Below are 238,225 nucleotides of genomic sequence, written 5' to 3'. Positions count from 1 at the left end.
CCATTAGTGTTTGTGTGGTGCCACAATCCAGGACAAGACATAGAAATTGGTTACTAAACACCGTCATGTTTGATGGTAAACAAACGAGGGAGGCGAGAGCAAAGGAATCACGTGTGCTTCTTAACAAACACATTTATTTACATTTGTTACACTGGACTGGTAGAAATCTGATTCGTCCAGCAAGATGAAAAGGTTAAATGTAATCACCTCATAGGTAAAGTGGGTAGAAATAGTTCTTCCTCTGACCGATCAGCTGGGAGCATTACTTCCTTTTGTTTACTCAGACAAGAATTTCTTCTGTGACAGTCGATATTCTGATAAGCACCTGAAAGATTAACAGGATCCAGAGGAGCAGAACACGTCGGACTTTCTTCCAGACACACTTTGCTCCAGGAGTTCTGACTAATTTGTTCCTCATAGGTTTGAATTCTAATCACTTACACTGAATCATGGTTTTGAATGAAAGCCTGTCGACAGGAACAAGGTTAAGACACCTCTGTGATGGAAACACTGGCAGAGTGAAGATGAAGGAGTTCCTCAGGGAGAATATGGAAGACCTCTCACATATTTTAAAAGCCATTTAACTTTTTAGACCTGAGCTGTGAAAATCAGATTCAGCTGCGAATCCTGCACGGCAGCCATCGCCGTTTGTCAACGTACCCATCTCAGTGACAGTCACGCTGATCCGACACACAACTGTGAACTCATTAGTCCCATTCCCGCGCAGCCTGGAGTGGATCCTCACTAAGACGAACAGAGGCCAATCTGTTTCTGAAATAATGGTGTAGAGATAAATATCAAAAGTCCAACGGTTCGTAATCAACAAATGTGTTTGTTTTGACAACACATGGTGGGGAAATGCAGCACAGCCAGACTGTTTCCACCTTACTGCACCTCCAGTCACATTATCTGGGTCAGGCTCCAAGTCCTTTCCTCCGGATGTGGAAGAATCCTCCTCACTGTGGAGGCATTGTTTCTCTACCTTTTATAGGTGAAAGCAGATAAGAGGCTCTTTTGTGGCGACTCTGCCAGTATCCTACGGACTAAACGTGTCCTGTCAAGTTGTGCTTTGTGACTGGACAGCAGCTCAAAGGCAGGTTCAATACAGAAGCCTTCTTATTCTGCCACTACAGCGTCACTGCTGCCTGTATAATCTATTAAAATGGCAGCAGGCTGAGCTGTTTTCCAATATACTCGCCCAATCTAGTTCACTGACTTCACTTGTTTTTTGTAAGTGGCAAGATTCTGCAGATATTTGACGTTTACTTGCCAGATCTCTGAATGTAACACGGTGGATCCATGTTGCTATTTCCTCTACAGCAGTGGTTCTTAACCTTATTGGAGGTACTGAACCCTGCATGCTTCATCAGTGCATTCACCGAACCCTTCGTAATTAGAAAAAAAAATATGATTTCTTCAAAACTTAGGTATATATTTTATTTGTGCATCAGTTGCAGACAAAATCACTGTGTTCAAAGAACAAATCCAACAAAACATGAATTTCACACTAAACCAGAACTCAATGAATATTTACTGCAAATCAATGTGACTTTTGCTGTTGCCTTTTAGATACAAGTTCAGAAATGCGCCACTTCACCTTGGAAAGTGCCACTCTCATAACATTTTTCGCTACAAAGTCTATTCCTTTTCTTAGTTTTCATGTCTACCATCCTCGAAAAGGGTTGCTCGCAAAGATACGTTGTAACAAACGGTGTGACTATCTCAAGGGCTTTCTCAGCAATAAGAGGGTATGGTACGATTTGGTGACACCAAAACAAGGAGGGCGTTGTTGTTCTGATGAGTTGCTGTTGAAGCTGGCTCTGCTGAAGTTGAATGATTTTGTCGAGGTATTCAGCGTTTGCATCTGCTGTCACAACACTAAGCGTGAACGGCTGTCTCACCCATGCTGGATATGACTCTGTTCTGTTCTTTACAATTTTAATAAAAAACGTTTTGTTTTCACAGCATATTCCGCCTAAGGCCCACTATGTTGAAACAACTCTCCCTCTGTTGTATTTCCTTCTGGCTATCACCGTCTCATCAATCTCCACTTATTTGCCGGGACCTCCAATTTTAGTTACCTGATCATCATTGTTTTGAACAAGGAGGTCCCGAAGAAACTGTGACCAGTCGGTTAGTGTACTTGGGTTTTACATTCAGCTCAACGGCCAGCTTTTTTGAAGGGGCATTACGAGCCCATAGAAAAGTAAACATAAGCAAGGCAAGGCAGTGAAGAACCCTCAAAAAAACTACCCTTTCTTAAAGAGTCCTCCTTTTTGTTGCATGGCTTGCTCATACAAATTTATCGCAAGCCGTCAACAGTCTTTCCCTTAATTAAATTCATAGGTTCAAATCAAAGATGGATGTTGTTTTATTTACTAGGGTGGGATGAAACCATTTTTTACCATTTGTAATCCAACACGGCGAAGAAAAATTGTGTTGCCAAATTGTCGGCAGCCAATTTTCTGACGGCCAACAAAAATGGCCCGACATTGCTAGTGTGAACTGGGCTATACTGTTTGTGTCTTGACCCCTGCCGAACCCCTGAGAATGACTCACCGAACCCCTGGGGTTCGATTGAACCCAGGTTAAGAACCACTGCACTAGACAGTCATGGAGCAGATATGTTTATGTTGTAGCGCAGGGGTGTTCAACTAAAATTTAAATAGCCTAGTTGTATCAACATCTGCATGTAATCAATACCTAATTGTCAAATCAAATGAATTTAGCACGAATCAAAAACGTTTTGACAATATTTATTGTCGCGTAACATAGAACATATATGTACCAAGTTGAAGTACGACTGCATTTCAAAATATAATAATAATATAAATAAATGAAATAAGAAAATTGTGCATGTTCAAATAAAATGCTCAACTTCAATAAAATAAAGGAAGCAAAAGCTGATTGGCTTGAGTAGTAACACGTGGGATGGCTTAACTCGCATGCAATTGGTCTCTGTGTTTTCCTCGCTAAACCATTACCGTAATAACTGTAAAAGCGGCGCCGGTCATAATAGAAGAGCCCCGTCTTTTAAACCATCGCCTTTCACTATAGGATAGCATACATGAAGAAATACAGCTAGTTCAGGTTGAAATGTCATTGGAAGAAAAATGTCTGGGTCAATGACAAACATATCTTGCGTAACCATGACATCAAGTAGAACAGCTTTTCCAAATAAAGGGTCCATTCTATGGACTACTGTCTTTTTGCAGAAATTGACTAAAATCCTCATTATATCATGACTGGAATCTATAAATTACTTGTTCTGTGAAAATGTCATGTTTCTATAGCGCCTCCTGCTGATGGAAACTGGCTATACCACTATTTACAAGAAGGGTCTCACTTCCTCAGTCATCAATCATGTTTGATGATCCAGCAATCCAGATCCAAACCAGATGTCACCTGTTGATCATCTATCATAGGGAGACACACGCACGCACGCACACACACACACACACACACACACACACCCTTTTCCATTAGCTTTGAAAGAAACTCGCGAAAATAACATCAATAACATTTTGAGATATCCTAAAAACATGACCTCCTTCATTTAGTAATACGATACAATTCTACCTTGACAGAGCTCGCCTAAAGGTAAGGTGCTCTCTTGTGCTCTCTTGTGGAGAAATCGTTTACTTGCACGATCCCCACCTACTAGGTGCGTCTACTTTCAACATGATATAAACTTTGTATCATTTTGAACTTTTAGCTCTCTAGGTGCTAGAGGCACCTAGAGGCACCTAAAATATTAAGAAGAATTGAAAACTGACCCAAATTTGCACTAATTGATCCTCGTGTCCAAGATAGGGGCTTTTAAAGTTTTCCAAAACGTTGACCGCCGTATCAATCTTTTCAATATTCTCCGATTTGCCCAAAATTCGAACCTATTGATCCTCACCCGTGTGAGTTATGTTCCGATGGTTCTCTTCTCCTCAGCTTAGAAAGTAAAGTGGACACTCGTGAAAAAGACAAAGCATTTAAAGTCGCAATTGGTAGCCAAAACAGTCACCGTTGCAACATAGATCACTCGCATTGAAATGTTTAATGAGGTTGTACACAAAGTGACACGTAGATGCAAGCATAAAGTGAGAAAACGCAGGACAGCGCCCGTGGCTTGATCCCGTGGAGGGAGGAGACGACGCATTCATAAAAACTCGAAGTAACCACTGAGCTAGACCTGCGCGAATTTTTAATGCTGGAAAGGGACTTTATAAACCTGCACATCTGACTGTGCTGAGGCTCCTGTGAGGTCTGACTCTGTGAAAAAATTGTAGAAAAATGCAACGAGTCTGCTCTAGGTGAGGCGTTCAGGTGCTTTATGGGATTGTAATACAAGTATTAATGAACGCAGTGCTGTTACGTGGGTAGGAACCTTTGTATCGGGAGACCGGTGAACGGGGGGAAGGGAAAAAAAGTGACTCCTCTGTTCATATAAACTTGTGTCATGTTAACATGTAACCACTCTGTGTAAAACGCAGAGAAGATCGGGAATCATCGAGCGTCAGGAAAACGCTGGACAGCGCCCGTGGTTTGATCCCGGGATGGGAGAGAGACCGCGAAATCTGTTGAGATTTGATAAGCCGAAGTAACCACTGAGCTAGACCAGCGCGATCATAAGCCGCGGAAATGACTGTATCACCATGGAGATCTGTGATAGCATTAACTTTAATGCAGCTAATAGTGTCACTGAGAAGGAACGTTTTCCCGAGAGACTTATGTAGTTTGATCCCGTGGAGGGAGGAGACGACGTACTCTGAAAAGGTTTGTGATCGAAGTAACCACTGAGCTAGACCAGCGCGCTGAAATCTCATGGGAAAGGGCCTTTTAAAGTGCCTCATGTAAAGTTTATATACGTAAGAAGCTTGAGAAGAGCTCTAGAAAATCGTCACAAAACGCTGAACAGCGCCGGTGGCCCGATCACTGGGAGGGAATAATTCAAATCCACGGAATTGTTGAAGTAACCACTGAGCAACACCAGCACTCTGACAATTTATGAAAAAGGGTTTTATAAACATGCATATGTGTCTGCGCTGAGACTTCTTTGAGGTCTGTAAGAAATTGTAGAAGATCGCAACAAATCTGCTCTATGTGAGGCGTTCAGGTGCTTTATGGAGTTGTCGTAATAGCATTAATAAACGCGGTTCTGTTACGTGAATGGGAACCTTTGTATCGGGAGACCGGTGTACGGGGGTGTTTTGTTTTTTGCATTACTGACACCTAATGACCAAGATAGGTACTACGAATCAGCACAGGGGGGAAGGGAAATAAAGTGACTCCTCTGTTCATATAAACTTGTGTCATGTTAACATGTAACCGCTCTGTGTAAAACGCAGAGACGAACAGTCATCATCGAGCGCCAGGAAAACGCTGGACAGCGCCCGTGGTATGATCCCGTGATGGGAGAGAGACAATCGAAATCTGTTGAGATTTGATAAGCCGAAGTAACCACTGAGCTAGACCAGCGCGATCACAAGTCGCGGAAATGACTGTATCACCATGGAGATCTGTGATAGCATTAACTTTAATGCAGCTAAGTGTTACTGAGTAGGAACGTTTTTCCGAGAGAATTATGTAGGGGAGGAGGAAAATAAAGAGACTTCTGTTGTGGACCTCGAATCCGCTGGCGACCCCGCTGTTCAGATCCTTCTCTTCTCCTCAGTTTAGAGCTTAAAGTGGAGACTCGAGAAAAAGACAAAGCATTTATATTCGCAATTGGTAGCCAAAGCAGTCACCGTTGCAACATAGATTGGGCACATTGAAATGTTTAATGAGGTTGGACACAAAGTGACACATAGATGCGAGCATAAAGAGAGAAAACGCAGGACAGCGCCCGTGGTTTGATCCCGTGGAGGGAGGAGACGACTTATTCTGAAAGAATTGTTGATCGAAGTAACCACTGAGCTAGACCAGCGCGCTGAGATTCTGTGGGGGAAGGCCTTATAAAGTGCCTCATGTAAAGTTTATATACGTAAGAAGCTTGAGAAGAGCTCTAGAAAATCGTCACAAAACGCTGAACAGCGCCGGTGGTCCGATCGCTGGGAGGGAATAATTCAAATCCACGGAATTGTTGAAGTAACCACTGAGCAACACCAGCGCTCTGACAATTTATGAAAAAAGGTTTTATAAACATGCATATGTGTCTGCGCCGAGACTTCGAAGAATGTAGAAAATCGCAACAAATCTGCTCTATGTGAGGCGTTCAGGTGCTTTATGGAGTTGTCGTAATAGCATTAATGAACGCAGTTCTGTTACGTGGATGAGAACCTTTGTATCGGGAGACCGGTGTACGGGGGGGAGGGAAATAAAGTGACTCCTCTGTTCATATAAACTTGTGTCATGTTAACATGTAACCGCTCTGTGTAGAACGCAGAGACGAACAGTCATCAACGAGCGCCAGGAAAACGCTGGACAGCGCCCGTGGTTTGATCCCGGGATGGGAGAGAGACAATCGAAATCTGTTGAGATTTGATAAGCCGAAGTAACCACTGAGCTAGACCGGCGCAAGCGAAAATGACTCTATCACCATGGAGATCCGTGATAGCATTATCTTTATTACAGCTAATAGTGTTACCTGAGTAGGAACGGTTTCCCGAGAGACTTATTTAGGGGAGGAGGAAAATAAAGACTCGCGATTGGTAGCCAAAGTAGTCACCGTTGCAAAAGAGATTGGGCGCATTGAAATGTTTAATGAGGTTGTACACCAAGTGACACATAGATGCGAGCATAAAGAGTGAAACACAGGACAGCGCCCGTGGGAGGAGACGACGTATCAGAAAGAAGGGGTAGTGAAGTAACCACTGAGCTAGACCTGCGCGATGTTGAACGATGGAAAATGGCTTTATAAACCTGCATATCTGAGTGCGCTGAGGCTCCTGTGAGGTCTGAAGCTGTGAAAAAATTGTAGAAAAATGCAACTAGTGTGCTCCAGGTGAGGGGTCCAGTGCATTAATAAACGCATAGAAAGAGAAAACGCAGGACAGCGCTCGTGGTTTCATCCCGTGGAGGAAGGAGACGACGTAGCCCGAGAGGATTGTTGATCGAAGTAACCACTGAGCTAGACCGGCGCGGCTCAGTTGGTGAGAATAGGCGTTATAAAGTGCCATCGGTAAAGTTCATACCTCTAAGAAGCTTGAGAAAAGTCAACAATTTTGCAGCAGTAGACGTGTCTAGGTGCAATAAGGAATAGTAGTATTAGCTAAGATGAAAGAATTACGACTGTAGGAATCCTCTGTTGGTCGTATGATTATGTTATGTTAAAAACGTTTTATTATCAATGTGTTTATGCTGAAGGTTATAAATCTGATTTTCTTGACATAACCAAAGGTGTCCCTCAAGGATCAATCTTAGGACCCATTCTGTTTTCAATTTTTATAAATGATTCAGATAGAGACGTTCAAGCCAAATTACATTTATACGCTGATGATACAGTGGTTTACAACCAGGCTTCCACTATTCCAGCAGCAGTACAGGAACTTCAGGCTGCATTTCAGGCTTTGCAAAATACACTATTGAGTCTCAAGCTGGTTTTAAATACACAGAAAACAAAGTTTATGGTCTTCTCAAAAGCTTGAGCACAGCTACCTGACAATTGTGGCCTCTTGTCCTTAGATGGGAAATCAATTGAGAGAGTGTCTTCATACAAGTACTAGTATGGATAGATGATAAGCTCTCCTTCAATGTACATATTACTGCTTTAGTCAAGAAACTTAAAGTCAAGCTTGGCTTTTATTTCAGAAACAAATCTTGTTTTACTTTTAGTGCTAAGAAGAAACTTGTGGAAGCTACTTTTCTGTCTGTAATTGATTATGGAGCAATCCAGATCCAAACCAGATGTCACCTGTTGATCATCTATCATGGGGAGACACACACACGCACGCACGCACACACACACACACACACACACACACCCTTTTCCATTAGCTTTGAAAGAAACTCGCGAAAATAACATCAATAACATTTTGAGATATCCTAAAAACATGACCTCCTTCATTTAGTAATACGATACAATTCTACCTTGACAGAGCTCGCCTAAAGGTAAGGTACTCTCTTGTGCTCTCTTGTGGAGAAATCGTTTACTTGCACGATCCCCACCTACTAGGTGCGTCTACTTTCAACATGATATAAACTTCGTATCATTTTGAACTTTTAGCTCTCTAGGTGCTAGAGGCGAATTTGGGGCAAATCTAAAATATTAAGAAGAATTGAAAACTGACCCAAATTTGCACTAATTGATCCTCGTGTCCAAGATAGGGGCTTTTAAAGTTTTCCAAAACGTTGATCGCCGTATCAATCTTTTCAATATTCTCCGATTTGCCCAAAATTCGAACCAATTGATCCTCACCCGTGTGAGTTATGTTCCGATGGTTCTCTTCTCCTCAGCTTAGAAAGTAAAGTGGACACTCGTGAAAAAGACAAAGCATTTATAGTCGCAATTGGTAGCCAAAACAGTCACCGTTGCAACATAGATCACTCGCATTGAAATGTTTAATGAGGTTGTACACAAAGTGACACATAGATGCAAGCATAAAGTGAGAAAACGCAGGACAGCGCCCGTGGCTTGATCCCGTGGAGGGAGGAGCCGACGTATTCTGAAAGAATTGTTGATCGAAGTACCCACTGAGCTAGACCAGCGCGAATTTCAACGCTGGAAAGGGACTTTATAAACCTGCACATCTGAGTGTGCTGAGGCTCCTGTGAGGTCTGACTCTGTGAAAAAATTGTAGAAAAATGCAACGAGTCTGCTCTAGTTGAGGCGTTCAGGTGCTTTATGGGATTGCAATAAAAGTATTAATGAACGCAGTGCTGTTACGTGGGTAGGAACCTTTGTATCGGGAGACCGGTGAACGGGGGGAAGGGAAAAAAAGTGACTCCTCTGTTCATATAAACTTGTGTCATGTTAACATGTAACCACTCTGTGTAAAACGCAGAGAAGTTCGGGAATCATCGAGCGTCAGGAAAACGCTGGACAGCGCCCGTGGTTTGATCCCGTGATGGGAGAGAGACAATCGAAATCTGTTGAGATTTGATAAGCCGAAGTAACCACTGAGCTAGACCAGCGCGTCCACAAGCCACGGAAATGACTGTATCAGCATGGAGATCTGTGATAGCATTAACTTTAATGCAGCTAAGTGTCACTGAGTAGGAACGTTTTTCCGAGAGAATTATGTAGGGGAGGAGGAAAATAAAGAGACTTCTGTTGTGGACCTCGAATCCGCTGGCGACCCCGCTGTTCAGATCCTTCTCTTCTCCTCAGTTTAGAGCTTAAAGTGGAGACTCGAGAAAAAGACAAAGCATTTATATTCGCAATTGGTAGCCAAATCAGTCACCGTTGCAACATAGATTGGGCACATTGAAATGTTTAATGAGGTTGGACACAAAGTGACACATAGATGCGAGCATAAAGAGAGAAAACGCAGGACAGCGCCCGTGGTTTGATCCCGTGGAGGGAGGAGACGACTTATTCTGAAAGAATTGTTGATCGAAGTAACCACTGAGCTAGACCAGCGCGCTGAGATTCTGTGGGGGAAGGCCTTATAAAGTGCCTCATGTAAAGTTTATATACGTAAGAAGCTTGAGAAGAGCTCTAGAAAATCGTCACAAAACGCTGAACAGCGCCGGTGGTCCGATCGCTGGGAGGGAATAATTCAAATCCACGGAATTGTTGAAGTAACCACTGAGCAACACCAGCGCTCTGACAATTTATGAAAAAAGGTTTTATAAACATGCATATGTGTCTGCGCTGAGACTTCGAAGAATGTAGAAAATCGCAACAAATCTGCTCTAGGTGAGGCGTTCAGGTGCTTTATGGAGTTGTCGTAATAGCATTAATGAACGCAGTTCTGTTACGTGGATGAGAACCTTTGTATCGGGAGACCGGTGTACGGGGGGGAGGGAAATAAAGTGACTCCTCTGTTCATATAAACTTGTGTCATGTTAACATGTAACCGCTCTGTGTAGAACGCAGAGACGAACAGTCATCAACGAGCGCCAGGAAAACGCTGGACAGCGCCCGTGGTTTGATCCCGGGATGGGAGAGAGACAATCGAAATCTGTTGAGATTTGATAAGCCGAAGTAACCACTGAGCTAGACCAGCGCAAGCGGAAATGACTCTATCACCATGGAGATCCGTGATAGCATTATCTTTATTACAGCTAATAGTGTTACCTGAGTAGGAACGGTTTCCCGAGAGACTTATTTAGGGGAGGAGGAAAATAAAGACTCGCGATTGGTAGCCAAAGTAGTCACCGTTGCAAAAGAGATTGGGCGCATTGAAATGTTTAATGAGGTTGTACACCAAGTGACACATAGATGCGAGCATAAAGAGTGAAACACAGGACAGCGCCCGTGGGAGGAGACGACGTATCAGAAAGAAGGGGTAGTGAAGTAACCACTGAGCTAGACCTGCGCGATGTTAAACGATGGAAAATGGCTTTATAAACCTGCATATCTGAGTGCGCTGAGGCTCCTGTGAGGTCTGAAGCTGTGAAAAAAATTGTAGAAAAATGCAACTAGTGTGCTCCAGGTGAGGCGTCAAGGTGCATTAATAAACGCATAGAGAGAGAAAACGCAGGACAGCGCTCGTGGTTTCATCCCGTGGAGGAAGGAGACGACGTAGCCCGAGAGGATTGTTGATCGAAGTAACCACTGAGCTAGACCGGCGCGGCTCAGTTGGTGAGAATAGGCGTTATAAAGTGCCATCGGTAAAGTTCATACCTCTAAGAAGCTTGAGCAAAGTCAACAATTTTGCAGCAGTAGACGTGTCTAGGTGCAATAAGGAATAGTAGTATTAGCTAAGATGAAAGAATTACGACTGTAGGAATCCTCTGTTGGTCGTATGATTATGTTATGTTAAAAACGTTTTATTATCAATGTGTTTATGCTGAAGGTTATAAATCTGATTTTCTTGACATAACCAAAGGTTTCCCTCAAGGATCAATCTTAGGACCCATTCTGTTTTCAATTTTTATAAATGATTCAGATAGAGATGTTCAAGCCAAATTACATTTATACGCTGATGATACAGTGGTGTACAACCAGGCTTCCACCATTCCAGCAGCAGTACAGGAACTTGCACACCTGTCAGCTGAGACTACTGTGAGGTTGTAGAAAATGGAAATGCAGAAAAATGCAAGGAGTCTGTGGTAGGCGAGGCGTTGAGGAGACCGGTGTGCGGGGATAAAGTGACTCCTCTGTTTATAAGAAATTGTGTGATGGGATTTCTCCTATAAATTAACAGCCCTATGTAAAATGCACAAAAGAACCGGAATCACCGAGCATCAGGAAAACACTGGACAGCGCCCGTGGTACGATCCCGGAAAGGGAGAGAGACCGCGAAATCTGTGTAGATTTGATAAGCCGAAGTAACCACTGAGCTAGACCAGCGCGATGGTACAGCGTGAGAAAAGGCCTTATAAAGTGCCTCCAGTACAGTTTTTATAAGAAGCTTTAGAAATGTCAACAAGTCTGCAGTAGTAGACGTGTCAAGGTGCGATAAGCAATAGTAGTATTAGCTCAGATTAAAGAATTACGACTGTAGGAATCCTCTGTTGGTCGTATGATTATGTTAATATTATTTACGTTTTATCTTATACGACATCTCATTTGTTTATAACGCACAGCAGAACAGGAATCGTCACAAAATGTTGGACAGCGCCCGTGGTTCGATCCCAGGGAAGGGTTCAAATGCTCTTGTGCTACAGTTGAAGTAACCATTGAGCTAGACCAGCGCAGCGACGTAGGTAGAAAAATGGCCTTATAAACATGCACACCTGTCAGCTATGAGACTGCTGTGAGGTTGTAGAAAATGGAGTGGGAGGCAAATGCCACGATTCTGCGGTGTACGGGGGTAAAGTGACTCCTCTGTTCATATGAACTTGTGTCACGTAATTTCGTCTATAAATTTACAGCCCTGTGTAAAACGCACTAACGAACAGGGATCACCGAGCATCAGGAAAACGCAGGACAGCGCCCGTGGTTTGATCCCGGGAAGGGATCGAGACCGCGAAATCTGTTTAGATTTGATAAGTCGAAGTAACCATTGAGCCAGACCAGCGCGAAAAACAAATAGTGGAAAGGACTATCAGGATGACGATGGAGATCTGTGATAGAATTATTAATAGTGTTACCTGAACGTTTTCCCGATAGACTTATGTAGGGGGGACAAAGTAAAGAGACTGCTGTTGCTGACATGATCTTGCGCCATCTTTCCACCATTATTATTTTTTTCGCCTATTATTAAAAGGTTTTGTGTAAAATGCATCATAGTGCAGGAATCACCGAGCGTTAGCAAAACGCTAGACAGCGCCCGTGGTTCCATCCCGTGGAGGGATAGAGACTGGAAAATCGGGAAGATTTAGATTGTCGAAGTAACCACTGAGCTAAACCAGCGCAAAAACTTTGCCGGAACAATGGCATTATAAACATGCACATCTGTCTGCGCTGAGACTCCTGTGAGGCTGTAAATAATTGCAACGAGTCTGTTGTAGGTGAGGCGTTAAGGAGACCGGTGTACCGGGGTGAAGTCACTCCTCTGTTCATTTGAACTTGTGTCACGTTATTTCTCCTACAAAATGAACAGCTCTATGTAAAACGCACAAAAGAACTGGAATCACCGTGCATCAGGACAACGCTGGACAGCATGTTGTTATTACGAACTCTATAGTGTTTGTTCTAATGTTTAATCTTTGTGTGTCGAACCACAGCGCCATCCACAGCTCCTTTTTAGAAGTACATCGGAAGCACTTTCACGTAATCATAGCTCTAAAGATGGCGGCGTTGGTTGGTAAGTGTTGTTTTGACCCAAGTGAAATGCTTTTACTGCGTCATTGTGATACCCGGGAATTATTTTATCTATACTGTTTAGAAGTTATGGACATAAAAATGCACTCCCCGGTGTATTGAGTTCGTATGTTATGTGCTTCGTGGCTTTTAATCAATGTGGCGACTGACCTTGCTCTGTCTGTGTTAGCACGGTGGCTAACCAGGGTAGCATATATTAGCCGGCTAACCTTAGCACCCATACAGGCTCCAGAATGTGTCTTTGCGGCTCATATATGGCTCATATATTAACACAAACTCCAGTCTACTTGAGTTTCCTACGATGTTATGTGACGGTTTCGGCACACTGAGAACAAATGGAAAGCTTATGTGAAGGAACATGTACCACTCTGCTCTTCGGTTACATTAGCTAATATATGACTGTATGCTAATTCTTCTAATATTGGTTGTTGTTGCTCTAAATTAAAAGTTATCCAAGTCTGTTTCATGTTTTTATTTTGCAGCCCCTCGCCTCGCCACATTTGGCCTTTTCTCAACGAGGTGAGGACTTCATAATTCTGTTCACTTGTTCTGAAACTTAGATGGTGTTTGCTGGGTTTTGTAATATATTTACATTGATGTTTCTCTCTTATTAGTTCTGCTCCATCTTTTGCTACAATTGAGATTTAATCCCTAATGACTCTCCTTTGGATTTTCTCTTCATCAAACAGGCAAATTTCAGTTTTTGCTGTACAGCAGAAGAATCTCCACTGCAGCATTAAAGGGGAGAACGCCTCCACTAGGTGAGATAACCTGACCCTAACCCTCCACTTAACACTCTCCTTTACTGATTGACACTCACTCTGCAGATTTATGGATGTGCTGAAGAGTTTGTCTGTTCGGTTACTGACACACACTACAGACTGCAGAAGAGAGTGTCACCCTCCATCAACTCAAATCAGAAACTCTGCAAAGTCTTGTGCGATGTGTCACAGAATTGCCTTTGAGAGCTCTGCTGCTTTGAGGTTTTTGGTGGTGACGAATCAAACATCAGCATAATAGAAAGCAGAAAAGGGAAACGCCCCAGTGCTTTTATTTGACATCTTGTTTATTTATTCTCACTTGATTGCAAATAGTTGTGGGCAGACAAAATGCTGATAGGAATGAAGGTCTGAAAGAGCCGCTCTTCTGTCCTGCAGCTGTTTGTACGTCCTCTGATCCTCCGAGGACTTCTCAGTTAGGAATCGCTGTATTTTCCCGTCTCTTAAATGTATCTGGAGTTGCAAATGAGCAGTGAGGGAGTGAGCTCTTCTCCCTCTTTTTGTCCCAGTGTGGTCCCGGTCAGAGAGAAGAGCACAGCGTTGGCCGCAGCCAAACCAGCAGCTGTAGCCAGCAGCAAGGGCGAGTATGTCATCACCAAGTTGGATGAACTGATCAACTGGGCCCGCAGGGTGAGTATAGAAGAGACTAATGGCCCCGCACTGAGTATGTCAGTATGGTTGATCTATGCCTCTCTGCTTGTCGGTGTTCCATGTGGCTCATCTCTCCCTTGTGCCCCGTCAGAGCTCTCTGTGGCCCATGACCTTTGGCCTGGCATGCTGTGCGGTGGAGATGATGCACATGGCGGCGCCCCGTTACGACATGGACCGCTTTGGCGTGGTGTTCAGAGCCAGCCCCCGGCAGTCTGACGTCATGATCGTGGCAGGAACGCTGACCAATAAGATGGCTCCGGCTCTACGGAAGGTGAGGAATTATGGGAATTACCAGCAGTGACCCGGTGATCAGAGCAACTTGGCTGAACTGAAAGGTTGTGGTTTTAGTCCCTCAAAGCTAATCGACTCCCTCAATGCCCACCATTGCTTCAATCTGACAGATATGAATTGATGCATTATGGTGGAGCTGAGTGTTACCCTCAAATGTTCTCACCCACTGTGCCGGGTTAAAACTAGGGCTCTGTTCTAAGGAAGGATTATTACTGAGGACGTATTTGACATTTATTAGTCTTTAAATAATCACCACAACATTTAGTCGGTGCAGGAATTGATCCAAAGAACCCTCAGCAACCGAAAGGAAGCTGCATATATTCTATATATTATACCACTAGATGGCACAATCCTAACACATTGACTTGTTAAAGAATTGAGACTTAGTATGATATGTAACACACACACACACACACAACACATACACAAAGCTGGAAAACTAAAATCAGAATTGTCGTCACTAAATCTCTGTGAGTTCATCAAATCTCCCCCCCCCCCCACACACACACACACACACGATTCAATATTAATATAAAATATATTGATTAACGTACCCCTTGTTTTTTGAAATTATAAAATGTTCAAATGAAATCAATGTATAAACTGTACCAAAAAATGTCTTAACAGTAACTTAACCTGTGACTTTAACTGCCGATGTCCACACGACTCAAGAATGCCAAACCTAACACATCTTCATCCAGCTCAGGGTTGTGTTTACACAAGACTTATTAGAAGATCCCACGTTTACTGCGTAACGTCTGAACCGCTCCGTAAAGCTTGGAGGAAGAGCCGGTTTACGCACGGCACACACAGCTGGGGAGATCTGTTATTAATCCAATGTAAACGTTCACTTCTAATTCATTTGGAATTGAACCCTTTGTCCACACGCACTTCTAGAAACGAGCCCCACGCCGTCTCTGAGTCACCGACGTCTGCTCGTCGCGTCGGTAGAGTGAGCTGCAGAGCGGCAGAACAGTATAGCCGGGTAAACATTTGCTGGATTAGGACCAACCTGCCTGTGGGTTGGTAGATGAGTGTGAAGCCCTCCACCAGCTGAACGCACAGATTGGCTCTTAGTTAGACTTTACAGAAACAGGCCTGAACCTTTCTCTTCCCCAACAGGTGTACGATCAGATGCCCGAGCCCAGATACGTCATTTCCATGGGAAGGTGAGTTCATCGTTCTTCGTGTTATTCATCCCACCCTCCCCCTCTCAGCTGATCTTGTAGGTGTCTTTAGACGTGAACAGCTGGAGTGACATTAATACCCCCCGTGTGTTTTGAATGATCGGTTTCACCTTCATGTCTTCCTCTTCCAGCTGTGCCAACGGAGGAGGTTACTACCACTACTCCTACTCTGTCGTCAGGGGCTGCGACCGAATTGTACCAGTGGATATTTATGTTCCAGGTAAGCTATCAAAGCACCATCATTAACTATTGCTTGCATGTTAGTGTCTCCTATGCACATATGGACACATTAATGTCTGCCATGCCCAGGACTGCCACTCTGTAAATGATCTCTGACCTTTGACTGAAAGCGCCACAGGTCACATCACGACCCATATTTTCTTTCCTCCTCCTCCTCCTCCTCAGGCTGCCCGCCCACTGCAGAAGCTCTCCTCTACGGGACTTTACAGTTGCAGAAGAAAATCAAGCGCGAGAAGAAGATTAAGATCTGGTATCGGAAATGAATGTGCAATGTGTGTGTCTGGTTTGTAAATGTTGTATTTCTGCTTTCACCTGGAGCGCCGCTCCTCCTCCATGTAGGACAGCAGCAGCAGCAGCTAACTTTAATAAAGTCATTATTGTCATTTACGTTAAGTTCACAGCTGCTTCTTTTCACTCACACAGTCACAGTCGGTCCAGTTGATTCAGTTCAGTGTTTGTCTGCAGCTCTAACAGGAAGAACATTGTGTGATTATGTACCTTTGTGGTTTAAATGCTGAGGCAAGTTAAATGATCTGCAGAAACAACTGGACACTTGCATTCATTTAATATCAAAATCTCTCATCACTACTAACTTATTTAAGTTTAGACTGAGCTCCCTTCATAAAGCTTATTTTACGCTCTTACTGTAGCTGTGACCACTGGGGGGCGCTTTTGATGACCTTCACTATGTTGTTAATGCGTTTGGATGATGTATTGGCTTAGTCTACTGTAGTGTGTTGTACAGGAGCCAGACACAATGACTGAAACGCCAGAGCAGTGTGTTTAACGTCAGCTTCTGTTCTGCAGTACTCTACCAGTACATTAAACCTGTAATACTTAATGCAGAGAGGATTAAAGCAGAGCTGCTTGTATGCGCTTTGAATCGGCAGATAACCTCGTCAGAAAAGGTCACAGGTTCATCCTCCTTACAGCTCTTTGTGCCTAAGGGCTGTTGAGTAAGATGGTGACTAACAAAGCGCATCTATGCTGAGGTCAACATGGAGGTCTTTAAAGATTAAAGTGAAACAGATTTACCATTAACTGTTGTTGAAGATTAATTCTGTTGTGTGATGTATTATGATAGAATGGAGAGAATGTAAACCAACCATGAGCTCCGTTTACACCAATGACCTGGCTGCAGGATGCCTTTGTTGATGTAGATGTTGAAGTTTGATCTATTCTCTCCTGTAAGCTATGAGACTGTATATAGAATCCAGTGCACTCACACCTGCAGGAGAGCAAATGGAAGCCACCTCCTCCCTCCAGCTGCTGCAGTTCCCCACCTGAGCGCAGCCTTGTGTTGCATCACCACCGTCCATCTAATGATTAATGCGTCCTTGCCAGGTGGCTTCAGGTCAAGGATCACTCTTATCTCTGAGTGTGAATTACTACACATTGTGCTCTCTGTACATCTCGGTGGACAATATTGACAAAACAATCAGCAAAGCTCAATCACTTCTTAAGAGACACCGGAAAGTCCTGATAAAATAATTTTAGTACGCATTTCTCATTTTACAAGTCTATATCATCAAATCACTTATATGAAAGTCTTAAAAGCTTCAAATTCCATGCTTATTGGAAGGTTTCTCATTTTGGACAGAGATTTGGAGTTACACAAAGGTTTTCTTAAGTCTGGAAACGGCACAAATAGTATAAAACCCTGCTGCTTTCACACTGAACATCTAGTAGTAGTACTTCTTTCTCTTCCTCTTTTAGTATTCTGAATTCATTAAGACACATACTGATTGTCTAGAGGTCAAACTGACACGTGTAGTGGGTTAGAGGTATTTATTGACAGATTGAGGCAGTGAGTTAAAACAGGAAGGAGAGTGAAGGCATTTGAGGTCGTTATAAAAAAGGCACGAGCAGCGTCTGTGGACTTTACTGCTTTACGATGGTGGGAGTTATCATTTTATGGAAGGAATAATATTTGCACTCGCTTGGTGGTCCAATGTCCATGGTAGTGGTGCTAATCTTCTCCTTCTTGAAGCCGGCTTCCAGCAGATGAGGCATCTGGGTCTCCTAAAAATCATTAACGGAGAGGTCTGGTCAGTGTGAGGCCTCAGCAGCTGCTAACAGTAACCTTGGATTTATCACAGTGCAGAAAACACCAGGATGATGTTTGAAAGGTACATGCAAGTGTGAATATCAATGTTTGAAGGTCCATATAGAGATTTAGACCCGTCTTGTGTCATCATAGCTCTATTCTTAAAGTGACACATGTGCTGTTCACACACCCGATCAGAGCCTTTGCACACTGTGTTCCTCTTCTGTCATACGTGAGAAAATGTTGACGTAATGCTGGTGGCTATGTCTTTATCTCCATGGCGATAATGGTGCTTGGACATTATGTGATATCGTGCATGTTTGCCCATAAATCTCAATATGTTGATGTTCTGCATTTACGCAACAAATAGACAACAGACACACACACAAATGTATTGTTCTGGAAGCTGACCAACCTCAAACATCTTGTCGATGTTGTCGAATTTACTCTTGAGCAGCTCACCCCAGGAGGTCAAGTTGCAGTAGGTGAGGACGCCGCCGGGTTTCAGCATCCTGTGGGCGTGAGCCTGCAGAGAGACGCCGACAGATCACTCTCAAGACTCAATCACTGATATATTTACACTAAAGTCACTGACATTTTGCACCGTTACTCAATATCTTTACATTATTCCATTTGTCTGTACTCTTCATGTCAGGAAGGGAAAGCTTGTGAAACAGAGCTCAGACCTAACTCTGTCTCTGCTCACCAACAACAAACCCCTGTGTTCCTCGCACAGGAGTGGAGATGTAATTCAGTCTCTTGTATGGAGAATCAGCGGAGAGGCTAAAATGCCGTTGGGTTATAAAATGCAGAAAATTGATTATTATGGTCTATTTACTCTCCAGTGATGCATAGCAGGGTGGCCTGGTGGAAAGAGAGCTCCCCCCACCAACACATCAGCTGCATTGGATTCGCTAAAGCAAACCGTCTCCATTTGCTGTGATAGCCTTATTATTACACAGTGACGTTTCAGATTCATTTCAGATTCTTCCACTTTTGCCACTGTGCCACATCTGAAATGTAAGAGCGTCAAAATAAACCTCACAGCAAATATAAACGCTTGTCTGAATACCTCAGCGTTCCTTCATTCTTTCCATGTGTTGGTCTCTTGTAATCAAAAATCATTGGGAGGTTTTGAAGATTTCCAGGAGAAATAAAAGTCATTTGTGTTGTGTTTGTGTTGGCAGTGCCGCGAGCCGTCAGCTGGCCGTCCAGAAGACACCTCAGTCCTCTATCAACAGATTCTTTACCCCCGTCTTTCCTGAGGGGGTTGTTCTGTTGTGATACAATCGAATATCCGCAGCCTCTTTTTCAGTGTTAACGCCGCTGCATGTAATGTGTGACTTGAACTGATGGACCTACCTTGATGAAGTCAAACTGGTGAGTGTGCCATGTGTCCTCTGACAGAGGGTATGTGTCATACAGGATGCCTGTGAGGAGGAGGAAGGCAGTGTTAGCAGCGCACACACACATCTGGCAAATCACCCAGGGATTTAAATGCCATCACTTTGTTTCATTTTGGCTCTGACTGCCTCTCTGTTCTTTCACTCCTCTTCTCCTGTGACACTGTCTTTGTTTGCACTTGCTTGACATGCTTTGTGTACTGCTCTGCAAAGAAAGTCATCATTTTCTCCCTTTTTGAGAAGGAAATTGCTAAGCCAGGCAGATGATCCAGAATCAGTATCGGCCTCCTCCTTTGAGGCTTAATTTGACCTTTTTTTTTTTCATTCACATGAGCTCTGAGACAGAAATCATCCAGTTTAATTTCTTACCATCGAAGTGATTGTCAGGCAGCGTGGGGACAACCTCCTCCCAGAGGCCCTTCAGAGGGACGACCTGCAGCGACATATGAGAAAGAAGAGGGTTCATTTCTTCAGCTCTGAATGTCAGGATGCTGTCATTGCTCTTTCTTTAAAACCATCCTACTGACTAGACCCTCCTTCCTGACTGACCTTGTGTGGCTGCACCTTGGCCCACTCCTGCAGCCTGGCGAACACGCCATCGTTGCACTCAATGATCCAGTGCTCCTCGATGGGGAACGACTCCACTTTGGTGGCAGCGATGGCCATGCCGAAACCGATCTCCAGAACCCTGCCGCCTGGCAGACAAAACACAATGATACAGGAGATGTTAGGAGACGCAAACCTGTGGACTCTGTGCAAGAACGTCTTTCTCTCTCTCACTTTGTCCTTCATAGCTCTGTTGTTTCGGTTTCTAGTGTCTGTGAGTGAATCTTACAAAGTATGACCTCATGTTTTTTTCATACTTTTATGAGAAATGTGTTTTATATTGCTATAAAATACAGGTATGACATTTTAATCACCCAAGCTATGTTCAGTTTCACCCGTCATTTGGTTTCCCCGTGCTGCACCACGGGCTGACCGGACTTCATTAACATAAACATACATTATTCATGAGCTATTACTCCTACTGGCTGGTGATAATGCCATTTCCCTTGACAGACCATAACTAAAGACCCTGAGAGTGAACAAGTTATAGGAGCAAATGGAAAGATTAGATTACACGCTGAATAGTTTTGACAGGATTTACATCATGAAAGGCATGAGACGGTTGGTGTTTAATTACAATGACATTAATGAATCATCGGATTAAAATACAGAAACAGGATGGAACTGAGCACCACTCACCCATTAGAAACTATAGCAACACTGTAGCAACACTATAGAAACGCTAAAGCTGCAGTGTGATCATAGGAATTGCAACTAATGACACCATAAACTCTAAACAAGGCGATTAAAAGGTATTATTGACACTTTGTTTCACTCTGTAGAAGTATTATAGATATAGTGCAGAGATTTTCGTTCCATATTTATGTGGCTTGAGGTTTCGCTGTTTGGGGTGTGGAGCAGAAGCCAGTTGGTTGTAACATAAGGCCGGACAGAGAGGTTAAATGACCTTTTAGAGGAGCATATAAATAGACGAGGCTTAAAAGCTGTTTGTTGTTGCTTCACACGTAATGACACACTGAACTTACAATCTGGCACAACAGCAACAGTGTGATATTCAGATTTAGGCTAATTCATTCTTGGATACACTCGCATCACATAATATTAAAAGGAAATTGAAAAGAATATGCAAGAGGCTGAAAATGTTTCGAGAGACAAAAAGAGCTTGGACATTTTAAGGACCTGTGTGAAAACAGAAAAAAGGAAAAACTCAAATAAAAAATGTATTTGTCAGAAAATGCTTGAATGTGAAAACTATACTAATATGAAAAATGCTTATTGGAAAAATTACAAAACCAGGACATACAATAAACGTGAACATGCTGCTGTTCTAAAGAAATAAATGAATGAAAGTCCACTTCAATATTCCCAGAAACTTCTTAACTATATGCAGAAATACTTTGATTTTCCAGTTTTGCATGAATATTTTGTGCAGATTCTGAGTGTAAATAAACTCCTTTCCATGAGTCTGTTCAGAGTTTGTGGATCTGTTTTCACATTCTTGGCTGAGTTGTCATGAGTACAGTAACACCTGCTGTAATACTCAGAGCACTGAGCGCTACGCTGCTCACACACGTGGACTGGAGAAATTACAGAAAAGCATTGTTTGGAAAGATTATCCTTCTGGGAAAAAAAGAAGAATCAAAGGAATTAATCAAAAAAAAGTTTGGGACTATAAGAGATTTAACTTTTCTGGTTTTATTACTTATTCTGAAAACATGTTTTTACCCTTTAGTTTCTAAATGTTGTGTGTGATGTCAGCAAAAATGTTGTGATTCATTTTTGTATTTGCATTCTCACTTTATATTTTGAAACACACTCCAGGTTAAGGACACACTGTATTTAAATCAATACCGTTATTTGGAGGTCAGGTGATCAGACTAAAAGTGCATATTTGATAAAGACTATAACTGACCAAATTAAAATGGAACTCACACTACATCATACACTATCATTATAGTCACGATAGATCAATATATCGTCGTGTCGTTATTGTGATTTGTCCGGAGCCTGGGTGTGTCCGAAAATGGAATCACCCTAGGGGACCTCCAGTAACGGGGCGTCTTTACCTTTGGAGGCCGCGACGGTAGCCAGGGAGTGCATGTACGGGGTCTCCCAGCGCTCCATCACGGGCTTGCCCATGATCTCCAGGTGCGTGTCCGTCTCGTTGTAGCCGGCGCTTGCATCGTGCCAGCTCGCCTTGCAGTCCTCCCCTTTGGAGAAGATGGGCTGAGCCGCGCTGCTGCTCATTGTGCTTGTTTGTGTGTTGGTGACGGTGGCGGTAACGGTGACGGGTTTGGCCGGCTGCGGTCTCCACACAGAAGAGAGTGAATGGTGGCCGGTGGCGGTTTATATCGGGAGCTGAAGTGCTGACGGTGCGGGAGTTTACTACGGTTCACAAGAACGCACACATACCAAGGAGTGAACCGGCTGCAAGCTCGTCTACAGAGAAGAGGACTCACTCTGTTTAATTACTCGGACTTCTCACTCAATGTGTGTGCTTTCAACAGGCCAGGGGGGCACATGAATGTTTGGCGGCCTTCTGAAAAGTATAGAGCAAAAAATAAATCAATGCTGGATGTGTTTTTTCTTTTGTTGTGTGCGCTGAGGAGCAAGTTTTTCTGTTAAATCTTATGTATCTGTCTGAGTTTGCTGTCATTACAGTTGTGTTCATGCTTACATGTTGTAATGGAGCGCGGTCTGGTTTCCTCTTCGCCGTTAATGAAGTGTTTGTTACGCGCACACACGACCAGGCAAGGTAACTTTCCCTTTTCTAATTAAACTTTCCAGGTAACTAGAAAAACACAAAATTACAACGTCAAAACAAATGGCCACAGGGTGTGACTCCACAAATACTTAAATACACAACATTGATGTCACCCAAATGGAGTTACAACAATGATGTCATCTAAACATTGATGTCACACCCACACATTATTACTAGTCACCCAGTATATCTTTGGCAGCTACACGTGAGGACGATGACGTCTGGTGAGTTAAATGAAAAATGAAACCTTTGCTAGCCAAGGATTCAAATGTGGGGGTTTTGTGGCTGCTGGGCTAGGGACAGATCTTTGCGGTATCCTCAACTAGCAGCAGAGTAGGAGCTCTCTGCGCATTGCGGCTCTGTGTGTGTTGGCACTAACAGCTGAATGTCAACCATTGCACACTGTCGCATTTGCACATGTACATTTGCTCCCTTTGCACAAGTTCACTGGAGCAGCTTGTAATAAATGGATCATGGGGCAAAGTAGCCATCAGTAGACTCAATAAAAGCTTCATTGATTTGAATCACAATAAGAATGCAACTTGTGACATAACACTGCTGTTATGTCACAATTAACTTACTATTGAGTAGAATATTACAGGATTTTACAGAATACTATGGGCTTTCTTAAGGTTACGGTTTATTTTTTTTACAGATTTTGTAGAAAATAAACTTCGACTATGTTCACGATTCACTTTGTTCACTCTGAAACAAAGCTCCCCATGTTGTAATTATAATGTGTAAGCAGTCCGTAGTTATGTTTTACATAGTGTCAGTGTAACTCAAATGACTCCCAGCCGTCCTCTCAGTGTTCGCTCACGCTGCAGTCCTCAGTTTGTAGATCAAAGGTGGTGATCAGAAAATCAAAGGGCAAAGGTCAGTAAATGGAACACTGACCACAGTTGGCCAGGGTCCTCTTCATTATCAGTCAGTACAGAAGCTGATATCTGCTCATCTTTCAATCCACATTCCAGAAGATTTCACCCATAAGAATGAAGTCAAAGAACAATTATAACAACAGTGCTATATGTAACAACTGATCAATACCCAGAATGTTATGGGTGTCTAATGTTAGACTTTCAAATTAACAATATAAATACTTGAAATGTCCAGTAATAACAATGCAATGTTAATGGCTGAGAAGCTGCTCCTGTAGTCAAGTCGACTTTATTTCTATTGCCCAATATCACATATGATGTCTCAAAGGGCTTTACAGGCCCACAAAATTAAAACTCTGGGATGCATCTTTGCCCTGAAGGACCCGGCGATTTGCAAAGGTTGAATAGGTTTTTAGGTTCTGTTCAAGCAGGAAGGGCCTAAATATCCAAGATTCTGCTTTCTTTCAGTTTCTGTCTTGAGTGATCAGCCTGAAGGATACTAAGTCTACATTACCTGTTATGCCTGTTTGCCTTCAGTGCAGTGAATACAGAAAATAGAAACATGAATTGGGCTCGGCTTGTTCAAAGCAAACAAAGCTAAGACTTTTAGGATCCCTGGCAGAAGGAGACTCTTGCATTATGTAATTATTAAAATGGTCGAGATAAGTTGCATGTGGAAAAGGAGGCACTACAGATCTCTTGCCTCTTGGGGATAATCTGAGTTGTCATACTGCAGTGTAAAGGCCTAAAGAAGCACTTGTGGTTACTGGCTAAAACAGGCTAAAAACAGCCAATCAGGATTAAAAAATATTAAAACAGAATAATCCCCCCCCAAGTCTGGAGGCCATGGGACAGTCATACCATCCTGATGCTGCCTCCACCTCTCCTCCTCCTGAAACTAATCAGTACCAGTTCAGATGAAGCATCTCCTCTGCAAAACATAACTAAGTTTTTAATTTAAAGTAAAAGTTGACGTCATGTTGATGTACTTCAGTCTCAGTGGAGAGTCTATATGAAAGCTGACAGGCGTGGCCTCGTTTCACCTTCCCATGACAGATAAGATGAGGAACAAAAGTGCCTTTCATAGAGAAATGAGACATGCAATGTGAAGGTCAAATTGATTCTGATTGGGAGATTACTACTGGGAACGTCGTAAATGCTTTGGGAATATTACCCAAGAGGACATACATCTATTTTTATTGTTGAAATATCTCACTTTTAGTTTATGTGCAATACTTACCAACTCTTAAAAGTGAGATGTTTAAATGTTTGAAATTCCCTCTGTGAAAGGAGCAAACCTGAGCCAGTCAGTGGTTTACATGTGCAGCTGTCATGGCAGTTGCACAACAGGTTTGCTGCCATAGGATCCTGGATATTCTTTCAGATCATTGACAGACGAGCATCAGAACATTCTGTGCCATAATAACAATAATAACTTTAGCATAAAACATTGTATTATTTTTTCCAAAGAATTTGAGCAGAAAAGTAAGCCCACTAACTTTTAATTGATTAGCTGCCATATGTGCAGCGTCCTACTTCTTAGCACCAGTAGGGGGCTGATGTGAGTGTTTTTCCCAGCTGGCTTGCCATATATTTCCTTAATCTGAATTGAAAAAACAGCATTATTGTTGAGTATTCATGACGTGTTGTGTGCTTAATTGAGTAAAACATCTGTGGTAGGATTTCATCATATACAAAAATATACAGTATAAGGTATATCTTCAATGATGATTTTCTCTAAAAGTAAAAGACAACAAACATCGTTCTGACTGAACTGCTTGTGTGTGACATTAAACTGTTTATTCTCAGGGAAGAAGAAACTTTATGCTATTAATGTCCAAGAGAATACTGGGTCATTGCAGCCATAAATGGTAATACCCCTTTCATTTCCATTTACGGGATGTTTGTAAGGTGTAGAAAGAAATCAGTCAGAGTGCGTGGAATGTGATCACTTCTGTCCTGTTTGTAACAGATCTAGAAAAATGATGGCTGGATTTGTATTTACATTTCTCTAGGAAATAGGAGGGTTGTTTTGAAGAATATATGACCTTTGCTCTAGCTCCACCAACAGGCCAAGCTTTTAGTTGTGAAATAAAATAAAACACCAATCCTCAAGGGGAAATTTTGTGAATGAATATACTCTATCCTGCCACATACACACACTGAATTTGCTCTGCATAATCACAATGCAAGAGGTTTGTGTGCTTTATTCTATCGGCGTGCTTTATTCTGAGTCAAGAGCAGTGACTTCTCAGACATGCAAGGCATAGCACCTCCACTCTGTCCGCCACTCTCCCCTCAGAACCACAGCTGACAACTAAATCTGTTCCCGCCTATGTCTTCTATACTCATGTTTCCACCCACAATCTAAAGACATGCTGCTTAGCTGAGTGGGTGGGAAAATTCTCCCTGTAGAGATTTGTACATTCATATTGTCCTGGAGTCACATTATCACCTCCAATGTATACACTTTCCTTCAACAAGGTTTCACATCTGGTATTAAAACATCCACAGGAGGTCTAATTTCCCCTGTAAATTCAGGCATACAGATTATCAGATGAAATAATATCCTGACTGATTGATCCGCTCATTAATGTCACAGGAAGTTGTCACTGGCTATCAGGGGAAGATTTATTCTCATCTTTGAACCGAGCTGTCGTTTGGTGTGTTGTCACGTAATCTGCAGTTAAATACTGTCAGATTGACATTGGTCTGGCTTTGATATATACTTTTCAAATTCAGGCCTCTTCTCTCAGAAGGCCAGTTTGTCCTCCAACACCCCTCAGTGTCAGGCCTGGGTCGGAGTCCCATCAGCACCAAAGGTAGACTGCAGTGCCTCAGTGTGGCCCCCTAGCGGTCGGCTATTGTACAGTGAAGTATACATAAAACCAGTTTAAACCAAATAGGTAGGTGGTGACATAATACATTAGTATGAATACACAGGTAGTATCCAGTGTATCATCACATTTACATTTCTATCATGTCACATTTAGTTACTGTTTACTGTATCTATGCATTTTGCACGATCTTCAATCATTTGTGACCATAGTTTATTTCACCCGGCAAGGACAATGTAAAAGCTGTCCCTTTATCAAGTTGTACTCTGCTATGTCTTTGTCTCTATAAGGATATTATACACATTAACGTTTCTCTCTTATTTTAAATCAATTACATCACCCAGACTGCCCATGTGAATTAAAAGGTATAGTCTGGCACAGTGTAACGAGCACATGGTCACTGATGAATGAACTAATAAGTAAATAGCACGCTGTGTGTTTGTACTCGTGTCTGCGTCTGTGCTTTTGCCTTCTGTGTGTATTGCAGCATTTCGCCATCTGGAGTCTATTTTGTGCATTTTGTGCTTTGTTTTATTTTTTTATGTTGCGGTATATTTAATGATACGTGTAGCAAAGTTTGCGTTGTATTTTATTCTATTTTAATTGTGTATACCTTGTGTGCTATGGGGGAGATGGTGGTTAAGTGCGCCCCTGGGTGGGTGTAATGTTCCTTTAAGGGCCGTGGCCCCCCGCAGCGTCGTCACTGCGCAGGAGAGTTTGAACCAAAAAGCGGAGTGACCTTCCTCCGCTCTCAGTCTGAGAGGGGCACCGCTCAAACACGAAGCCGGTCACAGCTCCCTATACTCCCCTGCTTTAGCCTCAGAAATGAACAACAACTTAGTCGGAGATGAAGTCGGGTAAGAGGAATTTAATAAAGTATCTCAGTGTAGCAGAAGTGAACCATAAAGTGGATTTGGACTCGGACTTGACGCGCGCGCTCTTCACAGCTGTCATTTCACTGCTAATGCTACCTAGCCAGATTTAGCTAGTAAGTTAGCGAGCTTCGTTAGCCCCGAGAAAAGGCGACCAAAAAGTGAAAGTAGTGATTAAAGTGGCTCTGTTGTCATGGTTGTTGTTCACCCAGCCTGGGTCGCGTTGGTCCAATGTGTTATTATCGGCCGTGGCACTGCAGTGTGTGCAAGTCTACTTGAGTTATTACAGTGTTGTATTTTTTGGAGAGCTCTGAGCAGCAGAGCTAGCTTAGCTAACATTGGCCAGCGAAGCGAAAGTGGCCGCTTGACTTCCCCCCCGTGTGAGGACATTTAGCGGGCATGCTGGAGGATGGAGCGTACCGGTCTGAACCAACCCCTCCAGCGCGTCTATCATCGATGCGTCACTATACCCGCACTCTTAACGCCAACTACCCGAACTCACCAGTTAGATTAGGCAAACATATAACGTTTAAACTCCCGGTAAACTTCCTATAGTTTAGCCAGCGCCTGGGTGCTGAGCAGCCGCCCAGCCAGGTGCAGCTCTGCCGGGACAATGTGAGGCTCTGAGCGGTGAGAGACCGGGTGGTGGACGGTGACCGCTGCAGCTCGCTCCACTCGGGTTGGTCTGCTAAGTTTGATGTTAGCGCGCTAAATGCTACCGTGCTTTCCGGGGTAACTTACGTGGCAAGAGGTTCACAACAAGACCGTGATTGTCGAGAGCAGTGCGGTCAGTGTGTCCAGAGAGCGAAGGGACACGAATGGACATGGAGCTCGGATCAGTATGTGTGTGTTCTACATGCAGCACCTCTGTGTGTTGTCTCTGTAACATCAGTGTAGTTGAAAGATCAGTCCGTTATAACTACGCTATTCATATGAAATTGAGTGTTTTTATAATAATAATAATAATTTCAGGACTTTCCATTCTATGATCTCATTCTGTGAAGGTAAAACAGTTGTGTGTGTGTGTGTGTGTGTGTTATCATGCCTCATTTGTGTTTGTGCCATTTTGACAAATTGGTCCTTCACTTGTTCATTCTAGGAAACTATTTGTGGGTGGGTTGGACTGGAGCACCACACAAGGTAAGTCACAGCGTTTAACTCTACGGGACAGTGTGTGTGTGAGAGTGGTCATCATAGTGAAGCATTCAGCAATGGAGTGTAGTGTCAAACTGGGCAATGTTGTCAAAAGGACATTTCACAATGCCTCAGTCTCTTTGTTTCCATATTTTGGTTATTGCGAATCTGTGTCCCTGTTGTGTATACCAGTTTTGTGTAATTTGTAATGGTAGATTTCTTTTTTTAAGGGGCTGTTTAAGACCGTTTCTTAAACCCGATGACCTTCTTCAGTAGTTTGTGGCGTTGTTAAGCAAATGTCGTTGTGAAGTGTCTACACACTACAAAAGTGTAAACACATTTCTCTTTGCCAATGCTGTTTCTTTGTTTAACATATCTTCAGTTATTTTTTTTACACTTTCTCCTTTGCCATGTTGAATTATTTGCTATATATAAAAACTGAACAAATAAACACAAAACCAAACAAACAGCTATATAAAGACAGCAGATAGATTCTACCAGAATTGCTGGTGCTTCACTCATGAGCGCTGGTGTTGATGTTGCAGTAGCACAGTATACGGCAGATGTGTGTGTATACATTTCCCTCTCAATCAGATCCTCTCAGTGGGTCTTGTTTGCAGCCCTGGGTGTCCTCAGCCCTTCACTGGCTCACGCATGTATGGCCAGCATGCTACTCTGCACGAGGGTAACCACAGTGCTGCTTAGCTCTGAACTTGTTTGCCCTGCGGCGTCTCACCAATGTGATAATTCCCGAAAGCGACTCCGCATTTGTTCAAACTTGCACGCCTTGTCTCCGAGGGCGTGTATGGCTGTATATGTAGCTGGGCGTTCATTTGGTGCTTTTAAAGATGACAGTGGGTCAGTGCTGTGTTTGCTCTTGAGGAGTGTCTGTATATGAGATTTAAATGCGACTCCACTCTATTCCTGAAGTGATCTCACCACAAAAATGTATATTAGAGAAATTTTCCACTGTCACAAGGTCACTGGCTGACTTACAGATTTTCCTGTGGATAGCTTTTATTTATTTATTTTTCCTCTCACACCTGCTCTTGTTTTTTGTGCCCGTTATAGATTGTAGTTCAGGTTGAAATACTGGAGATATTTTCTTAGAATCCTAATCAAATTGTTGTAGAAATAATAACCGCAGAAATTGGCCAATTGGGTTGAATTTTACAAAATTCTAATATAGTATTTTTGATTTAGAGTTCACATTTCCAGTAGTCAGTGCTGTGCGCATTGTGGTTAAGCTCCGCTGTTACACCATTGCTCTCTTTTCTTTTCCCAGAAACACTGAGAAACTACTTCTCACAGTATGGGGAAGTAGTTGATTGTGTCATCATGAAGGACAAAACCACAAATCAGTCGCGGGGCTTTGGCTTTGTCAAATTCAAAGACCCCAATTGTGTACGGACAGTGTTGGAGACGAAGCCGCATAATCTTGATGGAAGAAATGTGAGTATATTGAGTCGGAGGAGCAGATACCTTAGATAAATTAGTTGGAGCACGGTGGAGTAACTTCACATTTGATCTTTCAAAGTATTTAGAATTTTCAGAGCAGAATCAGTTTTGCTTTGGGTTGTACATGCCTGCAGCCATAGTGCACCAGATCAAACTGCTCTATAAAGGCTGACATGTGTTTGTCCAACAAGACATACCTGTTTAAGATAAGCACATTTGCTGATTTTAATTAAGATATCTGTAAAATTAAAACAAACTGAAACTGTTGTTAGTGTAGTCTTCCTCTTCCATGGAAGCCAAATGAATGAGGTACTGTCTCCCTTTTCCAGCTGAGGGAGGCAGGGACGGGCATGAACATTTATTGTCCACTTATTCAAATTTTCTTCCAGTTTCCAGTACATTTGCCGTCCCGTTGTGTGAGGCAGACTGATATCATTCACGGAGAAAAGAACATTTGAAGGTGCTTTTATATAGGGCTAATGTTCAAATGTTCTTTCTGTCGCTGCTGTCAGATTGACCCGAAGCCATGCACTCCCAGAGGAATGCAACCCGAAAAGTCTCGAACCAAGGAGGGCTGGGTAAGATGAGTCTGATTCCTACTGGGAGTCTAGGCCAGGTGTTTGTGGTGGAATAAGACTCAAACCTTCAATTCTCCATCTCCTCACAAAGTTAGACCACCAGTTTCTTTGCATGAGCCACTAGGAGTCCTAAAGCCTCATTTATAAAACCGCTCTGATCCAAATTTCCTTGTATGATCTTTTCAAAGAGTGATTTGTTTTGGTATCCAACATTAAAACCCTTAAATCTTTTGAGGATTATTAAAGATGGCAAATCTTTGAGTTATAACACCAATTTGAATAATATGAATAATATTTCATTTATAGCACTGTCTTACTGCATTCCTGATTACCCAGACACAATGAGGTATGGCAAACAGTACAAGAATGCTTTGAACAGTAAGTTTCCAAAAGCAGAAATCATAGCACCCTGCCAGGTAATTACTGAGTCAATCAACAACCCTATCAAGCCCCTGCAGATTTATTATAGTCACATTGTGCTATTGCGGACAGAAAATCTTAATCATTACACATCTCATCGATGAAACATTTGACAAATCACATATTTGACTGGAAGTGCAAAGTCCACGTCAGGAGCTTTTATAAATGAGGCCCTTTTCTTGCTACTGGAGCTCATTTCACCGACTGGGAGTCATGTTGTAGCCAATGCTGAATGTTTTCCTAACAAAACATGTAGTCGCTAATAATCCTTGTCATATAAACCTCTAGCCTGTTCAGTGTGAGCGCAGGGGGGGAAATACATCGTACTTCACAGTAATTGGAGGAAGCTCTCTGATCTGTAGAGACTAGTGTTTGCATTGACATGACATGTTAAGAATTATACCCCAGGGCAAGTGGAGAACCTAATTTCTTCTGCACTGTCTGAATAGATGATGGCTAACTGGCTCCATCCCAGGGCGATCTGTTAACAGGCATTGAAGTCCATACACTCCCTGTTTTCTTTCAGAAGGGCAGCAAAGCTGATAGCAATAAATCAAAGAAGATATTTGTAGGTGGAATCCCCCATAACTGCGGCGAGCCTGAACTCAGGGACTATTTCAATAGATTTGGAGTGGTGAGTATTATCAAGTACATATTCAGCTCATATCGTCATTAAGACTACTAGGATGACATTGAAAATGGCCAATGCTAGCATTAGAAAATTACATTTATTTATATGGTGAAGGACAATTAATAACTTGTTCAGATTAAGACAGAAATATACAATTGGAATAAGAGCTGATCCTTTTTGTCCCGGTTATTCTAAATGGAGCAACTGTTTCCCTTTGTCCTATTCAAGGTCACAGAGGTGGTAATGATCTATGATGCGGAGAAGCAGAGGCCCCGAGGTAAAAGCTGATCCCGTTTTTATTCTCTCCCTTCTCCATACCTTACCATCTTAAATCTCATGACAAACTATTCTGGCCCAAAGAGAAAAAAAAAAGCCATTCAACCACAGATATTCAATTTAAACACGTAACCATTACACAATCCTTCATTTGCTGACAGGGTTTATAATACAGACACATGATGAAGGCATACATCACATTAAAAGCATGTTAAATTAAACCTCATGCCGAGTCAACTCATCAAGCATGCACTGATGGGATGTATCATTTGTCATTGTGTAGTGTATCACACACTGCTTGCCTGTCAAATGCATGGAATTCGGGCATGAGGGCAGTACTTTGAGTTAATATGCAGATTACAAATTTGTTTGTCACAATCCGACTCTTATTTATATAAAGCAGTGGCTGGCACCCTTTAAACAGAATTTCAGGCTCTGTCACATCTGCAGATTGAAGAAGAGTCTGAATGAGTGTGTTTAACGCACACATTCAGGCTTTTTCCACATCTGGAGAGTTTGACTCAGATGTTACGTTATATCTTTTTTTTGGTTTGGCTCGGCTGGCTTCACGTTGAGTTAAAGGACGCGCAGGTGTTCTCCGATTGGTCGGAGGTCTGAGCGCATTCATCACTGCCATTAGATGATATTGCTCCTTTTGTAACATAACAAACAGCTGATGATGATGATGCAGGGACTATATGTATGTGGTGATGTAGGAGTTGGTGTACTGGAGGGCATTGCGAATGGTAATGTAACTTTCTCTCAAGCGTTTTTTAACCTTGCATTGTATTGTTTGGCGTTTCTCTGAAATCCTTTCTCGCTCATTCTATCGTTTGAGTTCTTCCTTAATGTAGTCATCAGCCCATTTGTCTAGTACACACGTTATTGCTTCCTCTCTCCAACTGCACCCGCGGCTCATTGGGGCTGATTCACTGCTGTATATTACTCCTTTACAATACGCTTAGGGCCAGAAAACTCAGATAAAAGTATGATTCTGAGTGTTTTGGGGGCGTTGTGTTTGCTATGTTAAATGCATTACGCTGGTCGGTGGCACACAAACTACTGTGGAAGATTTACTTAAATTTAATTAATTCAAATTCAGGTTTGACTGGCATATTAAATTAAATACCCCCTCAATTATACACTGACCAATCATTAGCAAATAACTAGCGTGGTGAAAGATGAGTCCATTATAGAAGTGTCGATGTCAGCGTCTCCCCACAGAAACCTCAGAATAGTAATACAAGAAATATCAAATTTCATGAAGTGTCCTTGCTTGAAAATGTCTGTGCCTATATTATTTAAATCCAATAAGTTAACTTATATAATTGAAGGTTGATTATTTGATTAATATAACAATAAATGCCAGGATGTAGTGTTAACTGTGTCAAAGGGAATCAGGCGTTTTTTGTGTCAGAATTACAGTCACAGCTGTTTCATCTGCATTTGTCCTACATAGATGCAGCATCCACTGACCCATAACATGTAGGATTCTTACTGCTCTTCCTTCAATATCTAATTCCTTCTCTATTGGGGGCAAAATCCCAGAATAGTTTGTCATCGGATTTTAAAATGACATGTGCACCTGTAACAACCATTACATAATCTTTAGTAGTGTAAACTGTTTCATTTTACTAAAACCGTTGTTCAACTCTGGAATAAGTTTTCTTTACATTTATTTAGACATAACTGATATGTGTATCTAAAATGGCATAGCGTGTGTTTTCCCATATGTAGAAAGTTAAGTATTTTGTAAGTAAGCCCTTTCTATTTTTCTTTCTTCTGTCCCCCTTCTCCTTGTGAATGGTTTGAATGTGATTAACTGTGTCTCTTAAGATTTGTCTTTTCTCCTTTAGGTTTCTGTGAATTGACTGGTACCACAGAGGTACAGGCCAAATGTAAACGCCTCAAACTTTTGGTCAAGTAGCTGCAATGGGGTGTACACAAAGTTGTGTCGTATTGGGAAATGGGCCGAAGCGTCGGCTCACCCATGGGTGTATAACGTCACACATGTTGATTTTTGTAGGGTATTGATTTCATTTCAGGTCAGTCATATGGTTGCATTCTATTAATTTAGTAATTGAAGATGTTTAGATAGATGTGGGTGATGTGGACAAACTCATCAGTCACTCCTGTGTTTTACTAGAGAGCGTTTGTAAGGACACAATAGTATGCAGAGAGATAAATGAGCGTTATCATACTTACTGACTCGCAACATGTCAAACTCCAAAATGTGTCAGCTTGGTTTTAAATTTAGACGAGGGACAGGTCATTGACATCTTATTAATAGCAATAGGTCATGAGGCTTGGGAGTGCTTGGCTCGGAACTAGAGGTTATAAAATCTCAGTGTCTCACAGGACAGTTAATTGGAATCAGGTTAGATCCCCAAGTAGAGATGTGCTCACAACCCAGTTCTGCCACGGAGGAAAGTTAAATCAAATTGAAAGTGGATCACAGTGGTGCGCTGCAGCCTGTTGCTATGCTGCAGCCTGTGGATTGTGTGTTTTCTGACCAGTTAGCACGGCTGACACACCGTTAGTCTCGCTTCTCAGCTGAAACTCGACAAACATTGGACTTTAGATTTGCTTTATTGATGGAATACTTATGGATGATAACTCTGTATACACCCCATTGACAAATCGGTAGCACTGCACCTTTGGATACCACCCATGGCCTATATCTTTGTGGTACTTTTGTGAGCGATATTTTTAATTGTCCATTTTAGGCTTATCCTGGCTGACTCAAAAGTAAAGTCATTGAATTTGGGAAAGCTCGGAGAAAGCTTTAGACATTCCACAGTTTGTGTTTCTCCATATTTTTGTTATGCATTAACAATGGCTGCTGCGAGTGTGTGCTCCACAGCAATATACCAAGGGACAGGTCAAGGTGGGGTTTGGATGAAACAGCATGAAGTAACACAATGTAGTATTGGTTCAATTGGCATCTATCAGCTATCATGCCGTAACGTTATTAGTCCCATCAAGGGTTGGAGACTCGATTGAATTTTTGTATGTGACATTTCACGTTACTTTAAATTCTTGTTTCCCACTAATCGTAAATCTACTCCTTTAACGTTCCAATCATGGTTTAGCGCAACGCTTCCCACAGCCCCCTAGTTATCTTGTTTTGCAACATCATCCGAACCCCAGGAGCCTCTAGCTCAGTCTTGACGGATCCTCACTCTGCTGAAGCCCAATACTGTTCTTCATCTTGTGTTGTCACAACCCCCCCTGCTACCTTGATTCACTCTTGGTCGTTGGCTAGGTTTTGGATTTATTACTTTCGAGGCCGAACAATCAGTGGACCAGGCTGTCAACATGCATTTTCACGACATCATGGGCAAAAAAGTGTGTAGTTGTAGTTTTATTTTACCTTTAAAGCCAAACGGAGGCTTGGGCGACACACTGAGACTGGAGCCTTGAGTCTGTGGTGCTGCATCATACATACAGATCCGTGTTTAGCGCCTCCAAATTCAGCCGTACCAGCCGACCACAGACTTGGGTTACTCATCCTTATCTTTACATAGAGAGAGATTATTCTTAACACATAACACCCTGACACTTACTGCTTTGATAGGCAGACTTATCTTTTAAAATGCTGTGATATGAAGGTTTCATTGTCGCCCAAGGCTTTGTTTAAATTGACCTCTCCTTTAGGATGTTTAAAATGCACAATATTCAACATACAATATTACAGTTAGAGGTTGGTCTTTAGCCATTGATATTGGGTCAAAGGTATCAGTAAAAATTGTGATTGGAGAAAAGATCATACAGCATTTCACTCAATATAAATCACCTGAAGGATTGGTCCACTCAGTTCTGTTTCTTCTACTTTTATTTTCTGATATTTTGTTGGCCGAGTCACTTCTACGCCAATGTGTTTTTGTTTTCATTTTGAAATGTTAAAGAAAAAAACTCAACTCAGTGACCTCAGTTGACGAATCTCCATACTGTGTCTGTCAAAATCTCAAAGGCCAGGTTTCCTTCAAATGCTGCCTAGGATGAGACGGGGCTGACGCAGGGACATTTGCATGCGGCTCGTAGCAGTTGTTTTAACACTGTGGGCGTACCAGATGGGTGGGGTTTACGTCGCAAAAGCAATTCCGATAGTGTTGGATTCATTGTCCATCTACGTACATATGGTGTTTTATTTAGATGAACCTCCCAACCTCCGACAGTCGTTGTATTGTTCTCTTAAGTACCTGACACACCCCGTTCACCTTCCACCTCAGCTGGATAAAACACACACACCAAATTTGGAAATACTAGTCGGTACACTTCTGGTTAGGTTTACTCTATGACACACGGCTGTAAAATGGAATTCAAATCTAGTCACCAATCGCAGGCTCCTTTTCCCGATAGAGGCGTTTTAGAATTGGCACCATCACGCCATTGCGCAGAGACAAAAGAGGAGAGACGGTGTTCTTCCCGTCCTCCAATGCGGACAGCAATGATTTGTGGTTGTAAGAAAGCGATAAGTCAAACGCACTGTGGTTTCATCCACTCATCGGTATCAATCTCATGTACCCTATTTCTGTCCTTGGTCTTTCCCTGTCTGCATTACATTTGATGTGTTTGAAAGTCAGTTGTAGGATACTCAACACCCAGGCGTCCTTCATGCGTGGTGCTGTGTGTAAGGGTTTTTTTTTCACACCCTAAACAAAGTTAAAGCAGTCGCCGCCTGTTTTGTAAAACCCTCATTGCTGGTCATTTTCCGTCACTCGTTTGCTTCTCCTGCCTGGTTAAAGTAACATTAGTAAAACCTTCCTCTTTTTTTAATAAGGAAGCTTTACTTCCTTGCGTGTCTGTGGTTTTCTGCCGGAGATGATTTAGTGTCTGTGGTTGGGCTTAACCATAGTGTTCCTATGAACCATCCAGTTCGTTTGTCTACTCAGACAAATTAGAAATGTAAATGAGGTCGCTTCCCTGTGTGCCAAAGGTTTTTCTACATAGAGGAGGCACCAGACTGTGAGCCTGTAATGCAACAATTGTAAATATAAGTTGGATCACAGTATTATTAATCAGTGTTATTTAATAGTCCAACCCACATGGACATATCCCTCATTACTACCTTAAAAAGGATGAGCTCAAGCCCCATTTAGCAAGCCCAACCTGTACCTTCTTAAGATGTATCCCTCCACGACTTTGCCCTGGTTTCCAGCAGGAATCGAGGCTCGGCTTGATCCATTGTTCTTGACTTGACTTTACCTTATGCTGGGACTTGAGGGAGGCTGGGAGATATGAGTTACAAAATTAGAAATTGGAGCACATCAAACTGCGCAACAAATCCCAGTTCTGCTGTTGGGGACTGTATAGAAGTCATGGTATCCATCACTCGCAGCCATGATGCCCACGGGAGAAGTGCTCAGGTAGCTGCCGGCGGCGGCGAGGCCACTGCCGGAAACATGTGCATGTAATTAGGTCGACAGAGAAGGAAGAGGGGAGGCTAGGAAAGTGGCAACACCTTAAAGCAAGGAGGAATTTGCGATTCGTTTTCCTCCTGCAAGGTGACCCCAATAACTCAACCCCTCAGTCTATTTCTGGTCGGCTCCCCCTTAGTCTCAGCCTGATTCTTTGCTCTGGTTAGCTGCTGATAGCTCTGCCATAGTTACAGAAAGCAAAGTTTTGTTATTGGGGCAATGGACTGTTGGTGGTGTTGCAGTATGTCTGATAAGCGGCGCCAGTGGATGATCAAAAACAAATTTCGGTCATAGGTTATTAACGTGTCTAACGGTAAATAGGAATTCATAAAAAACAAAATTCTTGTATCATTTATCTTTCTGTTTTTTTTAAATAACTAACTGCCACATTCCAACATTGGCTGTTTAAACAGAAATGCCGTCTAGCAGCAATTCGGTGTTAAATTCAGTTGACTCAATTTTCTCACTTTTGACACAGTATGAAGATTCATTTTTAAATTGACTGAAAAGACTTTTATTTGTACTGTCTGCATGTCAAACCTATATTAGATTTTAGATTACAACTCTCTTCAACTATTTCCCCCTAAAATTTATTCCAAATAAATTAAAGAAATACTTTAAGCGTTAGCTGGAGAAAGGTAAGTCATGACCTTCCATTAGACGTCTTTATGATATATAAATATATATATAAATATATATATATGTAGGTCAATTTATTCAAGAAAATATTTAACCTATGTTTCTCAGGTACATAATCAGTGGGTTTGATCTGGACACCATCTACTATTTTATTGTAGCATTTATATGTATTTGTATGTAATATTATTTTGGCCACTTTGAAACTATGCACACTTGATACTGAGATACCTGAGACACATAGCTGCACAGCTGTTCTGCCTACACAGTAATATTAATTAACATAGTTACCCCTCATTGATCTCATAGACCTAAAGTTTTCAAGTTGCCCCAATATGTTGAGATTAAGTGTCAGTGTAGGACAGGTCTGCTTAGGTGAGGGACTTCACAGACGACATACCGATGTTGCCAAACGTGCCCTCCTTGTCCTTTGTCCAGGTGGAAGTGAAGAAGGCTGAACCTCGTGACAGCAAAGTTCCCGGCCAGCTTGGCCCTGGCCAGTGGGCACCCAGGGGCATCTTGAGTGCAGCTAATGGTTGGACAGCACAGCCTGCCCAGGGCTGGCAACAGCCTTACGGGACGCACGGTGAGTGGGAACGCATCCCAGAGACGAGCATATCAAAGCCAGACTCTGTGTTTGGGGGGAAAACCTAGTGGGAAAATGTTGTATCATTAACCCTGTGCATCCAGGTCAATGTTTGAGCTGTCATTTTTAATGTTACTACAATTTTGTATTTGTCAACAAAAACCTTTATTTTTTCTCCTCAAGGAGTGTGGGTGTCGACTACTGGCCAGCCCATCGGTAGGTTTTATATCTTTTACTTAAAAACTCACAGTAATGCTCTGGGGAGGTCCGGTGGTGTCGTTATCTTCCCTGTCACAGAGACGACCTTGAGCTCTGCTGTTTCCAGTAGGCTGATGACGGTTAAACGCGGTTATCACTGTCTAAGTCACAGTGGCTGAGGCTGCTGATAATTTGCTGCTCGAGACAGATGGCTGCTTTGAATGGATTCTGGCCTCCCTCTGCTATTGGTCAGGCTCGGGTTCATATTGCCACCTCCAACTCAGCCTGCCATGTTCACTGATGTGTTGGTACTATGCTCACTCAGGAGATACATTGGATAATGAAAATTATGCAGCACTAGTATAATGAGGTGTAGACTAGAAAGTTATTTCTACAACATACAGTATACGTATTTTAGAGGTCAGAATTCTAATCTGCATGTTCTTCTTGTCACACCCCCCCTCCCCCTTTTCCTTGAAGTATCATCATTTGCTTTTATGCATGCAGTCATTTTCCAAACACTGACAGAAGACTTTTGTCATATAAATTATGTTATTTTCTCAATTTAATGTTGTTTTTCCAGCATCTAGATCTGCCTTTAGGCTTTCCTTTTTGGAGTCAGGGAGAAAAACAGCATGATGTCATAATTAATTTCATACAGGTCTAATTGTAGTAAAACAGGCTCTTAATTCACTCTCAAAGAAAAACGCCTAGTCCTTGCTGAAGTGCATTTAGAAAGCTGCATAAATAACTGAACTTAATTACTCAAAATAACTTGTGCTCTGAGGTCAGAGTACTTTTGTTCATTCAACTTAAGTCAAACTATCTGTCCAGTACCTAAAACTGTAAAATAGGAGCCTTAATTATGTTTTTATGGCACTTGTAAGGAAGTTGTTATTTTTTTTGAACAGGTGGGTATGGACCTCCGCTGACAGCAAGTCGGGGAACCCCAACGCAGCCTCCGTCTCCATTTAACGCATTTCTGGTCACAACTCCAGCAGGCGGCTTCGCTGCACCTCAGGGTTACCCTCAGCAGGGCTACAGCACAGCACCTCAGTTTGGTCAGTTATGCCAACACGCTCACTCATCTTTGGCTCTTTTAGATTAGAGAACAACATTTAGATTTAGAATTAGTAGTTGAGCATTGGAACTGAAAACTCATTGGTGAAAACACAATTTAGAAATTATTTCTAGAACGTGCAGTAGGAAAATCTACAGCCTTACTGTAAATTAATATGTAAATGTGCAAATGTAATCCATGTCAGGTTTTCCAGGCAGTCTTGCTGTACGTTTCAGGGAGGAACCTTCATCTTATCAGAGGTGGACAGCACTACAGGCAGATGGCTTGTTTAATGACAGCAATGGCCAAACAATGTTGGTGAATTCTTCCTTTAAATTCTGGCCCGTTAGGAGATTGTGTCATTACTATTATTTTTTTTAAGGTATTTAATATCATTTCCAAAACATTGCTTTGTTTGGTTCCATGTGCTTGAAAGCAAGCACATGGAACCTCTTTAATGGAAATTTGTGTTATAGCGAAATATATAACAGGTAGAATACCAGCCTCAGTTGTCAATAATTGGCTAATATTTTATATACTTGTATATATTTGATGCTAAAGGATTGTTGATATGGTTGCCAAAGTACAAATAGCATTTTCAGATAAGGTGAATTTTGTAAAAGTGCTGCAGAAGTACAGGGAACATAAGTTGGGTCAGGGTCGGATGAGAAGCTCCTCGAGGGTAGGATTCAGTGTTTGCCGATAAAACTTGGTGACAGAGTTTTCAGTGTTGACTGACTGAAGTCTCTGTACTTACTGCCTAACCTGTGTGAGGATCGCAAGGAACTGACTTTTGGGGTGTAAATTGTAGAGATATTCTTATTATTTTTCTGATAGGTTACAGTTTTGGGACACCACAGGCAGAACAGTACGCTCCACAGGGAGTTCCTCCTCCACCCACCACTCCAGGGACTGCAACGCTGGGCTTTGCCCCCGCCACTACACCAACTCAGGACTTGAGCAAAGCTCCCACTGGCCAACCTGACTTTCCTTACAGTCAGTATGGTAAGAAAACCATTGTACATAAAGCAGTTTGCTGCCCTTTTCTGGCCCATTTAATTTGTATTCGCACCTTGCGCCTGTCCATCTTCCTGGTTATGTGATTGGGTACAACTATAACACATTTTAGTACCTTTAAACAATCAGGAGTTGCTCTTGGTACCATTTAGCTGAACATGCATACATGCTTGTAGCATACATGATCCCCTCTGGCTCTGCCGTGAAGATGCTAATGAACTTCCACCATATCTGTCAAGTTTTTCCAGCTGGGCTGTGGATTGGTAAAACAATTGGTAGGTCTTGATAGGTTTAATTAGATCATCCTGCCTTGCAATGTTTTTGCTTTTTTATTTAATTGTTTTTGTTTTAATGGAGGTAATATTGCTATTAGACATTTGACTTGTTTCAAATATCCCTACCCTAATCACTCCCTCCTCCTCTTCCTCTCTGCTGATGACTTTGCTGGCTTTGCCCCCGGTCTTGGCATGATCACAATAGAAGTGCACTGGCATGACAAAGTTCTGCCCTTTTTTCAGGAATCAGGCATGTCTAACCTGACAAGCAGCCTATCAACATCTTTCAACACGTCCATGAGTTATTTACAGGCGGCTTTGCATGCTCGTCTGCACAATGTGAACTTTGCCCATCTGTCCGTGAATACATAATGACTGTAGTTAAAGTCTTGGGCAAGGTTTTCTCATTAGTGTTTAAAGATCTTACCGTTTGATGGGAATTGGATCACTGTTGTAGCTTGATTTGCCACTCTAACATGAACAGTATTTGTTCCTCCTGCTTCACACTGCTGAATGTACATTAAAAGCAGCAATGTGATTGCTGTCAGTCCCGATAGGTGCTCATCGTGTTCAGTGTTTCCTGCTCGTGCTTCTCTTCCATCCAGCTTCTTGCATTTAGTTTCTGCCGCCTGTCCAGGTGCATAGAAAAGTAATCAGATAGTAGTTAGTAGTCTAAATGTAGCCTCACAAAGTCTTTGAGGAATGAGCATCGTCTCAAAAATGAGCTGATCTTGTTTAACGTCAAGGTCGGGTTTTGTTTTAGGCCTTTACATTATTTTTGTTAGTGTAGGATTAAGTTTGAGTTCTTTTATGTTGAACGCATTACATGACGTTACTCAGACCATTATATTACTTCCCTTTTCTTGTTTCCTCTTCACACACTGTTTTGGTGGTAAGGAAACATGTTTCACAAAATTCTATGAGACCAGGCTGACATGAACTATTGAGGCGTGGTAGCACATAGCACATACAAGCACACACACCCCCACACCCCTTTGACTTTCAAATGAAGCTGAGCAGTGATGCCTTAACGAGCGCAGTGCAGAGCCAGGAAATGCGAGTTGTCTTAAATGTAAATGTAAAGCTCAGTAAGGGGAAACTACAGTATGCAAATTAGCTGGCCGGCAGTATCTGGGTTCAGTCAACCTGGTCTCCTCATCTCCCTGATAGGCTTGGGTAACTACCCTCAGGACCCCTCTGCCTACGGACCAACGCGTCCTTCTCACAGTTATGGTCAGGATGAGCAGGGAGGATATAGTGCAGGTAGGTGCCAGCATTGTCTTCTCCAACCACAAAAGTAGCATTTGTACAAAACCATAGTGCTTTATAGAGCTGTAACCTGGTTCTTTGCCTCATTTTAGGTTTTGCTCTATGACGTATTTTGCATGTACATTTTGCATGTACATACAAAAAGTATAGTAAAACCCAGATATCTATTGTTTGAAGGCTGAGTGAGTTTGGAAGACATTTACAGTGAAATGTCAGCATTTCAAGCAGAAAAGCGCCTCGTGTCTCAGCAGCTGAGGTTTTACTATACAAAGTCAAACCCCGTCCCGTTTGTCCAATCTCCTGTCTGCATTGCTTCGCTGGTTTAAAAAAAAAAAAGGATGATCTAATTGTCAGAAGCTGTTTTCATGGTTCCGTTGTCTCTACGCATCAGCAGTCCAATCACCCTTTATGATTTCCTCACATACTGTCTCTCCACGTCGTAGCTAAAGGGGTGAGAAGGAAAGATCAAAGGAAGATCTAACAAAGGACACAATGACGGCAAATTTGGATTTTCTCTGATTCCTCTGCTTGGTGGTCCGGTTGGGGCCGCTCTCTGTTCTTCACAATTCTCACTTCTGCTCTGTTCTTCAAGCACTTTGAGCAACCCAAAAGAAATGTGTTGCGTTGTCTCATTTGCTCCCTCTTCTCCTCTTCTTTCTCTCCTTCTCCCGTCTTTCCATTCCAGTCATCTGTAATACTACAATTCTCTACTTCTACACTATGAAATATCTTGTGTTTCATGTTAACTAAATGTTACCAGGGTGGAAAAATCACATTAAATGCTGGTATAATATGGCATCATGTGAGTTTCATCTTCTGCCAGCCTCTGAAATAGCAAACCAGTCACCAAGAGGCTGTGGAGTTTTGGGACATAGCAGCGAAGGAGATGGTGCCACCTAGTGTTCAAACAGAATAAAAGGGTGCTGGTACATTAATGATAAAAATGTTTTGATATTGTTTCCCTCAATGAAACCCCTTAAGTGCTTGTTGAAATTGAGATTCAAAATTGTAATTTGTTATTGAATTATTCTTAATAAGACTTAATAGTTTCAACACTTAAGGGCTCAGGGAAGGAAAACTGTAATTCAATCTAGAGGAAAACTACACCATGAAACACTCCAGGAGCTATTAGCACTGCCGATTGCTTTTCACGGTCAATTAAGTTCAGTGTATTGCTTTCATTCTAAATCAAGGTCATTTATTTACAACGCACATTATCATGAACAAATTAAGTTGGCAGAGGACATGAGGAGAAACTCTTGTTTAATTCTGCAAAAAAGAGAAATCTGAGAGAGAGGAAGAGGTTGAAAGAGAGAGATCCCTCACCTGGACAGACTGATGTCATCTGTAGTGCATGCTGGGACAAACCAGTCAAATGGAATGAGTCATATGCAGTCATCTTTGAATAGGAACGCTACATAATGTCAGCCCACGTACAGGATTACCAGCAGCTGCATCAAATCATTACATTTAGAAGCACAAGTAGATTTTTCCTTTAACAGGAAAATAGCTGATTTGTTCTAAAGCATTTGAAATCATATGAACACCGTAGAGTAAGAGTAAGGCTTTTCCTTCAAAGCTTCCTTGTGACCCTGACAGTTAACGCCTCGTCCCTGCTGCCCTGTCTTGTCTCCCTCCTCAGGTTACAGTCAGGACCTCACCGCCTTCGGTCACAGCTTTGCAGACCCCAGCCAGCCGACAGCCACGTACGGGGCCCCGACGGCGCAGCCTGCCGCCGGCCCTCAGCCTGCTGCCACCGCGTTTGGAAGAGGGCAGAACCACAACGTACAGGGCTTCCACCCTTATCGACGCTGACCGCCAACTCCGGACAGGGCCGCAGCCTAACTTTTAAAAACAAAAACAAAACAAAAAATAGTCAGGGAAATGTGTGTTCTTGATACAAAGTTAAACTGGCGTTCTGGGTTATTCTATGGGAATGTTTAATGCTCACAGTTTGTGGAACAGAAAATTTATTGAAAGCAGGGATTCCAGTAATTTCTGTTACAGTCTCACAAAAAGGGGTGTAAAGGAACCCAGTTTTTCTGTTTGTTTTTTTTTTTGCATAATTTATGGAATATTGAGCCGAAAGACGCTTTTATCCCCCGTCCCCACCCCATGTTTTATAGTAGATCTTAACTACTTTGCAATAATGTTGATTGTCTGGTCAAACACTAGCACAGAGACTATATGTAAAGAGACTTGCATATAAATATGTATATTTATGGTGAATACAAATGAAAACAGGGTTTCAAGTTTCCTCAGCTTTAAATTCTAGGAAAAAAATGTTTTTATTTTTCATTTGGTGAATTTTGTTTACTTTCTGAGCCTTTAAAGTTTGTTTAAAATGGAATTTATGAATATATATATTATACACAAACTGTGCAATTTTTTAAAAAGAGAATTTTGTACTATAAATGTACACTTTGCTTGTTTTTTTATTTAAAGATGTAGACTTCCCTCAGGTGGCTGTTTGGGTGCATTTTGCACTATGCAAAAGAAAGGATTATTTGAAAATAAATGTTTTAAAGATACCATCCTTGCTATGGATATTTTGTGTGTTTTGTGTTGTATTTGTCATCTTATTTATTATTACGATTACTCCCATAGACGATGAATCCTTGTTGAACAATCCACAGGTTAATGGATTGTTGCCCGGTTACCCAGCAGGATTGTGTGTATACAGGTGCGACTGAAAGCAAACCAGGAAGCTCATGAGTTCGTAGACCTGGTTCAAGAGAAACACACTTACAAGAGGATACATCCATTCATCCATACACCCACTGTGATGTCCCAGCATCATTTAGAAAACATGCACCTGTCTCAGCAAATACAGTATGTACACTAATGGAACACTGAAGATATAAGCAACCATTAGTTTGTAAACAAGACATCACTCTTCATTCTTAGAAGTCCCTTGTGTGTGCTGTGGTGAGTGGATATAATGGATAATATTCCTTTTGGTATGTTGATCGTCAAGGTGTTTTCACCATGAGCGCTCTGCTGTTTCTCCTACCTGTGCAAACGTCTCAGAATGGTGTTGCTTGGAAACCTGTGATTCTGTTGACCCTTGCCTCAAGATAGTTTTCTAGTGACAACACAATGAGTCAAGAGCTATTTGTTCCTCTCACTTCTCAGTAAAGCATGTGACACAAGTGTCTGTTGACGTGTACCGATATTGATTGAAAATACAGTATGCCTGAATGAATGAATAAGGTTAATGAGGTATGTAATGATTTGAGTGAAATTATGATCAAATGAGGTCGGTTACTGAGCATTTTAGAGCCTTTGTGTTCATTTTCCAGGTCTATACTCTCAGATGAACCCCAAAACAGTCTTGAATTACAGTTTGAAGAGGAGGAAGAGCAGCAGGTACATTGAGAGAGTTACCATGGTTACACTTTACTCTCGCCCTCCCTGCTCTTCTCGTCACTTTTACACCGGCACCTTCTCCATCATCATCTTCAAGTTGGACCTCCACTCACCACCTCACATAATCCCTCACACAAACCTGATGAGGCCGGAACAATGAGTATTTTAAAGTGACTTTACGTTGATTCATGGATGTTTTCCACTGGAATGAATCCACACTTCATCATTGTTATCCTTGAACTTGATTCTCTGGGAAACTCTGTCTTTAGAAACTTAGAAACTTCTTCACTACTGCAAATATGTTTACGTTTCCATGTTCTCTTTGACTTGAACCCCTCTCCCTCTCCCTCCCTCTCTCTCTTCTGCTCCCCTATTGGTGGATCTCGGCCAATCGCATCGCCTCGAGACCTGCTGCGTCAGGCATCACTTCCGCATTGTTAGCTACGAGCCCAGTACCTAGTAGCTACATGCTCGCAGGAAACTAACTTCTATCTTTCGTACGGACGCCATCATTTCTTTCTCACCATATATCCACGGACAGGGGGGAGGTTTTAAGGTTATCGTACGAAACGTGTAAGCTAACAGTTACGTTGTGATTTGTGTTATTTTGGCAGCGTACGAGTCTCCAGTTTCTGTTTGACTTGGGCGGCTAACATGCTAACCATCAAAAACAAACAGATGAAATTGAATGAATGAGGTTTGTCGACATTGATAATGGACGCAGCTGTCCAGACTAGGAAGTAATGTGTCACAGAAACTTGGACTAATGTCTGTAAAATTTACAAACAGACTGGAAAAAAACATGAAACAAATATGAAATAAACTGCAACATTTAGCTCCTAAACACCGCATTTACCTCAAATATCATCAGTGAATCAGCACAAATTTACCTTCTAATAAATTGAGTTGCCAATTACTGCCACAATAACATTCTCACCTTCAAAATATATGTCCTGTATATGTAAACAGCTGCAGACTTTAAAAAACAAAATGTTCAACGTCATGTCAGACTGTTTTACCGCATCCTGACACGGCTCCGTTTACTTTACATTTCATTTCTATATGTCACCTCCAAAATTGTACTTATATATGGGTATGTGTCTGGAAGCACTGGGTTGTAAGACATTTTATATCTGTCATAAATCAAAATGTTACATAATGAGGTTTACTACTTGGACCTGATCCATATTTATACATTTATAAGAGTAAAATGAAGCTCCAAACTGTCAAATGAGTTGCTTTCCCAATCAGGAGTGTGTGTGTGTGTGTGTGTGTGTGTGTGTGTGTGTGTGTGTGTGTGTGTTTCAGACAGAGTAAACAGTCTGCTCTAGTGTTTGGCTGGATTTTAAATGCCCCAACAATGCAAACGTTTCCACTTGACCTGTTAAATGTAGAGTAACGGCGTGACATTTGCCATACTGACGCTGTAGACGTTGAGGCGTTCAGCTGAGTCACACACACAGGCGCACACACACACTGTGGGGCTCTGTATCAGCAACACACACACACCTGGGAGTGAGGCGTTGGTTGCAGACCACAGACCATCGTCCCTACATGGACTTTTGCTTCAGTCGCAGCAGCCAGACACTTTCTCTGGGTTAATAAGGAGATAAGCTGTTTGTGGATAAGATTGTGTCCTGCTTTCTCTGTTAACGTTTCCTTTCTCTTCTCACCGCTACCTGCTACTTTTTTACAGGATGCCAGGTCTGGTTCAGGGTTGTTGAACAGTTAATGCGCAGAGGAAAGAGGCTGAAACTTGAAGACAGAACTAAAGACAGCCTGGAAAGGTACTAGTAATACTGTCGCTTTATTCTTTTTCTCTATTCTTCTTTTTAAAGTGTTAAACCAAAGCGTAAGGTGTTTCCTAAGTGTCAGCAGCTCAGAGATATCAATGCTGTTAGTCATGAAACAAAACGTGTCACTGTACTGTACTGTTGTCTTTATTGATACCAGGGAAAATGTATTTATTAGATGACGTAAGCGTGTGCTTTTTGGCAATGATAGTGTCATGGTGGTGTGATCGGTCTGTCCTCCGTCCATAGCTACGCAGAGGAAGACATGGCGGGGCTGGAGGAGCTCTCGGACAGCACAGAGGTGGTGGAAATGGAGGACGTGAATCCCAACAAGTATCAAGTGGAGAAGCACACGTGGGACGGTTTACGGAAGATCATCCACAAGAGCCGCAAGCACACCGGCGTGGTCATCAACAAGGCGCCGCACGACTTCCAGTTCGTCCAGAAGTTAGACGAAGGCAGCCCGCACTCTCATCGCATCTACTATCTCGGTGAGTGTGTGCGAACGTTATGGCTGCTGAAGATGCAGACAGGTCCATCAGCTCCCACACACACACCTACAGCACCCTCCCTCAACACTACACAACCACTGTATACTTGTGTGTTGTGTGTGGCCAATGGCCTTTAATGACCACCAGAGGGCGCTTGACACGTTCCTACCCACAACACCATAGCTCAACATGCTTAGCCTAACATGGGCTTACTCTGAACCTTGTGTGTGTGTGTGTGTGTGTGTGTGTGTGTGTGTGTGTGTGTGTGTGTGTGTGTGTGTGTGTGTGTGTGTGTGTGTGTGTGTGTGTGTGTGTGTGTGTGTGTGTGTGTGTGTGTGTGTGTGTGTGTGTGTGTGTGTGTGTGTGTGTGGTTCCTTGCTTTGCAGGAATACCTTATGCCAGTCGAGAAAACTCATTACTCTACTCTGACATTCCCAAGAAGGTCCGAAAAGAAGCTCTCATGATTTTGGCATGGAAACCATTGTTGGATCACTTTAAGGTGAGGAGTGTTTGTTGCGTCACATCCAAACTTAAAGGAGCCATTCTGTACCTAACAACCCCAAACATGGGACTAAACAAAATCCTCTGGATACTGCGGGACGCTCCTTGCAGTCATGATCATAACCTCCCTTTAGTATTCAATAATCAATAACATTTAAGACATTTCCTTGCTTTGTTGAGTCATCAATTGGGCAAAGTTGTGGATTTAACTAGTTATTGAACAGTACAGAACTCTGATGACTTTAGAATGGTAATGTTCTTTTGCTGTTTGTTTGCCTTCCATGCCCTCTACACACGCTCTTTGACCATGACCTCGGTCGGCCAGCATTATCACCTTGTGTGTGTCCCCCCTGTCGCCCCTGACCGCAGGCCAGCCCTCACCACGGCAGCTTCTCCCGGGAGGAGGAGCTGCTGCGAGAGAGGAAGCGTCTCGGGGTGTCTGGCATCACCGCCTACGACTACCACCGTCCCAGCGGCCTCTTCCTCTTCCAGGCCAACAACAGCCTGTACTACTGCCGCGACGGTGGATCCAACGGCTTCATTGTGAGTTAAAGGGGGAAGACAGTGAGGATTTCACCGCAGAGTAACTATGATGTAGATGCATGGAGTCGGAAGGTAAATCGATTAATTCTCTTTTTGTGTGTGTGTGTTGTTGATGTTGTATTTTTGCAGACCGCTCCCACAAAGCCTGAGGAGATTAAGAGCCAGATTTCAGGCGCCCGCATGGACCCAAAGATCTGCCCTGGGGAGCCCGACTTCATCGCCTTCATCAACAATAACGACGTTTGGGTGACCAGCGTGAAGACGTCTGAAGAGAGGAGGCTCACGTTCTGCCACAAAGGTCAAGAGTGGCCCGATTAAACTCTTACCCATTTTACGTCTGTGAGTCCATTTATTGTCATATACTTTTCCCCCTTTACTCTACCTTTGTCTGTTTGTCCCTCAGGTCTTGATAACATAAAGGAGGATCCCAAATCTGCTGGTGTGGCCACTTTTGTCACCCAGGAGGAATTTGACCGCTTCACCGGATACTGGTGGTCACCGGCTGCTGTTGAAGGTGAATGAAGGAGGAATAAGTGAACAATGCCGTGTTTCAGCGTGCACGGAGGCTGTGTCTGTGTGTCGTCGTAGTAACAGTGCGTCTCTAACGGCTTTGTCTCGTCCTCAGACTCAGACGGCGGCAAGACCCTGCAGATTCTGTACGAGGAGGTGGACGAATCCGAGGTGGAGCTCATCCACGTTCCATCTCCGGCTCTGGAGGAACGCTTGACAGATGTCTACCGATACCCACGTGCAGGTACACACACCACACACACTCACTGCTTCTTCTGGCTCCTGTTGTCACTCCTGTTGCATGGTGTGCATCAAGTGTTTGGTTCGTCACTCAATTTCATTTCCATCCAGGCAGCAAGAATCCTGAAATTACTCTCAAAATAGCAGAAATCAAAACAGACAATCTTGGCAGGGTAAGTGCACATCATACACACTTAAAGTGATGTCATCTTAATGCGGTCACAGGGTTCAGGGGTCAGCCTGCTGTTGTTTCTTCTGCAGATCGTCAGCACGCAGGAAAAGGAGCTGGCTGTGCCGTTCACCAGCCTGTTCCCCGACGTGGAATACATCACAAGAGCTGGATGGACGAAAGACGGGCGATAGTGAGTTAAGGAGTTGTATAACAACACAAATCTAAGACAGGGATCTTTGCAGCTGCAGCATTTCTGCCCAAATGGCACCGAGAAGTTAAGTTTGACCCTTTTCCTTTCTGTTTGCCAGTGTGTGGGCAGCCATGATGGACCGGCGGCAGCAGCGTCTCCAGTTGGTCCTGCTGCCTCCTGTTTTCTTCATCCCGGCGCAGCAGGACGAGGCCAGCAGAAGAGAGAGCCTGGAGGCACTCGTGAACGTCCAGCCCTTCATCATCTATCAGGAAACCAGCGACATTTGGATCAACGTGAGGCCTCACACCACCCGATACCCGTTTAGTTCTCCACCGCGTTTGACTCGGATTTGTTTTGAAATCACTTTGAGCAGCATTTTAAACCCTGCAGGTCTAAATGGAAAACAGTAATGTCAGCTTGTGTGTCCTTCAGGTCCATGACATCTTCTATCCCTTCATTCAAACCAGCGAAGATGAGATCACTTTCATAACAGTGAACGAGTCCAAAACAGGCTTCTGCCACCTGTTTAAGATCACCTCACTGTTAAAGCAGGGCTGCTATCACTGGGCCGAAGGCTACACACACTCTGAAGGTGAGCCCAATGAAGCCAAAGAAAGCTTAATGTTTTAACCTCAGCTTTAATCGCGCGTTACGCTGCTCCTCTCTCTTCAGACGATTTCAAGTGTGCGGTCAAAGAGGAACTGACGATAACCAGCGGGGAGTGGGAGGTGCTGGCCAATCACGGAGCAAAGGTAAAGACTTCAAGAGTTCAGACTCTTCCCTTAACCTTCCCTTAACCTTGCAAATAGGCTGAATAGGTTAACTACAGCTCTTTGAAACGCTTTAAAGGTTTGAGGTGAAACGACCTACGTCCTATATCAGGTTTGACTTAACACTTTTCTCGCCGTGTTTCTGTCTTTGGTGCAGCGTTCGTCCAGTCCTCAGATTTGGGTCGACGAAAGAGCAAAGCTGGTTTACTTCCAGGGCACCAAGGACTCTCCTCTGGAGCACCATCTGTACGTGACCAGCTACGAGTCGCCGGGCGAAATCGTGCGACTCACCAAACCTGGCTTCTCCCACAGCTGCTCAGTGAGCCAGGTATCCTAACACACACACACACACACACACACACACACACACACACACACACACACACACACACACACAAGCTAATTTCCTATGTTGTTAGTGTTTATATGCAGTTAACTAGTTTTGCTGTTGAACTTCTCTCCTCCTGTTCCTCTTCTTCTACCCAGAGCTTCGACGTGTTCATCAGTCATTACAGCAGCGTGAGCAAGCCGCCCTGCGTGCACATGTACAAGCTGACGGGCTCAGACAGTGACGCCCTCCACAAAGAGCCTGAGTTCTGGGCCAGCATGATGGAGTCTCATGGTACTGAATCCTCTCTCATGCTGCCAAACACCGGGACAGTTTACAAGAGATATGATAAGAAGTTAGTTGGTCTGTTTCCTGTTCTGCACTGACAATATGTCTCTGCTGTTTGTTTGCAGCTTTCCCGTGGGAATACTCTCCTCCAGAGATGTTTAATTTCCCGGGCAAGTCGGGCTTCCAGCTGTACGGCATGTTGTACAAACCGCACAACCTGCTCCCCGGGAGGAAGCATCCCACCGTCGTCTTTGTTTACGGAGGACCTCAGGTTTGAGTCTCACTTCATCATCCACCTTCTTACTGCTGTGACTGTGCGTTCCCTGTTTTAAACCAGCTGACCTGTATGTGAACACGTCTGTCTCTCCTCAGGTCCAGTTAGTGAATAACTCCTATAAAGGAGTGAAGTACCTGAGGCTGAACACGCTGGCGTCTCTGGGCTACGCTGTGCTGGTCATCGATGGCCGGGGCTCCTGTCAGCGAGGACTCAAGTTTGAAGGCGCTGTGAAGGACAGAATGGTACTTTAGTTTTATCTGCCTGGTATGCAGTGACCAATTGGCAGTGAAAGCCGTTTGACACCAGCTGATGGTCTGTGTCTGCTCTCCAGGGTCAGGTGGAGATTGAAGACCAGGTGGAGGGTTTGCATTACGTCGCTGACAAGTACAAGTGTGTGGACCTGAGTCGCGTCGCCATCCACGGGTGGTCCTACGGCGGCTTCCTGTCCCTCATGGGCCTCATCCACAAACCCGACACATTCAAGGTCAGTGTGACCATTTGCTGGTGTCTAATCAGAAAGTAAAAGCTTTAAGACGGTCCATGTTGAGGTCCTCTGTCTGTCTCTGGGTCCTTCAGGTGGCCATCGCCGGGGCTCCAGTGACGTTGTGGATGGCGTACGACACGGGATACACGGAACGCTACTTAGACACACCTGACAAAAACCTGAAGGGCTACAAGGCGTGTTCGGTCGCCCTGCATGTCGACAAACTCCCCAACGAGTGAGAGACTCTTTAAAATGCCAATAATCTCATAAAACGACACACCTTTGCATCCTATACTCACACGAGCTCTTTGTTTGTGTCACTGTAGTCATTTATTGCTACAGTTCTGCGTGCAAATGAGTAAATAAAGTGAAGTAACTCCTCTGCTCATTCCAGGCCCAACAGACTGCTGATCCTGCACGGCTTTCTGGATGAGAATGTGCACTTTTTTCACACAAACTACCTGGTGTCTCAGCTGATCCAGGCGGGAAAACCCTACAGCCTGCAGGTAGGAGGGTCCAGACATTCAGACCGCCACAAAACTGTGTGTGTGTGAAATCACAACTTTACTAACAGAACGAGATTCCGCTTTTTCCTGTTTGTTCCCAGGTTTATCCTAACGAGCGACACAGCATCCGATGCCCGGAGTCTGGAGAACATTACGAGATCACGCTGCTGCACTTCCTCCAGCAGAACCTCTGATAAACTCTCCAGCTTCCTCTCCTCCTCCTCCTCTTCTTCAGTCCTCTCCTCATTCCCGTCGTTCCCTTTATCCCGTCGTAGCCCATTCCGCTCGCGAGTCCACAATCTGCTGTGCCAAACCTTAAGTTGCCACTCGAAGGTGTGTAGGTGAGGTGGTGTTTGTGTGTCTGTGTGTGTGTGTCTGTACGTATGTATGTGTGTTAATTATGACTGTGAACAACAACAACAGGAGTGTTAGTGACAAGACCTCTGGTAGCCTCCTCTTCTTCTTCTTCTCCTCTGCATTTGTTTGGTTTTGCTTCTTGATTTCTTGCCCCAAACAAGCAGACAGGGGGCGCTGTGGTGATGTTTTGAAGGTGGTGCTTGTGTGTGACTGAGGCTACCAGCTGTCTCCACAGTGGTCCTGCTTGTTCACTGTAACACTGCAGTGTCTTAATGTGATGATGATGATGGTGTTCCATACTCTTTTTGTACCATTTTCTTTTGTAAACAAACTGGGAGTCTTTACAGCGTTTACAGCAGAGTGGATATCGTAGAAATCCGACTGAAGGAACCGTTTGCTCCTCTTGGTCCCGATCATTCCTTTTCCTGACGTCTTTCTTATTTTCCCTGTCAGAACCTCATTGTCGTCACGGGTTCCTTATTTTAGCCATTTCAGCCATTGTTGCTCCACTGATCGGTGGAGCAACAAGCAGGCGCCTCATTTCCGGTCCGTAAATGATTTCCGATGCGTTTCTTAAATCTTCTGCCTCACTCTTTATTTCCTCGAGAGCTTCTTTGTTATCTTCTCCTGCTGCTGAGGACTTTGCCTTCTTACTTTTGATGACTTTTGCACATGACTTGTTTGCCTCGGCTGCAACGCGTCTGCCTATAAGACGCTGTGTTACATACTGGAGTTGTCGGCAATCTAAGATACCTTGCAAATATCTAAGAGCACTTAGTCGTAGTATATCAGGGAACCCGTGTGAGGACCTATGACGGTGAAAACGCCTTTTACATTGTGTAAGATGAGTTGCCTCAGTCTGTACGTGGTAAGTTACTGTATGTACTCTGACTCATGAAGAATAAACAAGTGATGCAAGTTTTCTCTCACCAAAGCTACAGTGAGATAAACATTTTCATGGCCTTTTCTTGTGTTTGTCCCTCGAACATTGCACAGTCACACCACAAATAACAAACTACACGTTGTTCAGGTCAACCTCACACATCCGTTACATCAGAGTTAGAATCAGACTGAAGGTTACCGCATTAACTCTGTGTCCTCATACATGTTTACCATCTCAGGTCATCATATGAGCTGCCGCAGTCTCCTTGAGCAAGGCACAGCACCCCTCCCTTCCTGATGATTCATCATGAAGTTGCACCATAGCCGTGATAGTCCACTAGGGGGCGATCTGTTTTCATTGGTGGGAATTAATAAAGCGTTGGGCTTAGATGAAGATTTTACACTTTTATTTTCCTCCTCCATGTAGTCCATATGAAAAAATTCAGCAGTACGGTAAAAAATGTAAACGATGTACATTCGTACATAAGTACATAATACAAAAATATTACAAATGATTAATGTTGCTTGTCAACATGACAAATCTTAGTCCACTGAGCCAAGTGTTAACATATAGCATAGCATATAAATGGCCACTGATCCAATACAGAATCAATTCAGATGATTAATGGACAAAAAGTTGTTATGACTTTGTTGTGGCAGGTGCTATCTTCATAACGGTCTTCTTCAGAGACGCTTTGAGTCTGTTTGTTGTCCAGAACATCCTGTTGTGTCTCCTCATCACGCTCGGCCTTCTGGGATATTTGCCGTTGAGATTTGAGTCACCACAGCTGCTGAACCACCAACCTCCTGTGACAAAAGAGTGTTCTGTTAATATGGAGCTTTTCCTTCACGATGAGGAGAATCAGGATCGCTGGAAAGTCGATCAGATCTGACTTGACTGGACAGAAGCACGAACCTGACAGAAGCTCAGCACAGTTGAAGTCTTTGTTGAGGTCGTTGTCCCTGTCGGATGTGGAGAACGGAAGACCAGAGGCTCCAGTGTTCACGGCCTCCACCAGATCCCCAGAAGAAGGAACCTGCTCCAGGTGGAGAGCATACATCGCCTCCTCCCCGTCCAGCTGGAATTGATACTGAGCCGTTTTCTGCTGATCAGACCAGTCAGAGATCTCCACCTGCAGGAGGTACCGGCCTTGTTTGGAGAGGGAGTGGATGTTCTCCAAGCCCAACCAAAACTCGCCTGAGGGAGGAGAATGATTCAGATTAATGTTTGCAAGCTGATCACTGACCTTGATGAAGAATTTTGATGTGGTGATACACTTGTTAAGCTTTTTTCTACTCACCATTCAGACTACCAAAGCCTCTCTGATAGCTTTCCCACAGCTGGTTGAAGTTCTGGGAGCCGTCGTGGCGTTTCTGGATTACAGTCCATCCACCTTCTGTGGCAGAGAGCAGAGCAACGGTTGGGATTGGGAGACTTTTAACCAATTTCCCGTTTGTAGTCTCAGTGATCAGTATGTGTGTGTGTCTCACCTGGTGTCATCTCACAGAGGACGTTGAAGGGGCGGGAGTTCTCTGGCTGGATGGTGTACACGCCGCTGACCCGCTGGCCTTGGACAAACAGATCGTGACAATCTCTGCCCACACCTGAGAGAAACGGAGCAGAGAAAACGTTTCAAACCTCCAGTCAACACTTTACTGCTGTGGGGCTGCTGTTTTGTTATGAAACACGCAAAACAGCTCGCACTAGTCTGTTGACATGGGCGTGTGTCTGCCCGTGTCTTTCTCGATCTTTGGACTGAGGATGAGAGACTCTGCCAGCAAGCTGAGTCTCGTAAAAATCAAGAGCAAAGGTGCACTTTGTTTACGTCATTTGTCAGAAAAGAAACGGCATCTTTTCCCTCTGCAGTCATTTATTCTAAAGCTCTTAACCAACATATCAACTGTTACACAGTCGAAGAAAAGTGTTTGTGTGTGTGTGTGTGTGTGAGAGAGCTATATGTCCATTTTTGGTCATCTCGTCATGCATTAGTATTTGATCAGTACTCTACTATGATGATGTAACAGTAGAGATGTTTTGTTACCTGTCGTGGCTTCGTGCTCTGCTTCTCCCTTCAGTGTCGTCTCTTCATCTCTCCGTCTGTGTGACTTCACTCTCTTCTGCGCGACACAAAGGAATCATGGAGTCGGATTAGAAACACCCAAAATCTATCCATAGTTATTCTTATATTTTCTCTTACATAATGTGCGTTACATAATCCTTATCATGATTGTTTTGCCCTCTGTAAGAACTGTATCTATGTGTCGATGAGGGGTGTGGTGTGTCCTCACAGCTGTGTGTGCTCTGACGTACTTTGCTCTGCAGGCTTTGCTTCTCCAGTTTGTCTTGTTGCTGCTGGATCTTCTCCACCAGCTCGTCGATGCGTCTGTTCTGCGCCTCCACGATCCTCTGCAAACGGCAGGAGAGACAAGGTCAAATCAGGTTAGTGTGTTTTCACATACAGCGTCCATCTTTGTGGACAGACACTGTACAGATCTGTGGGTGTGACTTTGTATTGGCTTCATTAGAAGACCTCACATTACATTACAAGCTCAGATAATACAGCCGTGTTTTCCTCTCACCTGGATAAATGGAACTCCTGGTCCATCACTGAAGTTGCTCTCCACCTTTGGCTCTGAAATGGCTTTGCCCAGCATCGCCTCCAGTCGGTCCATCCGAGAGTGAATGATCTCGTTCTCCTTCTTCACCTCCTCCTCCACCTTTGCCCTCACTGCCTCCTCAACCGCCTCCTCTCCTCTGGTTTTCAGGGCTTCATCTTGCTCCTGCTGGTTCCTCACCAGTTCAGTCACCGTGACGTTGAAGACCTTCAGCTTAGTGTTGACGTCCCTCATCTGGCCTTTGATCTTGTCCACATGCTCTTTCAGACCCTGGCCCAGCTGGAGGAGACCGTGGGCCACCACGTTGACGTCGTCCCAGGAGGCTTGTTTGCTCCTGCTCCTGTCAGAGGGGAACCCGGTGCCCACCTGTGCCAGGATGATCACCAGAAGGAGGAGAAGCAGCGGCAGCCTCATGTCTGCTGTGTCGTGAGTGTGTGTGAATGAGTAGTTAAGAAAGATTCCGATTTGTCCCTGTGCTGTGTGCTGCGGGATGCATTGTAAGGTTTATATAGCAGAGCGGCTCCTCTGATTGGCTGCTGGTAAGGAGGCAGGGAGGAGGGGGAGTAGTGGGCGGGGGAAAGCCCCAGTGTCTCCCCTGGTGGACGCCCATGATGCAATGACAGAGCTGCATTGCTTTCCTTTGGTGGATTCATGTTTTTGTTTTATTTTTCAAACTAACAGATCGAGATTGAGAAAGTGTTAAACTTCATGTTTCTTGCCGTCAGAATAATTTAGTCTTGCTTGTCTCTTTGCTGATTTCTTAATCCTTTGGTCTTTAAACAAAAATCTCTTTTACTCTCCTGATGTTCTATAGTTCAGCTTTGAATCGACCTCAGCTGCTCTAACGTGAGGCAGTGACATCATCATGCTGTGAGCTTCCTCCATTCATCTCACCACAGACAAACACAAGAGCTATAAACTACGTGCCTTTGTTTATGTAAAAAAGTCAGATTTAAATAAACTACACTGACTTTGTCTTGTACTATTATTATTATTATTTGTAGCGGCACATTAAGAAATGTTAATCTCTTTTTTTCTTTCACTAGATATCCTGTTGTTTTTGTGAGTTCTACACTCGTCTAGTTGTATTTTGTTTGTTAAATGTGCAGCTGTCTCCTCTCTGTAAATCAGGAACGCTGTAAAGCTCAGTGAGATGGAGCTGATGTGAGAAGTGGGGGAAAGTTCAACCCTCAGGGCTTTTAAACACACTCATTCTTGACATCCAAATCCAACAATGACACACACACACACACACACACACACACACACACTGAGAGGAACAAAACACAGCAGATTCTGGCATCTCGTGGCTTTGTGATGTTCTAAAGCATTTCAGGACTTTTTCATCGTCTAAAAAGTTGAGAAAAATCCCAAACACTTTTAATCTTTTAGACATAAAGGCTTTAAGGCATCAAAATAACTAAATAAGATTCAACTTTCTTTAACTTTCACACCGTATCGTTATCGCCAAGGATGGGACACAAATCAGTGAGAAGATGTTTCATGTTTGTCAGAAAAGAAAGTTTTTCCTCTCTACAGTCATTTATTCTCAAGCGCTTGATCAACATCAGCAACAGCAACGGTTAAAGAAAAGTGTTAGCGGCGCAACAGCAGAGTGAAAAGAAGAGCGAGTCTGAGTGTTTATCAAAGTGTGCTCCAAACAGCTTCAGGACTCGGTCGTGCTTTAACTTGTATAACTTGTATGAACCTTTAAACGGGCCACAGAGGCATTTGTGTGTGTGTGTGTGTGTGTGGTTGATGAGGCACACGTCTTGCACGTCTCTCTGAACCTCCTGTGCTCAGATGACGTCACAGCGTAGCGATGTGTCCGGCAGCACGTTTCGTCCTGAATCAGTTTTCTGGCTCTCTGGCCTCCTCCCTCCTCTCTCCTCCCTCCTCACCCCAAGCGTCTCCTTGTCCTGTTCCAGTTACAATAACAGCTGTTTTCCTGTTAGCCTTGAATTGATGCAAGCAGAGGAGGGTTTAAATCTCAATGTTGTCATAGAAATCACTACACAATTCAGCTTTGATACAACAGATATTGCTGATTGGAGCTTTAAATCTTAGATCACTGTTTCACCTTTGCTTCAGAAAAGTCTGAACAAGTAGCCGAGATGTTGTGGAGATCAACATACTGAGCTTTGTTATGAAAAAATACCTTAAGTACCTGAAGAAACGTGATTTTACAGGCTTAGCATTATTACAGCCCAACACAGCTCTGTGTGTGAAGCCACAGGGTGTTAAGTTTGTATTGTGGTGTCATCACTTGTATCTTTGTGCTGCTAGAGCCCAAAGAGCTGTTCAGAGAATGTGAAACATCTGCACAATGCTGCAGTTTACACACAAACAGCCAGCAACCAAGTTCAGACACAAATGACCTGAAGAGTCTCACTTTAATGTTTTACAGGAGATTTCCAGCTGCAACAAATGGATCTTATCTCCATAGTTACATGTATTAAAGCTTTTAGTTGAATACTTATAATTGTTTCCAGTCTATCATAGTATCTCTATCACAGAGGAGGACGACACTGATTGGATAGTACTTGATAAAGAACCATGTCTGCTCTCCAAAGATCACAATGGTCACTGGAGTTCTGTGCCGATTGACAAGCAGCGATCGTCCAACATCCTGAAACTGTGATTGCTGATGCAGCTCAAGGCCTCAGCAGCAGATTAGCCGCCTATCTAACGCGCTCGTGTACTGCACATTGTTTCCTCCAGCGGGTGGGAGGGGGCCTGTGGATGTTTTTAGGTAGTTGCGGGTTACTGTGTGAAAGGTGAAGGCGTGCTCACGTGTGTTGCATCAGCTCGTCTCTGTTTGGGATTAGACACACACACACAGCTGGACTGAAGTCTGACAGCAACAACAACAACAGCAGCAGCAGCAGCAGTGTGTGTGTGTGTGTGTGTGTGTGTGTGTGTGTGTGTGTGTGTGATGCTGTAACCCTGAACGTTGATCGATACAGCTACAAATCAACTCTGAACATTTCCAAGTAACAACCAAAATGGAAAATAAACAACATGAGCATCAACATCAGCAGTATAGAGAGTTTATGTTAGTTTGATTTCATTTGTTTGTAAACTGTCCAGGCTTTAATTGTCCTGGTAGTAATAGTTAACACTGGTTAGTAGTCATGGCTGCTGGTTCTCTGCTAACATGATACTTTAGGTCATATAGCCGTTGTGTTATTGCTGCTATGGTTACATGTAATTAGTGATTCTAACTGATGCGTACTTACTTGTATTAGTGAATGTTTCTCCTTTCAGTCTCTCGTTAGGCTGACTGAGTAAATCTCTTAACAGTCTCACTATCTGGCTCTGTGACACAGTGAGCAGACTGTGATTGCAGTCTTGTTATGATGTATTCATGGTGTTACAAACAGCATTACTGCCTTAATCGCAGTATAAGCACATTTTGCATGTGAACGTACAGAGTGTGACTGTGAAAGTTTCTTCCTGGGATGGTTTTACTGTGGTTAGACCTCCATGATGTAGAGGAAAAGATGAAGAGTCTGAATATCAAAGCAACACATGCAGCTGCTCATGCTCTCTGCTCAGATTCATCTCAAAAAGAGGAATTTGTTATTTATGCACACCAATATTTACATTTTGGTGTTTTTCAAAAGAAATCCAACTTCTGTAATCAAATCTGATTTGTGCAGTCAAAGCGCTGCCTTTTACTCAGTAAGTGTGTGAGCCGCGTGCTTGGTGGGTCAGCGGACAGATGCTTGTGGAAAGAAGACGCCGCTTTCTAGGTTAAAGTGCAAACCAGGGAATCAGATAAGAGAGGGAAAAAAAAGAAGCACAAAGTCCCCAAAGCGAGTAGGAACAGAGGCATACAGATGCAGCCAGAGAGGAATCTGGGTGAAAGGTCGGCAGGATGGAAGCGAACACAGGCTCAACGTTTTGGATTGTAAATAACTGCTGCTGTTAGAAACGACTTGTGGGCGACATCAGCGTGTGAAGACATGAAAACGTGAAAACAAATAGCAACGGATGTTTCAGCAGGAAGTGGAGACAGTAACACAGTAAACAAGTCAACAAACTCCAGACATCCAGTGTCATCAACTCACTTATAATGTAGCAACTTGTTTAAATATCACGGCACAGTTCAGCCAGCGTGTGTGTGTGTGGAGCTACAGATTGGAGTATAAATAGCCGTCTGACCCTGTGTGGACGTGCTGGCCTGTGTTTCAGCAGGCCTGACGTGAAGCCTCAGCAGGTCGTTGCTCCTGCCCGTCTCGTTACTTAACGCTCCGCTCGGCCCCGCCGTGACCTCGCCGTTCGAGGGGGTCACTCCCTCCCCCCCTCGCTTCACCTTTTACCCAGAAACTCACAGCGGCAGGCCGGCGTGTGTGTGTAATAGAGTCGTTTAAAAGCTTAACATGAATTCTGGACTTTTCTTTAGATTTTTAAATAACAGAGCTTTTTTTTCTTAGAATTTGGTGTAAGTGCTGTCGATAACAACAACAATGAGCTTTTATTCAGATTGTTTTATTTTCAGCTTTGTGGTTTCATTGATGGACCCAGCCCACGATGAACGTACAATGACTCGCTACATATGGTGTGACGCAAAACGTAAACAGAGCCTGGTGGCGGTCGTGCAGGACGGCTCGTCGCTTGTAGAAGAGCCCAGAAAACTTTGTGTGTATGTCTGGCAGCTGAAATGGCTCTAACTTTATAAGGAAAGACTCCATCTGCACACAAATTGAAACAGAAGCTCAAAACACTTAAAAAAAGATAACAAACTAAAAAATATAACACAATATAGAGAATACTCTTTAATTAATGACTCCTACGATATCCATAATTAATTATTGTCTCTGGGTCTTTGTCAGAAAGTCTATGAAACAGCATGAAGTTAAAAATACAATACAGATAAATACAATATTCCAGGTCACGTTTCTGTGTTTCTCTCCTCCATGGCCTAGAAACAGAATCAAACACCTTCACGTCTTCTTCCTGTTTGGCCCTGCCTGCTCTCTGCGTCACGCCTGCCGTCATGGAAACACCTTGTTGTGCTGCCAGCGCCTGTGGACTTTGCGTTGGTGGAGCTAAGCGACAGGTATCCTCCCTCTCCATCCTGTCAGTGCAGCAGTGCTCAGGCAGGGAAATGACTTTAGGGCTTATTGTTCTGATAAAGAGTCAGAGCTTTTGTTTGGCTTCCAGCTTTGTTTTTCTGCTGGAGTCACTGAGCACAAAGGTGAGCATCCAGACCTGCCAACACTCAAACTGGGGGCCAGCTGCCAACACAACATGCAGGTGAAAGGTAGCGGGTGAAAGCAGACTGGGGGAGAGTTTGTGATCAGTAAATTAGTGAGATCACCTGTGATGAAGATTTTGGTGATCTTGGTTCTTGCAGTGAGGTGGACAGTTTGTTAGCATGATATCTTGACACAAATCATCCATTTGTTGCTTTGGTTGCCCTGTAGTTTAGTTTGTTATTGTGCCCTTTTGTGCAGTTGCATAATATTCAGGTTCCAAAGTTTAGATTTGATTGGATAAGATTAGTTTATACTTTCTATTCTGAGATGACAGGCGAGGTAACGTGGGAGCAAAGTGGTTTGTTTTTTTGTTCCTAGTAGAGAATAAATTGTTGTTTTCTGTTGTTTTTTTGTTGTTTTCTGTCAGTTCTGGAGAACTGATGTCCTCCTGATGAGTATGAGGGATCTGAGCTGTAACTCATTACAGAAACAAACTGTGAGTGTGAAGCAGCCAGACGGAGGCTCAGGCACGAGCAGTGTGTATCGAGCAAAACGATATCACTCATGATCTCATTCTTCACATATCTCATAGCAAGGCTCCAGATCCAGTAATGCTGGGATTTGAGGAGAATATTCAGCCTAAAAGGAGGTAAAACACCGAAATTTGTTTGAAAAGTTACAATTCCTGGAAATGCAGGATCAGAAGCATCAGTGGTGCACGTGGATGGGATTTAGCTGACAGCAGGGAGAGGATGGGTGGTGGAGGTTTTCTGCCTCCCGGGAGTGATCGACACCAGCAGCAAGTGTGAACATCTGAGCTGGAGGTCAGAGCGAACTACAGGAAGCAGAAAGCATCAAACGTTTCCAGCCAAAGTCAGCTTCCTCCATCTGCACGGCTCATCAGAGAGCTGCTGCACGTTCCTTTAGGTGTTTGTATGAGCCTCAGAGAGGAATCAACAGCTCCACACTTCAACTTTGACCCAATTCAACTCCTCTGCAGACATTTTATAGCCATGTTCGAGCATATCAGTGCGAATCCTGCGTAATGTCCCTTTAATGGTGAGTTCAGTGTCATTGGGTCCATCTGACATAATAACGTTTCAGTTTCTGTATCATGTTGGACCTGCTCAGTATAGAGAGATGTGCTATTAAATAAACATAGAATAAACATTGATTAATCAGCAAATAAAAAAGAGTTGGGGCATCATCGCTCACTATCTGTGTGTGTGGGTGTGTGGGTGTGTGTGTTCTGACTGTGTCATGTCGGTCATCGATTCCTTCACACAATGTCCCTTTGCTTCTGCCAGGTTATGCCGACCTGCTCATCCCTGTATTGTTCCCTGAGACTTCCTGTCTGACAGCCCTGCAAAATAAAGCGTCTGCATGCTGAGATCTCAAAGTTCTCTCCATTCTTGTTCTCACTTTTATAAAACGAAAGATCTTCTTGTCTGTTGACCCGATGTGAACGGCGCACTTTGCTGCTGTTTCCCAGTGAGAGATCCAAAGTGATTTAAAGACACTGGAGAAGTTAACTGTAGAAGTAAAAGACTATTTAAACAACATAGTACATCCAAAGGACATTAATGACAACAGTGACATCTTTTCAATATGTTTAGTTTGATGTAGAAAGTTCTGAGCCTACCAAGATGCAGTTGTTTATTTTTAATGTAATCTCTTTTCAACTTGCCAACAATACTGGGAATCCGGTTTTGGGGTCCTGCAGGTGTCTGGAATAAAAAAGACAACAGCGCCCTCGCCTGCTTGAGTGGCAGCACTGCAGTTCATGAGGCTTTTATGCTTTTGGTCATTTTTGGATGCGTTTCTTTTAAAGTCTAGTTGCTGGTTAACATATTAATGTTACGATTTGGAAACAAAGTGAGACTTAACCTTCCTCTTTTTCTTAAAATACAAGACCTTATTTTAGGTGTGTTCTCTCTTTATGTGCATTCAAATATGTAACATTTATTATTTTTCTTGTTTTGCATAGACATTGTTCAATAGATATACGCAGACGTCAGCAGTGACATCCGGTGGTGAAATTATAAACGTTGTAATGCACTCAATCTAGTGATAATGACATATAATATATCATGGTTGGTGCTCTATAATATAATATGATATGCTTCCAGTTTGGCGCCATCTGACCAAATTCCCGTATAAACCCCGCCCCTCTGTCCTCCCCGCCCCGTGTCTTAAATCTGTCCCCTGATTGTAAGACTGTGCTGCCTGTCCAGGACACCTCCAGCTGTGAGGACACACACGCGCCGTGAAGCTAAAGAAGATGAGCCGCAAAAACAACAGAAAACGGCGTCTTTCCTTCAAAATCAAAGTAAGAAGCGTTTCACTTTGGTTGCTGGGGGACTGAAGCTGTAGTTTGTGATTTGTGGAAGTTGTGAGACTGCTTTAAACACGATAAACAACGCAAATAGGCAAAATATTGAATTACTTAACGAGCACAATCTCTCGCTGTAATCAAAAAGCACATCCTTTCTACTTCGAAACTCCCGATTTTTATTGTGAAGGCCAGAGCCGGATGTGTATTTTTATATGTCCGGTAACTTGGTGCTAGTAGAGAACCTGGACGGTAGGAGTGATTTTCCTCCTCCTCCCAAACTTTGCTACCTTCTGTGAAAGTCATGGTAACTTCCAGTGTGACGGCGCGGAGGGAAGCCTGGAGGTAAGACACGGGCGAGGGCTCGATACGACGATCGATTATTGTGCAGACTATCGACTTTATAAACCACCAGTGCAGCAGTTCGCCTCTGCGTGTTTGAGTAGGGAGCCGCCCGCGGTGTTAAATATAAACTATCCTTTCTGCTAAAATCTCTTCTAACACTCACTGTTAGCTGCTACTGAAGTCGTGTAGGTTTTGATTGTTGCTTGCTTGTGTCGCCACATTTAAATGGAGACTTAACGTCATTTTCATGCTTTTCCAGTGGACTTGTTTTGGTTCCTTGAGGATTTTCCAAAGTTTGTGGGAAATATGACATTATTGTTCAATTGTACATATTTCTAATCGTTTGGTTTTATCTGAACAACATTGAGTTTTGTGAACTTGCTGGAAATCCAAGCTGATTGTGAGGGTCGATTGATTAGTTTTGAGCCTGGCACAAAAGGAAGCCAGTTGTAAACTCTGTGGAAGAGAAATGGTTTCTGATATGTTTCTGCACATCAGCTGAATTCATCTGAGCTCAGCTGCTCCTCAGAGGGACTTCTGCCTACCCTGCTCACCTCATTTTGGGACCTTCAGACTTTCCCCTTAGCTTCAGCTAAAACCTATTTGGACTTGGAACAGGAAGAAGAACCTCTGGGATCTGTTGAATAGGCCCAGAACTTATTAGTCAATCCCAATGGGTTTATGTTGTCATTTTTGATCCTATATTTATCTCTAGATGTTGGACTCTTGTGTGGTTGCTAAGGGATCTGCTCAGTTTCTTCTCCAGGCTTAATGTTCAGTACATAGAAACTTGTGTAAGCTTAGATGTTCTGCAGAGCCAGTAGATCTCACTGCAGGATCAGGCTGAGCTGATGGCTGAGCCTTCAACCTCGGCTGGAAATCCCCACCTTTCTGTATAGTCAGAAGTCTTGACCTCCTCCTCCTCCTCCTGGTTGCTCCTCTGTTATTAATGCTTTGTGAGTGCGTTAAACGTCTCATCCGGAACGTTTTGGCAGCTTTGGTGGAGTTTGATGCAAGGAAATCAGTGAGGAATCATACAGGGAGAAATCATAGAAGACCGATTTATAGCCCCCAGCAGCAGAAAATAGATCAGAATGTAATGCAGCCGCAGGATCGCCTGGGCTCCAGCGCGTCCATGGCTTCATACCCGTTTGAAGACTTAAACTCTGTTGCTCTGAAAAGTATCCATACAATAAATTCACACCTTTTCCCTGATGATGAGAAGCAAATCGTAGTGTTAAATGAAAAGTTTGTTCCTTGAATACATTGAACACGACAGATTAATGAGGTCTAACGGTGTCACAGGATCAGATTTTGGCTTGTGGATGATGTTCCTTAGCTGCAGACAGCGGTTTAAAAATATCACTTTAATAAATAGTGATATAACCTTCTGTCAGAGGGCGGTGAAGGGGTAACCGGCTCAATGTTATCGAGTTTGGGGAGTTTGAATGTCAGATTAACAATGACATGGAAGCTCAGCATTTGGTTTTGTGCGTGATTGGTGGACTTATTGTAGAAAGCTTGGTAATATTGCTTCTATCTGATGTGAACGGCACTAAATGCACATTTAATTAGCAGCAAGTGTAGCAGTGTGAAGTGGTGTTACGCAAGACCACATCCAAGGCCTTCAAGAAGAGATGAAGTTTGAGCCGAAGCCGAGTTTATACTAAAAGTGCATGTAAACATTCCTGTGGACAACAAACGTCTCTGAGGGTCACACATGTGCCGCCGTTCACACCTCTCAAGTCTCAACCATGTGTCGAAACAGTCCGATTGGTCGGATTGCCGGCTTCCTGTTGGGCGAAGGGCTCCGACCGGAAAAGATGGCAAACAACACACGGAGCTGTGCGATTCAGCTCCCCGGTGCCAAAATCAAAGTGTGGAGCAGCTGCTGTAACGTTTCCCTGCTTAGTTTGGGCTTTAGGCTCCAGATCTGCATATTTAAACACCTCACCTCTGAGTTTGGAGCCATTAAAGTGAATATGAAGATGAAGAGCTGGTGAGAGAGTGAGTGAGAGAGAAAGTGTGAGAGAGAGTGAGTGAGTGCGAGTGAGAAAGAGATATGTTGCTGTAAATGTTAAGCTGTGTGTAACTTTAATTCTGTACTTGTGTATTTACTGTACAGACAAACTGCTGAGTCGTTCTCGGCGCGGCGCCTCCCTCAGGGGAAAGTGTGTGTTTCTGCAACAGTACCCTGGGGCTTGACTTACTGCCGTCTCCTCAAAAATAGACACTCTGTAAATTTAGTGATGGTGTCATGGCGGGGAGGAGGGGTCAGAGTGTTACACACACTCTGATGACCTGCGTGTTTCTTCTTCTCCTCTTCTTCACGGCCGACAGCGATATTAAAGAGCCGTTTGTTTTTTCTTTCATATACTCGTTGATCCTTGTGCGTCAGACGGTTTGGTATCGTCGACCCGCTTCCATCTCAGTCCAGTGTTCACGCAGACGTCTGATACCCGATAAACACATGAGGTCGTAGGTCATTTTTATCCCCGTTAGAAGTGCTCTTTAATTTTAGCAACTGAAGTGAGTGAGGTGAGTTTGTAACATGTGCACGATGCGGCTTCGCTAGTAAACCTTTCAATCATCAGGGGTTGGCGTCGTACTCGATACTCTGAGTGTTCGTCCTGACAGCCCCACATCTCTGAGCGGCAAGTTGCATTGTGGGACTTTGAGGCGTCAAAATGTTTACATGCCTGAATAAATAGATGTAGAGCGACATCACAGGTCTGTCTGTTTGTAGTAGTTTCAGTCGAAAAGTGCTTCTGACGTTGCTATGGTGACTCCTCCTCCTCCTTTTCTGGAGCAGGCAAGAACTTGTCCCCTGAACACCGAACGCACCCAAAGCCTGATCATTTCCTCCGTATGCTCGTCACAGATCAGGATCAGTAAATGTTAAAGTTTAAGATGATGTTAGCCAAGTCGCTAAGAATGGGACTTGATCCGACCAAGGTACACACGACTGTGCCGACATCATGGCGGAGGATTTGTAGAAAGTATTCAGTGACTTCAGCTGCCAGCTTTTGTTAGATTTGGTAGGAATCTTGCTCTTATATACTTTTGATACACACTGATTACAATCGCAGCTATAATTCTCTCAGAGGCCTTTCAGAGTTTGTGCGTCGTCTGTTTCCTGTTCAGCATTCAGGCTGCGTGGAAACCTGAAGCTTCCATCATCATTAGAGCCCAACCAGGCTTTGGAAAGGCTAATTGCTGCTTTGAGCTTCACGCCAAATTCTCTGAGTGAAGAAGAGGAGGGGGAGGAGAAGGAGGAGGAGCTAAAGATGAGAAAGTTCATCAGTGTGAGGAATGGAATTGTAATTTACAGAGATATGAAGATGAAATCTAACGTTATTGCCTCATAAATGTAATCGTACCTAAGAGTCTGTTTATCACAAGGTTTTCATTCCTTTTTGAGGCTTTGAGGCTGAGTTAATCAAATGTAATCAGATTCCTCTGAGGTTATGAATCTTCTCTCCTGGCTCAGCTCGTTGGTTCTCTCATTAGGTCAGTTTGATGTCCTGAGATAACGACATGTTTGGGTCACATTGTGCAAAGATCGCAAACCAAATTCTATTTCTCAGCAATGTTGCGTTGCGAACGGTTTCTTATCTCTTCGTCTTAAATCGGATTCTAATCTGATTGAAGCAATAAGCGCATTTTTTTCAAAGGTCGTGGAAACGCTGTAATCAGATCCAGTGTGCAGACTTGATTGTGCGACAGTGTAACGACAGAAGGAGCGAGACTTGAGTTCAGCGCTGTGGTTGAATCCCTCTGCTATCTCAGCTCGTGAGAAACAGAGGAAGACAAACCCGGGACTAAAAATACTTTCTGCTCAGGAACTCTCAGAGGTCGTTCGGGAAAGAGGCACTTATCAAAACGCCAAACTTAACCGAACGCGTCTGGCAGTGGCGAGTTCATTGGTTTGTACTCTCAGCAGCCAGTTTGGGCAGAGACTGAGCTTCGTTTAGAGGTCGCCATCACATCACATCCTCCTCCAGACGCTTTGGCTGTTTGAACAGTGACGGCAGAGGGTGGATTGTTTTATGAGAAGGGCCAAGAACGCTGAGGCCTGCAGACAAAACGGGTCAAATCCACTCCAGGAACCAAACCGCCAGCGAACCGCCAGAACTTAGACGCTATTTCTAACTTTTGGAGTGAAAAGTTAGACACCGAATAGACGGAGGAGTAAAACAGAAAATATTGTTGGATTTTAGAAGGACTTCAGATGAATCCAAGACATCAGCGTTGTTGCTTTCCATCAAATGTAGCTGTGAGTTCTTCTTCTCTGATTAAATGAAGGTAGATCTCAGTCTCCTCTTCCTCTCCCTCATGTCCTGCAGTGTTTTACCTGTTTGTTTTCTTCTTCCTCAAAACTTGGGCGTTTCTATTGCCAATCACAGAAGACACATGGCTGCCGTTTCTGCTTTTAAGTCAAATCTGAGCTTGAAGCCTCGAAGTGGAGGTCAAACTCTAACATGGAGCCTGGCAGCAGCAGCAGCAGCACAGATCACCTCTGTTCACCGGCCTGTAATGGAACAAACATGGCATAAGTGCCGAGGTAACGCCCCTCTGCTCTGTAGACAACATGACAGCAACACCGCCGGGTCACAGGTTCAACTCCCACTGTATTATATTACAAAATAAAACCTATGTCTCTATTTAAATGCACTCGCACAGAAAGTTATTTTTTGTCTTCATACTCTCTATATTTGTTGTTCTGTATACATCAGGCAGCGTCTCTGTGCTGCTCAGCGTAACCACAGGCTGAATCAGTGTGTTATGCTATGAAGCCCATGAAGGTACATTTTCCATGAGGGCAGAGAAGAATGTGAGCAGCTCCACGGTGCTTTCAGGGCCTTTTGGAAGTGTCTGAAAGTCCTCCGCTGCCTTGTCATTAAAGCGACATCATCAAAGAGACGCCAAGCTGCTGTAATTTCTGGCAGTGAAGCAAATGACACGCTGATAGACAAACACTCGGGTTGGCGCTGAGGAGCAAACAGCAGCGGTGGACATCTGTTGACGTTCTGGAGTTATGAGGATTAAACATCTGGAGGCTTCAATTGCTACTGTGTAGGAGACAAATAGGTCACAGGCGTCTCCTGAACGCCAACGTATGTGGGGAAGTTAGAGGTTCCTCACGCCCCGGTTGCTTCATGCTGAGATGGCCAAGGCTGCCATGTGATGAGAGAAGACATGTTGGAGATGTGAAAGCCTTCTGCTGCTCTCTCACGGCCACAGAGCTTCAGCTTGTCCCGGCCGGAGAGACAGGCCTGAGTATTGTGTCCGGACGCTGAGGGGAAACAAGGAGCGTTGTGGTCCTGAACGCCACGTGATGTCAGAGCTGGAAAAAAGGCTAAATAGGGAAAAAGTGGATTTGGGAGGCCTGCTTAGTTTCAAGGAGGGCAACGGGGCGCCATGGCAACAGGGCAGCAAGGCAACAAGGCCCGAACAGACTGCTGGGATACAGAGTGTGAGGGAAGAGAGAGAGAGAGAGATCCAGCATTATTGCTGTTTCAGGAGGGAATTCCTGTCCTGTCAGCTCTTTGCTTCTGCTGTTATCCATGTGAGGAAGAACAGGATGCAGCTTTCTTTTTTCTTTTTTTACAAACACAGGATGACGCCTATTTGCTGTCTGTGTGTTCATCTTTCTCTCTCTCTCATGGACGAGCAGAGCAGGTGAACAAGGTGATCGTCATGATTGATCTTGATTTGTTGTCAGATGACGAAAAGCCGCTACTGTGAGCTGAACATCTCTCTCACACTCACACACACACACACACAAAGAGGTCGTGACCTCACCTGGGCCGTCTCTTTTGTTGTTTCCACTGTGCGAGTCTTGACATCATTCGCCTTCACTTTGGAAAGCTCTCATTCCATTTTGCGACGGTAACGTCTCGGTTAGGTGCTTGTTTACATTTAGACGCACATCCATCCCATAATTCCCACATCACATTCCTTCTCTAACACCCCCCCCCCCCCCCCGACCCCCCCTCCTCCTCCATGTTTGTCTTTCATGAAGCTGACAAATTGAACTGAAATTGAGGTTCGAGTCCCCCTGAAGTCATTTCACCTCGAATGAACTCTTGATCATCGCGGGCCGACACGCTCCGACACTGGAATAGAAGTTTTGAGGATGTGGACGAACATCAGGATCTGTTAGTCACGTCTTCATTAATCTGGAATGTGCAGCGTCTCTTTCCTGAAACTCTGCTGGATCCACTCTGTGACATTTAAACCTGCTGGGCACAGCTGGGAGGCAGTGGGGGTGGGGGTGTGTGTGTGTGTGTGCGAGTGAGGAGGAAAACAACGAGGCCTCACAAAACTTTGCGAGAACAGCGTCGCCACCAAAGAGGCATAAAGCTTCATTGTGGGTCTGAATGTGCTGGATTGTGTTCAGTGAGGAAAAGGGAGGGCGAGGTGTTTGAAGTCTAACCTGACTGTGTGTGTGTGTGTGTGTGTGTGTGTGCGCGCTGGGAGACACACAGGCGGAGCGAGTCTGAAGGGATGTGAGGCAGGATGTGGCAAAATATACACGTCAAAGTGACAGACTGTGTGTGTTTGTGTGTGTGTGTAAAGCGCATTAACCCCCGTGTCCTCACCGAAAGTGACAACACGTTATCTAAGTTCAGTGTGATCCATCATGTGATGTCAGTGCAGGATGGTGCAGTGTGTTTGTGTGAGAAAGTGTGTGTGTGTGTGTGTGTGTTGTGTTCATGTCACACTGGCTGTATTTGTTCAGCTCTCAGCTCTTGCTTGTCTTCTCTCCGGTGTTTTCCTGCTGCCTTCAGGAAGCAGCTTTCAGGCAGCTCCATGGGTTTCCTGGCAGGACCCCCACACACACACACACACTCACCCCCAGTTCCTAATGGGAGACAATGGGAGGTCTCCCACAGGGGCATGCAGGAGTGTGTGTGTGTGTGTGTGATGGGGGGGATTTATTGGGGAGTGTTGAGCTTCCTTCAGGAAACTGCAGATTTATCCCAGCAGCAGAGAGGTGTGTGTGTGTGTGTGTGTGTGTGTGTGTGTGTGTGTGTGTGTGTGTGTGTGTGTGTGTGTGTGTGTGTGTGTGTGTGTGTGTGTGTGTGTGTGTGTGTGTGTGTGTGTGTGTGTTGACCTTTTGAGAGCTGAATGTCTTCACAAGATGGAAACAATGTTAAGGAATTTTGGCTTCTCCTCATTCCATTAGGACTGGAATTCGGATTTTGGTTGTAAAATGTGGAAGTCCCCACACGTTATGTGTTATCCAATTTTGTGTGTGTGTGTGTGTGTGTGTGTGTGTGTGTGTGTGTGTGTGTGTGTGTGTGTGTGTGTGTGTCTGAGAGAGTCCAGATTAGTGAATGGGTGTTTTTCTCATGTAAAGCACTCTGCGTTGCTGTCAGGAGAGAGAGGATGTGTGGCCTTTTGCTCTTCCCCTCCTTGTCACTCAGCCTCTCTCTCTCTCTTTGTCTCTCTCCCTCCCTCCCGCTCGCTTCGCTTCCCTTTTTTCGGGAACAGGGTGGCGGCGGCGGGATGAAGGGGGGGTGGATGAGGTCACGTTCCAAAACATGGCCCCGAGCCTCGACCCAGCACAACATTTCCTCTCTGCTGAACAGAGGGATGGCTCACTGCCTCTCCTCTGCCTGGACACTTTCACTTTCAGCTCGTCAGCTGCTGCATACATGTTGATCACTTGAACGAACACTTTGGGTCATGATGTGGCCACAGATGAGGTAAATGAGGAACTTAGGGCTGTTTTTAGACGGTTTGATCCCCACACACTCGCTGCATCTGTTGGGCTTCTTCAGTGGATTCACTTCAGGCTCTGTGCTGGGATCCAGGGTGTGTTCACTTGCCGGTCCTGTCATCGTTTTGAGGTAAACTAAGGCCTTGAGAGTCTCTGCAGGATCATCAAGCAGTGCCGCAGCTGTTCTTCTTCTTCTTCTTCTTCTTCTTCTTCTTCTTACCGTGTGATCAAAGCACTTAACATGCTACTTACATGTCTTCCAGCTCGCCTCTCGTCCGTCCCTTTGGTCTTGAAGTTTATTCTACGGCTCCACGCCATTGCAAACGTGTAATTTCAGTGTTGGGTTTCCCAGCTGCACTTACGGCTGCAACGCGTTTTAAAAACCAAAATAACAAACGTGGTCCGAGCCTGATTTTCAGTGGATGTGAACGCAGACGTCTGAAGCTTGTTTAAGTCTGAGGAACAATGCAGCGTCTCTGTTCACAATAGAAAGCTTCGCCTAAATGAACCCAGCATGCCCGCTGTTAGGTTAATGAGACGCCCACATTGTTTTAGTCTGGCTGTGTGGGATCATATGACTGCGGTGAGACTGTGTGTGTGTGTGTGTGTGCGCACTTTGTATGTTTGTGTGTATGCAGATTTCTTTGCAACTTTGTGCCTGTGTGTCTCTTTAGTTGGTGAACTTTATGTGTACATTAATGCATACAGTAACAAGTTGATGCATATTTTTGCCATTGTTTGATCATGGGTACTCATAAGTGTGTGTGTGCGTGTGTGTGTGTCAGCGTGGCACTCAGCTGGTCAGGACTCTGGGTGTAGATGGAAGGAATGCAGCTTCTCCCTGCAGTCTGTAATTTGCTGCCTGTCATCAAATCAGAGAGAAAAACAGCAACATCTGAGAAGAGCTGGGGGGGGAGAGGAGAAGAGTGGCAAGGTGAGGAGGTATGGGTGGAAGGAAGAAGGAAACAAGAAGGGAGAGAAGGAAGGAGCTCCGGATTGACGAAGGGAAGTGATGAAGGGAGAGGAAGAGGAGAGTTTACAGTAGTGAGAGAGAAATAAAGTGAGAGAAGAGGAGGAGGCGGGGGAGTGCAGGGGTGGTGTGTTTGTGCTGTCAGAGTGCATGTTGGCACTTGGCAAAGAAAGAAAGAAGTGTGTGTGTGTGTCTGTGACAGAAAAGGAAGGATTTCACTCTTTAACCCCACGAGCTTCCACTGTTTGTGTTTGTAATGTTTGTGTTTCTCAGTTGCTAAGTGATTTGAGCTCAGCTGGATGCTTCACACCTGAAATAAAGCTCACAGGTGGAGCTGTAAAAGTGTCAACGTGGCGCTCAAATCAAACACACACACAACATTGAGCTTCTCACCTGCGCTCCAGTTCACCTGTGAAGTAAAGACTTTCACCAAACTACATGTATAAGTACTGTATGTAATTCATTAACTACATATATTATAAAGTAAAACTCTATTGATAAGCTCCTCCTCCTGAGTCATGTGACTGTTTCTATATAAGGACTAGTTAGTTTGAAACTGGTCAGCATGAACCTCAATAAACTAAAAACAAGAACACAACATATACAGTGAGCTGCCTCTTCTAGCTGTAGACAAAGAAGGGGGGGAGCAGCATGCCACGCCCGCCCTACCACCCCCCCCGCCCTTGAGGAGTGAACCTCTGTGGTGTTTGTGTAACTGGTGTGTGTTGTGGCTCTGAGGGCTCGGCCATCATTCCTGGGGGTCGGCGTGTTTCTGTGGGTCTGTGCTGAGAGTGGAGCTGGCAGAGAGAGTGAGAGAACACAGAGCTGATAAGGAGATCCTCTCCAGACACCTCCTATCAGCTCTCTCTCTCTCTCTCTCTCTCTCTCTCTCTCTCTCTCTCTCTCTCCTCATCCGCCCTTCTTTCTTTTCCCTTTTGTCTCTCTCTTTATTTATCCTTGTGGGTTTTAATAATCCTTCCTCGTCAAGCCACCGTGACATTGCTCCTCTGTCAGACTGAGTGCTCTGTTTTTATGGCTTTACATTGGAAATAATGGGGTATGCATCTGAGCTGGCTGACAGGTGTGTGTGTGCGTGTTTGTGTGTGTGGGCGCGTGTGTGTGAATGTGTGTTTAGGTTATCAGTAGTCAGTCAGCTAGAAGGACGACTGGCGTGTTGCAACAGTATATGAGGAATGTGCCTGAGGCTGCTGGAAAACGCATCTGTGTGTGTGTGTGTCTGTGTGTGTGTGTGTGTGTGCTTTTACGTCAGTGTGTAAGTCAGTGTGTAAGTTTGAAGACCAAATGAATGACTGAATGCTCTGTATCTGATGCTGTCGTGTGTGTTTTCATACTTTAGGCTCTATGAATCGCTGTGTGTTCTTCATTGTGTGGTACAAAATTAAATCTTAAGGAAAACACGCTGGCGCCGTCAGACATGACAGCTCGTCTTCTTCTAGTCTGTGTAAACACACAGCGGCAGTAAGTCTCATGCTGCTGCAGGTGGAGGCAACAGTTCAGAGGTTTAAATCCCAGAAAAGAAGCTTTATTTGTCTTATAGAGGCGACTCCAGTAAGATGAAAGCAATAGGATGTGATATTAGTGTTCAAAATATGTATGTGTATAAGTATTATTTTTCCTGAGAAAGAACTGCTGCCTTTCCACTCTGTATGCATTGTGGGACAGGGGTGTCCCTCATGACTACACTTGGAAATGGACAGCATGAGGACGCTACTTACTAAAGCTGCACTATACATTCCCATTGAACATGAACTTCACATGCTGCCTGTCTGGTCTTGTTTACGTTCTGTTTGTGTGATGTTTATTTATGTGTTCAGGACTTTTGTGTGTTGTTTTTGTCTCTGATTCTCTCTCTGTGTCTCTCGCCCACAGGGCCGTGTGCATGAGGGAGGAGGCAACCATCCTGAGCTGCATCTGCATGAATCCTTCACTCAGCGGCTGACAGGTAATCTGACGTCACACATCTCACGTCTTTTTCATTACTTTGTTTTAAAGTCTCAATCTGCCAGGTTGATCATCTGCACGTCGGTGCTCTCAAGCTTTTCCACGTTGCCGTTCTGAACGCTCTTTTGTCCATCGGCTCTTTCCTGCTGTATAGGAAGTGGACGCTTTGATGTTTTATGTTTCCTGTCTGGAATAAACATAAGAAAATAAGTAAAAAAAGAGCTTGGGTAGCCGGGATTATCAGTAGGAGCTAATATGTCTGAAAAGGCGATGAAGAGTAGATGTTTTGGAGGGTGAAAGCTGGAGGATTTATTGACACCCAGTTGTGAAAATCATAGTAGCAGCAGTTTGGTTGTAAACAGAGGTGGAGTGTTAATGCAGTAGCTGCCGCGTGGCTTTTGGGCAACGCTTAGCTCTTAGCTCTTTGTGTTGCCTTTGTTTTTCTCATCTGCGCCGTGTGCCAGCAGCTTCTGTAGATGAGCCTCGATTTCAGGTGCCTCAAGGCTTAAAGGTCAAGGTTTACATACACGAACACAGTTTGTAGATATGGGTGATGTCAGTCTAATCCCCTTCAACACCTATGAAGAGGAAAGGCAAACAAGGAGATTCATCTTACCAAACTTCTTCATGTGAGAGAAGCTGACGGGTTTTTGGGAATTACACCATCTTCTTTCCTGTTATGTTTGCTAATGAGCCATGAGGAAACACACACACACACACACACACACACACACACACACACACACACACACACACACACACCTCCTCAGGTCCGTCTGCACTTTGAAGAACGTTCACAGCTCCTATAAAGAAGCAACGACCGCACGTCTGTCATTAACGCGCCGGTATGAAGCCGACGTTGTTTAAAGTAGAAAGAGACGACGATGATGATGATGATAGGAAACATCTGGCACACTTCATAATGAATAATCGCCTCCACGAATCTGACTGATTAATCGCCAAAACTGCTTAAACAAAATTGTGTCCGTTTGCTTGATCCAAGGAAGTTACATAAACTCGTCCTTGTCTCTGTGTCTCATGTTTCCTTTAGGTGTTTCGTTGACTCTGTCAGGTTCTCTGCTTCAAAGTTCACACTCCTGAAACATGACTCAAGTCAACACCAAGCTGCCCGGTAAGGAACCACATGAAGTCATTGTTTTTGTTCTTCCACCTCATTGTACGTATTTGAATTAGATGTTTAGCTTGAATCAAAGTAATGGAGACCAGATTGGAGTTTAGCACAGATATGAACCTCAGGAACACGTCGTTGTGTCCTTCTCTCCACAGATCTGGGCTCTCCATTCCGCTATTCTGGTCAAGAGGAGGCTGATCAGTCGGGCTCCTACTCTGTCCAGACTCCTTATGGTTTCCAGCTCGATCTGGACTTCCTCAAATATGTGGAGGAGATAGAGAGTGGGCACAACATCCGCCGGGCGCCCATCAGCTCCCGTCGCTCCGCCCGAGGGTTCAAAGTCTCCCAAAGAAGCCCTAGCGTGGGGGGGCGCGCCAGTGGCTGGACGTCCACCGAGTCTCTCTCGTCCACAGCTAGCGAAGATGGCCGGGCTGCTTTTCCGCCGCCTCCTCCGCCACGCAACCGCATCGGGTCGGCGCCCTGCGAGGGTCTCTCCATTTCCCCCGTGACCGTCCTCAGTGTTCCTCCACTGTCTGCCGGGGCCAAAGTGCCACCGCCTCCTCCGCAGCGCAACCCCAGGGTGGAGAGGACTCTTCTGGAGACCAGCCGCCGACTTCAGCAGGAGCAAAGCCACCAGCACCAAAATGGCGGCCGCTTTCAGCTGGCAGATCCTCCCAAGCAGCGTTTAGCCTCTCCATCTGTGCCGGCATCGCAGAGTAGCTGGACTAAACCCAGTCCTCAGACTTCTGGGCTGAGCACTCCGGCTGCTGGCACGGTGTCTCAGATCCCACCCAATCAGCTGCAGACGGTTAGAGAGCAGATGGCCACGGCCCTGAAACAGCTGAAGGAGATGGAAGAGCGGGTCAAGGGTGTCCCAGCGCTGGAGAGGGAGGTGGCCAAGCTCCGTGCAGAGAAGGACATGCTCCTGTTAGCGCTGCAGGAGAAGAAAGAGTCCGAGGAGGAGGAGGCGGCGGCCCAGCGGCGGCATCAGTCTACGGAGTCCTCCACCCAAACCACAGCCAGCCTTTTAACCTCAACTGAGCTCAGTGCGCAGAGCCGAGTGACTCCGCCCACCTCACCTGGTCGCAAAGTGATTGGAAAGTGTGGAGAGCTGAAGAGGCTAACAGAGAAATTTGAAGGCAAGAGCGAAAAAGGCACAGAACTTTCACCCAAAGTTCTAATCAAAGTTTCTGAGAAGGTTCCCGTGGTGGAGAAGACGACGGTAGCTGTTGGAGACGACGAGCCGATGGACTCTGTCGTGTGCTACTACAGCCGCGGTGTGAAAGACGCGTCCGAGGGAACCGATGTGAACGTTTGTGAGAAAGCCACAGAGACGGATGCCCGGCAGGTCCGTGAGGAAGGAACACAGGCCAGAGTGGAGACGGAAGAGGCGGAGGTTTGGGTCATGGAGTCACTGCTGGGGCTGAGCAGTGAGGCACAGCGGGAGATAGACACCTTACAGGACACCGTGAAGTTTCAGAAGGAGGCCATCGTGGCTTTGGAGGATCGTCTTAGTGCAGCGGACGCAGACCTGGGAATCCTCCGAGCCCAGATGGAGGAGAAAAGATCCAAAGTTGTTCATGAAAAAGGAGTTCTAGCCAAACCAGAGACGAGTAACGTCCAGGTAGAGACTTCAAGAGTTGCGTTAAAGGACGCCGCAGTGTCGTGCTGTCCTGAGGTAACCAACGCATGTGTGGGAGGCGACATAACGGCCGATCAGACTGAACGCAGCACCCAGACCCAGGCTGCTGCAGTGGAGCCAGTGGACCCGACAGAGTCCCTCCTGGTCGCTGTCGTGAGCATCGGGTGCCAGTGGGAGAATCTGTTTGAGAAAAAGGCAGAGGAGCCGAAAGTCACAGCGTTAAAGAAAAGACAGCTGACCTTCACCGAATACAAGGTGGCTCCAGATGAAGAGGTGGTCGGTGTGGCCGAGAAGAAAGAGGAAAAGCAGGAAGAGAGGATTTCACCCAGCAACCCCAAAACAGGCGAGTACTGCCGAGTGAAACCGGCCCTGATGCTGTTTCTTGTTTTCTTGTTGAATGTGATTTTCTGGGTTGCATTGTTTTAAATGAGCTTCCTGTATGGCAACCAGGCATGCTGAAGTCAATCATGAAGAGGAAGGACGGGAATACCGCCGGGGAAAACCGCAGTGCTGGGAAGAAGAGCCTGCAGTTTGTGGGCATCCTTAATGGAGGGTGAGTAACAAAGGAGTCTGAGAAGAAACTGAACTCTTATTCTCTCATCAGGGACGAGCTTCAGTGTCAAAAGTGCGAACTGTAATATGTTTACTGCAGGTATGAATCCACATCTAGTGAAGAAGAAGGAGAAGAAGGGGGAGGAGGAGGGGAAGAAGAAGAGGAGGAGGAGGAAGAGGGCAGTTCCTCTGGGGAAAGTGGCGAGGGCGAATGCTCGGACAGCACAGAGGAGGACGGAGCCGCTGTAGAAGAAGAAGAAACGTCCGACGAGGAGAGAAATGTCAACCTGGACGAGAGCGACACGGACGAAGAGACGCTGAGAGAGAGAAGTTACACCTCCGACGCTGTGAAAGAGAAGTATGGAGCCGTATGACCGCTTCTACATCAGCGGGGGATTAGTCTATCGTTTTATTAGAATGATTTACAGAGCAGATTTGTTCCTTGTCTCAGGTTTGAGTTGAGCTCCAAAATGCGTGAAGCCTGCCTCATCCTGAAGAACCACATGAACGACGACGTCCACACACTGAAGACTAAGGAAGTGGTGGGTCCATGCATTCTTCTTCTGCATGCGTTTATCATACCTGAGTGTTCCTGCATTGGACTGCCTTGCCCACCGGTTCACGGTTGATGTTAGTGCGTGTTGGATTCCCTCCCTCAGCTCTCCAGCACCCACACTGTGCAGCTGGAGTGGTTCAGGATCTCCAGCGCCAAAATGGCTCAGCAGGCGCGGGTCTCTGACTACCTGATGGCGTTTTCCGAAGTGTCGTCGCTGTTGCTGCAGCACGTGGTCAACATGACGGACGGCAACGGCAACACGGCTCTCCACTACAGCGTCTCACACTCCAACTTCGGCGTGGTGAGGCTGCTGCTGGACACGGGTGAGTGAACGTATCTAGCTCTTCGTCCTGAGCTGAGCGCTTATTAAATCTAATCGACGTCTTGCTGTTAAATTCCCCACAGGCGTTTGCTCCGTGGATAAGCAGAACAAGGCGGGATACACGGCCATCATGCTGGCCGCCCTCTCCACTGTGAAGGAGGAGGACGACATGGCCGTGGTGAAGAAACTCTTCGGTCAGGGCAACGTTAACGCCAAGGCCAGCCAGGCAAGTGGCCCGCCTACGCCGCCTGCTTCTCCTGCAGCCGCGTTTACTTCCTGCTTCCATACTCTCACACATCATTCCAGACATTCACGGGTTTAAATCATGCAGTTCCTCCTTCAAGTTTTCTGACATCTCATAACACTTAAACATTATTTAGGTTTGCAGTGAAATTGCCTCATCCTCGTCTAAAATGTGTCCTTTTTGATAAAGCCGTATGTTGGATTACCTCTCGATATTAAAGTCACTTTTGAAAGGTTCAGTGTGAATCGGCTCTACATTGGCTATAGGCTGTAGTGGTTTGGGGCCTTGTGTGTGTGAGTGTCTAAACTTGGCTTCCCCGCTGGTGTTTCCACAGTGTTTTTATTTGACCAAAGAGCGTTTTAATAGCATACAAAATGAAGTTCAGCGTGTTGAATATGGGCTCCACTTTAAGTTTATAAGGAGTGAGGCTAAATCGAACCCAACATCTCCTTCATCCTTCCAGCTGTGGGAGAAACTTGTGAATGTGTGGGGACAAAGTGCAGCCTTGTTCACCGCTCGTCACACAAATCACAGGAGTCAGACTGGGGGAACGATCGGTTCGATTGGATTAAAGGAAATGTGTGAAGCCTAACGTGACACACAGGAATTTGCCTTAATCTTATAACGTCGGAGCGTTTTTGTTTTTTTTTTATCTCCAGGGTTTAATCCAATCCGCCTCTGGTTGTGTTTGGACAAAGGCGCCTGACAGACTCGCTGTGCCAAGTCACAGGACTCTGGATTTATACTCGGTGATGCTATAAATCCAATTACTGCTGCTTGTTATTGTGTCTGTGGGGAATAAAACACAAGGCCAGCGATGTAATTTCACCTCCAGGGAATTGAAGTCATACCATTTGGTTTTAAGTTTAGATTTGGGACTGGAGGGCAAAGTTATGTTTTGAAACATTATTAAGTATTATAAAAACACATTTCCTTTTGATTTATGACTCGAAGGTCAATGTTTTTCTAAGCAATGCAGCTCTGGAGTTGTGAGGAGCCATTCAAGCAGTTTACAGTCTACAGAAGCAGCTTTTATGATTTCATGTGAGGTTATTAAAGCCGAGCATCATTCACGTCTGCCTACACTTACAGTAGCTGCTCTCTTGTCATGTTATGCTGGACACGGCCGGCTGTTTGGTGATGGGTTTGAGTCCCTGAGATGCCCCGAACGCCGCTTGCTGCCACAGAAATGCTCCCTGGTGACGCCCTGGGGTGCAGCTTCAGTGCTCATGTACTTACTGTGACTCAGCAAAATGCCTGTTGTACTATGCAGGAATGTGTTTATACTGTAAACATAAAGCAGTGAAGAACACACACATGCATAGCAACCTTTCAAAGTAAAAACACACTATACATTCCTGCTGACGACACGATTGGTCATGTTACTAACTTCACTAACACCAATTTAGTTTTCACCTGCATGTGTTTGTTAAGCAGGATTAAAGTAATCACATATTTATTCAATTATATTATCAATAGGAACAATTGGGTCCAGATCTCAATTAAGACTTTTTATTTAATTTCTTTTTATTATTTTTATTTAGTATTTTATTTAATATTTTATTTTTACATTTTATTTTTATATTTTATTTTGTTTATTTTATTTATTTGATTATCATTTGCTCACTAAGCCACTCTGTGTTCCCCTTAAGGAGGACTCACTCTCAGGTTCTCTGTTTTGCAGGCTGGCCAGACGGCTCTGATGCTGGCCGTCAGTCACGGGCGTCAGGAGATGGTGCGGGCGCTGCTGGACTGCGGCGCCGATGTCAACGTGCAGGACGATGAAGGATCCACGGCGCTGATGTGCGCCAGCGAACACGGCCGGGCCGAGATCGTCAAGCGCCTCCTGGAGCAGCCCGGCTGTGACATCTCCGTCGTGGACAACGTAAGCTATTTACATTTGAGCCGTGGGATTGTTTCTCTCATCGCAGGGTCACGGCAGTCACACGCAGCTGTTTCTGTAAAAGGGGGAATCAGACATAGATTCTTTGACGTAGTTACAGTTCATCATCATTCATCTGTGACTTTAGATGCTGTCAGTCTTCTTGCTCAGAGCTGTGGAGACATCGTGGTGTTGTGTGCAGCTCAGTGTAGTGGATCAGTTCTGGCCTCTATCAAGTCTTTGTTCAGAGTTTTTATTCATTCATGAGAGATTGAATTGAATTATTGACAGCGTTGGTGTTCTGTGAGTCAGTGTCTCTGCTACGCTGACCGGAAAAATGCTTCCCGGTTGGCTCGTGGCACGTTGAGCCTTAGGAGTATTCCCCCCAATCAGAGGGAGCCGTGTCCTCGTCCCTGCGTCTTTTCTGTCCTTCAATCCAGAGCTAATTCACTATTGGCCGATTGAACCCGCCTGTCAGACTGCTGAAACCTCCTGAATGCCTTCTGGTCTGGGATTCAGATTAATCCGTGTTCAGGAAACGGCTCCTCTGGGGAGACCGGCGAACAAAACCTTCTGCTTCTTGTCACCTATGTATCTCCTTTCAGTTCTTCCCAGATTAGTTTCATCCGTCTTCTCTTTAATTAAGTGAGATTTAAAAGAAACCGAGTCACGTGTTGTTTACAAGCCCCCAGGAGACAAATTAAAAAGCCACAAGTGCTTTTCATAACCAGCAGACACGCAGTGTAGAGACACGATGCCCTGCAAGTCCATGTTAAAGGACCGTCCAGATAACATGGCAGGAGCTTTTCATATTTTAAATCTTTAGACTCTGGCCGAGCTCATGAAGAGTGTTTGGTTTCCTACAAAGCACCACTAAATGTTTTCATGTTTTTCTTTTTTCTCACGGCTGCTTCTGACATTTCCTGCCTCTCTCTGCTGTCAATCCGGGCTTCAGTTTGATTGAATGCCATTTTTACAGTGTACGGGTCTGGAAGCTGGAGGAAAAACCCAGCAGACAGATATGAGTGTAAACATCTGTGCCAGAAGGAGTCGGCCCTAAACACAGAGCATGGATTGAGTTTCAGTGGAGCACAGCTGGAGCGGGTGGTGGGTGGGAAAGATATTTAGAAAGCCCCCACATCCCCGCCCTCCAAAACACACGACAACGTGACACACACAGACTGCAAAACAACGATGAGACGTCTGTGAGTCAAACTGTAATGATGTCTCACAGTCTCTGGAGGATCTCAGTGGACTTTTCCATCCTGCGTTTCCAAAAAGTGAATACATTATAAGGAGAAGTGGTTTTGGTTATGTGGGAGTCTCTGATCGAGCTGGGGACTTCTTTCATGTCGTCAGGCTCAGTAAAGCTGCTGCTCTCTCTCCTCCTCTCCTCTGTAGGATGGCAGCAATGCTCTGTCCATCGCTCTGGAGGCGTCTCACAATGACACGGCTGTGCTGCTCTACGCCCACATGAACTACGCCAAAGCTGCTGTGGTGAGTCAGACGTCCCAGCACACACACCAAAACATATCTGTGGCAAATATAAGCGACTTAGAGTTTGGATTTGATCAGACTTGATGAAGATGAAGACTCGGTTGGTACGGTTTTAAATCAGCCTTCACAGAGAGGCAAACAGAAGCACTTACTGATAATAAGCAGTTGGTGATTATGAAGTCACACGCTGTAAAGTATGAAAGCTGCTGTGGAGACGACACTTTAGCAGGTGACACATACACATACACACACACACACACAAACATATCTGTACGGTGACAGAGATCTCCTCTGTTAGAGTTTGGGAGGCTTCAGTTCACAGCAGCACTCCAGGCTTCAGTGGTGGGTGTGGTGTGAATGCTCACTGGAGATGCAATGCTGCCCCCTAGAGGCCTCAGCAAGCCACTGTACATTTTGTCATCTGATCGGAGACGCAACACAACATTTAACTTTGAAACTTGGATTACTGTTACAGGTTACAACATTTGAGTTTGAATGTATAACACCAAAGCAATGGGTTAAAACAGTTATTGTATTTATGTTAATAGAATCCATGCATCATAATGTATGGAGCTTAGCTTTTCTCAATATTAAATGTCAACATTCTTCATATCTGCCTATAGAAACAGTGATCTCTGTCTTGTAGACATCCTCACCGTCTTGTGCTATTCTGTGATGTTCAGAAGAGGAAGAATCTCCCGTGGTGACATTATTATCATAATCCGTAATGAATTAGCAAATCTCATTAAGTTTGATTGAGTTTGAATACTGCGAGGTGTAAAAACTCCCTTTGCCTTTTTCTTCTTCTGGTTTGTGTCGTCGATTGTAATTGGTCCAAATATCACACTGCTCCTATGACTAACTACTCACGTTACCGTAACAAGTCTGACATTTGAGCCAATCACAGCCAGCGGAGGCATCACAAGTACAAAGGACAGAGGATGATCCTGTGCTCTGTGTTCTGGGACGTGTTCACTTCTGTCATTTGGCCTTGTGATGTAAACTGGGACATAGAAACTAAAGGCTTCAAACGACTCAAGGAAACATCTTCACTGTGACCTTTCTGCTGACCTCGGCCCTCATCTTGTGTGTTTCAGGGGAGCCCAAAGGCACAGCAGAGGAGTCCCACCAGCACCCAGGCGCCCTGGCCTGCAGACTAACAGGACCACAGCTGCTCATAATGACAAACAGACCAACATACAAAACTGGATCTGAGCAGTGAAAAGCTCCACTGGAATTTAGTTAAATATATGATATGTATTTATATCTTTGCCATATGTCCTGCATTTATATGTATTGTTAATATAAGAACATCATTTTCCCGCAGGAGACCGACCTGTTCTTGACTCATTTGCATTTCTAGCATATCTCAGGTCAACAGTGCCTTTTTCAGGAAACGAGTTCTTACATTTATTATTTGCACTCCACTAATATATTTTGCTCTTTGCCTTTCTCTCTCCTGTCCTGCTCTGATCGACCACCCTGTTAGCCTCGGCGCCATGATAGCTCAAGTCTGCACTAATGTCTGAGCATTGTCTATGCATATATAAATATATTCAAAATAAACTTATATTTACATAAGACCTGGACCAAAAGCTATGATTTGTCTGCAAGCAGCACAAGGAGTAAAGGGTTGTGTCCTCGAATCCTCGCATATCCTTATCTTATGGTTTGCTCATGGTCGAGGTCCTCCTGGAGAATAATTCATCAATCTGAGGTTTTATTAAGAACTATGTAGGGACAGATGTGTGTGTGGACAGTGTGCTTCAGTGTCTCATGACAACTCACCCAGATGGGATCTCATGGTTCAACTCGTGCCTGCATGAAGGCGAAGTTTCCTGGAAAAACAAAGAATGTGCAGCTTAAGCATGACGTTAAGGATGCTAACACAATGAGGTCAATCCCTAAAAGGTATGACTGATCAAATCGAAATTACGAACGATGTCTTCTAGGAATGTAAATGAGGTCAAGCAGAATATGTAAGACTGTCAATCACAATCTGCAATGGCCAAGGGAAGAAATACTCAGAATGTACAGAACTGAAATAGAAATACGGACGCAGAAGCTTTAAAAAGTTAAACCTCAAAACTCAAATTCAGATATTCAAAGTACAACATAATGCTAACCTAGATTTCTCTCTAATAAAAGTGAAGCAGTGAAGGCAACGCATTTGTTCATTACAAACAGGACATGCAGCATTTTCCAAGAGAAGAATGAACATAATGGACAGGACACGTCACGCGGGTCCACATGGCTCAGGGCTCCAAATAATAAACAGCATCAATTGATTTTGTGGTGACTTCTTACTCATTTATTAGTATTTCATCCTGGTTTATGAACTTTTGCACACTTTTCTTTAAATTTGTGACTTTTAAAATGTCCTGGATTCATTTACACGCACGTGATCATGCATGACGAATGTTCTGATGCGTCTTAAGTCACAGTAGCATTGTGACTGTCATGATAACACGTGACTCACATGATGACATCAGGAAGATGAAGGAGAACTCACAAAGGCTCATGTGGTATTAAGCCTTTTTCTTTTAAATTCATTTTATAAAAAGAAAGACTTCTCCATATTTATTATCTTAATCTTTATCCAAATACAAACTAAACTGTATGGACTTATGGTGGGATGAATGAATAATGATTGTCTTCAGTGAGACAGGATTATTACCTTTGAAGAGATTGACTAGAATATAGTAAAATCTCAAAATTGTTAAAAGATAATCAAATCAAAGATGTGGATTAACACCAAAATTGAACTGGTTCACGGCTCATCCTCGTTAAGTCGTCGTTCCTTTGGATACAATTCAAGTATTAAAATATACAAAAGATTAAAAAGAGGTCAGAACTTGGTGAACTTAACTTAAAATACCTTTGGACAGTCATTGAATATATCTATACATTTTTTCTTCTTTCAGCTTTGGAAGTATTTTGTGTTCTCATCTTTTATTGATTGTAATTCTCTCCTGATATATTTTAGAATTGTTCTCATTGTTAAACTCGTTTGGTCAATGGCCTTTAGTCAGAAAATGGGGTCAAGCATGAGCTGCAGCAGGATGGGAAATGGATTTTCTGGCCGATCAGCGTGCGAGACGTCGTGGTATTGTTGGAAGTGCTCAAATTAATAAATCACTCACTGTGTCATTTTTCCGCATGAGACTTGGGAGTCTTGCTCAAGGGCCTCATTTCAGCACATAAAAGCAAAGGGTTTCCTCTCCAAGAGACCACAGCTCAAACAGCAAGCCACAAGTGCAACTGATCCTGATCCTGCAGCAAGAGCCAGAATGGAGAATCACCAAGTTTCAGAGCTGAACAGCAACGTAGTCGACAAGATCCTGAACAAAGATCACTGCAAAGAAGAGAAGGACTCCAACGACACTGCGGTCAAGCTGGCTAACATGCAGAAGGCTTACGCAACAATCCTGACTGGGCTGGGAGAGAACGTTGACCGGGAAGGCCTGATGCGCACGCCGCTACGTGCAGCCAAGGCCATGCAGTTCCTCACCAAGGGCTATGAGGAAACAGCGCAAGGTGAGCACGTTTGAATGGACTCTTCCAGACAGCATTTAGAAAAAGAGAATGTGAGATGAAACCTTGAAAAGTTTCTGAAATACATCTGAGAGGATTAAGTATAATGTGTATATTTAGATTGTCCCAAAGCCTGGCTGTGTGTATGAGAAGTACATTTATCCTTTCATCTCAACACAGCCATCTTGAACGATGCCGTCTTTGATGAAAACCATGAAGAGATGGTGATCGTCAAGGACATCGATTTGTTCTCTCTGTGTGAACATCATCTGGTGCCTTTCTTCGGCAAGGTAGTTAATGACACATTGCTGAAACTTACTTAAAATATATACGTATAATCATAAACATCACTACTATGTTTCAGGCTCATGTAGCTTATCTGCCAAACAAGAAAGTGGTTGGCCTGAGCAAGCTGGCTAGGTACGTTTTAACATACACACACACACACACACACACACACACACACACACACACACACACACACACACACACACACACACACACACACACACACACACACACACAGCCCTTTTATTCACTTTTCTATGTTTCAGAATTGTGGAGATCTTCAGCAGGAGGCTTCAAGGTACGTAGAAACTCTTGGTTCCACTCATTCGTTCCTCTGTGTGACTTCATTTTGCTCGTGTTGAGTTACATTTGGTTTGGTTTCCTCCACAGTTCAGGAGCGTCTGACCAAACAGATCGCAGAAGCCATCTCTGAGGTGCTGGAGCCTGCTGGAGTCGCAGTTGTAATTGAGGCTTCGTGAGTATAAATCTTCGTATTCGTCAAAGTCATGTGTATTTGCAACAACCTAAAGTTAGTAAATTCTTATCTAATGTGATGATGTAGCAGCTGTATCACTAACGCAGCTCCTTGGTGTTTTTCAGTCACATGTGCATGGTGATGAGAGGCGTGCAGAAGATGAACGCCAGTACCGTTACCAGTGTTGTGCTAGGACAATTCCGAGACGATCATAAATGTCGGGAGGAGTTTCTTCACCTGATTCGCAACTGATTTCCCTGTGAATCTCTCTGCCAGGTTCATTTTCAGTGCCTGGTGGTTGCTTTACATCTCAGACCTTTGTAGGTATGAAGTTCTGTAAAGTGAGAATAACTGGTGGGATTGTTTTCATTTTCTTTTTTAAATTTAATTATTTCATGAAACAATCCTTTTAATATTATTTAATCCAACCAAATCAACCAATCAAGTGAATTGCAATTCCAATGATACTTACATGTGTTTGAATAGTTATATTTGTCTAAACTGTCAAAAGAATCAATAAAACTTCTTCTATTACAACTTTGTGTATCTGATTTGTTGATAGTGGTGAAACACTGGATTTGACACAAGTGTCCCTCTTTGAAATTCAAGAACAAACAAACAATCATACAGTTTGTTCATGAACCGATCAATCAAAAAAAACAAGAAGAAACACGTTTTGCCTTGTTTGATACTCTGACACAATCTGTTCCAATCTCTCCTGATCCTGATCAGTCATCAAAACAGCTCTGAGCACCTTGAAGTTACTGTCACCTTAAGACAAATGCCGATCCAAAACATACACACGCATGAATCACCACTGTGCCTGTGCTGGCTGGGACATCATGAATGGCGGGCAGGCGGTTGGGGGAGGGGCTGTGTCTGTAACACATTTGAACCGCTTACTTCCATGCCGCTTCTTTCATTATGCTGATGTGTGAAGTGAGACGTAACGCTGGTGAAGTTAAGGGGTCAGAGACTCCTGCTGCCCAGATACATGCGGTCTAATATTAGAACGTTTCCTTGATTTGATAGCAGCATCCCTGCTGCTTCCAGAGCACATGGCAACAGACCGTCCAATAGCATTTCAGGAGACCACTAAGCCCCTCACTCTGTATAGCAACAGTGGCATCCTTCCCTTATTTATTTATATGGGAGTTTTTTTCCCTCCCGACTCACTCTCACTGTAACTCTCTGAGAAAAAGAGTTACAGTTAGGAGGAACGCTTTCTCCTCTACCTGCACAACTTCTTACACCTTCAGATTTTCAGGAGTGACAATTGAAAAGTTGTCAATGTTTTGGACAGGGCTATGATGTCATGAAGACACGAAACGTATCTGTGAAGAGGAGATGGAAGTCCCAAAGGAATGGCATTGTGGGAAATGTCGGCAGTCGGTGGAGATAAACAACATCCAGGAGGAGAGGACTTGTAAAGATGGAGGACTTGGGACGAGAGGCAGGATGGGAGAAGTGGGTGGGTAGAGGGACGTAGGATGGTGTGAGGACGGAGGCCGATGGTTGGTTTGTTCTGAACCACGTGCTTATCCGGCCAAATCTCTTCGCAGTTTCACCGATATCGATGTCGATGAAACTGTGGCTTCCTCCTGCAGCCCGGTCACTTCTGTCACGGCCCAGGTAGGTGTGCGTCATCATTTACTGTTTTCATTTTCACCCAGGCTCTTCAGATGTCATCCACAAGGGAACCTGTCATTTGGAGAGTTCTGTGCATGTTCAGCCTCCTCACGTCTTCATCATTCTAAGCTCAGAGGAAACATGACGTGAAGTCTGAGATCGAATCAAAACAACCTAAACTCAGAGTCGAGTCACCGTCTGCAGGTAGAAAACCTTCAGCATTCTGTGTTGGATGTTGCATTTATGATTTCTCCGACACTCTAAGACGATAGGTACATAAAAGGGATCATATGGCTGCAACTCCACATCCACATCAGTGTTTCCCTCTTGACTCCAGATGCGTTGCCTACGTATATTGGTGCCAAAAAAGGTCATTACTGCCTTGGGTTGGCAAGTCACTAGTGTTGGCCAAGACTTTGAAAATTGAAACATTAAGAAAAAAAAGCCTAATATGATAAAGATCGTCATGATTTATAATTGAGCGTCACCACAAACTTGAACCAGGACTAAATGTACGATGAACATCCAACTGTGAAGAATCCATGGCTGCCCACCATCAGCAATGATTCAATGCGGTGACGCCACCTCCATGGCTTTGACTTCCATTTTGTAATGTTGCAGTTCGCTCTTTCTCTCTCTCTTTCTCTGTCTCTGGGTCTTATGACATTGACAGTGTGACAGAGAAGATTATTTTCTGATATTATCTGATGTCTGCAACACCAATGCAGAAAATGTAATATAGAAAATTACAATTGAAATGTTAGTATTCAAACATTTTGAACCTTCTGAACCCTTACGGCATACTTTATTTTTCAATGTCCTAATTAGCTTTTATGTGAAATAGATGTCAGCATAAGGTTCTTTTCCAGACAAATTCAAAATGGAAGCTGCTGTTTTCCTTTTGTACAGCTGCTGAATAAATTCTTCAGACCAGGTGAACGAGAACCTTCACAGATGAGCCACAACGTTCATCTCCACATTCTACTAACTCACAGACTGAGTGTGTGTCTTCTATCTTAGGTCTGATGGTCGCCAAGGAAGAAATCAGGCAGTCTTGCTTATGTCAGTCTCTCCTCTTTCTCAACAACTACTGACAATGTGCTGAGGTGTCCTTGAGCAAGGCATTGACAACCCCAGCTGCCTGTTGTTTCACTTGGCGTCACCCAGCGCGTCTGCCAGCGATGTCACCCGTCTGCTCTGTGATGTTGTTAACCTCTGACTTCAGGCTGAGGGAGATGCTCCACCTTAACAGTACAGGCCAGCCATGAGCGTCACACCATCTCCCTGGATACCGTCTCCATCCACAGCCATGTGTGTGTCACTGTAAGGTGAAGACTCTGCTGAGAAAATGGCAGACGGCGGTTTCCAGCACAGAGTTTTCAATACCTGCAACAACAACAACAAGCTCCAAACCAGTGACCCGCTAACGGCCACAACACTGTCACTGTCACCCCTCCACCTGTGGGATGGACCGATGGAACGAGCCAATCATACGACGGAGACTCCCGTGTCCCTTTCTGGCAGTGTTGTGATGATGTCACAGCTCAACCAATCACAGGAGCATATGGACGTACCCTTCGCTACGAGGCCTGAACCTTTACCAGCAGACCAAGGTTAGATTGTTCATTGATTTATCCATTGACGTTTTAATCCCTCTACCATGTTCCATCAGTAGAGACTACAGAGGCCCCCGATCCATTTGCGCTTGTGAAACAGCGCCCCCTTCCTGTAGCGATGCCACTCCAAATGACCAATGACTCCAATTCTAGCCCAAACGAAGTAGAATCCGTTTTAATCCAAATTAGATGCAAATACATGCTGGGCAATCTAACAGGGTCGTTTATCAGCGTAGAGGAAAAGTCGATGTAGAGGTCAAACTTCTGCTGGGATCAGAAGAAAGGTTACAAAAGGTTACAGAGTTAAATGAGACTTCTAGACTCAACATGCATTAGATGCTGAGGATTCAGGCTTTGACACAGAATCAGTGTGTGTGTGCACTGGGTTAATGAGTTCACACCCTTTTCTAATTATATAGCCGCATACATACAATTCCTCTGACATACTGCTCTGTCTGCAGCAACGATTTAATGCATCGTAAAGTATGCCACCGCAGGTGCTGAAGGGATGATTTACATCAACTGCCAACTGCCCACACATGCACACACACTTGTACCTGTGTTATATACATGTAGCCTTTCATTCACCGGTACACACTGAAGATTTCAAATTCATATTTCATATTCACATAAATATAAAACTTTTGAGAAGTTCTCTACTTTCTCTGGTTCTTGAAAGTGTAACGTCAGTGATTTAACAAAATTTCTTGGTTTTCAGGTGAACTTTAATCTATCTAGGTCACATTATACATTGTTTATTTAAGCAGTAACATTCTGGAGATATTCTGGTGGTCACCTCCCAGGTCTGTCAGCTTTATGGATCCAGGGAACTTTGAAACGCCTTTATAAGCTTCAGATCAGAAGTTTCGTTTACACAAATATGTTCTCTGTCGGCTCACAGTTTGTTTTCTTTTGGTCTTTGACTCTTTTTACAGTTTGCATTCTGTTCCAACATAACGTGAAGTGGCTGAGAGAATACACTACATGCAGGGCAATGTAAGAAAACAATCAAGCTCAATATTGATCCACAAACGTGATCAGTGAGCCGTCAGTGACTGCCTTCATTCTTGAATTGTGAAAATTTGTAAAATCACACGCATATCACTTGAATGCCACATGAACACACACACAGGACAAACAGACACAAACACAGATGCAGAGGTTCATGCAGTCCTTCAGGCCTGCATGGCATCTCGCTGCAGACAGCTGTTGTTTGTTAGTGAAGGCGAGGCCAAGCGCTAAGCAGCATGCAGTCAAGCTGAGTGAGCCTGAACACTGAGGAGTGCCAACGCTGGTATTTTAGGCAGGCAGACAGTGTCACCTGTCAGCGGACTAGTCTGGACAGGGTCTCCCACATACTGCAAGACTGAGCAACCATATCTCCCTCTGGAGTGCTTGCCAGTGGGCCAGCAGTGGACACATAGCAGCCAGACGGAGAACACGCAGGCCGGACTGAAGTGGAATAGTAGGTTAAGCAGACCTGTGGCACAGTTGATGTTTCAGAGCTGTGGGAGCCTGTGATGGACCGAAGCAGTGACGAGGTCCTGCCTCACAGCCTGACAGCGTTCCTGCAGGACTCCACCTCACCAGATGGTCCTGACGCCGTGTTTCCAAGCCTGAGATCAAACGTGGCTAAGGATGGAGGTACGGCACAGCAAACACAGGATAGCAACTCTTTGTCCTGACTCACACAACAACAACAGCAGAGTCAAACTATCATGTTGAGAGGAAAAAATACAATACAAAATACAAATATGTTCTTTTACAAATACAATACTTTCAACTTAAAAAAGAACTTGGTACCGGAATATTGAAAAATACACAAAATCCTCTAAAGAACATTACAAAATACCTTGTAATTAAGTACTCTTTAAAAGCAATATACAACTTTTAACTCATGTACTCGTCTGCTATGGAGGTAGAAAAATGTAAAAAGATGCTTTGTAACTTTAAACCACACACAGTACTACATGGAGGAGGCTTTTATTTCTTTGAGTGCTTCCTGTGATTGACAAGAACAAGTAAACAAGAGCGCCAATATGAATTCTGCAATTTTTATGTTTTTGAAAGATTACACCGAATTTTCATTGATCCTCTGTTTTCGTGCTCAGGTCTTCAACCTAACAGCAACACGACCAAACGGAGGGAAACGTGTGACAGCGACACAGATGACAACCGGCTGTGTGAAGCCGCGTGGTACTGGAGCGACGCGTCCAGGTACAGACTGCTTTCATACCATCTATCCAACTTTCCAATGGAAACAGAGACATTCCATCAAAGGGGATTTGTTGTGGGTTTCTTTGACTCTTTACGTCACAACAAATCAGTCTCTCGCGTCAATCACACACCTCATTCTCTCTTGTTCCAGCCAAAATATGATTTGGTTGAAAACATGCATTGCTTTTGTCAGGGAGGAGGTGAACGAGATGATGAGAAACACTCCTGATGGCACATTCCTGGTCAGAGACGCATCCAGTAAGATCAAGGGGGAATACACACTCACTCTGAGGTAAAGACTCCTGTCACACAATAAGAGTTGATCATTTCTTCACTCGTCTGGACTCCAAACTAGTTCTTTGTCCCTCCCTTGTTGTGAATGAAAGGAGGAAACATTTGAGGTATTTCTGCAGACACATCATATTATTTGCATTTAAAGCCACCATGCCCGGCTCTGATTTCCATTCAGCTGGTCTCTTGGGTGTGTCAGACCACTTACTTACTGCTGACGCGCCGCCTAAATCAGTATCAAAGTGACGTGTTCAGCTAAAACATGTGCTGCGGTTTGACATTTGAGGAGTTTGTTCCATCTTTTCCCAATAGTCAGAAGACAAACTAGGGAGGCCAACCTGTAGTGTGTATGTCATCGCTGGGTGCTATGTGTGACTGTGGCCCCCGCCCTTCTCTCCCCATTTGACCCCCCACAGACTTTCAGCTCATCAATCAACTCTTGTGTAAGTTTTGCTTTGCATTTTGCAGGAAGGACGGTTTCAACAGACTGATTAGGATCTTTCATCGCGGGGGGAGTTATGGCTTCTCTGAGCCCCTGACCTTCCCCTCTGTGGTGGATCTGATCCACTTCTACCACAATGAGTCCTTGGCTCAGTACAACTCTAAGCTGGACACGCGTCTACTCTACCCCATCTCCAGATACCAGCAGGTGGGTTTGCGAGGCTTGTTGTTGTTTTGAGGAAGCAGCAGACGTCTGTTGGATCTATAAATCCAACCCTAAACTAGAGGGACTCTTTAAAAGTGCATTCCACTGCTTAGGGGCAACAAGCCCAGACAGAATTCTTGATCTAATAATAAACTGACCTACTGAGCTAAAGAAATGACTATCAAAACAAACATATACAGTAGATCTCCATAGAGATTACACTGCTTGCATGCTTCTGAATCAGTCACTAGGTTTACATGCACGCATTTCAATCATATGGTGTAGAGATAATGTATCCTCATTCCTCTAATACTGTACATTGTATTCGACTTTTCTCTGGATGTCCATGAGCTAAAATGTGATCATAATAGACAAAAGGTTCTGTCTTTGTCGGTACAGCAGCCAGTTGTGGTTGAAGTCGACATGGGCGCAGTTGGAGAGCAACTGAGGATATTTCACAACCAATATGAGGCGAAGAGCAGAGAGTACGACTGTCTGTGTGAGGAGCTCAACCAAACCTCCCAGGTACAGCAGCATCACAAACACAGACCAACGAGGAAAAATGAAAACACAGTCGCCTGCATTTAAGATCTACTGTATAAAGAAACTAGCCACTAGAGAGCAGTAGAGAGTTTCGCTTTACTGTTGAACATTCACATTGGAGCCACATACAGTATTAAATAAGTCAACACATCGCTCATGGACTTGCCCTTTAACCCCCCACACCTCTCCATCAAGACTAGAAGACTGTGAACTTATTCTGATGTAAAGATTTATTTCCTGCACTCCACAGGAACTGCAGAGCAAGCAGACGGCCATCGAGGCTTTCAGTGAAACCATCAGGATCTTTGAGGAGGAGTGTGAAACCCAGGAACGCTACAGCAAGGAGTACACCGACATGTTCCTCTCACTGGAGAGCAGCACAGAGACCAAGTATGGCCACAGATAATTAGTATTTATAGTACTTCTCATGTATTTACCATTTACCATATCATTTGAGCTAGATGCATACACACATTCGGCTGACACACTTGCATGAAATGGATCCATCGTTTATCGACCTCCCAACTCCCCCAGGATTCAAAGTAACTCTGAGGAGCTGCAGCAGAAAGTAGAGGCGATCCACGACAGTAAGAGGAGGTTGGAGGAGGAGCTGAGGAGGAAGACGCTGGCCTACACGGAGGTGGAGAGGAAGATGAGCAGCCTAAAGCCCGAACTCGTGCAGCTCAGGCTGCTCAGAGATCAATACATGCTGTAAGACCAGCCGGTTTCCAGCCTCAGTCATTGATGTTGATTTTCTAACTTCTAATTTTCCGAAGCAATCTAGCAAAAGTGTTGAGCTCTATCATTCAGTCTTCTAACGCTGTTTAAATCCATGTTTCAGCCGGCTCACGCATGAAGGCGTTCGGCACAGCCAGATTAACGAGCTGCTGGATATCAGGAGTGAAGATGAAGAGTGAGTATCATCATTTATCCAAGGAAAGTCAAATGAATACACAGCTCATGTGATACTGTACCCTACAGGATGGATGTCTAGCAGCAGTCATATCTTGTCTTATGTGCGGCAAAAACAGCATCAAAGTTGAATGAGCCCCATATCCTTTAAAATCAGGATTGACTATTGTAACTATTCTAACGCTACAACCTCCCTCAGCCCGTATACCCTGGCAGATGATGCCCACGAGGAGGAGGGGAGCTGGTATGTTGCTGGAATGAGGCGGAGGGAAGCAGAGGAGCTGCTGAGGGGGAGGAGGGATGGGACCTTCCTCATCAGAGACAGCCAGACTCAGATTGGCTCCTTCGCCTGCTCTGTAGTGTGAGTTTCTTCTTTTTTTAACACACTTTTTATATACATTTCAGCATATTTGCCACGATATGATGATGATGATGATGATGACATTTTTCTTCCATGCAGTGTGGATGGAGACGTGAAGCACTGCGTCATCAACAGGACGTCCACAGGTTACGGCTTCGCTGAGCCTTACAACCTGTACTCATCGCTAAGAGAGCTGGTCCTCCATTACCGACACACATCCCTGATCCAACACAACCAGAAGCTGAATGTAACACTGGGCTGGCCGGCTCTCAGCCAGCAGCCCAGCTGAGGCACACCAGCACGCCATCTCCCTAAACCTCACTGTATCAGCGCTGACGACTCACACACACGGACCACGCTGCCATGCTGGGATTGTAGCGGTTAGTGTCGTCACCGAGCTAAAATGCTTATACCTCAGTCAGGTGTCCATACTGGGTATCAGCATTGAAACATGAGCGTGGCACATCGGAAAATACACGAGTGTATTGTGTAAGTGTGAGTGTAAGTCAGAGTGCAGCAGTGTGGATGGTGATCAGGCATCAGGATGGGACCCTGCACTGCCCAGCACAAGGGCATTGTGGGTAATGTACAACCTGACTAAACAAACAAGCACTTTACTCAAACTAGATAACCGGAATACAATCTTCACATGGTTTGTTGTTTTAAATACTGGAAAGCCACTTCAAATAGAATAAAACTAAGAATAAAAAACTATCTTTCCATTCAAGTAGACAAAAGGAAGATTCCCTTCCCTTTCCACATTTGCTGGTTACTATCTTCGATTTCAGCTCAGTGTAAAAGCACAAGTAAACAAATTTGGTGTTGAAATGGCGAAAAAAATGAAAGATATTTGAGGATTCTGCTTTTAGGGTGTATAAACTATTAGAATAGCAATAATAACAAAGAGGGTATTAACTGTGAAGAAGCAGACATGAGGAACAGCAGCAAACTGTCAGTCAGACTGTGGTGCTGTTCTGATTTCTTATGGTTTTCTTCAGAGTGATCCAGGAGTTCTGATGAGTTCTCTGGACCTTGATGCATAGCGGTAACATACAGGGCATTTAGGGTTGTAGTCAAAATGGCTGAAAAGTGCCTTTGAGTGTTTTTCGGTTCCAGCCATTGTGCGTCACTTTGTGTTAGAATTGGTGTCAGTGCGGCGTGTTGTGAGAAGCTTCTGTCTCTCCTTCGATTGATAACAATTTAGAAATACTTGCTCATTGTGTTCGGGGCCTTTAGGGTGACCGTTGTCCTGGTGACTGATTTTACGTATTATATTTAAAACAATATGTGCAATTGTTCGTATTTTGTCAGCCAGTGCATGATTGTATACAGCAACACAAGTTTCTGTCTCATGTGTTATTGATTTATTGTAATACTTCTATAGTCGATGTCAACCTGACCTTATTCCCGTGGCACTTTACACTTTGAATTTACATCTCACTGACAGAATCACCTGAGCAGACTAACCCATGAGCCTGACAAGGGGATTCACAGATATACCAGGTGGTGTAGTTCAAAAAGACAATATGGAACAATGAGATGAATCATTTTGATGTAGCTTTGTTTATCCTTAAGCATGATGTACGTTCAAAGTGCTGATGGGAGGAAGGTCTATGATCATTTCATCTTAGGGGATCTTTATGGAGTGAAAATATGTTTACACTGAGTAACATTTAGAGTGTTCTATGTGCAGGTACGGCATCAGGGTCTCACTCGCACACCTTAAGGTTTCTGACAGAGGTTACAGGGTTTCTATCCAGGGACTCTATTTGATTGCACTTTGTTAATGGAGATGAAATGACTCAAACTATTTTTATTGAGAAAACATTGTTAAGTACTACAGCATTGTCAGTGTGGATTGCTAAGAGACAGTTTAGTGGTAGGGAGTAAATTAGATTTTTTTTTTTCCTGTTTTTTTTAAAAACTGTTAATGTCAGCAGTCCGTTTTCAAAAACTACCTGCCACATATTAAATGCACTTGTAGGTCATTGATGGCATTAAAGCATGTTGTGTATGTACACCTGAAGTTTCCTTTCTGTCAGACTGTGGAGCCCTCTGCTCTTTGTTGCATGCCATCTGTGTGTAAAAACCTAATTAAGTATAGACAAGGCTCAGTGCTGTTTTCATAAAGATACCCATTATAATAGTTTGCTTTATAAGATTAGTTTTGTTCAATTTCTTTCTTTAATTTTTTGATGAATTGGTTGTAAATTCTATTGCAATCTACAATAGAAAGCTGCATGGTAGCGATGTGTTCATCAGAAAATGTAGTTGTTCCTTTAAAACACATTTAATTTTGTGAATTTCACAACACGTGTATGTGTGGACATTTGCATTTCTTAATAGGATTTGATGTGAATTCCTTCCCCAAATACAAATATTATAGAAGAGAAACAGTGACCTTTCAAAATAAAAGTCCAAATGTTAGTTTTAGTCTGTTCTCCTAACTGCCTTGAGCTATAAAGCACTGATAAATGAAAATGTACGTGTAGGGTTGAATACTTAGATGTTAAACATTTGCACATATGGATGTAATTGGAGAAAGACATTACAAAAGTCTTCATTCAGTTAATCTACTATTAGTGAAAGCAGGTGGACATGCTGCTGATGAGACAGATAAGTTTTGAGCACTGACATGTTTGTTTCAGCTTTACTATCCCTACTATTTTGGCAACTCAGTATTATTCAGTCCCTTGTCATCATGCAATTGTTGTGTTTATTGTCATTGTATCTTTTTTCCTACATTGTAATGTATTACTCTGTGCGACCTGAAATAAAATCGTTTCTAGAGATTCTGAAAAAACTGATTAATGTGATTACTGTTTGTCATGTGCTTCAAATTGTTCAAGTTCGCAAAGTTTGTTTGTTTTCACTCAGTTTTTTGTATCCACTCCCATTTACAATTACATTTATAAAAACCTCACACATGGATCTGAGGAGGAGCAGCTTCAGCTCTTCCTCTCTCTCTCTCTCCCTCCCTCTCTCGCTCTCTTTCTCTCTCTCTCTCAGTTGTGTCCGGACCGTCAGCTGACAACAAGCATGAAACTGCTGCTGGCTGTGTTTCCGCTCTGCCTCTTTGTGTGCACGACTGACACATCTCATCCCAAACCCTCGTGTCACTATCCTCCGTCTCAATGGTGCCACTCGCTGCAAATAGCAATAGAATGCAAGGTGAGTGGATCACACACATTAGAATCTATAAACGCACCTCTTTACCTGACCTGTGTGACGTGAAGTGTCCAGTTACAGATCCATACTAGTTTATATGGAAGGTTATTGAACAATTGCTGGTTGTTATTGTTTTTCTATCTTAGAATTTTACTTATGCCAATAAACAAAATGCCTTTCATTTTCTATTGCTTTGATTTAAAAGCTTTCATGAACGATATCTATGTTACTGACAATTTTCTAAACTCTTTGTATAGCTACAAATGCATTGTTATTGCAGAGCTCTGATTGGGCTAAAGCAATGTTATTGTAGTGTGTGTTATTGTTCTATTGTGTAGGTCCTTGTTGTTTACGTTTGACTCCAGTTTGTCTGTTGTGAGTTTCTCTGGTTTGAGTTTAAATGAGGATCATGCTTCATAAATTGAGCAGCGGAGGTTTTTCATGTGACTGGCTGGGTCACATAACACAATTAGAACAGTTAATCAGCTTGAGGATGAGGAGGAGGTACTGCCGGCCCTGTTGATCTCGCTGTCATCGCGGGTGAGGTGGGGCAAAGTGAAGAGGGAGCTGCTGAGAAAGTGTTCCTTGTTTGATCTTGCAGGTACAGAAGCAGTGTATGGAACTGAAAGCCACCAGGACAAACTCTGCTGTTCCTCCAGTAGCGGTAGTGTTGTACTACGAGAGTCTGTGTCCATTTTCTAGAGTCTTCATCACGCAGCAGCTCTTCCCCACCTGGACATTGTTGCAGGACATCATGACTGTCACCTTGGTCCCCTACGGTAACACCAAGGTACAAAAACCATCCTCGAATGGCCAGGAGGGGGGAGTGTTTCCTTTTCTTTGCTTAGTAGAGCAAACATCCCTGGCGTTAGATGAAGGAATTGAACATAATATATGTAATGAGAGTTATTGTTGTTGCTTCTCTTCCAGGAGTTCTCATCAGTGAATTCCCGCTTTGTGTGTCAGCACGGAGAGGCTGAATGCCATGGAAACGTGATCCAGGTTTGCATTGTGTTTCATCACATGTAGCACATTTTCCCACACAAATTGATTTTAAATGTATTGTAAATATTTCCCCCCCGTCAGGCCTGTGTCACTCATCTGACTGGCCCCTCAGCTTTTCCGATCATCTCCTGTATGGAAGCAGCAGCAGATGTTCTAAGCGCTGCTCAGCCTGTGAGTTTTAAACTTCTCTTCTTCTCGTTAGTTAGAGCTCTCAATTGTCTCAGAAGGTTTTAGTCAGTCCTTGTTTGTAATTGTCCATCTCTGTCCTGTCCCCTCAGTGTCTCCAGTTGTACGCTCCAAACGTGTCGTGGTCCAGCGTTGATGCCTGCTCGAAGGGAAATCTGGGCTATGAACTGATGCACAACAACGCGGTCATGACTCGAGCACTGAATCCAGCACACACACATGTCCCCTGGCTCACCATCAATGGGGTAAAACACTGCGGAGACTCATGAGATGGCATTTGTTGAACAATAAATCAGTTTGGGAGGATTTGTTTAGTCAGCAGGACGAAGCAGGATCTGTACACTTGATATGTAAGAAAGATTCAAGACATCAGATTAAGCATTATAAACTGTTTCGCTACAGGAATACAAAGAAGAGAATGAGGCCAAGGCCATGTGGTCACTTTTCCATTTGGTCTGTCAGCTCTACCAGGTGAGAATCATCTTTGTCATTGCAACTACTGCACTTTCTTTATGGAACTTTTAAACACTAATTCTGAGTGATTTCCTGTGTATCTCCTCAGTTCTGTGTGATCTCACTTCTGTGGTTGTGTGTGTGTGTGTGTGTGTGTGTGCAGGGGGTGAAGCCTCCTGCCTGCAGCGGCGCTCAGGTCAGATTGGAGAGAAACTTCAGCTGAGACCAACACTCCTTATCTCTAAAATGCCTCCTGGAGAATCAAAAGCTTTTTAACTTTACATTTCTAACTCAATATCTTCAAAGTTGATTCTTGTAAAAACTTAAGCCGAATCATAAGAACATTTAAAGTGCTGTTGATGTTTGGTAAAAGCTTTGTGAGCATGGAGAGTTTAGGGTTAACACTGTTTACTACAATGAATCCATTCTAACCGTTCAATGTTAAATGTCACACACAAATGATTTGAGTTTTTTTGTGTCACGAGGCAAAGAACCGACTCCTTTTTGCCCTTTCACAGGATTTTTAGGACACGATTTCCCGCGTGCCTCTAATATATTGATCATAATTATAGTTGGGTCAATAAAAGTCACTTCCTTAACAACAAAGTCTCATCACACAAGGTAACGAACAAAGACAGATGAAGAAACCAGACGGTGTCAAATGAATTTCCATATAATTTATTGTCTTTCTCCACTTAAAACACCCTGAACTCCCGAGACTCTTTTGGCTTAAAATGAGAAACAAAAATAGTTGTTTTCTTTGACAAACATTGGAGTGGCAGATGTACACATTTTTGTAAAGTATACTTGATTTTTAGGCTCCGGAACATAACTCACATGTCCTATGTTACAGTACTTTGTCTCAACAGACATGTATTATTAAGAATAAATATCTTTATAGAACTTTATAGCACGACACAGAGGCTGAGGAAACGAGACGGCGTGAACATGAATGTGGCAGGAATCAGCACGGCACGACAACGGAGCGAGAGCGCCGCTCCGCAAACACATTTAACACTGTATGGCACTGATGTGTTCCTGTAAAGAGACACACAGCTGTTTCTAACATCTGTGTCAAGGCCCCAGATCATCATTCAAAACCAATCTGTGTGTGTGCGCGTGTGTGTTCGGCCGACTGACCACACCGAAAAGTTCACATCCACGGAAATCCCCAGGTGAAAATGCCACAATGAACGTTCAAGTGATTTTCTTACAAGAGATTTCAAGGGGGTGAATTTTTCTCAGCCTGTAGCTCTATAGCAGCTTCTGGTGGCGCTGCTGTTTTCATGTGTATTGAGGTCATATTCAGGTCAGACAAATGCCTATTAATCAAAATGCTAACACCAATAAATCATGGAAGTTTGCTTGTTGGCTGAAACTTGGTAATAACAGAGTTTGGATTCCAGCTGAATGAGACAAAGTAAAAACTCAGAGAGCACCTAGAAGCTGCATGACCCCATAATGTGAACCTGAACAAAAACATAGTTGTGATGTTTTTGCTTTTCTAAGACCCTTGAAAAGTCAAAGGTGAGCATGATTGTACTCAGCAAACGCAAGGGAATGTGTGTTTTGGATTCTAACAAACTATTTGTGTGTGCATTTTAATAATCTGTCTTCATGCCAGCCTGGCCTGAGGTCAGGGTGATGTGGCAGTTTCATCACATGGGACGTTCCGTGTTTCTGAAGGCATCTACAGTTAATTTGTCATAAAATGGAAGGGGGAAACAGTGTGCAATCGGCAAAACACTCCAAGGAAATCAAAGGCTCCTTGAATTGATCCAATGAGCGGAGTTACTCTACAACAACCAGCATGACAAATGTTGTGGTTGTGAGTAACTCAAGTGAATGAAATGATGATCTGAGGCCGTGCATGTCAACAACTGCGTGACGCTCCTTTAACACGAGGCTATAACGACTTCTATTACATGTAAGGCTGAGTAATAAAGCTTACTAGCTGAGTTAATACAATGCTGTAATTCTGTAATTCTAGTGTTCTCTACTGCCTAACCAGGAAATGCCTCAAAATCTTACGTAGTGCTCGGTTGCTTCCTGGCTTTTCTACCTCAGTGACGGCGACAAACACTGCTCTGGACCGAACGCTTACTTGGTACAGAAAGAGTAACGAACCTCTGAAACTACACACACATTCTCAAGTCTCGTCTATCTGATTACGAAAGAGCTGAGACAGACTGATCCTATGTTGGAGAAAAAAATCTAATAAATTGTCTGCTTTAAATACTGTTTACATTTATCAGTTGTAAAAACTAAACACTATAAAGTCGATAAAGACTTTGATACAATCATCAGGTTAAAATCTCTAGTGTAAAAATGTTGAGCATCGTAGGCTGGCAGGTATTTTGTGTCGTTTCAACACTTATGGCACACAGTTATCCCAGTTGAGCACTATCCATCACCAAATATGATCAATATGACAACCTGACAGAGCAACGCACGCACGCACGCACGCACGCACGCACGCACGCACGCACGCACGCCTGTCTCATTTGGGCTACAGGCAATCATTGTCAAAACGGTGCTCCTTTACTTGTGATCTCTACTTGAGTACTTTCCAGCAGGGCAGGGAATTAACAGAAGTTGGGTTACTGGATTTACAAGGTGCCTTCTGATTTTGGACAAAGTCAAGCTCAGGCTCACTTCACAGAGTTTACAGATATAAGAGCCTTTAGAGAGAAGCGCTGTCTTCCACTGTCTGAAATATGGGGACGTCTTCAGTTGGTCAAATGTTAAGAGTTAGATTGTTGATTAACTCACTTATGCGTCACTTACAGTAGGTTTGAGGTTATTGCTACCATGTTAGGGTTGTGAAGGACGTTTGTTTGTTCTCCGGCCACAAAATGTGAAGCTGGTGAACCTCAATGTCGGGATTCAAAAGGAGTTGAACAATTTGTCCTTCATTCCCAATCATTTCATGAGTTAATCATAACTATTATTAAAGATTTTGCCCTTTGTCCCTGGTTATTTCCTACAGTGGAAGAAGTCTTGTAATTCCATCTCGACAATTAGCTGAAACATTTTGGTGTGAACCCCGTCTTGACTGTCAATCGTTCATTTGCTGGAGCTATTCCAGCTCATATCCAACCTGCAGGCACTGGTCTGTGGAGTTAGGAGTGTGTTAGCTTCCTGCCCTGCCTCCCGGTACCTGGAGTCAGAGGTCCTGCACTGATTGTGCCGTCAGCAGGCTGCAGTGGGTGAAGCCCTTTGTGACTGAAGAGGAGAGCTGGAGGGTAGAGACGGTAAAGTGCTACTGCGGAGGCACCCTGATAAAAAAAAAGCTTTTCAAGCACAGAAACACAGACGAGAGCGCCGGAAATCAAATCTAAAACACTGACCACATCATTTAAAAAAATCTTTCATGTCAGGTAAAAAAATAAAGATCAAACTAATCATACAGCAGGTGGTGTCGTTTGGATTTCCTACAGGACCGACTGAGGTCCAGTCCTCTTTAGTGATTCGTCTCTGTGCTGCTACACACTGCTCTACAGTATACATGCTTATAGATTCATTGCTTCTGTTGCCAAATTCTCTTTTAAAGGGTTTCAATCAAATACAGAGATGAGACGGATTCAACAAGATCTCAGTTTGGTGTCTCTGTGGTGTGTGAGGTAAAATCAAACAGGAAACAGTTTGGGGGTCAGGGGTGCCCGCTCCATCCGTGCTACATTAGATTAGTTCTTTTCATACCCTGAGGTTTAAGGTCCATAAAATCTGCTTGCGGTCCAAATCCTGCATTTGGTAAAACAATTCCTCACTGGCATCATTCTGAAGAGGCCTGGACAGAGAAACCACACTCACTTGTACAAACTGGACTAAATTAAAATGATGGTGCAAAATCATTTCCAAGACCCTGTCGAACCAGAGCGGCCCTCACCCTCTGCTCCTGTCTGGGTGTCACACACACTTATTTGGAGGAAGACGTTTCCTTTGACTTTATGTTCTGGTTGGAGTATTGAGCCGGGGCTCTCCTCCTCCTCCCAGTGAGAATGCAGCAGTCTGTGTCTCAGATACTCCAGACTGAAGCTACAACGAAGCAGGACGGGACACAAAGGCCTATCAGGCGCCCAAAAAGAGGCTAAAACGATTCTTCTTGTTGATAAAGATAATAAAACATAGAGGGGCGGGGAGTCCCTCTGTTTTCCAGAGAGCAACATCTCCAGTGTAAAGGGACTGTGGTGATTTTACAGACTTTAGAGAAAAAGGCCTGCCCTGCCCCCTCCTCTCTCCTGTGAGGCGGGGCAGGTTGTGCTGGCTGTTACGTTCCCATACGCAGGCAGGCCACGCCCTCGCCCTCCTGGCTCAGTTCTCTGTCTCTGTCGGCGCCTTCCAGCCCCGGAGAGCCCAGCGTCCTGTGGGGGCGGGGGCTCCGCACCGACATGGCAGCCAGGTTCAGGGTCCGTGACGGGTGGGGCGAAGGGGGGCGGTATCTGCTGCTACTGCGGGGGTCCGGGGACAAGGACGGGGAAGAGGAATCCTGGTGCTGCTCCCTGCCTCGCTGGTGCTCCTCCTCCGGGGGGCTCTCCAGGTCAGAATCTACCTCATCTACCTCCTCTTCCTCCTCCTCCTCCTCCTCCTCCTCTTCTTCCAGGGTGAGTTCAAACTGGAATTTGTCCCCTCCTCCTCCCCCTCCTGGATGGGTTGTGGTTCCCATCCCGACCGGTCCTCCTCCTGGCCCCCCCTCACTGTGGTGCTCCTCAGGACTGCAAGGGGAGGGGCTGCGGGGGATCATGCTCTGGTACCACTCCCTGTTGTCCTCCAGGGTGTCCAGGATGTCCTGGGCGTCAGGGTGCACCAAGTCCGCCCACGTCTCCCAGAGAGGGTGGACTATGTAGTCAATGAAGCCCACCTGATCATCAGCATTACATCAGCAATGATAAAAGGACAAACACAGCAGAGATTAAACACAATATAACATAAACATGATCTTCATCCTAACACGTGCACATGAGAGTAATGCATCACCTGGCTCTTCTCGATGGAGGCGTTGTGTTTGTCACACATTGGACTGATCTCCATGCCCTTGTCCCGCTCTCTGTCTCCCTGGGTGAAGAACTCCACCATGATGCGGTCGGTCCACTGCCGGTAAAGCTCCAGTGGTTTGGTTGGGTTGCTCAGGTCGGCACAGTGGACCATGTTCTGCAGAACCTGCACAGGAAACACTCAGTCAGGGGCTGATGGGAGCTCATTTGTGAACGCACAGAGGCCCAGCTCCAAAATCTTTGCTACCACAATAACAGTGTTGAGTTACATGTTGACATTAAATCAAATAAACGTTTACCATCACACACAGCTGCACAAATCAAAGCTCTAAGCTGAGACCGGAAACACACTGGATACGTTATCTAGACACTAAGATGCAGTGACTCTCGTGTCCAGCAGGCAGCAGCACTTTCCCACAGACTGTCTGGCTGAACGTTCTCACAGCAGTTTGCTTTGTGTCCATGTAGTAAAGACGCTGTGTGACTGACAACTACTGCTTATTATTCACTGCTCATTTTGACTAATAATCATTTGGATATTATCACCAACCAGGTAGTCGCAGTCACTTGAGTCATTTTACTCAACTACAACAGCAACAGCGTCTTACAAAATGATCGACTCTCTTTCCAAGTTCCTTCTCAAGTCAGCTGCTCCATCCATATCACTGTGTATTCTCCTCTTCAGTATCAACAGGGGGCGCTCTAACCTGAATGCGGTCAGAGTAGTTATCCAGCAGCAGGACTCCCAGACTGGTCACCTTCTTGGTCTCTACCATGGTCTTCATGTCTGCTAGGAAGTTCATGTGTTTGGACATGTCTGTGGCGAGCACCTGAGGAGGACAACAACACAACACAACACACACATGATGCACTTCATTCTACTGTAACTGATCATAATCATAAACAATATGGCCATTGGTATGAATCATGAAGTCGTAAGCTAATGTACTGGCACGTATGAAGTGCAGCCCTCTCACCATATCGATGACCATCTTACGAGTGGACTCCCTCTGTTTCTTGCTGAGGTTCTGGAAGATGTCACAGTTGTCTTCCTGGAGCAGTTTGAAGCCCACAGCCAGGTGATGGTTCTCCAGCACAGAGGCATCGTTATACATCAGTGCCAGCTCCGAACCTGCAGAGGAGGAAGTGGAGGATATAAGAACACCAACGTCATCGCCACTCACAAGTATTGCTCATAGTGGACTTGGTGGTCTTGGTGGAATTAGCATATTTCCCCACTAGGTGTTCCAGTTTCCTCCCTCCGAGTCAGATTAGGTCAACTGAAAACATATCTTAAAGTGGTTTTAAGACACATCTGCTCTGATAGATTTAGGACAGAGACAGAAGGGAAACCCACTGGTGTTAATGAGGAACTGGTTGGTGACTCCTGGGTGGTCGACGTCATGGATGGCACTCGCAAACAGAACAGCCATGATCTCCAGGTCAGTGAACACTGCCTGGGACAGACAGAAAACACATCAATATAACATGTTTGAGATTGAGATTGAGACGTCAGAGCTGAACTACAGCGCAGAAATGAATCAGTCGGGTATAAAAGTTCAAAAAGCTGATTGATGTCCCAGTGCATCCAAAACACTGATGTAAACTGGAGAGGAGGTTCAAAAGTATACAGTCCTTTTGAAATGCATGGGTCTTCTACACTTTGCTACATTAACCCTTCATGTCAGCACCACTGGAGTGACTGTAAAATCTATAGAACAGCTTCCCCAGCGTACCTCCAGAGCCGGGGTGGACAGGAGGACGTGGGTGGACTGCACCACATCAGCAGCATGGATGTTGTTGTGGTAGGCTACGTCGGCATGGTAGTGGTCCTCCAAGGTCATCATCAATGTGATGAAGGTGTCGACAGGGATCTTAAAGGTTTTTAGAAGGTCTCGCTCCTGAGAAGTGAGGAGAGTCGAGAATCAAGCTTATTGGCCAAAGAAGGAGGTGTGGAGAGAAGAGGAGGATTCTAGCTGAGCTCCTCCTACCTGGAAGATGGAGTACATGATCACCGTCAGCGGGCGGTTTCCGGAAAATTCGGATACCTTGAATATATCCAGACCCCAGCGATTGAGCTCCTCAATCTCCTGGAAAAGACAAACAGCAGACTTCAATTAGACACAGCATGTTTTTGTACCTACGTTTGTGTGTGTGAATGTGTGTAGACCCACTTTAGACAGAAGGCTCTCGTGCGGTGCGCTGACTCCAAAGCGGGGGATGCAGGTGGGTGCCAGACTGGGGCTCTGGGTGGGCTTCTTCACTCCACTGATCTGTGACATGGGCCTCTTCTTCTTCTCCTTCTCCTTCGGAGGTGGAGACAGGATCTCCACATCATGCTGTTTGTCTGCAAAACACACACACAGACACAACGCCGACGCACCCACACATTATTTAGAAAAGTGAACAGAGATACTACAGAGACATAAATACTACTGGATGTGGAAGCAACGTTTCCGCCTTCTTCCTTCCTGCCTGTTATCGCTATGGACAACCAAATATTAGCACTTCCAGTTTACACCCGTACCAAAGTGATGTAATGACAATGTCAGCCCAGTGTTTAAGAGCTTAGCTGAATATGCTGCATTCATCATGACACAGTTCAAATATGTCATCATTACACAGACATAGGCGTGTTAAAGCCTGATTGATGTATACTATGCATACTAGACCCATGCTCTGTCCAGTGAGGCTCCACTTCCCTCCTCTCAGCTGAGGTGAGTCAAGGATAGAGGACGTCTGAAGTCGATCTTTCTATAATAGCGCCTGTGTGTCACTGTTCACTCACAAAATCACCTGAATATCACGCCGACAAACATGAAGACGGATGTGACATTTTCAACACTGCTATGCATCTCATTTAGATAACCGGGCATTTGTGCGTCTTATCACCATAGTTGCAGTCGGGACCTGTTAAACAACTGGACTCATGATGCAGAGTCTGCGTGTCATGGAGCAGCAGAGACGGCAGGAGAAAGCAGGAGGGAAACTCACAGAAATAGACAGAATAGACCGGATGACAAAGCATGTGCCATGTTGTCTGAGAGGATCTTATCACTTCAAGAGGTTGGAGTTTTTGAATAACCGACAAAGCAGAATATAATCCTTAAAAGCTAAAATATAGGAGAGAAAAAAAAGAAAAAACGGAGGTTTCCACTGACAGCAGCAGCATCGTTTCTATATGATTCCTTCAAGATTGACACACACACACACACACACACACATGTGCTGTCCTAGCAGACAGGGTTGTGCTGAAAATGACTCATCCATTTCTATGCAAAGCAAGGTGATTATGATCCATTTAGCAGGAGAGGAGGGTCTCCATGTACAGCCAGCCTGCTTTACCTCACGTCCATGCATCATCCTCAGTGTTTCCCAGCCACCGTTTCATTTCTAACACAGTAGGAATCATTCCTGTCCAGATCTGAGCCCAGATTTAACCAGACGCCGCCATATGGATGCACAGTGACCTGAGAGGCAGTGTGGCAGGAGGCGCTGTCTGCTCCCTCTCACCTCTTTCACAGAGCCTCCTCTTCCTCACACCAAAAGCCATGGTGTTCATTTCTTGACATATCAAAACGGCAGCCAAGCAACGGCTTCATCCTCATCCGGCTGGACGTCCATGCTTCCAGGGCTGTTGAAGACTGAGCCTCCTATTGACGCAACACACCGTCTAATAATACTGCACCCTGTTGCTACGACAACGTCACACAATGTGTCCGGGAATGCTGTCTGTCGCTGTGCCTGCTTCTCTTTCATAGGAAAAAAACTCACTTCTCGATCTCTCCTCTCCGTAAAGACATCTCTTCTCTTCCTCTCCTGTTTTCCTGCCTGTCACTCCTTTGCTCCTCCCTCTCATTTAGAAACCTGCTCTCTGCATCTCCATTCTGAAATCCTCCCTCAAAGCTTCCTCTCCTTCAAACACCTTCTCTCCTTTGCTCTCCTCTGCCTTGCTTTTAAAAGATTTCTTAACAATTCTCTTCTCCTCTTTCCTTCCTAAATCCTGTAACTTTTCCCTTGTAGATAAAGTTCCTTTAAAATGTCCTCTGTTATGTTGTTATCCACTTTATTGTGCATTTTCTTTACTTTCTTTTCTACTGTTTTCTTTACATGCAATGAATACTCATGCTTGACTTCCTAATGATAGGCAGACAGTTTACTGTTCAAGTCTCATTATCATGTCCATTCAAAACACATCTTCTCAGATTTTGACTTTGGTCATTGGAGGAGAAACTCCATTTTCAATTTTACATTGTAAAATTAATATACTGGTACTGGTTTACTGGATAGTTTTATCCTTTCTTTCAATGATGAAAACAGTTGAGCTTCTTGAATGTAAATGAGATGCAGGACTTTCTCCGGTGCTGTTTTCTGCTTTGTAATAAAACTCACCCAGAAAGGTGTTGGCGATGAACTCTGACACCTGGTTCCCTGAGCGGCTGGTCTCTGATAGCTGGGTCAGCTCACGGTTTAGCATCCTCTTAAACTGGATGGACATAACAAGGGAGAGGTGGTTAAGCTTTATACAGGCACCACACATCACCGGCTCCAGACCCAGCACAAAGCTCTATAAGAAGGTAAACTGATGGTAAATGAACTTCATTCTGTTATGGTATCGCCATAACAGCACAGGCAGAAATACAAACAACACCAATGAGAGATGTAGAGACATGTATGTAATGCAAAGGTAAATACATGAGGAAAGGGATCTTAATACACATTTAAGGGAGGGTTATTGTTGTTGTTGTTGTTGAGAGAGTTATTTAATGCCAAAACATTTGAACAGAGAAACGTCCAGAGTGTCCTTCTGAGTTTGATTGTAGCGTAGCAGTGATTATATAACAGCTATGGCACGTGGAGGCTGGAGGGGGAGGGAGGGACTATTATTGGTGATAGGAGGGCAGCCAGACACACTGCATTGGTTCAGTGGTTAACACAGCTACTATGTCTCACACACACACACATACACACACACACACACACACACACACACACACATTCCTGCAGGTATAAACAAAGCCACATCTGTTGAGAATCTGTTTTACAAAATCATGACAGCTTTCCCCTCTAGCACTCATCTCTCTCTCCCTCCCTCACACACACACAAACAGCTTCACACCCCATTTGTGGAAGCAGTCCCGAGTCAGATGCAGCTGACAGGCACCCTCTGCATTCAGCCCCTGCACCGTCTGCACTGCTGATCAATCAGATGGCCGTGTAAACAAAGGCGTCCCGGCTGCACTCCTCTCTCGTCTCTCACCTGTCTGAGTCTCCTGCACGGACAAATCCAGAGAGCCGCCGCAGACATGACGACTCAAACATGTTGATTTTAGAGGCTGTTACAATCCAAATCAATGAGCAGACGAGTTTGCTTGATCAGTGAAAGGCTGTGATGTGCTCGCTCTGGTCTGCTGCACATTCAGAACGGAGGTTTTAAATCTGAAAAGAAGTCTGTTTGGGTATAAAAGTTCCAAGTGTCCCATTACATGACGTCCTGGGTTGAGGGGTGGGGTGGGGGTGAGGGTGAGGGTGTGTGGTCTATCAGAGCGAGTGACCAAGGGTGTGACTGCAGTCGCTCGTCAGGCTACTGTCACACACTGTCAATGAAAAACATAAAGCGGGTGAGAGAGAGAGAGAGAGAGAGAGGGAGGGAGGGCGAATGAGGGACACACTCTTAGGAAAACACCCTCCCCATTGCTCTGCATGCTCTGTCACACTCTCTGTCCAATCAGATTTGCCCAGACTCGGGGGCTGGGTGGAGGAGAGAGATCTGATTGGCCGGTGGTGGAGGAGGGAGGGGTGTGTGTGGGGGACCTGCGTTAGCAGCCAGCTGGGGCAGAGATGCAGTGAGGAGATGCTGATTAACTCTTTCACACACACACACACCATTCATGAGTCTGAGCCTCTTGCTCTCTGCCTCCTACAGATGAATCTCAAACTTCTTCCCTCCCAGATCTGATGTTCATGACCAGCAATGGGAACGACAAAATCACAGCCCAGAACCTTCAACTTCAGTTTAGGACCTTCAACCATACATGTGAACATACTGAGTTTGGTTTCCAGAGCCTCTTTGATACGAATCTGAGCTTGATGTTGTCTCACCTTATTGGATGCCATCTCACTGACTGAGTGTCTGGTCTGCAGGGTCTCCAGCTGGTCCAAACACCAGTCCAGCTCCTCCATTGTCTCCACCGCCAGCTTCTGGCAGGGCTCCTCTGAAAGGTCAGAGGTCATACACACACACACGTTCCAGGTCAGCCAAGGTTAAGCACAACAGCGTTACATTATTGTGGTTGAAAATGAAAAAGAAGCCTGTTGAGCAGCACTGATATCACCCTGACATTAACGTATAAACACTGAAGTTACATCAGTGATACATGAACAGTTTAAAATGCTTTCAGGAGATGAACACACAGACAACAAAATGGACATCATCCCTCCGTACAGTGACGTTAACACTGACCTGTGAGAGTTGGCTTACACATGGGTGGCTGGGTGCTGGCCGACGGCCGCCTGTGACGAGCAACACACACGGTTTTAGAGGAATATCAGGGAAATGACAACTCATCCAATCAGTTTAGGTCTTCTTACTTGTTGGCTACTCGGTCTTGCAGGTGTGTCAAAACGGCAAAATTACTTCTCACTGTTCGCAAACTTGCAAGAACCTAAAATAGAGTGAAAGAGAAGGAGGGAGAGAGTCATGTTTTGCTGGAGACACACGGGAGGGGGCGGGGGGCTGGAGATATGGAAGACATATTTCATTTCTAAACTACAATGCAAACTACAATGCCTTGACATTTATGTACAGTAACATAAGTGAGCACCGAGCACCAAATGCACAGAACAGGTGATGCATGACGCTGCGTTGAAGAACGAGGTGAACAGTGCCACTGACCTGTGCAAATGGAGTCACTATCATGTCTTCTCCATGCCTGCAAAAACCACAGAGAAACACAAAAAGCAAAGTGAGAAATCTTGGGTAGAGACCTATTGTTGGTAAAACACACTGGATAGGGAAAGAGCACACGAGAGATTGTAGTAGTAGTCGTACAAACATTGTACAAATGCATCGCAGATATAAAGGAATGGTAGTTTATAGAAGACTAACAAGCTGGCCTGCCGATCCTCTTGACTTGATTTGCTTGTTTGTTTGCATATAAAACTGTGTCTTGGAAAATAATTACCACTTAAAAACTGACTGGACTGCACTCTGTTTGTTTCTAAACTGACCTGGTGCTTTTCACATTTTTTCAGGTCAATACCACTCAGAGAAGTAGCTGGAGAAGGGCCCATAATTCATATTTTCCAAGTTTGTAGAACTAGAACCACAAGGTGCAGGAGAGGAGCAGAGTTCATGCCTTTGGTGCTGTGAGATCAAGGCAACTCATCTGAAAGGTTGTGGTCATGACATGCACTTAGCAACCGGTAAGGCTTCAAGGCAAATTCATGCAGGACTGACAAATACTGTAACAGATTCTGATATTTTATGACTGCAGGAGTACATTGCTCATAGATTAACCTGTTGCTGGAGACCAAATGTCTGCTAGCTACCGTAATGTAGCTAGAGAGACTCAAATCAGTGTGTACATTTAGAAATGAAAGATGTGATGGTGCTGCTTGGGACAATATCGTCCTGCTTTGCTCTGAAAACACATTTCCAAAGCTCTTCTGGTGTGAATATTTGCTCTCATTTCCGGAGACATTTTGTTCCTCTTTGTGTTAAATGTCAGCATTTTGAAATAGTTGGTGGGAATGTTTGGTTCCTGAAGAAACATTGCGTTCTGATGATTTTGGAGACGAGGCTCCAAAAAACCTGATTTACAGGCTGTGGTGTGAAGCAGACATGCAGGTGGTTGGACAGCACTGGTGGTGTGTATAAACTCTGAGAAGATGTCAGAGCCAAGAGAGACAGAATCACAGCAGTCTTCACACTATGTCTCACCGAGGTAGCCAACTGACTTCCCGATGCTTCAATCCCTCCTCCCTTCAGAAAACAAAGCAGCAACAGCGATTGATATCAAGGCCCCGTTTACACTCTGGCTTCAAAGAGACTCTTGGCTGCACAGATTTGTCTTTAGCTGCATAAACAGGCACAGGCTAGATTAAAAAAAAATGATTCTGTTGGATTTCCCAGAGGTACGACTGGAGTTTAAAGACCGGAAACCTCTTTACAGCCAGATGCAAAACTCTGTATGTTTGATATTCATATAGTGTGAAAAGACCTGAGATAGGCCAACATGAAGAAATAATAACAAAAGATAAAAATCTACTGTGTTTTAACATCAATATACCATGACTGAGAGACATTATTTTATAAGCTTCTCTGCCTGTTGAGTTTTTTTCCATTTGCCCCTTATTCCCCCCATCCTTCACTGCTAGGAAAACTCTGAAGCTTCTTAAGTCACTTTTGCGTTATAAAGCAAACCACTAGATTTCCCTACAAAATGGAGTGAAAGCATAAAATGCAGAGAACAGTGGAGGCCAATAAAGATAAGAAGCTTCAGGCCCAGTGTCTTGTTTGTTTATTGTAATTAAGCGTAGAAATTAATAAGATAATGATTTATTGATGTTGAAGCAGACAGAGGGTTAAGAACACTCACAGGTCACTGGCGGTGGAGGAGTTTCGGGACATGGTTTTGGGCGACAGGTCGAAGTCGGAGTCGGATCGGTAGAGGAAGGACTCACGCCGCTGACTGTGTGGGAAGTTGGCCTGGAGGACCAGACCAGAACTGGGACTGGTCTGAGAGTCCAGAGGACTGCGACCCCCCACAGACAAGCCATTCTCCACGTCAAAACTGAAGAGAGAGGAGAGGAGAGGAGAAGAGAGGAGAGAATGTTATATTTATATAGTTTCAGAAGGAAAATAATGACAAGAAGACAAAATCGATCACAATCACCCCATGACAGCCATCACATTAAAAAGCTCCATGTTAAAAATCCTTATCATAACTGCTAACACATATTTGCAGTGGATCTAGAAGTGTGTAGATTGCTGTAAAAGCAGAGTGGTTGGGGGTTATAAAGATCTAAATGAGGCAAAGAAGCGTGTGTGTATATATGACCTTCCTTTCTGATCTCCATTTTTTCAGCCTGAGCCTCATTCAGCCACCTGATCCGCTCACTGAGCTGTGCCTCGCTCAGGGACACACTGGATCCCATTGATCAGTCACTCTCACTGCCTGGTTATTCACTCTTCACTTTTAACAATTATAGCACAATGGAGAATGGAATGGAAACGGTGAATATCAGCACATTTTAACGTTTCACTCACAACTATTACACCTATTCTTATCTGTGATATTATCCTCCTCATCATAACAGACAGACCTGCAGACCAGTGGAAGGCGGCTGCTGGGTCTATTTTTAGCTCAGCCTGCCTCCAGCACTCCAGCAATAGCAGCAGTCTGATAAATGAAAGATGGGAGATGGCTATTATGCAATCAATGCTGAATGAAGCAGAACCGATTCACAGAGTCAAAGTCAGAGCCAGGGAGGGAGAGAGAGAGAGAGAGAGAGAGAAAGTCTTCGGGACGGCTGTATGCAACACAGTGATGTGGTTCAGCTTCTCACCCCTGATTGGTGCGACATGGCAGCTGGAGGCGGAGCCGCAGCAGCAGGGCTTACCTAAATGATGATACCCCCCCAAACACACACACACCTAAACCTCTTGGCACCCCCTCGCCCCCCCTTCCCTGGTGTAGTTGCCGTGACGAAGCTCCATCAGAGGAGGCCGGTGACGTCAGCAGCTATTAATAGCTCTGACAGTGAAGAAAAGGGGGAACTGAGGGACTGTGAGGAAGATACGTAGATCCAACCCCCCACCTAACATCCCATCATGCCGCACACCCCTGCCCGTCTGCAGTTGAGCTTTTCGACTCAGTATTTTCCTCATCTTAATATCTTTTACTTATAACTTTCAGGCACTTGGCTGATGCTCTGTGTCGGTTCAAGGTCACTTCAGCAGCGTACATGGCTGCTGACGAAACCGAATACACAACCTTTCCCATAAAGTATAATATATACCAGGCATAGAGAGAAGAGTAAATGTGCAGTGAAGGTGGCATATGGTTCAGACTGATCTGTTCTGAGACATTGATATTAAAAACAGAATCTTTGGGTGTTGTGACGTCAGAGAGGCTTATTCCTTTTAAAGTGAAGTGGCATAAAAGATAAATCTCTCAAACCAGAGCAGTCACCTTCAACTACCAAACATTCAGTGTCAACTAAACTTGATAGGAGCAGATGCCAAGCCCACTTTCTCAAAACTAAGTGAATAAAGCATGAACACAAAGCAGACGGGTCATATGAAGAGAGCAGACCGTCCTCTGGATCTCTTTATAACTACGGGTCTGGCAACCAGACCACACCAGGTACATGAAAGAAAACAGACTGGCTGCTTTGAGCCACTTCTCTTTTCAGTTTCAGTTTCCTGAATACTGGAAATCAAGCTTGAACCTTGGCCTGTGAACAGCTGCAGGCGGACATCTGTGACTGCAGGCCGATGGGATTCATTCATTCATTCATTCCGGGCAGTAATTGAAAGCTTTCAGCCATCTGACAGGGTGACAGCGCCCACTACTGAGTAAAACAAGGTACTGCCTTCACCAAAGCATCTGCACTGCATTCACACTATCCTCACCATCATACAGCAGAATCACATCAGCATTTGTGAGATATGGCATCATTTCCTTGAGTAAGTAAACACTGGGTTTGATCAAATATTGTTTCCAGCTTTCACCCTTGGCAGTAGATCGTTTCTCAAATGTATCTCAAGCGTCCACTCATTTTCCGTTGCAGTGTGGAGTTCAGTCAGGCTGTAAACCAGCAGCTGCAATGAATAATAAAGCGTTTGTAAAATATCTGGACCGTTTATGAATGTGTTTGGGCTTGATGGAGGTGGTAATACGAGACAATGGACTACAGAGGACAAAAGTAAACAGGAGAAAAGGATATGGCTCCCAGAGGAGATATTAGATTTCTGTGGCAGGAAGGTATAAAAATGTATAGCGGCCAACAAAAGCAAACGATGTAAAGCAAACAGCCAAAACAAACAGATACTTGGAGAATTATGTAACAATATTCTGGCTAAGAAAATATATAAAGGCTATAAAAGCTTTTCTGCAGCTCATTCAGGATATTTACTGCCAGTGATGATGTTTTATATTGCCGCTGCAAACTTCATTTTGTAGAATACTAAATGTATTACACAAGAGTTTAAATGTTTTTAATGCTTCTGTCTGAAGAACTTGTAACGTTTAGAGAATCATGACCTTCTATCACAACTACTACTTCTACTGTCACAACTACTTTTAATACTTCTTATAACACTTCTACGACTAGGCAGGCAGGCAGACATATTGACAGAGAGACAAACAGACTGACAGACAGACAGACAGGCGCACTGGCGTCTTGTTCAGTTAGAGCTGCATAACAAGTTGACCTTGGTCTGTCTCCTGCCTCAAGCATTGTTCTCAATTTCTCTGACGTACATGACAGCTCCCCTCTCTCTCTTTTGCTCTGTTTTCCTAAACTTTTCACACACACACACACATACATACATACATATACACACACACACACACACACACGCCCCAAACACCCACATCCCTAACCTTTGATTTTGTTCCCAGGATGTTTAGCTAGTTTACTCCTCATCGCTGCGTCTTCCCTCCTTTTTTTCTTTTTTTTGTAAACTAAATACAGAGAACTGCAGTTTAAAGGAGAACAGAAAATTCCATTCATATCATTTATCAGAATGTGTGTTTATGTGTTTGTCTTTGCTGGCAGTCAGCTTAGTGCAGGAATTAGACTTGGACAACACTTCTAATGTGTGAACTGTTTTCAGCATCAGCCATCACCCTGCAATTACACATAAATGACAACCAAATAGCTGCAAGCACGAGACACAATCAATCAATGATGCAGTTGTGAAAGTGAAATGGGAAAAGAGCCGCATACAGGCACACAGAAAGGTGAGTGACCTTCTTCCTGCTTGGCACATACGTGTAATACTGAAGTGATTTATGTGCAGTGGCCAAAGTGAGGACTGCAGGTCACACTGCCACATTAAGAGACAGCAGAGAGGCTCAATACCACGCTTTGCTTAACTGTAAAAACAACATAAAAATGGTAAAAGTAGAATGAAATACGTTTATGAGTAGTATCATCTTATAATATTTAAACCGTTAGTTTTGTTCTGATCAGATGAGCCAAAGCACGTGTAAACAAACATGTAACAGTTTAGAGGAAATGATGCGGTTTGAAGAAGTGAGAGATGACGCTCTTTTTGGGAAAGTTTCTGTAACTATAAAAGAAAGTTGAAAGCTTTGGGGTCGGAAACTCAAGAGTCCCAACTCAACTGTTGTTATGCTCATGGGAAACGACACAGAGGGATTTAAAGAACTATGTGTGTGTGTGTGTGTGTGTGTGTGTGTGTGTGCGTGCACGCGTGTGTGCGAGTGTGTGTGAGAGGCCTGATACACAAAGCTCAAGTGAGGGCCAGATGTTATTTGATGGGGAATGACACAGACCCATGGGGAAAGGTCAACCCACACATACATATACATGCACACGCACGCACACACACACGCACGCACGCACGCACACACACACACACACACACACACACACACACACACACACACACACACACACACACACACACACACACACACACACACACACACACACACACACACACACACACACACACACACACACACACACACTCCCTCCTGTTTTCTTTCCTTGTGGCGTGGGAATTGGCCGAGGGGCCTCAAACATCACACCAGGAAGGAGGCAAGAGGAGAGCAGAGGAGGAAAACAGACGAACAGAGGGTTACTCCATGTGTGTGTGTGTGTGTGTGTGTGTGCGGGGAGAGACTAGAGGGAGCACAGAGGACTTGTTTTGCTTTACACCTCCATTCTATTGTACATTTGATCTGAAACCAGCAGAAAAACAACCCACTGCCCCCCCACTTCGCCAAACAGATCTTTCCTTTCTCTGTCAGTGTGTGTGTGCGACTTTACGTTCTGTGTGGCAGACGCGAAAAGAAGTCGGCAGCAAGACAGTGGAAACACAAACACGACACTTGTGTACTGCGGTTTGTGCGACTTGAAAAAGGTTGCTGGTTTGAAACTAGAAGCTGAAGCATGAGCAGAAAAACAAAGAGTGTACAACTGAGAATAGCTGGGTGTGTAAAGCTGCACCTTGTTGTTGCATTTGAACAAATAACTAAAACATGACGCTCTACTGTTCAACTGTCCCGGAGTGAAAGTGAGCGCCTCAACTGGCTGAAGTGTGTGTCGTTGTTTCCATTCACCTGACCAGCCGGTGCAGATCACTGTCCAAACACAGCAAACACTGCACATCCAACATCAACATCTGATCTCAGAGCAGCTCATGTGTGTCTCTAAATATAGCCGAGGGGAGGAAAAGGTTACGTCCAGTCATGCCAGCTGCTGTGTTTATTATTTTTCTGCGTAACCTTTGACCTGAATGCAAAGGAAAGACTTTGCCTTTCCAAACAACAGAGCGCTGCTTTGATTGTTTTTGAACGGAGGGGGGAGAGAGGGAGGAAGAGAGAGAGAAACGGGGCGAGAGAGAGAGAGAGAGAGGGAGACAGAGAGAGAGGGAGAGAGAGAGACAGAGACAGAGACAGAGAGAGAGAGAGAGGGAGAGAGAGGGAGAGAGAGAGAGATGTATCTTCCTCTGTCGCTTTCTTATCACGGATGCTCCAAAGTGGGTTTTTCTTTAATTTGTAAACTAAACTGGAAGCGGTAATGAAGGGGTTAAAGATTTGGCGAGCGGGGCGACCTGGAGGTTGACTCACCCCTCTGGACGAGTATTGATCGCCTATGGGCAGTGATTAGCTCTGTCCGACCAGCCAGGGAGAAATCCATACAGCGGCTGATCAGCATTAACATCATTAGAGACTGTTTAGGAGATAAACACACTGAGCCAGAACCAGCGAGAACCACAGAACACACACACACACTACACACACACAAACAGGTAGCATGTGATTACAGGCCCAGCAGTAGACAGTTGGATTTGGCTCCTGCATCGACCAGATCCAAAATCGAAGAACCTTACATCACACAAACGACCTGGTTGGTCACAGTGTGCGCGCACACACACACACACATACACACAAAGTCTGTCTTTGCCCAGCAACAGGCCATGCCGAGCACTCCTCTAATCATGTTCATATGGCACTAATTGGCGCCTTTCGGTAAACTGTGATTGAGACCAGCGGCGAGGCAGGTTTGTGCCACTTCCTCAGCCAATTAGCCCTCGGCAACCAAAGAGTACCCAATGACGTCACTCATCAGCAGGACACCACAGGAGGAAGAAACAATAATAGAGAACAGTAAAGTATAATAAAGTTCTCCTCCAGTTTTTCTTTGTTTATCTAATTTGGTGTTTTAGCTTTGATTTGAAATGTTCACTATGTTCATCAGGCTGAATCCTCTTTATGTCTGGAATACTTTTGTATTAGATAAAAAAGATACTGAAGGTTTTTCTTGGATTCACTCTATGCCAGTAGGGGGCGGCTGTGAGGGAGGTTTACAACCAACAAAGGCGGAGCTGGCAGAGGCACAAAAGACCGAGAAGGAAATCATAACAGGAAGCCGGTAGAGCATTCCCTCTGTTCATTCAACAAATTGTGAGTTTGACGTGTTTCCAACAGCAGAGAAAGAAGTGAATGAATTATATTACAGTTAAGGTGTGGCCCCTTACCAGTGACACAAGCAGCCATGTGATATTTGGACCAATTATGGTCAGGGGGTGTGTGTATGTGTGTGTGTGTGTGTGTGAGTAAGAAGTAGGGAGAGAAAGACAAAAGTTTAATGAAGTCTGAATCAGCACATCTAGAGGCTTGTAAAATAACTTTTGCTATGAAAGTTTGACTTTATGTGAAGTATACTGTGACCTGGAGGATAATAATCAAATCCGTATTCCAGCAGTGATTCTCAACATACACAGTCTCACACACACACAGTCACACTTGACGTCAGCTGTGGTTTCATGGTCGTCATTGCAATGCAGATCGGTTGGCTAGCAGCCCTGCAATTATTCCCAGCCCGATACTCCGGTGACAGCCAAAGACTGCAGCTCTGTTTCTCTGCTAAATCAGAGACTAGAACACAAATAATGTTACCAAGAAAACACATTAAAAAGATATGAGCCAGAAAACATCTGGCGGTGCTCGTGTGCTTGTGGACGCTGACACTGGAGAGCAGAGGCATCCGCAGCTCAGCGGGTGGAGATGTCAACCGTAAACTGATGACATTTCAGGACCGGGTTCATTCAATAGCTGCTGTCACATCGTCCCACACACTATTAGATTTCCTGTCATTTTCCACGCTGGAGCAAAGATTCTCACGCATAGGAAGCAATATTCTTAATCACTCATGTCAGTTTTCCAGCCTTTACCAGGTAACTCAAACTGATCCTTTATGACAGCTTCACCGTTAAAACAACACAGATTTGCTTTGAAATAAATAAAATGTAATCCAGGTGTTCAAATTTAAATGTTTAGTTTATTACATTGTTTTGAACAAACGCTGAATCCAGGGTGGTGATGAAGCTCAGAGACAGAGTCTGTGTGACGCTGTGTATCAGCTGATAAAGGCTGTAAGATAATGTCAAATGTCACATTAAACTAATTTAATCTCCAATAAGATTTGATAATGAGATAACAGAATAACATGAAAAATAATTGTTTTTTTCTTTTTTAGTTTTGCATGCCTCTGTATGATTTTACTGTGTGTGCTGTTTGGGAATGGGAAAAGCAGATTGAAAATAAAAGTGATTTTTATTATTTTCTGATTGTAGCTCCATAAATAATTACTAAAGCTGAAAAAAATAAGTAAATAATTTAAATAGTAAAATAATGATTTTATTATGCTTCTTTATCTGCCTTTTTTCTTTATCACTGTGGATCTATCATTTTAGAGGACATGTGTATGACAGTTTGAAGGTACTGCATCACGGTCACTGAGCTATTTCTTTCTACACATTATTCATATTATTTCTATTTTACCTCTAAATGTCCACTTCAGTACTCATGCATTGTCAGGTCAAACAAGCAAACTATCTTCTGATTATATAAGAGCCAACCTGCCTGCACGCCTGCACGGTGGTATGATGTCATCCCGTTAAAAACTGCACCTACCAGATCACCCAACTAACACTGATGTCATCTAACATTCTGCTGTAACATTATTATGGATATTTCAACATAACCTCTGCTGGTTGTGGTTGGTTAGTTTGTCATCCCATTGTCTTAACAACATGAACATTACACAGCCTGGTTCTCTTCTTCCTCCCTGTCTTTGCCCTGATGCCATCGCTCAGTGAGGAGAACAGCAGGAACAACAGTGAGTGGATCAGTGTGAGTGTATGAATGCCATCTCAATGTCTCCATTCAAGCGAACTGGTGACATGTTTGAATGTGGTTTGTGATTATAAGCCTGCTGATACTGATTAGCTGGCTCATAATCACGGCGTTCACACTTTCCCTGCTCTGCCAAAAGTTGCACGTTACTTAATTTCCGCTTCACATGAAGTGTCAACACACTGGCGGTAATGACCTTTGACCTTGTGGAGGGTGAACTTTGCGTCAGTGTGTTGACGTGGGCTTATGGCCTGGAGGAGCAGCCAACCTGCTGTACAGAGGTCACAGAGAACTGGTAGGAGGGATGGGGGCATACAAACGGGTTAAAGTGATATACTGCTGTTGTCTTAAATAACAAAGGAAAACGACTACAGAAAAACTCTTTGCTCATATTTGCTGATTTTTCAAAATAAAGGCATAAAAGAGCTGTAAACACTAAAAGAGTCTGTTTTTGTAGTTTAAATGCAGCAGACATTAGTAAAGTTCTGACCTTAGTTCATTGTTAATGCCTGCCTGACACTTCATCACCCCAGATGAACTGCACTCTTACTGTGCGGCAGCTGCAACACACATTCAACTCTACTCAGTTTAAAGTTGACTTATTGCAGTGTTAACTTAACTTTTTAATGGATCGGTAAAGAAGTTGGAAAAAAAGAGCAACGCCTACATCAACAGCAACAGGAATGCAACAAGTACAAATAAAGCCTTTCTCCATATTCCTCATCCTGCTGTAATGTTGTCTGTGATCGCCTAAATACAGGGAAAATGTCCTCAAGGGAAAAATCTGGAAAATATAAAAACAACAAAATGAATGATAGAGCTCTGATTGTGGTTTGTCCTCGTTTTTATGAGGACGAATCAGATCTTTATCAACAAATCCACTGTTTAAGCTCAGTGAATTTATGTCGCAGCCTTATGAACGTTGACATTTCAGTCATTAGTGAGCAGTGAAGAGCACACGGCTGCACATACATGACACATTCAGTACATCACTCACATACACGCAACGCTAAAAGCAAAACACCTGTGACCCTCTGCAACAAATCCTGTTTGCTGTCACCTTCGATAAATATCACAACACCATTCTAACTCATCCTGTGTGCGACATCGTCCACAAACCACAGCGGACGTCAGGCGGTAGATTTCAACTCTGGCTGTTGATGGGACTGTTTTATCTTACAGCGCTGTTGTAACGTCGGTGAGTGCCAAACAAATATAAATAGCATCATTATCATTGTTTATCCTTATTTCAGAATTGATGAAGTGTCGGTGCCTCCTCTCACTATGTGAATCAGTGTCCAGTTCACATTAGTGATCTCTGCTGGGAGGTGAACTGTGATGAGTAACTCAGAGTTTGGCATCAGTCCTCACTGTCATCACTGCAGGTCTGTCGGTTGAGAGATGTAATTATGACAGGCGGGAGGGACAGAAATGATCTTGTGAGTTAAGGTGAAACTTTAGATATCAATAACTGAGTGTGTCTAACAGAAGAGACTGGAGTGGTGATGATGGAAGCTGTGTGTTTTAGTCAAAGCACGAGTGGAAACTGCAGAGATCGCCACAATTACGCCCTGCACTCTACTTTTCTCCGCTGCTTTTTTTTTTTGACCTTGTTATTAGACACATATGGTTTATCCATCAGGCCTATAAATACGTCTAAGTCTGCGTTCATTAGCCGTCTCCCTTTGAAGGGTTTTTATTGGTGGGCTGACATTATAAAGACACTTTGATCCCCCTCCCCACACATGAGGGCTGCTGTCGTCATACGTCTCTCAAAGGACAGGCTGCAAAATTACTCATATTTATTTCCTCCTGAATATCTTCAAGCAGAGCCACTTTCAGGTAAACACATTTGGTCAGAGAGAAGTTGTGTGTGTGCGGGTGTGTGTTAGATGGGCTTAATCTAAATACCACAACAGTGACAAAAGTGGGAACGAGTTCAGAAGGCTACACCCGCAAATGTACACCCACGAGTGTATGTGCAATGTGTAAGTGTGTGTATACATGTGTTTGAATAAGTGACAAACACAGAGATGTAGATGTAGAGTGATGAAGTGTGTTTGAGTTGTGTATTTGTGTCTGAGGTAGAAAGAGAATAAATATTTCAGGAGGTTTCTGCTTCATTAAATAATAATATAAGCACAGTACCAAGTACCACACACACACACACACACACACACACAGAGAAGATTCTGATTCAGATCTCCCTTGGAACTTGGTCTGACTCACCATCAGACTGACAAAGACGTAACAAAACCAACTCTGGTGATTCGGCCAGCAAGAACTTTGATTCTGATGTCTGACATGTGTTACTCTGACTTCCTCTGAGTGGGAGAGTGGGAACATGAAGAAATAAGGAATAAAAACGTTTCATCCATAAACTGTGGGATAAGATCTTCTCACACCTGCCTGCTTGTAATTTTCCAGGTTCGGGAAATGAGGCGTAAACTACTTTCGTCTGTGTGGATGTGAGACAGCTGGAAGACTAAATCTTACTTTATGTTGAATATCTGGACATCAAAATCCCAACAAAGCTATTTAACAACCTCACTAAGGAATATTGTATTAATACCACCATAGATAAGTTAGATGGTAAGATAAGATAGATGGTAGTAGCACAGACTCCTTAAAGGACTACCATAAGAACATAACTAGGATATTAATGAAGACAGGAAAAATATAACATTCCATTCACTACAGTGAGGACAGAAACTCTGAGGAGAAGAAGATCTCATTGTGGAAATTTAAGGGATATCATAAAGAACATTTAAGCATTAGATCGGCACAAATGTGACTTAAGTCCAAATGGGAACATTATGTGATCTGAGAAAAGTCAAGGATTAAAAAATCTCTCTCAGCCAAAACACGGAGCTCAAACTACTTTATGTGAAATGAAAAAGACAGAGTCAAAATGAATTCGTGAGCAATAATCATGTGTCAATGGTGAGGTGATAGAGACACTTTTACTTTCAACCGCTATGAACCGTTACTCTGTAGGTCCTACACACGATCAGTCATATATCAACTGTGTACCGCTTGAGCAACTCGGAACAACAATTTCCTTCAGGATAAATCTGAATTTATGCGAGGCTAACTTAGTAGTTTATCAGTAACAGTCTGGATAAACTACGCCTGTGTGTGTGTGTGTGTGTGTGTGTGTGTGTGTGTGTGTGTGTTGCAGCCGTTAAATCAAAGTGGCCTACCGCCTGCGTTTCTGCACGATGTCGATGGGCCGGTTGACGGCGCACGGGGAGCCGCACACGTTCCCGCTGCGCACTTTAAAGTAGCGGTCCTGCACCGTGGGGGCCAGGAGCACGCAGTTTGTCGGCAAACTCATATTTGTGTTCAAGGTTTTTTTTGCGGGATCCCACTCGCTCGCTCCGCTCCGCTAGTCCTGCTCCTCTTCCCCCGGGAGCACCGCGACTCTCCGGCTCCTCTGCGCGCTCTGCTCTCCGCTCACGACGCACCGGGTTTCCACTGACGCGCGGGCAGACGGAGGAGGAGAACCCTCCACGGTGTGTTCCTGCGGCATGCCTCCGGTCCGACGCGGAGACGGGGCGAAGAAAGGGAGGGAGAGAGGAACAGAGGGAGAGAGGAACAGAGAGAGAGAGGGGGAGAGAGAAAGAGAGAGAGGGGGGGGGGGAGTGTGGCTTCTAAAGAGTCATTTCCTTGGCGACGCGTTGTTGCTTCTTGCGGTTTCACAGAGCGCAGCGCGGGACAAGCGCGGTGTGTCCAATCCACACACTGACTGGAGAGATCTGCAGAGTATAAGCCTCTCTAAAGATCCACTACACTCCTCCCTCACCCTCTGTCTCCTCCTTCCAGCCACATACTATATGCTGAGGGTTTTAATAGGCATGAAATGTATGTGTGTATGTATGTGTGTGTGCGTGTGAGAGGGAGGGTTGTATCATATGTCAATATTGGAGAGCAACAAGTGTGTGTAAGTGTGCCTGTGTGTATGTGATGACTGCCCGGTACACATTTGATATCTTCTGCATGTGTGTTTCCACATGTGTGTGTGTGTGCACAACGTGTTGAATGTGCAGTATTAGTGTGCAGTGTGTCTGAATATGCCTGTGCGTGTTTGTTTGTGGATGAAGTTGAAAGTCTATGATTGGTTTCAGACTAACAAAAAATGACTGAATGATGGAAAGAATAAAAGACCGCACTGTTCTGTGAGAGAGTCGTTTGTGACAGGAGACACTCAATGTAACAAAGGGGAAATCAAAAGGGTGAAAGTCTGTCTAGAGCCAAAACCACAACCGACATCATCAAGAGGTCATCACACTACTAGACTGTAGCTGCAGCAGTGAAGATGTTTGTCCTCTTGACTTCCACAATTCAACCTCTACAGCAAAGATTCAGGAACAATGCCAATGAGACTCATCTTTCCTCTTCAAGGCTCCCTGAAGGACTCCCATCACAAGATAGTTCAGCTTTCCAGTTTTCATTTGGGATCTGAACAGTGCACAGTCCACAGAGATCTCTACAGTTTGTCATTTCATTAGGCTAACTGTTGAGTTATTACAGCTTGTGGCAGGAAATGTCCGGCACCGTGCATGCCCAGATTTCAGCCTCTTGCAAAATAACGAGCCTGACTCAACTCTGTGAAATCTGTACAGCTGTGGGTCCTGACATTCACCCTACAGCGTTCCTGTAAAGGATCACCAGTCAGTCTCACCGCATTGAGCGATGGACTCGTTGGACCCAATGAGGAAATCACAGTCAAATATTTGTCTTTTGAGGCGGAGGGCACAGAGCCATGTCAGACGTGTTGGCAGTCACACGGCAGGGTGGAGAGGAAGGTGGGCTTCAGAACCTGAGCGGACAGCGGCGGGTGATGTGGTGAGGATGTGGACGCAGCATGAGATGTCTTGCGGTTTGGTCTGATCCCACAGTGGTAAACAGAGCAGCAGTTCATGGCTACACTGAACCTGCTAGAACAGAAAGGTGCTGTGTGGACTTCATCCCAGCTCATTAAGTTACAAACAAAAAAAACACACACATTCACAACTACCTGGTCAGAGTTTGACTCATTCACTCAATAGGTCCTTGGGCCTTTGAATGGACCCTTATAGAACGCGTTGATTGATTTATCTTCAAGGAGAAGCACTGAGGCTCTTATAGGAAATGTTGCCCGGAATACACAACGGATCTGAAGTTACAACTCTTTAATGGCCCTTTATTTGAACCCAGATGGTGTCTCACTTCCTGCATTGTTGAAGGAGAACCTTGGTGGTATGTGTGTAAGACCCTTAGACTTAGACAACGCACTAACAGAGTATCCTGCTACTGTCAACTGTGGGGGGCAGTGGCTCAGTGGGTAGTGCTCCCGCTTGGGAACCGGAGGTTCGCCGGTTCGGGCCCCTGCCGAGGTGCCCCTGAGCAAGGCACCGAACCCTCAATTGCTCCCCCCTCTGCGAAGGGTGGTAATGTAATGTAAGTCGCTTTGGATGAAAGCGTCTGCCAAATGATCGTAATGTAATGTAATGTAATGTCAAGCTGCATGCTGGGAAAGGCTGCCGACCCCCCTGCAAGTCTGCACAGAGGAACCGCTATAAAAAACGGATGATTCATTAGTCTCAGTTGTTTATAATTATGATACTATGCTATTGTGTGTTTACCTCATGGTCTTATCCAGAGTCACGGTCTAATAAGCTTTCATTCTACAATCTTTATCATAACAAGGAAGCAATAGTAAGTAGATCAAAGGTCAGAATCATTGAGCTGTGATCATATTCCTGTGGCTACGGGCCAAAGAAAAGCAGGAGTGTTGGAATAAAAATAAGAGCTAAAAAAAGAGAGAGCAGGAGGTTAGGTTCTTGGAAACAGTAGGAAGTAGTCTGACTAAAACTTCACAGAAACAGGAGAGACCAAAACAGGACTCAGACATCACCTGTTTGCTGCTTACAATGCTCCTATCAGCCAGCAGAACCCAAAGCCGAAAGACATGACAACACACCTGCAACATTGAAACTTACAAAGTTTGGATTCCCCTGACAATCTCAATGACTTCACGGCATTTGCTGAAACAAAGGAAGCCCACTTAACTCTAACTCAAATAGAATGAGCCATGCTGTTACACTCCAGACTCTATCAGTCTAGTTTCCCTAGACATGCTGTAACACTGTGTTCATTGACTCTGACCTCTGTCCCACCAAAAGAATATGGAAATGCAATTGTGAAAAATGGGGTGGATAGGGAGGTTTCGGTGTAAAGTGTATCTGGGTATAACACTTACACTGAATGTTTGAAAGTTTTTAAAGTCTGAAATGATGTACCACCCTAAGTTTGATGTTAAACCACAGGACATATGCTTGGTCTTTAGCATAAATTATGTATTTAAACATTCTGTTCCTTTTCCCACATCTAAGAGAAAGCTAGACAGACACAGCAAGTAATTCACCTCTCCAACCCCACACACAACACACACACACACACACACATGTATGCCTGTCAGACCTCTTTGCTTCTTGCTGGAGCCACCTTCTGTTTGTACTCAGTTTTAAGACCAAGAAGAAAGTATCGACTCCTTTAACTCGAATAAAATTTGTCCCCATATGAAATCCCTTCCTCTGCCCCAGAAACCTCCCTTCCCTCCTTACGCAATCCTGTAAAACAGCAACCACAGACACACACATACACACACTCCACCCATGCTGTGGTGGTGTTTGTAAGGCCGATCTGCTGTGGAAAGAAATCCAGCAGCCTACGTAGCTGCTTCCACCGCCCAGCTGGCCCGCAGGCCCCTATGACAGCATTACCTCCTGCTAATGAGAACGAGCAGCTACGTTAGCGGAACATGTGTGTTTCACAGTGTGAGAATGTGCTCATGCGAGAGTGTGTGAGAGTGTGTGTGTGTGTGTGTGTGTGTGTGTGTGTGTGTGTGCCTCTGTCATGAGGTAACACTGATATTCTGGAATGATTTGGCCTTTGGACTTTGTTGGGTCAATTGACTTTTTACAGACAGCAACTGTTGCAGTATTGTATTCTGTTTTTGTATATTGTAACGTACAATTGTTTCGTCAAGTTTCTACTCTCTGCGGTAACTGTGAAGCTTTCACGACAGCAGAGAACAGAGCTGTTGCACCACCTTGTGGGGAAACTAGTCAACTGAGACGATGAACTGAGGACAACCTCCAGCCTGTCTAATGCTCCTTACCGCTGTCTCAGGTCACACAGGAGGCACTGATCTGAAAGCTGATGCAATGCTTGGCTACAATGAAACCTGCATTCATATGTTGTAGCGTACGATAACATGGAGACAAATTCTCTGGAGTCACTTGAAAGTTTCGGACTCTTTGAAAGCTTGAATTTTGGTGTTTGGGTCCAGAAAAATGAGAGCCCGAGGATCTTTAAAGTTGACTGCGACAGGCTCACTGTAAACAAAATCAAATGTATGGAACAGAACACACTGCATCATACACCTGTATACGGTCGAACATGTGATATATCTCTAAATCACTGGTGGATTATGGACAAATGTGTGACAAAGATATTCACTGTTCATCATTATTTGTAAAGTTGCTAACATGCAAGCAAAATATTGTGTTGCTGGGAAAATCTTATTAACTATAGCAGTCTAATAAAGCACAATAGACACAGAACAGATACGACTGGATTGGATGCTTCTTAACTTATACTCATAATAAAGTCCACCTGCAGGACTGAAGTCATGCTGCTTCCCCTGAGCCGCCCACAAAACACACAACCTGGAGCTACAGGTGGCCAGAATGTGTTATTTTAGAGGGTAGTGCTGTCCACCTTGTTGTTTTCTGCCTTTAATCTTTATTTTTACAAGATAACTTGAACATGACTCAGCATTTTCAAGCAACGCCCAAAATTCACATTCTCCAGATATTGGTATTAGGCAGATCCTTCACTGTGTTTGTTGTTGGCTCAGTCTGCTGTAGGCCGACTGACTGTTGCTCTCCAGCAGAGGTCACTGTGTGCATAGAAACTACACTTACACACAGGAGAGAGGAGCAAGCAAACAGGGATAAGGAAAGATCAGAGAGGAATATTCTGGAATATGAATTGTCTCATTGGTAAATTTCATGCCACAGGTCAGCTGATCTTTTGAGCTTTTAGCAAATACGACATCGCATCACATCTCAATTGGAAGAGCAAAATGTCAAACTGGTTTTCCAATGCTGGTAAAACTGAAACACACCTAACATGCCAACATCGCCTCAAACACCAGCAGTCTTTTCTTCGGGACGGGTGCTGGTGTGTGATTGTGTACCGACACCAGCTGGTGAAGCACGTGTCATGTGCAGCCGAGCTGGCGGGGCCGGGGAACTATTCCAGGCTCACCGGTTTTATTTTGGGGATCTGTTGTGTTTTTGTTGCCCCCAACCCTTTATCGTTCCTACTGGGCTACATGGGCTCAGCTAGCTGTGCTGGGTCAGAAACAGACTTTCACTGGGAACGCACAGGCTGATGACGAAGTGTGTGTGACTGACAGCCAGGCTTGAAAGGGACAAAGCTGTAATGGATTAAGTTCTCCACAAGTTACAGGAATGGTTGTTTGGACAGCCAGGCTGATTCAGTGTGGGAGATCAGAGGGCATAAAGCTCTGTGTGCTATAGAGACGGTTCATCAGGAGGACAAAGTCTTCAATTAAGGGTTGGGACGGACTTCCAATATATTTAGAAAATCCCTTCTATTCATGGTTGTATAACATCCTTATGATGGGACATAAGCCTGGTGAAAACTACTCAGAATGCTCACCTGTGGTACACACACACACACACACACACACACACACACACACACACACATTACGATCATTTGGCGGACGCTTTTATCCAAAGCGACTTACATTACATTATATTACCACCCTTCGCAGAGGGGGGAGCACTTGAGGGTTCGGTGCCTTGCTCAGGGGCACCTCGGCAGGGACTCGAACCGGCAACCCTCCGGTTCTTAAGAGGAAGCTCTACCCACTCGACTACTGCCTCCCCACACACACACACACACACACACACACACACACACACACACACACACACACACACACACACACACACACACACACACACACACACACACACACACACACACACACACACCTTCACAACTAAGGATCTAGAAGGTGCTACCACTTGAATAAATTCTGTAAACAAGGTGCTGCTGCCCTGAGGAATACTTTTGAGCACCTTTGAGCAAAGTGTTACAGCTCAGAACTGGATTACAACAATGTCAGTGAACAGCCAAAGCCACAATGTTTTCATGATGACTTCCTGATGAAGAGCAGGAGCTCCACGTGAAGCTGAGAACAATGTGACACAAAGTGAAACGGATGTGCGGACAAAAGAATCATTGATAGAGAACTTCAGACTTTTTGGAGTTATGCTCATATGAAACGTAGGTGGTCCTCCAAACAATGTATGACATCATCCAGGTCTGTAGTCGGAGCAGCTCCGCTCATTTGTGTGAGAAGTCGTGTTGGAACACATGAGAGGAGGGCGAGTGAGTCAACCGCTTACTGGGACTGTGGGCAGGATCAGGCATGAACACACACACACACACACACACACACACACACACACACACACACACACACACCTGAACACTGAACCTTCAACATACAGATTGCTGTACATTCACACATGTGTATTGCGAAGAATACATCACCAGAGTTCACACACACAGGCAGTGTCAACACAGACACACAGACAGCAGGCAGAGTGTATATTTCATCAGCGCAGCGTGACTCCCCCAAGTCAGTGACATCAGCAGAAATAGGCCAGGCTATCATTCTACAAACACTCACTCTGTTCCCTATGGGGCTAACAGACTGAAAACACCTGTACACACTTAATCCAACCATACACACTCAGTCTAACCATACACACTCCATGTCCAGGAAAGTCAACAGCACGTGTATCTCATGTCAGCATGCAACTTAAGCTTGACACTAATTTTCTCAGGGCCATTACACTGACAAATTACTCTGGGAGTCTTTCTGCAAAAACAGGAAGTCAAACATGATTTGCTTCCTCTGTGAAATGCTAACAAACAGAGAAACCAAGCAGCTGAAATTGTCTGGACGTGAGCTGCACCGGAAACACGTCTCACCGCAAAGAACACCACTGCCCTCACTACACAGACATGCATAATCTATCGTTGTATAAATGTGGGTTGTTAAAGTATAAAGGTTTGTGGATGTGCATGGACGAGCTCTCTCCTGCTGAGTTCCTTCTAGTACTGAATTATCTTCTGACATCAAGCGGCCCTGTAATCATCCTATCACCTACCTAGATGCTGATGAAAGCAGAGGCCCAGACTGAATAAAAAGGACAAAATGTTATAATTACTCAGTAGGAGTCGAAATAGTAGCTTGGGGTAAAGCAAACTTGTTTGGCTTCAGGAACTCTGCTGGTTTGCCAAAACGATTTTTTATGACCTGTATTTACGAGGGCTGTGTAGTTTGTCTCAGGACGGTAACAATAACAACCATAGGAACAATACCTGCTGTAAACAGGCTGTGCTTACATCCGTCTAAAAGTTCATAAAGCTACAAAATCTGAGCACTTCCATATGGCGAGTGATAACACAAATACTGCTGCACAGATCATACCCTTCCAGGCTTCACTGAGTTGGCACCTGGCAGTTGGCTAAGTGATGAAGAAAAGATTCAACACATCAAACATTACTTGACATACCCCAAGCAGGAGTGTCTCCGACCGTGTCCGAAACCAGTTGGTGCCCCTTTCCTTGCCAATCGCGACTCTTTGTTCATGGTTCCTTGAGCTCCTGACTCATACGAAACACGAGAGGCGACACATCGGAACCAAACCACCTATGCGGATTCTTCAACCGTCCAATTCATCCAGTCATGTTTCCCCTCTGAACTGCCAAGTGGGTCTGGAGTGACTCCATGTGGTTGTGTACTGTGGAGAACCAAGACACGGGACGGTTCCGCGTGAGAGGCAAAAAAGAATCTGATGCAGGCAGAATGAGGATGGATCTGCTGAAGCGTCAGTGCGTGAGGATGCAGGAAAAACCTTAAGGAATGTTTCAGAGTTCCCAGGCAAGCCTCAACAAAGCTGGCCGGAGTGTGACATTCAATTAGACGGGTGGAGCAGAAAGGGAGAGCTTGTAACGGAAGGCTCTGCTGCAGCGAAGGATTCTCCACCGTTGTCTTTCCTCTTTCACTGGTTTGTTGTTGCTGTAAATACCCAAACTAATCCCAGATGTGGCTGACTTTGTCTCTTCCTCAACTGTCTCCAGAAAAACTGCTCCAAGAGGGGAGTAGGATATGGGGGGAGTCTGACAAACAACAAAGTTTGCGCAGCTCAAAAACAGTTTGATTGCTCCCCGCTGTGTCAGTCACTCTGTCTCCGTCTCCGTGTGCAGGAAAGGGGAAGGGCTGGTTGTTGAGAGCAAAGATAGTGCAGGGTAGCGTCAGCAAGCTTTGACCTCTTCCTCCCTGAGTCCCTTGAGGATGACGCATCATGTCCTCAAGAGTGGAGAGGCTGTTCTTTTTCAGGAGATCCAATGCCCCAAGCAAAATATGAAAACAAAGTTTGTTTTCTAAGTATAGCGGAGATCCTCTTCTAAGTTAAACTTACAGATGTCAAAAGCAGGAACCAATGAGTTTTCTGCAAGCTCTGAGACGGGAAACCTTTCAGTTACCAGCGAGCTTTGCTGTGTCTCAACTTGTCAAAAGAAGATCTGACTGCATCGCTGTGCTGGTGGGTGTTTTTGTGTGTGCCAGGGCTGTCGTAGCTCAGCCTACTTGACATGTGAGATCCGTGGGCCTCCTGACCCCACACCCTCCTTCTGTTCCGAAGCTACGTAATTACAGGGAGATATTGTTAGTTAGAGTTGGGGGTACAGAGGGAGATGAAGGGCATGCACAGATGCATGACAAATGCACCACACCACATAAAGAAAGCATAGGCTGTAAATTATGAGCTCTGGCCAAAGAAATGGAATTGCCAAGAGCTAGATCTGAGAAACAGCGGAAATGGTTCATATAAATAGGCAGGCTGATGTATGAGCTTGCCCCATTATTGTATATACTGTATGCAATATATGAGAAAAGAGGAAACAACAGTGTAAGGAGTGTGAAGAGTCTGAAAGAGTGACAAAGGAGAGAGGACTGTGAAGATACATTTCACAGCTTCTATATATAAATCATTACCACATATAGTGTGTGAAAAGTTAGCAGTTAATAAATCTCAAGCTTAAAATATCACAGAAGCTGTGTGAATGCAGCTCAGAGGTGCGATTACACACAGACACATACAGAGAGAGAGAGAGAGAGAGAGAGAGAGAGAGAGAGAGAGAGAGAGAGAGAGAGAGAGAGAGAGAGAGAGAGAGAGAGAGAGAGAGAGAGAGAGAGAGAGAGAGAGAGAGAGAGAGAGAGAGAGAGAGAGAGAGAGAGAGAGAGAGAGAGAGAGAGAGAGAGAGAGAGAGAGAGAGAGAAAGAAAACCTTGAACCGCTGCAGAATCTTTTCTAAATGACTGAATTCACCATGTAAGTGACTAATTTGAATATTGCAGCAGGATATTCAGTGTATGAGCTGTTTCTATCCCCCAAGGACAGCCTGCTCAGTGTTGCAGTCTTCTCCTTTTTTATTTTGACAGATCTTTTGTTTCTGGCTGCTTGCACTTGAAGTTTAAACATGTCAGCTTCAAAAAAAGGGGACACAAGTTGCGTGGCAACAACTTAAGTCACCACAACCACTTCCCTAAGCCTTATGTGAATGATGAAACCTTAAACAGAGGACGCTGTACACAAAGTATTACGCTTTAAATGTCCCATGATGTATCTTTCTGTTCTTTAAAGGTGCTTTTATCTAATGCATCTAAATTTGGATCCTTGGTGTTTCCATACTGTATAGAAGAAGAACCTGTTTGATAAGACTGGACTGTTGGATGTTTGGAATGCCCAGCAGGTTAAAGAGACAGGAAAACATCTGTACCTGCTTTCAATAAAATGTAAATCACCTGCGTCAGGGTACTCAGCCCGTCTCCTTTGTGATCATCTGCTCTGATGTTCAGAGTGGAATGAAGGCTCAGGCTTTGTGTAATCCTCTTTTTAATATTTGTTCCATGCATGAGTGCTCTGCTCTACCCAATAAGGCCCTGATGGCTCAACCTGGGATCTGAGATCAAAGAGTGCAGCTTCTTGAACAAACACAGAATGCTGTCACTAGTTGTGAATCAAACATTCTTCTAAACCGAATGTCTTGCCAATGGTGTGTTTGGATCTGTTTTGTTTATTGATATTAACGCTTTGGATCTACGCTGATTGCAAAAGTAAACTCTACATAAACTTAAAGAATGAGAGTGTGTGTGCTTTTATTGATGCATAAATCCCCTTCTCTTGTGTTAAAAGCTATAATTATTATACATCGGTTCTCTGGAAACAGGGTGCAAGTTAGATAGTCCAGCCAGCTTTCTACATCAGTGTGTAATGAGGATGTGTTGGTTGAGCGGGTTTGAACATTAAGATTACGAAGACAAGACAAGAACAATTAGATTAATGAACGGAAACTAAGAGGTGTGTGGTCTGTAGGCACCGTGCATGGAAGCAAATTAACTCTGAGCAAAACCTGCGTAAACAACAATTATTCTTTCTGGATTTAGAATTTTAATGTAGCTTAATATTAAATTAAACAACTTGGGAGTAGAATGGAGTGGAATTAAAGCACCCAGGGGAAGAAGAGCTTTATGTCTGCCCTCAATAACTGCAACATAAACACTACACTGACACAATATGTCTCTGCTGACAATGCCGTCCTAAACCAGTTGTTGAGGTTTGTTTGTTTTAATATCGCTTTTTCAAATATATAGAGATAAACAGTTTGTAAAGTCGGACAGGCTTTCTGAAGCAGCTGTGGGAGACGCTCTCACTCCCCATTAGTTATGCCCTCTTAAGTGGAGAGTACACTTTCTCCACAAACAGCAATTACTCACACCATAATGAACCATTCTAAGACAAACACTAAGTGCTGTCAGACGCATGTGTCACAGATAAATGACTGCAAATCATTTTCGATAAATGATTGCTGACAGCCTACACTTGCTGTACTTACGTGACAACTAACACTGGCTTTCCTGTTTACAGAGCAGACTTAAGACTGGAGGTATTTCTTTTCCTTCCTCCATCCATCCATCTCTTTCCTCAAATGGCCTTCAGGTCAATGTAAACGGAAAATCTCTCTCCTACGTCACTGATGTGAAAGGCTGCCTACTTTTAGTCATGAGGAACTGAGATAATGAACAGCAAACACTGCAGCAATTTTACTGTGCTGTGGTGTCTCTAATCCTTAGCACGGCAACCTCAGGCCAGCAACGCGTCTGCCCATCTGCCCATTGTGTCTCCACAAAGGTTTATGCTGTACACCTTAAGCGCAAGACAAGAGCATCCCTTTTACTGCTGCAACAAAAGGGCCCATTGAGACGACATGGGCCCCGACGTCAACAGGATCCTTCCCACAGTTACCTTCTTATCAGACAATGCTGCTTTTTTTCGTCAAACCAAACTCATGACACAGATTTTGATGACGTGGAAATGGAACTAACGTGACACTAAGAGCCGTCTGGTTACTTATCAACCCCTAAATTAAATGTCAAACACTCACTTTTTTCGTTAATATAAGCTCAGTGGAATCATAGGGCTTGTGAAGATGAGCCATAAACCTCTAGAATAAACTGATAAAATATAGCAACCCTGTCCTCTCTAAGCCACACAATACAAAATGATGATGAAGCCTCTCTGTCGTTGGTTAACTCGGACTACACAATGAACTTCCAGCACTTTTCCTGCTGGTCGATCACTTTTACATCAATATTTAGAAGATCTACTGCAATTCTGTGAACATAAGTGAACAAGAGAACATAACTGCTGATGGGATTTAATACCTGATGCCCGTATTGAAGAACTGTTGCAAAAACACCAACCGAGTTATGGACGAGCGGGTCACAGTACCTGGGTGTGTGTGCCAAGGTGAAGCGCCTCTGCAAGTTGATGCTGCGGTTCATGAGGAGCTTGCGGAAGAGCAGAGGCGAGTTTCGAGGAGAGTTACGAGGAGAGTTTCTGGGGGAGTTACAGGGAGACATCCTGGGTGATCCACAGGGTGAGGACTGTGGTTTCAGCTTGATGGACTGGTGTCCTGAAGTCCTGGTGAATGAGGAAGAACCCATCTCCCCGGAACTACTGCAGAGAGACTCGCTCATACTGCCGTGAGTGCCCGAAAACCTTCAATGTTGGTGGGCTACGCTGATGTCTCGAGTAGTTGTCTCTCTCCAAACAGGCAACCAGGGGGTTCCATATCAAGGAAGCAACTTTCAGACCTGTCTTGTAATGATGCACTTCATACTCAGAAACAACTGAGAGAGTCCATCAGTCTTCCATCTCCCATACCTTCATCTACAGTTACCCAAAGGGACTGGATGCTCTCAGACAGGAGTGCAATGTGCGCGTGAGCCCTCCCCTCTGTTCCCTAAGCTCTGTTTACACAGCACTGAGCTCTGCCTAAATATGGCCAGGCCTGAATTATAGTGTTGTTAGCATGTGCCGCAAGTGAGCTAGCTGTCTCCTGCAATCTCTTCATGCAAGAGCAGAACGGCAACAGTCAAGCACGCCAGTTTACAACTATATCCTTCCTCAGCCCATCAGTGCATAAACATTGACCAGTGATTGCATCTCAGCCTGTTAGACACATGCCAGAGCTGTGCCTCACCGAGAGGCTGGAGTCTGGATGGATCTTGGTGACGCTGGTCGGCGGGGCCCCACTCCTCCTCTCTAAAAACAGCGCCAGCTTAAGATAAAAGATAGCAGAGACCCAGGAAATTCCACTAAACCTTTTACTTGTATCTCAAGTGAATAATACGTTCCCAGTGGGACTGATAGTTATGGAAAAACTGAGATCAAGCACAGCTTCATCTTTGACCCACAGACAGCCACTGACCCGAAGCTCCTCCACCCAAAACAAAACCTTGTGACTGAAGCCAAAATACGCAGGCTTAGAAGTCTTAAATCTACTTGTACCTAAACTTTTCCCCCCGATTAATATCATGAATACGTGTTGCTCTGACCGTACAGAATGCCAGTTAACACACCGCACATTTGTATTCTGTGTCGATCCTGCCAAACATCAAAAGATAAAGATTCAAAACACATACTTTTTTGTTTGGCTGTCCATCAGCTATCAGATCAGACATATTTGAGTACAATTGAGTTATTCAACACTTTTCCATCTTCTCCTACAACAAAGAAGAAGGAAAGACAGCCAGCTAATGGAACTGCAAAGCCAATGTCCCATTTCAAATCTTTTGAAGTGTTTCACACACTATTTTACTTATTTATATTCTATCCAAGATCCTCAATAATCCTTTTACTTTCTTCTCATCCTACCTAATCTTACTTTCACTGCCGTTATGCAACCTCCTTATCATTCAAATGATAAAGTTTGGATTTTGAGATTGGTCAGTTTAAACATGGTATTCTATAAGAGATGCCCACATTGAGAGCGATGTTAAAGCTTTCATTAATGTAGTTAATGATGTTGTTGTGTTGTGTCGTGTGTAACATGGAGGGAAGCTAAAGACATTAATAATTAACTTAGTTTCCCCATTTACTTGGACACAAATAACGCTGATATCACTACAATAAAGCTGGAAATGAGTCTGCCGCTTGCAATAAAATCTGTCTCTTTGTCATCCTGCACCCATTTTAATGAAGCATAAACGCAGTGAAATAGAAGAGCTCTTGAGCCTGAAGGGGCCGCCTGCCAAAGTACTGATTTAACATAGGAGGGGTCAGGAGGGGTCACAGCAATGAGCTCACGAACCACAACACAGCTGTTGAGTAGCTGCAGCTGTAAGTGCTACCAAATGTAACCAGCAGATGGTGCCCACGCACAAATACACACGCGGATGCATCACACCTATGGTACAAACTCAGGAATACAACATGCCAAACCGCCCTGTGGGACTTTTGGAAACTGGACACAAAGACAAGACTTTTTATCCATGGCAACTCACCTCCTTAGCACAAGCCTGGGCATGGACCACGTCATTTAGTAACAAGCATACCATTAAAGCTGTGATTAAAGAGTGGGATATAATCAAGTCAAAGCATTAAAAAGCTGTTGCATTCAGGGGCACCGCACCAGTCAATCAAACTGTTGGCATTATGAGTCAATGGGGTGGACAGACAAGAAGATGAAGCCAAGTCATTATCAAATAGTGACTAATGGTTTGATATGTGGAACTATGTATTGGACTGAGTCACATCTCCTTCCTCCACCCACCTCAAACACAGGGCCAGACACACAAACAGTTATAAGATGAGAAGCACACTGTAAAAACTGTAGCAAACCTGTGGGATACTGAAAATCCTTTCAAACTTTGGTTGCTATAACACACTCTACTGAATCTATGAAGGTCTGGTATCTGTAGGTGTAGGGTGATTGCATCATATTGCCTCTCACTTACTCAACCAAGGACGTTTGATGAAAGGTAATGGAAACAACCTGACGATATCTTATAAATACTGTTCATTCTGATCTCAAATTCAGATAATCCAGCAGCAGCTCTGACTGAAGGCTTCTGTCAATTATGTTTTTATTAAAAAGAGAGTTTCCTTCAAAGTGTGCGTATTTTCATCAGCTGAGCCTCCATAATGACGCAGCCCTCAGTGCTTTTCAGAGGTGAGGGAGGAGAGGCTTTGCTTCCATCCAAATGAACGAGGAATAAGACAACAGGTATTACAGAAAGGCAAATTAAACATTTTCATTTTTCAATGTACAGAAAGGTTATTTTCTTTCCTGCTGCTCCACTATCCTCTATTCTAGGAGATGGTATAGTAGGAGATACAGTATATTGTGCTGTACACAGTATTCCCACATAAACATCACAGCCCTTGAGTCAGGCTCTGAACTTATCACCAAACCCTACGCAGCCTCGCACTGCTGACATTTCATTGAAGGCAAAACTAAGAAAAATGAAGTACTTTTAGGCCTGAAAGTTGCCCCGAAATGTGATTATTCAGCCCAACTATCAAATTCAGTCTTTTCACTCTTCAGATTTATATACAGCCTTAGTTATTAATTACACATGAAGGAAGAATTCCATTACTGCTGGCATTTAATAAGTTTAGCGACTCTAATGATATGCATCAGTGAGCCTGTTTACCATTTCTCCACAGTTCTTATTTTCCAAACAGCACTTAATCACTGAATGATACTAGGCAGACTTCACACATTGGAATCATCACCTTCATCGCTTTAGGTTGTCCGTAATGTTGGTGACGCAGGAATGACACTGAGATTACTAGTTCCGGTTAGGAACACCCTTTAGATACCTTGAATATAATGTCAAATCTAAAAATGCAAAGAAGGAAGTGATACGTAGGTTTATATTAGAGCACTGCCAGGAGAATTACCACTACAAATGTGAACAAGTGCTGAGTGGTGGAAGACTCACAGATGGAGTCGACGAATCTCAGCCAGCTCCTGGGAGAGAGGAGCCAAGAACATGAGGAGGGCCATTCTGGACAACTTCTTCTGGAAAAGGCAACAGGCTGGGATCACAGCCAATGTCCTGTGTCATAGAAACACTCAGCAGGTGTCTAAGACACTCCTGCTGGGGCTCGGCTATGACAGCAGATTACATCCCCTCCATAATGCCTTTGGCTCTAATGGCTAGCTGTAACACACCAAGCCTCATTTTGACCAATCAAACACTTTCATGATGTCGTGGCTCTGTAAAGTCCTTTGAGACATTGTATGTGATGTTGGGTTATAGAAATAAATTTGACTTGATATGACCTCGCACAACCGAGGGAAATGGTGCCAGTATAGACTGAAGTGTGCTCCTGGAACTAGGCTTCACGTTATGGGCACCCAAAGTTCCTCTCTGGAGCGTGCTAATGAAGATATATGAAAAAAAAAAAATATGAGTCCTTTCAATTGTATTTTAGATTCATGCTACAGAAAATACATTTAACACACAGGATTTGTCGTGAAATGAATATATATCCTGACTCATCTGTTTATCGTTGGCAGTCAGTTATGATACAAAAAACACCAAAGAACCGACACAAATGGATTACCGGCAAACAAACCACAGCAGCTCTATGTTGAAGTAAAGTGAGGAACACTTTAGCGGTAGGTTACAGGGTGTATACAGGGAGTCTATATTTCACCCTCCACTTCACTGCATTCACTTGCAATCACAGTTCTGTTCCCTCATGCGTTTTTGAGTAGCAATCACAGGATTCCCTTTGGGTCTTCATTATACATGTAACAGGCAGTGGCTCAGAACTGCAAGAATAATAAAAAGAACAATATGAAAACACTACAAGAATGTTGGTTGATGATGCTAATGACTGCTAAAACCACAATTAGAGGAACTTGTGAAGTGGACACATGTACACTCAACTCTTGTAGTTCTGTTTTCAGCCATCAGATTGACAAGCCTCATCTATGAATGTGTCTGTGTTGTTCTACTTCATCGGAGCGTTTTGCGATGGTTGAGGTGAGGATAACTGCCTGAGCCACCCTGTGATCCAGGGGGAAAGCTCTACCATCCTGCCATCATCACGCAGCATCAGATCTGTCTGTCATGGTTGGCCGCATCTCCTAGGCAACTGGGAGCAAACTGAGGCGGGTTGTGTGTGTTGTTGTTCAAACACAGGACGTCTGCAGGCTCCCTAACTAGTTCTGCTCCTTGCGTGCACCTGGTGCTGCAGAGAGGCTACAGTTGAGGGTAACTAATGTCCTGCTAAAAAAAGGAAAGAAACTGACTCATAAGTGATGAAGAGGAAAGACTGCAGACAACGTTACTGATTTGCATTTGGCACTGGTCAGGGTAACATATTAAAGGGATGACCACAGCCAAGGCAAATCAAAACTTGGAGAACAGAAGGCGATGGTGTAAGAGTGCAGCAAAGACAGCTGGGAGAAATTGATGAAGGAGAAGCAATTTCACTCAGTGTAGCACTGAACAAAAAATGCAAACAAAGCTAATGAAGAGTAAATAAGCCCATATGACCTTGTTTGTTCTGCAAACACGGCCCTGTTTTTGTGAGAACTTGGCACTGGCCGACACACACACACACCATGTGACACTTAGTAAAAGTCATAAAGGCTTGGGAGCGCGAGGGTGTGTTCTGATGCTGGACACAACAACCACTAAAGAGGAGTTGGGGCTTCAACCAGGGGGACTTAGTACTGGGGGGGACTAATAAAACCCATGCCATTTGCGATGTCCAATGCAAAAGTCGAAACTGCAGCTAATGAGGAACAAACCTTACTTATTGCTTGAACCATCTTTAGACCTCCCATCAAGGTGAGTTTCCTCAAAAACAACACATTACAAAGTGAGGACAGGACAAAATAAATCCTGTCTCGTGGTCTGAGGCAGCTTGTCTTGCTAAGCAAAGTCCTCTAAAAGATGCAGTTTACTATTCAGGCCAACATCAGAGTAATATGACAATTGGCAGAGACACCCATGTGAACACTTCCTGTCCAAATGATCCATCAGCCTCTCGGAAGTTCTGCTTTACAAAGGCAGAAGGCATCACTGTCTAGAGTGTGAAAAAAGTTTTTCCCTGCAAAGCCAAATGCCTCATAAAAGTGTTATTCTGTTGGGTTAGTCAGTATTCATCCTTTATCCAGGTCTCTTAAACCTCATCTGTTGGTCAGGGTAATCTCGATGCTCATCTGTGAATGACTAATATGCCGTTTCCAACAACGACCACGTCCAAATCCACCAGGTGGTTTTGCAGCTCCATGCAGCTGACCAAGCATTCTGGTCTCCTTACTAAAACATGTCATCTTGTGAGAAGACAAGGAGCAAAAATAAATAAATAAATATAACAGACATCACTGAACGTTTTCATCAACAATGGTTCACACAGAGCTTTGATGATCACACACACACACACCACAGTTTGATACCAGGACACGTTCAGAAGCACAGCAGGGGAATTTTAATACTTTTAATACGTTTCTGAGATTTGATTCGTCACCAATGGTTGCCTAAACTTCTGGCCCCTCACTGTCTGCTTTCTGTGATTAAACACAAAAATGAGACTTACTAGCTCTGTTACTCAGACTGAGCATACCTCAGCATCTTGACTTTTGAATAAAATTGGATTGCCTTCATCACAGTGTAATCAGCTTATAGTGCATGGAATAAACTGACTATCTGTCGGCAAAGAGGAAAGCTATTTGAATGCCAGCAGGAGGTAACCATCACAAGTATTAATGTAACAGCCAAAGTTGCACATTGTCAATACAATATTCATATCGACACCAAGGATGCCTCTCAAAGAAAATTCAATGATTCTGTGCCATGGCTTGATTACTGTCAGTGCTAGGTGAAACTATTGTGCTACAGTGTTACTGATGGCTTTTCTCAGTTAAATTTGAAGGTTTGCTGCATAATTTTTGAGTTAAGGTGCTTTAAATGATACTTAAGACAATGCCAAATGAGAAGAGAGAGAACGCAGTGATTTAAATCTGATTTTGCTCCAATAAAATGTGCTTTGATTACAAAAACATAGTTCAACTTCCACAATTTTCACCCCTGAAGACTGAAGATTACAACAATAAGAAGTGACATTATGGTTGTAATCTTCAGTCCGACAGGTGAAATGTTTAAATGTGTTTTTGACACAAGGCTCAGGGCATTACTGGATTTAGAAGCTGCATATGCTTGTCACTGTTGGGTGGAGGTGGAGTGTCTCAGCACTCAGTCAGTGACGACGTAGCAGCAGAATGTGTTTCACAGCTTGAGGTGTGAGGAGAGTGTCAATTATAAAAGCTGAAGAATGCTCATTTACATATGTCCACAGGTCCCTTAAACACATCTGCCTCTCTTGATATTCAATTTACACTTCAGATCAGCTAATGAACACAAGTAGAAGCCTATCACCAGGTCGTCTACGCCCATGTAAGTCAGAAAAATCTTCATAACATGTGTGAAGTGAAGAAGCAAGACTGTTTTATTGGCGCTGCTCAGTGAACATCAGCGCTGTCAGCTCCCAGCATGACAGTGTGGAAGTGTATGAATGTCAAGCAGTTCAGAAACAAACTGGATACATAACTTCTGTAATTAAAAGGTCAAAAGATTGCTGATTAAATCACAGACCTGTGTTGTTTTTAATTGATTGTGATGTACCGATCTATCAGATGTTACCATTCATTGTGTTTTGAATGCCAGCACTCGTTATAGTGGGCAGTTTTCTTGTTTTGTGCCAAATGAAGTGAGGTGAAGGTGAAGCATCAATTCACAAGCTGATGCTGAGAGAAGGAAGTAAACCAAAACAAAGGGGAAATAACAGTATCGATGAGAAAACCTTTCACAGTCCCAAAGTTGACAGTTCATGGATTATGTTTGAATCAGAAGGTTGTATTTTTGCTTTGCACTGAAGATGAAAACCCAGAAGCTGGCTGGCTGTCACAGAAAGGTCACAACATTAGGGAGTTCTTCGTCTTTCAGGGAGAAAAACTGTATTCCATCTGTAATTTACCTCCCTTGATAGTAAATAAATACCATGACATTTAGAAGCTTCATGAGTTATTCTCCTTCTCTAGATGACAGTTCAATTATGGGGAGAAGTTTTTTATATATTTACTATATTTGTCAGTGGCTCTGGGACAGGTTTTTGGTTCTGCTTTTTTTTAAAGGGGTTGCGTGTTTTTGTTTTAAAATGTTTTTGATCATTTACATTACATTTTCTGTGATGTCAATTGACCAACATTGACATTTATACTTCTTTAGACTGATATGACTGACTTGAATTGACCTTTGAAATGAACAGAAAGTAAACAATCTGGTCTTTAAATGACTTTGAGTAGCATGCTTTTATATTGAAACATTGCAGTGAGCAGAAACAGGGAACAGCTGGGCATCAACTCATGTCCATCCCATTCCTCGCCACGTCCGTAATACCATTTAAGCACTTGCACCCTCCAATGTACACTCGCGCATGAAATCATACATGCACATAAATCTGTATTATATTGCCGTCAGTCACAGATGTAAAACTGGGCTCCAGGTGTTCAAACAGGTAATTAGGATGAGGATGCAGAACTGTGTCTGCTTGAATGGGCGGACTCAGCTGCTCCTGCTGTGGCTGAGCCGAACAGACTAAGCTCTGCATCACCATCCTGACGCCTGAGTTAAACACTCAGGCCTGGCTGAGATGGTGGCGGATGGATGGAGTCAGACTGTATCTATTATCTGAGGGGTGAGCAATTTCAGCAATCTGGGAAGTTGCAGTGTTATCGCTGGAGTATAACATTAGACTGAGGATTGATGCTGTCAGTGTTTCTCTAACATTAGTCCTCTATCTCCCCACCCAGGCATGGTGGTGATGCAGATTTGCTTGTATTTGGTTCTCAACTGTATCCATATGCTGCAGTGGGCACTCCTGCAAATCTGCATGTGACCTTCATTGACTCTCTCTGTGTTGTTGTAGCTTTTTGTTTCACAGAATTCATAGAAAAGGCTCAGTAGATGCTGTTCCTGAACTCCTTTTGGTTAAATTAACTAAAAACTACACCATGTCCAGAAATATTTTTTGTCACAGTGTCTTCCTGTGTATATTGGACATTTTGAAGCATTGTCCATACTTGACACCAGAATTTCATTATATGCGATTAAGAGGCTATAAAACAACAGAAACCCTACTCAATATCATAGCACCAGGCTGTGATTTAGTTCTTTAATATGCGGGGTATTTAGCAAACAAATCTTGCCTAACGCAGCTTTAATTATTTTAGAAAAAGAAATTAAGGTGTAAAATACTACCTTAAATCAAATTATAACGTCTCTAGGCAATGGGATTCTGTGATGTCCAATGAATGTAATGAAGAATCTGTCACAATACAATCGTTTGGTTATAAATGAACCCATGTAGCCATTAAAGGCACAACAAAGTCATTTTAACACCAATAAAATATTACCTCCTTAATTTTGAGAAATGAATAAAGCGTCACTTTGTAGTCACACAGACAACAATTTTTTTATAAAGGAAAATGTGTTTAAGATAAGATGAAGCTGCAGCAGCACAGCAGAGCAAGTGTTCAGCATGAAGAAGGGAATCTGATAATAATAGAGTAATAATTAAATATAGCCATCAAAATAAGTGAATTTTTAGCAAAGCACATAATTATCGCAATTTTCTTTTTGTGTGTGTTGTGAGTAGCCCCTAGTCTATGTCCCTGAGGTGCTACTGGGTGCCATGGAGTCTGTTGGCACAAAAGAGGAGCTTTGAGGCACAAGGCTGAATGAGTCTGTGGTGGCTCCTCAGCATCCTCAGCTCAGTGTCAAGGGGATGAGACAGGCTGTTCATGAAATCTTTCACTAAGTCCTTCTCCTCCTCCTCTTTGCTGTCTCTGCCTCCACATCGTCTCACTCTTTGCCTCTTATTATGTTATTCTTAATTTTTGGCAACTGAACTATTAATTAAAGATACGATAAGCAGCATCAGGTGCAGAGGGGCGCCTAGCCGGCATTCCCCTCCTAAACAGGAAGAAGAATCCCATCTCTTCTCATCTGACTGATTGTCAGCGAGATTCCCCATCCACACACACACACCAACAGATCTGCACCGATGTGATGAATCAGAGTCATTATGTCTGCCGCCTCCTGTTTGCTCCTGAAATGGATCTGTTTGTCGTGATTCTCATATTACCGGTCAAACTAATGCAATTACAGATTTACTCTTTCTGTGAGGTGGTGAGGCTGAGGCCACGAGGAGGGAGGGAGGTGAGGGTGTTGGTGTCAACAAGTTATCAGCGGGCAAAGGTGGCAAGGATTTAAAATCATGTGTGAGTCTCAGACAACAAAGTTCGTTGCAAGGGCAGAGAAACGAATCTCTGATCTGTCCGCTGAGTATTGTTAATTGGTAATTCACTGAAGTGTATCAAGCTGCTATATTCATTACACTGTATAGCTGTGATGGACCTAGACTGAACCACTGTGCCATGTCCCCACGTGGACAAGAATAGATCAATTCATCCCCTCATGTTTTAGATCATTGAGCCAATCAGAAGAAACCCTGTTTGCTGTTGGACTTACTTGCTAATGAGCAACAAAAAGCACATCAACACACAAGCCGCACTCCAGCAAATGAAAGGCGAAAGAGCATTTCAATCATTGCACACAAAAGCAATGAGCTTGGTTGAGATTGGTTCTCATTTCGCTTTAAGTCTACTTGCATCAATTGCACAACAGAGATTCTTATTTTTTTTTCAACATTTCACCTCAGGACAAAATGAATATCACAGCCACAGACGCAAAGTTCAAATCTAAATGATATTTTTATGAATCCCAGAGGGGGAACGTGTACTCACAATTCAACCCATTCTGTTCAGGAGCAGTGCAGTGCCGGGGGATCAAATCCTGTCTGAGGCCGGTTGGCTTGGTCAAGGTCAACGGTTATGTACCTCATATAAATACGTTGTGATGAATAAAGCAAATGCGGTGGCTGGAGGACAACATGCTAATGGGAGTGTATTCATGATAAGCCTACTGGATACATCTCTCTGTTGTGAGTGGGAAGAGCAAATAAAAGGAAAAAGATCCATCGTCATGATAGTGTCGATGGAATAATTCATTCTGCGTGTTTGCTGTTTATCTGACATTCATAAAGGATTGTAAAAGGCTGACAGGGGAAAGGGCAGTGCAGGCATGTACACTGTCGATTCCATGCTTGTGTCCTGCATTAGGAGCTCCAGGATTAAAGCTGGAGCCAAGCACAGCTGTGTGAGGAAAGGTTGATGCTGTTTTACAACTATTAAAACTTAATTTTAATAAAAAGAACTGTGTGTGCCATCAGAGTTCTTGAACTGAGAAATCCTTCGAAGAATTTCTGATGAGGTCACATTTGTTTGTCTGACTGTATATTAGTGATTTATATCAAAGCTACGGCCTTACAGAATTCTGAGAGAGCTCTATTGTTTGTTCTTTTGCAGGCGGAGGATGAAGACACATCTATTTTATAAAAGCACAACAGAGCACAAGGCACCCAACATCACATCCTGGGTCAAATCCACAAACAAGTTTATCAACCAGGCAGCACAGCGGTTTCCAAGAAAGCCTTGACCCGTTTCCGCCACAGGCGACACGTTGGAAAATGAGTAAACACTATCAATTTTGCACGAATCTTTGTAGCCAGCCGCAGGGAAATGCACAGAGCGTGAAGGCAACACGAATCTACAACCAAAACATAGACACAGCTTTATGTTTGAATGAGGCAAACAATATTATGAATACTAGTTAGCTGATAAGTCATTCTGCATGGAAAGAAATACAACCTGTGAGGGATGGCAGGAGTGGAGAGGAGAATAGGCAATCAAAACAGAGTAATCCTGGCCGATACAACAAACAGAAATAATGCAGAATTTAAATTAGAAAGGGTTACAAATGTTGGACTGGGAAAGCTGGGTAAAATGTAGGGCCCTGTTAAAGAATCTCTTCTGAATGGTGAATTCTTCTCTCAAAACATCACTGGTGCAACAGGAAAGAAATCCACAAAAACAATCTGAACAAATGTGATGTGGCACGTCAGGCAGTCGACTCAGAAACAAAACAACTCGCTAAGTGACAACTAAGTGATTTAGAATCAGTTGGGAATCTTGGATGTGCTGAAATCATTTACATTTGGATCGTGTTGCTTTCTCGTCAGTAGAGGTGAAATGAGGGAATGAGTCACAAAAAGGTCTGGAGTGGAACAATTACATCAATACATCGTTTGCTGAAAATGGCCTAAAAGTCACAATTTCATGACCAAATAAAACAAAAAGTTGAGGTGTCACCGCTGAGTTAATGGGAGAAATCTTCTTCACTGTCACTTCTCAGACCCAGATATTCAGTGTTTCTCCTTTGTTTCCCTCCTTGCTTACTGATACTAATATGCAACACGTCCCTACGTTGTTTTCGTAACAATCCAGTTGCGAGGCTAGTGTCAGCGTCAGTGTTCAACCCCCATCTATTCTGACCTAAGTGTGTTCTCTGTGTGTTGATGTTATTTGTTACAAAACCCTTTCAGTTAAGTAATAACAAGGGATATTGCTCTATAGATTTCCTGCTGTGTGTCTTCACTCTCCAATCATTAGTCAATCGTGACAAACAGCCTCGCTGCAAAACAAAGCCCAGAGACTGAACAGCGTCTCTGCGGGATTGTCTTCTCCCGACAGTGTGGAGGCTCGGGCAGTTTCGTGTTTCTTCTGCGACCTCTTCAATAAGCTGCGGTGACAATAAATCAATGCTGTGGTCGCAGAAGCCAGGTCTCTACCTCTGCAATAATGAGTCTAATTTCTAAACGTCTCAAAAGGACTTGCATCTCAACAAGACCACTACTGTCAAAATACAAACACAGAAACTAAAATATCAGTGAGAAAAAAGCTGTGAAGGACAAAGTACACCAAGGCCAAACAAGATAAGAAAGATAAAAATGAATTTCATTATAATAACACAGTCGCCCAAATAGAAAGTTCTGTTCTAATATTGAAACTGTTTTTATTCAACCGGAATGGTGAAATTCTTCCAGGGCTTCCATGCCAGGACCTTATTGCTCTGATGCAGTCTAATAATTTGAATAATCCTGCAGTCAAACGGTTAAAGAAAGAAAATAAGAAACTCATTGAAAGCGACAGCCACGTGGTAAGTGACATCTGCAGGTCAGCTAATGCCGCTGTACACAATACACTCTCACATTAGCCTTCACTAAACCTCTTGGAGCGACCTGTCAGTGTGTTTTTTATGGTCTTTGTTGATGTGAGGCCGGTTAGGTAACAGTTCTTCTGCCTCCGTGGCTGCCTTCCCCCTCTCTGATAACCTCGTAGGGAACCCTTATGCCATTATCCCTGGAAAACAGATGGGCTCCATAGCAACGGGTGTAATATTTCACCATCCTAGTGTAAAAAGTGCTTTTGAAGCAGGCCGTTCCAGCTTCAAGTTGACCGCTTGTCCAGATCACACTTTCCTTTCCCACAATTGATAGGTTGAGGCTGCGCACACACACACACACACACACACTGCAGTGCCACCAGCATGAGAACAGCTTGTATCTGACAGGCCACTGGTTTATTCCTAATAACAGCCATCATGCATACATCACTATTATAATGGATGGTTGTAAGTGCTGTGCGTGTCCTTCGGTAAGACAGGCATTCTCTGCTCTCTGACTCTGTTCTAGTGGCAGCATTCAGCCTAAACCTGAGCACATCAAACCCTGTCTTAGATAGTAAACAAGGTCTTACAAGCACTTTCTGTAACATTTATCAGTCAGGTCACATATATCGAAGCAGAGAGAGCAGAAATAACAAGAAGACGACAAGAAGTCTGTACGTATTGCAACGGTTTGGACTGGGGGTTGATTCGGGGACAAATATTTGAGTTTGAGTGCTAAACAACATTTAGTGTGTGTGTGTAATGGACGGTGCGGTCTCATAAACAGCTCATTGGTTCAAATTAAATTACCTCACCACATCTACTAAAGCTCTATATCTGGTTCTGTTGTTTACTTCTCTTTACTAAATATTGATCTGACTCATCTGGGCTGGGATGAAGTCATTGGCATATGTGCAAAAGCAAGTGAAGGTCGAATCCGGCGAGGGATAAAAGCAGCCTTGTTGGTGGCGACAATGCCGACTGACTCACCGCTTTCACGCCTACCTCCAGTCCAACCTGTGAGCAGTCCCGCCATTATCAATCAATGAGCACACGGCCCTCACACTGGCTCGTCTCTGCATGGCATCGGGAAGAGGACTGATACGATGAGGCTGAGGTAAGCGGCGATGTGGGCATATTGATGGCACAGAGGAGGTTTGGCTCGGGAGCAGAATTATCCTGACAGCAGTTTCTCATTCTCATTTAACTGCACGTAGGCTGGCGTCAATGAATTCAGGCCACCCATTTGTATTTGTGTCTCTAGTTAGAATTTGTTTGCACACACATACACAGAGTAGATCTTACACACACCTCCGCACACACACACACACACACACACACACACACACACACACACACACCGCCTCCTCTCACTTCCACATTCTCGCTCCCCATCATTGTGTGCATATATTAAGATTCTTCTACTTTATTACACATCTCATGCATTTTATTCATGAATTTGCATTGGTTTCATTTTCATTTAGATCATTTAGAATTTCACCGTGAGGCGAGATTCAGTCTACATAAACAACATTTGTCTGCTCTTTCTGCTCACGCCGTTTCATTAGTGAGACTGTTTCATGCCTTAATTGCTTGCCTTAGTCCCAAATTTGCTCTTTTTCTTTGTTAATCAGTTCTTTACTTTTCGCTACAATCTGATGATTCACAATCATTTCAATCACACGCATTAAAAAACAGCAAATTCAGTAAGATCCTGTGCTCTGGCTGCCTCCTGATAACACAGGGTGATCATACTGTGCATACTGGCATAGGTAAATCCTGTGTACAAACAAATGTGAGTTGAAACAGATGTAAGATGACAGTTGGTAGGTTTGTGAGGTTGCGAGGTGAAAAAAAAGAATGCTGCTGGCACTTAGAAGTGCGCAGGAAGATAACGTGGCTTCATTAATCCTCACCTTGCCGCATGAATTGATAATGAATGAGACCTTGATCACTTCTAAAAGGTAAAATGGTGGGAAACTCCTTGACGGAGTAGAGAACATTTTTTAACAACAATCCTAACTCCAGCTTATTTGTAGAGCACCAACAATATGTAGGTTTGTGTTTAGTGTCATACTTTCCTCCTACAAACCCGGCAATGTCACTAATAATGCATTCAAGCCCTCTTTAATATGCATGTTGATTGTAATCACACCGGGCTAATCTGCATAACACCCATGTGTACACAAGATGAACGTGCACCACTGGCGTTGTGATGAGTCAAACCAGTTGCAGATGGCGTTTTAATGAAAACAAGTCAAAGTAGCTACAGGAAAAAGGTCTGCTGGTGTCAGATTTAAAGCATGCAAATATTACAGACAAACACAGAGCAGCACCAGTCTGAGGGCTGTTGGTGTGGCAACCAAAGTGAGAGACGTTGTTCTGGTTTGCTTGTTTTGTGTTTTCCACTCTCCCCCTTGTAGGAAAGACACACGGATGCTGGCCAAATATGAAAGAATTGTGTTCCTTAATCTACTCTAAGACACACACACACACACACACACACACACACACACACAGACAACCCAAAACAGACACACAGAAAGATAAAATGATGTATAGACAGACACTCTAGACACGACGTGTGGTGATAATCTGTCTCCCTGCAATCTTGAGGAAAGACTCATTAAGTACTAACGCATCCAATCCCTGAAAAGCCTGAATCATAGTGTGAGGCCTGAGTTAAGTCCATGTCTCCACAGTAAGACTTCAGTGTTAATGCTTCTTTTCCTCTTTCTTTTCTTATACACGTCCTCAACCCCAAAGCAAGTTTCAGCTATTACGTTCAAGGGTGAACATAAAAGACAGCAAAAAGAGATAAAGCTGGAAAAAATGCAATCGATCTCTTGCAGAAATTACAGGTCAAAACAGATCTGGAACGAGGACAGTTAGAGTCATTTGTCATCCTGAGTGGTGAATTACAGAGCACTGTAGCTCAACCATCAATCACATCTCATTTCTCCCAACTCACACATTAAACATTAAACCCAGCCAGCAAACCACAGGCACAACCTCTACACGCTACATTCAGTCAAGCTCCATACAAACCACAGGACATGCATTCAGGGACATTCCTTCATTCCACAACAAGGAACTGAGCAGTAACTCTGCAATTGGTCACTGCTGGGTGGAGCTTGCAGGACGTATTGGTCAGTTGCAAGCATCTGCGACACCAACCAGCATACCACCTGGTAACATCCACATGAGAGACATGGCAATGTTTCTGCTGGTAACATTAACTGATGTTATGGTCATCACAAGAAGCCAACCTGTGTGTGTTTGTGCTGACAAGGCTTTCGCAGACTAGAGGGCACTTGCCCTGACTTCCATCAGATTCAATGTACTTGATGTGCGGTGCAAAAGTCAGCTAAGACAAAACTGATACAAATTTTTTTTCACATTTGGTCTAAAACACCCAGGCAACTGTATATTACTTACTGTGCTTACAGTACACAAAATCAAAATCAGTGTTTTCTCAAACATTGGCACTATTGATTCCATTCCAAGGTGTCTTTCCTCTTGACAGAGCAGTGAACTCATTTCCGTGAGGTGCAATAGCAGTGAGGGCACACTGACTGAATCGACAGGCGGAAGGATGTCACAGGAACAATATTGATCGTTCAAAATGGACGCGAATTTTGAGATTAATAAACGCGTTGAATTTAATGCTGCATGGAATTCATTTATTCATTTGTGTGTTGGTAACTAAGGAACCTAAATACTTTGATATCTAATTCCATGACATTTAGTCCATTAAGAAATTAGAACTCAGACTTCCAAACAAATCCGACAATTAATAAATGGTGTCAACGCTGTTCTAGGGGGCGGCATACACGGTGAGCTACATTTAATAATGCATCTCCGTGACTCCGAAGTTTCAGAGAGAAAATGGAGACTTAAGTTCTAAAGTTATCCGGGGGTTGGGTGAGCTGTGGTTACCGTTTCAGAGAGGAGGGCCAGGACATGCGGGGTTTCTTCAGCCCGGGTCGAAGCTTCTCCAGGGTCCGGTTACGGCACAGGTAGCGCTCGGTGTCCGAGTGGTAGCGCTGCTTGATCCGTATGTGAGTCCGGGGCTGCCGCCACAGATGTTTGGGCGGCTTGGCCAGTCCCGCTCCCTCTCGGCTCAGCGTGGTACACTCCATTTCACCGCTTTGCTGTGTAGTTGTTTGTAGACTATTTGGGAAGTATAAACGGGAACAAAGCGTGTGTTTGTCGGCCAGTCAGTGAATGTAAGAGTGTGCGAGCGTGTGTGTGCGCGTGTGCGGTGCGCGTGTGCGGCGAGCGTGTGTGTGTGTGTGTGTGTGTGTGTGGAGGAAAGCACGCGCTTCAAACCGGTACCGGACAGGGAGCGGCGCGCGGAGACATCATGTTAGCTCGGCTGTCCACGAGCTAGAGTGCTGAACGCGCGCGCCTTTATAAACTCTCTCTCTCGCTCTCTCTCTCTCTCTCGCGCTCTCTCTCTCTCCCATGCTTAGTTTTCTGTCTCTCCCTGTCCTACCCTCCCCTCTCTCTCTCTCCCTCCCCTCTGTTTGCTTCTCTCCATATTTTTTCCTCTCTCCCCCTTTCCACCACCTGTTCCATCTCCCTATCTCTCTTGTACATATTGTCTCTCTTCAGATTCCATTTCCACTTCTATTCCTCCTGGGCAGCAGAGAGGTTTAGAGGATGAGAATGGATTTTTCTGTGCAATTTGCTTTTGAATGCAGCTGACGGACACTGACTTTAAAGAGGAAAGATGCTCCAGTCTATATTTTTTTGTTTCATTGTCCCTAACTGGCTGTGAAATAAAGACAACAGGCACACAAATGAAACACACGACTTCCATCTCGGCACAACCAATCACAAGTAAAAAATAATAGCATTGTTAGTAAGACACCACAGACGACATCATCACGAGCCCTAACCCCAAATCACCAGCAGTGGAAACAAGGAAGCAACAATGGAGGAGGTTTACCTTTGATAGGTGGTGTCACTATGGCTTCATAGCTAACTTTGACAAAATTGACATTATTATTGAAGGTACAACATCTTACAAAAGCATCTATTCTAGACGTTGTGCACAATCTATGCACTTCTACGTAAGTATATGCAGAGTGATGGTCAAGTACAAACACTCTTAAAAGCTGCCCATCATGTTCCCTCAAAAGGCTGAATATCCTTACCTAACAATGCAACCTAATATAGAGATGCGCGCGCGCGCACACACACACACACACACACACACACACACACACACACACACACACACACACACACACACACACACACACACACACACACACACACACACACACACACACACACACACACACACACACACACACACACACAATGACCTTTTAGAGACACCTCCTGGACTTTGCCCTCTTGATGTGCATCTGCGTGAGTGTGTGTGTGTGTGTGTGTGTGTGTGTGTGTGTGTGTGTGTGTGTGTGTGTGTGTGTGTGTGTGTGTGTGTGTGTGTGTGTGTGTGTGTGTGTGCGCGCGCGAGCTGCTCGCTGTCAAAGGCAGAGGGATTCACACAGAAACCCCTGGACTGTAACAAAGGCTGAGGTACAAGAAATGGACACAACGCTAATGAGGTAAAGCTGACCCTGGTGACCTTACACACAGAGAGTAAATCCTGACACCTGCCTCAGACCACGGCTGAACACACGCGCCGCATACAGACAGGCACACAGGCACACATCACAAAGCACAACAGAGAATAATAATAAGGGAAGATATATTCTGTCCTCAAAACGCTGATGTTACTAACACTGCTGAAGAGTTACAACCATTACTGAGCAAAAGTGCCTCATCTTCATTTACAATAATGTATTATCATGATCATCACTGTGATATCACAATATCAAATCTACGTCAGAACAAACAGATCAGACTGTCAAAGAAACCGATCAATTTGTAGCTCTGACTGACAATACGAGCACACACCCAAATTGGACAACATCAAATAGAAGAAAAACAACAAAAAACGTGTGTGTGTCTGTGTGTCTGTGTGTCTTTGTGTGTGTGTGTGTGTGTGTGTGTGACTGACCAGTGGTCATCATGGCTGGCTAGTGCTTGGCTGTACAGTTCTTCCAGCTGGTCTAGCGGCAAACCGTGTGTTGTGGTTGACCGTCTGGAGTCCCATGGGCGCTCCTGGCACGAGTGTCGCCTCCACAGGGGCGGCAGCAGCAGCGGCCCAGAGAAACGCCGCCGCACCGCCTGGTTGATTGCAGGAAGGGACTCACGACGACCCTGAGGCCAGAGAGAACAGAGGTTTACACTTAAAATGTGTGAATATGTCACATACATTATTCAGTAGAATGCAATGTAGGAAATAGCTCAAGGCCCAACTGAGAATCGAATCAGTGGCTTACTTAGATTTACATTTCTCTTAATACCCTGAAAACAAAACACATTCGGTCCCAGAGAATCAACAAAGTAATGATGAATCTACATGCATAACTGTGGCCTGAGGACTTTTGTTGCTCCAGGGACCTGTGGCATCTAACCGAGCTAATATAGGCACGGCACGCACACGTTGCACCTGACAGTAAGTAAGAAAAAGACAATTTAATGCCCTTTCCAGTCGATGAAATTGGCTGTTTTGCATAAACACCCTGAGAATTAAACATTCAGTGATGTGATTTCATGGAGCGGAGCAGTAACAGGCGACAGGATGTGAGAAAGTAGCTCCCTCTGTTTGACAAATGACAATGTGGCAGATCAAGCCTAAGCCTAAGTGTGTGTGTGTGTGTGTGTGTGTGTGTGTGTGTGTGTGTGTGTGTGTGTGTGTGTGTGTGTGTGTATGTGTGTGGCTCAACCAGGGTTTATCCTCCTTCAGCAAATGTCAAATGAAATTGAGGCAGGCCAAGAAAACACACACACTCACAAACGCACGCTGTGTAGTTTGGGCTTTCGGTGTGAACTCGGTGACATCTGCCCTCCTGGACAAACCAGGAATGCATCTGCGGTAACCAAACATCAGTGAGTGGCTGCCATCTACACCACTGCTGACACTTACACAACTCCTTAAGAATCTTCTTTCCCTTTTGGAAACACGAGCAGATTATTCAGGGCCTGTAAAGGTCTTGAACAGGACTTCATTTACTCTATTTTCTGTTTTGTCTTCTGGACTAAGAATCACACAGATCTTAGACTGTTTTGAAACTTAAACGTAATAAATGTGTTGTTTCAGTCAGCTACATCTGAAATGATCCTTATCATGTACACGCGAATAAACAGTAACTGTATCAACCACAAAGGGGAGGACCTTTAGATGACAAGGATCAATAAAACAATGTCTTTGAATGAAGTAATTAAGACTTGTTGATGTTTTTATACCTCTGCCAGTGTCTTACCTTACTTTGTACACTCACAACAACCAAATTCTCAATTCACTATTTTACTGTATATGAAGAAATCATCTCAATTGCAAATATGGCATAAGCTTCCTCCCTTCGGTTCCGCCTCTCTTCCTCTTCTCTGCGGCTGTAAAGACTCACAGGGGGGAGTGAAATCTAATGCAATCCAAGTGAAACCCGATCTGACAGACCACAGAGTGGATTGTGTAGACTCATTTCGTCATTACACACGTTACACACAGAGGGTTGGACTCCCCACACCCAGGGGCAGAAGCTTCTCCTTTGATTTGTAGGATTTCACCGTCTGACATGTGCAATCTTAAGGGTTAATATCAGTTGATTTGTAAAATAATACTCAAATGGCTTTATAAGATCGGCTGAGTCAGCACAAATCTACCTAAACATGCAATTCTGAAAAAGTGGACCCCGCAGTCATCGTTTTGTAAAACTAGAGAAAAACTTAAAAGCCCATATCTTGGACAAGGAAGGAGCAGGAAAGTAAACAATTCAGACACAGCCTGAATTGGGCTGAATGTGGCCCCAAACTAAAATGAGTTTGACCCCCCTGATGTAGCAGATCAAAAATAACCTCATATTTTCTTTCCAATCTTGACATTTTGGAGGTCAGAGGTTTTTCACCAACGATCACCCCATTTACACAACACCTTTCCAGGTTGCCTCGCCGTGTTGGCGTCCCCCTTCTCGCTTGCCGATGGAGAGTAGAGAGGAAGCGGTTGTGCTGCTGTGTTATCACCTGGCTATCCCCCCGTCACACCACACACCAGAAGGTGAGAATGAGATGGAAGCAGTTAGGGCTGGTGTGTGATCCAATGAGACGACGGGCGCTCAGCAGGGGACTCTACATGATGCTCTGTCCAATAATAGCAATGTGTTGATGGTGATGTGACACGCTCTCACCCAAAAAAAAGCACACAGAGGGAATCACACCCCAAACCCTAACTGCAGATTTAGTAACCACGGTCGCTTACTAAAGAAAAACTACAGGCTCGGTTCAAATCATCATTTATGTTCACATTTTTGGCGGCGGTGATTTCACGTAGAAACACACAGCTGCTGTCATCGTGGGTTCAAAACGCACTTAGTCCCACTTTGACGCAGCACACACAAACTAAACTTAGAGAATGGAAAAACATAAACACCATCCAGACTCTCTTTCTCTCCCCAACATCTTTGCAAATCAGCTGATTAGTTTGTTTTCCAAATGTGGCCTCGGCACTTGAACACACATCAGACTCCAACGCACAATTCTCACAACGCCTGCGTCAATCTTCATCTATCTTTGCAGCTCAAACAGCTTTATAATTCAGATTTGAGCGTTCAGAAAAACAAATGTGGAGTGTTGATGGGTGTTACAAATCATGAGAAGGGGAGAGAAGGGGAGAGAAGGGGAGGGCTTCACAGTTAAGAGCTGTGTGTTGAATCGAGGCTAATTACTGAAGCCCTTCTGCTCTCCTGTGTCTGTGTGTGTCTGTGTGTCTGTGTGTCTGTGTCTCTGTGTGTGTGTGTGTGTGTACACCCCCACACACAAACAGATTACATACCTATAAATAATAAACACTTACATACAGTCTATCCACATACGTAAAGATATACTGCTACATGTACCCGTGTCTCATGACTGCATATGTGAATATCCCCACAACACAAACACAGACGTGCTGATAAAGACAAAGCGGATAAGATTAAGAGCATCTAATCATGGACATGAATTTGTGTCATCGCTGTTTCCATAATTGGGAAAATTTGTTTTAATTTCAAACCATCAGAATGCAGACACGAGCGAGCCAAGTGTCTGTCTGTCTGTGCCTGTGTGTCTGTGTGTCTGTGTGTCTGTGTGTGTGTGTGTGTGTGTGTCTCTCGATGCTTACAGCCAGACACTGACACTTTGATCGAATAAGCCCAGTGGGGTGTAAAGGGTATGATTAGCTACCATTTATAGTCAAGTCTCCAATCAACTTCAGCTCCCTCTACAGAACTCTGTGGGCGGGTTTGAGTGTGTGTGCGTGCGTGTGCGTGTGTGTGTGTGTCAAGATTATGTCGTGATTACTCAGGCAGACAAATGGAAGCTTTTTTTTTTTTTTTTTTTACATCTGGAACTTTCCAAAGTTCACTTCCACTTCAGTCAAAGTAAAGCTGGAAGGTTTTCCGTTGCATTTTCGGCTCAGTTTAGCTCAGATAATGAAAATATGATCGTGTGGAGTAATGATATTATGTCAAGGCTGCATAAATCACCCATCTTGAAGTTAAAGTTGCATGTACCAAACATATCTTACATTCATGTATCAGACTAAGGCATCTGCTGCTGCTGCTGATTAATATCAAACTGCTTTAAAGTGTCAAAGAATGCATTCTAAGTAAGGCCATTTAATAACCATTCACCTTCAGTACTCAACGGCAGGAGCACATTAACCAGTTGATCTCATTAAAAGAAGATGGAAAAGTTAATGAAACGGTTCTCATGATCATGATTCATGACCTGGTTATAATTGAATAACAAAAACATCTATTTCACGCCTTCCTTCAGCTCTTCCCTGTGGTCATCGTAAACTTAACTGAGCCACACAACTCAAACAAACAGCAAGCAGCATGATGACTGAGACCATTTTCACAGGTCACAGCTGGACTTGTATCCCCTCAGGATGGCGATGGTGACACTGTGGATGAGCTGTCGGAGGTTTTTCCACTCTGCCCACTCAGATTACAGGTGTGTGCATCGCGCGTCACTTTGCCTTTGCCTTTGCCTTTGCCTTTGCCTTTGCCTTTGCCTTTGCCTTTGCCTCCCCCTCCTCCTCCCCCTCCACCTCCTCCTTTGTGTTTCTGCTCTCCCAAACTCCTGTGGCGTTCACTGATTGCTCTTTTACCACTCTGACTTACTGGAAGCAGGGGCCTGGGGGGGCTGCAGCTTATCCCAGCGGTCAGTGGGCCAGAGACAAAGATTTAGAGTTTCCAATTCCCCCTAACCGGCATGTCTTTAGATTATGGGAGCCCACGCAGACACGGAGAGATGCAGATGCAGGACGCCACAGTCCAGGCTGCCTTTGAGCACATTGCAGTTTTCAGATTGTATGCAATCATTTGTTCTTTTCTGCAGTTATATGTGCAATGATTGATTTTATGTGAAGCACAATGTAACAATGGTTCTGATAATCACTATACAATAAACTTTATTATTGTGCTCCTTATCATATCAGCATAAGCATATCTGATCAACATAAGCAGTTTTTCCTGTTTGGTCACTGCTGCAGACACCTGACGTGACTCTGACTTGTTCATTAGCATTTACGTACGCGAGTGTCGGATATCTCTGCGTGTCCTCAGGGTCGTTAGTAAAGAGAGAACAAAGCCGTGGAGTTAAGATAACACTTTTATGGCTGTGGGGTAATCTCGGCTGTAAAACACAGTCATCATGTGAAAGGGAGTGTAAAGCCTGAGAGACGTGATGTGACGCCCTGCCACACACTGAGAATGAGGTTTGGATCTTAAGATGTATAACTAAAGTAAACCTGCAGGCTTGATAAGGCAGATAGGAGCCTTGGGTGTGTGTGTGTGTGTGTGTGTGTGTGTGTGTGTGTGTGTGTGTGTGTGTGTGTGTGTGTGTGTGTGTGTGTGTGAGTGAGTGAGTGGTGGGGTTTTTTTTTTTACCTCAAAGCGAGACATTGGTGCAGGTTAGCCGTTACAGCAGCTGGAAAACAGAATTTGGAAAAGAATCAACACAATTTTCTCCAAACCACAGAACACACAACAATGCTATCATATATTGGTGGCTGCTCCTTGAGGTTGTGACTCCAAATGAGGTCAATACCATTTAAGTCATAGGTCTTAATAATCAAGCAAACAGGCAAAACTAAAACGTTTCATTGTCTTTAAATCATTTGCGGTAACTCTTCTTTGCCGTTTTCAAAACATGATTAACTAGACGAAACTAACTTTGGCTGTAACAAGGTCTTTTTTTTTATTTTATATAGGCATCCAATAAAAACGTGCTTCCACTACCAAGTGCTTCTTCCACCAGCGGAGCCTCTGGCCCTCTGTCTTCTGTGCCTCCGTCTGCCAGAGCTTTTCCCATCTTTAATCCCTGTCTTAGTGCCAGACACACACAGAGGCACATTTCCTTTCAACCGCGTTGCTTTCTCACAAATAGCTCCTCATTTCCCTATCGTAGGCTGATTGCGATGCGTCTTTGCATTTAATAAGGAAGGACCCTACTGGCAAGTTCTCCGATTGTAATTAGACCCTTAATTATGCCAATTATCAAAGCCTCTGTATCTGGAAGTATCTGTGATTAAAATGATACAGATGAATGAATCATACATCATAACAGCAACTCTTGATTTTCATTATTGTTTCATCTTCAACTGAATTCAATTAACTGATGATTTGTTTGGTATAGAAGAAGAAAATATTCAACACACACACGGCCTATGTGTGTATGTCCCCTTTCTGCAGTTATAACACTTTCTAGTAAAGATATATTTCCAATTTGATCTTGTTCACAAACATTTCCTCACTTAACATATAAAGTCCTATCTTGTATCGTCCCATTTTCAGACAATTATTATGAATTTACAGTTAAAATTCTTGAGATTTAACCAGTAATGTTCTGGTATGGAAAAGTTTGGGACAAGATGTTTTGTGGGGCTTCATTTCATCAACGTTCACACTCTTAAGTGTGTGTAGTGGGAGTTGAACCTCCAACCCGGGCACCGCTGAGTCTGCAAAGGTTTACTATCGGCGTCGAGGTGTCCTCGTCTTCAATTCTGCAATCAGCAGTCATCCTACAGTGAACACGCAATGCATCTTGTGATGCTGTGGCGGTGACGCAGAACAGATAGGCTTGTTAAAACTCAAAGTGATAAAGCCTGAAGAGAGAGCAACGTTCAAGACAACAAATCCATTGAGTCAAACGGAGAGCATACTACCAGCTCCCTAAACACGCACACACTGACGCATACACTCAAAGCACTAAGCGCATGGAAACTCCCTCTGATACAGATGTGACTAAAGGTGTTAGAGCCCTTTAAATTAAAACAAAAACCCAATTATTCTCAAACTCACAGATTTCAATGAAACTCTGTTGGCATGTTAGTCGGACATCCATCAAATCCGGTGTGACCTAGGCACTGTACTAAGCCCTTTGATATTTTGAACCATAAATCAAAGCATCAACGTGAAAGTGTCTTTCAGTCGCATGTCAATGAAAAAAGGATTTTTGTTTGGGTTGTTCTCCATGCTGATTTGTAAACTACTGATAAGACAAACAGCAGTTTTGTAGCCGGTATCTATCCCAATCTGCAGTGAGTCATGTAGACACACAACGATTTGGGCATTGCTTCTACAAATGTTTGCAGATCAAACAGCTTCAGATTGTGCTGAGTGATAAGAACAGACAGACAGACTCAGTGTTGGGAGAGCATGCCATCTAATGGACGCAGGCAGGACTGGAACACAAGTTTTCTGTGACTTTTTGGTGAATTGATGACGTGAAGTTTCTCCTGTCATCCAAACAGGTTAGACTGACTGGAGCGTACTATGCAGGTGGAAATTTGCTTGACAAATGCAGAAGGCCTTGGGTCCTTGAAGCATTGATGCCCCATACTTCTATGCAGTATTTTTATTTCAGCATTATCTTATCGTTTAAGAATACAAAATCCCATGGCAGAGACTCAAACGTAAACTAACCAACTGAGGCTGAATCTTACAACAACAACAACAATGTTTCAAATTATTCACAACTGATTCTAATATCAATCTGATGTTTTAATAACTGCAGTATCCCTGGAGTAAGATAACTCTGAATTTAAACTCAAAGCACCACAACAACAATAAACAAAATCATAACTATGTGCTGAAGAGGAGAAAACAACAGCAGGAACAAAGTGCAGTCGGCATGTTTAAATATGAATTTGTGTGTGTGTGTGTGTGTGTGTGTGTGTGTGTGTGTGTGTGTGTGTGTGTGTGTGTGTTGGGGGGGAAGGGGGGCTGAGGCAGAATGAAGGAAGCAGATATGAAGGAAGGAAAGCGGAGATAAAGACAGGAGGGAGGGATTACATAAATATTTTAGGGAAATGCATTCCATGACTCTTTGCTCATGAAGCTACAGGCACACTTCTGCCTCAATGTACTGCAGTGCACAATACAACGAGTACAATAGAATACCTCACAGTTAACTAGAACATACAGCAGAAACCCTGTGGTTCTCAATAACACTAAGAGGTTTATCATACATAAAAAAGGTTAGGAAAACAATCATAAAGGATATTAAAATACTACATAGAAGTATAGGGCTTTAACTATAGGAATTTTCCAGATTGTTGAATTGGTTTAATAATCAACTGCTAATAATAACTAACTACTTGGTCACATGATTGATTATAAAAGTTGTCATCAATTAATATTCTGATGTATCTCTGATGTATCTCACCTCAGCACTGATAGGCGCACAATAAACTCTTCTCAAGAACAATTTTAGTATATTGTAAAGATACCATAGAGGGGCACACAGAAAAACAGGATGAGCTCACTGCTGAACAGGCAGAACATCTTGAAAGTATATTATCACCAACAAACAAAGCATAGGAGGCATGATAAGAGCAGTTTCAACACACTTGGAGTCGCTTTGTTATCATTAAATGGACACTTTGGGATTCCTGTAGTGTTTCTTTCTCTAACTGGGGAGTAAAACTGACAGTAAACTGTAAAAACACTCGTGTTGACCACACAAATGACGCGCTGTTTCGTTTTGTGTGAAAATCCTCAGCTGCCTCAGTGAGCAGGAGGAATATCAAAGTTTTAAAGTTGTTATGGTGGAAGTTTCGTGAACGGAGCTTGACTCACCGTTCCGTTCCGTCCGTCACTCTGCGGGCTTTTTTTCTGCGGTGAAAGTGCGAAAAGTGCCGCCGGACCCGTTGAAGTTGTTCGTCAGGTAAAGGTGCTCCATGTGTCGCATTTTTCCATTTTTATTGCTGCTGCTTTTTAGACTTCAAACTCTGCTTCACGCGCGGCTGATGCGTGCGCTGCCGTCACCGTGACGTCAGGGTCACATGACAGGAAGTCTAACCGTACTACGTAAACAAACCAACTCAGGGGCCACAAGGGCTTCCAGACACAATTAAATAAAATTAATAACCTGTCTGTCTGTCTGTCTGTCTGTCGTGAGTAACAGCATCAACATCTCATCATCTACATCTTGTTTAACATCCAGCCAACATTCAACATTCAGAGTCCACTGTATATTTTTATTTTCCTTAATTATATTTTCACTTCTGCCTCTCTGTAACTTGATTCTGTCCCCGCCCCCAGCTCCTGTTGCACACCTGGCTGTCTGAGGTGTCTCTTTGTGAATGGCCTCTCCTGTGTCCTAATCTGGTTCATCATTTCCTCTTTATGCAATATATTAAGGGTTTTTCTTTAGAGAAGTTTTCCTCGTCCTCTTAGAGAACAGGAACAGGCCTTTAAAGCCGTTTGAGATGTTCTATGTGATATTGTCCTATACAAATAAACTTGATTTCACTTGATTTCATTGCGATTATCTTTCAGAAAAATAAATTATTTATTTTGTATAGTAAGCAACACTGTACACTGTGATTTTAGGCAGATCAAAAAGAGGAAAAATAGGTCCTGAGTAAGAACTGAGGTCACCCTCATTAGTATGAAAAACCAACAGACCAAAAACAAGCCAGAGACACTAAGATCGCACACCTGTGTAGCATGTCCAAGACACTAAGACACAAGACCATTTAAAATGTATTTTGTTCATAGGAATTTTATTTTATTTCCTTTTCAGCATCATCACATTTACAAACATCACATCACCTGTGAAAGTGCTTAACTGATACATACATTGGGTCTATTGCGTTTGATTTTGTCACACTTGCACAAGTAAATAATTTTTCCAACTAGTTTGAACTCCCCGAGTTATAGTGAACATCCAACGTACCAAATCATGTTGAACAACAAATGTGTCCAATTACAGAAGGAACTTGCGTTCAACATGCTGGTCCATTGAGGCTTTAAAAAGAGACTAAAGTAAACTATAGATTCATACACATAGATTCACTCAGCACTAGTAACAGCCTGCGATATGTGTGTGTCGCCCATGTTACACTGCAGAAAAATGCATGGTAGTCAGAATATGTTGTGTGTGTTTCAGTCGATGCTCCAGATACAGTAGCTAAGACGTTTTTCTTTTAGTTAATCAGAAAAATATAATAAATACAGTAGTTAAGTTAAACCTTGGCTATAGGTTTAACTTATGGAATGATATAGAAATAAAGGAATGTACAGATCAGCTTTGCGGCATGATTAAATATGGTTAAGCAGAGGATTACACGCATGTTAACAGCAGCAATTTTTAAAACTATGATCATGTGCAGTATTGGCAACGTTCACATAGTTTGTTAGGAGTTGTTGTTCTGCACACATTCAGAGGCCGAAAAGATTTGCTGGTTAAGTTAAACCAGTTTAATGAATAAGCCAAAAAGACCTTAGACCTTAACTTAGCTGACTGACCAACTACAATGCAGGACAGCACTCACAGAGGACATAGTAGGGCTAGACTGAGCTTGCAAGGTTAAATGACTGGTTTCCATTAATCATTAATTATTCTATTAATTTTCCTGATATTGGTTAGGCTTCATAGACAATACTGAAGTCTTCATGTTCTCTCTATTGCCTTTGTTGCATCATCTGTGACAGAAAAACTGGTATTGACAGTATTGAAGACAAACAAAATCCAAACATTTTTATCTGTAACTCATTCAAGAACATTTCATTTGGACCAGTTTGGCTCACGTTACAGTTTACCTTTTGTGTTAAACAGTTGCTATTTTCAAAAGGTAAGGAGGAGGCGTTGCTGCAAGCAGACAGCTAAGAAGGGCAAAGGTCAGTGCGAAGGCAGATATATCCCTGTTGATAGAAGTGCCACAAACACTGAAAACCTTTCAATCTTTTCTTTGAAACGGGAGACGGTTCAAGCTTTCTGTCCTTTTGTTCTGAAACGGGGGAAGGTCTCGCAAAAATACACACACTAAGCAACACACACATCAGACTGGACCCCTCTTCACTTCAGTGTTTGATGAAGTCCTCGGTGTCACTTTGAGTAGTGTGCAATTGGCGACTCTTCATTCACTTTGCTCTGCAGCGAGGAGAAGAAATCAAAGAGGTGTGACAAAGATAAAGACAGGATTCATGAGAAGCTGCAACAAGCCTGATTCTGCAGTCAAAGCATGTATGGCCCCAGTATACTGTACGTATGCTCTGTATGGCTGTATAGAGTGCACTTTGTTCTAATCTTCCATGCTGCTCTGTTCACAGCAGGTCCAGTCATGTGGCAATATAGTTTAACAGATAGCTGAAGACTGTAGTCATATTCCAGAGTGTGTTTTATTTTCATATCTTGAATTATCTATGGAGAAAAGGAGACGCTGTTCTCCACACACTGGAGTCTTGATGGTGAATTACAGTTTAATGTGAAACATTAGGACCGCATGATACTGCGAGTGACCTACTGCCCCACACAAAGAGACAGACATGGTGAAGACATCGAGCTTTCGTTTGAAATGGACTGATGCGTCATGTCATCTTACCACACTAGCCTACTTCTGAAATTCTCACACACTCTAATCTTATCAAGTTTCCTGTTTATTTCAAAGGATGTGCAGAAAACCGCCATGTTCGCCTCTGCCCCCGAAAGGAAAGTGGCAGCCATGATGCACTGGCAAAGTCACAGGGTGCACACAATTCTGTGAATGCTCCAAGTAATGCATGACTGCAGAGGACACGAGTTGTGTACTTCTAGGCAACATCTGAAAGAACCTTTTAAAGTATTCAGCCTAAAAATGTGGCCTACAAATTCAGAGGGTCGAGCTCCTGAATTGACTAACAGCATTTGTATTGCCACACATTGTATGGTCTCGTTTGTGAAGGTTGATTGCTTTGAACTCACCATCGGCACATCTTCAAGCCTCTCGAAGCTGGACCTCGGTGATCGGACACATTTCACTAAGGCCACCACTAGAGCGAGGCCGACCACAATGCAGAAGATGCAGAGGATTGCAACGAGGCCCGGGTTTGTCGTCAAATTGTCTTTGTGGGGGGTGAAAAACAACAAAAACAGAAACAGAAAGGTTGATTTCTCTCGATGCCTCTAAAAACTTCAGCAAAGACAGCAAATTACATTTTGGCTCCTGCTGCCGAGTACAAAGTGTAACAACTTTAAACTTGCTGGTACTCAGAGCTCAGCAAGTGCAAATGAAAAAACACATTTAACTTGACGACTTGCACATTATTGAAGCTTTGGAGATATTGATTTTCTGTGATCCATCTAATCATACACACTACAGACTACAGACCTGGGTGGGGTGTGCTCGGAATGGTGGTGTTGGGATTCCCTGAAGCTGCCGGGACTGTGGTTGTATTGGAAACTGTATGGTTGGTGAATGGGTTGGTGGTCTGGGTGGTGGTTACAGTCTGAGGGGAGGGACTGGGCTGTGTTCCCCCTGTGCCGTTGGATGTTTGGAGGGAGGTAGAGGGGGGAGGTGATGAAGATGCTGTGATTGCAGAGGTCACCTGTTGCGTTTCCTTTGTGCCGTTTCCCACAGTCAATGCAGTGGTGTTGATGAGCTGTGTGCTGCTCTGTGTGCTGCTCTGTGTTGCGGTGGTTGCCAGTGTTGTACCTATGGTGGATGGGGATGCTACAAAAAAACAAAAAGCATATGAAATTACGTGACGGTGAACAACAACCTGACTGCTGAAAGTTTTGTGTTTGTAGCCAGAAATTGTTTTTAGGGTTAGATTCAGAGCTGTAGTGTAGCCTCAATTGATCTCTAGATGATAATGTGCCATGTCATAGTCCAAACTGCATCCATATAACATATATTTTACAGTTTAATGAAAAGTTAAAAAGTACAGTGCCACCATCAGGCCAACTAGTACAAACATTTAATGGGCTCTTCCCTGGATCATGTCTAACCTGCCCACCGGTCATAAAGCTTCCAAAAGGGGGGAATGTAGGGGCACAATCATTCTCCTCTGACTTAATATGAAGCAAGTGATCCCTCAAATTTCTAAAAAAAATAGTTTTCCCAAAACAATGCTTTCATGAGCTCAGTTGCTACAGGTGTCAACAATCCACCTCCACACACAGATACACAATAGATCTCATGCAGCTTTTTTTGTTTGTCTGTGCTTTGACTAAGCACAGAAATGCGAGTAAGGAATTAAAAGGAATTCCAGCATTGTTCAGAATATTTGCATAATAGGAGTGTGAGGAGAGTTTGGCAGTTTAGCCTGTTAGTAGTCAATTTCTCCATTTAGACCAAAATGGGACAAACGCTGGAATGAAAGCATCACTTCAGCAGGTGTAGACTGAGGTCAGGTGAGGCTGTTTCGACAGAGAGGCTGTTTTGTTCAATGCTCATATTCATTTCTTAGGCAAAGTGTGTTGTGTGGAAGAAGTGTTTGCCGAAGCAGCGGTAAGGATCAAAACGGATCACTTTCACTGAACAAATATTTGTCTCGGGTGAAAGACAGACAAGGTTTTCTCATTTACTTTACAAGTAATACATCGGTTAAACTGTAACACACACTGGCTGGTGGAAGTAACTGGATACTTACTAGAAGTATTGTACATTTGAGGCACTTGTATCCTACTTGTATCCACATTGCCATTTTGTGCTCGTCTACTTTTCATAGGGAAATATTACACTTGATATTTTGTTACATACAGATGTAGACTTAAACATCATACGACTGTATATACAATATGACATTTAGATTAAAAACAGCTAAAGATTATGTTTTTATTCTAGTCTTTAGCCTACCAACATGAACAAACATTACATTTCTGATGGGCGTAGTTACAGATTCAATAATGGCTGTTGCCAGGTGACAACTCAAACACATCTGCCTTGTTTTTGCTTGATGCCACATACACACATTTTTCAGACAATCTGAAGTGTTTTAGAAGGAAGTAGTGCAGAGAAGCATGCAGTACTTTGTCTAACCTGAGAGCATGGAAATCATCGGTTTTCTATTTTGAATTTTTGATTTTATTATAAAGATTTTATTATGAATTCTTACATGGACTATTCTTAACAATTAGTACTTTCACTGTGGAGTCTTGAATACATTTTACTACTTATATTACTTTTTCAATTGCAGGATTTGTCAAGGTAATTTTGTTACACAGTAATTCTGAGCACATCTGGCAGCACCGCCGTTCTCCTTTACAGTTACACACATACCTCATCCTGAATGTAAGAATTTAACAAACCTATTTCACAACTAAGTAACAGACTCAACAGATTTGGTGTAATAACTAGAATAGTTCCTGTATACTGAGAAAGAACTTCTCCTCAGGCACAAACCGCTGCTGTTGCCGCTTGTGGCAGGACGCTTCCTGTGTGCACAACTTACTATCTACAACGGAAGATTTCAGACAAATGTTTAAACAAATGAACAGACAGGTTGAACAGGTAGAAATAAAAAAAGAAAAAAAGCTCACTTACCGGTACAGAGTGTCACTGCAAAGAGTGACACAAGTACAGTGAGGTGCATTGCAGCAGACATGTTGACTAACAGAGAGGTCATGACAGCTTCACACACAAGCGCACACACACACAAGCGCATGGGCACACACACGTGCGCCCAGACTACATCCTTGACAGCAGGATGTAGCGAGTGGCAGTGGAGGAGTGCTCTGTGTGTCTGATGGAGGATATCAAATTACTCAAGCTTAGTCAATGTTTGAATAAAGCATTTATTTACTTATACCCTCCATGCTGCTGCTGCCCATTTCCTTCTCATATAAAAGGGAAACCATGGTGAAGACACGCAGTCACTCCCTCTCTCTCTCACACACACACACCTATTCACTCACTCCCGCACAAGGACTGAGGACTTCTCTGACTTTAATGGGAGGCATGAGGAATAATGAATAATAATGAATGTTGTGATGTAATGTGGCCAAGAATAAAGCATTCCTCACTACATTTCACAATATATTCTCATATACATTGATTCCTTACATATTTTGAACAATAATGGTGGATTCCCTGACTAAATGTGAATATTCTAGGGGGATTTCAATCTGATCAAACATTGCGGCAGGAGGCATCCATCAATATTTTCACGGCTTGTCCACATTTGAGTCACGGGGGGCAGCAAGCTAAGCAAAGCGGGCCAGACTCCCCTCTCCCTGGACACACTCTCCAGCTCCTGGATCAATCAGTAAATTGAGAGCTTAACCTTCAGGCTCAGCTCTCTCTTCCCCAGACCAAACCATTGATCTCACACTCCATCTGATTGTTACTCATGAACAAGTCTCCCATTCTCGGAACCACAAAGAACTCCATGTAAAATCTCTATGCAAAAGTAAACGACAGGACACTTTTAAGAGACAATTTGCATTTATTGAGTCGTAAATCAATCAAAAAAGTGTCTTTAGGTTTAATTGTATCATACACATATTTCACAATGTCTTCTTATATATTAAATTCTCAAAAAACTTTGTGTAAAATTCACCAATAAGAAACGACTCAGACAGATCATCTGATAGGAAAACAGCAGCAGCAATAACGTTGTCAGTAATATGAAAAATAAATATAAATCTCACACTTCCATAGCCCACATCATAACATCAACTTAAAAATCACCCCATCTGCAAAAAAAAAGAAAGTGCCTTCATCTATCACATGTGTTAATATTGTGTGGTATTAAAGGACATCAGAACTGAAGTTTAATTGGAAATGCATTAAGCTGATGACCAGCATGGTGTAGTCCGCTATTATAGGAATCTCCATCAGCGAACATGATGCTCTGGTATTATTTGGTTACACACAAGTGCATTACTAGACTAAATATTAAGGCAAAACAAGTGAATACATATGCTGTGTAAAAACACAGCACCTCACATTTACACCGACTGATTAAAGCTGCTAGAAGAGACTGGAACATAAAGCAAAAGATGTTTCACACCATTCATCCATGTAAAACCACAAACGATAGAAAAAAAGGTCATGACATATAATCCAAGACTTCCCATTACAGCAGCTCTGTCGTGCCTTGCTGACAGCGTCAGTCAGGCAGTTAAACTGTATGGACACAAATATAGGACTGGATGGACATAAACCAACAAACTGGACAGAGACAAAGACAAATGGAAACATGTATGAGTGAAGGTGAACCTGCAGCGGGTCGGTCGACCACAGGAGAAACTGAGGTGTTATGTTGTATCTCTACAGTATTAGTTAAGTTCACACATGTGTATACCAGCACAGATTCATATCCACTCACTCTGACTCCTCACAGGCATCACTGCTTACAGGTCCTAGGTAAGGGCATTGGAATGTACCTGGAGAAATATCCTAGTGCCTTCAACCGATGGCAACAAGCTACAAGTCCACCTCTACGCTTTATCCACCTGTGGCTTGGGCTTCTGGAGCGCCTCCTGCTGCACATCCAAAGCACTGCTGTCCGAACCCTGCTCAGCGGGGGGGCTGTCACTCTGTCAACACAACAAAAACAATATCATCTATCCAGAGAACGATGTTAAAAAGATGAACAAATACGATATAGGCTTTATTATTTTATATAACATCAAAAATCAAGGGTCCATTCTATTAAAGATGGAATAAAGTATGGTGGAGGCATATTGTCATTTTCAACTTATATCAGAGGAAATTGTTGTTGTTTTTCTATTGAACAGTGTTGACACCTTTAGCCACAGCTGTTTAGCAAGTAAGAAAATTACTGTCCTCAAAGCACACAGTAAGTATGAAGGCATGCAAAAGCTCAGAGCGACTCAATTAAAATCCCATAACACCAGGGGGAATATTTGAGTGTAATGTGCCTTTAAAGCCTAGTGAAGCTGACTTACTCTGTGTTTGATGTAGGAAAGGTAGGTGTCCCACCCTAAGGTGACCACGCTGATGTACACAACACGGAATTTGGGTGAGACAAAGTAGAAGTTGATCAGCTGAGCCGGAGGCCAAACACAACAGTCAGCCTGTTGGCAAGAATAACACAGATTAGTGAGCAAACCCCAGCAGATTATCCAGAACAAACAAGGATAAAATGAGGAGGAGGGAAGTTTTCAAGCGGCACACTTTGCTCCTCCGCGGTGGGAAACCAGCGACATAAAGCTGGGAAACATCAACAGGGACCTGCAGGGTGTGTTTGATCTATCAGCCAATTTGCTCAGGCAGAGAGCCAGGGTTTCAGTTTTACCATCACACCTCTCGAGAAAGAAAGAAAGAAAGAAAGAAAGAGGGCCCAGACATAAACTTCTATTGCACATATTGAAACAAACCATCTCTCTCAAGTCTTCTCTCCTTCCATAGTATGTTTGCCTTAATCTTAATCACTTAGGAAAACAATACTAGAAAAGGTTTGACAATGGACATTCTGCAGATATTTTCAATAGGAAATCTCTGAGTAATCATGAATCGATTGTAATCAATACTCCAGTAATTCATATTAGGAAAAAAAGTGAGAGGCGATGAGCTGACGCTGAAAATAGTTTTTTGCTTCAGATCAAAAACTAATGTGATGTGATGAGTTTATAAAAAGAAAAGCCAAGGTGTGCGTGTGTGTGTGATTGCCTGCTGCTCCACATATGGACCTGGGATCATCTTACCTTGAAGAATTCCCAGAACTTGTCTTTAAACTCCTGCAATCCTGCCAGAAGTGTGTGTCCTTCTGTTACGCTCATGCCTGCAATAAACATGGATGTCCGTCAGACGTGCGTCACTGCTTTGATTCAGACAAACCTTCGCCAGATAAGGTTTAAGACAGGCGGGGTGTCAAACTTTACAAAACGATAACATGACAGTCAGGGAGCAAACGGTAGTTAAACCTTAAGTCTTAATCCAGACAACCTTTCAACTGCATCCGCCTCTGCTACTGACGTGCACCGTCTTCTCTGACATCACTCACATCTTTAAGAAGCAACCTTTGTACACTTGGTATGTGTGAGTTTGGGTGTGTGTGTCTCAAGAGATGCAGTGTGTGCCAACACCAGCACAAATGATGAGGTGTGTTTGTGTGCGTTGAGGGAGGAAACAGCCTACTCACCCACAAAAAACCACACTCCGAATACCGGCGAGGCCACCGCCTGGTCAACCAGAACCTTTTTACCCACTGTTTTCAGAGCTGTGCCCACATACACTCTGTCCAGCCAGGTGTACCAGTAGTGCAACGCCGGGCCCATGGAGCAACCTACCGCAAACATGCAACCTTTAAGGGGAATTAGAATAAAAACAAGAGGATTTACATCAGCAACACCTGATGTTCTGAGAGAATGAAACCTGACAGGGTGATTCACAGAGCTGGCCTCAATGACTACATTTAAATTGGGCATCTTCACCATCAACAACATAATAAAATCAATTAATATCTTAAGTAATATCTGAATCTTAACAGTAATATCTGTCCACACACACTTGCAATAAGGGCGCTTTTGTTGACATACTTTCCCCTCTTTCCTATTTTATGTCAAAAACTGGGGAAAAACTACATCCGCCAGGGGGCACTCCAATTGGAGGGATTTGTGCCAGAAGTGTTGTGGTTACGTATTTATGTGCAACCGTGAGGTGTCCCACAGCGGGATGTCTGTCCTCTGTCCTCGCCCCGCTCACCTGTCCTCCTCCAGTCTCTCACTAAGCTCTTCCCCTGGTGCAGCTCCCGGCTCTGCTGCAGGAAATCTCCAAGTGCCATGATGCCGCCGACACTCAGCGTGTTGGTCATCAGCAAGTTACGTCCCTTGAAGAGTGGCCTCAAGAAGAACCGCATACGACCCAGAAACGCTCTACCCACCTGGGGAAGCATAGTGTCGGCACAGCACAGCAGGCATCTACTGGGGCAGACACAGTCGAGTGTGCCTTGGAGGTTAACTAACGGTTAGCTAGCGGGCTAATTTAAACCAGAAAAGCACGAAGGACGACTTGACTCTGTGGCCGCGGGTGACAGCTTGATGGTCCGTTTTCTTACAAGTCAAACCTTGCTTAAAAATACTATTAATACAAAAATAATAATCTAAGTTTACCGCCGATTTGACATTTACCGGCTTGCTTCTGTCAGACACATGACAAACACGCAACAGCAATAAAGAGTAAAGACAAGCACTCTACAGAACCACAGCTGGTGTTTGAGCACCGCCTAGTGGGCTGGAGGAGGTACTACCAGACCATTTGTACACATCCTACTGCAGTGTACTACATAATTTTGATATCAGTGTAATGCTATATGGTTTTATACAATTGAAGCGCAGGTAATTTAGGTGCTCAGTAGCATATAAGTATCATGCAATATAAGTATATGTAATTTCTGGATGATGAATTTAAGTAAAATAAAAGTAAATGAATGTCTTGTTCCTCCTTGTAGGAGTGCATTACCAAACCATACTAAGTACAGCAATGAACTATTTCTTTTAACTTCTACCTAAGCTTCCATCTTGTTTCATTTATTGCTTTCATTTTGTGCACCTTTGTTGGATAACTTGTGTTTAGATAATTATTACTGGGTCACTGAGTTTAGTAGATTATCAATAAAATAGCATTGCCACTGTATAGTAATCGAAATCATCCCCACAGGCATATTGTAGTTTTACGTCTCCTACAGGAATGTCATGATAATATCTTGTTATAATATTAATTAGATTAAATTAATTTAGATTAATATGATTAATATGATACACTAAACTTTGCAGTAAACTTTACATTTGCTCATATTTCCTACAATTTAATTGCCTGTATATTATATAACACTCTGTGAAATCCCAAAGAAGATACAAGGGACGCCAGCATATTTTACTGCACTCTTGAAAATAATTCTCCATAATATATTGCACCAGAAGCGTTGCGTCAAATGTATATGGCTGAAAATGGCAGCAGCCTGAGCCGTGGCTACTGATAACCTCCTGATCAATAATTGATTGGCTCCTCCAGGACTCATCAATATTGAATGACAGGTTGAGTATTTGAGGTGGAGCCTTTGAGGGCAAATATCTGCGGCGGGCCTTTTGATTCGCCAGCTGTGCTGTCAATCGTCGACACATCGAACAGAGCCCTGCCCACTCTATTCTACTCTGTCATTCAAATGACGTAGGCGAACATAACGGCGTCAAGTTAGCGGAAGTCCGATACAGGTTGAGAGACAACTTGTCCTTCAAAATAAAACCAAACATATATATACGCTAAAATGCAAGCTATCTTTCACGATGTGCACCTAATTATTAATTCCCTAATGGTCATTCCCTCATGGACTTTTTTAATGTAATCTTTTATAAATTAAAATAGCGGCTCTAGTTTTTCTTGTAAAGGCTAATCAAAACGAATCAATTCTTGAATCCATTTTTTCAAACCTTACAGCATAGTCACGAAAAACGACGATGAAAATTACATTTTACGTTTTACCGACACTAAGTTTTGTCATTTCGTCTTTGTAATTTTGAATATACTACAGTTTAAGCAAAGCAAATAAGGGGAAGTGCAGTACGCAACCAAAGGCAGAGAAATGTTCCTGCCGGACGTTGCATGCTTATTATCTCTGACTTGACAGTAGTGTGTTTCTGCGGGTGCTGGACGCGGTGGATAGCAGCCGGATAGAAAACAATAAAGGTGAGATTTCAAGCTTTAATAATCTATTCTTTGTCCAGAAAAAAATGTAGCCGTTTTTCAAGTATACAATAACCTACATGCACAGTTTTAAAATCGTTGTATATAGATGTTCTGGGTATTATTTCAGAATAAAAGACCAACCTTCATTTGACATAAGATGCTCTCTTTGGAGAAACAGCTGCTTTGGCCGTAGAAACCACGAACCCGTTTTATTTGTAACCATATATATTGTTGTTATCAGTGTTATGAATGTGGGTGGATGTAGGAGTGCTGCCGGGCTGACTCAGGGCCCGTCCTGCAGGGAAAGAAAGGCGTTTCACTCCGTCCCATTCTTTACAGCCACAAAATGTGTCCAAATGGATTTGTGTAGGAAAAACACAGATAAACCTTTAAGTAACAGAGTACAACTGTACGATGGAACAGTTATTACAAGCATGTAATACAAATGTAATATATAGTATATGTCAGGAATATTTGAATGAGTACACGAAGGTGAGGTCACTCGAGAACCACAATCAGAATTTATGATTTTATTTAAAGGACATGGAGGGATTCTGTGTTGTGTGAATCAGATTTCGGCTTATGTGTTCTGTGCCGTTATGTGTGTGTGTGTGTGTGTGTGTGTGTGTGTGTGTGTGTGTGTGTGTGTGTGTGTGTGTGTGTGTGTGTGTGTGTGTGTGTAGATGAGGTGGGTTCCCTTACTGTAGTAACCCATTTGACATCAGAATATGAAGACTTGAAAGAGGATTAGTGATAAAAAAACAGGAGGAGTTAGCTGTGCAGTATGTAACATGCAGGCTGCTGCTCTCTTACGCATCATCTGAATGAATGGCAGCTGCATGTACAGAAATACAAGAGCCCTGTTAGCTCAGAGTTTATGTGTTTGGAGTTTTAATCTTGCATAAATATAAGAAAGGGCTGTTGCGCAATATTTGTGTTTGTGTGCGAGAGAGAGAGAGAGGGAGAGAGCGAGAGAAAGGGTGTGTTAGCTGTTACACTGTCTAAGCTTTACTGATGCTGTCAGCTGTATGACAATAAGCTTGTCACAGAGTTGTGCAGTCTAATTGCACAGTAGCAAATATTAGTTTTCCATTTTTCCATTTATTTTGCTGTCAAAAGCTGTTATCATTCAGGAGTCTGTGGGCATATCTGCACTTCCTCTGCTGACAGGAAGTTACTGGTTGCTGCTGAAAGCAACCAGCATGAGAGTGATGAGTTGAATAGATATGTGGCAATGATCTCACATCGGATATCACATGGCCGTCTATCTACAACTGCAGAAAGCAAATCAGACTGAAAGCTCCGATATGGAAAATTTTAGTTTCCTGTGATGATTTGAATTGTGTAAAGGCTGCTTCGGAGGAGTGAATCAGAAAAGCATGTAGAGAAAATCGGGATGTGGAGGAGATGTTGGAAGAATCGAGTGAACGTCAGCCAAACGAGGCTAAACCGCTTCACTCCTGATTGTTTTTAACCACAATGTCCCAGATTCACCTGCAGACTGCTGCTCTTGCCTCCCATCACACCACAAACACCTCCCACATCCTGACTACTCCCCTCCCGGCTCTCTGTTTGCCGTGGGGAAAAAAAAAAAAAAGGAGTCAAGGCTATTTTTAGCTTCTCCCCCTCTCATCTGTATCCCTCCGCTTCCTCGAAAAGGAGGCACGTGACTGGAGGAACGGAGGAAAAATGCCATCTCAGGCAAACCTGGGAGGCAGGACAGCAACTGCACACCAACACTGCTGTGCTACTGAGACAGAGACAGCTTCTCAGTTTAGGTTCAATGAAGAATTAAGCATTTAATGGAAGATAATTAGTATTAGCTATTAACATGGAGGCAGATGATAAATATTGATGAGTTATTGTGCATCTCTGATAAGATGGACGCCATTGCTCTACCATGAACCTAGAATAGGTTTGTGTTTGTTTGTTAGACAGGTCAGAGTGAAAATAGCTGCTGTGCCCCCCCAACCCCTCCAATAATTAACATCTAAGGATGCTGTGACCTTTAAAAGTCAGAGTCAGAGCGAGAGAAGAGCCAGAATATGAAGCGAATGATTGGATGTCTTGTGTGCCATTTACGGTCTCTAGGCTCCAGCGTCTGTCCGTTTACATGAATGCTGCGTTCATGTCATATTGAAATATTTAATAGTTGCCGACTTATTCCTGTGGTTCACATCATCATCCTAGTGGTGTATTACAAGTCGAAAGGTGTAAAGCAAACAAAGATGCCTCCTCTACAATAATTTCAGGCTAAATTAGTAACCATGGAGTCTGCCTGTGATTAAACTCATAGCTCAGTGCTCAATAACTATGAAGATATTGATCTAAAATGGTAAGAATGTTGTTTGTTTGGGAGGATTTATCCAGCGAATTCCCCTTAACATTGAACAAACTGATATGACCTTGAATGCAGAAAATGAAATAGTGAGAGAAGGTTATGGATAACAACACCTTTAACATTTAAACACAAATCCACAATGCATTGCAGTTGAAGTCTGTTTTGGGGCGTTAAACAGAGTGTCTTGATCTCTGCTATGGTGTCTGTACGTTGTGGACACGTACACAAAACCCGCACACGTTAGTGAAGCAACAGAGCTTTTACAAATAATGCAACACGATAATGTTGTGATACTGCACATGATAAGTCGTGGCACATTTTGAGCCGACTGACGACGCGATCCTTCTCAGGTCACAAGCGTGGGAATCTTTATCCCACACACAACGTTAACCCAGTCAGTGAGGTCGCCTGTAACCTGTGGGAATTAATCTCCAGGAGTGTTTGTGTTGCCTTCAGGTCCAGGTGGAGCTGAGGACCTGAGGATTTTTGGATGATCTTGAGTCATCTGAGGATTAGCAGTCAGCCTGCAGGGGTTTAGCTGATACTGATTAAATGGGCCGCTGCAGCAGCACTTAGCGGCTGATCAATCAAGCTCTTGCGAGACGTCAATCTCCTTAAGGTGACAGGTTTAGAGGAAAGCTTGATGAGGCCCCCCCCCCCCCGGGTCAGAAACTCTCAACACTCTGTCATAATTGAATTAGGATGGGAAAAGCAAACTTAAGCAAGGCAGGCAGGTCTTAGCTTGGAAAAATGTTTTGTATTCCCATTAAAACTATTTATCCAGTTATTATCATTATTATTAGTTAGATCTTGATCCTAAAGGCCACATGTTGAAATCCGGCCATTTTCTCTTCTGTAAACTGTCAGAATGTCTCATCTGCACTCTATCCAACCCGCTCCCATCTGGTAGAACCTGCAGGTCTGCTGTCATCATCAGGGTAATTGGCTCTTTGCAGCATAAGCACCAGACACAGATGTGGATTTCAGCATAATTTAGTAAAACCGTTGCCATCAGCAGCAGCTACACCCCCCCCCCTGCTCAGCCTCCCTTTCCCCTGCTCCATAGGTGGCAAAGAGGGAGGAGATGAGCGATCCTCACTTTTTATCCAACCTTGTTTCAAGCTTCCAACCCACATCCGTCCTACTGTGACAACAACCTGAATCTCCCTCTTTCTGAATCATCAATTAGAAGCGTTCTGCACTGTAACACAGCTGACACGTCACAGCGTTGTGAGGCAGTTAAACCAGCGAGGCAAACGAAAGCAGCAGCGTCCTGCCGGCTGAGAGACAATTGCTTAACGAGAATTTGTTAATTACAGTCAGATTAAGCAAGGAGGCTGCAGTCTGTGAGCGCCTGTATCAAATTAGTGTTCAGCAAAGGTTAAGCCAACTGTCTTCAACTATGCTAATCTCAGAGAGAGAGAGGGAGAGAGACAGAGAGAGAGAGACAGAGAGACAGAGACAGAGAGAGAGAGAACAGGCTGCAGTTATCTCACCACCCACCCACTCTCACGCACGCACACACACACACACTGAACAGCCTCTTCTGACAAGGCAACAAAAGCCTGTGATAGTGTTTGACAAGGCCAACATTTTTAACCCCTTCTAGTCACTGCTATTATTAACTGCTGCTGCCTCCTCGTGTGTGTGAAGTGAAGATAGACTTAATGTTTCCCCATGAGACAAATTCAGGGTTTGTTCATTCGTCTAAGTTTATTCAATATGTTCAACATTTGAATATTCAACATTCCTTCAACCTCTAGTTTGTCCATTTACCTTTTCACCTGTAATACCGTCTGACTGGAGGATCGGGACTCAGCCGTGTTGTTCTCATCTAGATAAAATAAGCTAAAGGGACTGTAGAATAAAGTTTACAGTACAGGAGGTAACTTGGCAAGCCAGGTATTGTTTTTATAAGGGAACAAGCACCGCCAAAGACTCTGTATTGATTTGTCTCCAGGCTCCAGTATTGATGTCCACTCTGTTTTTTTCTCTGAAAGTACTGATGAAATGTAATACGCAAACACTTTACACAGTATCTATCCTGATCAAACTCCCCCAGCCAGTGAATGACGCTCAAAAAGCACATTTAGTGTCGTCCAAGTGATCATTTTGAAAGGTTGGGTCTTGTTTTTCTTTCTTATGGTGGAGTTATTCATATTTAAGAACCTCACGTTTCCATATTAGATCACGCCGCTCTATAATGGACACAAGGGCGGCCAGGATGAGGAATTGGCTCCAAGAGCAGAGCAGACACTGTCATCAGCCTAATGCAGATTGACAGCTGTGCATTTTCCAGATTTTCTCACAGACATTAAATCACAATAACAAATTAGTTCAGAGCGATCGGATGCATTTATTATACTGAAGGATTTGCGATTTTTGTAATGTGATTATTTCATCATTTTCATATTTGGTCTCTGAGGTCAGTGCTTGTGCGTTTGTGTTTAATTCATCTGTGAGAGCGTTCAGCTTCTTAGCAGCTGTGTTGACTGTGAGGCACTGAGATCCTTTAGTCACATCAGTAACTGCCTCCTTGCATAACAAACAGTGAGTCGAGGTAGATCTGGTGCTTGTCCATTATTCAGCAAGCATCTCTCTGTTCTTCTGTGTAAACTGATAGGCCAGAGGGGAGCAGGCTTTTTGTTTGCGCTTATTCCCCGAGAGTTCTAGTGTTCCAAGACGGCCGGGCCGAGATCGCTGGCTAAATATAGAGGCTGAACGCAAGGGATTGGAGTCACCGTTCCCTCAACAGTCAAAGTGTTTCCCGGCATTGCTCAGGATGGAGCTTCCACACACACAGAGCAGCAAATGGTGTGTGCGTTTCATTCATGTAGCTGAGGATTGTGATTTGTAGTTTATGTGTCATTCTTCAGCAGTGCTCCAACATCTCACACTCTGGAGCTGCCAACACAAACATTTAGCTTCTCCAGGTTCACAGAACAAAAGAAGGTTCCTGCATTCTGTTCCCTGCAGACCTTCATCAGAGCATGAAACCCTAAACTCATGTAGAAACTGGATACCTTCACCATTTCTTCAGAAATACTGGATGGGCAAATACTGGCACTTTTACAACATGTGACGATTGTAGGGAAAATGATGGAAGTGGGACTCAGCATGTGGGGAATGTGAGAGCGTTGAATTCTGAGGCTGGCAACAAGGGTCAGGTGGTCACTGTCATTTGATCTGATCGTCTGTTGTGGATGGGTGTAAGGTGCAGAATGGTCTCTAGGGGGCATCAGTGAGGCTTTGAGACAACTTAGTTGTGTCTGTAGGTTTGTACGACTCCTAAGGTTTCGTCGGTTATTTATTTACTCCATAGTGGTGTGTGCTCTGTGGCTGTGTGTGTGTGCGTGTGTGTGTCAGGCTTTGTTTCCTACCTGATGGAGGCCCGTCGCAGCCAGACGGGTGTGATAAACATTGTTGGCAGTCTGTAACTTAAGCTACGAGTGTGACGGCGCGCTGCCACCCAGGAGCCGGCCGCACCCTCGTCTTCCTCAGGCTGAACACGGCAAGCTTGTCACAGCCGCCTTGTCCTGGGGCAAGTGTGTCACAGCCTGCCAGACCTTCGCTCAGCACAAGATGGATGACAGGTCCACTTCCTCTGTCTCACCCCTGCTGGCTGGCTCAGTGTTTGGCTCTTCTAGCTGTAGTACCTTGCTTCATTGGTTTGTTGTGGCCTCAATATCCGTTGTTGGATCCCAGTTCACATCTCGCTTTGGACTTCTCTCGCGTCTGTCAACTGTCCTCAGACTTTACCCAAACCAATAACAACAGGAGGATGAAGAAGCAGGAGGATGAAGAAGGCTTTGTCCTGCTGTCCCAGAATCCTGCCTGTTCAAGTCTGCAGCTCGTTTGAGTTTGATGAGGCCATGCGGCGCTGTCCGTCTGTCCCATCACTGTCATTGCTCCCTCCCCTGAGTAGGAGAGACAGACCTACAAACTAGTTTATCGTTGGACTCCAAAAGTACTGATAGATCTGCTTTGGTGGTTGTTTTTATATTTATTTTGGAGTGAAAGAGCCAAATATAACCGTTCATACTTTCATCACTGCCACACCTGTGTCATCGTTGTCTCAAAGCCATCACCTGAGCCAAACCAGTGAAGGTTGTTTGAAGACGGAGGGAAACATGTTCCTCATCACTTTGGAGCGATCTGCACCATAAACTAAATTGAGGCTTTGTTTTTTCTTCATCATTGCGAGGGTGAAGTCATACAGCAGTGTTTGAGTTATGAGTCACTGCAGCGTTACAGCATCCACACACACACTCCTCAGCTCAACCCAAACTGTTCCCCCTCCTGTGTCTCACTCCTGTCAGTGGGATTTTCCGGATCGTTGCTGCAAAGAGCTGCAGATGTCTTCAGCCTGCAGACGGTCAATGGGCCGCTCCAGAGTTCTCTGTCTTGTCCGGATTAATAGCGCGCCGACTTGGCCGGCGGCCCCAAACGGATGGCGTTTCATGATGTATGGAGCTGTTCTCCTTTTCTGTTCACCCACAAAGCTTTGGCAGTAAATCTCCTCATTGGCTTCAGACTCCTGACACACTGTCCTCATATCTATTTCTTTGTTCCTATATCACTCTAAAACCCAATACTGTGTTATTTTAAGCATCAGAGGTCATTTGCTGATATTAGATAGCTCAGCTCGGGGAGGTCAGTGTGCAACCTGACACCAAATGCGGCGAATAAACAGATCCACCCGCCTTTTTTAGGTGATGGAGTCTCGGAGAAGAAGAGGAGAAAGGCAGCAAGAGGTGGCCTGTGCGAAATGGATAACATCAGAAGGTCGTTGTTGTTCTTGGCCGTGAGCGTGTAGAGCAACAACAACACCTGAACCCTGACCTCAACTCCTTCTCCCCACCCAAGATGCAACACTGTCTCATTCATGTTTCTCCACCCTAATACCTTTAGATTCACTTAAGTTCAGAGATAATGTACAGATAATGACCAGAGAGCAAAGCATTCACCATGAGAATGCAGCTCAACATGTCAACATTTAGAGCGAATCACATGAAGTAACTGCGTTTGTTAACTGCGGAAACGCCAGATCCTATTTGCTGCATACAAGATGTTATCTGCAGCTCACCACATATATCACGGTGCACAAGATGAACAAAACAGATCGTGTTCTTGCTGGCTGCTCTCTGCGATCGTAGCTGTAAACCAGTCGCCTCCTCACACTCTCCATCTGCACAGTTCACTGCTTCTAATTGATTCAACTTGTGTTGTAACTTTTATCTTCTTCTCCCTGTCCCCGTCCCCAGATGGCCTCGGCAACAGCGACCTACGGGCAGAAAGAGTCCTCGGACCAGAACTTTGATTACATGTTCAAGATCCTCATCATCGGCAACAGCAGCGTGGGCAAAACCTCCTTCTTGTTCCGCTACGCAGACGACTCCTTCACGCCGGCCTTCGTCAGCACAGTGGGCATAGACTTCAAGGTGAAGACCATCTACAGGAATGACAAGAGGATCAAACTACAGATCTGGGTAAGAGGCTCAATCTATCAATTACTATTATGGAACTGTGGCCCCCTGTGGTGGCTCGCTGCTTATGAGGACGAAGGACTGGTGCGAGGAACTCTGCATTACATCTGCACAAAGACATAACCCTCACCATCGTCTTCTTTTATTCTGAGTTCACTTTTAGTCACATTGGTAAACCTGGTAGATCAAAGAGAGAGAGAGAGATGATTGCTCTGGGCCTCTTCATGTTTGTGTGTAATGTCGAGTTCCAAAGTAAACACACCCGGGTGATTCCCAGAATAACCATGGCGACCAGTGCGACCACAGCCACAGAGGCTGTATGATAACCTAGGGGGAGAGGGGGGGGGGTGCTGCCATCAGCCAGTAACACATTATCACATAATACACAACCTTACATTATATGAAGGTATGTCAACACGCTGTGATTTTAAAGTGTGCTAATGTAATCAGGGAAGACTTGCAAATGAGCCTGTTACCTTTAACGCTGCATTTAAACAACACTGCCCCCCGCTGAGCACTGAGGTAAGCAGAAAGGATAGAATAGAATAGAATAGAATAGAATAGAATAGAATAGAATAGATCCAGGGGGCTGAAATACAAGTACATCAGAGTCAGAGAGTGGAGCTGCATCACTTCCACCTTTACCACACACTCTGCAGCACACACATCTGCCAGTTTGGATTCGGTCTCTCTCTCTCCCTCTCGCCCCCTCTCTCTCTTTGCGCCCGTGTGCGTATGCTTGTGTGTGTGTGTGTGTGTGTGTGTGTGTTTTTGTGTTTTGCACATGCAGCGCTGCCTCTGTTGTCAGCCTTTCCTAGGTCTTGCCTCCAGTAAGGAAGACCAGATCAGCCAATCGCATTGCAAGAAACCTATGACTGCTCCCCTCCCCCATTTACTACACATCTCCCGGAGTAGATAACACCCCCCCCCCCCCCCTCCTTCCCTCCCTCCCTCCCCACACACACATATGTACACACACATTCACGCACACACACACACACGTGCAGCAGTTCCCATCCCCCATCCTCTCAGCATATCCTATCCTCAGCTCACACTCAATAATGCTTTGAAGCGTCCTTCTCATTTGTGGTTTTTAGCGTCGTGCATCCTAACACACCCAACAGATTTGTAGATTCGCTTGTTCCAACCGGTTGATCTAATATATGTATGTGTGTCGTACGTTAATCTCCTACGATACAGCTCGTGTACGCCTCAGTTGAAGCTGCGGCATTATGTGTGCATCAGTGCTGAATATGCTCACATGTCAACAGGAGCAGATCTGCTTTAGGATGGAGCTCATCCTGCCTGTGTTCACTGAATGGGATTGTTCCCTGATTATTCCGCAGGTGCCAGGCAACAATTCATAATGACTTCATTATTCGTTGCTATTTTGCATCCCCACATTGAGTTGTCGGTACGATTCCTTCATAATTACCACAACGTTTCATATTATTTTTGGACAGAAACGTATCTTATCTGAGAGTAGTGATGGATTCAGTGTGATGGACAGCTGTCCTGGCAGGGGAGTAATAGTACTCAGTTACTTCCACAGTGTTCTGCTCTGTCTCAGGCCCTCTGTTGGCTCAGAGAGACTCGGGGTGTCACATATCAGAAGCACTGAGCTCTGTTTCCCTCAGTCTTCATTACGGTTGAGGACTGAAATACAACCTCACCTCCAGGTCGACGGCCAAGGCGTGTGTGTGTGAGTGTGTGTGTGTGTGTGTGTGTGTGTGTGTGTGTGTGTGTGTGTGTGTGTGTGTGTGAGGGAGGAAGTGGCTCAATCGCTTTTTGGCAGGAAGGAAACTAGAAGCGTCGACCTGTTGGCTGACGATTTTTTTTGATGCCTTTAATTGGATCTCAGGGGAGCCATGACACATGGGACTGTCACCTGTGTGTGTGTGTGTGTGTGTGTGTGTCTGATCATTAAAACACTGGAAAATCTATCAGTGCTTGAAAAAATAATGTCCTCTTAACACTTAACAATTCTTAGCGGCACCTCTTAATCTTTAGCCTGTAATTTCCATTTCAGTCCTTATCTTCCTGTAAGCTCTGTCATGATGCTGCCTTTCTTTCTAGAGAGGCTGCTAAAGAAGATTCACCTTTTCTTTCCACTCGCCACTAAATGAATTTGCTGATGCACCGAGACTTTCTTTGCTGCAGTCGTCTTCTCCCCAGTTTTCACTCAGCGGTGGTCAGCAGCTTTCTCCTCTTCTGTGTAGACAAAATCACCCATTACAAAAAAAGTTGCCCAATAAATATCACAATAACAAATAAAGAATCACTGTTTGAGTCCTGTGTAGTTTGGAAAAAAATTGTTGAATCTATTGAATTTGTTATTAGGTTATAGGACAAAACTGAACAGCGCCACCATCAGGCCAATCAGTACCAACACTTAGTGGGTTCTTCCAGCCAACGCCAGCCCATCAGGTTTAAATGAAATCCGTTACTATGTTTTTGAGACATCCTGCTAACTGATTAACAAAACTGAAAAAGGAAGATGTGCTGGTAGGTGAAGGGATGCCAGCGCATCTCCTGGGCACTGCCAAGATGCCCTTGAGCAAGGCACATAAACCCCACATTGCTCCCGCGTGCCTGCAAGGGGCAGCCTTCACATCTCTCCACCTCCATCTACTTGTAGACAGACTGTGTGTTTGCATTAAAGACGTTCGTTCGTTCGTTCGTTCGTTCGTTCGTTCGTTCGTTCGTTCGTTCGTTCGTTCGTTCGTGCGTTCGTTCGTTCCTTCTTTCCTTCTTTCTTTCTTTCTTTCTTTCTTTCTTTCTTTCTTCCTTCTTTCTTTCTTCTGTTGTGTATTGAGATATAAATTTAAAACATCTGTCTCTCAACTGCTCTCATCTCTTCAGGACACGGCGGGTCAGGAGCGTTACCGCACCATCACCACTGCCTACTACCGAGGAGCCATGGGCTTTATCCTCATGTACGACATCACCAACGAGGAGTCCTTCAACGCCGTCCAAGACTGGTACGCCGCCGGCTGTGAGGATGTCGCGTGTGTGTGTGAATGAGAGTTGGTATCTGTGGCCTGGAGAGCGATCAGTGTAATAAATGCAGAGATGAAGAAGGTAGATTGTGTGAGGGAGATGTTTCATGTTTCTGTAATGTAACTCTGCATCTACCTGTGACTGAGCCCGGGAAACCTGTTCATGAATTTCAATGTTAAGTTTGATTCATTCAGGACCTTGATTACAATCCAGAAATAGAGCCAACTGTAAAATGAATAAGCTACTCAGTTACAACGGCCGGATACGAGGCATTAATGAGGCACACAGCATCAACCAGGCATCTGTGGACACTACAGCGTCTACTAAAGGAGACAGACGTTCTGTACGTGCGGCTCAGAACTTACCAGTCGACCCTTGTGCCATACTGTTTCCGGCTGAGCTGCGGCCTGATCTGGTCTCTGTGTCGTCCCAGGTCCACCCAGATCAAGACGTACTCGTGGGACAACGCTCAGGTGCTGCTGGTGGGAAACAAGTGCGATATGGAGGACGAGCGCGTGGTGAGCGGAGACAGGGCCAGACAGCTGTCAGAACACCTCGGTGAGATCACACACACACACACACACAGACACACAGCATTATTCATATTTGTAATAGAATATGTTTACTCTTATGCCGGATCATATCCATTCATAATTCAATCTCTACATCCAAACATTTACTCCCTCACTGCAGCCATCTTTACAAACAAAGATGTTAGAAGTAGATGGACGTTTGCATCTCCTGTGTGTGTGTTTGGCAATAACAAAGCAATATCTGGATCAATAATAAAGCTGCGGCGTCAGCAGAGTCGCAGACGTCCACTGATCATCGACATGATGGAGCGGAGACATTGTGTGATTTATGATCACAGTTTACTGCAGATTGTGTGTGTGTGATGCCTGTTGATGAGATTCATGTCGCTCTGCCTTCAAGTCCGCTGAGCTATCCAGGGAATGGAACCCATGACAGTAATAACATACTGTACCTGGACCAGGTCCTCATCAAACCTTTCCGTCTCCTCCCGCCGGTCTGTCTCCCCGTCCTTCAGGTTTTGAGTTCTTCGAGGCCAGTGCCAAGGACAACATCAACGTGAAGCAGACTTTCGAGCGGCTGGTGGACATCATCTGCGAAAAGATGTCGGAGAGCCTGGACGCCGGGGACCCCGCAGTCACAGGGGCCAAACAGGGACCCCAGCTGACAGAGCAGCCCGCTCCTCCTCACCAGGACTGTGCATGCTAAAGCTGAACCACCCCCCCCCACACTCAAACACACACACACACACATACACACCACCCTTCCCACCACCCTACTCCTTCCTCCTCCTTCCCCTTCCACAGCAGGCCCCGGGGGCCTCGGGTCCAAACTCCATCACTCTTTTCAATCACTTTCCTGCTTCTCTCTGTAAGCTAGTAAGGCTCATTGCCTGACGGTCACCAGAACTGGGTTGAAAAGTGTCTAAAAAGGCTCAAAGTGCTGCTAAACCAGTGCTAGTGGAGAGTGTGGGTGTGATTGGTCCTTGTCAGGGAGCTGGGAGGTGTGGGTTTGCGGTCGGTGAGGCGTTGGTCTGATGTCATAGAAGGTTTCAGACCCTTTTCAGTGCAGGTCCTTGGTGGTTCTCGGCACATTCCTTAGTTCCCCTGTTCCTTAGTGTGGTTTTACAAGAAGGATTTGACGGCGTTCCTGCCCTCCGAGTGCCATTTAAATCCTTCCAATGTTTACAGTACTTTGTTTCACGTCTTTGGAAGATTTCAGCCACGGATTTGGGGACGGAGAAGTGGTGGGGGGGGGGAGATGTTGTCCTGGAAACAGGCATGGGAGGGAGCGTCCAGCTGAAATCTGCTCCATACTGTGTGTGTGTTACGTTTCATATATATGTTTGGAAAAATACGGCGCTTTCATTGATTATCCAAACACAGATACTGCAGGTATTGATAAGCGTTTTGTTTAGTTCTCCGGTTTCTCATCTCATCATTTTGTTGTCATGGTTTTTTCCGCGCTGCTGCACCATTTTGTTTTTTCTCCATACATTCTATCGGGCGGGAGAAATATGAACAAGACATAGAAAATGGCAAAAAATTAAGAGACACCTTTTATTTAATTGTATTTATTTCAAATGTATATATAGATGTTGTGCTCTATATAATATATACAGGTATACATTTCTGGAAATGAATTTAAAAAGTATGAAATTCTATGATGATCGTGTCAGATATTTGAGATCTATGTTGTCGAGTTTGTTGGGATGATGTTATGGATTTGTTTGCCCCTCCCTCCTCCTAAATTACGACTTTCTTCGAACAAAAAATGCAATAAATGACTGACAGCTCTCAACCTTAAATGTTTGTGAAAGGCAGTCGTTACCTGTTGTCAGTGGAAACACTATGCAGCGTTACTGTAACAGCCAAAACTTTTGTCTGAAACGTGAAACCAAGTCAGTAAGTGGCAGCAACAAATGTAGACCAAGCAGCAGAGCAACTCCCAAGCGTCCGCGATCCTGCACGATTTGCAACCTGCATGCTTTTGTGGCGGGAACGTCGAGTCTTAGTTTCCTTAAAGCGTTTCATAGTGTCGCAGTGGTTTAGATAATGGTGCCCATGAATGCACCGTGAACAGGAGTTGTTTGGAGAGGGTCAGTTTGCTTATCGACCCCGCAGCCTTGCTCAGGTCTCACCGCTCCACCTTCGTTTGTCTGTAGAAACGATTCTGCGGCACATTTGTTGGGATCGTTGGGACGTTCAGATCTCCTCCACCCTTTGGTAAATCCAGGCTGTGGACTTAACACTTCAAATGGTAACCTTTGCACTTTGCACTATGCAGACGAGCCAGGCAACAAGGCTATGACGTGATTCTCTGAATTTGAATTGGTGGCCTCTTCGTTTTTTCTGAATCTCTCTCTCTCTTGACAGAAAGCAGCCCTCAGGCGTGGTCATATGATCACAGATCACGCTTTTTCAAATGTCCAGAAAATACTAACATTGTTAATCTAAGCAGTTTACCGGGGGAGTTGTGCTTATGTCGGATAATTAGACCTTACATAAGAGAGGGTGAGGATGTGATAGAGGTTCCTAATCGCAAAGAGTGGAACTGCGTTGTCTTCTCGTCAAACACAGACTCATTTTTACTGGTATTTACTGTAATTTTACGGTAACGGGTCCGGCCGGTGATCGTTCACACACCACATCTGATCCGTCCCCGGCCTGTGACCAACCACTTGTGTGAACAGTTCTGTTTGTTTGAACGATAACCGCGTGCATGCGATCCCGAACTATCTGTCTCCATGGGGCAGGATGTTGTGTCAGGCTTCAAACCCAAACCCGGCATAGAGACTTTGGATTCGACACAACGTCTCCTATAAAAATTCAGATGAGGAGGGCGTCAGCTGTAGATGAAGAAGGCAGATCACTGTAAGAAAAAAGGAATCACATTTAAAGAGTTGTTTTGATGCTGCCACTCTGAATTAATAATGTCAGGTGTTGTGGAGAGAAAGCTGAGATCACAAAATACAAGAGCCACTGCTGATTTGAAATAAGGCAGCTTTCAAGGTACCACGACCCAAATAATAATGTTTGTTCAACAAGAAAATAGAGCGTGTGATCAGCAAGACGATTCCATTTTAGGTTTTCCTCCTAACTGCTCGTTTCTTTCCCACTGGAATCCAGAATTAGAAACGGTTCCCCTTTTCCAGTATGTCTTCTTCTCTCTATAAACCAGATGTGTAAATACCTTTCGAGTCATTTGTGTGGATTGCGTGTTGTATCGACTCAGGCTTGCAAACAAGAAAAAAAAAAAAGAAAAGAAAAGAGAGAGAGAAACCCCCCCTAAGAAGAGCTGTGATATATCTGCTTGTGAATGAATGTGTCACTCAGTTACAAAAGCAATACGCGATACAGTATCTACACTAAAGCAAATATCATGGAGCTGGCTGGAGATCTGTAGGTCTTCTACTGGCACGCTGATCTATTTGGTCTCTTCAAACTCTCCCCTGTCTGGTCCTTTAAAGGTGAGAGAATATGCTGTGGATGTTTTTATCTGTACTTTGTGGTAAAACAATAAAATCCTAACAATCAGCCGACTGTTCTTTTTTGAAGATTTTGTACCTTGAGAATAAGATGGCTATTATTTGCTGCGATTTCCTACGTGGTGTTTAACATCTAAATATGACCTTAACACTGGGCGGACAGATGTGTGCCGGGATAACGTCACACTGCATCGTAAATGTTGTTTTGAGATCAGGTCACTAACTAAAGAGAAGTTTAGAAATTGATGTGTTGAAAAAGATTTTGTGACTCAGTTTTTGGGTGGAAAACGTGTTTGATGCCGGTAATAGCAGCAGCCACAAGATGTCGCTGTTGCTGCTGTCACTATTGGCTCTACATCGTCTCACCTTGATGACATTGGAAGGAGAATTTGCTTTAAAAATACAATTCCATTTTCTCTTGAGGGTGATTATTACCTCTAACCGTCCCTGGGTGTTTTTAGAATTATAGACGATCCACATGCAGAAGTTAATTATTTTTAATTTCAAAATATTGACCAGGTTTTAGATCATTTTGTGAGCGCATGTAAACCCAAATGACCAACAGTGATAACTTGTGGTTGGTCAAGTTTAAAAGCAGCTCACAACTGAATGAAAATGATGCTGTTGACTCTTATAGAAAATGTATTTTCATCTCATTTGCCTTGAGTCACAGCAAACAGTAAAATTACCAATAATATAATAACGCCTCAAATTTCTACTGTTCCACAAAGTACATTTCACTTGTTTTACACTTATTTATACTTGATTTGTTTGTTTGTTTGTTTTCTGTCATGGGAGAATGTGCTACTATTAATCAATGTAACAATAAGGGAACATAGTGTCAAACTGTCAAAATGTGAACAATACAAAAACCTGCTGTACATGTTGTGAAAGAAAATAAATCGGGAAAAAAAAGCTTTTGGTGCTCCTCTTCTTTTTTTCTTTTTTTAATTCTTGCTGCTTGCACGAATACCTCAAGGCTTCAGTTTACAAACAAACTCTGGATGTAGAATTGCAAAGGCCAAATGTCTAAGCAGCTGGACTAAGCAGAGAAGCTAAGATGATTCATGCTTTTAGATTTGATTTTGGTCTTCTGGAGGGGAAATAAGGAAAGTTTAGAAATTAAACAATCGCTCCTAATTGTGATTCTGATACTGCACTGACTTCCAGACAATTTTTCGTTTCACTTTCGTTGTCCCGTTGTTTCAGTCATTCCACAACCAACCAGCAGAGGGAGACAGACACCAAGGTGATGCTTTATGTGATACATTCCGTAACACACACACACACACACGCACACGCACACGCACACGCACACGCACACGCACACGCACACGCACACTTCTATTTTAATCTCCATAGTTCGCTGTCATAAAGCTTCATTATTATGCAAATGCGTTTCTGTTTGCTGGGCTATTTCCTGACTTGTGACACATAAGCACAACTTTTCGATGCCATGAATCTGACATATTCCACCTATAGCAGGATATGCCTATCGTAAAGACTTTGACATTATAAACATCTCAAAATACATGAAAGGGATTCACCAAAATGGAGGAAGTAGTTTCATTGCTGAGCAGCATTTAATTCAGAGGCATACGGCCTAAAAATGGCAAGAGGTGACAGCAACAGTCAGTGCAACAGATATATTACAATTCTTCACATTAAAAACAAGAAGACGTTGAAATAAAGACACAGTAGAATCAAATACATGAATATACATGTGTGTGAATATGAAGTATAAACACTGATGATCTGTGAAACCCTGTTAGGCAGCATTTCTGGTTGCCAACATGCAAATTGTGGCCAACAGAAATGGCAGACAGGCTACGTAGACCTAGATGTGTCTCACACATCAAAGGCTGGCCTATACGCTTTCTGTAAATGTCCTTTTTCCTCATATATGATACATAACTGTGACATTATTTACATGTATAATCTATACTGTGGTCTAAATACAGCAATGTATAGAAAATCAGTTTGTTCCATAGTTGGGATTGTATTTTGTCAGTCAGTGTGTAAACATGTTAAGAGTGAAAATGTACAGATGAGCCCATGACCATGACTCCATTGAGTTTAATACTGCTCTGCTCACATGTAAACACAGGCACCAGCTGGAACCACAGCCCCTTATTATCCATGTTTAAATACACACTCTTCATTGAGACATAAATCCCATACACATATTGGCCTTTATTATTGATTTATCACTCAATGCTTCTAGAAAAATTCTTAAATAACAAAGCAAAGGCCAAATAAATCTCCCTCTCTCACATCCGTCGCTGGTTGTAAACGTGTGACACAACAACCACATTTTGGCGTCCAATGTGTCCAGTTTAGTCTATCTTTCAGTCAAATGTAGGAAAGCCACGCTGGCAGTCTGTAAGCTTATGTGCTGGTCCGTCACTGCGGGTCACTCAGTGCACCTGAACCTCATGTGGCAGCAGCTGGCAGCCGCTGTTCACATGGGTGAGGACCTTCTGTTTCAGCTGGGCCACCTGATCTCTCAGCAGGCTCGCCGTCGATGCCAGGTCGGTGTTCTGGTTCTTCAGCGACTTGACCTTGTCCTCCAGCCTGGAGATTCGCTCCAGCTTCCGCCTCCTACACTTGGTCGCGGCGATCCGGTTCCTGAGCCTCTTCCTCTCGGCTTTGATGCGCTCCTGTGAGTCCATGTCGATCGGAGACAGGGGCGGACTGTCCCCGAAGCTCTGAACGTCAGGGACCGTCTGCGGCTCCTCCTTCGCGGGCTGCACACGGGAGAGCTCCGGCTGCGGCGGGGCACCCCCCAAATGATGCGGTGGCGGAGGCGGGAAGGGGACCGTGTCTGTGGAATAGTTGACGGTGGTCCCCAGAGGCCCGCTGCCGTAACTGTTCAGGTTTGTATACACTGGTAAATCCGGCTGCACGGTTCCCGGGGCGATGTTGCCGCCCAGGTCCAGGCTGCTGTTGGTCTGGCCGGTCCCGTTCAGCTGGTTCTGCTTGTGTAAGTCCTCCAGCGCCTTGACGAAGCCCTCGGCGAACTCTTGTTCTTCCGTCACCGTCTTCGGGTAGAGGAACTGGGAGGTGGTCGGTGTGGTCGTTACCATCCCGTTGGACTGGATGATGAGCCTCTCCAGCTCGGGGGAGGCCAGCTTCAGCAGCCCCAGGTCCGGGGAGCTGAGGATGCTCTCGGCGTCGCGGAGGTGCGGCTTCAGGTCGGCGTCGTCCGCCAGGCTTAAGTTAATATCCTTCTTCATCATTATTTCCGTGAGAAAGCGATGCGTCGGATTGCTCAACCCTCCGTTAAAACCCAGTCTGGTCCATGAGTCTCAGTTCGGCGTCTCTGTTCGTCTCTTCGCTGTGATGTTCCGCTCACGCTTAGACTCTGAGCTCACTGGCCGCCCGCGCGCTCAGCCTCCAGCTTTTCTATCCTCGTACGCTCCATTATGTCACGTCAGAGCGCGCGCATTGGGCAGAAATTACGTTTACCATTTTTTTTGTCGTATGTAAATGAAGGGAGGAGCCTAACAGAGAGCAAGAGAAAGCAGCGACGCGTCACTCTGCTCACACCTGTGGGTACCAAACACAGCGCCCAGGCCCCGCCCACTCTGGAGCAATCACGGTCACTGTAATAACTAGAAGGCAGCCAGAGAGCGCATACCTCCGCCAAGGCCCTGTAGTCTTAACACGAAACATAACAGCAACACACACACCACTGACAAAGCAGTACGCTTTTGGTTCTAACATGTCTGCATCAAAACTGAAAAATATTTAACAATTGTTCTTTTAGCGCCAGCATCGGGTTGATTGATGTTTAAGTTAGAAGTAATTCAAATGAGGAATATGAAAATTCAATGATAAAGAGGGGCTGCTGTAAAGTGGAGTTGCTCTGTGTTGTTTGCAGTGACAACAGCTCTGTCATGGTTGAGCTTTGTTGATATTGTAAATATTGTGCTTAAATCGGCATTCTCTTCTCATATTATTGAGAAAGGAGAAAGGTTACCCTCTATAACGGGCACCATCACGTTTGTGATTGTGTTCAAGTTGCCCTGAGTAATGGCTTGTGTCAATAGATGATCTTTGGTACAAGTCTATTGCCATGGCAAGGAGGAATAAACTACAAACAGTGCAGTTGGTTGTGTTTTGATGTCATGGCGAGTACTGGTTTCACAGATGAGCTTTGGCTTCACACTGTTTAGATGAAAGAACTGGAACGTTCAACAAAAGAGCCTGGGTTTCATCTTTTTAGTCTTCATCAATATTTTTGATTATACTTCCAGATTTTGTGTTCGGATAAGCGTTGGACCACAAATGATATGTTGGCACTTAAAAATAGGAAGCTTTTAACTCTTTCTGTGCTTACTTAACTATTGGAGTGAACCATTACAGCAGAAGCTCTCTTGTCCTCATAAGATGCCTCTTGTCCACAACGTCAAGTCCAAGTATTAGGATGCTCAGGTGTTGCACATGGTCCCTGCCTGGTACTGTAGAAGGTGTCAGGCTCAGCTCAGCTTGCCCACATTAATCAGGGAGGTTTGAAAATCAGAGGCATACAAAGCCACATGATCTGGTAGCCTGAACTATGTTTTCACACTTCATACATATACTGCAAGGTATCAGAAAAGGGACGGAAACAAACAACCACCGACATTATGTAGCCTTGATCATCCAGTAAAATATGTATGCATTGATGTATCCGCAATAGTTATGGATCTAGATTGAGAAGAAGATGTCTGGAAGAGGTTATAGCCTATTTGAATGGATTTAGCCCTCATTTGACAGCCGAAGAGAAGCCGAGATGAGATGAGCTCCATCCTTGTGTCTGTGGCTTGTTAATGGTTACACAGAGGAGGCTCGTGCGTCACAGGTAGCTCCCATCCATCACTGAAGCATTGTGGGGGTGGATCACGTGGTGAACTCTGTGATGTCAGAACTCTCAACGCTGAGGCGGAAGTGGATGGGGAGGGGCGGTGGTGTGTGTGTGTGTGTGTGTGTGTGTGTGTTGTTAAACCAACAGAGGAAAGATATTTTTATCCAGAAGCAGAGTATCAGTGGAGAGAGCGGGGGAGCTGCTTTGGAGAGAGAAAAGCAAGCTGCAGCTGATTATAATGCAAGATACACAGAAACACACACACACACACACACACACACACACACACACACACACACACACACACACAGAGAGAGAAACACATCGTTCCTTTTCCTCTATCAAACATATGGACATTTTCTTTCTCTCAATATTCATGTTTGCATCTTTGTCTTTGAGATCTGGTCACTTGAAATCTTGGACTTTGACGGTTCCCTGAACACATCAGCATATCATCACCCATACATTCACTCGCAGTAGCCACCCACTCATCCAGTGCAGGGGGGGGAGCTGGAGTTAATTCCAGAGGTCGCTGGGCAAGAGGAAGACAACAGGTTGCCACTGTATCCCAGAGATACGATGTCAAGAAGAGAAACCTCATCCACACCCACATTCACACCCGCAGGCGATGCAGATTTTCCAGTTAACCTCACCTGCATGTCTCTGTGCCGTGGGAGAGAACTTGTATCAGGAACTCACACACACATTGAGAAGAACCTCGCCACATGAAAGGCCCCTTCATGCGTGAGACATCAGCGCTAACCACCTCAAAATGTTAAAGAAAGGGTCACGTGCTGCAATGATTGCGACAATAGCACGACGTAACTTTGAAGGACAAAACCTCGTCACTCTCAGGGATTACCATCAAAAGTTTAGTCACGCCGCACTGCAATGAGTAAAGAGCACGGCAGGAAGTGAATCATGATTCTCCTCATGACATTACCTACTATAGGAATGAGTGCGTTGTTGTGCGACATTCTTAAAACACGAGTCGACACGTTGTGAAGTGCATTCTGGCCCACGGTCACAGGTTTTCATCTGTACCTGTGGACGAGTGTGGCAAGTCAAGGCACAGAGGGATCAGCGGAGAGGAATGTTTGGCATTGCTGTGTCAGAGCTCGTAGAATAAAGGGAGTAGGTGTGTGTGTGTGTGTATTGAGCAACATGTGAATGGTGGCTTATTGCCCTTTGTCATCCATCATCTTCTTCATAAAGTAAGAGTCTGTTGTTGGACAGGAATCACAAAAGCTCATTTTCGCTTGAATCCTTTGAGATTTCACTGCGGCCTGTTACTACAGTGAGTCAGAAGAGTGTAAATGCATCAAGATTTAATTACATCATTACATTATAAACCTACAAATACGTCTTTCAAAGAAGTTAATTAGTGAAATGTCGGGTCTCTGTTCTGGACAACAATGTTTCAGTGCATGGACAGTGTGTGTCTGTGTGTGGGCACGTTTGATCTTTGTGGTAATTCTTTACTGTTTCCATTATCTAAGATTAGTTTGGGATTACATTATTATTTTGTTTAATTCATAGCCTTAGCACTACAATTCCGATTAGGTTTAGTATTTAGGTAACAGATAATAGTTAATGAGTGAATGACATGAAGTCATCCTCACGTGTGTTAGTGTGTGTGTGCGTGTGTGTGTGTTTGTGTGTGTATAGTTTCACTGACCTACTCCACTAACCTGATGATGTAGTTTCAAAGTGTAGGTGTATTTCCAGGCTTTAAGCTAGTTTAAGCACAATTATTTATGTGTATAGATGTGGTTTGTACAAAACACAGTTGTGCCCACACAATGTCACACACACAAGTTCACACACTGAACCACAAAACCTCACCGGGCCTATTCAGCTTCAAAGCATCTTAGTTTAAAAGTAGTCCATCACGTTGAAGTTATCATTTATAGCCTCACATCAACATATTTGGATAGAAGCGATCCTTCATCATCTCATCTCTCCTGAGGGGAACAAAGGCAGAGATCCAGTTTACTATGGAGGTGTGAACAGCCTCACATCTCCTAAATACTCAAGGTCCCTGTGTTTCTTTTACCTGGAGAGGGAGCTGTGACACCATTGGAGGCATTTGTCTGACATGTTCCCTGTGAATGACGTGTGGACAGGTTGATCTGCCACCTCAGTAAGAGGAGGTGAAGTCCTGAGTTTGGACATGGGCCCTGCTCCTTCCTGTGTTTGTGTGCGTTTCCTCTGTGTGCCCACTTTCCTCCCTCAGTACAAGGATGGTTTGATGATTTCAATGCTGTAATGTGCTTGTGTGTGTTACTAGAGGGGACAGTGTGGTATCCTTCACAATATAAGGTGTATTACATGCCAGAGTCCTCAAAGGTTGACGTTTCTCCTCACAGTTGGAAACGTTAGAGACGGGGAGGAGAAACAGCAAGCAACAGATGAGAAAAGCTCCAGACTAGACCACATCCTCACAGAAAATGACTCTTTCTTCTTCTGATTCATTAGAATAAACAGTGGAGCAACACAAGGAAGCGAGTGATGAGGAGCTCATGCTGTGATCTGATCCTTCTCAAAGCTTCTGTGGTATGAAAGGAACTGATCTACACCTGATAGGAGCCTTTTCTTCATAATTATTGAAAAACAAGCAAAGAATCATTATCTCATCATTGGCCAGAGATGGACTTTATCAAAACATTCCGCCCGGTCACCATGACCTTCAAACTAGCAGAGACGGTACCAGATAAGAGATCAAAACTAAAATGCTGGAGCGTTTTGTGCACCTCACCAAGCTTCATCAAAGCAACAACACAGCACATTTTGACACAGGATTTCTGCGTAAAGGTGTGTTTCCTATGTGCCTGGGCCACCTGGAAAACCCCCCCCACTGTGGAATCATCCTATCATTTGACGCTAATATCAGAAATAGAACCACAGCTCTGATATTAAAACAGATCATCCCAAAATGATCAGCATAGATGAAGAGGTGTCTACGGAAGAATCCTTTCGGTAACGTGAAAAAATAACACTGTGTGGGAGGAAACGCTCTCCTGGCGGGCTTGGATTGGCTGTGTGTCCATAAATACGTTGGGCAGCTTGGTTTACTTTGTGCCCAGAGGTAAAAATAGGCCGCAGCTTTCCTGAGGGAGTCGATGACGTGTGCAGCCCGCCTGCATCAGCAGCCACAAGTCGGCTTCCTCCTCGCACTGGAAGAGCCGGAGAAACCAAGTGTGTGTATGAGTGTGGGGGGGTGTGGGGGGGGAGCATCAGCGATCACCATGGCAACACACGCAGAGTGACGCAGGTAAAAGAAATAGAGAGCGAGCGAGGTGGGGATTGGCTGGCCGACTGCAGTTTTGTGTGTGCGTGTGTGTGTGTTTGTGGGTGTGTGGGTGGGGTGGGGGTTGGGGTGGGCACACTCATATCTTGCAGCCACACACACACACCCACACACACAGTCCAAGCCTGTTAGTACGGTCAACATATTATCGGAGCAATGAGATGATGGGATTTAGCACGCTTCATGAGCGCTGACCTCAACTCCAGTGGAAAACGTTTCTTTCTTCCCCCCACACAAATGCCAGCATATTATGCATGCATGCATTTCCTGAGGAAAACATGCTGCATACAAACGTTCCCCCGCATCAGCTCAAACTGACCTGATTTTTAATTCCATTACCACAGAAATGACGCCGTTTCAGTCGCTCTGTGCCCTTCACTCTCACCGCAGTATTGCTCTCCGGTCTCACCGTTCCCAAAACATCGAAGCCTCATATCCGGCCTGTGCTTTTGAAGCTGATGGGACAGGACTAAACCAAGCAGGTAACGTGAAAGTGAGTACATTATCTGCAGAGGTAATGAGAGAGCACAGGCCTCATTATCCGTTCAAAGGCTTTAAGGTGATATTCAACCGACGCGTTGACTCGGCTCGGCTCCAGAAATAAAGGCCAAGTGGTGCTGGAACAAACTCCACATACCTACAGCAGCATCCGTTTCACCATAATCGATCAACGAAATTCGCTTTATGCCATTGAAAATTCCCTCCGGCTAAAGACCTCCACAAAAACGACCTCATCAATCATTATCTACCGTCAACATCTCATGAATTCCTCTCACTGTGACTTGAGTGAAGGTTATGTCCTCCACATATTGATGTTTAATCCAGCAGCACTGACATTTCCGCCTTTGAAAACAAATCAATCACAAACTTCCTCACCTTAAACCCAAAGAATTTGTGGGTTTGATCAAAAACCCACAGAACCCCAGATTTCGGTGTTTAGAGTCAGCTTACCCTTTAGATCAATGGAATATAGTGTGACACACTCGAAAATGTTGCACATTCTGCTTTGAAGAAGTCGTAAGCAACCAGGTAACAGGTTAAAGCAGTTGGTTTGTGTGTGTCGGGCTGGAAGCTTATCCTAGTAGCTCAGCGTGTGGGGAGTTGTTTGAAGAAGAGGGCGTTGGGTTTTGGCTGTGGAAAGTCATTCCTCTTTAATCACTGAGTCTGACTGCTCTGGGGAACATCCTGGTACAGTACACACACACACACACACACACACACACACACGCGCGCGCACACACACACACACACACACACACGCACACGCACACACACACACACACACACACACATCACAGTAAATATTCAACCTGATTCTACTGAATGTTCTTTTTCTTTATTCTAGAAACTTGCCTTATTCTCTATTCCTGCATGTGCTGAAGAACAAATCTAACTGCTCAATAAAACATGGATTTGGAACAAAACCTCCGAGGTTCAAACACATTTTCTTCTTTTCCAAATTCACTTTCACTTTATCTATCATTACTTGGCTAAGTACTCCAGACCACAGTCATAGGAAACAAGAAAAACCCACAAGATCCCTGAAACTTTTGACAGGATAAAAAGCTTTCAAAGCCAAGAAAAGCTGCTGGTTAGGATGAATCATATGTCAGTGGAAGCTTCCAGATGCTCCCCAAAGAGCTGCTACAAAACAAAACATTTGCTGCAAGCAGGAGAAGTGGAGTAACCCCGGACAACATGGCCGTCAGAGGGTCAGCGGGTGATGATGGAGATTTGCTACACAGGGTCATCGGCTGTAGCAGAATTTATTAAATAATGAGAAGCAGATGTAAGATAACATGCAGTCTAAGACCTGCAGACTGCAACTACTGACATCATCAAGTCTACACAGATTCTTCCATATGAGGTGACGTCGTGATTTGCTGAGCCGGGCAGTATTCTACAGACAAAACAAAGTAAAAATCAATCAATTAACCAATCAATCAATCAATCAAATGATACAAAATCTGGGATGTCACATCTTGTTGCACTACTTAGAGACTCTTGGGTATTATATATACAAATATATACAGTATTATAATATGTATTTAAATCACTGAGCTTAAATGAATGCAGCTGATATACAAAAGCACCTGAGAGAGTTTTATTACTAAAGAGACAGTTGTTTAGAGCAGTAGTGCCCCCTGGTGGTGACAAATGGAAGATGCGTGTGCTGGGCGGAATGCAGCCACACCTGTTTTGTTAGGTGAAAATGAAGGTAAAAATAGGAACACTATAGGGATGTGGGATGTGTCACCCACTTTAATTCTCTCTGCGCACGATGGTGAAAAGACAAGCAGACAAGGTAGGAAACAAAATGAACTTACTTGTAATAATTGCAATATCAACTTCCATTCCGCTTCTTTGCAGTCATAGCATTTTTTTCTACATTTGGAAAAAGTTGAAAGGGACCAGAGAAATTACATTCAAAAGAACTAGAAGAATAGAATAGGAGAATAAAATCACGATGGCATATTGATGGCTGGATGTTACATGAACACAGTTTACGTTATGTGATGTTTTAAATTAGTATATCAATGCGTTTTTAACCATTTTAAATGTTTTCTTTTGAATTAAACAGACACATCATGTTTTGCACTAAATGTGGTAATAAAGTGCAGAGTTCATTTCGTTTCTGCCCTGAATGTGGCAACAATCTGTCTGCCTTGTCCCAGACTGAGAACCAAGGTAAGTGATTCAGCAATTTGTATGTCAGCATGTAGCCATGTTATTTATTTATTATCAGTTACTGATCTGGTAATTTTTTGATAGCACGATCGTTTGTTGCATCAATATTACGTCACACCATAATGTTTCATTCTGTATATCTCAGCTGAATTGGGATTAAAAACTAAAATCAGAGAATTCAGCCGCTGAAGGAAATAAAGTAGATTGGAGTGAAATGAAGAAATCTAACCTAACTCACAAACAAAGTCCTTACTTCACGACTCAACAAGCAGGAAATATGCATGCAGCCACACCCATTTACGGGAAATAGAAATGAAAGTAAATGCATGAACTCTTTTATACTTTATGACCGATTTGTCATTGTCTTAGATTTTCAGTGTCAAGGTCATTTTAATTCAATATATCTAATATTTTAAGCATTGAGACTGGAAATTCCGTTTTTTGCTTAAGTCTGTGTCTCTTATGCGTCACTTGATCCACATTATCCACAAGGAGGAAACAAACTCAATATAGCTTTGAAAGCACACAAAAACTAAATCTAACTCTAACTTGAAGGAAAAATAACACAAGAATTGAAGAAACTAGATAAGAATAAACAAACTCAAAGATTTTGACTTACACAGGCTGTAGAAGTTATTTTACAAAACCTTTTCGGTCATTTTTTTACAAGCATTGTGTGTTTGACACAAACTATACCATCAGATGTGACAGAAACAGCACATCCACCCTCTGCAACCGGTGCAGAGGAACACCACTGGGAGAATGAAGACAAGGGTTCATTGCACGTAGACTGTCAAGAACAACCAGAAAACACTGCCAAGAAAAAGGTAAACTGTAAAAAAGAGAAGCTGTTTTATTTCTTACTTTATTTCTAAGCTAATTAAAATGACTTACCTGTGAATTTGAACCATAATGGTTAGAGATCAGATGACTTTTAACCACTTTATTGAAATAAGATGTTGTATTGCATACTAGTTTGTGTCTATCAAGTTATACAGGCCAGTTCAAAGACAAGGGAACCAGTTTGTGCTCCAGCAGGGTGTGACTCACATCCAAGTTTCACTATTACAAACCTTTGACTGCTGTTATAAAGGCAGAAATGCTGATTGCCAAGGATCAACATGGCAAAATAAGCCACTGAAACTGAACATATATGATTAGAGCGTGATGAAACTGGAAGGAGATACATCACACTCATGCTAACAAATTCTAAGCGGATAAATGTTGAGACTGACCCTGGAGAGGAGTGATTAAGGTTCAACCTACATGCTGGCTTAGCTGTGAAAAGCATGGTCATGAATAAATCAAAACATGGGCTTTGCATTTTTATTGCATGGTGGTTTTCTATTTAACTAACCTGTCCTCTGAAAACTTTTTTAACTGGTTTTACAACTCAGTACAGTCAGTTCTTCCCTCAGAAAGGCTTTATGAGGAATGCATGAGTCTTTAACCATTTACTATTAACTAGAAAACCTGACAGAGCAACAAATCAAGGCCCAATCAAATGTCAGCACAGATGACTTTCGTATTGAAGAGCACAGGAAGTCTGAGCTGTTGTCGTCTATCTCTGCATTACCATCAGATAAAGAAACTGATGCACCTGAGCTGTCAGAGCAAATACCTGAGCAAGGTGATACACACACAAAGCACAGGGCTAAAAGGAGGTCAGGAGATGAGTCGAGTAATGTGAAACACACCCAGTCAGAAGAATCAGATTCATTCAGCCTAGAAACTGACAGGAAAGCCCAACCTGCGACAGATAAACCACTTCACTCAGACGAGCCAAAGACCAAAGAAAAAGGGTTTTCTGACCAACCAGGTTCAGTTACCAAGGAGACAGCCAGAACCACCAAGGTAGTATTCAGTCAAATAGGAGATAGACTCTGGTTCCTGAAGTAAATTTCTCAATATCGATGTTAGGGAAGCAGTGGCTCAGTGGGTAGTGCTTCTGCTTGGGAACCGGAGGGTTGCCGATTCGAGCCCCTGCCGAGGTGCCCCTGAGCAAGGCACCAAACCCTCAATTGCTCCCCCCTCTGCGAAGGGTGGTAATGTAATGTAAGTCGCTTTGGATAAAAGCTTCTGCCAAATGATCGTAATGTAATGTAACCTAAAGTTATCTCAGAAAAAGTGATGTGTGAATCAAACATATACACCTTTCATTATTTTATCATAGAAGAAAGGAACTGTAATCATACTTCTCAAATTGAGTGAACAGGAAGAAAGCTGCAAGTAACTTATTACTGTCTGTTTTCTCACTTTATGGGCACAAAATGTCAACAAAGATACTAAAAACACTACAATGTGAGATTTGACAGGCGTGGAAAATAACATTATTACACCATTAAGATTTTATGGTGAGGAAGAAAATTGCTTTTGGCCTGTTAAGTGGGATTTACTTCTGGAATCAAAGGTCCAGTTAATATATTTTCCAGCATATCACTGTTCAGGGTCCTTGTTTAATTCTTTATAGTTTACTTGTTCACAGGCTGACCAGATGCCGTCAGACGACCAGACAACCAGGAGTTCACAAGATGAACAGACTCAGAAGGAAGAAAAGGAGTTTCCTGAAACATGTGAGGCCCACAGAGGCCCTCAGGCCCACAGAGGCCCTCAGTCATGCATTGAGGCAGCCTGTGGATCAGAAAACCTGACCGGGCAACAAATCAAGGCCCAATCAAATGTCAGCACAGATGACTTTCGTATTGAAGAGCACAGGAAGTCTGAGCCGTTGTCGTCTATATCTGCATTACCATCAGATAAAGAAACTGATGCACCTGAGCTGTCAGAGCAAATACCTGAGCAAAGTGATACACACACAAAGCACAGGGCTGAAAGGAGGTCAGGAGATGAGTCAAGTAATGTGAATCACGCCCAATCAGAAGAATCAGATTCATTCAGCCCAGAAACTGACAGGAAAGCCCAACCTGCGACGGATAAACCACTTCACTCAGACGAGCCAAAGACTAAAGAAAAAGAGTTTTGTGGCCACCAAAGTTCAGTTACCAAGGTGACAGCCAGAACCACCAAGGTAGTGTTCAGTCAAATAGGAGATAGACTCTGGTTCCTGAAGTAAATTTCTCAATATCGATGTAACCTAAAGTTATTTCAGAAAAATTAATGTGTGAATTAAGTGTCTGTTTTCTCACTTAATGGCCACAAAATGTCAACAAAGATACTAAAAACACTACAATGTGAGATTTGACAGCCGTGGAAAATTACATTGTTACACCGTTAAGATTTTATGGTGAAGAAAAAAAATATTTTGGCCTGTTAAGTGGGATTTACTTCTGGAATCAAAGGTCCAGTTAATATATTTTCCAGCATATCACTGACCAGGGTCCTTGTTTCATTCTTAACAGTTTACTTGTTCACAGGCTGCTAACACCAAATCAGGTGATAAAGCACACATGAAGCTGCCTGGTACCAGTGATGGAGACGCTGGTAGATCACCAAAGCGCTCCAATACTGCTCACCATAGCAACGTGGATCCAAACAGTCTAAGGGCAGCACCTATCTTTACACCACAGGAGTAAGTGTGCATCAAATGAATGGCAAGAAATGTATTTAGCACATTTAAGTGGTCTGCCTTTATAGTTCATATATTTTGTTAGTTAAGTTGCATTTTTAAACACCATTGGTCTGTTGTGGATTTATCTTAAAGACACAGGTAAGTATGCGATTTCGTAGGAGTTTGTCAATTTAACTCTCTCCCCCCTTCTCTCTCTCTCTCTCTGTGTCTCTCTCTCTCAGTGAATGTGTGTCTGTGTATTTCCATGCTGTCACTTCCAAAGATTTCCATTTGGATCCACAGCGGGACTTAATTTTTCTTAGATCAGAAAAAATGTTTGGAAGCTGGAAAACTGATGGCCTACAAATGTTCTTCTCCAAGTATGTCTTTTAAAAATCTCTTTTCTTTGAACAATACATCAAAAATTACAAGACAATGTTTGGAATTCAGACTTTGGAAAATTTCTTTCTGATGTTATTGTTTGCTTTCACTTTGACCACAATACAGTCAAACATAGTTTACTTTGTACTTCCTGGTTTGCACAGCTCTGTATAGTCTTCTCTAATTACTGCTTGTGTTGCACAGCTTTCAAGTTGACAAAGGATTCCTTGTTCAAGGACACATCAAGATTCCAAGAGACAAAATTAATGAGGGCATACCCTACAAATACTTTGTTCACAAACACAATGGAACTTTCTATAACGACATGTGGGAAGTCATCTACCCAAACAATCTCAACACACAACCCACAAACAGATGCCTGTCAATCAAACAGGACCTTTTAACACCTGAAGGTATTTTACTCTCAGTTCTCTCTTCTCACAATTCAATCGTTATGTTAACAGATGAATCAAGGCAGATTTTTCTGTAGGTTGTTTTGTCTGGTGCAACCACACTTCTGTTAGTGTCCTGTACCACAGTGAATCATATGAACTACGTCTTTTTTTCTCCTGTCTGTTGTTGGTTTTGGTGTTTTCAAAATGTTTCATCATATATTAGTTTAGCTAAGAGACAGCATGCTCAGAACATGATTAGTGTGAACACAGCCAGATGTGCAATGTGCAGAGATATTAAATAGTTACATAAAATAAATTTTAATTGTGTACCTTGTATGTACCCTCAATCATTTTCTAAAACTGTTTTAACATTTTAGGGGAGTGGCACCAATACGATGATGTGATTTATCCAGAGATTAAGAAAGGTTGGGTAAGGGACACAACCAAAGACTATGTTGTGAAAGGCAGAGACAAAGCTGGTTGGGTGATGCTGCAAAACATCTTTGATCTCCTCACAACCTGGAACAAACCAAATGTGGAGAACTTCTTTTTCCTGCTGCAACAGTTTTTTCATACGTACAGCTATCCTCAACTTCACGCTGACATGGCACAACCATGGGGATTACCATATAATGAAGAAAGCGTAAGCCAAACTGTTTCATTCTTATACAGTGGAAATGTTCATAAAAGGATTGGATGTGACCCAACTTCTTCTTATTCCTTTTCCAGGTGAAACGTCTGCTTAAAGCCGTCCTCAAGGAAAACCTAAATCTCAAACCTGGACAGCGAAAGGAAAAACCTGAATCCCCTTTACACCCCTTCCGTGTAGGAGTTATTGGCTTAATTGTTTCCCGCCATTATCTGGGAAACGACATCGAAGATGTGGCTGGTCTGTGTGACCTTCTGTGCCTGCCTCTGATGTCCAAAGACGAGTTCCTTGCTGCTTGGAAAGATTTCACTCAAGCTTTACCAGACCAAAAAGAGTAAGTGATCTGTGTTGTGAGTAAAACCATATTTAAGGTTGATACTTGTCTTTATCTCTTGCACTTTACAATGCTTACGACCAAGAAAAACAACTAATGCTTAACAAGTATCAAACAAACAATTGAATGAATTAGAACACGACCAAGTATACGACCAAAGTACATTATTTAATACTAATAATATTATTGTGAGTTCCTATTTGTCCCAACACCTTCATACATAATGCCTGTTTAAAAAAAACAACAACTACCTCCGTCTTTACGTCCTCTGGGCTTTGACTCTTGGCACCTTTGTCCTGTTGTTTGGCAAGAACTTCACTTCCTGGAACTAGCTTTTGCTTGTGTTGTATTCATATCTCACATGAATCAGTTTGGACAAAAGCGTCTGCCAAGTTACTAAATGTAAATGTAAATCGCATCTAAAACTGATGAAGTCAAAGACTGATTTCTTGCTCTTCTAGTGTTGCAAAACTTGTTGAGAACCTTTGCCAGCATGCCAGAGAGAAACACATTCAGGACTGGATCTTGGCCACTCCGGCAATTCATCTACTGAGTGGACAAAGCAAGCCATATGAACCAGTGCCTACAGAGTATGACTCAAAGAAGAAGAACAGCAAAGAGCAAAGGTATAAAGAGTTGTGCAAACATGTCTTACAATGTTGTTATTTTCATTTATGCCCATATTTGTACATTCATAGTATATTTCTAGTAAGTATTTACCAACTGGGTCAAGTCAGGGACTGTCTTTGTCTTTGAATCAGGAATCTGCTCTCTGTCATGAGTACCCATGCATACCTGGCAGAGATGGATGGTCTTCTTGGGCGCTCTTGGATGTCCCTGTTGGCTTTGGAAGATCTGTTTGAGTTCACGTCTTTTGTAGACGTTGAGCTCTTGGACATTCTTTGTTACATGCAGTTCAGGGTCAAATCTGGGAAGCAGAGTAATTCCAAAAACGAAGAGGTATGTATCCTCATAGTCACATCTTCTACATTGTGTTGCATTGTTTTTGTTTTTACTTCACCACTGCTTTGTCAACAAATTCCACATCCTGTGTTAATGTGATGATAGGCCTTGAGGAAGCTGGCATGGCATCTCATCGAAAGAGTAAACAATCAGGAAAACAGGTTACGAATAATATACAACATCTATATCTCATTGCCATCGTCTCTATGCCAATATCATTAAAAAAAGTCTTAATAGTTAGTATTGATATATCGTGTTTTTCTTCCCATAGTTATGATGACAAATATGGAGAGTGTTGCCTGAAAACTGCAGTCACACTCCTCGGCTCTATCTGCTGTCGCATGACAGAGACAAGTCAGCATGAAATTCCTCTTGACTTCCTTCATCTGGTCAGTCTGATTGCAAAGGCCTATGACTGTAAAGATTCCCAGGTGAGACTCACCCATCCCCTTTCTTTAGGTGCTTTGGAGCAATGCAAACAAAATATCTCAAAGCAGCTTTTTAAATTAATTATATATTTAAAATGTTCCAATATTCATACAAACTGATCACTATTATTCCAGTCCAAACAGGGGATCCACAAGGTGTCAATTGAGGAGACATTGAAAATAATGAGAGAATGGCAGAGGAAAGTTTTCCAAACCAATCTGCTGAACGAGCGGGACCGTGCCAAGTTTAATGTACCACAAGAAATTTATGTAAGCAGTCATGATGTATTGTGTCTTTCCTCAGGGTTTTACATAAACAATGTTGCCCATTAGAACATTTAAATCCATCTCTTCTCTCAATTTCAAGGTATGGAATACATTAATGTCACTCTCCATCGGTCATAAGGATCAAACCGCCTACTGGCAAACCTGCTTCCAAATTGATTTTGAACACAAACTAAAACAGGTAAGGATGATTTTTGAGTTTAAGTTAAGTTTCACATACACACTTGCATACTGCAACAAAATGGAGGATTCTCGTGTAACAGGAAGCACCAGTGGATCAAATTGGAATCTACTGTAACAAAATGGAAGAACTGAGCAAGACATATCCATTGCTATGGAACACAATGGAAGATTGTGCCTTGGAGGCAGTTTCAGCTTGTCAGGTATGATATTTAAGTTATGTATAAATTAGAAACTATATGATATAGTGTATATAGAGTAAATGTTTATGAATACAGTCTTTATTTCTTTACGAAATTGTAATATTCTAATCTAAATGATGTAAACATTAAAAGGTTTTATAACACTTTATCTTGAGTAACTATTAAACAATCCCAAGAACTACCATAGAGCACAAACAAACTGGTGGACTCCCCATGTCATTCTCAGTCAACAATATATTTGGTCTTTGGATGTCCTGCATTTGCTAAATCTAAGAAATAAATGAATGAATGTTTCATGTTTACTTTTGTTTTTTAGTGAATATAGTCTTGACTTACATGCAAAATATTTTTTTTAGTCTCTTGGAGGATTCAGTTGGAGCCTGTGTAACTGTAAACGTTTTCTGATTTTTCCTGTTCAGCATAAATCTGGTCGAGCTCTTTCTGATTTGCTGGCGAGACAGGATATCAAAAAGTTTGGGAAGCTCTTGTCTTCTATTGTGCTCACGGCATGGCCCACTAATACCAAGAGAGAACACATTGAAGATGAAGAGTCTGTGTTTGATTACCTTCTGAACTGGCCCATGACCAAAACTGTTTTCCAAATAGAAGGTAAATACTTCCACATACACTGTACAATATGCTGTATATGAGCCTTCTTTTATATCTGGGGTACTGTGTTGAGAGTGGCTCAACAGGATGTGAAAATAGAGGCACTGTTACTGGCATCCATTGTAGACATCAGGGACAATGCTTTGATCATTTCAATGCATTTGAAGTAATACAATGCCGCACTCACCCACTTACAGAATGCAAATGCACACTTGCTCCCATTGTTTGATTTTTCATGCAAACACATTGGCAATCAGTTCCATTTTACTGTGCTTCTGTCTGATACAGAAATGTGTTGCGGCTCATTTTTGCACTTAAACTGATTTCCAGGTGTCAAGATGACGACTGAAGCTGAACGGAAGAAATCTTTGGCATCTTCAGTGTTCCAACGTGTGTCAGCTGGTTTTCTCAGCGGGGACATCCAAATCAAAACTTTGAGACAAATCCTTCAAAATGAACATGTCTTTGTGGACTTGCTGAAGATAGGTGAATAAGATTGGATATTTATACTGACATATACTGTATATTTGCAAGTGTTAATGTTGCCACAATATGCAACACAATTGACACCTTTGCAACAACTCTGAAACAAGCATGGAGGTATTTAAGTTTGTTGAATATCTTTATCACATTGGTCAAATTAATAATACTATATATTTCTCCTGGCATAGCTTTACTAACCAGTTTACATACTGTAGAATCTACAGTATGTAAACTGGTTTCACACATACTGTAGAATCTACAGTATGTAAACTGGTTAGTAAAGCTATGCCCCTTCAAGTTATATCATATACAGTGTAGATCGGACTTACTCAACAGGCGGGACGCTTATTTTGTGGCCCCCGACATGCCTGGTTATGAATGCATAATAATTTTAATTAGCCAACCAAAATCGTGTGAAAATTAGGCAGTTCGCCTTTAATTTAAGTTCCAGCTGCAGTTGTCTGATTCAACCACCAGGAGAGTGGAAGTAATTTCCGACGATCTTTTATCACAGTTGCTAAAAGACATTGAAAGTGCCGAGTACTTTAACCTAGCATTGGATGAATCCACCGACCACACAGACATCGCACAGCTTATAGTCTGGGTGCGCTTTCTCAAAGGGGACACATTTGCCGAGGACATGCTGGCTTTGCTACCGCTAACAGAGCAAACACGGGGAGAGGACATTTATTCTGCAATGATGAGCTTTTTTCACAGACCAGGCAAAAATATCAACTTAAGAAAGCTGGTTTCTGTGACTGCTGATGGGACTCCTTCCATGGTAGGAAAGGAGAAAGGATTAATTGCTTTGCTCAGAATAGATCCTGTTGGAATATAACAAATAATGTCAACACACATATAAGTAAATGCAGTAACTGAGGTTAGTATAGTTACAAGTAACCAAATGGATGGCTCCGGGAAAGTCTGGAGATGGAGTAATACATACGAGCATTTATAGCTTCACTCTCCAGGAGGGCTAGATAACACATATCTGCCAATAGGTGAAGAGGTCACTGTATCACTTTATCAAAGCTTCAAACATCTGTGGTCAGGAAGAAGGAAGAGAGGGGGTTTGCATGGACGGGCAGTCAGGGTGAGCTTCTTTAGATCAAAGGGCTAATTACACTATACTGTTGTTCTTTAATTTACACAAAGATTATTCTACTTTCCCCCACAGACAGCTGTTCATCCCACAGATTTGAATCTTAGCGCTGCCCCTCTTGAAGCTGGCTGACCAATAGATAACAGTTAAACTACATTGTCATCAGTGAATTAGAATATTATGTAAACGCCCTGTATATGCGGGATAAATAGGGAAGCACAGAAATATTTGATTGTCCTTTGATGCATGCGAGAGTTGGAACCAGCGCTGTCCAAGGTCTTATTCCAGTAAAGCTCTTCTGAAGATTCCAGTTCATCTTTGCCTCATCTTTTCCTCTTGATTTACCACAAACGAACACGCAGAAGAATATCAGAACGATTCTTCAATAATCCTGAAACGCCGGACTTCTTCTCATATCACTGCATTTTGCATGGAGAGCAATTGTGCAGCAAGCTGAAAGGTGGAGAGCTCAAAGTGACAATGGACTCTGTGACACGAACAGTCAATTTGATTCTCTTATTATCCCACCCCTTACTGTGCCTACCTCACGGAATTGAAAGAGGAGTTTTCCTCCCGGTTCGCTGACGTTAAGTCGGACGTTAAGACGTTAAATATAATAAAATCAAAGCAGCGTTCCTGTCTAACTGACAGACATTTGGCAGACTATCTCAGAGCAGCTACAACTGAGCAGCAACCAGATCTGAAAGTACTTGTGAAAAGAATGCAGACTCAGAGCTCTCACTAGGAATAAGTAACAACTGTTTGTTAAATTGTTATTGTTATTAGAATTTGTGAAATGCAGACTCAGAGCTCTCACTACGAATAAGTAGCAATTGCAAACTTTATCAATGTCATCAATGCAAAGCTATTCACTCCATAGTTAATAAAACATCAGCTTGACCAACACTTCACAGTCGCTACACTACATTTGTTACTCAAATTGAGAATATTTGTTAAATATTCCATGATGATTTGGAATGCATTAAAAATGACTAGCAAGATCATATTAAGAGCATATTAAACAGCAGTAGTAAATACAGCGAATAAAATGGTACAAATATATGTTAATAATAATTTGTGGCCCTTTGCACCCGTTGGGGTTTAAATGTGGCCCTCTTGGCCTCTGAAGTTGAGCACCCCTGGTGTAGATGATATAACTTGAAGGGGCTGTGATTGACGACCATGAGCCATACTGGTTCTACCCACACTCCTAACCTCTGCTTCCTCTCTTTACATTTTACATACTTTACTTCCTAACATTGGTTATGTGCTTTACCAAATGACATGTCATCACAGTAATCATTTTCATGTGGTTATAGATGGCCTGTGCGATGACGGTCGTTGTAAGGATCAAAGAAACATGAGCAACCTACTAAAACACAGAAGAGATGAAGCGGAGGCTGTCTCAAATGAAAAAGAGCTGGCCAAGAGCCTTCTTCAGGCCTGCATGACAGTTCCTCGGCATGTCAAAGGTAAATAATATTGGACCTCAATAAGAATACAAATTATGTTTAAAACTTTGTTTAAAACCATATAATTGGACACTGTGATGTGATAAAAATACATCAAATGTGTTAACTGCGTGTTTTAATGTTCATTGTTATTCTGAACAGTCACTACTTTCAGACAAAAGAATATTGAATTGCAATTCTTCAGAAACTCACCAAGATTCCCTCAAGAATTGCAATACGTATCAAATCGGCAGAGAGATATCCTTTCAATGCTGCAAAGATATTCAGATCATCTTTGCAATTAGATCTCACAGCCAACTCTTACCTCCAAGCAAGGGAAAGCTTAGGGTGAAAAGCGAAAGCAGGACTGTGGAAACACTGACCTTTGCACTTCAGTAGACTGGTGGTTAATATGTCCTGACATCTTCGTCTGAGAACTTGCAAGGATTGTATATTTACATGTATTCTTGATAATTCTTTAATCCACAGTTGACTTCATGGGGTTGGACAATAAGCTTCAGCATAACACCGAGATGATGAGACTGAATGAATTCATGGAGGTTCACACACTTGATGGACAGATGTCTTCTTCAACTGGGAAGGTCACGTATTTCACCATTAGTGACAGCACCCGACAGATGGCAAATGAACTGCTTGCCATTAAAGACAGCTTAATCTTCAAAATGTACTGGACTAACAAAGTGGAAGAGTTGAACACAGACCATGCTAATAAAGATGACACAGAACCACGTGAAGAGATCTACACTCTAGAGCTGATCTGGAGCAAAATATTTCAGAGCTGCTACAGCAAGTACACAGAGCTCTATGCCAGTTTGAGCAGTGGGAAGATGTCCCTGGTGGAAATAGACAGCTTCTTTGAGGACTACAAAGGAGAATACAATGACCTGGAGAAGGATTTGAAGATGTTGTGCAGAACAAATCCATCCGATAACAGACGATGGGTCAAAAAAAGGATTGAACAGATTAAACAGTACCGTGATCTATCTCTTGCAGTGGAATCTGCAAAGATAATCATTGATATCAGAAACATCTTGTGTCCACAAGGAGACTTCACAGGGCTGGAAAGACTGCTACAAATGGTGAGTTGTTAGATACTCAGTAGGAGACCGTTCATTTGAACAACTACCAGTACCAACAAATAAGCCTTTGCCACCAGTTCAACTGACAGAATATAGTGTTTTACTCAGATAATATGTACTGAAAGACACATCTGTTGGGTATTTAATATAATTAAAATATTTTCAAATATATGAGAAATGAAATGAAATACAGAGATTATTGGATTCAGAGGAGATAATTCAATCAAACTAAATACTTATACTTATTCATTTATTTTTCCAGAATCAAGCTGAGTTTAAGCAAAACTGCCTGAATGATATTGATGACAACTTCATGGAAGCCAAAAGGGTTCTGGAAGGCATTACAGTTGATCACAGGCACTGTCTTGAGGAACTCAGCCTCAGACAAAACTTTATCTTGTGGGTTAAAGGAGAACTTAAAGGTAAGGGAAACTTTTGGTTTCCAAGAATTTAACACTAGCATTTACATCAATTAATGTAAATATTGCTTTGCAGGCATCAACGAGCTGAAGGTGTTTGTTGACCTTGCATCTATCTCTGCTGGAGAAAATGACCTGGATGTCGATCGAGTGGCCTGTTTTCATGATGCTGTCCTTGGTTACTCCTCCATGTTATATGGACTGGAGCCAAACTCTGATTATGAGGCCTTCAAGGAGTCAATGACAAAATTGTGGAAAGCACTTAAAAATGACAAGGCTCTACCAATAAAGCTGGTAAGATTCTATTCATATTACAGTTTTTTGCAAGGGCCCAATCTATGATAATAAGAAAGAAAAATTTTCCTTAATTAATCTACCTCTATCTGGCATAGAGTGTAATGCAGAGGATTTTGTGAGTTTTGTGCCATGAAATGTATATTTATCAGGTGTTTTTGATGAAACCAAGGACCATCTTGATGTATTTAATCCACAGAAAGACAAAAAACCAAGTCATGGACAAAATGCCTTTCATCATTTTGTGGACAAAACACATCAAGGTGTTTTAATGTTAGTGACAGATATTTCTTACCATGAGCTTCCTAGATTGCTATGCAGGCTAAACCAAAGATTTTATTAGCCTTTTTTTGAAAGTTAACAGAGCGGATTTTATACTTCACCAAGAGGATCACAAGGGACTGTGTTACTTTGTAATTTCAGGGTGACACGGCACGCCATCTCGATTGGTTAAAGCATGTCAAGGAAAGCCATGGATCCGTTGAACTTTCATCTCTGTCTCTGGCCACATCCATCAACGAGAGAGGGATGTACATCATCAAGCCACAAAACAATAAAAAGGTAAAGGTACAGCCTCTGCACCAGATTATTACAAGAAATGACTACACAAATACTTAAATATAACCTCTATCAAAACAATTAACTAAATGGGTTTAAATAGTTGTAATAACTATAAACATGTTTTTTGAGTATACTGTATATATTAAATAATGTATTCAGCCATTACTCAAATAAATGTTTTCTTATATTATTGTTATGATATGTTATTATAATATTATGCAGATTCACTTGATAGAAATTCCCATTTTGCATGCTAATGTGCTTCATATCAATGTTTTCCTCTATAGCTCACTGTAGAGACTTCCCTGATCCTACAACTTCAGGGCGGACGTGAAAAAACCATGAAAGACACGTATGAATTAGAGGACCTGAAAGAGCTGCAAAATAAACTCATGCTTATGTCTGGTAGAGGAGAACAAAATCAGAGCGAAGTAGACCAGTTTGCTGAGGTAGAGTATCTTGATTACATGTTTCACATTTGTTAAAATTGTTTTTAAAAAGAGCTGTACTGTATGTAAAACTGTAATGAGTTAGCTATTTAATGTCAAATTTAAATTTAGATTTTTGTTAATATTTATATATTCTCCTTCTTTCTTCTACATATTTAGGTTTTTGACAACGTCCAAAGACTTGCCAAGACATTTGTAACCCTTTATGCTGCAGGGAACCCTCTCTTCAGGTGTTGGGAAGCTAAAATCTATTGTAAACAGAGTGACCATTGTGTCACTATGGAACTCAACTTTTGCGAGACCCAACTTCTCATCAAAGTTTGTGGACATCTGGTTGAGCAACTCACAGCACTGTCAACAAAGATGGAGTTGTTTCTTGATGACTGGAGAAAATTCATAGACAAGCAGAGATCTGATCACTACTACCTGAACAACTTCACAGCGGAACAGATAGTCTACCTGTGCAGTGTTTTAACTCCAGCCAATGTGAATTCAGAGATAGAGGAGAAAGCTTTGATGATGCTGTCTTTCATCCAACCAAACTACACTGCATCAGATTTGTGGAAGTCATGGGCAAGGTTTCACAACCAATTTGATCCTGGCAAGAGGAAAAATGATCATATTCACTTTCAAAGTCTCTTTACTCAGCATCACGACAGACACATGTCCACAACTGACAATCCAGCAGACACTGTCAACCAGACAGTTGGTTTGGCAGAACTGGAGGAGTTGTGGAATGGCTACATGAACAACGAGGGAATCTTTTTCCATGACTTTCTGGACATAAGAAGTTTAGGAAGCTTATTAGAGACGATAAGCAGCTCAGAAAACCAAATTGAAGACGACTTGGAGGAGCCAATGCCATTACACACAAGAGATACATCAATCAGCAGAAATATCCCTAAAACCCTCTCCTTGAATCGACCCAATCTTTTAATCTGCCCACAAGACGAAATCCTGACATCAAGTATCTGCTTGTACATGCACAGTGAGTACGAGCCACTGCCCAGCTATGACGAAGTTCTCATGTGTACCCCTTCAACAACATATGAACAAGTAGAGCTTTTCATGAGGAGATGTCTCACACAAGGCTATCCTGGCCAGAAGATGTACACAATGCTTTGGGCAGACCTCCTCAACTATGATGTCAGCTATGCAATGGAGCGGTGTTTTCAGAGACTGACTTCCCACTGTGAGCACAAATACATGCTTGTGATCTTCTGCAGTTCTAACAGAGAGCACACTTACGTTCCAACAGCATTCAGTCAATACAAAAGAGATTTTGTGCCACAAGAACCACTGGAAAAGATTCAGAAGTACTTGTCCAGAAAATACAATGTCCCTTCGGATGACAGCAACGCTCAGAGGTTCAAAGGTGGACAATCTGTTGGCATTGTTTCTTCTAGACGTGCAGGAGTTGGTGAGTCTTATGTTAATGTGCTTATACTTACGCCCCTAAAGTTACATATTGTGATGAAATTATATAGCTAGAACCACATAATGTGCTTTGCTTACATGCAAATGAGTTAACCAATGACTAGGTGATATCTTCTAGAGACCCAGAGAGGATTTTGTTGCCTATTATCTTGTCACATATTGGGTTAGCCGACTAGCATTATCCCCCAAAATATTGTGTTAATTAAATGAGTCAAGTCAGCCTCTAATTTGATGTTTGTCTGTATTTCCATTTTCATTTTAGTAGTTAGACTTCAATACAATTCAGAAGACACTAGGAAGAATCTAGGCAAAGAGCTCACCTTTTATACAATAATGTAAAATCTATCAATGATATTTAATAAGTAAAACTTTGTTGTGTGTTCCGCTATTACAGGCAAGTCCTTGTATGTGCAAAGATTGTATGAAAGGCTGGAGGGAAGTGTTGATGGAGGAACTGCATTTAAAAAGTGCATACGACTAACTGAGCACAAGATTGATGAGCACAAGGTTCTCCAGTCTTTGTATGATACACCAAAAGACAAAGATCTCAAGGTGTTTCACATTGATGTCACCTCCTCGGTAAGCAGTCTTTATGTAACCACCATGGGGAAAATCATTATGTCCTTAAAACAATGTGTGATGTGGAGAGGACAAATTTTGGTGATATATTTAATGGCATTGAAATGGCTTTTTCTTTTAAATTTTTCTTTTATCTAGGTGCAGAAAGGCTTGAATGAATTCCTTTACAAGATTTTTTTTCTACGGTACCTGATGGACTCAGAAGGAATGATGTGGCACTGTAACCACAAACATTTGTATATCGTGGAGTTACTAGAATCCACGCATGATCAACCCACATGTACCTCCAGAACCGTAAGCACAATATTTTACAGTCTTCTAAAATAAGTCGTTCTATTTTCTGTTTTTTTTTATCCTAGACGTTATTGATTAATATAGTTTTTTTCTGAACTTACTTCAGTCTTTTTATATGTGTGTATTTTCAGGGACAAAAGGAAACCATTGCTTTCTCGGATGTATTTCCCAAAATACTGTGTCGACCACCAAAGGAGGTTATGACACTTGAAAAGAGTAGAGAAGACAACACTGAGGCAGAGAGTGACCTCCCCCTCATGGATGACAAGTGTTTCAAGAGTGAAGCATTTCAAAGACCATACCAGTACCTAAAACGTGTTTACAATCATGAGAATCTTGACAAATTCACATACAAGGGCACTGAAGGGACCCATGCAGAGTGCCTTCAAATCTTCTTGTTCTACTGTGGCATTATTGACCCATCATGGGCAGAGCTGCGTAACTTTGTCTGGTTCCTAAATCTTCAGTTGCTTGACTGTGAAAAGTCAGTCTTCTGCAATTTTGATTTGGTTGGAGACACTCTACATGGGTTCAAAAACTTTGTGGTTGAATTCATGATTTTGATGTCCAAAGACTTTGCCACCCCATCACTCTGTATGACTGATCAGAGCCCAGGAAAGCAACTAATAGATCTTAGTGGGTGTGATGAAAAAGACTTGGCCCCATTTCTCATAAGAAAAAGGTGGGAATCTGAACCACACCCATACATCTTCTTTAATAATGACCACGAATCCATGACTTTCATTGGGTTTCACCTGCAGCCCAATGGGCGGAATGGTATCGATGCGATAAATCCTTCAACAAGACAAGTGATCAAGGAAAACATAATGTCTCGACAGCTTTACACTGGCTTACTTCATCAGAGAGTCCCTTTTAATGAGGATTTTGAGAGGCTCTCTCGAGCTGAAAAGCTGAAGCGTCTGTGCAGTGTGCTTGGTACCACTGGGCAAACAGATCCAGATGAAACATATGAACTCACCATTGATAATATACTCAAAATAATGGCGATCCACATGAGATTCAGGTGTGGCATCCCTGTCATTATAATGGGTGAAACTGGATGTGGAAAGACGAGGCTCATCAAGTTCTTGTGTGAGTTGGGGAAGTGTGGAGCAAACGCAGAAAACATGAAACTGGTCAAGGTTCATGGAGGCACGACTTCAGAAATGATTCATCAGAAAGTGAAAGAAGCAGAGACTCTTGCAAAGGAAAATATAAAGAATCATAACTGTGACTCTGTGCTTTTCATCGATGAGGCAAACACTACAGAAGCCATAAGCAGCATCAAGGAGATCATTTGTGACAACACTGTGCAGGGACAAGAGCTTGGCTCTCAGACAGGACTTCAAATCATTGCTGCATGCAACCCCTACAGGAAGCATACAGAGAAGATGATTGAGAGACTAGAGGCATCTGGCCTGGGCTACAGGGTCAGGGCTGAGGAGACTGAAGAAAAACTTGGGTCCATCCCTCTCCGCCAGCTGGTGTATCGTGTTCATGCGTTACCTCCCAGCATGATTCCACTTGTTTGGGACTTTGGACAGCTCAACAATTCAACAGAGCAAATGTACATTCAACAAATAGTGGAAAGACAGTCAAATGCCCACATGATTGAAAAGTGCTACATGCCAACTGTAACTAAGGTATTGTCCTCATCACAGAACTTCATGAGGGCAAGGAAAGATGAATGCAGCTTTGTCAGTCTTAGGGATGTTGAACGTTGCATGCAAGTGTTTGTGTGGTTCCATGAGAATCACCCCATGTTTGCTGAGAAACTGGAAGCATTTCTCCGGAAAAGCAGAAAACCACCCTCATTTTCACCTGCTAGTGACAGAGTTATCTGGTCTCTGTTGATGGCCACTGGAGTGTGCTATCAATCCAGCTTAGAGGACAAACACACATATCAGAATGAAATCTGTAAAATTCTTCCAGGTCAATACACACCCCTGAGGGTGAGGAATGAAATCCAGCTCATGCATGACCTTCTGCTAAGTGGTGTACGATTAGGCAAGGCAATAGCCAAAAATGAGGCTTTGAAGGAGAACTTCTTCATGATGGTGATCTGCATTGAGCTGAAAATTCCCTTGTTTATTGTTGGAAAACCAGGGAGCTCCAAATCACTGTCCAAAACACTTGTTGCAGAAGCAATGCAGGGCCCAGCCTCTCATTCAGAACTTTTCCAGAAGCTGAAGCAGATACATCTGGTGTCTTTCCAGTGCAGCCCTCACTCTACTCCGAAAGGAATCATTGGCACATTCAAACAGTGTGCTCGCTTTCAGGAAAGCAAAAACTTAAATGAATATGTCTCAATAGTTGTTCTTGATGAGATTGGACTGGCTGAAGATTCCCCTAAAATGCCCCTGAAAACCCTGCATCCATTGCTAGAGGAGGGCTGCATCGATGATGAACCAAAACCTCATAAAAGAGTCGGATTCATTGGCATTTCCAATTGGGCACTGGATCCTGCAAAGATGAATCGTGGAATATTTGTGTCCCGTGGAGATCCAAACGAGGAAGAGCTCATCAAAAGTGCAGAGGGAATATGTTCGTCTGAAGTGAAGGTACTTGAAAAGATCAAAACCTTCTTTAAGCCATTTGCGCAAGCATATATGAGAATATGTGAGGAAGGCAGTGGGTTCTTTGGTCTTCGTGACTTCTACAGTCTGATAAAGATGGTGTTTTCATTTGCCAAAGCTAGGGATGAGTGCCCTACTCCATATGAAATCACTCACGCAGTCCTGAGAAACTTCAGTGGAAGGGATGATGTTGATGTTATTGGTATATTCCGTGAACAACTTCCAGATGGCTTCACAGATGCCAACATCTGTGCCATTGATTTGGTAGCGCAAAGCATCTCTCCAGTTCACTGCCAAACAGACGAAAGTCGATACCTTCTGATCCTTACAAAAAACTATGCAGCTCTTCAGATTCTCCAACAGACGTTTTTCTCTCCAGAAAACCCACAAATCCAAATCCAGCCGGAGATCATCTTTGGGTCCAGTTTCCCAAAGGATCAGGAGTACACTCAGATTTGCAGGAACATTAATCGTGTGAAGATCTGTATGGAGACTGGACAGACAGTTGTGCTTCTGAACCTACAGAATCTGTATGAAAGTCTGTATGATGCTCTCAACCAGTACTATGTGACCCTAGGGGGTCAAAAGTATGTGGATCTTGGACTAGGAACCCATCGTGTGAAATGCAGAGTTCACAAAAACTTCAAGCTCATTGTCATTGAGGAGAAAGAGGTGGTCTACAAGCACTTTCCAATCCCACTGATTAACAGGTTGGAGAAACACTACCTTGACATCAACACTGTTCTCAGAAATGAACAGAAGGATATTGCTGAAGGTCTAAAGACATGGGTTGATGACTTTATCTGCACAAGTTCAGACCACACAACAAAGCAGTATGTTCCAAGTGATGTCTTCATTGGCTATCACTCAGACACATGCTCCTCTGTGGTTCTGCAAGTCATGAAGAATCAGAATGATGAAGCAGATGCTCCATGTGTTCTGGACAAAGCCAAGAGGATTCTGCTCAACTGTGCAACTCCAGATGCAGTTGTTCGATTGGATAAGTCCATATTGCCAGAAGAAGAAAGAGTACAGTTAATGACAGAATATGCCAAAGAGGGGATGCACAGATCCCTGGGTGACTACATTGCGTATCACACACAGACGGTGGAACAGTCCCAGTGCTATTTCACTGAGGTAAGTTCTACTACAGTCTAAGTAAAGCTAAAAATTAAGACAGAAAATCAGTGTATGAATGGATAAGGGTGAGGTCATTGTAAAGCGCTTTGGATAAAAGCTCCATATAACTACAGTCCATTTAACTGGATGCAGCAAACTAAAGATACACTCAGCTTTTATTTTCATCCCAGATCATAAGTTTATAAACATATTTTTCATTCAATTCCTCTTCTATCATTTTGGGAACAAGCATTTGGTATACACTAAACACGACAGAGTGGTGACATGTAAAAGTCTGAAAAAGTGTGTGAAGGTGATTTTTTTCACCTTTAGAAATATGTTCATTAGAAAATATTTTGTCATTCTTAACTGGTTTTATTTTTTATTTTAAAGGTCACAACATTTTCTAGACTATTGACAGCTGCTGACACTCGAGAACTGCAGGATGTAATCAAACTTGATGATATCAAGATTCTATCACTGCATCAATTTGACACAGAGTACTCCTTCCTTAAGAAAATCAGGTGCGTAGGTGTACTACACACATTGTGTTTCATACTAAGGTCTTTTTCTTTACCTTGAGGTTACATCTCTTTGTTACGGTGGCCTTGAATTGCCAAACAAAACATTAAGAAAATACTACACAACATTATTAAGAAAACACATTAAGAAAACACAAAACATTAACAAAGCTAGAACATTTTAAGAAAAAACAACACATTAAGTGTTGTTGTGTTGTATTTTCTTCATGTTTTTGCACTTTCTGTTTGCCATTCATGGCCACTGTAAAACTTGTATAATACTGAGTACTAATACTGATTAAGTATGCATAATTCTGTAAAATTCTATTGTATTTTTTAAAATGTATTCAAAGCTACATTATCATGCTTGTGTGTTGATAACAGGGAGTGTCTTGGCTCAACACATGGCGACAAAATCCTCTTTTTCCAAATGGACTATGATGAAGACTCACACAGCAGGAATATTCTTTCATCAGCCAAGTGAGTGTGAAGATCACCTCATAAATCAATTTCTTCGTGTCCGTCATTCACACACACTTTTTTTTCCTTTTACTTACACCAGGTACTCCTGCATCAATGAAATACGCAAGTGGACCACTACTGACAGCACAAAGATATTTGTGTACTTTGTCACCAAACTTCCACGAATTGTGGGTGGAACCTCCTATGTTGGATTTCCAGGCGGTATGTCCTGCTGTTGAAGATGTTATACACCACATGCTAAAAATAACAAACTGATATATACATTTTTAATGTTCTTCAGTTCATTCCCATTGTACTTCTATCCTTTCTAAAAGGTGTGGTCAAGAAGGTAGCATTGAAATAATAAACATATACAACTATGTAGAATACCAGCTACAGACAATCAGATAACCAACCTAAATATAATACAAAGCACATTTAACTCATTGTTTTTATTTATCAAGATTTTTTTTTGTAATTTACATATAATACAGATCATCTCTTTTCTTGTGTCTTTATTCAGGTCCTTGGAGGTCTGTTCACATAGACGATCTCAGAAGATCAAAAGAGTTTGTGTCTGATGTTCATTCCTTGAAAGATCTATGCATTAGTGAACTTTTTCAAGATCCACCTCAGGGTAAGGAATCGTAACTACTATGGAATTCTCCCGCAATAACTATGTAAGTAAATTGTCCATTGTAATCTTACTTCTTTTTCACAACATGGAAATAGATGACATTGGGGTCGAAGAGCAAAATGTAAGTATAACGATCTGGAGTTTTGCTTCCATGATATTTGTCCTTATCCTGATATGTAGTTTGGATACTTTTGCCAGTTTTCATTTAGTGATCCATCAGGGCCATGATTGGACTGTAATATTTTCAGGTTTTGGCCGAGGTGTTCAATACAAACGATCTGGTGAGAAGTTGTGTGCAGAGTGCAGTGAGCATGCTCAGAGATGAAGTCGACAGTGGAGTGCTCAGCGCCAAGAGAGTTGAGAACCTGCTCACACTTCTACATGCAAATGAGACAGAAGGTCTGAAAAGTGGTTATTCCAAATCATATTTTCATATCAGCACTGTTCATCTTTTTAAACGTTCAATGTCCCAAGATACATTTGACCAAAAACAAGTATTGTAAATCAATTTTGTTTTAAGGTGTCTTTGAGAACATTGTGAGGAAACGTCTACATGTGCTGTTGGAAAGCTATGAAGCCAACCTCCCCTTTCCAAAAAGCTGGGTTCTACATGAGGCATCTAATGTCAAATCTCTTCAAGAAGGAGGAACGTTTGTGTAGGTTTTTTTCTTGATATCCATTGCTTCACAGCAATCTTGCACATGCATTACAGTGTTAAACAAAAGCAAGAGTTTGATTGACAAATCCTGTACATTTCCCAATGATTTACAATGAAAAATGTAGCTGTTTAGTTGCAGTTGCAGAAACAAAGAAATGGCTTCAGCTCATATACCATAGTGTTCTCACTGCTCGGCTAACACTGATACTAAGAATTGATTATTCAAATATATATGTATATATTTCTCACAGACACACATTGTGGAAAAAAATCCAAACAGTTGTTACTCCACTTCTTGCAAATGTGATATCAGTCATTGACCGGGATTGCAATTTGGATCTCCTGCTGGATATTAACATTGATGACAACGTCAGGAACCTATGGCTTGAGATATTTGACTGCAAAGAGATGCTTGATGTGCCTTATGTGAAGATGGAGAGCAAGTGAGTAACTCATGGTGCTTCATTTGTGTATATATGTGTATTTTCCTGTGCCAAAATTTACATTTGTTTGTCATTGCTGTTTGAAGCCATCTTTTTAGAATCGGTTTACGTTCTATGTGTTTAAGAAGGCCCACATTTGTACCAAACTGACATATTTGTTGTCAGATACAAGTAAATACAAGTGCCTAGTCTAGGTTACTGGTAAATCATAACCAGAGTTCTAACATCTTGCCTTTCGTCCAGTTCCGAGGTCTTCATGGTGCAAAGCCATATTACAGCTGACAACACCATGCGCTGTGTCATGCCTTTCAGCTGGTGGATCAAAGACTTCCTGGATGTTCTGATGATGCGAACATCCACACATGAAAGTAAATGAGTGTCTGGGCATTTACATGAGTTCTGTGTTGGAATTGTCTGTTATATTTATGATGTATGTTACAGAAAGTTGTGCTTCTCTGAACCCTTAACATGTAGTGACACTGTCAACCTTTCCATGCAGATCATTTGGAAGAGCTGTTTCTGAATACCCCACTAGGTGCTTACATGGCAAAATTGAATGACAAAACAATGGAAGAATTTTTTCAAAGATACCTGCAGGATTTTGTCTCGGTGACCATGAAAGTGGCCACACAAGAGGAATTACAGGTATGTGTAAATGAAGTATTTATTATGCCCATCAATGCCTGCTGCTCACTATATATTTATCGCATCGATTTTGAGACCAAGTTGTCGTGTGGGGTGTGGGTGTCAAGTAATTTATAAATCAATGTGAAAGAACAAACACAATCATTGATTTCAGACCTCATACTGTAAATCTCCTCAGGTTTTGCATCATGCCCTGACCAGCTGTGTTAATGAAGTTCGGAGACGGAAAAGAGACGATCGGCCATCACTTCTTCAAATCCACAGCGCCTACCAGGTCTACAAAGGGCGTCTCCAGAACCTCTTACGGATGATTTCCCTTCTACCTCAAATTGTTTCTCCTTTGCTAAAGAATCAGCAAATCAGAGACAGTCCAGAGATGGTAAACAACACTGTTCTTCTTTTAAGATTCAGGAGAAGGTAGCTAATGTTATTATAACTTCTGTGTCAAATCAAGCTTAATTTATTGACACAGAAGTGTGTCAATAAATTAAATGTTTAATTTTCACATCAAGACTCATTCACACGATACATGGGAACGACGGTCAAACTCAGAGTAATTTGGCTTCTTTCATTCTTTCATTCAAGAGAGACGCTTCAAGGTCAAACAATTAGTCTCCGCTTATCATGTCATATGGTCTTCAACAGAGTTGCACAACAAATTGAAGTCAACTAAGGTCTCACATACCAAATCCCATTACGGCCACATTTCTGATCCTGTCCACTCTTAGAGACCATTATTTTGCCAATTTACACTACTTACATGGTCAATACCGTAAAAATATAGAAACACAGCAAACCTCTATTGCTGTCCTGCAGGTGCTGGATGTTCATGCAGCCATGGCATGTGTTGAATCCTTGGAGCCTACATTAGATACGGATTTCGCCTGCCAGGACTGGCTGAAGCAGGTGAAGAGGTTACAGGGGTCCATGGAGATGATTTACTCCCAAAAGAACACTAAACTGTATGGACACAGATGCAAAGAAAGACTGAGTGATATCCGGTAAGATGCTACACATCAAAAACAACATACTTATTAACTATGAGTGGTGCTGATTAACATGAGTAGACAAAGCCTCTCTGTAACTATAGAAATGACCTAAGTGTGGCAAAATGATCTATCTGCATCAGCAGCAGCAGATCAGTCAGGAAAGTTGATGGTTTTCTTTCTTTAACCACCACAATTCTCAAATATTTTTGTCTGTGTCAAATCTCTCACTGAGTAACAAAGCTCTTTACTATTTTATAGCAATGGATGGAAGCGCATCCACATCCTCTCATTGTTTGTGGAGCACATGCTTCTTGGATTCCAGAATGAGGAGAAGGAACTGAGGACTCTGGTCCAGAATAGCAGTCACACCTTAAGCAGAGTGAGTTTTAATGCTGCGTACACTTCTATGTGAACACTATATTTTACTAAAGCCCGGTCAAGCCTGTTCTTTTCCAGTTTGATAGAGGTTCCTTCTTTTTTTGTCTATATCTATTATCTATATATTTTTAGAGTGTCATGCAGTAAACCTTCAATGGAATCTCAACTTAAAACTGTTTCATTGATCAGGTTTCTGAGTGTGTAGTGATGCTTTTTCAGAGACTTTTCCTCTCTCACAGAAATAGAGAAGGCCAAACACTCAATCTGACATTTGTTATCCCTAAAATAATTAAAATACTAAAATAAAATATTTAAAATGCAATTATTGATAATAAACTTCCATCTCTTTAAATGTTGTAGAAAATAAATTCACTGTGCTTTAGTTATAATGCATAAAACCTCTTTACTAAAGGACATTTATTGTATTTACTTACATTCTTACGTACTTAAATTGTACTGTATGTCTGTATATAATAGTATTTAGATATATTTTATACTATTGAAAGAAATATCCTATTTAAAAAATTTAAATAAAATAAATTTAAATTTATATTATTTTAGTTAAATCTATGTTTTTGCTCTTTAACTAAGGTTCTGTCTGGAAACTCTGATGTGAAATCCTGGAGAGCTTTTCAAGCCGTGATTGAAGAACTGAAGTCCTGCATGCAGGGAGCAAGTGATCTGATTTGGAAGTAAGTCCTGTTTATTTTACATTTTATGTGAATGCATCCATCTATTTCAATTAAATTGAATGAACAATACCATTTCAAGTTGAATTTCTTCTCTTCTCTTTGACGTTTCAATAAAGATTTGGACTTCAGTGCACGGTGTGCATGGCAGAACCTCAAGATCCTGTGCAAATGCCTTGTCTTCACATCTGCTGCTTAACATGCATGAAAGAAGTCCTTGATGCAGGACCCGCTTCCTGTCCCAACTGCAGACAACAGTTACCGAATGACTTTAGCCCTCATGTATCTGAATCAATGAGGTAAGATTATTTTATGTAAATGAGTAAAACACCATCGCTTCTCTTACGGTGATGTTTTTCCTCTTTAACCAGCAGCTACAGAACAACCTCTGAGCCTCACAGTGCCTCTATAATTTCACCACAATTATTCCTGTATTCTCGTTAAAAATGTTTGCTGTTGATATTTTAGGGTCGATGTGAATTTTTACAATGTTTCCATCCTTCAAAATTAACATTTGAAAAATTTTGTACGAGATTACAAAAAACACTAACTTAAAATTAATCACTGCACCCATTTTCACCTCAACCATGACAAACCACCAGTCCAAACTGTAAGGGAGAGAGAAAAGTAACTGTTAGAAACAATAATAAAGTGATAAAAGAGTGTAATGAGGCCTAAAAACAATGTTTGTGTCATTTGTTTTCTCTTCAGGGCTTCCCTCAAGAGAAATGCGGAATTCAGGCGGCGTTGCAATGGTTTCTTCATTGATCTGCTCTCCACTGTGTGCTTCAAGGACAACACCCCACCAAAAGGAGACGTTATCACCCACCTGCTATCATATCTGAAGATTGAAACAGGTGATCATCCAGTCATTGCTATCAGTTCATAATAATCACAAGGAAAAAATTAGACCATTGAGGACAAAATCACATTTCACATTGTTGTTGTTCAATTCAATTGCATTACACAAGGAAATGGGAGGGGGTGCTGTTTTTCCACAGCAATTTGAAAAGTCGTCGCGAGTCAAGAGACCCTCAAATCAAGAGACTAGAGTTTGAAAATCTTAGCATTTTGTCAGAAAATCAATAACTCTATCTGGCTAGAAGAGACTTGTTATCTGATCACACTTGGTTCTCACAGTGAGCACACTTGCAAAACGTACAATGCATTACTTTGTGTCATAAGGAGAATGTTATTCCAGCATTTATTCTTGTTGTACTTTTTGACAATGCTTTTACAGGAGATAATCAGCAGACTCAAACAAAGGCTCTGTCACCCTTTGATGATTCCCTTGATAAAAACCCAGTGGTGCGATCTGTGATTCTCAAGCTTCTGCTGAAGTTCAGGTAAAAACTGTGACTGTGCTTTTTTGCCTGGTTTGTTGTGGTTGTTCATGCAATCCATTCAACATGTTTAACTGTCAAGTCAAATTTGATCTTGAGAGAATTTGCTCAATTTTGAGCTTGTAAAATGAATGTGTGTGTAATGTTTACTGTACTGTGATCTCATATGTTCAACATCTGAACTTAACTATGTTTCAGTTTTGATCAAGTCAAAGAATATTTGCAGCGGCATTTGTCGTCAGTGGAAAGCAGCAGCTTTGTGGATGAAACGGATAAAGCAGAGCTTTATGCCTTATACATCAACTGTCTGGAGGTAAAAATTATCATCAATGACTGGTTTCTTTACTTAAAATGTTAAGATTTTTTTTGATAGTATGAAAATGTACTTCTTCCTATTCTGTAGTGTGGTAATGGCAGTCTACTCTAGCCAGTCCTCCTGAACCTTTGTCATGAGTTCTGAAACACGGCTTGTTGTTGTCTTTACTGTTCATATCTTTATAAAGAGAGTACGAGTCAATTTTGTAGCCAACTAAAGTATCCGTTCTTACAGCTACACCACGTAGCTGAATGGCTGGGAGGGATGCAAAGTGAGAAAATATATAAAGTGTTGTTTTACTACCTGCTGTTATCAGATACACGTGTTTTCTGTGCAGGACTCCATGTGGGAGAAATTGCCTCAAGAAAACAGTAAGGCTGAAGTGTTGCTGCCATTTTTGGGCAATGAAACAGGCTTCCTGCAGCACTTTTTGACTGCAGTCACCAGTGTTCCTGCAACAGAGTCTATTCAACATCTGCAGTGTGTGGCAAGACTGCGTGTGTCCCTGACCATGGCCTCCCAGCTGATCTGTGACGGTGTTTATGGTGAGAAGAGCAGCAGGGTTACACAGCAGGGTTACATAGTGTGATCTACTGTTCACACACCTTCAGCATTGATGGAATATTTGTTTGAATTTTTTAATATTGTGTTATAAAGTGCTATCAAGTGTTGTGTAAAATGCGCTTTGATAACATGTGGTATGTTTCATCTACCTCATGAACTTTTGATTCACAAAATATGCAATATGCAAAATACAGGTACAAGCTACAACTTGCTTTGCTTACAATTTAGATTCCTTACCACCGTCATGGTGCGTTTACGAGCCATTACACGACTCTCAGCACTAGACAATATTGACTTACTAGAAGCATTGCTTGAATTTGTTTACGAGCCAGTTTTACCCGACAGCTGCAGCAGCATCTGCTTGTGGTATTAATAAGTGGAATTTCACAGAATCAAAGAAGGTGTTTATAGGATTTTGAGGAAAAACAAGTTAAGACTGGAGTCCATTGTTGTCGCAGAGAACAACGTTCCAGATGCAGCCCAACAATTCCTGAACGCCCTGACTGAACTTTGTGAGCAGAGTGGGAATGACTGGTACCGTGTTTACCTGATCCGTAAATTCGGTGATAGGCAGGGTGTCGAGAAAGTCCAGACACTGGTGAAAGACCCTCAGTTCAGCTGGCTCTTCCCTGCAGAGATCCAACAGCAGGTACACTGCCATTCATACGCCTTCTACTAACAAAACTATGAAAAAGCTTTTATCATCTGTATTAAGGATACATTTTTCCATTCCTGGGAAATTCAGAATGAAGATGGAGGCCAGATGGACAAGTATCTTGTTTATGGAGACGAATATAAAGCAGTGCGAGATGCTGTTGCCAAGGCAGTAGTGGATGGCAGTATTAAGATGATAGAAGACGTCTGTGAGGTATCTTAATTAATTTTAAGATTTAAGATTAAGATTTGCGCAGTTTTAAGTAGTTTCCCTTTTTCTCTTTCTATGACCTCACTTCATCTTACTGTGATTTTAACCGTAATTCATTACTGTTTCCCCCAGCCTGCTCACTGAGCTCAGGATCCTGAGATTGTTGGTTGTTCATTGTTGGTTGTATATAGTTGAAATGATGGAAAACAGCTGCTTACCCTGTAATTGTATTAATTTATTGTTTATTGCTGTAGAAATGCACTGCTCCACCAAGGAAACGGACAATGTTCATCCTCCTGGCTCTTTACAGAGAGGTTACAACTCTGTACAGATCTGCAAACACCGGCCTTCACCCCACCGCAGAGGTATGGAAAGTAAAACCTTAATACAAAGGGAGTCGGCAGTCAGGAAAACTTAGTGTACAGTTAGAACAGCTGAACAACATCTTTGAATCAGCAAGTTAAGGCAAGGAAAGGCTCAACATTCCACAACCCTGCTTACCCTGTTACCAAACAGGTGCTGGGAACCAAAGATGGACGTCACTATCATATAAGCCAGTGTGGGGTCCAGAGTTAGCACCATGAGTATAATTCCTAGTTGCAATACATTAGAGGCTTGGAGTAGCTCAGTGTGCAGAGTAGTGCACTAAATGAAGCTATAAAAACGTAGCACATTACCTCTGTATGTATGTCTTTCTTTTAGAGATGCCAACAATTTGAAGATTTGATCGAAGGGTCGAGTGATCTACCTAACAAACAAGTGAGAGGTTTTGCCTTGGCCTTGGTGCAGAACAGCTCGACTGTCCTCAAAGTCCACTCTGATCTCAGTGTTACGGACCACACTGTCATAGAGCTGGCCGTCCACATGGCCGCTGTGCTGCTCACTGGGATCAACAACCTGCTGGAGCCGCTGAAGCAGCTCGGACTGTCTCCTCAAAACATGCAGGTGAAGATACAAATTATAAAATGGAACTTATTTTCATGAGTGTGTAAGGCCTGGCTATTTATTTTGTTTCTTTTTTTTGCAATTCCTTCAGTTGCTCCTGAAATTATTTGCAATTTTATTGATCCCACAGAAAAGTTTTTTACCCACAATGCCTGATGACATGTTTGCTGTGGTCGAGGCAGTCATGAAGGAAGCCGGATCACGCCTAACTTGGTATGGTAAGTATCAATTCTGCTTCTCTTGAAGGAAATGTAATATACGCATTATTTGCATGTGAGCATTTCCTTCTATAATACAAGTCTCAGTCACTGTCAAATGCTAAAATATGTAACTTTAAGCTTGTACAGAATGCATACAACAGAATATTTAAACATCTGCTAAATCAATGTTTGGTTTATCTCATGTGGCTTATTTGACATGGCTTCCCCTTCTCTCAGAGTGTTCAAAGGGTCACCCATGCTTTGTTGATCAGGTATGTTGATGCATCTTTTTGATAAACTACTAAAAAAGTTGTTGCCATTCCATTTCTTAATTTATGCTGTGATGAAATGCCAAAACGACGTTAAAAACACCGAAGATAAATGTAAAACACTGTACAAAGTGATGTGTGTGTGTTGTACTGCAGTGCGGCATGCCAACGGAGGAAGGCAAATGTCTGGTGTGTAAAGAAGTGATTGGCGGGCTGCTTCATAAAGCTGTGCCTGGATTAAAAAAAAGAGACCATCACCAGTAAGTCCATGGTGTCCATGGGGTAACAGATAGGCAATTTTGTTTGATATCTCAGAAATCTCTGACAGATTTATTGATTAGGAGTTTTTATTTCCATATATTTCTAAAACTGGTGTTGATATGTTTGTATGTTATGTGATATTTGTGTGGCAGAGCCTGAAAAAGCACAACCTCACATACTTGTGACAGCCTCAACACTCGCGTCTCAAAAATGCCTTGTAGTACAGTGCAGGCTAATGTGTTACTATACCATAATCTACCATTATCTGTTTTAGGGATGACACTAAACCTGGACACATCTTGGGAGATCCTGAGAAAAGAGACAACCTGGAGACCCCGGATAACAAAAACATGACGCTTACCTCGTTCACTCTGATTAGGCTGGTCACACATTTAGCCATGCTGCTGGGAACCTCGGAGAACATGGAGGTGAGAGGAGGGGGGTTACTTTCCAAAGTGAAACGCTGTAAGAGAGAGAGAGGCAGAGAAGCAGGGCTTAATGCTTGAGGAAGAGGCTCAGTGTGTGCAAAAACAGATGAGATGAATGTATTAATCAACTGAGTGGTCTAAGATATCAGATAATTTGATCCCCAACACATTTCAGTCAAATTCAGTTTAAAATATCAGCTGTTAGAGTGAAACAGGTCTCAATGTTGCACGACTGTATTGATGAATAGCTTCCCCAACATTTCCCCAGCAAATTCTACTACTACTACTAATGATAATAATAACAAATGTAGCGCACTTTAGCCGCCCTGGCTATTTAGTAGGAATGCGCTGCCCGAATTCTAAACTAATGATGGTTATCAATGCAGAGGTGAACAATGAAGTGCTTTTAACAATTTACTTGAACAAAGAGTAGCAAAACAGTAGAAATTTAAATATAGACACAACATATAAAATGTGCAAGTATAACCCTATATCTAAGCCGGCATATATAACTAAACTATCTAAGGCAGTGGTTCTAAAACTGTGTGCGTGCATGCATGCGTGTAAACATGCTCAGAATCAGAATCGATTTATTTGCCAATTAAGTTTATACTTAAGAGGAATTTGCACTGGTCCTAGGTGCGAAAGTATAACATATAAAAAAAAAAACAACAAACATATAAAACAACATATTTAAACCAACATATAGGAACAGCAGCTCGGTGGGTGTAAGAGGGACTGCCCCATATAGGAGAGTTGTTCATATGTGAGAGTTCTAGTACCAATTTGTACAATGTGGCTGTGACAAAGGTCAAAATAAATAATATTCTTATGAGGCATAAATAGTTTATTCTGTATATATTATAGTACATTTTTACACTTCTGGTTGGATGCTAACTGCATTTCATTGGCTTGTACCTGTACTTTGCTCAATGACAATAAAATCCACAGTTAAGCCGGTAGTGGTGAACCACCAACACATCTGTCCACTATGGAATCACCCGTTGCCCATCTCCCTCCATTCAGACATGTCATCCCTTCTCCTCACTCCTCCCGCAGACCCGCACGTCCTCCTTCTCCACCCGACCTCCTCTTTCTCTTTTCCCGCACTTTCTAACGTTACCCCTCACGTTCCCCTTGACCTCTCACCCCGACTTCTGATTGGCTCACCTCCCGCTACCTGTGTTTTAACCTATACAGTATTTTAGGGATGTAAACGTAAATTAACGTTTTTCACAGTATTAATTTCACATTTCAAAACAAAAAAAACAGAATAAAAATACAAATACACATTGAAAAATACACCAAATTCCCATATGGCTACACAAACATGGGGCAAACATTTATGATTGGGCTTTGAATGGGGGACATGGTTGAATGACATAATTTGCTTTTAATTAAATCTGGCTCTGTGTTTCATGAATTACCCACATTATCTTTATCAGCAGCATTTTTGAAAGGGTAATTTATAAAAGTAATTCCTTTGATGACAAAAAGACAACTTTCTTATAGAACCATCCTCCTATAGGAGTAAAGTTGTTGTCCCAATCATAATTTATAACTCTTCTCAGCTGTATCAAAAATGTAGCTTGTTCAGCCCAATATTAGGTCTTCGAATCCATCACTGACATTTTTCCCCATTCTCTGTTCCTTTAGTCCGTCGGGCAGATCATCCGTCCACCTGTGCAGGATGTATGTTTGTTCCTCACCCGTCACTTACTGAAGGATCTGGATCAGCTCTCCAAGTCTTTGGGTAAAGGAGCTGATGACTTCTTTTCAACCATCCACTTAGTGCTGAAATCCCTGCCAGAGCCAATGCCAACCGATCACCGTAAGCCCATCACCAATTCAAATACTTTAGAACTGTGTTACATTTGTTGAAGTTGTTCAGAGTAATAAATAGTAATGATGACGTATTTTTTTACGTTCAAAATATTGTTTTTTTCACAGTATTTGTTTCATATATTTGCAGTGTATACATATAGGCTGTATTTGATAAAAGGGTTTCCTGTTTCACCTTCTAGCTGTCCTGGATCCCTTCTTAACAACCAAAGAGTCCAGAAACACTTGGGAGACAACTGTAGCATCAGAACTCATGACACCTCTGCTGATGGTAGTAACATTTGCCTTTTTTCAGTACATATTTACATTATTCATCCATGTTCCCATACTCACATTGTTTTGTGTGGTAGCCAGTGAGATCAGGGGAAGAAAAAGGGTTTTTGATCCTAGTGATAGAAGGAGGAAGTCGCACAAAACATTATCAAGCAGGTTGAGGCAACCTTCACACAGTCAAGGCGTAGTGGTATAGTTGAAGGGAGGCAGGTGAGCTGAATGAGTGGTGATCAGGAGGGAGCCACGCCCACACCACCTTACACACACAGAGACAGACAAACCAGGTCCTTGTTGACTTGGGGGACCAGCAGTGGGCAGAAAAGCTTGCCGGTGTCAAGCCCCCAACCATATCCCAGCTGCCCTAACTAATGCTGAGAAGGTTGAAAATGTGAACAGTACAGAGGTCTGTGGAGTCGAAATGCAGGTTTACGAGTCACTGCCTGTTTAAGAGAAGAGGTCACATTATAGTTTGTCACAAGATACTCAGTTGGTCTTCTACAGCATCAGAAATATAACTGAAAGCGTGCATGCCATCATGTAATTAGTTACATGTTTTTGGATAGTTTTTTTTACATTTTTGAACATGTCTACTGTTCTCCAAGTGCTTCACTGGATTGTTCTAATTCTTATGTAAATGTCTAGCAATGTGACCAACTCCTTCAAGAAGCAAATGCCGCCATCAGGAATGACTCCCGTGTGTCTTCCAACTTCATCATGAGGGTGACCTTCACAAATGACTGCACTTTCCTGGCCTCACTGCCACAGAACACTCCGGTTCACAGCTCAGCGGTGTGGAGCTGTAGGCACAGGCTTTCTCTGCTCAGCCTCACATGCACCATGGAAAACAATGAGCTAAAGGAGAAGCTGCCTCTTCTCTGGAGATTCTTGCACAAGGTGAACAGTCTCACTTTCATTTGGTAGATTCAATTAACACCTCTAATGTTGTAATGAGTAGTCCACAGATGTATTATGGTCATTTTGCACGAATGTCATGCTTATCAGTTATTTACTGTGTTTGCCCTCTAAAGGAGAGAGAATTTCGCCAAATTAAGCTCCTTCCAGAGATTCTGACCTTGCAAAGGCATTTGGTGAGAAAGTTCCAGAATGCAACTGACCAGATATCAGGCTCCATCGGAGAGTTCATTGAAAGTCAATCAGGTACAGAACTACAGTATAGAACTACTGTGTACTATCCAACGTAGTGGCTGAGCAGAATTTACACATTTGAATTTGCCAATTTCTTTTCCTCGTTCAAACCGAAACAAGTGAACATATTTTCCAATATGTTTCAGTATGTTTTCAAATATTTTTGTTACAGAAATGAGATCGTGGTATGAGGTACATATTCATAATTTCCTGAAAACCTGGAACATGCTGAGAGTGTCTGTAACCAACAGTGAGTAAATTATGAATACCTCCTAATATGACTGGCTGGCCAAGGCTGCTGTAAAACCACATATATGCCTTTATAGTGTTCAAATGTTAAATGTGCTAATTGATATAAAAATCACATTGAATAATATTGCAAACAGCAATTAATTCCGAAGTCATTTCAATCCACTAGGTGAGATGGAAATCCCAACAGAGTTTTGTAGTGCGGATTTAGACCTGAGCAGTGGCCTGCAGTACCTGCTGCCCCAGCGGCAGGGTCCAGGCCTGTGCGCCACAGCGCTCGTCAGCTACCTGGTGGCGCTACACAACCAGCTAGTGGACGCAGTGGACAACCACACTGGAGAGGACAGCAGGTACAAAGCAGAAAAGGAACCTTGTTAATTGATTTATTTGCTCTCTGGTTTGCTATGTTATAGCCTTATATCTGTCCTTCTACAGTGGTTATAAGGTCAGTGTGGCGATGCTGATGGAGCAGCATGTCATTCAATATGACTTGGAGAAGGACTTGCTCCCTCTGGTTTTATCCAATTGCCAGTACAGCTTGGAACGTGGCCATGAGACCATATCAGAATATGACCTACCCAGGATCCAGCGACAGATCCTAACCCGCTTCCTGCAAGGAAAACCCTACATCCAACGCATAGTGAGTCCCCACAAACTGGCAACGACACCATTGTTCACATGCTCAGTCTACCAGAGTCCCTTGCATTATGAAAGGAATTAAAGAATCAGTTGAGAAATGGTCATTTTGTTACTACTAAGTGTAATAGTATCAAAATAATTGAAACTTGAGGAAAGTACACGTGTTCCAGCTTCTCATCCTCCTGCTGCTTTATCAAATTAATAAAAGGGGTTTGGATTTTCCTTCATCACTAAAACTCTCTGCTTTATTCTAGGGAGTTCCCACGCTGATCAACACACATGAAGCAAACTATGAAGCCATTTTCAGAGCTGTTAAAGGAAGAGTTCCTCAGGTAAATACAAACTGCACTATGTCAGATTGGTCTGGTCTGAACAAACGCACACACACGCACACGCACACGCACACACAGAGGGAGAAACGCTGACGAAATGAATGCAAGTACAATTATCTACCACCAGGGGGTTTAAAAAGTCACCTTGTGCTGCTTTGATGATTAATAATTAATTAATAATAATTGGGTGGTATGTCTATTTTTGACTGCCATGTTCACAGGACAGAATTGAAAAGAAATGTGTGCAAGGGTTACAAAAGGAATTGTGTTTTTAAAGATGTTAAATCTATTGCTGTAATACTGTATAATCCGGGTAAACACGCTTACAGATGGTTTCTTTTCCCCCTCAGGAGCCTCTGAACTCTCTGCTCCGAAACTCCATAGACAGAGTGCTGGTCTCCTGCAGTGAGGTGTGTGATGCCCTAAAGCTTGTGGAGCTGCTGCTGGAATTCCTCTCTATGACTGGTGGCGATCCCACAATGCCTCTGGTCGCTTACCTGCAGGATACACTGAAGATGGCCAATACCAACACTTACATCTTACAGGTCAGGACCTCTGCAGCCTGTGTTGTTCTCATCATTTCCTAAATGAGTCTGGATAATGTTTAGATGTGTTTATTCTTCTGTGATCCCTCTGCAGGCTCTGGGAAGATGCACTCTTAAACATTGTGTTAATCTGTGGCAACTGCTCTCATCCCTCAAATCAGAGAGGATGCTGCATCTCAACAGGGTAGGCCTTGTCATTTACTTCATTGGGTCCAGAGTTATGCTTCTTGGAGTATCGCATCTAGTGTCTATTACAGGAAGTGCACATCACATTGGTTTTGAGCGTACTACTCTTGTTTAATAGCTCACTGTATGTTTTTGAACAAGGAGCCATTTTCTGACTATCCAGTCGAGTACCAGGCTCTACTGACAGAGTCAGAGAAGACGCAGGTCAAGAGTTTTGTCTCTGGAAGGAACGTGGACAGTTGGTTCCTTGAGATTCATGAGTTCCTCCTGTTGAAGCTTGGCAGCTCACAAGCACCACTATATTACACGCCATCCTGGAGGTAAGCCTGCCAAGCAATTGTATAAGATACCCCCCGTCCTCTATATAACAGGATTTAAACATCTGGCAACAAGTTATTGACCTCTTCATGACTGAGAGAACCAACTACATGGTTTGTTTCACAATGTATAAAATAACTTTTTGCACAGCAAATTTGGAAACTTAAAGTAACAATAAACAGCAATGGAATGCAGTAAATAAGCATAAAGTACAATTAAAATATTTCTACATATGAATAGTTCTTAAATCAGTGAAGTTGAGTGTTCAGATTCATGTTTTTCTCTCGTTTAGTGTGAAATACACTGTCACGTCATACATGGACACTAAAGATGTGGAGGTTCCTGCTTACGTGGACACGTTCCCCGAAGATGTCCTGCTGTCCCAGATTGTGGCGACCTGGAAATACTTCTTGATAACCAAACAGGAACAATCACAGTGAGTTATGAGTTTATCTGTTCATTTTCCCTCTTGACACCAGTGAAGCGCAATTCTAGTTTCGGATTATTGATTTCCAGTGATGAAAGAAAACAAAGGTGCTGCCTTGAGGAAATATCAACCATTGGCTTATTTACTACTGTGTTTCAGATAAGAGATTGATGAATACCTACTGTACCTCCCAGGATCCATTCAAAGCCTGTTCTAGATGCTTTTGATGAACATGAATTGTGTATGGCTGTTTCAGAATTGCGTAAGTGGGAAACCCAAAAGGATGACGCTGTGACACCACAGAAGAAAAGCTCCACGTAGTAACAAGATGCAAACATTTGTTCTCTAATTTGATTAAAAATCTTGTGAGCATCTAGTAAATATTATCTTAATAAAACAATTATGAAATGTTATCAATGCAATATTTGAAGCGGAAAATCTAGACAAAAAAAAGTTTAACTTCATGTTTCAATACAAATCTCTCTAACTGTAACAATAAATCACAAGAATATAATCAACATGGTTATTGTGTGTGTGTTCAATGGGTATGGGTGGGACATAGAGTTGCAGCAGACAGTATCTCAAAGAAGAAGAGGAGGCGCTACGATGGCATGGAGCACTGAATGTATGGATTCCAATCAAGATATGATGAGGATTTTAAAACAGTTTAGATTGGGCAGTCAATAACATACCCTCACCAGGCTTTGTTGTTAAGTTTACAGATTTATCATTTGTGTCAAGCTAATTCAAATAAATATCTTACGTATTACACACAAAAGCTGCTGGTTAGGATGAATCATATGTCAGTGGAAGCTTCCAGATGCTCCCCAAAGAGCT

At 43.2% G+C, this 238,225-nt stretch overlaps 15 protein-coding genes across 24 annotated transcripts; 9 read left to right on the top strand and 6 right to left on the bottom strand.

Annotated features, from left to right (window-relative positions):
* Nucleotides 1-12,718: 12,718 nt before the first annotated feature.
* On the top strand, nucleotides 12,719-16,340 carry ndufs7 (NADH:ubiquinone oxidoreductase core subunit S7). The gene is made up of 8 exons (XM_076153548.1): nucleotides 12,719-12,788; nucleotides 13,288-13,324; nucleotides 13,495-13,566; nucleotides 14,094-14,214; nucleotides 14,327-14,506; nucleotides 15,649-15,695; nucleotides 15,845-15,933; nucleotides 16,119-16,340. The coding sequence occupies exons 1-8, from the start codon at nucleotides 12,773-12,775 to the stop codon at nucleotides 16,214-16,216; spliced, it is 660 nt and encodes a 219-aa protein (XP_076009663.1). The 5' UTR covers nucleotides 12,719-12,772; the 3' UTR covers nucleotides 16,217-16,340.
* A 1,387-nt stretch (nucleotides 16,341-17,727) lies between these two features.
* Nucleotides 17,728-22,361, bottom strand: gamt (guanidinoacetate N-methyltransferase). Its single transcript, XM_076152828.1, has 6 exons — nucleotides 22,037-22,361; nucleotides 19,953-20,098; nucleotides 19,773-19,836; nucleotides 19,363-19,430; nucleotides 18,416-18,526; nucleotides 17,728-17,975 (listed from the first exon to the last, which is right to left on the bottom strand). Exons 1-6 carry the CDS (start codon nucleotides 22,215-22,217, stop codon nucleotides 17,835-17,837), a joined length of 711 nt encoding a protein of 236 aa, XP_076008943.1. The 5' UTR covers nucleotides 22,218-22,361; the 3' UTR covers nucleotides 17,728-17,834.
* A 4,805-nt stretch (nucleotides 22,362-27,166) lies between these two features.
* dazap1 (DAZ associated protein 1) lies at nucleotides 27,167-44,818 on the top strand. Of its 5 annotated transcripts, none has more exons than XM_076153037.1 (13): nucleotides 27,167-27,306; nucleotides 28,421-28,461; nucleotides 29,741-29,907; nucleotides 30,426-30,491; nucleotides 31,441-31,545; nucleotides 31,771-31,819; nucleotides 35,084-35,166; nucleotides 38,313-38,460; nucleotides 38,644-38,676; nucleotides 39,570-39,719; nucleotides 40,556-40,723; nucleotides 42,181-42,273; nucleotides 43,922-44,818. In XM_076153037.1, exons 1-13 carry the CDS (start codon nucleotides 27,275-27,277, stop codon nucleotides 44,092-44,094), a joined length of 1,308 nt encoding a protein of 435 aa, XP_076009152.1. In that variant the 5' UTR covers nucleotides 27,167-27,274; the 3' UTR covers nucleotides 44,095-44,818. The 5 variants fall into 5 exon arrangements, with proteins under 5 accessions (XP_076009152.1, XP_076009150.1, XP_076009154.1 ...); XM_076153035.1 differs by having other exon boundaries at nucleotides 31,438-31,545; XM_076153039.1 differs by lacking the exon at nucleotides 42,181-42,273 and adding an exon at nucleotides 39,924-40,032 and having other exon boundaries at nucleotides 31,438-31,545; nucleotides 43,922-44,061.
* A 1,270-nt stretch (nucleotides 44,819-46,088) lies between these two features.
* Nucleotides 46,089-54,052, top strand: LOC143002799 (dipeptidyl peptidase 9-like). Its single transcript, XM_076153149.1, has 21 exons — nucleotides 46,089-46,221; nucleotides 47,345-47,435; nucleotides 47,691-47,932; nucleotides 48,319-48,431; nucleotides 48,803-48,976; nucleotides 49,106-49,274; nucleotides 49,380-49,490; nucleotides 49,602-49,730; nucleotides 49,838-49,899; nucleotides 49,988-50,088; nucleotides 50,207-50,381; nucleotides 50,521-50,680; nucleotides 50,761-50,840; nucleotides 51,016-51,186; nucleotides 51,345-51,480; nucleotides 51,600-51,745; nucleotides 51,847-51,993; nucleotides 52,083-52,235; nucleotides 52,328-52,470; nucleotides 52,630-52,741; nucleotides 52,843-54,052. Exons 2-21 carry the CDS (start codon nucleotides 47,380-47,382, stop codon nucleotides 52,933-52,935), a joined length of 2,673 nt encoding a protein of 890 aa, XP_076009264.1. The 5' UTR covers nucleotides 46,089-46,221; nucleotides 47,345-47,379; the 3' UTR covers nucleotides 52,936-54,052.
* Nucleotides 54,053-54,385: 333 nt separating this feature from the next.
* Nucleotides 54,386-57,064, bottom strand: LOC143002800 (angiopoietin-related protein 4-like). Its single transcript, XM_076153150.1, has 7 exons — nucleotides 56,561-57,064; nucleotides 56,292-56,387; nucleotides 56,023-56,098; nucleotides 55,472-55,585; nucleotides 55,282-55,377; nucleotides 54,897-55,178; nucleotides 54,386-54,787 (listed from the first exon to the last, which is right to left on the bottom strand). Exons 1-7 carry the CDS (start codon nucleotides 57,008-57,010, stop codon nucleotides 54,621-54,623), a joined length of 1,281 nt encoding a protein of 426 aa, XP_076009265.1. The 5' UTR covers nucleotides 57,011-57,064; the 3' UTR covers nucleotides 54,386-54,620.
* A 7,324-nt stretch (nucleotides 57,065-64,388) lies between these two features.
* kank3 (KN motif and ankyrin repeat domains 3) lies at nucleotides 64,389-84,546 on the top strand. 2 transcript variants are annotated; one of them, XM_076152919.1, is made up of 12 exons: nucleotides 64,389-64,477; nucleotides 75,067-75,139; nucleotides 76,190-76,270; nucleotides 76,426-78,255; nucleotides 78,363-78,465; nucleotides 78,565-78,822; nucleotides 78,916-79,006; nucleotides 79,124-79,343; nucleotides 79,426-79,568; nucleotides 81,271-81,471; nucleotides 82,870-82,965; nucleotides 84,063-84,546. In XM_076152919.1, exons 3-12 carry the CDS (start codon nucleotides 76,243-76,245, stop codon nucleotides 84,123-84,125), a joined length of 3,033 nt encoding a protein of 1,010 aa, XP_076009034.1. In that variant the 5' UTR covers nucleotides 64,389-64,477; nucleotides 75,067-75,139; nucleotides 76,190-76,242; the 3' UTR covers nucleotides 84,126-84,546. The 2 variants fall into 2 exon arrangements, with proteins under 2 accessions (XP_076009034.1, XP_076009033.1); XM_076152918.1 differs by lacking the exons at nucleotides 64,389-64,477; nucleotides 81,271-81,471; nucleotides 82,870-82,965; nucleotides 84,063-84,546 and adding an exon at nucleotides 72,166-72,336 and having other exon boundaries at nucleotides 79,426-79,699.
* Nucleotides 84,547-86,255: 1,709 nt separating this feature from the next.
* Nucleotides 86,256-87,682, top strand: LOC143002761 (GTP cyclohydrolase 1 2-like). The gene is made up of 6 exons (XM_076153105.1): nucleotides 86,256-86,502; nucleotides 86,680-86,789; nucleotides 86,864-86,919; nucleotides 87,054-87,085; nucleotides 87,178-87,262; nucleotides 87,388-87,682. Exons 1-6 carry the CDS (start codon nucleotides 86,256-86,258, stop codon nucleotides 87,512-87,514), a joined length of 657 nt encoding a protein of 218 aa, XP_076009220.1. The 3' UTR covers nucleotides 87,515-87,682.
* A 2,557-nt stretch (nucleotides 87,683-90,239) lies between these two features.
* On the top strand, nucleotides 90,240-95,766 carry LOC143002760 (phosphatidylinositol 3-kinase regulatory subunit gamma-like). The gene is made up of 11 exons (XM_076153104.1): nucleotides 90,240-90,504; nucleotides 92,011-92,151; nucleotides 92,619-92,724; nucleotides 92,918-93,016; nucleotides 93,484-93,664; nucleotides 94,061-94,186; nucleotides 94,455-94,594; nucleotides 94,739-94,915; nucleotides 95,046-95,117; nucleotides 95,316-95,477; nucleotides 95,577-95,766. The coding sequence occupies exons 1-11, from the start codon at nucleotides 90,240-90,242 to the stop codon at nucleotides 95,764-95,766; spliced, it is 1,659 nt and encodes a 552-aa protein (XP_076009219.1).
* A 2,750-nt stretch (nucleotides 95,767-98,516) lies between these two features.
* Nucleotides 98,517-100,512, top strand: ifi30b (IFI30 lysosomal thiol reductase b). The gene is made up of 7 exons (XM_076153103.1): nucleotides 98,517-98,648; nucleotides 99,247-99,435; nucleotides 99,576-99,647; nucleotides 99,732-99,821; nucleotides 99,929-100,081; nucleotides 100,239-100,307; nucleotides 100,453-100,512. Exons 1-7 carry the CDS (start codon nucleotides 98,517-98,519, stop codon nucleotides 100,510-100,512), a joined length of 765 nt encoding a protein of 254 aa, XP_076009218.1.
* A 439-nt stretch (nucleotides 100,513-100,951) lies between these two features.
* On the bottom strand, nucleotides 100,952-163,716 carry LOC143002661 (3',5'-cyclic-AMP phosphodiesterase 4C-like). 3 transcript variants are annotated; one of them, XM_076152922.1, is made up of 18 exons: nucleotides 163,548-163,716; nucleotides 160,356-160,395; nucleotides 155,381-155,583; nucleotides 113,884-114,078; nucleotides 113,226-113,267; nucleotides 112,179-112,215; nucleotides 111,875-111,948; nucleotides 111,747-111,796; nucleotides 111,386-111,498; nucleotides 109,676-109,769; nucleotides 107,458-107,630; nucleotides 107,275-107,373; nucleotides 107,020-107,184; nucleotides 106,641-106,740; nucleotides 106,261-106,415; nucleotides 105,991-106,113; nucleotides 105,267-105,449; nucleotides 100,952-105,150 (listed from the first exon to the last, which is right to left on the bottom strand). In XM_076152922.1, the coding sequence occupies exons 2-18, from the start codon at nucleotides 160,368-160,370 to the stop codon at nucleotides 104,560-104,562; spliced, it is 2,412 nt and encodes an 803-aa protein (XP_076009037.1). In that variant the 5' UTR covers nucleotides 160,371-160,395; nucleotides 163,548-163,716; the 3' UTR covers nucleotides 100,952-104,559. The 3 variants fall into 3 exon arrangements, with proteins under 3 accessions (XP_076009037.1, XP_076009035.1, XP_076009036.1); XM_076152920.1 differs by lacking the exon at nucleotides 113,226-113,267; XM_076152921.1 differs by lacking the exons at nucleotides 113,226-113,267; nucleotides 155,381-155,583; nucleotides 160,356-160,395; nucleotides 163,548-163,716 and adding an exon at nucleotides 132,360-133,353.
* A 1,996-nt stretch (nucleotides 163,717-165,712) lies between these two features.
* cist1 (colon, intestine and stomach enriched 1) lies at nucleotides 165,713-169,374 on the bottom strand. The gene is made up of 4 exons (XM_076152819.1): nucleotides 169,220-169,374; nucleotides 167,063-167,404; nucleotides 166,657-166,796; nucleotides 165,713-165,846 (listed from the first exon to the last, which is right to left on the bottom strand). The coding sequence occupies exons 1-4, from the start codon at nucleotides 169,338-169,340 to the stop codon at nucleotides 165,802-165,804; spliced, it is 648 nt and encodes a 215-aa protein (XP_076008934.1). The 5' UTR covers nucleotides 169,341-169,374; the 3' UTR covers nucleotides 165,713-165,801.
* A 750-nt stretch (nucleotides 169,375-170,124) lies between these two features.
* On the bottom strand, nucleotides 170,125-173,837 carry mpv17l2 (MPV17 mitochondrial inner membrane protein like 2). The gene is made up of 5 exons (XM_076152802.1): nucleotides 173,348-173,837; nucleotides 172,785-172,946; nucleotides 172,348-172,424; nucleotides 171,589-171,717; nucleotides 170,125-171,216 (listed from the first exon to the last, which is right to left on the bottom strand). The coding sequence occupies exons 1-5, from the start codon at nucleotides 173,535-173,537 to the stop codon at nucleotides 171,118-171,120; spliced, it is 657 nt and encodes a 218-aa protein (XP_076008917.1). The 5' UTR covers nucleotides 173,538-173,837; the 3' UTR covers nucleotides 170,125-171,117.
* Nucleotides 173,838-175,267: 1,430 nt separating this feature from the next.
* Nucleotides 175,268-190,698, top strand: rab3ab (RAB3A, member RAS oncogene family, b). Its single transcript, XM_076152815.1, has 5 exons — nucleotides 175,268-175,327; nucleotides 182,933-183,157; nucleotides 186,017-186,135; nucleotides 186,588-186,712; nucleotides 187,203-190,698. The coding sequence occupies exons 2-5, from the start codon at nucleotides 182,933-182,935 to the stop codon at nucleotides 187,391-187,393; spliced, it is 660 nt and encodes a 219-aa protein (XP_076008930.1). The 5' UTR covers nucleotides 175,268-175,327; the 3' UTR covers nucleotides 187,394-190,698.
* A 1,038-nt stretch (nucleotides 190,699-191,736) lies between these two features.
* LOC143002616 (transcription factor JunD-like) lies at nucleotides 191,737-193,587 on the bottom strand. Its single transcript, XM_076152799.1, has one exon. It carries the CDS (start codon nucleotides 193,409-193,411, stop codon nucleotides 192,590-192,592), a length of 822 nt encoding a protein of 273 aa, XP_076008914.1. The 5' UTR covers nucleotides 193,412-193,587; the 3' UTR covers nucleotides 191,737-192,589.
* A 6,989-nt stretch (nucleotides 193,588-200,576) lies between these two features.
* LOC143002614 (E3 ubiquitin-protein ligase rnf213-alpha-like) lies at nucleotides 200,577-237,910 on the top strand. Of its 3 annotated transcripts, none has more exons than XM_076152796.1 (68): nucleotides 200,577-200,636; nucleotides 200,913-201,019; nucleotides 201,722-201,846; nucleotides 203,505-204,047; nucleotides 204,394-204,548; nucleotides 204,770-204,907; nucleotides 205,113-205,321; nucleotides 205,681-205,946; nucleotides 206,033-206,286; nucleotides 206,748-206,912; nucleotides 207,048-207,246; nucleotides 207,355-207,410; nucleotides 207,521-207,680; nucleotides 207,813-207,947; nucleotides 208,045-208,143; nucleotides 208,226-208,345; nucleotides 208,765-208,954; nucleotides 209,285-209,440; nucleotides 211,859-212,011; nucleotides 212,480-213,090; nucleotides 213,353-213,512; nucleotides 213,586-213,803; nucleotides 214,227-214,364; nucleotides 214,652-214,813; nucleotides 214,973-216,233; nucleotides 216,645-216,829; nucleotides 216,968-217,123; nucleotides 217,255-220,836; nucleotides 221,212-221,342; nucleotides 221,724-221,819; nucleotides 221,902-222,023; nucleotides 222,325-222,438; nucleotides 222,534-222,559; nucleotides 222,687-222,837; nucleotides 222,959-223,094; nucleotides 223,348-223,539; nucleotides 223,783-223,907; nucleotides 224,039-224,184; nucleotides 224,363-224,563; nucleotides 225,001-225,185; nucleotides 225,432-225,552; nucleotides 226,143-226,243; nucleotides 226,360-226,539; nucleotides 226,952-227,097; nucleotides 227,481-227,586; nucleotides 227,782-227,896; nucleotides 228,237-228,444; nucleotides 228,922-229,112; nucleotides 229,209-229,331; nucleotides 229,583-229,693; nucleotides 230,031-230,273; nucleotides 230,404-230,491; nucleotides 230,711-230,745; nucleotides 230,899-231,002; nucleotides 231,278-231,431; nucleotides 233,088-233,262; nucleotides 233,456-233,544; nucleotides 234,189-234,440; nucleotides 234,575-234,704; nucleotides 234,865-234,942; nucleotides 235,111-235,291; nucleotides 235,377-235,581; nucleotides 235,835-235,912; nucleotides 236,263-236,457; nucleotides 236,552-236,641; nucleotides 236,785-236,963; nucleotides 237,254-237,397; nucleotides 237,645-237,910. In XM_076152796.1, the coding sequence occupies exons 2-68, from the start codon at nucleotides 200,920-200,922 to the stop codon at nucleotides 237,652-237,654; spliced, it is 15,153 nt and encodes a 5,050-aa protein (XP_076008911.1). In that variant the 5' UTR covers nucleotides 200,577-200,636; nucleotides 200,913-200,919; the 3' UTR covers nucleotides 237,655-237,910. The 3 variants fall into 3 exon arrangements, with proteins under 3 accessions (XP_076008911.1, XP_076008912.1, XP_076008913.1); XM_076152797.1 differs by having other exon boundaries at nucleotides 237,548-237,910; XM_076152798.1 differs by lacking the exons at nucleotides 200,577-200,636; nucleotides 200,913-201,019; nucleotides 201,722-201,846 and adding an exon at nucleotides 202,500-202,873.
* Nucleotides 237,911-238,225: the final 315 nt, after the last annotated feature.

The sequence above is a fragment of the Genypterus blacodes genome, unplaced genomic scaffold (genome assembly GCF_046128005.1).
Source record: "Genypterus blacodes isolate CSIRO-AG114 ecotype Tasmania unplaced genomic scaffold, CSIRO-AGI_Gbla_v1 ptg000058l_1, whole genome shotgun sequence".
In the NCBI taxonomy this organism is placed as follows: domain Eukaryota; kingdom Metazoa; phylum Chordata; class Actinopteri; order Ophidiiformes; family Ophidiidae; genus Genypterus; species Genypterus blacodes.
This window is presented reverse-complemented; position numbering and strand designations above follow the sequence as displayed.

Coding starts and splice junctions, on each gene's coding strand:
- ndufs7 (XM_076153548.1), top strand. Junction 13,325..13,494: donor TTTGGCCTTTTCTCAACGAG/GTGAGGACTTCA, acceptor TTCATCAAACAG/GCAAATTTCAGTTTTTGCTG. Junction 14,507..15,648: donor TGGCTCCGGCTCTACGGAAG/GTGAGGAATTAT, acceptor CTTCCCCAACAG/GTGTACGATCAGATGCCCGA.
- gamt (XM_076152828.1), bottom strand. CDS start 22,217: ATGAGCAGCAGCGCGGCTCAGCCCATCTTCTCCAAAGGGGAGGACTGC. Junction 20,099..22,036: donor TACCGTCGCGGCCTCCAAAG/GTAAAGACGCCC, acceptor TTTGTCTGCCAG/GCGGCAGGGTTCTGGAGATC. Junction 17,976..18,415: donor ACATCGACAAGATGTTTGAG/GTTGGTCAGCTT, acceptor AATGATTTTTAG/GAGACCCAGATGCCTCATCT.
- dazap1 (XM_076153035.1), top strand. CDS start 27,275: ATGAACAACAACTTAGTCGGAGATGAAGTCGG. Junction 31,546..31,770: donor ATTTCAATAGATTTGGAGTG/GTGAGTATTATC, acceptor GTCCTATTCAAG/GTCACAGAGGTGGTAATGAT. Junction 40,724..42,180: donor CTTTCCTTACAGTCAGTATG/GTAAGAAAACCA, acceptor TCTCCCTGATAG/GCTTGGGTAACTACCCTCAG.
- LOC143002799 (XM_076153149.1), top strand. CDS start 47,380: ATGCGCAGAGGAAAGAGGCTGAAACTTGAAGACAGAACTAAAGACAGC. Junction 49,275..49,379: donor GCTCACGTTCTGCCACAAAG/GTCAAGAGTGGC, acceptor TTTGTCCCTCAG/GTCTTGATAACATAAAGGAG. Junction 50,089..50,206: donor TGGACGAAAGACGGGCGATA/GTGAGTTAAGGA, acceptor TCTGTTTGCCAG/TGTGTGGGCAGCCATGATGG.
- LOC143002800 (XM_076153150.1), bottom strand. CDS start 57,010: ATGAGGCTGCCGCTGCTTCTCCTCCTTCTGGTGATCATCCTGGCACAG. Junction 56,388..56,560: donor CAGGAGTTCCATTTATCCAG/GTGAGAGGAAAA, acceptor TGCCGTTTGCAG/AGGATCGTGGAGGCGCAGAA. Junction 55,378..55,471: donor CCTCTGTGAGATGACACCAG/GTGAGACACACA, acceptor TCTCTGCCACAG/AAGGTGGATGGACTGTAATC.
- kank3 (XM_076152919.1), top strand. CDS start 76,243: ATGACTCAAGTCAACACCAAGCTGCCCG. Junction 78,256..78,362: donor ACCCAGCAACCCCAAAACAG/GCGAGTACTGCC, acceptor TATGGCAACCAG/GCATGCTGAAGTCAATCATG. Junction 81,472..82,869: donor ACATCTCCGTCGTGGACAAC/GTAAGCTATTTA, acceptor TCTCCTCTGTAG/GATGGCAGCAATGCTCTGTC.
- LOC143002761 (XM_076153105.1), top strand. CDS start 86,256: ATGGAGAATCACCAAGTTTCAGAGCTGAACAGCAACGTAGTCGACAAG. Junction 86,790..86,863: donor TGGTGCCTTTCTTCGGCAAG/GTAGTTAATGAC, acceptor ACTATGTTTCAG/GCTCATGTAGCTTATCTGCC. Junction 86,920..87,053: donor GGCCTGAGCAAGCTGGCTAG/GTACGTTTTAAC, acceptor TCTATGTTTCAG/AATTGTGGAGATCTTCAGCA.
- LOC143002760 (XM_076153104.1), top strand. CDS start 90,240: ATGGCAGACGGCGGTTTCCAGCACAGAGTTTTCAATACCTGCAACAAC. Junction 93,017..93,483: donor GAATACACACTCACTCTGAG/GTAAAGACTCCT, acceptor TGCATTTTGCAG/GAAGGACGGTTTCAACAGAC. Junction 94,187..94,454: donor AGCTCAACCAAACCTCCCAG/GTACAGCAGCAT, acceptor TGCACTCCACAG/GAACTGCAGAGCAAGCAGAC.
- ifi30b (XM_076153103.1), top strand. CDS start 98,517: ATGAAACTGCTGCTGGCTGTGTTTCCGCTCTGCCTCTTTGTGTGCACG. Junction 99,822..99,928: donor TTCTAAGCGCTGCTCAGCCT/GTGAGTTTTAAA, acceptor CTGTCCCCTCAG/TGTCTCCAGTTGTACGCTCC. Junction 100,082..100,238: donor CCTGGCTCACCATCAATGGG/GTAAAACACTGC, acceptor GTTTCGCTACAG/GAATACAAAGAAGAGAATGA.
- LOC143002661 (XM_076152922.1), bottom strand. Junction 106,741..107,019: donor TGTCCACCCCGGCTCTGGAG/GTACGCTGGGGA, acceptor TGTCTGTCCCAG/GCAGTGTTCACTGACCTGGA. Junction 106,416..106,640: donor CCAGTTCCTCATTAACACCA/GTGGGTTTCCCT, acceptor CCTCCTCTGCAG/GTTCGGAGCTGGCACTGATG.
- cist1 (XM_076152819.1), bottom strand. CDS start 169,340: ATGCGCTTGTGTGTGTGTGCGCTTGTGTGTGAAGCTGTCATGACCTCT. Junction 166,797..167,062: donor TCCGAGCACACCCCACCCAG/GTCTGTAGTCTG, acceptor CCCCCCACAAAG/ACAATTTGACGACAAACCCG. Junction 165,847..166,656: donor GGCTTGAAGATGTGCCGATG/GTGAGTTCAAAG, acceptor TCCTCGCTGCAG/AGCAAAGTGAATGAAGAGTC.
- mpv17l2 (XM_076152802.1), bottom strand. CDS start 173,537: ATGCTTCCCCAGGTGGGTAGAGCGTTTCTGGGTCGTATGCGGTTCTTC. Junction 171,718..172,347: donor AGTTCTGGGAATTCTTCAAG/GTAAGATGATCC, acceptor TCTTGCCAACAG/GCTGACTGTTGTGTTTGGCC. Junction 171,217..171,588: donor TTTCCTACATCAAACACAGA/GTAAGTCAGCTT, acceptor TTGTGTTGACAG/AGTGACAGCCCCCCCGCTGA.
- rab3ab (XM_076152815.1), top strand. CDS start 182,933: ATGGCCTCGGCAACAGCGACCTACGGGCAGAAAGAGTCCTCGGACCAG. Junction 183,158..186,016: donor GGATCAAACTACAGATCTGG/GTAAGAGGCTCA, acceptor TCATCTCTTCAG/GACACGGCGGGTCAGGAGCG. Junction 186,136..186,587: donor TTCAACGCCGTCCAAGACTG/GTACGCCGCCGG, acceptor GTGTCGTCCCAG/GTCCACCCAGATCAAGACGT.
- LOC143002616 (XM_076152799.1), bottom strand. CDS start 193,411: ATGATGAAGAAGGATATTAACTTAAGCCTGGCGGACGACGCCGACCTG.
- LOC143002614 (XM_076152796.1), top strand. CDS start 200,920: ATGTTTTGCACTAAATGTGGTAATAAAGTGCAGAGTTCATTTCGTTTC. Junction 205,322..205,680: donor GGACCTTTTAACACCTGAAG/GTATTTTACTCT, acceptor TTAACATTTTAG/GGGAGTGGCACCAATACGAT. Junction 234,441..234,574: donor TCTGGAGATTCTTGCACAAG/GTGAACAGTCTC, acceptor TGCCCTCTAAAG/GAGAGAGAATTTCGCCAAAT.